Source organism: Harmonia axyridis, chromosome 7, assembly GCF_914767665.1.
Source record: "Harmonia axyridis chromosome 7, icHarAxyr1.1, whole genome shotgun sequence".
Lineage (NCBI taxonomy): Eukaryota > Metazoa > Arthropoda > Insecta > Coleoptera > Coccinellidae > Harmonia > Harmonia axyridis.
The window spans coordinates 16,552,786-16,841,143 of record NC_059507.1 but is presented as its reverse complement, the minus strand read 5'-3'; positions in this window follow the sequence as shown (position 1 = coordinate 16,841,143).

Genomic DNA, 288,358 nt, shown 5'->3' with positions numbered 1-288,358 from the left:
CTATTCATCAAGAGCCCTCTAATGGACACAGTAAAAATAATATAAAACCTAAATATTCTAGAAACGTCAATTGCCGCGGACGTTTCTAGGCTAGGGCTGCCATACGTCCCGGTACACCGGGACATGTCCCGGTTTGAAGCATTGTGTCCCGGTGTCCCGGTCAGTTACTCAATTGTCCCGGTCAATAATTTGGTCGTTATCGAGATTCATATTTCCTTACACATATTAGGTAAGAGGCCTTTGCCGACGCCTTCGCGGTAGTCCAATGGTCGTGGTCTACGCAGTTGTAGTCTGTAAGGAATGTCAACCAACCGCAGTCCGCCTGTAGTAGTGCCCCTATCTTCCCCACTCACCTCCCCTATGTATCCCAGCGCCCAGACTACACACCAAGCGCCGGCGTGGCGAACAGTCAGTATTCACTTCTCAGTCGTATTGCACATGCGCTGCATAGTTTTACGTATATATTATAATCAATCAGTGATAATCGAAATAGTTCATTCAAAAGACATTATGCCTAAAAGAAAGTGTAGTTTTTCCGATGAATACACTAAAGAGTGGTCATTCATTAAAAAAGGAAGAAACGATCATGAAGCTTTGTGTTCAATTTGCGGACTTTACATATCCGTCAGTCATGGGGGTAAGTCGAGTGTGAAAGATCATATTCAAAGCAAAAATCATAAGTCCAGGTTGTCAGTTGCATCAACGTCTAAAAATATATCGTCTTTTATGATCAAACAAAATTCGACCGAAGATACTCTGATATGCGCTGCCGAACTAACCACTGCTTATAAGGTTGTGAAGCACCACCAATCATTTAGTTCGTTGGATTGTACAACAAAACTGAATGCTGTCATGTATCCCGATTCGAATATTGCCGCAAAACAGTCAACTGCCAGAACCAAGGCTACAGCAATAATTAAAAATATTTTGGCTCCACACTCCATTGAGCAAATAAAGAAAGAAATTGTAAACATTCCTTTTTATGGAATCTCAACTGATTCCAGTAACCATAAAGCCGAAAAAATGTTCCCGTTGCTAATACATTATTTTTCAGCAACTGAAGGATTAAAAATTAAATTATTGAAATTAGACACATTGCCAAATGAATCATCTGATACAATAACTTCATTTTGTATTCAATCTTTAGAGAATCTTAATATTTCCTTGAAAAATATGGTCGCTTTTAGCGCAGATAACACGAATACTAACTTTGGAGGAAAAGAAAGGAGAGGAGTGAATAATGTTTTTTTTAAATTGAAAGAAATTTTGTCCAAAGATATCGAAGGTATTGGTTGTCCAGCACATATACTCCACAATACTGCTTCCACTGCAGCCGATATGATGTCCATTGATGTGGAGTCCATTGTTCTCAAAATTTACAAATATTTTTCGATCTTTACTGTGAGGGTTGAACGACTGAAGGGTTTTTGTGAATTTGCAGAAATAAGTTATAGCAATATACTCTCTCATTCTAGAAGTCGATGGCTTTCACTACTTCCAGATATCGAACGTTTGCTAAAGCTGTGGGTGCCATTGAAAGAATTTTTCGCAGCTGAAGAAAGGGCCCCAAAAGCTATAACTGACTTTTTTGATGATCCTTTTTCAGAACTTTTCACTCTATTTGTACATAGTCAAGCATTTCTGATAGAAAAACAAATCAAAAGGATTGAAAAATCATTGATTACTGTGATTGAAGTAAAAATTGTTTTAGAAGATACGAAAAAAGAATTAAATGAAAGATTATTGAATAAATTTTTGGGAAATCAAACTAGACAAGTATATAATAAACTTAAGAATGATGGTACGATTAATAAAACGCAATTACTCAAATTTGACAGTGAAGTTAGTGATTTTTTTACCACGGCTGCCCGATATCTTGAACAGTGGACTCAGCCCATGTCAAAATTTGATTCATTTGCATGGATGGTGTTGGATGATCTTCCTCAATGGAATCTAGTTGCAGAAACTGTTGAGTATTTGAATGAAAAGGGTATTATCCTTGAAGATTCCATTTATGAAGAATTTATGTATTTGAAATCTTTCATTGATGAAAAAATGTCCGATGAGTGGAAAGTGAAAAACATGCATGATAAATGGTTATCATTTTTCAATGAAACAGAAGAGCAGGAAAGAAAGGCAAATCTCATCAAAATGTGCCAGTATATTTTTGCAATTCCGGGACACAATGCTCATGTGGAACGGGTGTTTTCGATGATATCTGCACAGTGGACAAAAGAAAGAAATGCATTAAGTGTAAGCACAGTGGAAAGCATCATTCAATGTGTTTATAATTATGAAATGACATGCATAGAATTTTATAATTATGTAAGAAAAGAAAAAGAATTACTTGAGAAGGCCAAAACTTCTGAAAAATACGAATGGGCGAAGAAAAGTGGCACCGACGATTAAGTCTAATAAAAAGAGGGAAGTTGATTATTGTTGTGACTTAATGTTGTTTATTTTTGAGACTTAATGTTGTTTTTGTTGTGATTTAATGTTGTTTTTGTTTCGAGTTTATATTTTTTGTTTGTTTATAGATTCTTTTGATGAAAATGTCTGAATAAATGACTCTTTTATTTGATATAAAAAAGTGTTATAATTTAACTACCTTGAGGAACGAAATTAATAATCTTAGAGACCCCGTGTAATTATTAAATTCATTATGTTTCGAGTTTATATTGTTTTTTTTTTGTTTATAGATTTATTTAATGAATAAGTCTGAATAAATGAGTTTTATTTTTGATATAAAAATGTGTTATAATTCAACCACCTTGAGGAAAAAAGTAAATAATATTAGAGACCTCGTGTAATTATTAAATTCATACATATCAGATGAGTTTTGAATTTTTGTATGGTACTTCAACCCATTTTTGTGTCACTTGTCCCGGTCGACGATCCAACATTTATGGCAACCCTATTCTAGGCCCGTTGCTACCCAAGGACATCGTAGTATTTTCCTATTGGTCGTTCACGTCGACGTGAATCTGGAAATTCGTCGGGAAATTTCCCAAACTTTATCCGTTCATTCCCAGGTAATCCCGAAAAATCGGGAAACGGGAATATCCGCGGGAGTTAATTCGACATTTTCTCTTTCTTTCCGTACTTTTAGTTTTTCTCGCATCTCTCCCAGAGCCGAGAACACTCGACCTCAAAATCGGTCCAAAATCGTTCGATTTTCGGTGGGAGGAGCGCTTACGAGTTTAATATAGTATACTAGTACGCCCATAGATCTACCTTGTAGGTAGATCAATATATCCTGTAGATCTACCTAATAGGTAGATCAATGTTGTCCATAGATCTACCTTGTAGGTAGATCAATGTTGTCCATAGATCTGCCTTGTAGGCAGATCATCATAGCCCATAGATCTACCTTTCAGGTTGATCAATATAGCCCATAGATCCATATTTTAATTCATTCATAAATACTGCCATATCTCCTGTAAAATCGATATCGCACTGTATAAAAAATATTCATCGCACGTATATCTTCGCAAATTATGCAAGAGAAAACAAATCTAAAGCTCTTATTCCAATTTCCAGATTTCATAAGGTCTCGATTTTCCAGAAATGAATAATTGGCGCTTGAAAATTGTACACCCTGTATATAATCGTCAATCCCCACCTGTATACCTTCAAGAATTATGCAATTGAATGATAACCCATAGAGCTAACATGACAACTATAAGAAAAGTTTTCAGTTCTCCAGAGACATTTCGGAAATTGTACACTCTGTATAAACGTTATTCATCGCACGTATAACTTCGCAAATTATGTGAGAGAAATCTAACTTGAAATTTCAATTTTCAGATTTCATAAGTTTTCAATTTTACAGAAAAGCATAATTGGCGTTCGAAAATTGTACACCCTGTATAATATGGTCAATTTATCGAAAACCTCCAATAGGCAACTTGAAAAAAAACAATGTATAATCGTTATTCTTATATGTACTTTGAAAATCGGAAAAACATAATTATATGTGTATACTACGAAATCATTCACACAATAGACTAAACAAAAAATTGATCCATTTCAATAATCCGAAGCATTCACCGCCAAATAATATAAAAATTAATAACTGGCGAAAAATTAAGAAAAAAAAAATTATCACCTGCTGCAAGATTTGAACTCGCATCCCAAAAGAGACCTCAGATTGTACGACCGCATCCCTAACGACCCGGCCACAATGCTTTTGAATAATTATGTGCATTTGTGCTCCACATAGGAATAATGTCAAAATAACTGGTGACAGAGATTCTATAAATTGATGAATTTTCATGAATTTCGTTTAAAAAATCGTTAAATATAAAGGAAATCGAATTAAAATATCTCTACCTACCAGTTTTCTTCGCCTCAAATGCTGATATCTTTCCAAAATGATATATTTACCTTGACAATTCACATGAAACGGAATGCTTCAAGATTTGACCAATTTCCATGAAAATATCAACAAAACGCAAAAATACCATCATAAAAGGGCGGTACATACAGGTGTAGTCTATTATTTCCTCCAATTTCTCGTTAAAAACTTTTCAAATAACCGAATGACTCCTGTAGAGGCTTCTGGCAAACCAAGCTTTCCACTGACACAAAACGATTCCGCTTGAAAATATCATAAAATATACATGGAAAAAGGGATATAAATCGCATCTGATTCATCTTTACTTGCATATTTCCTCTCGATTCGTCCAAATTTCAACATTTCCATTAAAATATCATCTGACGTTTCCCATTTTCATTCTGTATTTCGACGATTTCATGAATGAGCACAGAATTGGTTAAAACGTCAGAATATTTCGAATAGATTATTAGATTGATCCTTGATTTTATTATACAGTTATTCATATTTCAAATAGTTCTATTCATCAAGAGCCCTCTAATGGACACAGTATAGTTATTTATAATACAAGTGCAGAAGGCATTGATATTCTTCCACGAGTTCAAAATTCAAAAACGAGCCACGAAGTGGCGAGTTTTGGAATGAACGAGTGGTAGAATGAGCCTTCTGTACGAGTATTATACATTATTTTCTCTAATTCATTGCATTTTCATTGAAATTAATGAAAAATTTCCATAAATATAATTTAGTGCTTTTTGCATTGAAAAATGTTGGTTGGCAGAACTGATTTCTTTAAGGCAAATTGATGAATTGACAGATAAAGCCGTGGCGGAAAGTTCGGAGTGCCAACATAGAATAATAAAATATAACCATGAAAACTGTGCGTTTCTGATATATTCTCGCACGATTTTGTTCTACAAGATGTGGAAGAATGAACGGAATAACCACAGAATTAGAGAAAAAATAATATAAAACCTAAATATTCTAGAAACGTCAATTGCCGCGGACGTTGCTAGGCCCGTTGCTACCCAAGGACATCGTAGTATTTTCCTATTGGTCGTTCACGTCGACGTGAATCTGGAAATTCGTCGGGAAATTTCCCAAACTTTATCCGTTCATTCCCAGGTAATCCCGAAAAATCGGGAAACGGGAATATCCGCGGGAGTTAATTCGACATTTTCTCTTTCTTCCCGTACTTTTAGTTTTTCTCGTATCTCTCCCAGAGCCGAGAACACTCGACCGCAAAATCGGTCCAAAATCGTTCGATTTTCGGTGGGAGGAGCGCTTACGAGTTTAATATAGTATAGACTAGTACGCCCATAGATCTACCTTGTAGGTAGATCAATATATCCTGTAGATCTACCTAATAGGTAGATCAATGTTGTCCATAGATCTACCTTGTAGGTAGATCATCATAGCCCATAGATCTACCTTTTAGGTTGATCAATATAGCCCATAGATCCATATTTTAATTCATTCATAAATACTTCCTTATCTTCTGTAAAATCGATATCGCACTGTATAAAAAATATTCATCGCAGGTATATCTTCGCAAATTATGCAAGAGAAAACAAATCTAAAGCTCTTATTCCAATTTCCAGATTTCATAAGGTCTCGATTTTCCAGAAATGTATAATTGGCGTTTGAAAATTGTACACCCTGTATATAATCGTCAATCCCCACCTGTATACCTTCAAGAATTATGCAATTGAGTGATAACCTATAGAGCTAACATGACAACTATAAGAAAAGTTTTCAGTTCTCCAGAGACATCTCGGAAATTGTACACTCTGTATAAACGTTATTCATCGCACGTATATCTTCGCAAATTATGTGAGAGAAATCTAACTTGAAATTTCAATTTTCAGATTTCATAAGTTTTCAATTTTACAGAAAAGCATAATTGGCGCTCGAAAATTGTACACCCTGTATAATATGGTCGATTTATCGAAAAACCTCCAATAGGCAACTTGAAAAAAAACAATGTTTAATCGTTATTCTTACATAATTATATGTGTATACTACGAAATCATTCACACAATAGACTAAACAAAAAATTGATCCATTTCAATAATCCGAAGCATTCACCGCCAAATAATATAAAAATTAATAACTGGCGAAAAATTAAGAAAAAAAAAATTATCACCTGCTGCAAGATTTGAACTCGCATCCCAAAAGAGACCTCAGATTGTACGACCGCATCCCTAACGACCCGGCCACAATGCTTTTGAATAATTATGTGCATTTGTGCTCCTTATAGGAATAATGTCAAAATAACTGGTGACAGAGATTCTATAAATTGATGAATTTTCATGAATTTCGTTTGAAAAATCGTTAAATATAAAGGAAATCGAATTAAAATATCTCTACCTACCAGTTTTCTTCGCCTCAAATGCTGATATCTTTCCAAAATGATATATTTACCTTGACAATTCACATGAAACGGAATGCTTCAAGATTTGACCAATTTCCATGAAAATATCAACAAAACGCAAAAATACCATCATAAAAGGGCGGTACATACAGGTGTAGTCTATTATTTCCTCAAATTTCTCGTTAAAAACTTTTCAAATAACCAAATGACTCCTGTAGAGGCTTCTGGCAAACCAAGCTTTACACTGACACAAAACGATTCCGCTTGAAAATATCATAAAATATACATGGAAAAAGGGATATAAATCACATCTGATTCATCTTTTCTTGCATATTTCCTCTCGATTCGTCCAAATTTCATCATTTCCATTAAAATATCATCTGACGTTTCCCATTTTCATTCTGTATTTCGACGATTTCATGAATGAGCACAGAATTGGTTAAAACGTCAGAATATTTTGAATAGATTATTAGATTGATCCTTGATTTTATTATACAGTTATTCATATTTCGAATAGTTCTATTCATCAAGAGGCCTCTAATGGACACAGTGAAAATAATATAAAACCTAAATATTCTAGAAACGTCAATTGCCGCGGACGTTGCTAGGCCCGTTGCTACCCAAGGACATCGTAGTATTTTCCTATTGGTCGTTCACGTCGACGTGAATCTGGAAATTCGTCGGGAAATTTCCCAAACTTTATCCGTTCATTCCCAGGTAATCCCGAAAAATCGGGAAACGGGAATATCCGCGGGAGTTAATTCGACATTTTCTCTTTCTTCCCGTACTTTTAGTTTTTCTCGTATCTCTCCCAGAGCCGAGAACACTCGACCGCAAAATCGGTCCAAAATCGTTCGATTTTCGGTGGGAGGAGCGCTTACGAGTTTAATATAGTATAGACGAGTTTAATATAGTATAGACTACATACATATATAGGGGGGTCTTTTATTGCTTCCCGACAGCAGCCTTCGATGCATTCAGAGGGTCTCATCTTATTCCTTTCGACGATCTTATTTTATTCCGTTTTTTTTAAGCATAAGGATCGATTCGATTAATCTGCGAGCAATACGAACCTATCTATTTTTCCTACGTACATGCAACCATATTTTCTATCGCTATTTTTCTATCAAGCAAAGTGCGTATTGAGGCGCAGCCATCGTTATTTATTAGTTTATTGCCCATTTCGGTCCTTTCTTTGCATCTGTATCTTTCTGCAACTCCGCCGCTGATATCCGGAGATCTTCGTATCCAATGGCGTGCGTAAAAATTAAGATGTGAAAGCGTTAATAAGGAATAAATTTTTTTCATAGTCACGTTACTGGTAAAACGGTATGTCGTTGATCTAAAAACGTAAAGTTCGCGCCGAGCTGAATTAAGGTAGATCGAGCTCAAAAAAGGTAGATAGGTAGAATAGTTCGAATTTAGGTAGATCTACCTAAATTTAGATAGGGTTCGCAGCACTGTACGTAACGTCTGTCAGATGCGAAATAATCTGCAACGTTGCCTGTATGCCAGATCTTCTTGATGGGATCGGTTTTTTACTTGGTGGAAATTCATATTAATAGATTGTTTGAGATTATGACGTATTATAAAACTGTATGGAAACTCATAATTTTCGCACATCTATTAGAGTAGAAAATTCGGCAAGATTATTATAATTTATATGATCATGTTGAGTGTTGTGGGGGTATATTTTTCGGAAATGTATTTGAAGAATTCATGAAACCTATCGGTGAATTCAGGAAATTTACGATGAAAATAATGCTCGGCCAAGTAAAGAACAAAATGTTGGAAACCTCCATTTTCCAAACAATCATAGGATCTCCAACAATCGGACATAACAGTGGTTACTGGAAGAATTCACTCCTTAATTAATTCCAACAAAGTATCCTGACTCCTATCAGTAACTGGAACCATGAATACTTTCTTGGATTCTCACTCGATTCCCCCAAACATCCACTGCCCCTCTATAATTCTATCTCGATTATATTTTCTCCAACCAAATTTCGTTTCATCTATTTCTACAATTTTGCCCGGTCCCCTCAAAGGTTCGGTATCAGTATCAGCTATAGACTGATCTGATTAAAAGAGCGGGATTACTTGTTCAATGAAAACCATAGATAGTTGGAATCAATTAACAAGATCTTCACATATAATACACTTGCCAATTTTTCGCGGCCCTTTTTTGAATGAGATTATGACATTTCATATTCTCATTCAATTTAACTACAAATGTGTCACACTGGCAACGTTGCTGATTATTTCGCCTCTGACAGATATTACGTAAGAAACATAATGGCCGTCACCGTACATAAACAATGAATAAAATAGTAGTTTTTGACGAAAAACAAGGGATTTTTATTTCAGGAAAAGCTTGAAATGTGATCAATTAATCATTTCTAACGGAAATCAGTTAATAAAATACAATAAAACTAGGTATTAATGTGGATAACCTCACCTTCATTAGGTCAACTTTACAATTGAAAAAAAAAAAAACTAGCAGGATTGAGGAATTTATGTCACCGGATTCGTGATCTAAGACCCAAAATAAGTAAGTCTGCAAAATTTCATAACTTTTGACCCATTATTGAAATTAATTCTATATAGTAAACATTAGGTGAGAAACCTAAAATTATCACATACAATCAAGTTTTAAGTGTTTCTGCATTCAGTTTTCCAATTACATATTGAAAATATTCTCTACTTACGTTGTATATTTTGAATGAGTGAATTAGAAGTCTGAAATTATCATCAAAGACGATTCATGAAATATTTCTGTTTTTGTTTAATTAGATTAAGATTAGATTATGTCAGTATTGAGTATCAAAGCAGATATATCAAAATGAAACTTAACTTACTGTTTATAATGGAAGAGGAAGATGAGATTGTGTTGATATAATAAAAGTGACTTTATGTAGTCCAAAAAAATAATTTTACGTGAAATCAGTGATATTAATTAAAATACAAGTAAAATGAATTGAATATCATCAAACTTGAAAATGATTTTCGAAATGAATAAATGGTAGTTCATATATGGTGTTATTCTGGTTTTTTCGATATTGGCATCGGATTCAGTTTAGTCCTCCTGAACATATACAGGGACATTGATATAGACGAGGACGCTGTGATTACAAGGTTTTCAAAGGGTTCAAAGACCAAATTAGATTTTGTGTTATAGTTGCCAATTGTCTTCTTTTTTTTTCATATTAAACAATAGATTTACTATTTATTTTTTTTAATGTCTACCTGAATGGCTGAAACTGTGATAAGTGAATAAATATATTATAATATAACAAATACATAAGCGTACAACTTCTTTTGCGAAATTTGAGGCTTTATTGTAAAACACTGGTTATAGTTACATTTATGATTCGAAATATTGCCCATCGCTGGTCACTATACTTTCTCCCATCTTTCGGGCAGCGTACGAATTGAAAAAACTGGTCATCTTTTTTTGAAGCGATCCACGAATCGATCCAAGTTCATAATTCTTCATAAGATAGGAAGTGCTGGTCAGCCAGGCCGTGTGCTATTGATCGAAACAAGTGATAGTCTGAGGGAGCAACGTCTGGAAAATACGTCGGGTGGGGTAGGAATTCCCATTTCAACTTTTTCAAGTACATCTTGACTTTCGCAACATGGAGTCAAGCATTGTCATGCAGTAAAATCAATTCATCTACTCTCTCGTCGTATTGCGGCAGTTTGTCTCTCAATGCTCGGCACAAACGCATTGATTGCGTTCGATAACGATCGCCTGTGATCGTTTCAGCCGGTTTTAACAACTCATAATACACTACGCCGAGCTGGTCCCACCAAATACTGAGCATGACCTTAGAACCGAGAATATTCGGTTTGGCCGTCGACGTGGAAGCATTGCCGGGATATCCACATGATTTTATGTGCTTGGGATTATCGTAATGAACCCGTTTTTCGTCTCCAGTCCCAATCCGATGCAGAAATTCCTTCCGTCTTTGTCTTGAAAGCAGCTGTTCACAAACAAAGAAATTCCGTTCAAACACCTACCGGCTTCAACTCATACGGCACCCACTTTTCTTGTTTCTGAATCATTCCCATGACTTTCAGGCTCTTTGAAATGGCTTGTAGTCCTAATTATCCTGCCAATTATTGTTGCGTTTGAAATGAGTCTTGATCAAGTATTAATATGCATCTTCAAAAACCTTCTCTCTTCCACCGCGATGCTGGTCTTCGACATCAAAATCACCATTCTTGAAGCGTTGAAACCACTCTCGGCACGTTCTTTCACTAATAGCGGCCTCACCATAGGTATTTGAGAGCATTCGATGAGCCTACGCCGCAGATTTATTCATATTTCAGTAGAAAATTAAAACATCCCGCAAATGACGAGAATTTGGCTCGTAAGCTGGCATGGTTATTCGTGAATAACTTTATGATGCAGACACAAATCAACTAACATGTCGATGACGTTATGTTCACAAATAACTAAACTTATTGTATGACATCTACGATATATTTATCTCGACTACCACTTACCGTTACAGCCATCTATTGCAAAACGGCAGAAGCAAAGTTGTACGCCTAAATCTAAAATTTCGGAATATGACATTGTTCATGATGTCCTATTCAGCTAAAGTTCCGGCGCTTCCGGTTATATAAGAATTAAAAAAAATGTTTTCAAAACAAACTTTTTTTTCATTTTATGTCTCAGATAAAATCTCGAATAACTCTTGAATTATTGTATTTGAGAGCATAATCATGTTTGAACACTACCCTTTTTTTTTATCGTAGAATTCAACGAAATCACAAAAAAATAGGGTTCTGATTTGAAAATCGAAAGTTATAATCAAATTTTGTTCACAATTTTTGGCACAATATTTGAAACACCCTGTGATATTTTCAAATTCAAGATATGCACGATATTCAAACATCATTCTAGTTTGTGAAAGTGAATTGAGTATACGCATACGGATATTCACAGTGAAAATAATTCACGTAATGGTGACTATGGAAATTCTCTCGTTTTTACGGTTTTTTCTTAATATTTTGAAAACTATGAGAAATAACGCAATAATTTTAGCAGAGAGTAATTGAAAATGGAAATCTTGATAATATCTGAGACATAAAATGAAAAAAAAAGTTTCTTTCGGAAAATTTTTCTTTAATTCTTGTATAACCGGAAGTGCCAGAAATTCTTAAATATTTTAGCTCAATAGGGCATCATGAACAATGTCATATTCTGAATTTTCAGATTTCAAATCGGCCCCGTTCTCCAGAAAGTCTAATAGGCCGTCGAACTTGAAACACCTTGTATAAATATTCATATGAATATCTAAATATTAATATTTTTGAGAGGTTAAGCTTGATATCGGTGGAATCTGGGATTTGGTCCCATAGAAAAACTCGAAACCTTAACGGCGAACCCCCTCAAAATGTAAGGCTAGGACCGCCCTTGATTTGTCGTCATGGAAAGTTATTTGCATCAAATATTTTCATGTGAGCAAGGGCGAAACGGTATGTTCTAGGAAAAAAGTCATATAGAATTCCACCCTAGAATCAGCTTAGTATACCGAGTGAATCGTCTAAAATCAGCTAACGATAAAACGAAATCTTTTATTTTCTAGAGGGATACACAGTGCAGGATCGACCGGCATAGTGACGGGTCCAAGAGGCGGAGCCCCTTCGGCGAGCAGAGCGAGTCTAAGTATATATAAAACCGCTTGCACATTTACGTCAAACTTTAAACGTAAAATCACAGCCCAAACGGGACCATCTAGAGCAAAAATGACAAGAATAAGACCCCCCTCAAAATCGTCTGGAGATCCCGGAAAAAATCCCAAACCTTCGATTCTCCTCGCGGTTTTCGAGTATACGGGGTGTTTCGGATCATTTTGACATTTCAAGTCCCATATTTCTGTGGTATCTGTGGACAATTTGACTGTCAGTGTCATGTTAATAATAAATATTCCATTTCGATATATGAAAGTTCTTGAAAAAGTTTGCAGTTTCCAAAATTGTTATTCAACATTTAAATAAATGCCGACAGATAAAATGCAAAGTTTTCGGCGAATCGAAAATTCGATAGATATTTGTCAAAATTTGGAACTGAACATTGATATCATCGAATGCATTTTCAGTTCAGGTTCGTTTGAAGGGTTTGTATAATTATTGATTCCATTGGATGAATGTTACTTCATTTCAGGAATTTTTCGTTTATTTTCCACAAACTATAAAACAACATTTTCTTTCGTGAGAATTTGAATCTATTGCGACAGAAGATGGAACTACAAAAGAGAACAGAAGCTTCATCTGATCATGTATTAAACAGATAGAAAAACTCCTTATAGATAATTCACAATTGGCTTTATTACAGGAAAAAGAGCCAAGTTAGTCAGATGACATTCAAAAATTTCCATGTGTTTTTGGAATATCTAAAATATACACTTTTACGACAGAAGAGTGCAAAAATATGAATGATCAATCCGTTTTTGAAAAATTTGAGTGCAGTGCTGTTGAATTTATAATGAATAAGTCAAATCGTTGTGAAATCTTCCATACGAATAATTACAACTATATATACTAGGATATACATATAAAAAATCAGTTGAAATACTAGTCAAAATGTTACGACAGAAATAAAATTTGAAGGATCATTCAGTATATGAAGAATTCCAACATGGCAGTTACTTTTGAAATTGGTATCAATTTTCCAGCCATTCAATGTAGGTATAAAATACTTTAAAAAGTAACTATTCTTTAAAACTTTCCATTTCATGAATGAATGATTAAACTCGTATAAACATGTAGATACCTATTTCACTATTAATTTCTTATATGGTTTATCATTACAACTCTCTTTTGTTGAATAAAATTTCAATTAAGTTTTCAAAAGAGTTTTCATATGTTTACAATTAGACATGTTGAATTATTGCAATACATATTTGAAGAATATAAACAATTACTATACTACCTTTTTCATAATTTCTAGTGATATTCATCCCTTAACATTTTTAGCTTTCCCTGAATTCTTTATGATAGAATTATCACTTAAATTTTCTATGAGATATATTCATTCAGAATTAACATTTGTCAAAATAAAAAAGTCATCCACGTACAATGCAACAACAGTTAGCAAGTTATTTTTTGATTTTATGTAAAAACAATGCTCAATTATTGATCTTTTTTAACTAATATCTGTCAAAATTTCATTTACTATATATATTGCCCTGTTCAATTTACTTCTGAGTAAAACCCAGAGAAACAAGCTTGCTCTATAACGTAACGAACCATCACGATTAAGCTTTAATTCAGCTGTCCTCTACTGAATCAGAATTATCTAGTGAAATTTCTATATCATCCCTTATCTATGATAACTACATCTCGACTGGTATTAATGAAATTGTTACCTGTATCCCTTTGATCATTCACCAGAACCCACAAAAATTATTTTTGTCCATACACCTTCAAGAAATATGCAACAGAAGAGCATGCAAAATTCATCGACACAATTTTCAGATTCTAAAAACGCCTTAGTTCTTCAGGAATATCCAATTGGTTTTTCAATATTATAAATTATGGAAAATAACCTACTATTAACCAAATTTTTAGATTTCAAAAGGTGTCCTTCCTTGTATTCTAAATATATACACCCTATGTAATTGTTGATCTAATATTGTATTTCTTAATAAATTATGAAATAGAAGAATAATTTGTTGCTCAACTGAAAAAAGTATTGATGAACCTCGGAAATGAGTGACTTCTTATAACCTGATTTCTCAAAGATGTTACTGATATTATTATGATTGCTTGTAAGGCAACATTAGCCATGGGTTTTTGAAAGGTAGATCTATTCATTCTGCCCCTTTTCAGTTTATTATAGCTATACTGAATATTCCTAAAAGAAAATTTCACTGAAGGTCTTTTCATAGATCTTATCAAATGATTATGTAAATTCAATATTTGTCAAAACTGAAAATGAACATTGAATGCAGTTTCTTTTTCAGGTAGTATTTCTATTGACTGATAATAACTCTCACATTTTGATTATGAATTTCTTCCAAATTTTTTAAAGAAGAAAGAAATTGCCATTTCTAGAGAAATGAGAATTTCAGATTTCAAAATGTCTAATTACTACTTCTAATATATATACACCCTATATAATTGTTGATCAAATATTGTGTATTTCTTTACAAATTAGTTAATAATTTGGAGCTTTAATCTCAATTTTCAGACTTGAATTGCTCCAACATCTCTAGATACTTCTAATTGATATTCGACAAATGAATATCCTGTATAATTATCCATCCAAACGAAAATAATCCATCTTCTGAAAAAAAAAACAATGTTTACTATATAGAATTAATTTTAATAATGATTCAAAAGTGATGAAATTTTGCAGACTTACTTAATTTGGGTCTTAGATCATAAATTCCTTAATCCAGCTAGTTTTTTTTTTTAATTGTGAAATTGGCCTAATGAAGGTGAGGTTACATCATTACATTAATAGCTAGTTTTCTTGTATTTCATTAACTGATTCTCGTTAGAAATGATTAACTAATCACATTTCAAGCTTTCCCTGAAATAAAAATGCCTTTTTTTCGTCAAAATCGATGGTTTTATCGATTGTTTATATATGGCGGCGGCCATCATGTTTAATACGTGAAGTCCGTCAGATGCGAAATAATCTGCAACGTTGCCTGTATGCCAGATCTTCTTGATGGGATCGGTTTTTTACTTGGTGGAAATTCATATTAATAGATTGTTTGAGATTATGACGTATTATAAAACTGTATGGAAACTCATAATTTTCGCACAGCTATTGGAGCAGAAAATTCGACAAGTTTATTTTCGAAATGAATAAATGGTAGTTCATATGGTGTTATTCTGGTTTTTTCGATATTGGCATCGGATTCAGTTTAGTCCTCCTGAACATATACAGGGTCATTGATGTTGACGAGGACGCTGTGATTACAAGGTTTGCAAATGGTTCACAGACCGAATTAGATTTTGTGTTATACTTGCCAATTGTCTTCTTTTTTTTTCATATGAAACAATAGAATTACTATTTTTTTTTTAATTTCTACCTGAAGGGCTAAAACCGTGATAAGTCAATAAATATATTATATTATGACAAATACATAAGCGTACAAATTTTTTTACCGAAATTTGAGGCTTTATTGTAAAACACTGGTTATACATTTATGATTCGAAATATTGCCCATCGCTGGTCACTATACTTTCTCACATCTTTCGGGCAGCGTACGAATTGAAAAAACTGGTCATCTTTTGAAGCGATCCACGAATCGATCCAAGTTTTTAATTCTTCATAAGATAGGAAGTGCTGGTCAGCCAGGCTGTGTGCTATTGATCGAAACAAGTGATAGTCCGAGGGAGCAACGTCTGGAGAATACGTCGGGTGGGGTAGGAATTCCCATTTCAACTTTTTCAAGTATATCTTGACTTTCGCTACATGGAGTCGAGCATTGTCATGCAGTAAAATCCATTCATCTACTCTCTCATCGTATTGCGGCGGTTTGTCTCTCAATGCTCGACACAAACGCATTGATTGCGTTCGATAACGATCGCCTGTGATCGTTTCAGTCGGTTTCAACAACTCATAATACACTACGCCGAGCTGGTCCCACCAAATACTGAGCATGACCTTAGAACCGAGAATATTCGGTTTAGCCGTCGACGTGGAAGAATGGCCGGGATATCCACATGATTTTATGTGCTCGGGATTATGAACCCGTTTTTCGTCTCCAGTCCCAATCCGATGCAGAAATTCCTGCCGTCTTTGCGTCGAAAGCAGCTGTTCACAAACAAACTCCGTTCAAACACCTCCCGGCTTCAACTCGTACGGCACCCACTTTTCTTGTTTCTGAATCATTCCTATGACTTTCAGGCGTTTTGAAATGGCTTGTAGTCCTAATGATCCTGTCAATTATTGTTGCGTTTGAAATGAGTCTTGATCATGTATTGCCTCCAATTCTGCATCTTCAAAAACCTTCTCTCTTCCACCGCGATGCTGGTCTTCCACATCAAAATCACCATTCTTGAAGCGTTGAAACCACTCTCGGCACGTTCTTTCACTAATAGCGGCCTCACCATAGGTATTTGAGAGCATTCGATGAGCCTCAGCCGCAGATTTATTCATATTTCAATAGAAAATTAAATCCTCCCTCAAATTACGAGAATTTGACTCATAAGCTGACATGGTTAATCGTGAATAACTTTATGATGCAGACACAAATCGACTAACATGTCGATGGCGTTATGTTCACAAATAACTAAACTTATTGTATGACATCTACGATATATTTATTTCGACTACCACTTACCGTTACAGCCAGCTATTGCAAAACGACAGGAGCAAAGTTGTACGCCTAAATCTAAAATTTCGGAATATGACATTGTTCAGCTAAAATATTTTCGAAGTTCAGGCGCTTCCGGTTATATAAGAATTAAAAATTTTTTTTTCATTTTATGTCTCAGATATTATCGAGATTTCCATTCTCAATTACTCTTTGCTAAAATTATTGTGTTAGTCCTCATAGTTTTCAAAATATCAAGGAAAAACCGTAAAAAAGAGAGAATTTCCTTAGTCACAATTACCTGAATTATTTTTACTATGAATATCTCATGCCTATTTCAATTCACTTTCTCAAACTAAAATGATGTTGGAACATCGTGCATATCTGGAATTCGAGAAATATCATCACAGGGTGCCAAAAATTGTGAAAAAAATTTGATCATAACTTTCGATTTTCAAATGAGAACCCTATTTTTTTGTGATTTCGCTGGATTCTACGGTAAAAAATAAGGGTAGTGTCCAAACGTGATTATGCTCTCAAATTCAATAATTCAAGAGTTATTTGAGATTTTATGAATTTATGTTATACGTAGGGTCAATTTTATTCGATCTGTTTCCATACAGACTAGCAATAATACTCTATGACCATAGAAATTTAAATATCTAATTACTTTACATGTGACAGGTATTTTCATTATCAAAGCTTCACTAATTTGATTTCACGAATTGAATTTCCGATATTCAAATGACAAAATTCTGGATATACTTTTCTCTAATTATGTGGCAAATCAGTTCTTTCCGGCACATTTTGTGGAACAAAATAGACTGGAACGGATTTATCTATTATTTGTCAAATTTGTGATACAGAAAACTGTTCTACCAATCAACATTTTTCAATGCAAAAATCACTAATAGACATTTATGGAAATTTCCGTCAATTTCAATACAAAGGCAGTGAATTCGGGAACATAATGTTTAAAACTCATACAGAAGGCTCATTCTACCACTCGGTCATTTTGAACTCTTGGAAGAATATCAATAAGTTCTGCACTTGTATTATAAATATCTAATTCCATATTCACGATGAATGCATTAGAATTATTGGTAGAACTCATCAAATTTTAAATCAGAAATTTCCTCATCTTCTTGAAAGGATGTTGCATACTTCATGAATATCCATTATACTGGATGGAGTACCTACCTAGAAGAAAAAAACCTCTACCTACCAAATGAAATAAAATCATGCAGGACTCCTGTGTGCCAATTCTATTCATATGGAAAAGCGGTAGAATACATTTTATGAATTCAGGAAAAAATCAGCGTGGTGATAAGAAGGGAGTAACAGAAAGTTTGAAACATCCTTCCGAATTATCTTCTCGTCAATTGGTGGTAAATGTGGATATTTCTGATTGAATGCTCGACAAGTTCTCGAAACAATTCTGTTGCATTCACCGTGGATATGGAATAGATCCAGAATTTCATTATTTGAATAACGGGGATTCATATCGTCAAATTATAATGTACTAGATTCAATAATGAGTACACCTGTCACTTTGAAATAATTGAATATTTGAAACGCACTCTAGAGACAGATTTAATGAAATTGACCCTACGTATAACATAAATTCATAAAATCTGGAATAACTCTTGAATTATTGAATTTGAGAGCATAATCATGTTTGAACACTACCCTTATTTTTACCGTAGAAATCAACGAAATCACAAAAAAATAGGATTCTGATTTGAAAATCGAAAGTTATGATCAAATTTTGTTCACAATTTTTGGCACAATATTTGAAACACCCTGTGATGATATTTTTCAAATTCAAGATATGCACGATATTCCAACATCATTCTTGTTTGTGAAAGTGAATTGAGTATACGCATAGGATACTCACAGTGAAAATAATTCACGTGATAGCGAGTATGGAAATTCTCTCTTTTTTACGGTTTTTTCTTGATATTTTGAAAACTATGAGAACTAACGCAATAATTTTAGCAGGGAGTAATTGAGAATGGAAATCTTGATAATATCTGAGACATAAAATGAAAACAAAAATTTTTTTCGAAAAATTTTTTTTTAATTCTTGTATAACCGGAAGTGCCAGAACTTCTAAAATATTTTAGCTGAATAGGGCATCATGAACAATGTCATATTCTGAATTTTCAGATTTCAAATCGGCCCCGTTCTCCAGAAACGTCTAATAGGGCTTCGAACTTGAAACACCCTGTATAAATCTTAATATATATATTTCTTGTGTGCGTGTGTATGTGACTGAACTCCTCCTAAACGACTGGACCAATTTTGATGAAATTTTTTGTGTGTGTTCGTGGAGATTCGAGAATGGTTTAGATTTACAGTTTGGTCTACTGGAAAATGTTTTTTCAATTAATTTCTTATTTATAAGCATTGTTTAAGGAGAAGAAACATTGCACATAGGCAACCCATCATGTTGGGCCTCTTCCGGAGTGGCGCCCTCTAACGATATTGCCCAATATCCTCCAATGATATTTGAACCGAAGTAACTAACTATCTTCTCCTTAAACAATGTTATAAGGAGTTGTTGATTTTGGAATGTTTTACATTAGATCCGGCGGACGGCGCTATCATCTCATTCAATATTATTCTATTTCAATTTTAGTTTGTCCCGACAGATGGTGCTACGATTAATTTGAAAAAAATTTTGTTATTCAATTCATGTGCTGATTAAAATATTAAATGTAATTATTTTTTAAAGAGTTTTGAAGTGTGTATAAATAATTTTGTGAATTCAGATGTTTTTTTAATTAATTTTTATTTGTAAGGAGTTTTTGATTTTGGAATGTTTTACATCAGATTCGACGGATGGCGCTATCATCGCATTCAATATTATTCTATTTTAATTTTAGTTTGTCCCGACAGATAGTGCTACGATCAATTTGAAAAAGTATTTCGTTATTTTGTGTTATAATTGTGTTATTCAAGTGAAGTTGCTAATTAAAATATTTAATGTCATTAGTTTTCGAAGAGTTCTGAAGTGTATATAAATAACTTATACATTTTGTAAATTTAGTGCGGAATCGAAGTGAGTATATTTTTAATTTACACGTGCGTTTATTAACAACCAACATAACCTCCAAGTTTATTTGTGTAGTTAGAGGATTGAATTTTTTTAATTATTTTTATTGACAATTAATTCATTTTTGGAGATATTAGATAAAAAAACTCACAAAATGCGATTACATGTTCTTTATCTAAAATTTGTCATAATAAATCTTTTGAGTTAATTAATTGAGTTAATAATGAGTTACTTATTGATAATGAATTTTTAATTAATTAACTCAAAAGATTTATTATGACAAATTTTAGATAAAGAACATGTAATCGCATTTTGTGAGTTTTTTTATTTAATATCTCCAAAAATGAATTAATTGTCAATAAAAATAATTAAAAAAATTCAATCCTCTAACTACACAAATATATATATTAAGATAAGTAACTCATATTCATTGTATATTATTTTGCAATATTTTATTTTTGTAGAAAAATGCCACGTCCTCGTGGAAGAGCAAGAAATATTGGTCGACGTACTCAGCACGCGCAATTAGTTCATGATCATCGATTGAATAGAACAGTAGAAGAACATTCTATGGATAATGTAAATTTAAGAGATCGAGCTGCATGTACACGTGCAAATGAAAATTTAGAGCAACGTGCTCAACGTCTTCGTGCTAATACATTAAGACAAGGAGAGGCACGTCAACGAGCGACCAACGCACATAGAGAACGTAACCAACAGCGAGTACAAGATAATCGAGCATTGGCACGAGCATCACTTAATCGTCTCGCGTTTGAATATGATCCTGAAATAGATTATTCATCACATGCATTGATCACGATTGGTAGTATGGACAAAGAGTGTCCACATTGTCATGCTTTCAAGTACAAAGGTGAATCAGCTGGTTTATGTTGCGCATCTGGAAAAATATCACTGCCACCGCTAAAACCACCACCAGAACCTTTAAAAACGCTTTTAGCTGGAATCACATCTCAATCGAAATTATTTTTACGGAAAATTCGTAAATTAAATTCATGCTTCCAAATGACATCATTTGCAGCAACAAAAATTATTCATAATGAAGATGGCCGTAATTTTGAATCCACATTCAAAATTCAAGGCCAAGTATATCACCAAATTGGTTCGTTACTTCCAATGCCTGATGCCGATCCAAAATTTTTACAAATTTATTTTATAAGGAATGAAGAGCAACAATCACATACACGCTGCGTTTACAACCATATAGAACAGATGGAGGAACGAGAAATTGTGGACATTTTGGAAAGGTTTTTGCAAAACCATAACCAATTAGTACAATTGTTCAAGACTCTTTCTAACAGACTGCAAAACGATAACTAAGTCATTGTTATTAAAGCAGACAAAGTACAGTTGTTATGGCTGGTGACCCATGTGAACGTAGAGACATTCGCATACAACGCAGAGATAATACGATGCAAATAATTCAAGACAATCATCGTTCTTACGATGCTTTGCAGTATCCGTTAATATTTTGGGAAGGAGAAGACGGATATCATTTAAATATTAAACAACGGAATCCAACTACAGGTACAACTTATAGATTATCTTACAATTTTTTTTTTGAATACATAATTTTTGTTTATCTCATAATTATATTTATTTACAGGTGAAGAACTGACCAAGAAAGTTAGTGCCATGAATTTCTACGCATATCGGTTAATGATTCGTGCTAATGAAGATAATAATATTCTCCGCTGTAGACAGCTATTTCATCAGTACATCGTCGATATGTATGTAAAAATTGAAAGTGAAAGATTAAGGTATATAAAATTCAATCAAGCAAAACTTCGAGCTGAAGAGTATATTCATTTGCGTGATGCAGTAATCGGTAATGTAGATGCAACAAACGTCATTAACAACAGTGTGTACAGGACAACGTCTGTCGGGTCCGCTAGTATTCATATAAATATCTAAATATAAATATTTTTGAGAGGTTGAGCTCGATATCGGTGTAATCTGGGATTTGGTACCATAGAAAAACTCGAAACCCTTAACCGCGAACCCCCTCAAACTTAAGGCTAGGACCGCCCTTGATTTGTCGTCATGGAAAGTTATTTGCATCAAATATTTTCATGTGAGCAAGGGCGAAAGGGTATGTTCTAGGAAAGAAGTCATATAGAATTCTACCCTAGAATCAGCATAGCATACCGAGTGAATCGTCTAAAATCAGCTAACGATACAAGGTTTCCGAAAAAATCTTTCATTTTCTAGAGGGATACCCAGTGAAGGATCTAATGGCATAGTGACGGGGTCCAAGGGGCGGAGCCCCTTCGGCGAGCAGAGCGAGTCTATAATTATATAAAACCGCTTGCACATTTACGTCAAACTTTAAACGTAAAATCACAGCCCAAACGGGACCATCTAGAGCAAAAATGACAAGAATAAGACCCCCCTCAAAATCGTCTGGAGATCCTGGGAAAAATCCCAAACCTTCGATTCTCCTCGCGGTTTTCGAGTATACGGGGTGTTTCGGATCATTATGACATTTCAAGTCCCATATTCCTGTGGTATCTGTGGACAATTTAACTGTCAGTGTCATGTTAATAATAAATATTCCATTTCTATATAATATGAAAGTTCTTGAAAAAGTTTGCAGTTTCCAAAATTGTTATTCAATATTTAAATAAATGCCGACAGAAAAAATGCAAAGTCTTCGGCGAATCAAAAATTCGATAGATATTTGTCAAAATTAGGAAATGGACATTTATTATCATCGAATGCATTTTCCTCAATTCAGGTTTGTTTTAAGTGTTTGTATCATTCAATTGGATATGAATGTTACTTTATTTCAGGAATTTTTCGTTTATCTTCCACAAACTATAAAACTACATTATCTTTCGTGAGAATTTGAATCTATTGCGACAGAAGATGGAACTACAAAAGAGAACAGAAGCTTCATCTGATCATGTATTAAACAGATAGAAAAACTCGTTAGATAATTCACAATTGGCTTTATTACTGGAAAAAGAGCCAAGTTAGTCAGATGACATTCGAAAATTTCCATGTGTTTTTGGAATATCTAAAATATACCCCTTTGCGACAGAAAAGTGCAAAAATATAAATGATCAATCCGTTTTTGAAGAATTTGAGTGCAGTGCTGTTGAATTTATAATGAATAAGTCAAATCGTTGTGAAATCTTCCATACGAATAATTTCAACTATATATTATTTATTATATTATTTGCCGCTCAACTGAAACATGTATTAATAAACCTTGAAAATTAGAGACTCAAACTTTATACCTGATTTCTCAAAAAGGTTACACCAAGATAAGACATTTAAATTTCTTATGAGGTAACATAAGCCATGGGTATTTGAAAGGCAAATCTATTCATTCTGTCTCTTTTTAGTTTGTTTATTAAAGCTATACTAGGATATACAAATAAAAAAATCAGTTGAAGTACTAGTCAAAAACAGAAATAAAATTTAAAGGATCATTCAGTATATGAAGAATTCCAACATGGCAGTTACTTTTGAAATTGGTATCAATTTTCCAGCAATTCAATGTATAGGTAGGTTTAAAATACTTTAAAAGTAACTATTCATTAAAACTTTCCATTTCATGAATGAATGATTGAACTCGTATAAACATGTAGATACCTATTTCACTAAAGTTTTCAATCGTTATAGGAATAATTGCTCTATGGCCAGTTCGAAAATGCTATCCTACTGATTTATTCGTTGCTTTTAATTTTGGTAAAAATTAAATTATTAATTGATTCAGATCCAAAGTTAACATTTGAAAAAAATCAAGTCAGTGTAGTATTGGCTGATACAATTTTAGTACCGGGGCAGTCATTTCAAATACTGAACACATCTTCTGACTGAAGTAAAAATTGAACAATGATCTTTTTTTACTTGCATCATGAAATGAATTTTGCACTTTTTCAGTGTTCAATAATGAGATAATTATTAAATTGACTCAAGAGATTAACAGAGTATGCTTTATCAGGATTAGTTAATACTGCTAAAGACGTTAATAAACCTATTAATTTCTTATATGGTTCATCATTACAACTGTCTTTTGTTGAATCAAATTTCAATTAAGTTTCCAAAGGAGTTTTCATATGTTTACAATTAGACATGTTGAATTATTGCAATACATATTCGAAGAATATAAACAATTACTACACTACCTTTTTCATAATTTCTAGTGATATTCATCCCTAAACATTTTTAGCTTTCCATAAATTCTTTATGATAAAATCATCACTTAAATTTTCTATCAGATATATTCATTCAGAATTAACATTTGTTACAACAAAAAAAGTCATCCACGTACAATGCAACAACAGTTAGCAAGTTATTTTTTGATTTTATGTAAATACAATGCTCAATTGTTGATCTTTTTTAAACTAATATCTGTCAAAATTTCATTTGCTATATATATTGCCCTGTTCAATTTACTTCTGAGTAAAACCCAGAGCTACAAGCTTGCTCTATAACGTAGCGAACCATTATTCAGCTGTCCGCCACTGAATCAGAATTATCTAGTGAAATTTCTATATCATCCCTTATCTATGATAACTACATCTCGACTGGTATTAATGAAATTGTTACCTGTATCCCTTTGATCATTCACCAGAACCCACAAAAATCATTTTTGTCCATATACCTTCAAGAAATATGCAACAGAAGAGTATGCAAAATTCATCGATACAATTTTCAGATTCTAAAAACGCCTTAGTTCTTCAGGAATGTCCAATTGGTCTTTCAATATTATAAATTATGGAAAATAACCTACTATTAACCAAATTTTTAGATTTCAAAAGGTGTCCTTCCTTGTATTCTAAATATATACACCCTATATAATTGTTGATCGAATATTGTATTTCTTAATAAATTATGAAATAGAAGAATAATGTGTTGCTCAACTGAAAAAAGTATTGATGAACCTCGGAAATGAGGGACTTCTTATAACCTGATTTCTCAAAGATGTTACACCTAAATATGATTGCTTGTAAGGCAACATAAGCCATGGGTTTTTGAAAGGTAGATCTATTCATTCTGCCTCTTTTCAGTTCATTATAGCTATACTGAATATTCCTAAAACAAAATTTCACTGTAGGTCTTTTCATAGATCTTATCGAATGATTATGTAAATTCCATATTTGTCAGAACTGAAAATAAACATTGAATGCAGTTTCTTTTTCAGGTAGTATTTCTATTGACTGATGATAACTCTCACATTTTGATTATTCATTTTTCCCAAATTTTTTAAAGAAGAAAGAAATTGCCATTTCTAGAGAAATGAGAATTTCAGATTTCAAAATTTCTAATTACTACTTCAAATATATATAATTACATAATACGACCCCATTCTGATCATACGACATATTTTCGAATCTTCATTTATTACTTTATATTTCATGACAGAATATTGTTAACTCATCAATCTCAAACACGGGATAATGTGGGTGGAATGAATGCCTATTGTAACTATAATACATCCTTTGTTCTTACAATGTAATTTTGCTATTTTAGCTATTCTTTGTGTGACGCTTAGGATCACGCCATATTTTGCATTAGAGATAAGTAATGTTATAAATTCTCAGATGCATTGTTTTTTAGTCAGTCAATAATAGATCAGTCAATAATAGATCAGTCAATAATAGATCAGTCAATAATAGATCAGTCAATAATAGATCAGTCAATAATAGATCAGTTCATGACAGATAGTTTTGATCGTACCTTTCGTCTTTTTCTTGTAAATAAAGTTTTTTTAAGACCAAGGTTTTCCATCTCAAAAACATAATTGGTGACGAGGATGAGATGTTAAAATTTTTTTTCGATATTGAAATATTTTGAATAATAAAATATTTTTAATACGGTTTTTTCGTTATCGAGTTCGATCGGAAAAGTGCGACGCAACTCATTGAAAACCGAAATTCGAAAAAAGTGCCGATCGTGAAAGTACGTAAAAACTTTCAAGACTTTCAGTTTCAACTGTTAAGGTGACAAGCAACCCTGAGAAGGAAACCACCCAGAAGCCCTGATCTTTGGAGTAGCGCCCAAGACGACTTCACTACAAGAAATACGAAACAAAAAAGGTTAGCAATCCTACCCGTTATTGACTCCCAGTTTACCCTATTCTGGACAAAAAATAGTCACCCTTTTTCCCAAAGTTTTGTGTGTAAAACTTGTAGAACAGTTTTTCCTAGGTTTCTTTAAAAAACCGACATAAGAGTTTTTTCTAGGTTACTCATTTAAAAAACCGATTACCAATTTTAATTCAAGATTACTTCAATAAAACATTTTAAAGGCCGTAAAGCGCTTTTGCCAAGATTTTCAGGAGTGGAGAATGAATTACATTCTTTTATAAAAAGTACAGAAGAATATTTAAGGATGTTCACAAATGAACAAAATATAGTAAAAAGTTATTGTTTATCAGTTGTTAAAAGTAAATTTGTAGGAAGAGCGTTAGCTGAGGTAGCAACTTCCGATATTCCTGATGATTGGAATTCTCTAAAGAGATTCTTACAGATTAAATTTGGCGATCAAATCAATTTAGATGTATTGATACACAAATTACAATTTTTGAATGAATCACATAATGAAGATATAATAGATTTTATTGATAAAATAATTTCCTTAAAGATGAGAATAAATTATAGAATTGACGCGGATCCCATGCCAGATCCAGAAAAACAATTATATAAAACTAATATTTTAAAGATTTGTAAAACAGTTCTTATATCAAATGCCCCAATAGAATTGAGGACTTATTTAATAACAAATAATGCTTTGAATTTTGACGGAACAGTAAATGCAGTTAAAGATTATATATCGAATTTAGCTCAATATGATTTACTCGATAAAAGCAGAAGACAAAAATTTCAAACACGCCCTGAAAAAAATAATTTCAGAAATAAACCCAATACGAGAACAATTAATTATAGATCAAATTATATTCCTCATAATTATCATTTTAGATCGAATAATAATTATAATTCGAATTCAAATTCAAATTTCCCCTCACAACCTATTCAGTTTAATCAAAGACCTGTGAATAGATACTATCCCTCAAACAAACAAGTTTTTGGACATACTAATACTAATACTAATGTTTTCAAACCAAATCCCAACCAAAGAATTAATAAACCACCAGAAAAAATGTCAGTACAAACAAGAGTTTACCCCCAAAAACTTCCAAATTATTCGACGCAATTCCCAACGAATCCCCAAAAGAAATTTTTTAATGAACGCGTTTCTAATGAACCACATTTTACTTTTGAAGAATTAACTCAAATAGGATCAAATCCTAATAATGAATCCTTTGATAGATTTAATTATAATAATCATGATAGAGATTCTCATTCGAAACCTTCGACTTCCAAACAAAATTTTCAAGACCCTACTTTAGAAAACGAATTGATATAAATCATACGCTAGATAATACTAATCAGCTACCATTTATTGAATTTAAAAACCCTAGATGTAAGTTATTAATTGATAGTGGTTGCTCAGTTTGTTTAATTGATCCTAAATTTGCATATAATTATTTCCCTGAGAATATTTTCAATGAATCGACTACATTAACTGCTTGTATGAGACAAGAAACGTCGAATGAAAAAGTATCGTTACCATTGTTTTCTGAATTTAGAATAAACGATTTTCATCCTTTCATTCTTTATAAATTTCATAAGAATTATGACGGACTTATAGGAGCAGATTTCTTAAATAAGTATGGATTAATATTAGATTTCAAAAATCAAATTTTAAAAAATGAATTTTGTCAAGTTCCTTTTGAATATCAACAAGTTTATCAAAATCCTATTAAATTACCAGTAGACCTTAATCATCTAGAAACTAAAAAGAAAGATTTATCACAAAAACAGAAACTGCGTATTGCAAGTGATTTTAGAAAATTAAATGAAAAAACTATTGACAGTAATAATCCAAATCCGGAAATAAATAGTCAATTGTCGAAAACTATAGAAATGAATAATATGGAAAACGTATTTTCCAAGAGCGATATAACTAATGATACGAATAATAGCGAAACCTTTGAAATTGAAAATAATAAAGTAACGGAGGAAATATTAGATAAACACTCTGAATTATTAAATACCATTGAACAAAAAGATAATGATTTTTTGATTCATAAATTGATGGAAGATGTAAATGATCATAATTATACGAATATTTCCAGTAATCCAAAACGAAAATACTTGAGAACGAAAATAAATAAAGAATTTTCGAATGATATGAATTCCCATAGGTTTCCCCATGATATTTCTCGAAAAAGCAAATTCAAACGTTCTCCTATACAATTTCAATCAAGCTACGTAGGTCACGAACCGTTCAATTACTCCTATTGTAATACAAACCCAACTGTTATCAAAGCACCGATTATTCGCAACCTTGATCCTATATTCAGAAGAAAGCAAGTATGCAATTCACGATTTTTCTCAACTAATAAAGAATGTGCTTACCCATTGAGTAGAATTATTTTAGAATCTGATAATGAAAAAAATCAAATTGAAACATTGAATTCCCAAATAGATGATTTGAATGAAATTGAAGATTTAAATTGTATTGAAGATTTAAATGGTATTGAAGATTTAAATGGTATTGAAGATGATTTAGTTTCAGTGATTAATCAAGTTACTGACGAAGAACTTGATGAATGCTTAGAATTATTAAATGCGAGTGAATACGAAAATAATGATAATGATGAATTTACTAATGAAATTGGAGATGATATAATTGACTTCGAAACTCAAAATGTTATTATTCACGAGAATATAACTATTCATAGCAATATTGAAAAACCAATTTTCGAAATACCTTATACAGAAAGAAGTATTAACTCATCTAATTTACAAATAATATTCAAAACTGCATCTAATTATAATGTTATAAAAATTAAACTATTCGGAGAAAAACTCAGATTTATTGTTTCCATAAATTCAATTGAAAGCGATTTATATAAATTTATTAAAGAATATATTAGACCAAAAAGTTCCTATACATTATTTTTTGAATCACCAGAATTAGAAAAACCGCTTATACGGATTTTGCAAGAGAAATTCGACTATAAGAGTTTTGATTTAAAAATTTCAAGAATCTTGTTAGAAGACGTTGAAGACATAGATGAAAGACAACTTAGAATCACTCAGTATCATGAAACCAAAACGATACATCGAGGATTAAGAGAAAATCTTATTAGTTTGAAACGGAAATTTTATTGGCCGAATATGAACAAAGATGTTCAAAATTATATAAATTCCTGTGAATATTGCCAGAAAAGCAAATATGAAAGAACTCCAATTCAATTACAATATAAACCTAATCCTGTTGGTTCTAAACCCTTTTCTCATCTTTATTGCGATACAATACGATTTGGTCAAAGATACTGTTTAAGTATAATAGATTCATTTTCTAGATTGGGACAATGTTATCCCTTATTTCAAAAGAACGGATTAGAAATTGTAGATAAATTAATAATTTATTTCAGCCATTATGGTATACCTAATAGAATAACATGCGACAACGGAATTGAATTTAAAAATAATGTTGTACAAGATCTATGTGAAGTGCATAAAATCGAAATTCATTACATTACAAATTACAACCCAAATTCGAATGCTTTAGTGGAACGATTTCATTCAACACTTATTGAACAATTGAGAACTATTGACGGTAAAAACAGTACTTTTCAAAATAAATTAGCTCAAGCGTTATTAAGTTATAATAATTCAAATCACTCAAGTTTAGAAATGACCCCCATGCAAATTATTAAGGCAGATTTAATTAATCATTACCTATTGAACGTACGCATAACGAACAAGTTCAAAATTATGTAGAAAATTATATTGAAAATTTGAATGACATCACGAAACAAATAGAAAAACAACGAGATAAACAATTAAATCGTTTAGAAAAAACGAATTATAAGAGACGTGCGAAAGAAGATCACCCTCTCAATAAAAACCCGACCTATATCAAAGCTCCAATTACAAGAAAACTTGATCCCGCATTCAAAAAGATAGATGCGAAAGAAATTGATTCACATCGTATACAAGATAATAAGAATAAACATATTTATCATAAAAAAATTCTGAAACAACGGAAAAAGTAAATTTTAATTTTTATTTCAGATTGAAAATGAATTATTTCATCGTGACACTCACACTACTTGAGATTATCATAGAATCATTTACCTTAGAAATTATTCCTATTGAAAACAATATTTTACCTATACAACTTGGAAGAGCATTTATTACAAATAGAAATTTGCAATTAATATATCATATTGATTTAAGTAAGATTGAAAAAGTAATAAGCGAATATCAGAAAGAAATTGAGAATATTAGAAAAGAACCACTAGGTTTTGCACAAACAGCGAATTTTAAATATTTACGACATTCCAATGAATTGAATATCAAGGCCCTTGAAGAATTATTAAATGAAAATATAAAAACAAAAAGAGGACTTATTAATCTCGGTGGAAAAATATCAAAGATTTTATTCGGAACTTTAGATTCAGATGATGAGGAATTATTTAAGAATTATTTTGATGGCATAAAGAAAAATGAGAAAATACTTATGAGGAATCAAAAGAATATTGCTACTGTAGTTAATGACTTAAAGAATAAATATTACGATAAATTTCAAAAAATAACTGAAAATTTGAAATTATTACAAATTGTACCTGCACTCCAAGAAGTCGAACAAATGCATCTTATGACATTTCAAATTAAAGATATTAAAAATACTATTGATGAAATTCAAACGGCAGTCAGTTTTGCTAGATTACATCTTTTACACGAATCTATTCTGCCTTACAATCAATTTTCTGAATTAATCAAAAATGTTACGATAATCCCTGTTCATCATTTGAAGGATTATTATCAACTTTGTTATACGAAAGTTATTTTCAAAAACAAGATGTTATTGTTCTTAATATCGATTCCAACTATTTATGAAAAGGAATACGAGTTGTATAAGTTTTACTTCCTATCACAAAATAATGAAACCCTTCCTTACACCGATTCCTATTTGCTATCTCAAGAAGAAATATTACAATGGTCGACAAGTGAATGTCATCCAGTTGAAAAGGACTTCCTATGTAATCAAGAATCCATGAAGAAACCTCCAAGATGCCTCATCAACGTTTTGAAAACCCATAAAGAAAATTGTACCAGAACAACATCAGTTCCCTATTCAGATTTGAAATTATTAGAAGATGGAAATATTTTATCTCTAGACAATAGAAAAGTCATAGAGAAATGCCCTCACCAAATTAAACATTATTTTATTCCGCCAATGGCCCTGTTGCATTCTAAATGTACTATAAGTAATTCACAAAAAGAAATTTTTCCTCTAACCATCATAAATGAAGAAAAATATATTATTCTACCCAAGCAGACCCATTTTATCAAGAATGATTCTCAAGAAGAACTTATCAAGAATGAAGATATTCCAGACATCGTTTTAGAAGAATTAGAGCAGTGGAATCTTCAACCTATTGGAATAACATTTGCATTTATTTTGACAATACTTATAATTATTATTGTTATTGCTTTTGCTTGTAGATATTTCAGAAAAAATGTATCTTTAAAAGCTACACCTCAGCAAGGTGATACCTTTTTCCAAGAAGGGGAGGTATTACATAATACGACCCCATTCTGATCATACGACATATTTTCGAATCTTCATTTATTACTTTATATTTCATGATAGAATATTGTTAACTCATCAATCTCAAACACGGGATAATGTGGGTGGAATGAATGCCTATTGTAACTATAATACATCCTTTGTTCTTACAATGTAATTTTGCTATTTTAGCTATTCTTTGTGTGACGCTTAGGATCACGCCACATTTTGCATTAGAGATAAGTAATGTTATAAATTCTCAGATGCATTGTTTTTTAGTCAGTCAATAATAGATCAGTCAATAATAGATCAGTCAATAATAGATCAGTTCATGACAGATAGTTTTGATCGTACCTTTCGTCTTTTTCTTGTAAATAAAGTTTTTTTAAAAACAAGGTTTTCCATCTCAAAAACATAATTATATACACCCTATATAATTGTTGATCAAATATTGTGTATTTCTTTACAAATTAGTTAATTGTAAGGGTGGATAAACAAATACAGGTATTTTGAACACTTTAATCGTTGATTTAACAAACTTGGAAACACAAATATAAAACAAAATGGAGGTTAGGTTTGCTGCTTAAGGTGTGACGCCGTTATCTATTCGTGTCTCGACAGAACTGGCATCTCCACCTTCAGCGGCCATATTATGATACTTTTCTAGCTGCGCATGCGCACTAGACTGATCATAATAGTTGTCAGCAGGTTGTTTTATAGAAGTGGACTGGCGCCAAATATATTTGGCCAGCAGTTCTTACTTCAACACCCCCTCCCAAACTGAGGAACTGACAACTAGTCAACAGATAAGACATATACAGATAAGTTCCAACCAACTGATTTCAATAGTTAAAATAGAATATATACAGTACAATAAATACAAATAATAGTTAATTTTTTTTTTGATTTTATATAAATCAAGCCTTAAAACTAAATCAACAGGATTGTCAGTGGAACTGTAGAGGCTGTTACAGTAAGGCAATCTAATAGGGTTCCTTTTAGCGAACCAACTTTCCTGAATATTTTGTATGGTATCAATACATTGTTTCCAGGGACCGGAGACCCTTCTACAAGTGATATTATACCATCAGATCAACATATACATATAACAGATACATATTAAGTTCCTTCATATAGAACTAACTTGATTAATTCATCACACACATTATACCTGTCCGAATTTTTTTGCTTTCACATCTATCATTACCAGGGACCGGAGACCCTTCAAATCAAGACACTAGTGTTTATGAAAGTATGTACCCAGGGACCGGAGACCCTTCTACATGACTTGAATAAACACTTAACATCCGACAAATACACAACAGATTTTTAGTATTGTCTGAGCATGTTTCCAGGAACCGAAGAACCTTTCCACACAGACAAATACTCAACAGATTTTTAGTATTATCTAAGCATGTTTCCAGGAACCGAAGAACCTTTCGACACAGACAAATACTCAACAGATTTTTAGTATTGTCAAAGCATGTTTCCAGGAACGAAGAACCCTTCCACACAGACAAATGCTCAACAGACATTATAGTATTATCCGAGTTTGTTAAACAATACATGGATAAACAACAGATAACTGAAAAAAAAAAGAACATATTGGGTTATTTGTATACAAAGGTGATTACGAAATTTACTTAGCTTTGCTGCACTTAAAGGTTTTGTAAGAATGTCAGCAATCTGATCATTGGTATTAATCTTCACAATATTAATTTTCTTGTCACTTACATGTTGACGAATTAATAAATATTTACGTGCAATATATTTCAAACGACTTTTACTTGTACCTGCAAGACAGTTTTGTCTTGCTGCTTCATTGTCTTCATATATATATCAACAGGAAATGAACTGATACCCATAGTTTCTGCCAATAACTCTGCTAGAAATAGAACTTCATTAGTAGCATGAGTAAGTGCAATAAATTCTGCTTCTGCTGAACTTTGTGCTAATGTTGATTGAAGTTTTGAGCACCATACAACCGGATTACCGAATGCAAAAATCACAAAGCCGGTTGTCGATTTTTGACTCTTCTTATCACCTGCAAAATCTGTATCACAATAGCATGACAACGTTGGGGAACCTGCTGTATATTTTAGACCCAACTGACTGGTACCTTTCAAATATCTGAAAACCCTTATTACTAATGTCCAATGATACTGTTGTGGATTGGCTTGGAATCGAGATAAATAACCTACAGTAAAAGATATATAGGGTCTTGTAAATAAACTGAAATACAACAGAGAGCCTATGGCTTTCTTGTACAGAAAATCTGCTTCATTAGTAACTTCGGGAACTTTATGATTTCCTTGAGGAACCAATGGAGTATCAACAGAATTTGAGTTTTCCATTCGAAATTCTTTGAGCATTTCCTTCACAAATTGAGTTTGATGAAGAAACAACTGATTTTCTGATCTACTGATTTCCAAACCAAGAAACTTAGTAGGATAGCCAAATTGTTTGATATTAAAACGTGATTTGAACATATTGACATTTTCTTGAATAAGCTTTTCACTGGTACCTGTAATTAATAGATCATCAACATATACTAGAATCCAAATAATCTCACTATCTTCCTCTTTCTTATACAAACACGGTTCACGTAAATTTGGTTCAAAACCTGAATTCTTTAGAAAATTATCGAGTGTCATAAACCAACATTTTGGTGCTATCGATATTCCATAGAGAGCTTTTCGTAACTTAAGAATTACCTTAGTTTTATCCAGATTGATTCCTTCTGGTACACTTACATATTTTGGTCTATCAATTTCACCATAAAGAAATGCTGTTTTGATGACCAACTGTTCAATATGCCATTTTCTAGAAACTGATAATGCAAATAATAATTTAACTACTGATAGAGTTGGTGTAGGAGATGCAGTTTCCTCAGAAGTATACTTTTCAGTATCTTTGCATCCTACAACAACTAAACGAGCCTTATATACACCATTGTCTTTAACTGTAAATACCCATTTTGAAGGAATACTTTTTTTTGGATATTTGGAGTTTTGAAATACAGAGTATTCACTAATACTCAGATGATGATTTTAGTCGTTTATTCTCAGAACACTCTCGTAAATCTCACTCTATCTCTAAGCAAGTTCTAGAAAGGCTGAACGGAAGGGAGCCCAACCCAGAAGGGAGCTCAACCCAGTTCAGCTGTCTGAACGGAAGGGAGTTCAACCCAGAAGGGGGCTCAACCAAGTTCAGCGGTCTGAACGGAAGGGAGCTCGACCCAGAAGGGGGCTCAACCCAGTTCAGATGTCAGAACAGAAGACTTGACAGAAGGACTTTTGAAAGAACTTTTTTTTCTTTCTTCGTATGGGGCTCCCTATATAACCTATCATGTCGACTCTCTAAACAGAAATCACATATATTATTATCACTCTTTCCACATTTAATGCAGAGAACTGAAACAGAATTAAGATTATTCGTGAACATATTAGATTCTCCAATGGGATAATCAAAACATAAGGAACATGCAGCATAAACTTCATTGATCTCGGTCTCGAGATTCCTATCTGTGTCATCAAAACATTCAGAACAAATATCATTCAAACTACTACTTGTATACATACTGTTGTCAACCTCTCTGAAGTACTGGCTGTTTGCTACCTCTAAAAATGCATTCTTCACAGAATCATAAGTTCTGGTTGCCTCGGGTAAAGTGGTCATCGTTGTAAAGAGTAAAACTCTGGTTGGTCAGCATCTCGAAAATGTTTTCTGGAACTTCCATTGTTGACACGTGGGATTGATCCATTTGATCCATTTCTTCTTGATAACTCATTTTAACACCAACTTCTTGTTGATTGTGGATTGCTTTTAACGTCACAAGCTCTGCTACCATGTAAGGGTGGATTAACAAATACACGTATTTTGAACACTTTAATCGTTGATTTAACAAACTTGGAAACACAAATATAAAACAAAATGGAGGTTAGGTTTGCTGCTTAAGGTGTGACGCCGTTATCTATTCGTGTCTCGACAGAACTGGCATCTCCACCTTTTCTAGCTGCGCATGCGCACTAGACTGATCATTATAGTTGTCAGCAGGTTTTTTTATAGAAGTGGACTGGCGCCAAATATATTTGGCCAGCAGTTCTTACTTCTACATTAATAATTTGAAGCTTTAATCTCAATTTTCAGACTTGAATTGGTCCAACATCTCTAGATACTTCTAATTGATATTCAACAAATAAATATCTTGTATAATTATCCATCCAAACGAAAATAATCCGTTTTCTGAAAGGAAAAACAATGTTTACTATATAGAATTAATTTCAATAATGATTCAAAAGTGATGAAATTTTGCAGACTTACTTATTTTGGGTCTTAGATCAGAAATCCGCTGTCATAAATTCCTTAATCCAGCTAGTTTTTTTTTTTTTTAATTGTGAAATTGGCCTAATGAAGGTGAGGTTATCCACATTAATAGCTAGTTTTCTTGTATTTTATTAACTGATTCTCGTTAGAAATGATTAATTAATCACATTTCAAGCTTTCCCTGAAATAAAAATGCCTTTTTTTCGTCAACATCGATGGTTTTATCGATTGTTTATATATGGCGGCCATCATGTTGAATACGTAACGTCTGTCAGATGCGAAATAATCTGCAACGTTGCCTGTATGCCAGATCTTCTTGATGGGATCGGTTTTTTACTTGGTGGAAATTCATATTAATAGATTGTTTGAGATTATGACGTATTATAAAACTGTATGGAAACTCATAATTTTCGCACAGCTATTCGAGCAGAAAATTCGGCAAGTTTATTTAAGAAATGAATAAATGGTAGTTCATATGGTGTTATTCTGGTTTTTTCGATATTGGCATCGGATTCAGTTTAGTCCTCCTGAACAATATACAGGGACATTGATGTTGACGAGGACGCTGTGATTACAAGGTTTTCAAAGGGTTCACAGACCAAATTAAATTTTGTGTTATACTTGCCAATTGTCTTCTCTTTTTTTCATATGAAACAATAGATTTACTATTTATTTTTTTTTTAATTTCTACCTTAATGGCTAAAACCGTGATAAGTAAATGAATATATTATAATATAACAAATACATAAGCGTACAAATTTTTCTACCGAAATTTGAGGCTTTATTGTAAAACACTGGTTATACATTTATGACTCGAAATATTGCCAATCGCTGGTCACTATACTTCCTCACATCTTTCGGGCAGCGTACGAATTGAAAAAACTGGTCATCTTTTGAAGCGATCCACGAATCGATCCAAGTTTTTAATTCTTTATAAGATAGGAAGTGCTGGTCAGCCAGGCTGTGTGCTATTGATCGAAACAAGTGATAGTCCGAGGGAGCAACGTCTGGAGAATACGTTGGGTGAGGTAGGAATTCCCATTTCAACTTTTTCAAGTATATCTTGACTTTCGCAACATGGAGTCGAGCATTGTCATGCAGTAAAATCCATTCATCTACTCTCTCGTCGTAATGCGGTGGTTTGTCTCTCAATGCTCGACACAAACGCATTGATTGCGTTCGATAACGATCGCCTGTGATCGTTTCAGTCGGTTTCAACAACTCATAATACACTACGCCGAGCTGGTCCCACCAAATACTGAGCATGACCTTAGAACCGAGAATATTCGGTTTAGCCGTCGACGTGGAAGCATGGCCGGGATATCCACATGCTTTTATGTGCTTGGGATTATCGTAATGACCCGTTTTTCGTCTCCAGTCCCAATCCGATGCAGAAATTCCTTCCGTCTTCGCCTCGAAAGCAGCTGTTCAGAAACAAACAAACTCCGTTAAAACACCTCCCGGCTTCAACTCGTACGGCACCCACTTTTCTTGTTTCTGAATCATTCCTATGACTTTCAGGCGTTTTGGAATGGCTTGTATTCCTAATGATCCTGTCAATTATTGTTGCGTTTGAAATGAGTCTTGATCAAGTATTGCTTCCAATTCTGCATCTTCAAAAACCTTCTCTCTTCCACCGCGATGCTGGTCTTCGACATCAAAATCACCATTCCTGAAGCGTTGAAACCACTCTCGGCTCGTTCTTTCACTAATAGCGGCCTCACCATAGGTATTTGAGATCATTCGATGAGCCTCAGCCGCAGATTTATTCATATTTCAGTAGAAAATTAAAATCTCCCTCAAATGACAGGAATTTGACTCGTAAGCTGACATGGTTAATCGTGAATAACTTTATGATGCAGACACAGATCGACTAACATGTCGATGGCGTTATATTCACAGATAACTAAACTTATTGTATGACATCTACGATATATTTATTTCGACTACCACTTACCGTTACAGCCAGCTATTGCAAAACGGCAGGAGCAAAGTTGTACGCCTAAATCTAAAATTTCGGAATATGACATTGTTCAGCTAAAATATTTTCGAAGTTCAGGCGCTTCCGGTTATATAAGAATAAAAAAAATTTTTTTCAAAACAAACTTTTTTTTCATTTTATGTCTCAGATATTATCGAGATTTCCATTCTCAATTACTCTTTGCTAAAATTATTGTGTTAGTCCTCATAGTTTTCGAAATATCCAGGAAAAACCGTAAAAAAGAGAGAATTTCCTTAGTCACAATTACCTGAATTATTTTTACTGTGAATATCCTATGCCTATTTCAATTCACTTTCTCAAACTAAAATGATGTTGGAACATAGTGCATATCTTGAATTTGAGAAATATCATCACAGGATGTTTCAAATATTGTGCCAAAAATTGTGAACAAAATTTGATCATAACTTTCGATTTTCAAATGAGAACCCTATTTTTTTTGTGATTTCGTTGGATTCTACGGTGAAAAATAAGGGTAGTGTCCAAACATGATTATGCTCTCAAATTCAATAATTCAAGAGTTATTTGAGATTTTATGAATTTATGTTATACGTAGGGTCAATTTTATTCGATCTGTTTCCAGACAGCATAGCAATAATACTCTATGACCATAGAAATTTAAATATCTAATAACTTTACATGTGACAGGTATTTTCATTATCAAAGCTTCACTAATTTGATTTCACGAATTGAATTTCCGATATTCAAATGACAGAATTCTGGATATATCTACTTTTCTCTAATTATGTGGCAAATCAGTTCTTTCCGGCACATCTTGTGGAACAAAATAGACTGAAACGGATTTATCTATTATTTGTCAAATTTGTGATACAGAAAACTGACAACCAACATTTTTCAATGCAAAAATCACTAATAGATATTTATGGAAATTTCTGTTAATTTCAATAAAAAGGCAGTGAATTCGGGAACATAATGTTTAAAACTCGTACAGAAGGCTCATTCTACCACTCGGTCATTTTGAACTCTTGGAAGAATATCAATAAGTTCTGCACTTGTATTATAAATATCTAATTCCATATTCACGATGAATGCAATAGAATTATTCGTAGAACTCATCAAATTTCAAATCAGAAATTTCCTCATCTTCTTGAAAGGATGTTGCATACTTCATGAATATCCATTACCTACCTACCTCTAGAAGAAAAAACCTCTACCTACCAAATGAAATAAAATCATGCAGGACTCCTGTGTGCCAATTCTATTCATATGAAAAAGCGGTAGAATACATTTTATGAATTCAGGAAAAAATCAGCGTGGTGATGAAAAGGGAGTAACAGAAAGTTTGTAACATCCTTCCGAATTATCTTCTCGTCAATTGCTGGTAAATGTAGATATTTCTGATTGAATGCTCGACAAGTTCTCGAAACAATTATGTTGCATTCACCGTGGATATGGAATAGATCCAGAATTTCATTATTTGAATAACGGAGATTCATATCGTGAAATTATAATCTACTAGATTCAATAATGAGTACACCTGTCACATTGAAATAATTGAATATTTGAAACGCACTCTAGAAACAGATTGAATGAAATTGTCCCTACGTATAACATTTTTTTGTTTTTCTTATTTTCTGAGTGCCACTCTCGAATTTTGGGTTAGGTGTAAGAACAGGTGGGGGTTGTACAGAATTGTGCAATTACCCACACTGAACCTCGCCCTATTTGTTTGTATGATATATTTTCTGTAAGTAATGTCTAAATAATAAAGACCTTTATTATTATTATTATTATAAATTCATAAAATTTCGAATAATTCTTGAATTATTGAATTTGAGAGCATAATCATGTTTGAACACTACCCTTATTGTTTACCGTAGAATTCAACGAAATCACAAAAAAATAGGGTTCTGATTTGAAAATCGAAAGTTATAATCAAATTTTGTTCACAATTTTTGGCACAATATTTGAAACACCCTGTGATGATATTTTCAAATTCAAGATATGCACGATATTCCAACATCATTCTGGTTTGTGAAAGTGAATTGAGTATACGCATACGGATATTCACAGTGAAAATAATTCACGTAATGGTGACTATGGAAATTCTCTCGTTATTACGGTTTTTTCTTAATATTTTGAAAACTATGAGAAATAACGCAATAATTTTAGCAGAGAGTAATTGAGAATGGAAATCTTGATAATATCTGAGACATAAAATGAAAAAAAAAGTTTTTTTCGGAAAATTTTTCTTTAATTCTTGTATAACCGGAAGTGCCAGAAATTCTGAAATATTTTAGCTGAATAGGGCATCATGAACAATGTCATATTCTGAAGTTTCAGATTTCAAATCGGCCCCGTTCTCCAGAAACGTCTAATAGGCCGTCGAACTTGAAACACCCTGTATAAATATTCATATATGTAAATATCTAAATATAAATATTTTTGAGAGGTTAAGCTTGATATCGGTGTAATCTGGGATTTGGTCCCATAGAAAAACTCGAAACCTTAACGGCGAACCCCCTCAAAATTTAAGGCTAGGACCGCCCTTGATTTGTCGTCATGGAAAGTTATTTGCATCAAATATTTTCATGTGAGCAAGGGCGAAACGGTATGTTCTAGGAAAAAAGTCATATAGAATTCCACCCTAGAATCAGCTTAGTATACCGAGTGAATCGTCTAAAATCAGCTAACGATACAAGGTTCCCGAAAAAAATCTTTTATTTTCTAGAGGGATACCCAGTATCCTTCACTGGGTATTGATGTGCTATTGATCGAAACAAGTGATAGTCCGTGGGAGCAACGTCTAGAGAATACGACGGGTGGGGTAGGAATTACCATTTCAACGTTTCCAAGTATATTTTAACTACTTTCGCAACATGTGGTCGAGCATTGTCATGCAGTAAAATCAATTCATCTTCTCTCTCGTCGTATTGCGGCGGTTTGTCTTTCAATGCTCGGTATAAACGCATTAATTGCGTTCGATAACGATCGCCTGTGATTATTTCAGTCATAATACAGTACGCCGAGCTGGTCCCACCAAATACTGAGCATGACCTTAGAACCGTGAATATTCGGTTTGGCCGTCGATTTGGAAGCATGGTCGGGATATCCTCATGATTTTATGCGCTTGGGATTATCGTAATGAACCCATTTTTCGTATCCAATCCCAATCCTATGCTGAAACCCTTCCGTCTTTGCCTTGCAAGCAGCTGTTCACAAGAAAATAAACGACGTTCAAACACCTCGCGGCTTCAACTCGTACCGCACCCAATTTCCTTGTTTCTGAATCATTCCTATGACTTTCAGGCGTTTTGAAATGGCTTTAAGTGTCACCCCTTTTGATCCTGCCAATTATGGTTGCGTTCGACATAAGTCTTGATCAATTATTGCCTCCAATTTTGCATTTTCAAAAACCTTCTCTCTTCCACCGCGATGCTGGTCTTCGACATCAAAATCGTCATTCTTGAAGCGTTGAAACCACTCTTGTTACGTTCTTCCACCAATATCGTTCTCACTATAGGTATTTGAAAGCATTCGATGAACCTCAGCCGCAGATTTCTTCATATTTTAGTAGAAAATTGAAACCTCCCGCAAATGACGAGTATTTGGCTCGTAAGCTACATGGTTAATCGTGAATAACTTTATGATGCAGAAACAAATCTACTAACATGTCGAAGGCGTTATGTTCACAAATACCTAAACTTATTGTATGACATCTAGTATCTACGATATATTTATTTCTACTACAACTTACCGTGACAGCCATCTATTGCAAAACGGCGGAACCAAAGTTGTACGCCTTATATAAATATTCATATGAATATCTAAATATAAATATTTTCGAGAGGTAAGGCTTGATATCGGTGTTATTTGGGATTTGGTCCCATAGAAAAACTCGAAGCCCATAATGGCGAACCCCCTCAAAATTTAAGGCTAGGACCGCCCTTGATTTGTCGTCATGGAAAGTTATTTGCATCAAATATTTTCATGTGAGCAAGGAAAAAAATCATATAGAATTCCACCCTAGAATCAGCATAGTATACCGAGTGAATCGTCTGAAATCAGCTAACGATACAAGGTTTCCGAAAAAAATCTTTTATTTTCTAGACGGATAACCAGTGAAGGATCTACCGGCATAGTGACGGGGTCTAAGGGGCGGAGCCCCTTCGGCGAGCAGAGCGAGTCTAAGTATATATAAAACCGCTTGCACATTTACGTCAAACTTTAAACGTAAAATCACAGCCCAAACGGGACCATCTAGAGCAAAAATGACAAGAATAAGACCCCCCTCAAAATCGTCTGGAGATCCCGGGAAAAATCCCAAACCTTCGATTCTCCTCGCGGTTTCCGAGTATACGGGGTGTTTCGGATCATTTTGACATTTCAAGTCCCATATTTCTGTGGTATCTGTGGACAATTTGACTGTCAGTGTCATGTTAATAATAAATATTCCATTTCCATATATGGAAGTTCTTGAAAAAGTTTGCAGTTTCCAAAATTGTTATTCTATATTTAAATGAATGCCGACAGATAAAATGCAAAGTCTTCGGCGAATCAAAAATTCGATAGATATTTGTCAAAATTTAGAAATGAACATTTATATCATCGAATGCATTTTCCTCAATTCAGGTTTGTTTTAAGTGTTTGTATCATTCAATTGGATATGCATGTTACTTCATTTCAGGAATTTTTCGTTTATTTTCCACAAAGTATAAAACTACATTCTCTTTCGTGAGAATTTGAATTTATTGCGACAGAAGATGGAACAATAAAAGAGAACAGAAGCTTCATCTGACCATGTATTAAACAGATAGAAAAACTCCTTATAGATAATTCACAATTGTCTTTATTACTGGAAAAAGAGCCAAGTTAGTCAGATGACATTCAAAAATTTCCATGTGTTTTTGGAATATCTAAAATATACACTTTGCAACGATTTTGCACGCTTCATTCCATGTTACGCTACTGGAATTTTTGAAGACGCGGTAATTTGTCAATTAATCGTTTCATATCGTGTACTTTCGGTCGGAATGCAGATGCGCGTTTCTGGAGAGAATTTTCTGAAAGATTTTCAATGATGATTGAGACTCCAGCAAGAATAAGTAGATTTAGTAGTAGATTTAGATTTCAGTCATTATTAATTTAATTTGAGACTCGGAATCTTATTTATCGGCGAGAATTGTGTCGGGATTCTCGGTAAGTGTTAACATGAATATTAGTATTCAACAAGTAATAATCTCACCAGAATGAATCAATTTAATTTGAAACAGTAGTTTTTTTTAGAGTCATCCATCTTGTCGAAACGTATTTCAGGTTTGGTAGAATTCTTTTTGTGTCACATAATGTCAGCAAAACTCCTTCTCAGGTTTATTTGATAATAAATGTAATGATTTCTTTGTAATTTCTTGGTTAGAAATCCGAGAAGGAGTTGTAAATTCAGTTAACATATTCTGATATCATTTTTGTTCATTTTCTCAAAGCACCTCCCGTGGGATTAGAACGAAGAAACCTCCCGTGGGATTAGAACGAAGAAAACCTCCCGTGGGATTAGAACGAAGAAACCTCCTGTGGGATTGAAACAAAGAAAACCTTTCTTGGGATTGATAGATATCAAGAACTACTTCCTTGAGATACAGAATTTAGGATAGTACGTATGTTAGACCACCTTGCTCTCTGAATCTGAAAGAATTCCTGCGAAATACCTGGCATTATCACACCAACTTCGTTGAATGAGGACTGGAGTACTATAGCTTCCTGATAAGAATTGGTGTTCAGAAGGCTGAAGATAATATACAGAAGAGGTTCCATCCTAGTGGCAGAGTGGCTCATTTAAAATCGTTTTAAGTTAAGTTTCTATTTTATTATTTGTTTGGAGTGAAAAGGATCGATCATTGTATATTTTGATTTTATTAAATTTGTAAAAACCTGGGTAGGAGTTTTGTTGCCAAATAAGCCAAACCACCCCTAGAAATTAGTCCTTAGAGTCTCATGGGCAATTGTAACGTTACACATTTTGGCGCAACAACGTGAGGCCCGAAAATTTTGGCAACTACTCCTATCATTTCGACCTTTTCAGTTCTAAAGTGAAAATTTATCTTTGTTTAACTTTTTCTCTTTCTTTTGTCTCGTCTTTGATATTTTTCGTTGGTATCAGGTTGACCACACGTGTCGTGATATATTTTTTCGTAGCTATATATTTACATATAATTGTTTTTCTTGTTTATTTTGTCTGATAAAATGAATAATCCAGATTTCTTGAACGGGACTGACCTTGGCAATTCCCATGTCAAATACATAAAACTAGATCTGACCCGTGGTTATGTTTCTACCGATTTTGACAAAACTGATGACGATGATGAATAATTCCTTTTTGCCTTTAACCTTTACTTCCTAAATTTGCTCCAGATGCACAGATTATATGTTTTTCTTTTTAGATTTATTATTTATTCATTTCATTCATTTTTTGACAATTATTATCGTTTATCGTTGTAGCATGGCTACTATTATCGTATCTTTGTAGCATGGCTACTATTATCGTATCTTTGTAGCATAGCTACTATTATCGTATCTTTGTAGCGTGGCTACTATTATCGTATCTTTGTAGCGTGGCTACTTTTATCGCTTATCGTTGTAGCACTACTATTAGTTAGTGGTGACTACTATTTATCTTATCGTTGTAGTATGGATACTACTTATATTTACCTTTGAAGTTGTTGTTAATCTGACTGAAGTGTCTTTTAGATATGCAGAGCAAATTGATTTTGGCCTAACTGAGAGTATACTTTGGAAAAATTTATTATTTTGGGTCTGAACAGATTCAGTTTTTTCTTATTTTCTGTGTACTGTTGCAATTTCCCGTTTCCCTATTTTTCCTTCAATTTTCATTTATCTTATCGTTATCGTTGCAAGTTATATACTTGCTGGCGCCCAACTTAACGTTGCTGTGAACTTTCAGTTATATCACTTCAATGGAGAGGGAGGTAGGGAAGTGAATCCTTGAGCTCAGTTGATTCATATACACGTCAGTTCAGAACATCTTTGTACACATTATTTGACTATTTTGAGCCATTTATGGCTGATTTTTCACAGACGGCGTTAATTATCTTTTACCTACTTTGTCGAATGGTATCGCATTTTTTCGTGGTCGATAAATATCGATTTTACCTTACCTTTTCATTATCGGATTTGACGTTATATTTGCTAATTTTGGATTTACCTCAATTTAGTTTCATTATCGGATTTGACATCGTTCTATGCAAGAAACATAGAATGATGGAGTCATTTTTGAAAATTTTGGACTCAAACTAAAAATCTTCCATGCCCCCCTTTCTGGTTCACCTTCGTCTCGGGTGCCAGGAAGATTTTTCTTGTTGTGCGACGGCACCTTTTAAATTCATTCACTTTTGTTTAGTTGAGACGGTTTTTTTAGTTTTCATTTTTATAACCGCAGCACTGTTTACTTTTTAGTAGCAGTGGCTGAAATTTATATTGAGATTTTTGACGATAGGTCGTTTGGGCATGACTTTCCAGAATCGGTAGGATGATGGTATTTCACATCAGTGTGAAGTATCCTCATCCCTCTTTCGTTTTTTAGAGAGAGGCCTTCAGCAACCGACTTCTGTTTCACCTTTTCACTCAACTCTGAGTAATTTAAATATTTAGGGTGTAAAGAAGTTCTCATTGAGCTCCTTTACACTCATCTCTCTTTCGTTTTTTAGAGAGAAGCCTTAGGCAACTGAAGTCTGTTTCACTTTTTCCCTCATTTCCTTTTTCCTTAGTGCTCAGGTCGTTTCTAAATTTGGTTGACTATTTGTTCGATATATTTTTTTTTTCTCAACTTGCCTTCAGCAATTGGTCATAATATTTGGCATTTCATATTTCAAATTAGTTACATTCGATAGGTTTTGGGTAAGACATGGTACGTTTGCGGAATTTTCCCTTGTAATATATCACACCAATTATAACTTTTATCATTTGCTCCAGTTGACAAGTCGGAGTATGTTTTCTTTTGACGTGCTGTGCTTGATCTGATGCCATCGAGTATTTTTGTTTTTGAGATATTCATACATAAAGAAAAAAAAATTTTTTTTTTCTTTTTCCTGGTGAGAGGTGTGTGCAACGATTTTGCACGCTTCATTCCATGTTACGCTACTGGAATTTTTGAAGACGCGGTAATTTGTCAATTAATCGTTTCATATCGTGTACTTTCGGTCGGAATGCAGATGCGCGTTTCTGGAGAGAATTTTCTGAAAGATTTTCAATGATGATTGAGACTCCAGCAAGAATAAGTAGATTTAGTAGTAGATTTAGATTTCAGTCATTATTAATTTAATTTGAGACTCGGAATCTTATTTATCGGCGAGAATTGTGTCGGGATTCTCGGTAAGTGTTAACATGAATAATAGTATTCAACAAGTAATAATCTCACCAGAATGAATCAATTTAATTTGAAACAGTAGTTTTTTTTAGAGTCATCCATCTTGTCGAAACGTATTTCAGGTTTGGTAGAATTCTTTTTGTGTCACATAATGTCAGCAAAACTCCTTCTCAGGTTTATTTGATAATAAATGTAATGATTTCTTTGTAATTTCTTGGTTAGAAATCCGAGAAGGAGTTGTAAATTCAGTTAACATATTCTGATATCATTTTTGTTCATTTTCTCAAAGCACCTCCCGTGGGATTAGAACGAAGAAACCTCCCGTGGGATTAGAACGAAGAAAACCTCCCGTGGGATTAGAACGAAGAAACCTCCTGTGGGATTGAAACAAAGAAAACCTTTCTTGGGATTGATAGATATCAAGAACTACTTCCTTGAGATACAGAATTTAGGATAGTACGTATGTTAGACCACCTTGCTCTCTGAATCTGAAAGAATTCCTGCGAAATACCTGGCATTATCACACCAACTTCGTTGAATGAGGACTGGAGTACTATAGCTTCCTGATAAGAATTGGTGTTCAGAAGGCTGAAGATAATATACAGAAGAGGTTCCATCCTAGTGGCAGAGTGGCTCATTTAAAATCGTTTTAAGTTAAGTTTCTATTTTATTATTTGTTTGGAGTGAAAAGGATCGATCATTGTATATTTTGATTTTATTAAATTTGTAAAAACCTGGGTAGGAGTTTTGTTGCCAAATAAGCCAAACCACCCCTAGAAATTAGTCCTTAGAGTCTCATGGGCAATTGTAACGTTACAACTTTTCGACAGAAGAGTGCAAAAATATAAATGATCAATCCGTTTTTGAAGAATTTGAGTGCAGTGCTGTTGAATTTATAATGAATAAGTCAAATCATTGTGAAATCTTCCATACGAATAATTTCAACTATATATTATCTATTATATTATTTGCCGCTCAACTGAAACATGTATTAATAAACCTTGGAAATTAGAGACTCAAACTTTTTACCTGATTTCTCAAAAAGGTTCCACCAAGATATTAAAATTTCTTATGAGGTAACATAAGCCATGGGTATTTGAAAGGCAAGTCTATTCATTGTGTCTCTTTTTAGTTTGTTTATTAAAGCTATACTAGGAGAGAGAGAAGAAAAACTTTATTGAAACAATGTTTCAAAGGGCTAACGACCTAGGTCTTCCTGCCCACTAACTAGGATATACATATAAAAATCAGTTGAAATACTGGTCAAAATGTTACGACAGAAATAAAATTTGAGGGATCATTCAGTATATGAAGAATTTCAACATGGCAGTTACTTTTGAAATTGGTATCAATTTTCCAGCAATTCAATGTAGGTATAAAATACTTTAAAAAGTAACTATTCATCAAAACTTTCCATTTCATGAATGAATGATTAAACTTGTATAAACATGTAGATACCTATTTCACTAAAGTTTTCAATCGTTATAGGAATAGTTGCTCTATGGCCAGTTTGAAAATGCTATCCTACTGATTTATCCATTGCTTTCGATTATGGTAAAAATTAAATTATTAATTGATTCAGATCCAAAGTTAACATTTGAAAAAATCAAGTCAGTGTAGTTATCGAACCCACTAATATGGATAATAGTAGATATTGGCCAATACAATTTGACTCAAGAAATTGACAGAGTATGCTATATCAGGATTAGTTAATACTCCTAAACCTATTAATTTCTTATATGGTTCATCATTACAACTCTCTTTTGTTGAATCAAATTTCAATTTAGTTTTCACAGGTTTACAATCAGACATGTTGAATTATTGCAATACAATGGCTATAATACCTTTTTCATAATTTCTAGTGATATTCATCACTAAACATTTTTTAGCTCCCCTAAATTCTTCATCATGAAATTATCACTTAAATTTCCTGTTTGATATATTCATTCAGAATTAACATAAGTTAAAACAAAAAAGTCATCTATGTACAATACAACAACAGTAAGCAAGTTATTTTTTGATTTTATGCAAATACAATGCTCAATTGTTGATCTTTTGTAACTAATATCTGTCAAAATTTTATTTATTATATAGGACATAAATTCACTTTACTTATATAATATACGATCTTCCCTAGTTGAATGTTTCTGATATATATAAATTATATTATAAGTAGCAAACTGCAATATTTTTTGAGCTCCATTCTACAGACCCTCTTCAAATTTGTTTTTCTAACTACAGCCTTCACTATCACTGAGTTATCCTCAATGCATTACTAAAAATGTTGATAAGCATATTTCATTTTCAGATGAGAAATACATATAATGCAAGAAGTCGGATAACCTTTTGACCCGATACTTATATATAAATACATATAATGGAAATGTAATGAAGTTTATATAAAATTCTTTGCAGTAAAGTGAATTCTAACTTCAATATAGTTCAGAGTACAATATTATTGAGTTGTTCTCAATCCATATAATGCAAACTTCGATATAACTATGGAAAATAAGATCATATATGTAATGTAAATATCAATTAAGGAAGCAGTTTATTGTGAGAAAGCTTACAGTTTAAAATTATATATAACTCATTCATTTTAATAATTTATTTCCCATAAAGCCCATGTTTAAAAAAGTTTTCACAAATAGTCCCATTATAATAACAACAGTCAATATCACACTGAAGACTGCTGCTATCGAACAATACTGTATTCTTCGAGGGTGATTCAAACTCACATCGAAACATACCACTAAGTACATACTGGACAAATTTTTATGTGATTGAGATTAAATACTTTTATTCTCTTGCTATTCAATAAATTCATCCTAGAGCATATGATTGACATACTTCCAAGAGTGCCATAATTGTTTTAATGTGAAAACAAATTAGGTGAGTTGAAAGAAACAGGATATTCAACTGTGGATATTATTGAATACTTCTCATTTATTTTCAATGGCAAAATCAAGAAGAATCAAGTAGTAGAGTTGGCTATAATGTAGGTACATATTATAGAACAAATTTGATTACAAGTGGAGTCTTACATTTTCCATTGATTACAGAGCCATAAATCTTCATTTCCATATTTTCACACTGATGACTCCAAAAATATTGAAACAGATCATTATTTTTATTTTTATGAGATAGTTGGAAATCAAATGCTTCATTTCATAAAGGAATTACTTTCTATCAGAATACACACTTATTTATTTTGTATCCACACAATTATTTTGGAAATTGTTTTTAAATTTCTCGAAAATATGTAAGGAATTTCAATATTCTGTTGGGATTCTTCAAATCTTCGATGATTTTCATTTCATGCTAAAATGATATCAAATATCATAATAACAACAGTGTAAATGAATATTTTAGGTTAGAACATAGATTATTCGAACTGCTGTGTTTAAATTTGCAACACTCGAAATTAGAGGTTCAAACTTAAAACCACAGACTACTTGTCTGTGTTAGAACTTTTACAGATTTATTTGTGAATGTGAGGTTAAATGACAATTCTTGTACGATATATTATAAATGCGATATAATAAATGAGTGGATATGAATTATGAGTATCAGAGCTAAGCTAATATGGGTGGTAGCGAGCTCAATTCGTTATGATTATCGAAAATGAAATAGAAAATCAAGAGAAAAATATTTAATCTTTATGGTCAATGAAATTTGGATAACTCATTTATTGTATTATAAATACTACTTTGTTCAACAAATGGAATGTTGAAAGTGAGTTTATGATGGTTTTTCCAATCTAGTAGCTTATTTCCAAGGTTCAAATTGTATATCTTATACTTGCGAAAACTTCAGTGTTCCGGTTACCAGGGGTGAATTAGCTCATTATGAAAATTCAAAATGGCTATATCTTTTTAACAGGGCCTAATCGGAAAAAATGGCAAATGAAAAAAGTGTTTCTTTTGACCTCAAGAATCTTCGGTTAAAATATATGTACAAGTCAAATTCACCCTGTATAGGACATAAATTGCCCTTTTCAATTCACTTCTGAGTAAAACCCAGAGCTACAAGCTTGCGCTATAACGTAGGGAACCATCACTATTAAGCTTTTTATTAAACACCAAGTTATAGTCCAATACACTTCGGGAAGTTCTGCAATTTCCCATGCATCTCTTGATTTTCTATTTCATTTTCGATAATAACGAATTGAGCTCGCTACCACCCAAATTAGCTTAGTTCTATTCATATTCATAATTCATATCCAATCATTTATTATATCGCATTTATAATATATCGTTGTTTATTTCATTTCCTACAAAATTGCCATTTAACTTTACATTCTCAAATAAATGATCACAGACTAACTAGCAGACTAACTAGTAATCTGTGAAATAATATTCATCTGTGAAAGTTCTAACACAGACTATTAATCTGTGGTTTTAAGTTTGAACTTCAAATTTCGAGTGTTGCAAATTTAAACACAGCTCTTCTAATAATCTATGTTCTAACCTAAAATATTCATTTACAGTTTACACTGTTGTTGTTATTATGATATTTGATAATATTATGTTAGCATGAAATGAAAATCATCGAAGATTTGAAGAATCCCAACAGAATATTGAAGTTCCATACATATTTTCGAGAAATTTAAAAACAATTTGCAAAATAATTGTGTAGATACTGAGTAAATCACTGCATTCTGATAGAAAGCAATTTCTTTATGCAATGAATCATTTGATTTGTTCCAACAATCTCATAAAAATATTGAACTGCATCAATATTTTTGAAGCCATCAGTATGAAAATATTGGAATGAAATGTTATGGATCTGTAATCAATGGAAAATGTAATCAAACTTGTTTATAATATGTACCTACATTATAGTCAACTCTACTACTTGATTCATCTTGATTTTGCCATTGACCATAAATGAGAAGTATTCAATATAAATACCCATAATTGAATATCCTGTTTCTTTCAACTCACCTAATTTGTTTTCACATTAAAACAATTATGGCACTCTTGGAAGTATGTCAATCATATGCTCTAGGATGAATTTATGGAATAGCAAAAGAATAAAAGTATTCAATCTCAATCACATGAATATTTGTCTAGTATGTACCTAGTGGTATGTTTCCATGTGAGTTTGAATGACCTGAAGAATACAGTAATGTTCGATAGCAGCTGTCTTTAGTGGGATATTGATTGTTGTCATTATAATGGGACTATTTTGTAAAAACTTTTTTAAACATGGGCTTTATGGGTGATCTGGACCTTTCAAAATAGAATGTTGATTTAAATGAAGTATCTTCTTATTATCAGAACTGTGTCAAAGCTCAGTAATTTGTTATCAAATAAAGGAATTGAGGTGAGCTTATTCAAATAACTTCATTTTCAAACTAAATTGGCTAGTACTTCAATTCTAAAATCTGAGACATGACATCATAGTAAATATTCATTTCTGTGGTTTTTTTCCACAACAGAACAGAGTTGCATTCAGCCAAAGTACCCAATTTTTTGAATTTCACAGATAATTTTTTTTTTTTTAAATCAAGTTACTCGAAAACGGCGCTTTGTATGAGAAAATATGAAGAATACTTTTATTTTTCAAATAAGCCAAATATTCTTGAATAAACGTTCAAATTAAGTACTTTTAAAAGTTGGGTTCTTCGAATTTCTGGTATTTTTATGGTATGTTATGTTCATAATGAAGAAACTGAAATATGTGTATGGAATCTCGTGTTTGGAAAAGATGTGTCATGTCAAGGAAGAGCTATATTCCAAAAATCATTTCCTTCATAAGAAACAATTACGAGATATAGCCGAAAATCACATTTTTTTATCGATTTCAACAGCCTGTATCTTTTTAACCGGGCCGAATAGGAAAAAACGGTAAGGGAAAAAAGTGTTTCTTTTGACCTCAGGAATCTTCGGTTAAAATATATGTACAAGTCAAAGACTCACCCTGTATATCGCTGAGATATTTTGGTGTGAGAAATAATAAGATTCAGATGAAAAGATTCAGTGGAAAACGACATATTTAGTAGTTTGCTTTCATTTTTATGGAGTATTTTGTCCTCCTGAACATTCATAGGGACATTGATGTTGACGAGGACACTATGGTTACAAGGTTTTCAAAGGGTTCAAAGTTTTAAAGACCAAATTAGATTTTGTATTGTAGTTGCCAATTGTCTTCTTTTTTTTTCATATTAAACAATCGATTTACTATTTAATTATTTTTTTAATTTCTACCTGAATAGTTGAAACCCTGATAAAAATAATGATATTACAATACAACAAATACATAAGGGTACAACTTTTTTTGCGAAATTCGAGGTTATATTGTAAAAAACTGGTTATACATTTATAATTCAAAGTATAGCCCATCGCTGGTCACTACTTTCTCCCATCTTTCGGACAGCGTATGAATTGAAAAAACTGGTCATCTTTTGAAGTGATCCACGAATCGATCCAAGTTTTTACTTCTTCATGAGATCGGAAGTGTTGGTGAGCCAAGCCGTGTGCTATTGATCGAAACAAGTGATAGTCCGTGGGAGCAACGTCTAGAGAATACGACGGGTGGGGTAGGAATTACCATTTCAACGTTTCCAAGTATATTTTAACTACTTTCGCAACATGTGGTCGAGCATTGTCATGCAGTAAAATCAATTCATCTTCTCTCTCGTCGTATTGCGGCGGTTTGTCTTTCAATGCTCGGTATAAACGCATTAATTGCGTTCGATAACGATCGCCTGTGATTATTTCAGTCATAATACAGTACGCCGAGCTGGTCCCACCAAATACAGAGCATGACCTTAGAACCGTGAATATTCGGTTTGGCCGTCGATTTGGAAGCATGGTCGGGATATCCTCCTGATTTTATGCGCTTGGGATTATCGTCATGAACCCATTTTTCGTATCCAATCCCAATCCTATGCTGAAACCCTTCCGTCTTTGCCTTGCAAGCAGCTGTTCACAAGAAAATAAACGACGTTCAAACACCTTGTTTCTGAATCATTCCTATGACTTTCAGGCATTTTGAAATGGCTTTTAGTGTCACCCCTATTGATCCTGTCAATTATGGTTGCGTTCGACATAAGTCTTGATCAATTATTGCCTCCAATTTTGCATCTTCAAAAACCTTCTCTCTTCCACCGCGATGCTGGTCTTCGACATCAAAATCGTCATTCTTGAAGCGTTGAAACCACTCTTGTTACGTTCTTCCACCAATATCGTTCTCACTATAGGTATTTGAAAGCATTCGATGAACCTCAGCCGCAGATTTCTTCATATTTTAGTAGAAAATTGAAACCTCCCGCAAATGACGAGTATTTGGCTCGTAAGCTACATGGTTAATCGTGAATAACTTTATGATGCAGACACAAATCGACTAACATGTCGAAGGCGTTATGTTCACAAATACCTAAACTTATTGTATGACATCTAGTATCTACGATATATTTATTTCTACTACAACTTACCGTGACAGCCATCTATTGCAAAACGGCGGAACCAAAGTTGTACGCCTTATATAAATATTCATATGAATATCTAAATATAAATATTTTCGAGAGGTAAGGCTTGATATCGGTGTTATCTGGGATTTGGTCCCATAGAAAAACTCGAAGCCCATAATGGCGAACCCCCTCAAAATTTAAGGCTAGGACCGCCCTTGATTTGTCGTCATGGAAAGTTATTTGCATCAAATATTTTCATGTGAGCAAGGAAAAAAATCATATAGAATTCCACCCTAGAATCAGCATAGTATACCGAGTGAATCGTCTGAAATCAGCTAACGATACAAGGTTTCCGAAAAAAATCTTTTATTTTCTAGACGGATAACCAGTGAAGGATCTACCGGCATAGTGACGGGGTCTAAGGGGCGGAGCCCCTTCGGCAAGCAGAGCGAGTCTATGTTATATAAAACCGCTTGCACATTTACGTCAAACTTTAAACGTAAAATCACAGCCCAAACGGGACCATCTACAGCAAAAATGACAAGAATAAGACCCCCCTCAAAATCGTCTGGAGATCCCGGGAAAAATCCCAAACCTTCGATTCTCCTCGCGGTTTTCGAGTATACGGGGTGTTTCTGATCATTTTGACATTTCAAGTCCCATATTTCTGTGGTATCTGTGGACAATTTGACTGTCAGTGTCATGTTAATAATAAATATTCCATTTCCATATATGAAAGTTCTTAAAAAAGTTTGCAGTTTCCAAAATTGTTATTCAATATTTAAATAAATGCCGACAGATAAAATGCAAAGTCTTCGGCGAATCAAAAATTCGATAGATATTTGTCAAAATTTAGAAATGAACATTTATATCATCGAATGCATTTTCCTCAATTCAGGTTTGTTTTAAGTGTTTGTATTATTCAATTGGATATGAATGTTACTTCATTTCAGGAATTTTTCGTTTATTTTCCACAAACTTTAAAACTACATTCTCTTTCGTGAGAATTTGAATCTATTGCGACAGAATATGGAACTACAAAAGAGAACAGAAGCTTCATCTGATCATGTATTAAACAGATAGAAAAACTCCTCATAGATAATTCACAATTGGCTTTATTACTGGAAAAAGAGCCAAGTTAGTCAGATGACATTCAAAAATTTACATGTGTTTTTTGAATATTTAAAATATGCACTTTTACGACAGAAGAGTGCAAAAATATAAATGACCAATCCGTTTTTGAAGAATTTAAGTGCAGTGCTGTTGAATTTATAATGAATAAGTCAAATCGTTGTGAAATCTTCCATACGAATAATTTCAACTATATATTATCTGTTATATTATTTGCCGCTCAAATGAAACATGTATTAATAAACCTTGGAAATTAGAGACTCTCAAACATATAACCTGAGCTATACTAGGATATACATATAAAAAATCAGTTGAAATACTAGTCAAAATGTTACGACAGAAATAAAATTTAAAGGATCATTCAGTGTATGAAGAATTTCAACATGGCAGTTACTTTTGAAATTGGTATCAATTTTCCAGCAATTCAATGTAGGTATAAAAAATACTTTGAAAAGTAACTATATCAAAACTTTCCATTTCATGAATGAATGATTAAACTCGTATAAACATGTAGATACCTATTTCACTAAAGTTTTCAATCGTTATAGGAATTGTTGCTCTATGGCCAGTTCGAAAATGCTATCCTACTGATTTATTCATTGCTTTTAATTTTGGTAAAAATTAAATTATTAATTGATTCAGATCCAAAGTTAACATTTGAAAAAAATCAAGTCAAATCGAACTCACTAAATGGGTCAATAGTATTGGCTGATACAATTTTAGTACCGAGGCAGTCATTTCGAATACTGAACACAGGTCCTGAAGTAAACATTGAACGATGATCTTTTTTTACTTGCATCTTGAAATGAGTTTTGCACTTTTCCTGTGTTCAATAATGAGATAATTATTAAATTGAATCAAGAGATTAACAAAGTGTGCTTTATCAGGATTAGTTAATACTGCTAAAGACGTTGATAAACCTATTAATTTTTTATATGGTTCATCATTACAACTCTCTTATGTTGAATCAATTTCAATTATTAATGTTGAATTATTGCAATACATATATAAGAATGTAATCAATTCTTATTTTTTTAATCAAAGAAATAGACGATTTGATGTCTTGAATCTGTGAGATTTATTTTGTTTAGTTTAAAATATAACATAATAACATTCAAATAAGAAATAATATTATACAAAGTAATACAGAGAAATGAAATAAAAATAAATAAAAACAAATAAAAAGAAATAGCTTACTGACCTGTAAGAAATCAAAAACAATGCCACTTCTTCGGGATTCTAAAATAACTCACAAATACCACATGAACTAGTCTTAGGTTAGAATCTCAGACATAGAACGTAGATCATAGAACATAGATCATAGAACATAGAAGTTATAAAGATGTTTTCCCTAAAAATAACAGTCTTATTTTTACATCCCCCCACACAAAGTATATTACATGTTACATTACATGTTTGCGTTGTCACATGGGAGCAACTTAGTTACATGAAAATAATTATTGTCCTTTCTTTTATTTTCAATATTTATCTCATATATAGTGTTAGAAATTTTTTTCACTATTGGAAAAGGTCCTATTCTTATTTCATCAATTTTTTTTCTATTTAATTTTGATTTATTTTCAACGTAAACATAGTCTCCAATTTTAAAATCATAATGTTTCCTATTCTTGTCGATCAGTTTTTTATTGTATTCATGATAGCGTAAATAATTTTTATATGCTATTTCCCTATCTTTTGGTAAATTTCTCTCTTCTATAAGTTCTTCTGGAGCAATGGGATCAGTTCTGCCACAAAGTAAATATTCTGGGCTATATCCCGTTGTAGAATGGTCTGTTCTATTGTATTCTTCAATACATTCATCGGCTATTTTCGTCCATGCCCTAGTTTTCGTTTCGTTTTGTTTGCACCTTATTCTGTTCACTAATGTCTGATTCAGTCGTTCATTCAGACCATTAGAAGGACAATCTACTGTTGTGAAAATCAATTGTATATTCAAACTTCTCATATGTTGTCTGAATTTTTCCGAATTTATTCCTGGGTATTGATCTGTTAATAGTGTTTTGATCGGTCGTTTATCTTGAATTTCATTAATCAATTTGATGAAATATTCGGTTGTTTGGTGTTTTGAAGTGCTCGCAAATGCATATCTAGTAAAATGATCGACTAGGAGATGAAGGTATCTTTTTGAAGAGCGGTTTCCAGCAAAACCTCCAATTGTGTCTAATGACATTATTTCAAATGGTTCCTTTGCTGGGCCCAGTTGAGAAAGGAGACCATACTTTTGACCTACTCTCGTTTTATTTTTACAACATATGTCACATGATCCACAAACCTCTTTTGTCAGTGAATCCATGTTCTGAATGTAATAAAACTTCCTGATTTTATCATTTATCTTACTAGCACAAATATGACCATAATGCTTGTGCACTTTTCTGATCAAATCTTTCCCAAAATCATTCGACAAAATTATTTTTTTGTTATTTTTGTACAATTTGTAATATACCTCATTCTCTACAACCGTTTTTCTCATACTATTTATAATTAAGAGATTATTCTGTTGATCGTTTTTTATTTCATTTAATTCCACCAAATCAACTGTTCTTATACATTCGTCCATATTCTCCGTTTCTTCCAGAACTGGGTTTCTAGAAAGGCAATCTGCTTCTACATTTCCTTTTCCTGGTTCATATCTAATCTCAAAATCGAATTGTGATAGAAAATTCATCATGTCACCCAGCTCTTCATCTGGTCTTGTACGAAATTCTTTCCCTTCTAATGGCTTATGGTCAGTAACAACAATAAATTTATGTCCCATTAGCCAATATTTCCAAAATTTAATTGCCTCTTTAATTGCCAGACATTCTAGGAATATTGCTTTCTTGTTCTTTTGATATTTATTCAGTTTTTTAGAAAAATACGCTACGGGTTTCATTTCACCATCAATCTGTTTTTGTTTAAGAAAGGCTCCTACTCCTTGAATACTGGCATCAGTATATATCGTAGTATAGGCACTTGGGTCGAAAATTGCAAGAATTGGCTCAGAACAAAGGATGTCCTTAACCTTATTGAAAGCTTCCTGACAAGCCAATGACCAATTGAATTTTACATCTTTTCTCAGTAAATTATGCAACGGTTCTAATAATCTAGATGAATCTTTTATATATTTGTGATAAAAATTAACTTTACCCAAAAATTGCCTTATCTTCTTCCGAGTATCTGGTGGAGAAAAATTCCTTATGGAAATTAAATTGTCATTTATAGGTCGTACTGTATTGTTTCCTACAATATGTCCTAAATATTTGACTTCTTCTTCTGCAAAATTACACTTGATAAATTTAAGTCTGAATCCTTCATTACATATTGCATTCAAGAGATTGTCCAAATGTTCTATATGCTCGTCAAATATTGAAGAAAATATTAGGATATCATCTATATAATTTAGGCAGAATAAATTGAGGTTATATTTTCTGATAATATTATTCAATATACGTTGAAATATGGCCGGGGATGTTTTAAGTCCGAAAGTTAAACATTTCCATTGCCAGTGACCATTCTGTGTAACAAAAGCAGTCTTATATCTATCTTTGATGCGAATAGGAATCGTCCAAAAGGCAGAATTTACATCTAATGTTGTGAAGAATTTTGCATTTCGGGTCTTGGCTAAGATTTCATCAATTAATGGGAAAGGTTGTGGTTCGGGAACAATTAATTTTTTGAGTTCACGAAAATCGACACACAATCTGGTTTTAGACCCTTCATCTCTCTTATATGCTAAAGTGACTGGTGATGCAAAAGGTGAGGAGGACTCCTCAATCAGATTCGCTTTCAACAATCTTCCTATTTGGAATTCTATCTCTTTTTGATCCTCCATTGAGCGGTGTTTTTGCTATAAATTTGTGTTCTAAAAGTTTTATATGTGCCTCATTATTTTGCACCTGACCAATATCAAACTTGTGTTTTGCAAAAATATGATATTTATTTATTAAAACTTCAATTTTACTTCTCTGATTTGTTTCCAAATGGTCTAATTTTGCTTCGAAAAGTTCTGTTGGTATCCCTTCATTGAAATTGATGGTGTAATCATTATTATTATTATTATTGAGATAATCGATCTTTCTCTCTTCATTCATATCTAATCTTTGATAAATATTCAAATCAAAATCTTGTTTTAATTGAAAATTGGAAATAGAATGTAGTCCGAGTAGAATATCATACTCAAAATTTTTCTCATTAACCACAAAAAGTACAACTTCTTTTTCGATATTATCGATTCTCATTTTTGTAATTATTTTTCCTGAAAAATTTGCCCTGCCACTGACTGTTTTGAATGTGTTTCTATTCTCTTGAATATGTAGACATAACTTTTCTGCTACTTTGGAATTCAGAAGACTAACATTTGAGCCCGAATCATAAATTCCACATAATTCATTATTATTTATAAACACCTTCAATTTTATCAATGGCAACAGTCTTAGTTTTTTTGGTTTGAAATGGCCTCATTTAATTCATCCTGTATCCCAACATTGTTTACCGTTCTTATGTTTCCAGGTATGTTCTTTTGTTCGACATTATTAGATTTATTCCTTAGCCGACAGACTGTTTCTAGGTGAAATCTACCTGAGAAGCCCTTCTTCTCACAAATTGAGCATGGTTCCTTCTTAATTGGTTTTCTATTTGTTTGTGAATAGGAAGGAATTTGTTCGGCAGATTTAGTCATTCTATGATTATCTTTATTTCGATCGTTATCATATTTTTTTGAACTTTCTAGCTTTCGCAATTCACCCAATAATTTCTCGAAAGTTGTTACTTTTGATCGATTAATTCTATCTTGTAAGATATCTGGCAAACTCGTGACAATTAAATCAATTAATAATAATAATAATAATAATAATGCCTTTATTGGAGAGAATAAAAAATATTACAATTCCAAAAAAAAAACATCAGAAAAAATCAATCACAGGGCGGAATTCAGATGGTGATGAAGCCATACACCCCTGCTCTTCCACTCAAACCCTGACAAAAAATATATGAAAAAAAGCTTTATACATCTCGAGACAATAATGATTGAAAAAGAAAAAAAAAAGTGACATAACACAAAGACAAAATTTCAATAACTTTCTGATTTCAAAATTTAATTATGAGTCATATGTGTCAAAAAAAAAAAGAGAGAATTACTGATTACTGAGCCCGCACTGATCCCTATAAACTACATCCCTGACTTTAGCTCTGAAAGATGACACAGACAAATCTACAAATGAATTACAAATATATCTGTTATAAAATTTATAAATGAAAAAACTAAAAGATCTTTCAAATAGTGACAGCCTATGAGGAGGAGGGGATATAAGTCCTCTACTACGTGTGTTAAGATTATGTACATCAGACCTGAATGTTATCTTTCGATACAGATACGATGGTTTTTTAGACAATAGAATACGGTGGTAACAGACTAAAGCTCCCACCAGAAATCTTTTACGCATGTTCAATCACCTGACATCCACCAATTTATGACTTATATAATCAAACTTTCGAATTCCATATATGAACCTCAAGCAAGAATTTTGAATTCTCTGGATAGAGTTCAAGGTCACTTGATCCAAACAGGAAAAAAAAACCTGTGAGCAATAATTGAAGTTGGACAATACCAAGGAATCACAAACTGTCCTCTTTACCTCAACAGGCAAAATAGAGCGGTGAGGATAGATGAGCCTCAAGGCATACAACGAGCGCCTAATACATCCTGCGATATGTAACCTGAAACGAAAAGAATTGTCCATTATCAAACCCAGGTTACGAACACTCTTTACAATAGGAATCTCATCACCACCAATGAAAAAATGGACATTCTGACTTAACCTATCACATACAGCCTCATTGCCGAAAAGTATTGCACAAGATTTACTGGGGTTAATCGAAAGGTTGTGTTGCTCAGATATCTCCTGGATGGTCGCAAGGTCATGATTCAACTTCCTGACCCCTTCGTCAACATCACCAGCATCAAAACTGAGATAGAACTGAGTGTCATCAGCATAAAAATGGGCATTACAGAATTGAAGGAACCTCCAAAACATGTGAGTATAGATGATGAAAAGCAGAGGACCCAGGAGGGACCCCTGTGGCACCCCTATGGATACAGGCAAAGGATCAGACAGAGAACCATTGATTTTGACACGCTGACTTCTGAAAGGAAGATAACTCCGAAACAATGCTACTGCATCATCAGAGAATCCTACGAAAGACAACACGGCAAGTAATAACTTATGAGAGATCGTATCAAATGCCTTAGAATAATCTAATAAGACTAACGCTGTTACAAGTCCATTATCAGAATTCTTTATAATATCATAACTTATTTTGAGGAGAGCAGTCATGCAACTGAATCCACTACGAAAACCTGACTGACATTCCGGAAGTACTTCAAACTCATTTAGATGTTCAATAATCTGGTAATACAAAACCTTCTCGAATATTTTAGAGGCAGCAGGCAAAATGCTAATTGGACGTAGATCACTAAAATGTTCAACATTCCGCCTCTTAGGTATTGGTAAAACTATAGAATTTTTCCAAGCCAAAGGATAATATCAACTTAAGATGCAGCTATTCATTATATTTACAAGATACTTCAGAATGAAAGGACAACACAACTTCAGCAATGAAATGCTCAAATTATCCGAACCCGAAGCATGCGACCTGATATCATGCAAATATTTATCAATTAATGCCTCGTCGACCAATGAAAAAGATGTTTTCTCCTCAAATTCGCAGAAAGTGTCAGAAGAGTAGTACCTGAAAAATCTATCCGATGAATTATTTAGATTATCTGGTATGGAATGAACAAAAAAGTTATTCAATTCATCAGGATCAGAGAGACTACACGGAATATCAGTACTAGGCTTTCTACCCACATTCATACATCTGAGTTGCTTCCATAAATCTCTTCCATTCTGAGTTCGAAAAATAGTAGAAAAATATTCACTTTTAGCTTTACGAATTTTTAGAGTAGTCACGTTGCGCAGTTCTTTATACCTTACCCAGTCTGATTCCCGTTTCGACTTTCTAAACTTTGCCTTAGCTCTGTCTCTAGACTTCATGTGTTCCTCGATCTCAGCAGATAGCCAAGGAGCCGGCGGTTTCGTTATGCGACGTGAAACTAGTGGGGCGTGTCTGTCAAATAAGTCAACCAGAACATCATTCAGGATTTTTACCTTCTCATCTATATCATTAGTTTTCAAAATATCACCTAAGGTAGACAGCTCCAAATCTCTCTGAAAAGAATTCAATGAAAATTTTCTGAAACTCCTATATGACACAAATTTGGGGCAGCTACTATGACCATCCATAGAAACAGAGAATCTAACCAAATCATGATCACTAAAATGATAATCAACAACATCAACCGTGTGCACAATATCCGGTACGTTGGTAACGACATGATCAAGAAGAGCATCCCTTCGAGTTGACTGACTCACCATCTGCGTTAAACCAAAGTTGTTTAATGTATTAATATAAGAAAGACAATCAGGACTATCACCCTTCAGATAATCAACATTCATATCACCTATTAAAATAACTTTATCAACGACTGCTACAGACTTAAGCATTACATCCTCAATGTCATCAAGCAGCAATTGTAAATTAATCTTATTATCAACTTTAGGAGGTTTATAAATAACACAATATAAAATTTTAACCTTATTAACTGTCACCATAATAGAAGTATTTTCTAGTTTAAGTTGGAAATTCAGAACCTCATAATTAATTCCATCCTTCACGTATATACCCGTACCTCCTCCCTGAGTAAGCCTATCATTTCTCACAAACCGATATCCATCAATAAAAATAGACTCATCTGGATCATTTCTCAACCAAGTCTCAGTAAGAGCCAATAAATCAAAACTATATAACTCAAGAGTATCACGTAATTCTACAAAATTTGATATCAATGATCTAACATTCAAAAGAGCACAGTTTAAATCAGACATCTAAATTTAATCAGAACAAATATAAAGAAAGAAAAAAAAAATTATATAACTATGACTATAAATTATTAGTTAATTAATTTAATACTTAAAAAAATGTATGTAAAAAAAAAAAAAGAAATTTATGTGAGAGTCAAGTCCTGCACTTATTTTTCCGAATGCACCTCCTCGCACCCCTGCAAATCATCCATATTCCGTATTCTGTGTATCTTATCATCAACCCGTGCAAAAATTCTTCCCTCCGACGTCCACACATTCTTGAACCCAAATTTCGTCTTAGAAATATTAAGCAAATTATAGTTTTCCTTTGTGAGATCTTCAGTTATAAAAATACCAGTCCCTTTGAGCTTAGATTTATTTTTATATACGACATCACGACCAGTAGAAGTAGTAAAAGTTACTAAAAGGGGTTTCATACCCGACTTACCCCCAACTGATCTTATTCTATAACATTGGTCAATTTCAAAAGCATTCTTTGTTAATTTCAACTTCCCACTCAACTTTCTCTGGACTAATATTTGAGCATTTTCATTATTCACAGGTGAAATTCCAGTGATCCTAAGCGTCTTAGATTTCTGCTTTTGTTCCAAATTATTCAAACGATTTTTGAGGTTGATGTTCTCGCTCCTGAGTTTAACGACCTCGGATTCAATTTCAGCTGATTTCGTATACAAACATTCAATCTCCTTGTTAAGTTTTTCAATCACCTTACTAGCAACACATTCAGCGAGTCTTGATAAGAAATTATCATCCATTAAAGATGCATTTATGATATCACGGACGTCAGATTGTTGTTGGGATGTTAAAACCATTTTGAATTTTCAGATTCGTAAGAGTCAACTTCAAAAACAAATTCCAACGGCTGTATACAATCAAAAAGCGATTATATTTCACTATCAAAAATTTTTGCGAAATATAGATACCCAGAATTATCAAAACAATGGAGAGCCGGAAAATATACAACTATCTCGAACTGTATTCCATATGCGAATGAATTAATAATAATTAATATGTCAGTTGGAAAATTATTTCGGAGATTTAACAACAAATTTTCTTTCCTAAAAGCATAGTCCACTAAACTTCCTCCTATATACCTAAATGAATACGCCTCTCTTTATTTATGCCAACTCGTTTCACAAAAACTCTCTAAGAAATTTTCTTTCCATATTTGAAAACTTTTGTCTAAACCTAATCTAATTAATTTAGAATCAAACCATTCTTTCGCTATTCCATCCATAAACAACCGTAAAATCAAAATTCTGTCTCTATCTTCTTCTACTTCACAACGCGTGTATTCCGTCTCGAATTTTGCTAACCATAAATTAACTGAAACACTCTTACCATCAAAATTATTGAGCACAAAATCCTCCTTTATCTTCTTGAAATCCTTTTTATTCTCCTTGCTTTTTCTTGGAAGTTAACAGGTAAATGTATATAGAATTAATTTTAATAATGATTCAAAAGTGATGAAATTTTGCAGACTTACTTATTGTGGGTCTTAGATCACGAATCCGCTGTCATAAATTCCTCTCCTCAATGAAGCTATTTTTTTTTTTATTAATTGTGAAGTTGAGTGAGAGGTTATCCACATTAATAGCTTGTTATCTTGTATTTTGTTAACTGATTCTCGTTAGAAATGATTAATTAATCACATTTCAAGCTTTCCCTGAAATAAAAATGCCTTTTTTTCGTCAAAATCGATGGTTTTATCCATATATGGCGGCGGCTATCATCTTTAATACGTTACGTAACGTCTGTCAGATGCGAAATAATCTGCAACGTTGCCTGTATGCCAGATCTTCTTGATGGGATCGGTTTTTTACTTGGTGGAAATTTATATCACTAGATTGTTTGAGTTTATGACGTATTATAAAACTGTATGTAAACTCATAACAAGACAAGTCTACAGGGTGGCCACTTTTTTAATGGGATTGTATTGGTAACTTTTAAACCATAAGAGTTAGAAAGTCGGTCAAATGAAGAAAAAGTTGCATGCATAGAAGCATTATCAAGCAGTTCAAACAAATCGAGATTATCAGGGCCGGTTATTGAGATATCATAAGAAAAGTAAATTATGTCATTTTGATTTTTCTTTTTTTCCCACTTTATCTCAAATATCACCAAAAAATGTTACAGAAATTTTTTATTCGACAGTAAATTATCCTCAATTTGACGTAATCAGATTTCGTTTTCAACGTTTCGTACTCTCTGAGACACCCTCAACCTCAATTTTTTCAATACGGACCTGCATATTTTATGACATTTTTCGAAATAACTTTTAACGCTGAATTCAACGATATATCATACAATATCATTCAAAGTAGATTTTCAGGTGATTTTGACCCTCATCCAAATTTAATGGTGTGTTTGTAAGAAAAAATAAGATTATTAACGATATCAATGTTCTGACCCAAATTCAATCGAACCCAGAAAAAAAATCGAGAACTGTGGCCAGTGAATGGAATTTTTCAAAAACTGCTGTTAATTAAATTGTCAACAGACGCGAATACAATGATTTTAAATTTGAATCCCTTTTTCTTATTTAATGAACAATTATCCAAGTAAGCCATTCCACATTGTTGTTTCGTTGGACTCGGATGCAGGTAGCTATAACTTCCCACATTGTGAGGTCAATTGCTGCCGTAACCACAAATGAACGACTGACTTCTGTCATTGATTTTGTTTGTTTCTTATTTCCTTCCATTGTTGCTCATTCTTACACTTTTCATCGTATTGCAGAGGGCCGAAAGTTTGACACACACACGTGTGTCACCTAGACACCCCTTTTTCTCTGTAGAATGAATTATTATTCAAGTAAGCCATTCCACATTGTTGTTTTTTTTGGACTCGGTTGTCACGCAGGTAGCTATAACTTCCCACGAGTTGAGGTCAATTGCTGCTGTAACAACAAATGGACGGCTGACTTCTCTTGTTGATTTCATTTGTTTGTTATTTCCTTGAATGTTGCTTGAATAAGCAACATTGAAGGAAATAACATTGAAGAAGATGAAAAGTGATAGAATTTTCACTTTGTATCTTATTGCAGAGGGGCGAAATCCCGACACACGTGTCTAAGGAAACCACTTTGCTTTGGGGGACTGTGCTCATTCCCTTTTGCTTTGTTCGATGATCAATTATAGAAGTGAGCTATTCCACATTGTTGTTTTCTTGGACTCGGATGTCACGCAGGTAGCTATAACCTCCCACGTTGTAAAGTCAATTGCTGCTGTAACCACAAATGGACAGCTGACTTCTGTTGTTGATTTCATTTGTTTGTTATTTCCTTCAATGTTTCTTATTCTAACACTTGCATTGCAGAGGGACGAAAGCTTTACACACGTGTCTAAGGAAACCACTTTGGTATAAGGAAATGTTCTTATTTCTTTTTTTTTTGTTAAATGTACAATAATCCAAGTAAGCCATTCCATATTGTTGATTTTCTTGGACTCGAATGTCACACCGGTAGCTATAACTTCCCGCGAGGTAAGGTCAATTGCTGCGTAACCACAAATATACGTCTGTCTTCTATTGTTGATTACATTTGTTTGTTATTTTCCTCAATGTTGCTTATTCTAACACTCTGTATCTTATTGCAGAGGGGCGAAATCTCGACACACGTGTCTAAGGATAGCACTTCCCTAGATGGCTGACTTCTGTTGTTGATTTCATTTGTTTGTTATTTCCTTCAACGTAGCTCATTCTTTCACTTTTCATCTTATTGCTGGGTGGCGAAATCCCGACAAACGTGTCTAAGGAAACCACTTTGCTTTGGGGGGCTGTCCTCATTCCCTTTTTCTTTGTTTGATGAACAATTATCCAAGTAAGCCATTCCACATTGTTGTTTTCTGGGATTTGGATGTCACGCAGGTAGCTATAACTTTCCACGTGTTAAGGTCAATTGCTGCTGTAACCACAAATGGACGGCTTACTTCTGTTGTTGATTTCATTTGTTTGTTATTTCCCTCAATGTTGCTTATTCTAAAACTTCTTATCGTATTGCAGAGATGACTGCCGTCCTTTTGTGGTTACAGCACCAACTAACATCACCACGTGAAAAGCTTTAGCTACTTGCGTGACATTTGACTCCAAGAAAAACTAGAATGTGGAATGGCTCACTTGGAAAACTGTTCATTAAACAAAGAGATGGGGATTAAGGGGAGCCCTTCACAGGGAAGTGCTATCTTTAATCACGTGTGTCGGTATTTCACCCTCTGCAATACTATAAAAAGTGTTAGAATAAGCAACATCAAAGGAAATAACAAACAAATGAAATCATCAACAGAAGACAGCCGTCCTTTTGTGGTTACAGCAGCAATCGACCTTACATTGTGTTGTGATGTACCTAGCTAGGGTAGGTTCGGTCAATCGTTTAACAGTTGAAGGAATGGTTGATTTATACTCTCCAGACTCCTCAGAGGGTATTCATTTCTTACTGCACACTGTACTGATCACAGATGAAAACTCACATGATGTAATTCAAGAATGTGAGCATCAAATGAATGAATTACAGACTACTATTGAATAAGATCATTCTTACTACTTTATGTATCCAGCGACATGATATATATTTACTATTTATATTGTATATTCACAACAACCTTGCGAGTTGATAAATACAACACGATCGACAAAGGTAAACATAGTAAATATATTTATATTTTAAGATAGTGTTTGGTTATACGGACCTTGTCGTCTCAAGTATGAAAATATACAGGTTTTTCATACTGATACATACTACACCTTCCCTCTTTGAGAGAAAAAAATTTTCTATACAAATATAATTTTTTTTTTTTTTTGACTTATCTATAGCTTAATATCCATATATACATAATACGTTGCATAATCTCAATGAATCTTACATCTAAAAGGTTTAGTACAATATTTTCCTAATTAAATATTCACATCAGTCTCTTAATTCTAATCACTGTTTAGTAATTATTACTTGCTATGAGAAATACGGTTTCACTCTGTTCTTGTGTTTTTCTTTGAGTTTGTTCTTGTCCGTTTTCTCAATAATGTTCGGGTTTCGCACTTCAACTATTTCGTAGGGACTGTTAAATAGGGGGTCAAGTTTATTGTCAATGTTCTTATTATTCAAGAGCACCTTATCTCCTACTTTATAGTTCATTTCATTACATTTTTTGTCGAAAATCTCTTTTCTCTTCAATTTTGCCTTCACCAAGTTTTCTCTAGCATCTTTCTATGCCGTTTGCAACCTATAGTTTAGTTCAAGAGGATAGTTATCGAAATTGTAGATTGGATCAACTTGGCTGTTAAAATTTTGTGGAAATCTACTAGGTTTTCCGAAAACTAATTCGTAAGGAGTATAGCGAGTTGAAGAGTTCACGGTATTGTTGTATGAAAAGCACCAATACGGAACCCAATTACTCCAGTTGGTACTTTCCTTAGCTGCGTGCATACGGAGAAAAGCTCCTAAGTGTTTATGCGAATTTTCAAGCGCACCTAGTGTTTCGTGGTGATAAGCTGTTGAATTGAAACGCTTAATTTTGAGTAAATCACACGATTCACTAAATATTATTGATAAGAAGTCAGTCGTGCATTTGTGGTTACAGCAGCAATTGACCTTACCACGTGGGAGATTATAGCTACCCGTGTGTCATCCGAGTCCAAGGAAATCAACAATGTGGAATGGCTTACTTCGATAATTGTTAATTAAACAAAAAGAAGGAAATAAGAACAGTCCTTTATACCAATGTGATTTCCTTAGACACGTGTGTCAAGCTTTCGTCCCTGTGCAATACGATGAGAAGTGTTAGAATGAGAAACATTGAAGGAAATAACAAACAAATGAAATCAACAACAGAAGTCAGCCGTTCAATTGTGGTAGCAGCAGCAATTGATTTTACCACGTGGGAGATTATAGCTACCTGCGTGACATCCGAGTCCAAGAAAATCAACAATGTGGAATGGCTTACTTGGATAATTGATCATTATACAGAAAGAAGGGAATAAGAACAGACTCTTATACCAATGTGGTTTCCATAGACACGTGTGTCAAGCTTTCGTCCCTGTGCAATACGATGAGAAGTGTTAGAATGAGAAACATTGAAGGAAATAACAAACAAATGAAATCAACAACAGAAGTCAGCTGTCCAATTGTGGTTACAGCAGCAATTGACCTTACCACGTGAGAGATTATAGCTACCTGCGTGACATCCGAGTCCAAGAAAATCAACAATGTGGAATGGCTTACTTGGATAATTGTTCATTAAACAAAAAGAAGGGAATAAGAACAGTCCCTTATACCAAAGTGGTTTCCTTAGACACGTGTGTCAAGTTTTCGTCCCTGTGCAATACGATGAAAAGTGTTAGAATGGAAAACATTGAAGAAAATAACAAACGAATGAAATCAACAACAGAATTCAGTCGTGCATTTGTGGTTACAGCAGCAATTGACCTTCCCACGTGGGAGATTATAGCTACCTGCGTGACATCCGAGTCCAAGAAAATCAACAATGTGGAATGGCTTACTTGGATAATTGTTCATCAAACAAAAAGAAGGGAATAAGAACAGTCCCTTATACCAAAGTGGTTTCCTTAGACACGTGTGTCAAGCTTTCGTCCCTGTGCAATACGATGAAAAGTGTTAGAATGAGAAACATTGAAGGAAATAACAAACGAATGAAATCAACTACAGAAGTCAGTCGTGCATTTGTGGTTACAGCAGCAATTGACCTTACCACGTGGGAGATTATAGCTACCCGTGTGTCATCCGAGTCCAAGGAAATCAACAATGTGGAATGGCTTACTTGGATAATTGTTAATTAAACAAAAAGAAGGGAATAAGAACAGTCGCTTATACCAATGTGATTTCCTTAGACACGTGTGTCAAGCTTTCGTCCCTGTGCAATACGATGAGAAGTGTTAGAATGAGAAACATTGAAGGAAATAACAAACAAATGAATTCAACAACAGAAGTCAGTCGTGCATTTGTGGTTACAGTAGCAATTGACCTTACCACGTGGGAGATTATAGCTACCTGCGTGACATCCGAGTCCAAGAAAATCAACAATGTGGAATGGCCTACTTGGATAATTGTTGATTAAACAAAAAAAAGAGAATAAGAACAGTCCCTTATACCAGAGTGGTTTCCTTAGACACGTGTGTCAAGCTTTCGTCCCTGTGCAATACGATGAAAAGTGGTAGAATGAGAAACATAGAAGGAAATAACAAACAAATGAAATCAACTACAGAAGTCAGTCGTGCATTTGTGGTTACAGCAGCAATTGTCCTTTCCACGTGGGAGATTATAGCTACCTGCGTGACATCCGAGTCCAAGAAAATCAACAATGTGGAATGGCTTACTTGGATAATTGATCATTATACAGAAAGAAGGGAATAAGAACAGACTCTTATACCAATGTGGTTTCCATAGACACGTGTGTCAAGCTTTCGTCCCTGTGCAATACGATGAAAAGTGGTAGAATGAGAAACATTGAAGGAAATAACAAACAAATGAAATCAACAACAGAAGTCAGCCGTCCAATTGTGGTTACAGCTGCAATTGACCTTACCACGTGGGAGATTATAGCTACCCGTGTGTCATCCGAGTCCAAGGAAATCAACAATGTGGAATGGCTTACTTGGATAATTGTTCATCAAACAAAAAGAAGGGAATAAGAACAGTCCCTTATACCAAAGTGGTTTCCTTAGACACGTGTGTCAAGCTTTCGTCCCTGTGCAATACGATGAAAAGTGTTAGAATGAGAAACATTGAAGGAAATAACAAACGAATGAAATCAACTACAGAAGTCAGTCGTGCATTTGTGGTTACAGCAGCAATTGACCTTTCCACGTGGGAGATTATAGCTACCCGTGTGTCATCCGAGTCCAAGGAAATCAATAATGTGGAATGGCTTACTTGGATAATTGTTAATTAAACAAAAAGAAGGGAATAAGAACAGTCCCTTATACCAATGTGATTTCCTTAGACACGTGTGTCAAGCTTTCGTCCCTGTGCAATACGATGAGAAGTGTTAGAATGAGAAACATTGAAGGAAATAACAAACAAATGAATTCAACAACAGAAGTCAGTCGTGCATTTGTGGTTACAGTAGCAATTGACCTTACCACGTGGGAGATTATAGCTACCTGCGTGACATCCGAGTCCAAGAAAATCAACAATGTGGAATGGCCTACTTGGATAATTGTTGATTAAACAAAAAGAAGGGAATAAGAACAGTCCCTTATACCAATGTGATTTCCTTAGACACGTGTGTCAAGCTTTCGTCCCTGTTCAATACGATGAGAAGTGTTAGAATGAGAAACATTGAAGGAAATAACAAACAAATGAATTCAACAACAGAAGTCAGTCGTGCATTTGTGGTTACAGTAGCAATTGACCTTACCACGTGGGAGATTATTGCTACCTGCGTGACATCCGAGTCCAAGAAAATCAACAATGTGGAATGGCCTACTTGGATAATTGTTGATTAAACAAAAAGAAGGGAATAAGAACAGTCCCTTATACCAGAGTGGTTTCCTTAGACACGTGTGTCAAGCTTTCGTCCCTGTGCAATACGATGAAAAGTGTTAGAATGAGAAATATAGAAGGAAATAACAAACAAATGAAATCAACAACAGAAGTCAGTCGTGCATTTGTGGTTACAGCAGCAATTGACCTCACCACGTGGGAGATTATAGCTACCTGCGTGTCATCCGAGTCCAAGAAAATCAACAATGTGGAATGGCTTACTTGGATAATTGATCATTATACAGAAAGAAGGGAATAAGAACAGACTCTTATACCAATGTGGTTTCCATAGACACGTGTGTCAAGCTTTCGTCCCTGTGCAATACGATGAGAAGTGTTAGAATGAGAAACATTGAAGGAAATAACAAACAAATGAAATCAACAACAGAAGTCAGCCGTCCAATTGTGGTTACAGCAGCAATTGACCTTACCACGTGGGAGATTATAGCTACCTGCGTGACATCCGAGTCCAAGAAAATCAACAATGTGGAATGGTTTAGTTGGATAATTGTTCATTAAACAAAAAGAAGGGAATAAGAACAGTCCCTTATACCAAAGTGGTTTCCATAGACACGTGTGTCAAACTTTCGTTCCTGTGCAATACGATGAAATGTGTTAGAATGGAAAACATTTAAGAAAATAACAAACGAATGAAATCAACTACAGCAGTCAGTCGTGCATTTGTGGTTACAGCAGCAATTGACCTTACCACGTGGGAGATTATAGCTACCCGTGTGACATCCGATTCCAAGATAATCAACAATGTGGAATGGCCTACTTGGATAATTGTTGATTAAACAAAAAAAAGAGAATAAGAGCAGTCCCTTATACCAAAGTGGTTTCCTTAGACACGTGTGTCAAGCTTTCGTCCCTGTGCAATACGATGAAAAGTGTTAGAATGAGAAATATAGAAGGAAATAACAAACAAATGAAATCAACAAAAGAAGTCAGTCGTGCATTTGTGGTTACAGCAGCAATTGACCTTACCACGTGGGAGATTATAGCTACCTGCGTGACATCCGAGTCCAAGAAAATCAATAATGTGGAATGGCCTACTTGGATAATTGTTCATCAAACAAAAAGAAGGGAATAAGAACAGTCCCTTATACCAAAGTGGTTTCCTTAGACACGTGTGTCAAGTTTTCGTCCCTGTGCAATACGATGAAAAGTGTTAGAATGGAAAACATTGAAGAAAATAACAAACGAATGAAATCAACAACAGAAGTCAGTCGTGCATTTGTGGTTACAGCAGCAATTGACCTTACCACGTGGGAGATTATAGCTACCTGCGTGACATCCGAGTCCAAGAAAATCAACAATGTGGAATGGCTTACTTGGATAATTGTTCATCAAACAAAAAGAAGGGAATAAGAACAGTCCCTTATACCAAAGTGGTTTCCTTAGACACGTGTGTCAAGCTTTCGTCCCTGTGCAATACGATGAAAAGTGTTAGAATGAGAAACATTGAAGGAAATAACAAACGAATGAAATCAACTACAGAAATCAGTCGTGCATTTGTGGTTACAGCAGCAATTGACCTTACCACGTGGGAGATTATAGCTACCCGTGTGTCATCCGAGTCCAAGGAAATCAACAATGTGGAATGGCTTACTTGGATAATTGATCATTATACAGAAAGAAGGGAATAAGAACAGACTCTTATACCAAAGTGGTTTCCTTAGACACGTGTGTCAAGCTTTCGTCCCTGTGCAATACGATGAAAAGTGTTAGAATGAGAAACATTGAAGGAAATAACAAACGAATGAAATCAACTACAGAAGTCAGTCGTGCATTTGTGGTTACAGCAGCAATTGACCTTACCACGTGGGAGATTATAGCTACCTGCGTGACATCCGAGTCCAAGAAAATCAACAATGTGGAATGGCTTACTTGGATAATTGATCATTATACAGAAAGAAGGGAATAAGAACAGACTCTTATACCAATGTGGTTTCCATAGACACGTGTGTCAAGCTTACGTCCCTGTGCAATACGATGAGAAGTGTTAGAATGAGAAACATTGAAGGAAATAACAAACAAATGAAATCAACAACAGAAGTCAGCCGTCCAATTGTGGTTACAGCAGCAATTGACCTTACCACGTGGGAGATTATAGCTACCTGCGTGACATCCGAGTCCAAGAAAATCAACAATGTGGAATGGCTTACTTGGATAATTGTTCATTAAACAAAAAGAAGGGAATAAGAACAGTCCCTTATACCAAAGTGGTTTCCTTAGACACGTGTGTCAAGCTTTCGTCCCTGTGCAATACGATGAAAAGTGTTAGAATGGAAAACATTGAAGAAAATAACAAACGAATGAAATCAACAACAGAAGTCAGTCGTGCATTTGTGGTTACAGCAGCAATTGCCTTACCACGTGGGAGATTATAGCTACCTGCGTGACATCCGAGTCCAAGAAAATCAACAATGTGGAATGGCTTACTTGGATAATTGTTCATCAAACAAAAAGAAGGGAATAAGAACAGTCCCTTATACCAAAGTGGTTTCCTTAGACACGTGTGTCAAGCTTTCGTCCCTGTGCAATACGATGAAAAGTGTTAGAATGAGAAACATAGAAGGAAATAACAAACAAATGAAATCAACAACAGAAGTCAGCCGTCCAATTGTGGTTACAGCAGCAATTGACCTTACCACGTGGGAGATTATAGCTACCTGCGTGACATCCGAGTCCAAGAAAATCAACAATGTGGAATGGCTTACTTGGATAATTGTTCATTAAACAAAAAGAAGGGAATAAGAACAGTCCCTTATACCAAAGTGGTTTCCTTAGACACGTGTGTCAAGCTTTCGTCCCTGTGCAATACGATGAAAAGTGTTAGAATGGAAAACATTGAAGAAAATAACAAACGAATGAAATCAACAACAGACGTCAGTCGTGCATTTGTGGTTACAGCAGCAATTGACCTTACCACGTGGGAGATTATAGCTACCTGCGTGACATCCGAGTCCAAGAAAATCAACAATGTGGAATGGCTTACTTGGATAATTGTTCATCAAACAAAAAGAAGGGAATAAGAACAGTCCCTTATACCAAAGTGGTTTCCTTAGACACGTGTGTCAAGCTTTCATCCCTGTGCAATACGATGAAAAGTGTTAGAATGAGAAACATAGAAGGAAATAACAAACAAATGAAATCAACAACAGAAGTCAGTCGTGCATTTGTGGTTACAGCAGCAATTGACCTTACCACGTGGGAGATTATAGCTACCTGCGTGACCTCCGAGTCCAAGAAAATCAACAATGTGGAATGGCTTACTTGGATAATTGTTAATTAAACAAAAAGAAGGGAATAACAACAATCCCTTTTACCAATGTGATTTCCTTAGACACGTGTGTCAAGCTTTCGTCCCTGTGCAATACGATGAGAAGTGTTAGAATGAGAAACATTGAAGGAAATAACAAACAAATGAAATCAACAACAGAAGTCAGCCGTCCAATTGTGGTTACAGCAGCAATTGACCTTACCACGTGGGAGATTATAGCTACCCGTGTGTCATCCGAGTCCAAGAAAATCAACAATGTGGAATGGCTTACTTGGATAATTGTTAATTAAACAAAAAGAAGGGAATAAGAACAGTCCCTTATACCAATGTGATTTCCTTAGACACGTGAGTCAAGCTTTCGTCCCTGTGCAATACGATGAGAAGTGTTAGAATGAGAAACATTGAAGGAAATAACAAACAAATGAAATCAACAACAGAAGTCAGCCGTCCAATTGTGGTTACAGCAGCAATTGACCTTACCACGTGGGAGATTATAGCTACCAGTGTGTCATCCGAGTCCAAGAAATCAACAATGTGGAATGGCTTACTTGGATAATTGTTAATTAAACAAAAAGAAGGGAATAAGAACAGTCCCTTATACCAATGTGATTTCCTTAGACACGTGTGTCAAGCTTTCGTCCCTGTGCAATACGATGAGAAGTGTTAGAATGAGGAACATTGAAGGAAATAACAAACAAATGAAATCAACAACAGAAGTCAGCCGTTCAATTGTGGTAGCAGCAGCAATTGATTTTACCACGTGGGAGATTATAGCCAGCTGCGTGACATCCGAGTCCAAGAAAATCAACAATGTGGAATGGCTTACTTGGATAATTGATCATTATACAGAAAGAAGGGAATAAGAACAGACTCTTATACCAATGTGGTTTCCATAGACACGTGTGTCAAGCTTTCGTCCCTGTGCAATACGATGAGAAGTGTTAGAATGAGAAACATTGAAGGAAATAACAAACAAATGAAATCAACAACAGAAGTCAGCCGTCCAATTGTGGTTACAGCAGCAATTGACCTTACCACGTGAGAGATTATAGCTACCTGCGTGACATCCGAGTCCAAGAAAATCAACAATGTGGAATGGCTTACTTGGATAATTGTTCATTAAACAAAAAGAAGGGAATGAGAACAGTCCCTTATACCAAAGTGGTTTCCTTAGACACGTGTGTCAAGCTTTCGTCCCTGTGCAATACGATGAAAAGTGTTAGAATGGAAAACATTGAAGAAAATAACAAACGAATGAAATCAACAACAGAAGTCAGTCGTGCATTTGTGGTTACAGCAGCAATTGACCTTCCCACGTGGGAGATTATAGCTACCTGCGTGACATCCGAGTCCAAGAAAATCAACAATGTGGAATGGCTTATTTGGATAATTGTTCATCAAACAAAAAGAAGGGAATAAGAACAGTCCCTTATACCAAAGTGGTTTCCTTAGACACGTGTGTCAAGCTTTCGTCCCTGTGCAATACGATGAAAAGTGTTAGAATGAGAAACATTGAAGGAAATAACAAACGAATGAAATCAACTACAGAAGTCAGTCGTGCATTTGTGGTTACAGCAGCAATTGACCTTACCACGTGGGAGATTATAGCTACCCGTGTGTCATCCGAGTCCAAGGAAATCAACAATGTGGAATGGCTTACTTGGATAATTGTTAATTAAACAAAAAGGAGGGAATAAGAACAGTCCCTTATACCAATGTGATTTCCTTAGACACGTGTGTCAAGCTTTCGTCCCTGTGCAATACGATGAGAAGTGTTAGAATGAGAAACATTGAAGGAAATAACAAACAAATGAAATCAACAACAGAAGTCAGTCGTGTATTTGTGGTTACAGCAGCAATTGACCTTACCACGTTGAAGATTATAGCTACCTGCGTTACATCCGAGTCTAAGAAAATCAACAATGTGGAATAGCTTACTTGGATAATTGTTCATTAAACAAAAAGAAGGGAATAAGAACAGTCCCTTATACCAAAGTGGTTTCCTTAGACACGTGTGTCAAGCTTTCGTCCCTGTGCAATACGATGAAAAGTGTGAATGGGAGAATGGGAAACATTGAAGAAAATAACAAACGAATGAAATCAACAACAGAAGTCAGTCGTGCATTTGTGGTTACAGCAGCAATTGACCTTACCACGTGGGAGATTATAGCTACCTGCGTGACATCCGAGTCCAAGAAAATCAACAATGTGGAATTGCTGCTGTAACCAAAAATGCACAACTGACTTCTGTTGTTGATTTCATTTGATTGTTCTTTCCTTCAATGTTTCTCTTTCTAACACTTCTCATCGTATTGCACAGGGACGAAAGCTTGACACACGTGTCTAAGGAAATCACATTGGTAAAAGGGACTGTTCTTATTCCCTTCTTTCTGTATAATGATCAATTATCCAAGTAAGCCATTCCACATTGTTAATTTTCTTGGACTCGGATGACACGCAGGTAGCTATTATCTCCCACGTGGTAAAATCAATTGCTGCTGTAACCACAAATGCACGACTGACTTCTGTTGTTGATTTCATTTGTTTGTTATTTCCTCCAATGTTTCTCATTCTAACACTTCTCATCGTATTGCACAGGGACGAAAGCTTGACACACGTGTCTAAGGAAATCACAGTGGTAAAAGGGACTGTTCTTATTCCCTTCTTTCTGTATAATGATCAATTATCCAAGTAAGCCATTCCACATTTTTGATTTTCTTGGACTCGGATGACAGGCAGGTAGCTATAATCTCCCACGTGGTGAGGTCAATTGCTGCTGTAACCACAAATGCACGACTGACTTCTGTTGTTGATTTCATTTGTTTGTTATTTCCTTCAATTTTTCTCATTCTTACACTTCTCATCGTATTGCTCAGGGACGAAAGCTTGACACACGTGTCTAAGGAAATCACAGTGGTAAAAGGGACTGTTCTTATTCCCTTCTTTCTGTATAATGATCAATTATCCTAGTAAGCCATTCCACATTGTTGATTTTCTTGGACTCGGATGACACGCAGGTAGCTATAATCTCCCACGTGGTAAAATCAATTGCTGCTGTAACCACAAATGCACGACTGACTTCTGTTGTTGATTTCATTTGTTTGTTATTTCCTTCAATGTTTCTCATTCTAACACTTCTCATCGTATTGCACAGGGACGAAAGCTTGACACACGTGTCTAAGGACATCACAGTGGTAAAAGGGACTGTTCTTATTCCCTTCTTTCTGTATAATGATCAATTATCCTAGTAAGCCATTCCACATTTTTGATTTTCTTAGACTCGGATGACACGCAGGTAGCTTTAATCTCCCACGTGGTGAGGTCAATTGCTGCTGTAACCACAAATGCACGACTGACTTCTGTTGTTGATTTCATTTGTTTGTTATTTCCTTCAATGTTTCTCATTCTAACACTTCTCATCGTATTGCACAGGGACGAAAGCTTGACACACGTGTCTAAGGAAATCACATTGGTAAAAGGGACTGTTTTTATTCCCTTCTTTCTGTATAATGATCAATTATCCAAGTAAGCCATTCCACATTGTTAATTTTCTTGGACTCGGATGACACGCAGGTAGCTATTATCTCCCACGTGGTAAAATCAATTGCTGCTGTAACCACAAATGCACGACTGACTTCTGTTGTTGATTTCATTTGTTTGTTATTTCCTTCAATGTTTCTCATTCTAACACTTCTCATCGTATTGCACAGGGACGAAAGCTTGACACACGTGTCTAAGGAAATCACAGTGGTAAAAGGGACTGTTCTTATTCCCTTCTTTCTGTATAATGATCAATTATCCTAGTAAGCCATTCCACATTTTTGATTTTCTTGGACTCGGATGACACGCAGGTAGCTTTAATCTCCCACGTGGTGAGGTCAATTGCTGCTGTAACCACAAATGCACGACTGACTTCTGTTGTTGATTTCATTTGTTTGTTATTTCCTTCAATGTTTCTCATTCTAACACTTCCTATTGCACAGGGACGAAAGCTTGACACACGTGTCTAAGGAAATCACATTGGTAAACAGGATTGTTGTTATTCCCTTCTTTTTGTTTAATTAACAATTATCCAAGTAAGCCATTCCACATTGTTGATTTTCTTGGACTCGGATGTCACGCAGGTAGCTATAATCTCTCACGTGGTAAGGTCAATTGCTGCTGTAACCACAAATGCACGACTGACTTCTGTAGTTGATTTCATTCGTTTGTTATTTCCTTCAATGTTTCTCATTCTAACACTTCTCATCGTATTGCACAGGGACGAAAGCTTGACACACGTGTCTAAGGAAACCACTTTGGTATAAGGGACTGTGTTTATTCCCTTCTTTTTGTTTAATGAACAATTATCCAAGTAAGCCATTCCACATTGTTGATTTTCTTGGACTCGGATGTCACGCAGGTAGCTATAATCTCCCACGTGGTAAGGTCAATTGCTGCTGAAACCACAAATGCACGACTGACTGTTGTTGATTTCATTTGTTTGTTATTTCCTTCTATGTTCCTCATTCTAACACTTTTCATCGTATTGCACAGGGACGAAAGCTTGACACACGTGTCTAAGAAAACCACTTTGGTATAAGGGACTGTTCTTATTCCCTTTTTTTTATTTAATCAACAATCATCCAAGTAGGCCATTCCACATTGTTGATTTTCTTGGACTCGGATGTCACGCAGGTAGCTATAATCTCCCACGTGGTAAGGTCAATTGCTGCTGTAACCGCAAATGCACGACTGATTTCTGTTGTTGATTTCATTTGTTTGTTATTTCCTTCAATGTTTCTCATTCTAACTCTTTTCATCGTATTACACAGGGACGAAAGCTTGACACACGTGTCTACGGAAACCACTTTGGTATAAGGGACTGTTCTTATTCCCTTCTTTTTGTTTAATGAACAATTATCCAAGTAAGCCATTCCACATTGTTGATTTTCTTAGACTCGGATGTCACGCAGGTAGCTATAATCTCCCACGTGGTAATGTTAATTGCTGCTGTAACCACAAATGCACGACTGACTCCTGTTGTTGATTTCATTTGTTTGTTATTTCCTTCTATGTTTCTCATGTTTCATCGTATTGCACAGGGACGAAAGCTTGACACACGTGTCTAAGGAAACCACTTTGGTATAAGGGACTGTTCTTATTCCCTTCTTTTTGTTTAATGAACAATTATCCAAGTAAGCCATTCCATATTGTTGATTTTCTTGGACTCGGATGTCACGCAGGTAGCTATAATCTCCCACGTGGTAAGGTCAATTGCAGCTGTAACCACAAATGCACGACTGACTTCTGTTGTTGATTTCATTCGTTTGTTATTTTCTTCAATGTTTCCCATTCTAACACTTTTCATCGAATACGATGAAAAGTGTTAGAATGGGAAACATTGAAGAAAATAACAAACGAATGAAATCAACAACAGAAATCAGTCGTGCATTTTCGTCCCTGTGCAATAACACAGGGACGAAAGCTTGACACACGTGTCTAAGGAAACCACTTTGGTATAAGGGACTGTTCTTATTCCCTTCTTTTTGTTTAATGAACAATTATCCAAGTAAGCCATTCCACATTGTTGATTTTCTTAGACTCGGATGTCACGCAGGTAGCTATAATCTCTCACGTGGTAAGGTCAATTGCTGCTGTAACCACAAATGCACGACTGACTTCTGTTGTTGATTTCATTTGTTTGTTATTTCCTTCTATGTTTCTCATTCTAATTCTTTTCATCGTATTGCACAGGGACGAAAGCTTGACACACGTGTCTAAGGAAACCACTTTGGTATAAGGGACTGTTCTCATTCCTTTTTTTTTTGTTTAATGAACAATTATCCAAGAAAGCCATTCCACATTATTGATTTTCTTGGACTCGGATGTCACGCAGGTAGCTATAATCTCTCACGTGGTAAGGTCAATTGCTGCTGTAAACACAAATGCACGACTGACTTCTGTTGTTGATTTCATTTGTTTGTTATTTCCTTCTATGTTTCTCATTCTAACACTTTTCATCGTGCTGCACTGGGACGAAAGCTAGACACACGTGTCTAAGGAAACCAATTTGGTATAAGAGACTGTTTTTATTCCCTTCTTTTTGTTTAATGAACAATTATCCAAGTAAGCCATTCCACATTGTTGATTTTATTAGATTCGGATGTCACGCAGGTAGCTATAATCTCCCACGTGGTAAGGTCAATTTGCTGCTGTAACCACAAATGCACGACTGAGTTCTGTTGTTGATTTCTTTTGTTTGTTATTTCCTTCAATGTTTCTCATTCTAACACTTCTCATCGTATTGCACAGGGACGAAAGCTTGACACACGTGTCTATGGAAACCACATTGGTATAAGGGACTGTTCTTATTCCCTTCTTTCTGTATAATGATCAATTATCCAAGTAAGCCATTCCACATTTTTGATTTTCTTGGACTCGGATGACACGCAGGTAGCTATAATCTCTCACGTGGTAAGGTCAATTGCTGCTGTAACCACAAATGCACGACTGACTTCTGTTGTTGATTTCATTTGTTTCTTATTTCCTTCAATGTTTCTCATTCTAACACTTCTCATCGTATTGCACAGGGACGAAAGCTTGACACACGTGTCTATGGAAATCACATTGGTATAAGGGACTGTTCTAATTCCCTTCTTTTTGTTCAATTAACAATTATCCAAGTAAGCCATTCCACATTGTTGATTTTCTTGGACTCGGATGACACACGGGTAGCTATAATCTCCCACCTGGTAGGGTCAATTGCTGCTGTAACCACAAATGCACGACTGACTTCTGTAGTTGATTTCATTCGTTTGTTATATCCTTCAATGTTTCTCATTCTAACACTTTTCATCGTATTGCACAGGGACGAAAGCTTGACACACGTGTCTAAGGAAACCACTTTGGTATAAGGGACTGTTCTTATTCCCTTCTTTTTGTTAGATGAACAATTATCCAAGTAAGCCATTCCACATTGTTGATTTTCTTGGACTCGCAGGTCACGCAGGTAGCTATAATCTCCTACGTGGTAAGGTTAATTGCTGCTGTAACCACAAATGCACGACTGACTTCTGTTGTTGATTTCATTTGTTTGTTATTTCCTTCTATATTTCTCATTCTAACACTTCTCATCGTATTGCACAGGGACGAAAGCTTGACACACGTGTCTATGGAAACCACATTGGTATAAGGGACTGTTCTTATTCCCTTCTTTCTGTATAATGATCAATTATCCAAGTAAGCCATTCCACATTGTTGATTTTCTTGGACTCGGATGACACGCAGGTAGCTATAATCTCCCACGTGGTAAAATCAATTGCTGCTGTAACCACAAATGCACGACTGACTTCTGTTGTTGATTTCATTTGTTTGTTATTTCCTTCAATGTTTCTCATTCTAACACTTCTCATCGTATTGCACAGGGACGAAAGCTTGACACACATGTCTAAGGAAATCACATTGGTAAAAGGGACTGTTCTTATTCCCTTCTTTCTGTATAATGATCAATTATCCAAGTAAGCCATTCCACATTGTTGATTTTCTTGGACTCGGATGACACGCAGGTAGCTATAATCTCCCAGGTGGTGAGGTCAATTGCTGCTGTAACCACAAATGCACGACTGACTTCTGTTGTTGATTTCATTTGTTTGTTATTTCCTTCAATGTTTCTCATTCTAACACTTCTCATCGTATTGCACAGGGACGAAAGCTTGACACACGTGTCGAAGGAAATCACATTGGTAAAAGGGACTGTTCTTATTCCCTTCTTTCTGTATAATGATCAATTATCCAAGTAAGCCATTCCACATTGTTGATTTTCTTGGACTCGGATGACACGCAGGTAGCTATAATCTCCCACGTGGTAAAATCAATTGCTGCTGTAACCACAAATGCACGACTGACTTCTGTTGTTGATTTCATTTGTTTGTTATTTCCTTCAATGTTTCTCATTCTAACACTTCCCATCGTATTGCACAGGGACGAAAGCTTGACACACGTGTCTAGGGAAATCACAGTGGTAAAAGGGACTGTTCTTATTCCCTTCTTTCTGTATAATGATCAATTATCCAAGTAAGCCATTCCACATTGTTGATTTTCTTGGACTCGGATGACACGCAGGTAGCTATAATCTCCCACGTGGTAAAATCAATTGCTGCTGTAACCACAAATGCACGACTGACTTCTGTTGTTGATTTCATTTGTTTGTTATTTCCTTCAATGTTTCTCTTTCTAACACTTCTCATCGTATTGCTCAGGGACGAAAGCTTGACACACGTGTCTAAGGAAATCACATTGGTAAAAGGGACTGTTTTTATTCCCTTCTTTCTGTATAATGATCAATTATCCAAGTAAGCCATTCCACATTGTTGATTTTCTTGGACTCGGATGACACGCAGGTAGCTATAATCTCCCACGTGGTAAAATCAATTGCTGCTGTAACCACAAATGCACGACTGACTTCTGTTGTTGATTTCATTTGTTTGTTATTTCCTTCAATGTTTCTCATTCTAACACTTCTCATCGTATTGCACAGGGACGAAAGCTTGACACACGTGTCTAAGGAAATCACAGTGGTAAAAGGGACTGTTCTTATTCCCTTCTTTCTGTATAATGCTAAATTATCCAAGTAAGCCATTCCACATTTTTGATTTTCTTGGACTCGGATGACACGCAGGTAGCTATAATCTCCCACGTGGTGAAGTCAATTGCTGCTGTAACCACAAATGCACGACTGACTTCTGTTGTTGATTTCATTTGTTTGTTATTTCCTTCAATGTTTTTCATTCTAACACTTCCCATCGTATTGCTCAGGGACGAAAGCTTGACACACGTGTCTAAGGAAATCACATTGGTAAAAGGGACTGTTCTTATTCCCTTCTTTCTGTATAATGATCAATTATCCAAGTAAGCCATTCCACATTGTTGATTTTCTTGGACTCGGATGACACGCAGGTAGCTATAATCTCCCACGTGGTGAGGTCAATTGCTGCTGTAACCACAAATGCACGACTGACTTCTGTTGTTGATTTCATTTGTTTGTTATTTCCTTCTATGTTTCTCATTCTAACACTTTTCATCGTATTGCACAGGGACGAAAGCTTGACAAACGTGTCTAAGGAAATCACATTGGTAAAAGGGACTGTTCTTATTCCCTTCTTTCTGTATAATGATCAATTATCCAAGTAAGCCATTCCACATTGTTGATTTTCTTGGACTCGGATGACACGCAAGTAGCTATAATCTCCCACGTGGTGAGGTCAATTGCTGCTGTAACCACAAATGCACGACTGACTTCTGTTGTTGATTTCATTTGTTTGTTATTTCCTTCAATGTTTCTCATTCTAACACTTCTCATCGTATTGCACAGGGACGAAAGCTTGACACACGTGTCTGAGGAAATCACATTGGTAAAAGGGATTGTTGTTATTCCCTTCTTTTTGTTTAATTAACAATTATCCAAGTAGGCCATTCCACATTGTTGATTTTCTTGGACTCGGATGTCACGCAGGTAGCTATAATCTCCCACGTGGTAAGGTCAATTGCTGCTGTAACCATAAATGCACGACTGACTTCTGTTGTTGATTTCATTTGTTTGTTATTTCCTTCTATATTTCTCATTCTAACACTTTTCATCGTATTGCACAGGGACGAAAGCTTGACACACGTGTCTAAGGAAACCACTTTGGTATAAGGGACTGTTCTTATTCCCTTCTTTTTGTTTAATGAACAATTATCCAAATAAGCCATTTCACATTGTTGATTTTCTTAGACTCGGATGTCACGCAGGTAGCTATAATCTCCAACGTGGTAAGGTCAATTGCTGCTGTAACCACAAATGCACGACTGACTTGTGTTGTTGATTTCATTTGTTTGTTATTTCCTTCAATGTTTCTCATTCTTACACTTCTCATCGTATTGCACAGGGACGAAAGCTTGACACACGTGTCTAAGGAAATCACAGTGGTAAAAGGGACTATTCTTATTCCCTTCCTTCTGTATAATGATCAATTATCCAAGTAAGCCATTCCACATTGTTGATTTTCTTGGACTCGTATGACACGCAGGTAGCTATAATCTCCCACGTGGTGAGGTCAATTGCTGCTGTAACCACGAATGCACGACTGACTTCTGTTGTTGATTTCATTTGTTTGTTATTTTCTTCAATGTTTCTCATTCTAACACTTCTCATCGTATTGCACAGGGACGAAAGCTTGACAAACGTGTCTAAGGAAATCACATTGGTAAAAGGGACTGTTCTTATTCCCTTCTTTCTGTATAATGATCAATTATCCAAGTAAGACATTCCACATTGTTGATCTTCTTGGACTCGGATGACACGCAAGTAGCTATAATCTCCCACGTGGTGAGGTCAATTGCTGCTGTAACCACAAATGCACGACTGACTTCTGTTGTTGATTTCATTTGTTTGTTATTTCCTTCAATGTTTCTCATTCTAACACTTCTCATCGTATTGCACAGGGACGAAAGCTTGACACACGTGTCTGAGGAAATCACATTGGTAAAAGGGATTGTTGTTATTCCCTTCTTTTTGTTTGATTAACAATTATCCAAGTAGGCCATTCCACATTGTTGATTTTCTTGGACTCGGATGTCACGCAGGTAGCTATAATCTCCCACGTGGTAAGGTCAATTGCTGCTGTAACCACAAATGCACGACTGACTTCTGTTGTTGATTTCATTTGTTTGTTATTTCCTTCTATATTTCTCATTCTAACACTTTTCATCGTATTGCACAGGGACGAAAGCTTGACACACGTGTCTAAGGAAACCACTTTGGTATAAGGGACTGTTCTTATTCCCTTCTTTTTGTTTAATGAACAATTATCCAAGTAAGCCATTTCACATTGTTGATTTTCTTGGACTCGGATGACACGCAGGTAGCTATAATCTCCCACGTGGTAAGGTCAATTGCTGCTGTAACCACAAATGCACGACTGACTTCTGTTGTTGATTTCATTTGTTTGTTATTTCCTTCTATATTTCTCATTCTAACACTTTTCATCGTATTGCACAGGGACGAAAGCTTGACACACGTGTCTAAGGAAACCACTTTGGTATAAGGGACTGTTCTTATTCCCTTCTTTTTGTTTAATGAACAATTATCCAAGTAAGCCATTTCACATTGTTGATTTTCTTGGACTCGGATGACACGCAGGTAGCTATAATCTCCCAGGTGGTGAGGTCAATTGCTGCTGTAACCACAAATGCACGACTGACTTCTGTTGTTGATTTCATTTGTTTGTTATTTCCTTCAATGTTTTTCATTCTAACACTTCCCATCGTATTGCTCAGGGACGAAAGCTTGACACACGTGTCTAAGGAAATCACATTGGTAAAAGGGACTGTTCTTATTCCCTTCTTTCTGTATAATGCTAAATTATCCAAGTAAGCCATTCCACATTTTTGATTTTCTTGGACTCGGATGACACGCAGGTAGCTATAATCTCCCACGTGGTGAAGTCAATTGCTGCTGTAACCACAAATGCACGACTGACTTCTGTTGTTGATTTCATTTGTTTGTTATTTCCTTCAATGTTTTTCATTCTAACACTTCCCATCGTATTGCTCAGGGACGAAAGCTTGACACACGTGTCTAAGGAAATCACATTGGTAAAAGGGACTGTTCTTATTCCCTTCTTTCTGTATAATGATCAATTATCCAAGTAAGCCATTCCACATTTTTGATTTTCTTGGACTCGGATGACACGCAGGTAGCTATAATCTCCCACGTGGTGAAGTCAATTGCTGCTGTAACCACAAATGCACGACTGACTTCTGTTGTTGATTTCATTTGTTTGTTATTTCCTTCAATGTTTTTCATTCTAACACTTCCCATCGTATTGCTCAGGGACGAAAGCTTGACACACGTGTCTAAGGAAATCACATTGGTAAAAGGGACTGTTCTTATTCCCTTCTTTCTGTATAATGATCAATTATCCAAGTAAGCCATTCCACATTGTTGATTTTCTTGGACTCGGATGACACGCAGGTAGCTATAATCTCCCACGTGGTGAGGTCAATTGCTGCTGTAACCACAAATGCACGACTGACTTCTGTTGTTGATTTCATTTGTTTGTTATTTCCTTCTATGTTTCTCATTCTAACACTTTTCATCGTATTGCACAGGGACGAAAGCTTGACACACGTGTCTAAGGAAATCACATTGGTAAAAGGGACTGTTCTTATTCCCTTCTTTCTGTATAATGATCAATTATCCAAGTAAGCCATTCCACATTGTTGATTTTCTTGGACTCGGATGACACGCAAGTAGCTATAATCTCCCACGTGGTGAGGTCAATTGCTGCTGTAACCACAAATGCACGACTGACTTCTGTTGTTGATTTCATTTGTTTGTTATTTCCTTCAATGTTTCTCATTCTAACACTTCTCATCGTATTGCACAGGGACGAAAGCTTGACACACGTGTCTAAGGAAATCACATTGGTAAAAGGGATTGTTGTTATTCCCTTCTTTTTGTTTAATTAACAATTATCCAAGTAGGCCATTCCACATTGTTGATTTTCTTGGACTCGGATGTCACGCAGGTAGCTATAATCTCCCACGTGGTAAGGTCAATTGCTGCTGTAACCACAAATGCACGACTGACTTCTGTTGTTGATTTCATTTGTTTGTTATTTCCTTCTATATTTCTCATTCTAACACTTTTCATCGTATTGCACAGGGACGAAAGCTTGACACACGTGTCTAAGGAAACCACTTTGGTATAAGGGACTGTTCTTATTCCCTTCTTTTTGTTTAATGAACAATTATCCAAGTAAGCCATTTCACATTGTTGATTTTCTTAGACTCGGATGTCACGCAGGTAGCTATAATCTCCAACGTGGTAAGGTCAATTGCTGCTGTAACCACAAATGCACGACTGACTTGTGTTGTTGATTTCATTTGTTTGTTATTTCCTTCAATGTTTCTCATTCTAACACTTCTCATCGTATTGCACAGGGACGAAAGCTTGACACACGTGTCTAAGGAAATCACAGTGGTAAAAGGGACTATTCTTATTCCCTTCCTTCTGTATAATGATCAATTATCCAAGTAAGCCATTCCACATTGTTGATTTTCTTGGACTCGTATGACACGCAGGTAGCTATAATCTCCCACGTGGTGAGGTCAATTGCTGCTGTAACCACGAATGCACGACTGACTTCTGTTGTTGATTTCATTTGTTTGTTATTTTCTTCAATGTTTCTCATTCTAACACTTCTCATCGTATTGCACAGGGACGAAAGCTTGACAAACGTGTCTAAGGAAATCACATTGGTAAAAGGGACTGTTCTTATTCCCTTCTTTCTGTATAATGATCAATTATCCAAGTAAGCCATTCCACATTGTTGATCTTCTTGGACTCGGATGACACGCAAGTAGCTATAATCTCCCACGTGGTGAGGTCAATTGCTGCTGTAACCACAAATGCACGACTGACTTCTGTTGTTGATTTCATTTGTTTGTTATTTCCTTCAATGTTTCTCATTCTAACACTTCTCATCGTATTGCACAGGGACGAAAGCTTGACACACGTGTCTGAGGAAATCACATTGGTAAAAGGGATTGTTGTTATTCCCTTCTTTTTGTTTAATTAACAATTATCCAAGTAGGCCATTCCACATTGTTGATTTTCTTGGACTCGGATGTCACGCAGGTAGCTATAATCTCCCACGTGGTAAGGTCAATTGCTGCTGTAACCACAAATGCACGACTGACTTCTGTTGTTGATTTCATTTGTTTGTTATTTCCTTCTATATTTCTCATTCTAACACTTTTCATCGTATTGCACAGGGACGAAAGCTTGACACACGTGTCTAAGGAAACCACTTTGGTATAAGGGACTGTTCTTATTCCCTTCTTTTTGTTTAATGAACAATTATCCAAGTAAGCCATTTCACATTGTTGATTTTCTTAGACTCGGATGTCACGCAGGTAGCTATAATCTCCAACGTGGTAAGGTCAATTGCTGCTGTAACCACGAATGCACGACTGACTTCTGTTGTTGATTTCATTTGTTTGTTATTTTCTTCAATGTTTCTCATTCTAACACTTCTCATCGTATTGCACAGGGACGAAAGCTTGACACACGTGTCTAAGGAAATCACAGTGGTAAAAGGGACTGTTCTTATTCCCTTCTTTCTGTATAATGATCAATCATCCAAGTGAGCCATTCCACATTGTTGATTTTCTTGGACTCGGATGACACGCAGGTAGCTATAATCTCCCACGTGGTGAGGTCAATTGCTGCTGTAACCACAAATGCACGACTGACTTCTGTTGTTGATTTCATTTGTTTGTTAGTTCCTTCTATGTTTCTCATTCTAACACTTTTCATCGTATTGCTCAGGGACGAAAGCTTGACACACGTGTCTAAGGAAATCACATTGGTAAAAGGGACTGTTCTTATTCCCTTCTTTCTGTATAATGATCAATTATCCAAGTAAGCCATTCCACATTGTTGATTTATTTTCTTGGACTCGGATGACACGCAGGTAGCTATAATCTCCCACGTGGTAAAATCAATTGCTGCTGTAACCACAAATGCACGACTGACTTCTGTTGTTGATTTCATTTGTTTGTTATTTCCTTCAATGTTTCTCATTCTAACACTTCTCATCGTATTGCACAGGGACGAAAGCTTGACACACGTGTCTAAGGAAATCACATTGGTAAAAGGGACTGTTCTTATTCCCTTTTTTCTGTATAATGATCAATTATCCAAGTAAGCCATTCCACATTGTTGATAATCTTGGACTCGGATGACACGCAGGTAGCTATAATCTCCCACGTGGTGAGGTCAATTGCTGCTGTAACCACAAATGCACGACTGACTTATGTTGTTGATTTCATTTGTTTGTTATTTCCTTCAATGTTTCTCATTCTAACACTTCTCATCGTATTACACAGGGACGAAAGCTTGACACACGTGTCTAAGGAAATCACATTGGTAAAAGGGATTGTTGTTATTCCCTTCTTTTTGTTTAATTAACAATTATCCAAGTAAGCCATTGCACATTGTTAATTTTCTTGGACTCGGAGGTCACGCAGGTAGCTATAATCTCCCACGTGGTAAGGTCAATTGCTGCTGTAACCACAAATGCACGACTGACTTCTGTTGTTGATTTCATTCGTTTGTTATTTCCTTCGATGTTTCTCATTCTAACACTTCTCATCGTATTGCACAGGACGAAAGCTTGACACACGTGTCTGAAGAAATCACATTGGTAAAAGGGACGGTTCTTATTCCCTTCTTTCTGTATAATGATCAATTATCCAAGTAAGCCATTCCACATTGTTGATTTTCTTGGACTCGGATTTCACGCAGGTAGCTATAATCTCCCACGTTGTGAGGTCAATTGCTGCTGTAACCACAAATGCACGACTGACTTCTGTTGTTGATTTCATTTGTATGTTATTTCCTTCTATATTTCTCATTCTAACACTTTTCATCGTATTGCACAGGGACGAAAGCTTGACACACGTGTCTAAGGAAACCACTTTGATATAAGGGACTGTTCTTATTCCCTTCTTTTTGTTTAATGAACAATTATCCAAGTAAGCTATTCCACATTGTTGATTTTCTTGGACTCGGATGACACGCAGGTAGCTATAATCTCCCACGTGGTAAAATCGATTGCTGCTGTAACCACAAATGCACGACTGACTTGTGTTGTTGATTTCATTTGTTTGTTATTTCCTTCAATGTTTCTCATTCTAACACTTCTCATCGTATTGCACAGGGACGAAAGCTTGACACACGTGTCTAAGGAAATCACAGTGGTAAAAGGGACTATTCTTATTCCCTTCCTTCTGTATAATGATCAATTATCCAAGTGAGCCATTCCACATTGTTGATTTTCTTGGACTCGTATGACACGCAGGTAGCTATAATCTCCCACGTGGTGAGGTCAATTGCTGCTGTAACCACAAATGCACGACTGACTTCTGTTGTTGATTTCATTCGTTTGTTATTTCCTTCGATGTTTCTCATTCTAACACTTCTCATCGTATTGCACAGGGACGAAAGCTTGACACACGTGTCTGAAGAAATCACATTGGTAAAAGGGACGGTTCTTATTCCCTTCTTTCTGTATAATGATCAATTATCCAAGTAAGCCATTCCACATTGTTGATTTTCTTGGACTCGGATGACACGCAGGTAGCTATAATCTCCCACGTGGTGAGGTCAATTGCTGCTGTAACCACAAATGCACGACTGACTTCTGTTGTTGATTTCATTTGTTTGTTATTTCCTTCTATGTTTCTCATTCTAACACTTTTCATCGTATTGCACAGGGACGAAAGCTTGACACACGTGTCTAAGGAAATCACATTGGTAAAAGGGACTGCTCATATTCCCTTCTTTTTGTTTAATGAACAATTATCCAAGTAAGCCATTCCACATTGTTGATTTTCTTGGACTCGGATGTCACGCAGGTAGCTATAATCTCTCACGTGGTAAGGTCAATTGCTGCTGTAACCACAAATGCACGACTGACTTCTGTTGTTGATTTCATTTGTTTGTTATTTCCTTCTATGTTTCTCATTCTAACACTTTTCATAGTATTGCACAGGGACGAAAGCTTCACACACGTGTCTAAGGAAACCACTTTGGTATAAGGGACTGTTCTTATTCCCTTCTTTTTGTTTAATGAACAATTATCCAAGTAAGCCATTCCACATTGTTGATTTCATTAGATTCGGATGTCACGCAGGTAGCTATAATCTCCCACGTGGCAAGGTCAATTTGCTGCTGTAACCACAAATGCACGACTGAGTTCTGTTGTTGATTTCTTTTGTTTGTTATTTCCTTCAATGTTTCTCTTTCTAACACTTCTCATCGTATTGCACAGGGACGAAAGCTTGACACACGTGTCTAAGGAAACCACTTTGGTATAAGGGACTGTTCTCATTCCTTTTTTTTTGTTTAATGAACAATTATCCAAGAAAGCCATTCCACATTATTGATTTTCTTGGACTCGGATGTCACGCAGGTAGCTATAATCTCTCACGTGGTAAGGTCAATTGCTGCTGTAACCACAAATGCACGACTGACTTCTGTTGTTGATTTCATTTGTTTGTTATTTCCTTCTATGTTTCTCATTCTAACACTTTTCATCGTGTTGCACAGGGACGAAAGCTTGACACACGTGTCTAAGGAAACCACTTTGGTATAAGAGACTGTTCTTATTCCCTTCTTTTTGTTTAATGAACAATTATCCAAGTAAGCCATTCCACATTGTTGATTTTATTAGATTCGGATGTCACGCAGGTAGCTATAATCTCCCACGTGGTAAGGTCAATTTGCTGCTGTAACCACAAATGCACGACTGAGTTCTGTTGTTGATTTCTTTTGTTTGTTATTTCCTTCAATGTTTCTCATTCTAACACTTCTCATCGTATTGCACAGGGACGAAAGCTTGACACACGTGTCTATGGAAACCACATTGGTATAAGGGACTGTTCTTATTCCCTTCTTTCTGTATAATGATCAATTATCCAAGTAAGCCATTCCACATTGTTGATTTTCTTGGACTCGGATGTCACGCAGGTAGCTATAATCTCTCACGTGGTAAGGTCAATTGCTGCTGTAACCACAAATGCACGACTGATTTCTGTTGTTGATTTCATTTGTTTGTTATTTCTTTCTATGTTTCTCATTCTAACACTTCTCATCGTATTGCACAGGGACGAAAGCTTGACACACGTGTCTAAGGAAATCACATTGGTAAAAGGGATTGTTGTTATTCCCTTCTTTTTGTTTAATTAACAATTATCCAAGTAAGCCATTCCACATTGTTGATTTTCTTGGACTCGGATGTCACGCAGGTAGCTATAATCTCTCACCTGGTAAGGTCAATTGCTGCTGTAACCACAAATGCACGACTGACTTCTGTTGTTGATTTCATTTGTTTGTTATTTCTTTCTATGTTTCTCATTCTAACACTTCTCATCGTATTGCACAGGGACGAAAGCTTGACACACGTGTCTAAGAAAACCACTTTGGTATAAGGGACTGTTCTTATTCCCTTCTTTCTGTATAATGAACAATTATCCAAGTAAGCCATTCCACATTGTTGATTTTCTTGGACTCGGATGACACGCAGGTAGCTATAATCTCCCACGTGGTAAAATCGATTGCTGCTGTAACCACAAATGCACGACTGACTTGTGTTGTTGATTTCATTTGTTTGTTATTTCCTTCAATGTTTCTCATTCTAACACTTCTCATCGTATTGCACAGGGACGAAAGCTTGACACACGTGTGTAAGGAAATCACATTGGTAAAAGGGAGTGTTCTTATTCCCTTCTTTCTGTATAATGATCAATTATCCAAGTAAGCCATTCCACATTGTTGATTTTCTTGGACTCGGATGACACGCAGGTAGCTATAATCTCCCAGGTGGTGAGGTCAATTGCTGCTGTAACCACAAATGCACGACTGACTTCTGTTGTTGATTTCATTTGTTTGTTATTTCCTTCAATGTTTCTCATTCTAACACTTCTCATCGTATTGCACAGGGACGAAAGCTTGACACACGTGTCTAAGGAAATCACATTGGTAAAAGGGACTGTTCTTATTCCCTTCTTTCTGTATAATGATCAATTATCCAAGTAAGCCATTCCACATTGTTGATTTTCTTGGACTCGGATGACACGCAGGTAGCTATAATCTCCCACGTGGTAAAATCAATTGCTGCTGTAACCACAAATGCACGACTGACTTCTGTTGTTGATTTCATTTGTTTGTTATTTCCTTCAATGTTTCTCATTCTAACACTTCTCATCGTAATGCATAGGGACGAAAGCTTGACACACGTGTCTAGGGAAAACACAGTGGTAAAAGGGACTGTTCTTATTCCCTTCTTTCTGTATAATGATCAATTATCCAAGTAAGCCATTCCACATTGTTGATTTTCTTGGACTCGGATGACACGCAGGTAGCTATAATCTCCCACGTGGTAAAATCAATTGCTGCTGTAACCACAAATGCACGACTGACTTCTGTTGTTGATTTCATTTGTTTGTTATTTCCTTCAATGTTTCTCATTCTAACACTTCTCATCGTATTGCACAGGGACGAAAGCTTGACACACGTGTCTAAGGAAATCACATTGGTAAAAGGGACTGTTCTTATTCCCTTTTTTCTGTATAATGATCAATTATCCAAGTAAGCCATTCCACATTGTTGATAATCTTGGACTCGGATGACACGCAGGTAGCTATACTCTCCCACGTGGTGAGGTCAATTGCTGCACGACTGACTTATGTTGTTGATTTCATTTGTTTGTTATTTCCTTCAATGTTTCTCATTCTAACACTTCTCATCGTATTGCACAGGGACGAAAGCTTGACACACGTGTCTAAGGAAATCACATTGGTAAAAGGGATTGTTGTTATTCCCTTCTTTTTGTTTAATTAACAATTATCCAAGTAGGCCATTCCACATTGTTGATTTTCTTGGACTCGGATGTCACGCAGGTAGCTATAATCTCCCACGTGGTAAGGTCAATTGCTGCTGTAACCACAAATGCACGACTGACTTCTGTTGTTGATTTCATTTGTTTGTTATTTCCTTCTATATTTCTCATTCTAACACTTTTCATCGTATTGCACAGGGACGAAAGCTTGACACACGTGTCTAAGGAAACCACTTTGGTATAAGGGACTGTTCTTATTCCCTTCTTTTTGTTTAATGAACAATTATCCAAGTAAGCCATTTCACATTGTTGATTTTCTTAGACTCGGATGTCACGCAGGTAGCTATTTCCTTCTATGTTTCTCATTCTAACACTTTTCATCGTATTGCACAGGGACGAAAGCTTGACACACGTGTCTAAGGAAACCACTCTGGTATAAGGGACTGTTCTTATTCTCTTTTTTTTTGTTTAATCAACAATTATCCAAGTAGGCCATTCCACATTGTTGATTTTCTTGGACTCGGATTTCACGCAGGTAGCTATAATCTCCCACGTTGTAAGGTCAATTGCTGCTGTAACCACAAATGCACGACTGACTTCTGTTGTTGATTTCATTTGTATGTTATTTCCTTGTATATTTCTCATTCTAACACTTTTCATCGTATTGCACAGGGACGAAAGCTTGACACACGTGTCTAAGGAAACCACTTTGATATAAGGGACTGTTCTTATTCCCTTCTTTTTGTTTAATGAACAATTATCCAAGTGAGCCATTCCACATTGTTGATTTTCTTGGACTCGGATGACACGCAGGTAGCTATAATCTCCCACGTGGTAAAATCGATTGCTGCTGTAACCACAAATGCACGACTGACTTGTGTTGTTGATTTCATTTGTTTGTTATTTCCTTCAATGTTTCTCATTCTAACACTTCTCATCGTATTGCACAGGGACGAAAGCTTGACACACGTGTCTAAGGAAATCACAGTGGTAAAAGGGACTATTCTTATTCCCTTCCTTCTGTATAATGATCAATTATCCAAGTAAGCCATTCCACATTGTTGATTTTCTTGGACTCGTATGACACGCAGGTAGCTATAATCTCCCACGTGGTGAGGTCAATTGCTGCTGTAACCACAAATGCACGACTGACTTCTGTTGTTGATTTCATTTGTTTGTTATTTCCTTCAATGTTTCTCATTCTTACACTTCTCATCGTATTGCACAGGGACGAAAGCTTGACACACGTGTCTAAGGAAATCACAGTGGTAAAAGGGACTGTTCTTATTCCCTTCTTTCTGTATAATGATCAATTATCCAAGTAAGCCATTCCACATTGTTGATTTTCTTGGACTCGGATGACACGCAGGTAGCTATAATCTCCCACGTGGTGAGGTCAATTGCTGCTGTAACCACAAATGCACGACTGACTTCTGTTGTTGATTTCATTTGTTTGTTATTTCCTTCTATGTTTCTCATTCTAACACATTTCATCGTATTGCACAGGGACGATAGCTTGACACACGTGTCTAAGGAAATCACATTGGTAAAAGGGACTGTTCTTATTTCCTTCTTTCTGTATAATGATCAATTATCCAAGTAAGCCATTCCACATTGTTGATTTATTTTCTTGGACTCGGATGACACGCAGGTAGCTATAATCTCCCACGTGGTAAAATCAATTGCTGCTGTAACCACAAATGCACGGCTGACTTCTGTTGTTGATTTCATTTGTTTGTTATTTCCTTCAATGTTTCTCATTCTAACACTTCTCATCGTATTGCACAGGGACGAAAGCTTGACACACGTGTCTAAGGAAATCACATTGGTAAAAGGGACTGTTCTTATTCCCTTTTTTCTGTATAATGATCAATTATCCAAGTAAGCCATTCCACATTGTTGATAATCTTGGACTCGGATGACACGCAGGTAGCTATACTCTCCCACGTGGTGAGGTCAATTGCTGCTGTAACCACAAATGCACGACTGACTTATGTTGTTGATTTCATTTGTTTGTTATTTTCTTCAATGTTTCTCATTCTAACACTTCTCATCGTATTGCACAGGGACGAAAGCTTGACACACGTGTCTGAAGAAATCACATTGGTAAAAGGGACGGTTCTTATTCCCTTCTTTCTGTATAATGATCAATTATCCAAGTAAGCCATTCCACATTGTTGATTTTCTTGGACTCGGATGACACGCAGGTAGCTATAATCTCCCACGTGGTGAGGTCAATTGCTGCTGTTACCACAAATGCACGACTGACTTCTGTTGTTGATTTCATTTGTTTGTTATTTCCTTCTATGTTTCTCATTCTAACACTTTTCATCGTATTGCACAGGGACGAAAGCTTGACACACGTGTCTAAGGAAATCACATTGGTAAAAGGGACTGTTCTTATTCCCTTCTTTCAGTATAATGATCAATTATCCAAGTAAGCCATTCCACATTGTTGATTTTCTTGGACTCGGATGACACGCAGGTAGCTATAATCTCCCACGTGGTAAGGTCAATTTGCTGCTGTAACCACAAATGCACTACTGAGTTCTGTTGTTGATTTCTTTTGTTTGTTATTTCCTTCAATGTTTCTCATTCTAACACTTCTCATCGTATTACAGGGACGAAAGCTTGACACACGTGTCTATGGAAACCACATTGGTGTAAGGGACTGTTCTTATTCCCTTCTTTCTGTATAATGATCAATTATCCAAGTAAGCCATTCCACATTGTTGATTTTCTTGGTCTCGGATGTCACGCAGGTAGCTATAATCTCTCACGTGGTAAGGTCAATTGCTGCTGTAACCACAAATGCACGACTGACTTGTGTTGTTGATTTCATTTGTTTGTTATTTCCTTCTATGTTTCTCATTCTAACACTTTTCATCGTATTGCACAGGGACGAAAGCTTGACACACGTGTCTATGGAAACCACATTGGTATAAGGGACTGTTCTTATTCCCTTCTTTCTGTATAATGATCAATTATCCAAGTAAGCCATTCCACATTGTTGATTTTCTTGGACTCGGATGTCACGCAGGTAGCTATAATCTCTCACGTGGTAAGGTCAATTGCTGCTGTAACCACAAATGCACGACTGACTTCTGTTGTTGATTTCATTTGTTTGTTATTTCCTTCTATGTTTCTCATTCTAACACTTTTCATCGTATTGCACAGGAACGAAAGCTTGACACACGTGTCTAAGGAAACCACTTTGGTATAAGGGACTGCTCATATTCCCTTCTTTTTGTTTAATGAACAATTATCCAAGTAAACCATTCCACATTGTTGATTTTCTTGGACTCGGATGTCACGCAGGTAGCTATTATCTCTCACGTGGTAAGGTCAATTGCTGCTGTAACCACAAATGCACGACTGACTTCTGTTGTTGATTTCATTTGTTTGTTATTTCCTTCTATGTTTCTCATTCTAACACTTTTCATAGTATTGCACAAGGAAAGCTTCACACACGTGTCTAAGGAAACCACTTTGGTATAAGGGACTGTTCTTATTCCCTTCTTTTTGTTTAATGAACAATTATCCAAGTAAGCCATTCCACATTGTTGATTTCATTAGATTCGGATGTCACGCAGGTAGCTATAATCTCCCACGTGGCAAGGTCAATTTGCTGCTGTAACCACAAATGCACGACTGAGTTCTGTTGTTGATTTCTTTTGTTTGTTATTTCCTTCAATGTTTCTCATTCTAACACTTCTCATCGTATTGCACAGGGACGAAAGCTTGACACTCGTGTCTATGGAAATCACAGTGGTAAAAGGGACTATTCTTATTCCCTTCTTTCTGTATAATGATCAATTATCCAAATAAGCCATTCCACATTGTTGATTTTCTTGGACTCGTATGACACGCAGGTAGCTATAATCTCCCACGTGGTGAGGTCAATTGCTGCTGTAACCACAAATGCACGACTGACTTCTGTTGTTGATTTCATTTGTTTGTTATTTCCTTCAATGTTTTTCATTCTAACACTTCTCATCGTATTGCACAGGGACGAAAGCTTGACACACGTGTCTAAGGAAATCACAGTGGTAAAAGGGACTGTTCTTATTCCCTTCTTTCTGTATAATGATCAATTATCCAAGTGAGCCATTCCACATTGTTGATTTTCTTGGACTCGGATGACACGCAGGTAGCTATAATCTCCCACGTGGTGAGGTCAATTGCTGCTGTAACCACAAATGCACGACTGACTTCTGTTGTTGATTTCTTTTGTTTGTTATTTCCTTCAATGTTTCTCATTCTAACACTTCTCATCGTATTACAGGGACGAAAGCTTGACACACGTGTCTATGGAAACCACATTGGTGTAAGGGACTGTTCTTATTCCCTTCTTTCTGTATAATGATCAATTATCCAAGTAAGCCATTCCACATTGTTGATTTTCTTGGACTAGGATGACACGCAGGTAGCTATAATCACCCACGTGGTGAGGTCAATTGCTGCTGTAACCACAAATGCACGACTGACTTCTGTTGTTGATTTCATTTGTTTGTTATTTCCTTCAATGTTTTTCATTCTAACACTTCTCATCGTATTGCACAGGGACGAAAGCTTGACACACGTGTCTAAGGAAATCTTATTGGTAAAAGGGACTGTTCTTATTCCCTTCTTTTCGTTTAATGAACAATTATCCAAGTAAGCCATTCCACATTGTTGATTTTATTAGATTCGGATGTCACGCAGGTAGCTATAATCTCCCACGTGGTAAGGTCAATTTGCTGCTGTAACCACAAATGCACTACTGAGTTCTGTTGTTGATTTCTTTTGTTTGTTATTTCCTTCAATGTTTCTCATTCTAACACTTCTCATCGTATTACAGGGACGAAAGCTTGACACACGTGTCTATGGAAACCACATTGGTGTAAGGGACTGTTCTTATTCCCTTCTTTCTGTATAATGATCAATTATCCAAGTAAGCCATTCCACATTGTTGATTTTCTTGGTCTCGGATGTCACGCAGGTAGCTATAATCTCTCACGTGGTAAGGTCAATTGCTGCTGTAACCACAAATGCACGACTGACTTGTGTTGTTGATTTCATTTGTTTGTTATTTCCTTCTATGTTTCTCATTCTAACACTTTTCATCGTATTGCACAGGGACGAAAGCTTGACACACGTGTCTATGGAAACCACATTGGTATAAGGGACTGTTCTTATTCCCTTCTTTCTGTATAATGATCAATTATCCAAGTAAGCCATTCCACATTGTTGATTTTCTTGGACTCGGATGTCACGCAGGTAGCTATAATCTCTCACGTGGTAAGGTCAATTGCTGCTGTAACCACAAATGCACGACTGACTTCTGTTGTTGATTTCATTTGTTTGTTATTTCCTTCTATGTTTCTCATTCTAACACTTTTCATCGTATTGCACAGGAACGAAAGCTTGACACACGTGTCTGAGGAAACCACTTTGGTATAAGGGACTGCTCATATTCCCTTCTTTTTGTTTAATGAACAATTATCCAAGTAAACCATTCCACATTGTTGATTTTCTTGGACTCGGATGTCACGCAGGTAGCTATAATCTCTCACGTGGTAAGGTCAATTGCTGCTGTAACCACAAATGCACGACTGACTTCTGTTGTTGATTTCATTTGTTTGTTATTTCCTTCTATGTTTCTCATTCTAACACTTTTCATAGTATTGCACAAGGACGAAAGCTTCACACACGTGTCTAAGGAAACCACTTTGGTATAAGGGACTGTTCTTATTCCCTTCTTTTTGTTTAATGAACAATTATCCAAGTAAGCCATTCCACATTGTTGATTTCATTAGATTCGGATGTCACGCAGGTAGCTATAATCTCCCACGTGGTAAGGTCAATTTGCTGCTGTAACCACAAATGCACGACTGAGTTCTGTTGTTGATTTCTTTTGTTTGTTATTTCCTTCAATGTTTCTCATTCTAACACTTCTCATCGTATTGCACAGGGACGAAAGCTTGACACTCGTGTCTATGGAAACCACATTGGTATAAGGGACTGTTCTTATTCCCTTCTTTCTGTATAATGATCAATTATCCAAGTAAGCCATTCCACATTGTTGATTTTTTTGGACTCGGATGACACGCAGGTAGCTATAATCTCCCACGTGGTAAAATCAATTGCTGCTGTAACCACAAATGCACGACTGACTTCTGTTGTTGATTTCATTCGTTTGTTATTTCCTTCAATGTTTCTCATTCTAACACTTCTCATCGTATTGCACAGGGACGAAAGATTGACACACGTGTCTAAGGAAATCACATTGGTAAAAGGGACTGTTATTATTCCCTTCTTTCTGTATAATGATCAATTATCCAAGTGAGCCATTCCACATTGTTGATTTTCTTGGACTCGGATGACACGCAGGTAGCTATAATCTCCCACGTGGTGAGGTCAATTGCTGCTGTAACCACAAATGCACGACTGACTTCTGTTGTTGATTTCATTTGTTTGTTATTTCCCTCAATGTTTCTCATTCTAACACTTCTCATCGTATTGCACAGGGACGAAAGCTTGACACACGTGTCTAAGGAAATCACAGTGGTAAAAGGGACTATTCTTATTCCCTTCTTTCTGTATAATGATCAATTATCCAAGTAAGCCATTCCACATTGTTGATTTTCTTGGACTCGTATGACACGCAGGTAGCTATAATCTCCCACGTGGTGAGGTCAATTGCTGCTGTAACCACAAATGCACGACTGACTTCTGTTGTTGATTTCATTTGTTTGTTATTTCCTTCAATGTTTCTCATTCTAACACTTCTCATCGTATTGCACAGGGACGAAAGCTTGACACACGTGTCTAAGGAAATCACAGTGGTAAAAGGGACTGTTCTTATTCCCTTCTTTCTGTATAATGATCAATTATCCAAGTAAGCCATTCCACATTGTTGATTTTCTTGGACTCGGATGACACGCAGGTAGCTATAATCTCCCACGTGGTGAGGTCAATTGCTGCTGTAACCACAAATGCACGACTGACTTCTGTTGTTGATTTCTTTTGTTTGTTATTTCCTTCAATGTTTCTCATTCTAACACTTCTCATCGTATTACAGGGACGAAAGCTTGACACACGTGTCTATGGAAACCACATTGGTGTAAGGGACTGTTCTTATTCCCTTCTTTCTGTATAATGATCAATTATCCAAGTAAGCCATTCCACATTGTTGATTTTCTTGGACTAGGATGACACGCAGGTAGCTATAATCTCCCACGTGGTGAGGTCAATTGCTGCTGTAACCACAAATGCACGACTGACTTCTGTTGTTGATTTCATTTGTTTGTTATTTCCTTCAATGTTTTTCATTCTAACACTTCTCATCGTATTGCACAGGGACGAAAGCTTGACACACGTGTCTAAGGAAATCTTATTGGCAAAAGGGACTGTTCTTATTCCCTTCTTTTCGTTTAATGAACAATTATCCAAGTAAGCCATTCCACATTGTTGATTTTCTTGGACTCGGATGACACGCAGGTAGCTATAATCTCCCACGTGGTGAGGTCAATTGCTGCTGTAACCACAAATGCACGACTGACTTCTGTTGTTGATTTCTTTTGTTTGTTATTTCCTTCAATGTTTCTCATTCTAACACTTCTCATCGTATTACAGGGACGAAAGCTTGACACACGTGTCTATGGAAACCACATTGGTGTAAGGGACTGTTCTTATTCCCTTCTTTCTGTATAATGATCAATTATCCAAGTAAGCCATTCCACATTGTTGATTTTCTTGGACTAGGATGACACGCAGGTTGCTATAATCTCCCACGTGGTGAGGTCAATTGCTGCTGTAACCACAAATCACGACTGACTTCTGTTGTTGATTTCATTTGTTTGTTATTTCCCTCAATGTTTCTCATTCTAACACTTCTCATCGTATTGCACAGGGACGAAAGCTTGACACACGTGTCTAAGGAAATCACAGTGGTAAAAGGGACTATTCTTATTCCCTTCTTTCTGTTTAATGAACAATTATCCAAGTAAGCCATTCCACATTGTTGATTTTCTTGGACTCGGATGACACGCAGGTAGCTATAATCTCCCACGTGGTAAAATCGATTGCTGCTGTAACCACAAATGCACGACTGACTTGTGTTGTTGATTTCATTTGTTTGTTATTTCCTTCAATGTTTCTCATTCTAACACTTCTCATCGTATTGCACAGGGACGAAAGCTTGACACACGTGTCTAAGGAAATCACAGTGGTAAAAGGGACTATTCTTATTCCCTTCCTTCTGTATAATGATCAATTATCCAAGTAAGCCATTCCACATTGTTGATTTTCTTGGACTCGTATGACACGCAGGTAGCTATAATCTCCCACGTGGTGAGGTCAATTGCTGCTGTAACCACAAATGCACGACTGACTTCTGTTGTTGATTTCATTTGTTTGTTATTTCCTTCAATGTTTCTCATTCTTACACTTCTCATCGTATTGCACAGGGACGAAAGCTTGACACACGTGTCTAAGGAAATCACAGTGGTAAAAGGGACTGTTCTTATTCCCTTCTTTCTGTATAATGATCAATTATCCAAGTAAGCCATTCCACATTGTTGATTTTCTTGGACTCGGATGACACGCAGGTAGCTATAATCTCCCACGTGGTGAGGTCAATTGCTGCTGTAACCACAAATGCACGACTGACTTCTGTTGTTGATTTCATTTGTTTGTTATTTCCTTCTATGTTTCTCATTCTAACACTTTTCATCGTATTGCACAGGGACGATAGCTTGACACACGTGTCTAAGGAAATCACATTGGTAAAAGGGACTGTTCTTATTTCCTTCTTTCTGTATAATGATCAATTATCCAAGTAAGCCATTCCACATTGTTGATTTATTTTCTTGGACTCGGATGACACGCAGGTAGCTATAATCTCCCACGTGGTAAAATCAATTGCTGCTGTAACCACAAATGCACGGCTGACTTCTGTTGTTGATTTCATTTGTTTGTTATTTCCTTCAATGTTTCTCATTCTAACACTTCTCATCGTATTGCACAGGGACGAAAGCTTGACACACGTGTCTAAGGAAATCACATTGGTAAAAGGGACTGTTCTTATTCCCTTTTTTCTGTATAATGATCAATTATCCAAGTAAGCCATTCCACATTGTTGATAATCTTGGACTCGGATGACACGCAGGTAGCTATACTCTCCCACGTGGTGAGGTCAATTGCTGCTGTAACCACAAATGCACGACTGACTTATGTTGTTGATTTCATTTGTTTGTTATTTTCTTCAATGTTTCTCATTCTAACACTTCTCATCGTATTGCACAGGGACGAAAGCTTGACACACGTGTCTGAAGAAATCACATTGGTAAAAGGGACGGTTCTTATTCCCTTCTTTCTGTATAATGATCAATTATCCAAGTAAGCCATTCCACATTGTTGATTTTCTTGGACTCGGATGACACGCAGGTAGCTATAATCTCCCACGTGGTGAGGTCAATTGCTGCTGTAACCACAAATGCACGACTGACTTCTGTTGTTGATTTCATTTGTTTGTTATTTCCTTCTATGTTTCTCATTCTAACACTTTTCATCGTATTGCACAGGGACGAAAGCTTGACACACGTGTCTAAGGAAATCACATTGGTAAAAGGGACTGTTCTTATTCCCTTCTTTCAGTATAATGATCAATTATCCAAGTAAGCCATTCCACATTGTTGATTTTCTTGGACTCGGATGACACGCAGGTAGCTATAATCTCCCACGTGGTAAGGTCAATTTGCTGCTGTAACCACAAATGCACTACTGAGTTCTGTTGTTGATTTCTTTTGTTTGTTATTTCCTTCAATGTTTCTCATTCTAACACTTCTCATCGTATTACAGGGACGAAAGCTTGACACACGTGTCTATGGAAACCACATTGGTGTAAGGGACTATTCTTATTCCCTTCTTTCTGTATAATGATCAATTATCCAAGTAAGCCATTCCACATTGTTGATTTTCTTGGTCTCGGATGTCACGCAGGTAGCTATAATCTCTCACGTGGTAAGGTCAATTGCTGCTGTAACCACAAATGCACGACTGACTTGTGTTGTTGATTTCATTTGTTTGTTATTTCCTTCTATGTTTCTCATTCTAACACTTTTCATCGTATTGCACAGGGACGAAAGCTTGACACACGTGTCTATGGAAACCACATTGGTATAAGGGACTGTTCTTATTCCCTTCTTTCTGTATAATGATCAATTATCCAAGTAAGCCATTCCACATTGTTGATTTTCTTGGACTCGGATGTCACGCAGGTAGCTATAATCTCTCACGTGGTAAGGTCAATTGCTGCTGTAACCACAAATGCACGACTGACTTCTGTTGTTGATTTCATTTGTTTGTTATTTTCTTCTATGTTTCTCATTCTAACACTTTTCATCGTATTGCACAGGAACGAAAGCTTGACACACGTGTCTGAGGAAACCACTTTGGTATAAGGGACTGCTCATATTCCCTTCTTTTTGTTTAATGAACAATTATCCAAGTAAACCATTCCACATTGTTGATTTTCTTGGACTCGGATGTCACGCAGGTAGCTATTATCTCTCACGTGGTAAGGTCAATTGCTGCTGTAACCACAAATGCACGACTGACTTCTGTTGTTGATTTCATTTGTTTGTTATTTCCTTCTATGTTTCTCATTCTAACACTTTTCATAGTATTGCACAAGGAAAGCTTCACACACGTGTCTAAGGAAACCACTTTGGTATAAGGGACTGTTCTTATTCCCTTCTTTTTGTTTAATGAACAATTATCCAAGTAAGCCATTCCACATTGTTGATTTCATTAGATTCGGATGTCACGCAGGTAGCTATAATCTCCCACGTGGCAAGGTCAATTTGCTGCTGTAACCACAAATGCACGACTGAGTTCTGTTGTTGATTTCTTTTGTTTGTTATTTCCTTCAATGTTTCTCATTCTAACACTTCTCATCGTATTGCACAGGGACGAAAGCTTGACACTCGTGTCTATGGAAATCACAGTGGTAAAAGGGACTATTCTTATTCCCTTCTTTCTGTATAATGATCAATTATCCAAGTAAGCCATTCCACATTGTTGATTTTCTTGGACTAGGATGACACGCAGGTAGCTATAATCTCCCACGTGGTGAGGTCAATTGCTGCTGTAACCACAAATGCACGACTGACTTCTGTTGTTGATTTCATTTGTTTGTTATTTCCTTCAATGTTTTTCATTCTAACACTTCTCATCGTATTGCACAGGGACGAAAGCTTGACACACGTGTCTAAGGAAATCTTATTGGTAAAAGGGACTGTTCTTATTCCCTTCTTTTCGTTTAATGAACAATTATCCAAGTAAGCCATTCCACATTGTTGATTTTATTAGATTCGGATGTCACGCAGGTAGCTATAATCTCCCACGTGGTAAGGTCAATTTGCTGCTGTAACCACAAATGCACTACTGAGTTCTGTTGTTGATTTCTTTTGTTTGTTATTTCCTTCAATGTTTCTCATTCTAACACTTCTCATCGTATTACAGGGACGAAAGCTTGACACACGTGTCTATGGAAACCACATTGGTGTAAGGGACTGTTCTTATTCCCTTCTTTCTGTATAATGATCAATTATCCAAGTAAGCCATTCCACATTGTTGATTTTCTTGGTCTCGGATGTCACGCAGGTAGCTATAATCTCTCACGTGGTAAGGTCAATTGCTGCTGTAACCACAAATGCACGACTGACTTGTGTTGTTGATTTCATTTGTTTGTTATTTCCTTCTATGTTTCTCATTCTAACACTTTTCATCGTATTGCACAGGGACGAAAGCTTGACACACGTGTCTATGGAAACCACATTGGTATAAGGGACTGTTCTTATTCCCTTCTTTCTGTATAATGATCAATTATCCAAGTAAGCCATTCCACATTGTTGATTTTCTTGGACTCGGATGTCACGCAGGTAGCTATAATCTCTCACGTGGTAAGGTCAATTGCTGCTGTAACCACAAATGCACGACTGACTTCTGTTGTTGATTTCATTTGTTTGTTATTTCCTTCTATATTTCTCATTCTAACACTTTTCATCGTATTGCACAGGAACGAAAGCTTGACACACGTGTCTAAGGAAACCACTTTGGTATAAGGGACTGCTCATATTCCCTTCTTTTTGTTTAATGAACAATTATCCAAGTAAACCATTCCACATTGTTGATTTTCTTGGACTCGGATGTCACGCAGGTAGCTATTATCTCTCACGTGGTAAGGTCAATTGCTGCTGTAACCACAAATGCACGACTGACTTCTGTTGTTGATTTCATTTGTTTGTTATTTCCTTCTATGTTTCTCATTCTAACACTTTTCATAGTATTGCACAAGGACGAAAGCTTCACACACGTGTCTAAGGAAACCACTTTGGTATAAGGGACTGTTCTTATTCCCTTCTTTTTGTTTAATGAACAATTATCCAAGTAAGCCATTCCACATTGTTGATTTCATTAGATTCGGATGTCACGCAGGTAGCTATAATCTCCCACGTGGCAAGGTCAATTTGCTGCTGTAACCACAAATGCACGACTGAGTTCTGTTGTTGATTTCATTTGTTTGTTATTTCCTTCAATGTTTCTCATTCTAACACTTCTCATCGTATTGCACAGGGACGAAAGCTTGACACTCGTGTCTATGGAAACCACATTGGTATAAGGGACTGTTCTTATTCCCTTCTTTCTGTATAATGATTAATTATCCAAGTAAGCCATTCCACATTGTTGATTTTTTTGGACTCGGATGACACGCAGGTAGCTATAATCTCCCACGTGGTAAAATCAATTGCTGCTGTAACCACAAATGCACGACTGACTTCTGTTGTTGATTTCATTCGTTTGTTATTTCCTTCAATGTTTCTCATTCTAACACTTCTCATCGTATTGCACAGGGACGAAAGATTGACACACGTGTCTAAGGAAATCACATTGGTAAAAGGGACTGTTATTATTCCCTTCTTTCTGTATAATGATCAATTATCCAAGTGAGCCATTCCACATTGTTGATTTTCTTGGACTCGGATGACACGCAGGTAGCTATAATCTCCCACGTGGTGAGGTCAATTGCTGCTGTAACCACAAATGCACGACTGACTTCTGTTGTTGATTTCATTTGTTTGTTATTTCCCTCAATGTTTCTCATTCTAACACTTCTCATCGTATTGCACAGGGACGAAAGCTTGACACACGTGTCTAAGGAAATCACAGTGGTAAAAGGGACTATTCTTATTCCCTTCTTTCTGTATAATGATCAATTATCCAAGTAAGCCATTCCGCATTGTTGATTTTCTTGGACTCGTATGACACGCAGGTAGCTATAATCTCCCACGTGGTGAGGTCAATTGCTGCTGTAACCACAAATGCACGACTGACTTCTGTTGTTGATTTCATTTGTTTGTTATTTCCTTCAATGTTTTTCATTCTAACACTTCTCATCGTATTGCACAGGGACGAAAGCTTGACACACGTGTCTAAGGAAATCACAGTGGTAAAAGGGACTGTTCTTATTCCCTTCTTTCTGTATAATGATCAATTATCCAAGTAAGCCATTCCACATTGTTGATTTTCTTGGACTCGGATGACACGCAGGTAGCTATAATCTCCCACGTGGTGAGGTCAATTGCTGCTGTAACCACAAATGCACGACTGACTTCTGTTGTTGATTTCTTTTGTTTGTTATTTCCTTCAATGTTTCTCATTCTAACACTTCTCATCGTATTACAGGGACGAAAGCTTGACACACGTGTCTATGGAAACCACATTGGTGTAAGGGACTGTTCTTATTCCCTTCTTTCTGTATAATGATCAATTATCCAAGTAAGCCATTCCACATTGTTGATTTTCTTGGACTAGGATGACACGCAGGTAGCTATAATCTCCCACGTGGTGAGGTCAATTGCTGCTGTAACCACAAATGCACGACTGACTTCTGTTGTTGATTTCATTTGTTTGTTATTTCCTTCAATGTTTTTCATTCTAACACTTCTCATCGTATTGCACAGGGACGAAAGCTTCACACGTGTCTAAGGAAATCTTATTGGCAAAAGGGACTGTTCTTATTCCCTTCTTTTCGTTTAATGAACAATTATCCAAGTAAGCCATTCCACATTGTTGATTTTATTAGATTCGGATGTCACGCAGGTAGCTATAATCTCCCACGTGGTAAGGTCAATTTGCTGCTGTAACCACAAATGCACTACTGAGTTCTGTTGTTGATTTCTTTTGTTTGTTATTTCCTTCAATGTTTCTCATTCTAACACTTCTCATCGTATTACAGGGACGAAAGCTTGACACACGTGTCTATGGAAACCACATTGGTGTAAGGGACTGTTCTTATTCCCTTCTTTCTGTATAATGATCAATTATCCAAGTAAGCCATTCCACATTGTTGATTTTCTTGGTCTCGGATGTCACGCAGGTAGTTATAATCTCTCACGTGGTAAGGTCAATTGCTGCTGTAACCACAAATGCACGACTGACTTGTGTTGTTGATTTCATTTGTTTGTTATTTCCTTCTATGTTTCTCATTCTAACACTTTTCATCGTATTGCACAGGGACGAAAGCTTGACACACGTGTCTATGGAAACCACATTGGTATAAGGGACTGTTCTTATTCCCTTCTTTCTGTATAATGATCAATTATCCAAGTAAGCCATTCCACATTGTTGATTTTCTTGGACTCGGATGTCACGCAGGTAGCTATAATCTCTCACGTGGTAAGGTCAATTGCTGCTGTAACCACAAATGCACGACTGACTTCTGTTGTTGATTTCATTTGTTTGTTATTTCCTTCTATATTTCTCATTCTAACACTTTTCATCGTATTGCACAGGAACGAAAGCTTGACACACGTGTCTAAGGAAACCACTTTGGTATAAGGGACTGCTCATATTCCCTTCTTTTTGTTTAATGAACAATTATCCAAGTAAACCATTCCACATTGTTGATTTTCTTGGACTCGGATGTCACGCAGGTAGCTATTATCTCTCACGTGGTAAGGTCAATTGCTGCTGTAACCACAAATGCACGACTGACTTCTGTTGTTGATTTCATTTGTTTGTTATTTCCTTCTATGTTTCTCATTCTAACACTTTTCATAGTATTGCACAAGGACGAAAGCTTCACACACGTGTCTAAGGAAACCACTTTGGTATAAGGGACTGTTCTTATTCCCTTCTTTTTGTTTAATGAACAATTATCCAAGTAAGCCATTCCACATTGTTGATTTCATTAGATTCGGATGTCACGCAGGTAGCTATAATCTCCCACGTGGCAAGGTCAATTTGCTGCTGTAACCACAAATGCACGACTGAGTTCTGTTGTTGATTTCTTTTGTTTGTTATTTCCTTCAATGTTTCTCATTCTAACACTTCTCATCGTATTGCACAGGGACGAAAGCTTGACACACGTGTCTATGGAAACCACATTGGTATAAGGGACTGTTCTTATTCCCTTCTTTCTGTATAATGATTAATTATCCAAGTAAGCCATTCCACATTGTTGATTTTTTTGGACTCGGATGACACGCAGGTAGCTATAATCTCCCACGTGGTAAAATCAATTGCTGCTGTAACCACAAATGCACGACTGACTTCTGTTGTTGATTTCATTCGTTTGTTATTTCCTTCAATGTTTCTCATTCTAACACTTCTCATCGTATTGCACAGGGACGAAAGCTTGACACACGTGTCTAAGGAAATCACATTGGTAAAAGGGACTGTTCTTATTCCCTTTTTTCTGTATAATGATCAATTATCCAAGTAAGCCATTCCACATTGTTGATAATCTTGGACTCGGATGACACGCAGGTAGCTATACTCTCCCACGTGGTGAGGTCAATTGCTGCACGACTGACTTATGTTGTTGATTTCATTTGTTTGTTATTTCCTTCAATTATTCTCATTCTAACACTTCTCATCGTATTACACAGGGACGAAAGCTTGACACACGTGTCTAAGGAAAACACAGTGGTAAAAGGGACTGTTCTTATTCCCTTCTTTCTGTATAATGATCAATTATCCAAGTAAGCCATTCCACATTGTTGATTTTCTTGGACTCGGATGTCACGCAGGTAGCTATAATCTCCCACGTGGTAAAATCAATTGCTGCTGTAACCACAAATGCACGACTGACTTCTGTTGTTGATTTCATTTGTTTGTTATTTCCTTCAATGTTTCTCATTCTAACACTTCTCATCGTATTGCACAGGGACGAAAGCTTGACACATGTGTCTAAGGAAATCACATTGGTAAAAGGGACTGTTCTTATTCCCTTTTTTCTGTATAATGATCAATTATCCAAAAAAGCCATTCCACATTGTTGATAATCTTGGACTCGGATGACACGCAGGTAGCTATACTCTCCTACGTGGTGAGGTCAATTGCTGCACGACTGACTTATGTTGTTGATTTCATTTGTTTGTTATTTCCTTCAATGTTTCTCATTCTAACACTTCTCATCGTATTGCACAGGGACGAAAGCTTGACACACGTGTCTAAGGAAATCACATTGGTAAAAGGGACTGTTCTTATTCCCTTCTTTCTGTATAATGATCAATTATCCAAGTAAGCCATTCCACATTGTTGATTTTCTTGGACTCGGATGACACGCAGGTAGCTATAATCTCCCACGTGGTAAAATCAATTGCTGCTGTAACCACAAATGCACGACTGACTTCTGTTGTTGATTTCATTTGTTTGTTATTTCCTTCAATGTTTCTCATTCTAACACTTCTCATCGTATTGCACAGGGACGAAAGCTTGACACACGTGTCTAAGGAAAACACAGTGGTAAAAGGGACTGTTCTTATTCCCTTCTTTCTGTATAATGATCAATTATCCAAGTAAGCCATTCCACATTGTTGATTTTCTTGGACTCGAATGACACGCAGGTAGCTATAATCTCCCACGTGGTAAAATCAATTGCTGCTGTAACCACAAATGCACGACTGACTTCTGTTGTTGATTTCATTTGTTTGTTATTTCCTTCAATGTTTCTCATTCTAACACTTCTCATCGTATTGCACAGGGACGAAAGCTTGACAAACGTGTCTAAGGAAAACACAGTGGTAAAAGGGACTGTTCTTATTCCCTTCTTTCTGTATAATGATCAATTATCCAAGTAAGCCATTCCACATTGTTGATTTTCTTGGACTCGGATGACACGCAGGTAGCTATAATCTCCCACGTGGTAAAATCAATTGCTGCTGTAACCACAAATGCACGACTGACTTCTGTTGTTGATTTCATTTGTTTGTTATTTCCTTCAATGTTTCTCATTCTAACACTTCTCATCGTATTGCACAGGGACGAAAGCTTGACACACGTGTCTAAGGAAATCACATTGGTAAAAGGGACTGTTCTTATTCCCTTTTTTCTGTATAATGATCAATTATCCAAGTAAGCCATTCCACATTGTTGATAATCTTGGACTCGGATGACACGCAGGTAGCTATACTCTCCCACGTGGTGAGGTCAATTGCTGCACGACTGACTTATGTTGTTGATTTCATTTGTTTGTTATTTCCTTCAATGTTTCTCATTCTAACACTTCTCATCGTATTACACAGGGACGAAAGCTTGACACACGTGTCTAAGGAAATCACATTGGTAAAAGGGATTGTTGTTATTCCCTTCTTTTTGTTTAATTAACAATTATCCAAGTAGGCCATTCCACATTGTTGATTTTCTTGGACTCGGATGGCAGGTAGCTATAATCTCCCACGTGGTAAGGTCAATTGCTGCTGTAACCACAAATGCACGACTGACTTCTGTTGTTGATTTCATTTGTTTGTTATTTCCTTCTATATTTCTCATTCTAACACTTTTCATCGTATTGCACAGGGACGAAAGCTTGACACACGTGTCTAAGGAAACCACTTTGGTATAAGGGACTGTTTTTATTCCCTTCTTTTTGTTTAATGAACAATTATCCAAGTAAGCCATTTCACATTGTTGATTTTCTTAGACTCGGATGTCACGCAGGTAGCTATTTCCTTCTATGTTTCTCATTCTAACACTTTTCATCGTATTGCACAGGGACGAAAGCTTGACACACGTGTCTAAGGAAACCACTCTGGTATAAGGGACTGTTCTTATTCTCTTTTTTTTTGTTTAATCAACAATTATCCAAGTAGGCCATTCCACATTGTTGATTTTCTTGGACTCGGATTTCACGCAGGTAGCTATAATCTCCCACGTTGTAAGGTCAATTGCTGCTGTAACCACAAATGCACGACTGACTTCTGTTGTTGATTTCATTTGTATGTTATTTCCTTCTATATTTCTCATTCTAACACTTTTCATCGTATTGCACAGGGACGAAAGCTTGACACACGTGTCTAAGGAAACCACTTTGATATAAGGGACTGTTCTTATTCCCTTCTTTTTGTTTAATGAACAATTATCCAAGTAAGCCATTCCACATTGTTGATTTTCTTGGACTCGGATGACACGCAGGTAGCTATAATCTCCCACGTGGTAAAATCGATTGCTGCTGTAACCACAAATGCACGACTGACTTGTGTTGTTGATTTCATTTGTTTGTTATTTCCTTCAATGTTTCTCATTCTAACACTTCTCATCGTATTGCACAGGGACGAAAGCTTGACACACGTGTCTAAGGAAATCACAGTGGTAAAAGGGACTATTCTTATTCCCTTCCTTCTGTATAATGATCAATTATCCAAGTAAGCCATTCCACATTGTTGATTTTCTTGGACTCGTATGACACGCAGGTAGCTATAATCTCCCACGTGGTGAGGTCAATTGCTGCTGTAACCACAAATGCACGACTGACTTCTGTTGTTGATTTCATTTGTTTGTTATTTCCTTCAATGTTTCTCATTCTTACACTTCTCATCGTATTGCACAGGGACGAAAGCTTGACACACGTGTCTAAGGAAATCACAGTGGTAAAAGGGACTGTTCTTATTCCCTTCTTTCTGTATAATGATCAATTATCCAAGTAAGCCATTCCACATTGTTGATTTTCTTGGACTCGGATGACACGCAGGTAGCTATAATCTCCCACGTGGTGAGGTCAATTGCTGCTGTAACCACAAATGCACGACTGACTTCTGTTGTTGATTTCATTTGTTTGTTATTTCCTTCTATGTTTCTCATTCTAACACTTTTCATAGTATTGCACAAGGACGAAAGCTTCACACACGTGTCTAAGGAAACCACTTTGGTATAAGGGACTGTTCTTATTCCCTTCTTTTTCTTTAATGAACAATTATCCAAGTAAGCCATTCCACATTGTTGATTTCATTAGATTCGGATGTCACGCAGGTAGCTATAATCTCCCACGTGGCAAGGTCAATTTGCTGCTGTAACCACAAATGCACGACTGAGTTCTGTTGTTGATTTCTTTTGTTTGTTATTTCCTTCAATGTTTCTCATTCTAACACTTCTCATCGTATTGCACAGGGACGAAAGCTTGACACTCGTGTCTATGGAAACCACATTGGTATAAGGGACTGTTCTTATTCCCTTCTTTCTGTATAATGATTAATTATCCAAGTAAGCCATTCCACATTGTTGATTTTTTTGGACTCGGATGACACGCAGGTAGCTATAATCTCCCACGTGGTAAAATCAATTGCTGCTGTAACCACAAATGCACGACTGACTTCTGTTGTTGATTTCATTCGTTTGTTATTTCCTTCAATGTTTCTCATTCTAACACTTCTCATCGTATTGCACAGGGACGAAAGCTTGACACACGTGTCTAAGGAAATCACATTGGTAAAAGGGACTGTTCTTATTCCCTTTTTTCTGTATAATGATCAATTATCCAAGTAAGCCATTCCACATTGTTGATAATCTTGGACTCGGATGACACGCAGGTAGCTATACTCTCCCACGTGGTGAGGTCAATTGCTGCACGACTGACTTATGTTGTTGATTTCATTTGTTTGTTATTTCCTTCAATGTTTCTCATTCTAACACTTCTCATCGTATTACACAGGGACGAAAGCTTGACACACGTGTCTAAGGAAAACACAGTGGTAAAAGGGACTGTTCTTATTCCCTTCTTTCTGTATAATGATCAATTATCCAAGTAAGCCATTCCACATTGTTGATTTTCTTGGACTCGGATGTCACGCAGGTAGCTATAATCTCCCACGTGGTAAAATCAATTGCTGCTGTAACCACAAATGCACGACTGACTTCTGTTGTTGATTTCATTTGTTTGTTATTTCCTTCAATGTTTCTCATTCTAACACTTCTCATCGTATTGCACAGGGACGAAAGCTTGACAAATGTGTCTAAGGAAATCTTATTGGTAAAAGGGACTGTTCTTATTCCCTTTTTTCTGTATAATGATCAATTATCCAAGTGAGCCATTCCACATTGTTGATAATCTTGGACTCGGATGACACGCAGGTAGCTATACTCTCCCACGTGGTGAGGTCAATTGCTGCACGACTGACTTATGTTGTTGATTTCATTTGTTTGTTATTTCCTTCAATGTTTCTCATTCTAACACTTCTCATCGTATTGCACAGGGACGAAAGCATGACACACGTGTCTAAGGAAATCACATTGGTAAAAGGGACTGTTCTTATTCCCTTCTTTCTGTATAATGATCAATTATCCAAGTAAGCCATTCCACATTGTTGATTTTCTTGGACTCGGATGACACGCAGGTAGCTATAATCTCCCACGTGGTGAGGTCAATTGCTGCACGACTGACTTATGTTGTTGATTTCATTTGTTTGTTATTTCCTTCAATGTTTCTCATTCTAACACTTCTCATCGTATTGCACAGGGACGAAAGCATGACACACGTGTCTAAGGAAATCACATTGGTAAAAGGGACTGTTCTTATTCCCTTCTTTCTGTATAATGATCAATTATCCAAGTAAGCCATTCCACATTGTTGATTTTCTTGGACTCGGATGACACGCAGGTAGCTATAATCTCCCACGTGGTAAAATCAATTGCTGCTGTAACCACAAATGCACGACTGACTTCTGTTGTTGATTTCATTTGTTTGTTATTTCCTTCAATGTTTCTCATTCTAACACTTCTCATCGTATTGCACAGGGACGAAAGCTTGACACACGTGTCTAAGGAAAACACAGTGGTAAAAGGGACTGTTCTTATTCCCTTCTTTCTGTATAATGATCAATTATCCAAGTAAGCCATTCCACATTGTTGATTTTCTTGGACTCGGATGACACGCAGGTAGCTATAATCTCCCACGTGGTAAAATCAATTGCTGCTGTAACCACAAATGCACGACTGACTTCTGTTGTTGATTTCATTTGTTTGTTATTTCCTTCAATGTTTCTCATTCTAACACTTCTCATCGTATTGCACAGGGACGAAAGCTTGACAAACGTGTCTAAGGAAAACACAGTGGTAAAAGGGACTGTTCTTATTCCCTTCTTTCTGTATAATGATCAATTATCCAAGTAAGCCATTCCACATTGTTGATTTTCTTGGACTCGGATGACACGCAGGTAGCTATAATCTCCCACGTGGTAAAATCAATTGCTGCTGTAACCACAAATGCACGACTGACTTCTGTTGTTGATTTCATTTGTTTGTTATTTCCTTCAATGTTTCTCATTCTAACACTTCTCATCGTATTGCACAGGGACGAATCTTGACACACGTGTCTAAGGAAATCACATTGGTAAAAGGGACTGTTCTTATTCCCTTTTTTCTGTATAATGATCAATTATCCAAGTAAGCCATTCCACATTGTTGATAATCTTGGACTCGGATGACACGCAGGTAGCTATACTCTCCCACGTGGTGAGGTCAATTGCTGCACGACTGACTTATGTTGTTGATTTCATTTGTTTGTTATTTCCTTCAATGTTTCTCATTCTAACACTTCTCATCGTATTACACAGGGACGAAAGCTTGACACACGTGTCTAAGGAAATCACATTGGTAAAAGGGATTGTTGTTATTCCCTTCTTTTTGTTTAATTAACAATTATCCAAGTAGGCCATTCCACATTGTTGATTTTCTTGGACTCGGATGTCACGCAGGTAGCTATAATCTCCCACGTGGTAAGGTCAATTGCTGCTGTAACCACAAATGCACGACTGACTTCTGTTGTTGATTTCATTTGTTTGTTATTTCCTTCTATATTTCTCATTCTAACACTTTTCATCGTATTGCACAGGGACGAAAGCTTGACACACGTGTCTAAGGAAACCACTTTGGTATAAGGGACTGTTCTTATTCCCTTCTTTTTGTTTAATGAACAATTATCCAAGTAAGCCATTCCACATTGTTGATTTTCTTAGACTCGGATGTCACGCAGGTAGCTATTTCCTTCTATGTTTCTCATTCTAACACTTTTCATCGTATTGCACAGGGACGAAAGCTTGACACACGTGTCTAAGGAAACCACTCTGGTATAAGGGACTGTTCTTATTCTCTTTTTTTTTGTTTAATCAACAATTATCCAAGTAGGCCATTCCACATTGTTGATTTTCTTGGACTCGGATTTCACGCAGGTAGCTATAATCTCCCACGTTGTAAGGTCAATTGCTGCTGTAACCACAAATGCACGACTGACTTCTGTTGTTGATTTCATTTGTATGTTATTTCCTTCTATATTTCTCATTCTAACACTTTTCATCGTATTGCACAGGGACGAAAGCTTGACACACGTGTCTAAGGAAACCACTTTGATATAAGGGACTGTTCTTATTCCCTTCTTTTTGTTTAATGAACAATTATCCAAGTAAGCCATTCCACATTGTTGATTTTCTTGGACTCGGAGGTCACGCAGGTAGCTATAATCTCCCACGTGGTAAGGTCAATTGCTGCTGTAACCACAAATGCACGACTGATTTCTGTTGTTGATTTCATTTGTTTGTTATTTCCTTCTTGATCTCATTCTAACACTTTTCATCGTATTGCACAGGAACGAAAGCTTGACACACGTGTCTAAGGAAACCACTTTGGTATAAGGGACTGCTCATATTCCCTTCTTTTTGTTTAATGAACAATTATCCAAGTAAGCCATTCCACATTGTTGATTTTCTTGGACTCGGATGTCACGCAGGTAGCTATAATCTCTCACGTGGTAAGGTCAATTGCTGCTGTAACCACAAATGCACGACTGACTTCAGTTGTTGATTTCATTTGTTTGTTATTTCCTTCTATGTTTCTCATTCTAACACTTTTCATCGTGTTGCACAGGGACGAAAGCTTGACACACATGTCTAAGGAAACCACTTTGGTATAAGGGACTGTTCCTATTCCCTTCTTTTTGTTTGATGCACAATTATCCAAGTAAGCCATTCCACATTGTTGATTTTATCAGATTCGGATGTCACGCAGGTAGCTATAATCTCCCACGTGGTAAGGTCAATTTGCTGCTGTAACCACAAATGCACGACTGAGTTCTGTTGTTGATTTCTTTTGTTTGTTATTTCCTTCAATGTTTCTCATTCTAACACTTCTCATCGTATTGCACAGGGACGAAAGCTTGACACACGTGTCTATGGAAACCACATTGGTATAAGGGACTGTTCTTATTCCCTTCTTTCTGTATAATGATCAATTATCCAAGTAAGCCATTCCACATTGTTGATTTTCTTGGACTCGGATGTCACGCAGGTAGCTATAATCTCTCACGTGGTAAGGTCAATTGCTGCTGTAACCACAAATGCACGACTGACTTCTGTTGTTGATTTCATTTGTTTGTTATTTCCTTCTATGTTTCTCATTCTAACACTTCTCATCGTATTGCACAGGGACGAAAGCTTGACACACGTGTCTAAGGAAATCACATTGGTAAAAGGGATTGTTGTTATTCCCTTCTTTTTGTTTAATTAACAATTATCCAAGTAAGCCATTCCACATTGTTGATTTTCTTGGACTCGGAGGTCACGCAGGTAGCTATAATCTCCCACGTGGTAAGGTCAATTGCTGCTGTAACCACAAATGCACGACTGACTTCTGTTGTTGATTTCATTTGTTTGTTATTTCCTTCTATATTTCTCATTCTAACACTTTTCATTGTATTGCACAGGAACGAAAGCTTGACACACGTGTCTAAGGAAACCACTTTGGTATAAGGGACTGCTCATATTCCCTTATTTTTGTTTAATGCACAATTATCCAAGTAAGCCATTTCACATTGTTGATTTCCTTGGACTCGGATGTCACGCAGGTAGCTATAATCTCTCACGTGGTAAGGTCAATTGCTGCTGTAACCACAAATGCACGACTGACTTCTGTTGTTGATTTCATTTGTTTGTTATTTCCTTCTATGTTTCTCATTCTAACACTTTTCATCGTTTTGCACAGGGACGAAAGCTTGACACACGTGTCTAAGGAAACCACTTTGGTATAAGGGACTGTTCTTATTCACTTCTTTTTGTTTAATGATCAATTATCCAAGTAAGCCATTCCACATTGTTGATTTTATTAGATTCGGATGTCACGCAGGTAGCTATAATCTCCCACGTGGTAAGGTCAATTTGCTGCTGTAACCACAAATGCACGACTGACTTCTGTTGTTGATTTCATTTGTTTGTTATTTCCTTCTATGTTTCTCATTCTAACACTTCTCATCGTATTGCACAGGGACGAAAGCTTGACACACGTGTCTAAGGAAATCTTATTGGTAAAAGGGACTGTTCTTATTCCCTTCTTTTCGTTTAATGAACAATTATCCAAGTAAGCCATTCCACATTGTTGATTTTATTAGATTCGGATGTCACGCAGGTAGCTATAATCTCCCACGTGGTAAGGTCAATTTGCTGCTGTAACCACAAATGCACTACTGAGTTCTGTTGTTGATTTCTTTTGTTTGTTATTTCCTTCAATGTTTCTCATTCTAACACTTCTCATCGTATTACAGGGACGAAAGCTTGACACACGTGTCTATGGAAACCACATTGGTGTAAGGGACTGTTCTTATTCCCTTCTTTCTGTATAATGATCAATTATCCAAGTAAGCCATTCCACATTGTTGATTTTCTTGGTCTCGGATGTCACGCAGGTAGCTATAATCTCTCACGTGGTAAGGTCAATTGCTGCTGTAACCACAAATGCACGACTGACTTGTGTTGTTGATTTCATTTGTTTGTTATTTCCTTCTATGTTTCTCATTCTAACACTTTTCATCGTATTGCACAGGGACGAAAGCTTGACACACGTGTCTATGGAAACCACATTGGTATAAGGGACTGTTCTTATTCCCTTCTTTCTGTATAATGATCAATTATCCAAGTAAGCCATTCCACATTGTTGATTTTCTTGGACTCGGATGTCACGCAGGTAGCTATAATCTCTCACGTGGTAAGGTCAATTGCTGCTGTAACCACAAATGCACGACTGACTTCTGTTGTTGATTTCATTTGTTTGTTATTTCCTTCTATATTTCTCATTCTAACACTTTTCATCGTATTGCACAGGAACGAAAGCTTGACACACGTGTCTAAGGAAACCACTTTGGTATAAGGGACTGCTCATATTCCCTTCTTTTTGTTTAATGAACAATTATCCAAGTAAACCATTCCACATTGTTGATTTTCTTGGACTCGGATGTCACGCAGGAGCTATAATCTCTCACGTGGTAAGGTCAATTGCTGCTGTAACCACAAATGCACGACTGACTTCTGTTGTTGATTTCATTTGTTTGTTATTACCTTCTATGTTTCTCATTCTAACACTTCTCATCGTATTGCGCAGGGACGAAAGCTTGACACACGTGTCTAAGGAAATCTTATTGGTAAAAGGGACTGTTCTTATTCCCTTCTTTTCGTTTAATGAACAATTATCCAAGTAAGCCATTCCACATTGTTGATTTTATTAGATTCGGATGTCACGCAGGTAGCTATAATCTCCCACGTGGTAAGGTCAATTTGCTGCTGTAACCACAAATGCACTACTGAGTTCTGTTGTTGATTTCTTTTGTTTGTTATTTCCTTCAATGTTTCTCATTCTAACACTTCTCATCGTATTACAGGGACGAAAGCTTGACACACGTGTCTATGGAAACCACATTGGTGTAAGGGACTGTTCTTATTCCCTTCTTTCTGTATAATGATCAATTATCCAAGTAAGCCATTCCACATTGTTGATTTTCTTGGACTAGGATGACACGCAGGTAGCTATAATCTCCCACGTGGTGAGGTCAATTGCTGCTGTAACCACAAATGCACGACTGACTTCTGTTGTTGATTTCATTTGTTTGTTATTTCCTTCAATGTTTTTCATTCTAACACTTCTCATCGTATTGCACAGGGACGAAAGCTTGACACACGTGTCTAAGGAAATCTTATTGGTAAAAGGGACTGTTCTTATTCCCTTCTTTTCGTTTAATGAACAATTATCCAAGTAAGCCATTCCCCATTGTTGATTTTATTAGATTCGGATGTCACGCAGGTAGCTATAATCTCCCACGTGGTAAGGTCAATTTGCTGCTGTAACCACAAATGCACTACTGAGTTCTGTTGTTGATTTCTTTTGTTTGTTATTTCCTTCAATGTTTCTCATTCTAACACTTCTCATCGTATTACAGGGACGAAAGCTTGACACACGTGTCTATGGAAACCACATTGGTGTAAGGGACTGTTCTTATTCCCTTCTTTCTGTATAATGATCAATTATCCAAGTAAGCCATTCCACATTGTTGATTTTCTTGGTCTCGGATGTCACGCAGGTAGCTATAATCTCTCACGTGGTAAGGTCAATTGCTGCTGTAACCACAAATGCACGACTGACTTGTGTTGTTGATTTCATTTGTTTGTTATTTCCTTCTATGTTTCTCATTCTAACACTTTTCATCGTATTGCACAGGGACGAAAGCTTGACACACGTGTCTATGGAAACCACATTGGTATAAGGGACTGTTCTTATTCCCTTCTTTCTGTATAATGATCAATTATCCAAGTAAGCCATTCCACATTGTTGATTTTCTTGGACTCGGATGTCACGCAGGTAGCTATAATCTCTCACGTGGTAAGGTCAATTGCTGCTGTAACCACAAATGCACGACTGACTTCTGTTGTTGATTTCATTTGTTTGTTATTTCCTTCTATATTTCTCATTCTAACACTTTTCATCGTATTGCACAGGAACGAAAGCTTGACACACGTGTCTAAGGAAACCACTTTGGTATAAGGGACTGCTCATATTCCCTTCTTTTTGTTTAATGAACAATTATCCAAGTAAGCCATTCCACATTGTTGATTTTCTTGGACTCGGATGTCACGCAGGTAGCTATTATCTCTCACGTGGTAAGGTCAATTGCTGCTGTAACCACAAATGCACGACTGACTTCTGTTGTTGATTTCATTTGTTTGTTATTTCCTTCTATGTTTCTCATTCTAACACTTTTCATAGTATTGCACAAGGACGAAAGCTTCACACACGTGTCTAAGGAAACCACTTTGGTATAAGGGACTGTTCTTATTCCCTTCTTTTTGTTTAATGAACAATTATCCAAGTAAGCCATTCCACATTGTTGATTTCATTAGATTCGGATGTCACGCAGGTAGCTATAATCTCCCACGTGGTAAGTTCAATTTGCTGCTGTAACCACAAATGCACGACTGAGTTCTGTTGTTGATTTCTTTTGTTTGTTATTTCCTTCAATGTTTCTCATTCTAACACTTCTCATCGTATTGCACAGGGACGAAAGCTTGACACTCGTGTCTATGGAAACCACATTGGTATAAGGGACTGTTCTTATTCCCTTCTTTCTGTATAATGATTAATTATCCAAGTAAGCCATTCCACATTGTTGATTTTTTTGGACTCGGATGACACGCAGGTAGCTATAATCTCCCACGTGGTAAAATCAATTGCTGCTGTAACCACAAATGCACGACTGACTTCTGTTGTTGATTTCATTCGTTTGTTATTTCCTTCAATGTTTCTCATTCTAACACTTCTCATCGTATTGCACAGGGACGAAAGATTGACACACGTGTCTAAGGAAATCACATTGGTAAAAGGGACTGTTCTTATTCCCTTCTTTCTGTATAATGATCAATTATCCAAGTGAGCCATTCCACATTGTTGATTTTCTTGGACTCGGATGACACGCAGGTAGCTATAATCTCCCACGTGGTGAGGTCAATTGCTGCTGTAACCACAAATGCACGACTGACTTCTGTTGTTGATTTCATTTGTTTGTTATTTCCCTCAATGTTTCTCATTCTAACACTTCTCATCGTATTGCACAGGGACGAAAGCTTGACACACGTGTCTAAGGAAATCACAGTGGTAAAAGGGACTATTCTTATTCCCTTCTTTCTGTATAATGATCAATTATCCAAGTAAGCCATTCCACATTGTTGATTTTCTTGGACTCGTATGACACGCAGGTAGCTATAATCTCCCACGTGGTGAGGTCAATTGCTGCTGTAACCACAAATGCACGACTGACTTCTGTTGTTGATTTCATTTGTTTGTTATTTCCTTCAATGTTTTTCATTCTAACACTTCTCATCGTATTGCACAGGGACGAAAGCTTGACACACGTGTCTAAGGAAATCACAGTGGTAAAAGGGACTGTTCTTATTCCCTTCTTTCTGTATAATGATCAATTATCCAAGTAAGCCATTCCACATTGTTGATTTTCTTGGACTCGGATGACACGCAGGTAGCTATAATCTCCCACGTGGTGAGGTCAATTGCTGCTGTAACCACAAATGCACGACTGACTTCTGTTGTTGATTTCTTTTGTTTGTTATTTCCTTCAATGTTTCTCATTCTAACACTTCTCATCGTATTACAGGGACGAAAGCTTGACACACGTGTCTATGGAAACCACATTGGTGTGAGGGACTGTTCTTATTCCCTTCTTTCTGTATAATGATCAATTATCCAAGTAAGCCATTCCACATTGTTGATTTTCTTGGACTAGGATGACACGCAGGTAGCTATAATCTCCCACGTGGTGAGGTCAATTGCTGCTGTAACCACAAATGCACGACTGACTTCTGTTGTTGATTTCATTTGTTTGTTATTTCCTTCAATGTTTTTCATTCTAACACTTCTCATCGTATTGCACAGGGACGAAAGCTTGACACACGTGTCTAAGGAAATCTTATTGGTAAAAGGGACTGTTCTTATTCCCTTCTTTTCGTTTAATGAACAATTATCCAAGTAAGCCATTCCACATTGTTGATTTTATTAGATTCGGATGTCACGCAGGTAGCTATAATCTCCCACGTGGTAAGGTCAATTTGCTGCTGTAACCACAAATGCACTACTGAGTTCTGTTGTTGATTTCTTTTGTTTGTTATTTCCTTCAATGTTTCTCATTCTAACACTTCTCATCGTATTACAGGGACGAAAGCTTGACACACGTGTCTATGGAAACCACATTGGTGTAAGGGACTGTTCTTATTCCCTTCTTTCTGTATAATGATCAATTATCCAAGTAAGCCATTCCACATTGTTGATTTTCTTGGTCTCGGATGTCACGCAGGTAGCTATAATCTCTCACGTGGTAAGGTCAATTGCTGCTGTAACCACAAATGCACGACTGACATGTGTTGTTGATTTCATTTGTTTGTTATTTCCTTCTATGTTTCTCATTCTAACACTTTTCATCGTATTGCACAGGGACGAAAGCTTGACACACGTGTCTATGGAAACCACATTGGTATAAGGGACTGTTCTTATTCCCTTCTTTCTGTATAATGATCAATTATCCAAGTAAGCCATTCCACATTGTTGATTTTCTTGGACTCGGATGTCACGCAGGTAGCTATAATCTCTCACGTGGTAAGGTCAATTGCTGCTGTAACCACAAATGCACGACTGACTTCTGTTGTTGATTTCATTTGTTTGTTATTTCCTTCTATATTTCTCATTCTAACACTTTTCATCGTATTGCACAGGAACGAAAGCTTGACACACGTGTCTAAGGAAACCACTTTGGTATAAGGGACTGCTCATATTCCCTTCTTTTTGTTTAATGAACAATTATCCAAGTAAACCATTCCACATTGTTGATTTTCTTGGACTCGGATGTCACGCAGGTAGCTATTATCTCTCACGTGGTAAGGTCAATTGCTGCTGTAACCACAAATGCACGACTGACTTCTGTTGTTGATTTCATTTGTTTGTTATTTCCTTCTATGTTTCTCATTCTAACACTTTTCATAGTATTGCACAAGGACGAAAGCTTCACACACGTGTCTAAGGAAACCACTTTGGTATAAGGGACTGTTCTTATTCCCTTCTTTTTGTTTAATGAACAATTATCCAAGTAAGCCATTCCACATTGTTGATTTCATTAGATTCGGATGTCACGCAGGTAGCTATAATCTCCCACGTGGTAAGGTCAATTTGCTGCTGTAACCACAAATGCACGAGTGAGTTCTGTTGTTGATTTCTTTTGTTTGTTATTTCCTTCAATGTTTCTCATTCTAACACTTCTCATCGTATTGCACAGGGACGAAAGCTTGACACTCGTGTCTATGGAAACCACATTGGTATAAGGGACTGTTCTTATTCCCTTCTTTCTGTATAATGATCAATTATCCAAGTAAGCCATTCCACATTGTTGATTTTTTTGGACTCGGATGACACGCAGGTAGCTATAATCTCCCACGTGGTAAAATCAATTGCTGCTGTAACCACAAATGCACGACTGACTTCTGTTGTTGATTTCATTCGTTTGTTATTTCCTTCAATGTTTCTCATTCTAACACTTCTCATCGTATTGCACAGGGACGAAAGATTGACACACGTGTCTAAGGAAATCACATTGGTAAAAGGGACTGTTATTATTCCCTTCTTTCTGTATAATGATCAATTATCCAAGTAAGCCATTCCACATTGTTGATTTTCTTGGACTCGGATGACACGCAGGTAGCTATAATCTCCCACGTGGTGAGGTCAATTGCTGCTGTAACCACAAATGCACGACTGACTTCTGTTGTTGATTTCATTTGTTTGTTATTTCCCTCAATGTTTCTCATTCTAACACTTCTCATCGTATTGCACAGGGACGAAAGCTTGACACACGTGTCTAAGGAAATCACAGTGGTAAAAGGGACTATTCTTATTCCCTTCTTTCTGTATAATGATCAATTATCCAAGTAAGCCATTCCACATTGTTGATTTTCTTGGACTCGTATGACACGCAGGTAGCTATAATCTCCCACGTGGTGAGGTCAATTGCTGCTGTAACCACAAATGCACGACTGACTTCTGTTGTTGATTTCATTTGTTTGTTATTTCCTTCAATGTTTCTCATTCTAACACTTCTCATCGTATTGCACAGGGACGAAAGCTTGACACACGTGTCTAAGGAAATCACAGTGGTAAAAGGGACTGTTCTTATTCCCTTCTTTCTGTATAATGATCAATTATCCAAGTAAGCCATTCCACATTGTTGATTTTCTTGGACTCGGATGACACGCAGGTAGCTATAATCTCCCACGTGGTGAGGTCAATTGCTGCTGTAACCACAAATGCACGACTGACTTCTGTTGTTGATTTCTTTTGTTTGTTATTTCCTTCAATGTTTCTCATTCTAACACTTCTCATCGTATTACAGGGACGAAAGCTTGACACACGTGTCTATGGAAACCACATTGGTGTAAGGGACTGTTCTTATTCCCTTCTTTCTGTATAATGATCAATTATCCAAGTAAGCCATTCCACATTGTTGATTTTCTTGGACTAGGATGACACGCAGGTAGCTATAATCTCCCACGTGGTGAGGTCAATTGCTGCTGTAACCACAAATGCACGACTGACTTCTGTTGTTGATTTCATTTGTTTGTTATTTCCTTCAATGTTTTTCATTCTAACACTTCTCATCGTATTGCACAGGGACGAAAGCTTGACACACGTGTCTAAGGAAATCTTATTGGTAAAAGGGACTGTTCTTATTCCCTTCTTTTCGTTTAATGAACAATTATCCAAGTAAGCCATTCCACATTGTTGATTTTATTAGATTCGGATGTCACGCAGGTAGCTATAATCTCCCACGTGGTAAGGTCAATTTGCTGCTGTAACCACAAATGCACTACTGAGTTCTGTTGTTGATTTCTTTTGTTTGTTATTTCCTTCAATGTTTCTCATTCTAACACTTCTCATCGTATTACAGGGACGAAAGCTTGAAACACGTGTCTATGGAAACCACATTGGTGTAAGGGACTGTTCTTATTCCCTTCTTTCTGTATAATGATCAATTATCCAAGTAAGCCATTCCACATTGTTGATTTTCTTGGACTCGGTGTCTAAGGAAACCACTTTGGTATAAGGGACTGTTCTTATTCCCTTCTTTTTGTTTAATGAACAATTATCCAAGTAAGCCATTCCACATTGTTGATTTTATAAGATTCGGATGTCACGCGGGTAGCTATAATCTCCCACGTGGTAAGGTCAATTTGCTGCTGTAACCACTGAGTTCTGTTGTTGATTTCTTTTGTTTGTTATTTCCTTCAATGTTTCTCATTCTAACACTTCTCATCGTATTGCACAGGGACGAAAGCTTGACACACGTGTCTATGGAAACCACATTGGTATAAGGGACTGTTCTTATTCCCTTCTCTCTGTATAATGATCAATTATCCAAGTAAGCCATTCCACATTGTTGATTTTCTTGGTCTCGGATGTCACGCAGGTAGCTATAATCTCTCACGTGGTAAGGTCAATTGCTGCTGTAACCACAAATGCACGACTGACTTCTGTTGTTGATTTCATTTGTTTGTTATTTCCTTCTATGTTTCTCATTCTAACAATTTTCATCGTATTGCACAGGGACGAAAGCTTGACACACGTGTCTATGGAAACCACATTGGTATAAGTGACTGTTCTTATTCCCGTCTTTCTGTATAATGATCAATTATCCAAGTAAGCCATTCCACATTGTTGATTTTCTTGGACTCGGATGTCACGCAGGTAGCTATAATCTCTCACGTGGTAAGGTCAATTGCTGCTGTAACCACAAATGCACGACTGACTTCTGTTGTTGATTTCATTTGTTTGTTATTTCCTTCTATGTTTCTCATTCTAACACTTTTCATAGTATTGCACAGGGACGAAAGCTTCACACACGTGTCTAAGGAAACCACTTTGGTATAAGGGACTGTTCTTATTCCCTTCTTTTTGTTTAATGAACAATTATCCAAGTAAGCCATTCCACATTGTTGATTTCATTAGATTCGGATGTCACGCAGGTAGCTATAATCTCCCACGTGGCAAGGTCAATTTGCTGCTGTAACCACAAATGCACGACTGAGTTCTGTTGTTGATTTCTTTTGTTTGTTATTTCCTTCAATGTTTCTCATTCTAACACTTCTCATCGTATTGCACAGGGACGAAAGCTTGACACTCGTGTCTATGGAAAAAACATTGGTATAAGGGACTGTTCTTATTCCCTTCTTTCTGTATAATGATTAATTATCCAAGTAAGCCATTCCACATTGTTGATTTTCTTGGACTCGGATGACACGCAGGTAGCTATAATCTCCCACGTGGTAAAATCAATTGCTGCTGTAACCACAAATGCACGACTAACTTCTGTTGTTGATTTCATTCGTTTGTTATTTCCTTCAATGTTTCTCATTCTAACACTTCTCATCGTATTGCACAGGGACGAAAGATTGACACACGTGTCTAAGGAAATCACATTGGTAAAAGGGACTGTTATTATTCCCTTCTTTCTGTATAATGATCAATTATCCAAGTGAGCCATTCCACATTGTTGATTTTCTTGGACTCGGATGACACGCAGGTAGCTATAATCTCCCACGTGGTGAGGTCAATTGCTGCTGTAACCACAAATGCACGACTGACTTCTGTTGTTGATTTCATTTGTTTGTTATTTCCTTCAATGTTTCTCATTCTAACACTTCTCATCGTATTGCACAGGGACGAAAGCTTGACACACGTGTCTAAGGAAATCACAGTGGTAAAAGGGACTATTCTTATTCCCTTCTTTCTGTATAATGATCAATTATCCAAGTAAGCCATTCCACATTGTTGATTTTCTTGGACTCGTATGAAACGCAGGTAGCTATAATCTCCCACGTGGTGAGGTCAATTGCTGCTGTAACCACAAATGCACGACTGACTTCTGTTGTTGATTTCATTTGTTTGTTATTTCCTTCAATGTTTTTCATTCTAACACTTCTCATCGGATTGCACAGGGACGAAAGCTTGACACACGTGTCTAAGGAAATCACAGTGGTAAAAGGGACTGTTCTTATTCCCTTCTTTCTGTATAATGATCAATTATCCAAGTAAGCCATTCCACATTGTTGATTTTCTTGGACTCGGATGACTCGCAGGTAGCTATAATCTCCCACGTGGTGAGGTCAATTGCTGCTGTAACCACAAATGCACGACTGACTTCTGTTGTTGATTTCATTTGTTTGTTATTTCCTTCTATGTTTCTCATTCTAACACTTTTCATCGTATTGCACAGGGACGAAAGCTTGACACACGTGTCTAAGGAAATCACATTGGTGAAAGGGACTGTTCTTATTCCCTTCTTTCAGTATAATGATCAATTATCCAAGTGAGCCATTCCACATTGTTGATTTTCTTGGACTCGGATTACACGCAGCTATAATCTCCCACGTGGTGAGGTCAATTGCTGCTGTAACCACAAATGCACGACTGACTTCTGTTGTTGATTTCATTTGTTTGTTATTTTCTTCAATGTTTCTCATTCTAACACTTCTCATCGTTTTGCACAGGGACGAAAGCTTGACACACGTGTCTAAGGAAATCACATTGGTAAAAGGGATTGTTGTTATTCCCTTCTTTTTGTTTAATTAACAATTATCCAAGTAAGCCATTCCACATTGTTGATTTTCTTGGACTCGGAGGTCACGCAGGTAGCTATAATCTCCCACGTGGTAAGGTCAATTGCTGCTGTAACCACAAATGCACGACTGACTTCTGTTGTTGATTTCATTTGTTTGTTATTTCCTTCTATATGTCTCATTCTAACACTTTTCATCGTATTGCACAGGAACGAAAGCTTGACACACGTGTCTAAGGAAACCACTTTGGTATAAGGGACTGCTCATATTCCCTTCTTTTTGTTTAATGAACAATTATCCAAGTAAGCCATTCCACATTGTTGATTTTCTTGGACTCGGATGTCACGCAGGTAGCTATAATCTCTCACGTGGTAAGGTCAATTGCTGCTGTAACCACAAATGCACGACTGACTTCTGTTGTTGATTTCATTTGTTTGTTATTTCCTTCTATGTTTCTCATTCTAACACTTTTCATCGTGTTGCACAGGGACGAAAGCTTGACACACGTGTCTAAGGAAACCACTTTGGTATAAGGGACTGTTCTTATTCCCTTCTTTTTGTTTAATGAACAATTATCCAAGTAAGCCATTCCACATTGTTGATTTTATTAGATTCGGATGTCACGCAGGTAGCTATAATCTCCCACGTGGTAAGGTCAATTTGCTGCTGTAACCACAAATGCACGACTGAGTTCTGTTGTTGATTTCTTTTGTTTGTTATTTCCTTCAATGTTTCTCATTCTAACACTTCTCATCGTATTGCACAGGGACGAAAGCTTGACACACGTGTCTATGGAAACCACATTGCTATAAGGGACTGTTCTTATTCCCTTCTTTCTGTATAATGATCAATTATCCAAGTAAGCCATTCCACATTGTTGATTTTCTTGGACTCGGATGTCACGCAGGTAGCTATAATCTCTCACGTGGTAAGGTCAATTGCTGCTGTAACCACAAATGCACGACTGACTTCTGTTGTTGATTTCATTTGTTTGTTATTTCCTTCTATGTACCTCATTCTAACACTTCTCATCGTATTGCACAGGGACGAAAGCTTGACACACGTGTCTAAGGAAATCACATTGGTAAAAGGGATTGTTGTTTTTCCCTTCTTTTTGTTTAATTAACAATTATCCAAGTAAGCCATTCCACATTGTTGATTTTCTTGGACTCGGATGTCACGCAGGTAGCTATAATCTCTCACGTGGTAAGGTCAATTGCTGCTGTAACCACAAATGCACGACTGACTTCTGTTGTTGATTTCATTTGTTTGTTATTTTCTTCTATGTTTCTCATTCTAACACTTTTCATCGTATTGCACAGGGACGAAAGCTTGACACACGTGTCTAAGGAAAGCACTCTGGTATAAGGGACTGTTCTTATTCTCTTTTTTTTGTTTAATCAACAATTATCCAAGTAGGCCATTCCACATTGTTGATTTTCTTGGACTCGGATGTCACGCTGGTAGCTATAATCTCCCACGTGGTACGGTCAATTGCTGCTGTAACCACAAATGCAAGACTGACTTCTGTTGTTGATTTCATTTGTTTGTTATTTCCTTCTATGTTTCTCATTCTAACAAATTTCATCGTGTTGCACAGGGACGAAAGCTTGACACACGTGTCTAAGGAAACCACTTTGGTATAAGGGACTGTTCTTATTCCCTTCTTTTTGTTTAATGAACAATTATCCAAGTAAGCCATTCCACATTGTTGAATTTCTTGGACTCGGAGGTCACGCAGGTAGCTATAATCTCATACGTGGTAAGGTCAATTGCTGCTGTAACCACAAATGCACGACTGACTTCTGTTGTTGATTTCATTTGTTTGTTATTTCCTTCTATATTTCTTATTCTAAAATTTTTCATCGTATTGCACAGGAACGAAAGCTTGACACACGTGTCTAAGGAAACCACTTTGGTATAAGGAACTGCTCATATTCCCTTCTTTTTGTTTGATGAACAATTATCCAAGTAAGCCATTCCACATTGTTGATCTTCTTGGACTCGGATGTCACGCAGGTAGCTTTAATCTCTCACGTGGTAAGGTCAATTGCTGCTGTAACCACAAATGCACGACTGACTTCTGTTGTTGATTTCATTTGTTTGTTATTTCCTTCTATATGTCTCATTCTAACACTTTTCATCGTATTGCACAGGAACGAAAGCTTGACACACGTGTGTAAGGAAACCACTTTGGTATAAGGGACTGCTCATATTCCCTTCTTTTTGTTTAATGAACAATTATCCAAGTAAGCCATTCCACATTGTTGATTTTCTTGGACTCGGATGTCACGCAGGTAGCTATAATCTCCCACGTGTAAGGTCAATTGCTGCTGTAACCACAAATGCACGACTGACTTCTGTTGTTGATTTCATTTGTTTGTTATTTCCTTCTATGTTTCTCATTCTAACGTGTCTAAGGAAAATCACATTGGTAAAAGGGATTGTTGTTATTCCCTTCTTTTTGTTTAATGATCAATTATCCAAGTGAGCCATTCCACATTGTTGATTTTCTTGGACTCGGATTACACGCAGCTATAATCTCCCACGTGGTGAGGTCAATTGCTGCTGTAACCACAAATGCACGACTGACTTCTGTTGTTGATTTCATTTGTTTGTTATTTTCTTCAATGTTTCTCATTCTAACACTTCTCATCGTTTTGCACAGGGACGAAAGCTTGACACACGTGTCTAAGGAAATCACATTGGTAAAAGGGATTGTTGTTATTCCCTTCTTTTTGTTTAATTAACAATTATCCAAGCCAATTCCACATTGTTGATTTTCTTGGACTCGGATGTCACGCAGGTAGCTATAATCTCTCACGTGGTAAGGTCAATTGCTGCTGTAACCACAAATGCACGACTGACTTCTGTTGTTGATTTCATTTGTTTGTTATTTCCTTCTATGTTTCTCATTCTAACACTTTTCATCGTGTTGCACAGGGACGAAAGCTTGACACACGTGTCTAAGGAAACCACTTTGGTATAAGGGACTGTTCTTATTCCCTTCTTTTTGTTTAATGAACAATTATCCAAGTAAGCCATTCCACATTGTTGATTTTATTAGATTCGGATGTCACGCAGGTAGCTATAATCTCCCACGTGGTAAGGTCAATTTGCTGCTGTAACCACAAATGCACGACTGAGTTCTGTTGTTGATTTCTATTGTTTGTTATTTCCTTCAATGTTTCTCATTCTAACACTTCTCATCGTATTGCACAGGGACGAAAGCTTGACACACGTGTCTATGGAAACCACATTGCTATAAGGGACTGTTCTTATTCCCTTCTTTCTGTATAATGATCAATTATCCAAGTAAGCCATTCCACATTGTTGATTTTCTTGGACTCGGATGTCACGCAGGTAGCTATAATCTCTCACGTGGTAAGGTCAATTGCTGCTGTAACCACAAATGCACGACTGACTTCTGTTGTTAATTTCATTTGTTTGTTATTTCCTTCTATGTACCTCATTCTAACACTTCTCATCGTATTGCACAGGGACGAAAGCTTGACACACGTGTCTAAGGAAATCACATTGGTAAAAGGGATTGTTGTTATTCCCTTCTTTTTGTTTAATTAACAATTATCCAAGTAAGCCATTCCACATTGTTGATTTTCTTGGACTCGGATGTCACGCAGGTAGCTATAATCTCTCACGTGGTAAGGTCAATTGCTGCTGTAACCACAAATGCACGACTGACTTCTGTTGTTGATTTCATTTGTTTGTTATTTCCTTCTATGTTTCTCATTCTAACACTTTTCATCGTATTGCACAGGGACGAAAGCTTGACACACGTGTCTAAGGAAAGCACTCTGGTATAAGGGACTGTTCTTATTCTCTTTTTTTTGTTTAATCAACAATTATCCAAGTAGGCCATTCCACATTGTTGATTTTCTTGGACTCGGATGTCACGCTGGTAGCTATAATCTCCCACGTGGTACGGTCAATTGCTGCTGTAACCACAAATGCAAGACTGACTTCTGTTGTTGATTTCATTTGTTTGTTATTTCCTTCTATGTTTCTCATTCTAACAAATTTCATCGTGTTGCACAGGGACGAAAGCTTGACACACGTGTCTAAGGAAACCACTTTGGTATAAGGGACTGTTCTTATTCCCTTCTTTTTGTTTAATGAACAATTATCCAAGTAAGCCATTCCACATTGTTGAATTTCTTGGACTCGGAGGTCACGCAGGTAGCTATAATCTCATACGTGGTGAGGTCAATTGCTGCTGTAACCACAAATGCACGACTGACTTCTGTTGTTGATTTCATTTGTTTGTTATTTCCTTCTATATTTCTCATTCTAAAATTTTTCATCGTATTGCACAGGAACGAAAGCTTGACACACGTGTCTAAGGAAACCACTTTGGTATAAGGAACTGCTCATATTCCCTTCTTTTTGTTTGATGAACAATTATCCAAGTAAGCCATTCCACATTGTTGATCTTCTTGGACTCGGATGTCACGCAGGTAGCTATAATCTCTCACGTGGTAAGGTCAATTGCTGCTGTAACCACAAATGCACGACTGACTTCTGTTGTTGATTTCATTTGTTTGTTATTTCCTTCTATATGTCTCATTCTAACACTTTTCATCGTATTGCACAGGAACGAAAGCTTGACACACGTGTGTAAGGAAACCACTTTGGTATAAGGGACTGCTCATATTCCCTTCTTTTTGTTTAATGAACAATTATCCAAGTAAGCCATTCCACATTGTTGATTTTCTTGGACTCGGATGTCACGCAGGTAGCTATAATCTCTCACGTGGTAAGGTCAATTGCTGCTGTAACCACAAATGCACGACTGACTTCTGTTGTTGATTTCATTTGTTTGTTATTTCCTTCTATGTTTCTCATTCTAACACTTTTCATCGTGTTGCACAGGGACGAAAGCTTGACACACGTGTCTAAGGAAACCACTTTGGTATAAGGGATTTTGGTATTATTCTCTTTTTTTTGTTTAATCAACAATTATCCAAGTAGGCCATTCCACATTGTTGATTTTCTTGGACTCGGATGTCACGCTGGTAGCTATAATCTCCCACGTGGTACGGTCAATTGCTGCTGTAACCACAAATGCAAGACTGACTTCTGTTGTTGATTTCATTTGTTTGTTATTTCCTTCTATGTTTCTCATTCTAACACTTTTCATCGTATTGCACAGGGACGAAAGCTTCACACACGTGTCTAAGGAAACCACTTTGGTATAAGGGACTGTTCTTATTCCCTTCTTTCTGTATAATGATCAATTATCCAAGTAAGCCATTCCACATTGTTGATTTTATTAGATTCGGATCTCATGCAGGTAGCTATAATCTCCCACGTGGTAAGGTCAATTTGCTGCTGTAACCACAAATGCACGACTGAGTTCTGTTGTTGATTTCTTTTGATTGTTATTTCCTTCAATGTTTCTCATTCTAACACTTCTCATCGTATTGCACAGGGACGAAAGCTTGACACACGTGTCTATGGAAACCACATTGGTATAAGGGACTGTTCTTATTCCCTTCTTTCTGTATAATGATCAATTATCCAAGTAAGCCATTCCACATTGTTGATTTTCTTGGACTCGGATGACACGCAGGTAGCTATAATCTCCCACGTGGTAAAATCAATTGCTGCTGTAACCACAAATGCACGACTGACTTCTGTTGTTGATTTCATTTGTTTGTTATTTCCCTCAATGTTTCTCATTCTAACACTTCTCATCGTATTGCACAGGGACGAAAGCTTGACACACGTGTCTAAGGAAATCACATTGGTAAAAGGGACTGTTCTTATTCCCTTCTTTCTGTATAATGATCAATTATCAAAGTAAGCCATTCCACATTGTTGATTTTCTTGGACTCGGATGACAAGCAGGTAGCTATAATCTCCCACGTGGTGAGGTCAATTGCTGCTGTAACCACAAATGCACGACTGACTTCTGTTGTTGATTTCATTTGTTTGTTATTTCCTTCTATGTACCTCATTCTAACACTTCTCATCGTATTGCACAGGGACGAAAGCTTGACACACGTGTCTAAGGAAATCACATTGGTAAAAGGGATTGTTGTTTTTCCCTTCTTTTTGTTTAATTAACAATTATCCAAGTAAGCCATTCCACATTGTTGATTTTCTTGGACTCGGATGTCACGCAGGTAGCTATAATCTCTCACGTGGTAAGGTCAATTGCTGCTGTAACCACAAATGCACGACTGACTTCTGTTGTTGATTTCATTTGTTTGTTATTTCCTTCTATGTTTATCATTCTAACACTTTTCATCGTATTGCACAGGGACGAAAGCTTGACACACGTGTCTAAGGAAAGCACTCTGGTATAAGGGACTGTTCTTATTCTCTTTTTTTTGTTTAATCAACAATTATCCAAGTAGGCCATTCCACATTGTTGATTTTCTTGGACTCGGATGTCACGCTGGTAGCTATAATCTCCCACGTGGTACGGTCAATTGCTGCTGTAACCACAAATGCAAGACTGACTTCTGTTGTTGATTTCATTTGTTTGTTATTTCCTTCTATGTTTCTCATTCTAACAAATTTCATCGTGTTGCACAGGGACGAAAGCTTGACACACGTGTCTAAGGAAACCACTTTGGTATAAGGGACTGTTCTTATTCCCTTCTTTTTGTTTAATGAACAATTATCCAAGTAAGCCATTCCACATTGTTGAATTTCTTGGACTCGGAGGTCACGCAGGTAGCTATAATCTCATACGTGGTAAGGTCAATTGCTGCTGTAACCACAAATGCACGACTGACTTCTGTTGTTGATTTCATTTGTTTGTTATTTCCTTCTATATTTCTTATTCTAAAATTTTTCATCGTATTGCACAGGAACGAAAGCTTGACACACGTGTCTAAGGAAACCACTTTGGTATAAGGAACTGCTCATATTCCCTTCTTTTTGTTTGATGAACAATTATCCAAGTAAGCCATTCCACATTGTTGATCTTCTTGGACTCGGATGTCACGCAGGTAGCTTTAATCTCTCACGTGGTAAGGTCAATTGCTGCTGTAACCACAAATGCACGACTGACTTCTGTTGTTGATTTCATTTGTTTGTTATTTCCTTCTATATGTCTCATTCTAACACTTTTCATCGTATTGCACAGGAACGAAAGCTTGACACACGTGTGTAAGGAAACCACTTTGGTATAAGGGACTGCTCATATTCCCTTCTTTTTGTTTAATGAACAATTATCCAAGTAAGCCATTCCACATTGTTGATTTTCTTGGACTCGGATGTCACGCAGGTAGCTATAATCTCCCACGTGTAAGGTCAATTGCTGCTGTAACCACAAATGCACGACTGACTTCTGTTGTTGATTTCATTTGTTTGTTATTTCCTTCTATGTTTCTCATTCTAACGTGTCTAAGGAAAATCACATTGGTAAAAGGGATTGTTGTTATTCCCTTCTTTTTGTTTAATGATCAATTATCCAAGTGAGCCATTCCACATTGTTGATTTTCTTGGACTCGGATTACACGCAGCTATAATCTCCCACGTGGTGAGGTCAATTGCTGCTGTAACCACAAATGCACGACTGACTTCTGTTGTTGATTTCATTTGTTTGTTATTTTCTTCAATGTTTCTCATTCTAACACTTCTCATCGTTTTGCACAGGGACGAAAGCTTGACACACGTGTCTAAGGAAATCACATTGGTAAAAGGGATTGTTGTTATTCCCTTCTTTTTGTTTAATTAACAATTATCCAAGCCAATTCCACATTGTTGATTTTCTTGGACTCGGATGTCACGCAGGTAGCTATAATCTCTCACGTGGTAAGGTCAATTGCTGCTGTAACCACAAATGCACGACTGACTTCTGTTGTTGATTTCATTTGTTTGTTATTTCCTTCTATGTTTCTCATTCTAACACTTTTCATCGTGTTGCACAGGGACGAAAGCTTGACACACGTGTCTAAGGAAACCACTTTGGTATAAGGGACTGTTCTTATTCCCTTCTTTTTGTTTAATGAACAATTATCCAAGTAAGCCATTCCACATTGTTGATTTTATTAGATTCGGATGTCACGCAGGTAGCTATAATCTCCCACGTGGTAAGGTCAATTTGCTGCTGTAACCACAAATGCACGACTGAGTTCTGTTGTTGATTTCTATTGTTTGTTATTTCCTTCAATGTTTCTCATTCTAACACTTCTCATCGTATTGCACAGGGACGAAAGCTTGACACACGTGTCTATGGAAACCACATTGCTATAAGGGACTGTTCTTATTCCCTTCTTTCTGTATAATGATCAATTATCCAAGTAAGCCATTCCACATTGTTGATTTTCTTGGACTCGGATGTCACGCAGGTAGCTATAATCTCTCACGTGGTAAGGTCAATTGCTGCTGTAACCACAAATGCACGACTGACTTCTGTTGTTAATTTCATTTGTTTGTTATTTCCTTCTATGTACCTCATTCTAACACTTCTCATCGTATTGCACAGGGACGAAAGCTTGACACACGTGTCTAAGGAAATCACATTGGTAAAAGGGATTGTTGTTATTCCCTTCTTTTTGTTTAATTAACAATTATCCAAGTAAGCCATTCCACATTGTTGATTTTCTTGGACTCGGATGTCACGCAGGTAGCTATAATCTCTCACGTGGTAAGGTCAATTGCTGCTGTAACCACAAATGCACGACTGACTTCTGTTGTTGATTTCATTTGTTTGTTATTTCCTTCTATGTTTCTCATTCTAACACTTTTCATCGTATTGCACAGGGACGAAAGCTTGACACACGTGTCTAAGGAAAGCACTCTGGTATAAGGGACTGTTCTTATTCTCTTTTTTTTGTTTAATCAACAATTATCCAAGTAGGCCATTCCACATTGTTGATTTTCTTGGACTCGGATGTCACGCTGGTAGCTATAATCTCCCACGTGGTACGGTCAATTGCTGCTGTAACCACAAATGCAAGACTGACTTCTGTTGTTGATTTCATTTGTTTGTTATTTCCTTCTATGTTTCTCATTCTAACAAATTTCATCGTGTTGCACAGGGACGAAAGCTTGACACACGTGTCTAAGGAAACCACTTTGGTATAAGGGACTGTTCTTATTCCCTTCTTTTTGTTTAATGAACAATTATCCAAGTAAGCCATTCCACATTGTTGAATTTCTTGGACTCGGAGGTCACGCAGGTAGCTATAATCTCATACGTGGTGAGGTCAATTGCTGCTGTAACCACAAATGCACGACTGACTTCTGTTGTTGATTTCATTTGTTTGTTATTTCCTTCTATATTTCTCATTCTAAAATTTTTCATCGTATTGCACAGGAACGAAAGCTTGACACACGTGTCTAAGGAAACCACTTTGGTATAAGGAACTGCTCATATTCCCTTCTTTTTGTTTGATGAACAATTATCCAAGTAAGCCATTCCACATTGTTGATCTTCTTGGACTCGGATGTCACGCAGGTAGCTATAATCTCTCACGTGGTAAGGTCAATTGCTGCTGTAACCACAAATGCACGACTGACTTCTGTTGTTGATTTCATTTGTTTGTTATTTCCTTCTATATGTCTCATTCTAACACTTTTCATCGTATTGCACAGGAACGAAAGCTTGACACACGTGTGTAAGGAAACCACTTTGGTATAAGGGACTGCTCATATTCCCTTCTTTTTGTTTAATGAACAATTATCCAAGTAAGCCATTCCACATTGTTGATTTTCTTGGACTCGGATGTCACGCAGGTAGCTATAATCTCTCACGTGGTAAGGTCAATTGCTGCTGTAACCACAAATGCACGACTGACTTCTGTTGTTGATTTCATTTGTTTGTTATTTCCTTCTATGTTTCTCATTCTAACACTTTTCATCGTGTTGCACAGGGACGAAAGCTTGACACACGTGTCTAAGGAAACCACTTTGGTATAAGGGATTTTGGTATTATTCTCTTTTTTTTGTTTAATCAACAATTATCCAAGTAGGCCATTCCACATTGTTGATTTTCTTGGACTCGGATGTCACGCTGGTAGCTATAATCTCCCACGTGGTACGGTCAATTGCTGCTGTAACCACAAATGCAAGACTGACTTCTGTTGTTGATTTCATTTGTTTGTTATTTCCTTCTATGTTTCTCATTATAACACTTTTCATCGTATTGCACAGGGACGAAAGCTTCACACACGTGTCTAAGGAAACCACTTTGGTATAAGGGACTGTTCTTATTCCCTTCTTTCTGTATAATGATCAATTATCCAAGTAAGCCATTCCACATTGTTGATTTTATTAGATTCGGATCTCATGCAGGTAGCTATAATCTCCCACGTGGTAAGGTCAATTTGCTGCTGTAACCACAAATGCACGACTGAGTTCTGTTGTTGATTTCTTTTGATTGTTATTTCCTTCAATGTTTCTCATTCTAACACTTCTCATCGTATTGCACAGGGACGAAAGCTTGACACACGTGTCTATGGAAACCACATTGGTATAAGGGACTGTTCTTATTCCCTTCTTTCTGTATAATGATCAATTATCCAAGTAAGCCATTCCACATTGTTGATTTTCTTGGACTCGGATGACACGCAGGTAGCTATAATCTCCCACGTGGTAAAATCAATTGCTGCTGTAACCACAAATGCACGACTGACTTCTGTTGTTGATTTCATTTGTTTGTTATTTCCCTCAATGTTTCTCATTCTAACACTTCTCATCGTATTGCACAGGGACGAAAGCTTGACACACGTGTCTAAGGAAATCACATTGGTAAAAGGGACTGTTCTTATTCCCTTCTTTCTGTATAATGATCAATTATCAAAGTAAGCCATTCCACATTGTTGATTTTCTTGGACTCGGATGACAAGCAGGTAGCTATAATCTCCCACGTGGTGAGGTCAATTGCTGCTGTAACCACAAATGCACGACTGACTTCTGTTGTTGATTTCATTTGTTTGTTATTTCCTTCAATGTTTCTCATTCTAACACTTCTCATCGTATTGCACAGGGACGAGAGCTTGACACACGTGTCTAAGGAAATCACAGTGGTAAAAGGGACTGTTCTTATTCCCTTCTTTCTGTATAATGATCAATTATCCAAGTAAGCCATTCCACATTGTTGATTTTCTTGGACTCGGATGACACGCAGGTAGCTATAATCTCCCACGTGGTGAGGTCAATTGCTGCTGTAACCACAAATGCACGACTGACTTCTGTTGTTGATTTCATTTGTTTGTTATTTCCTTCAATGTTTCTCATTCTAACACTTCTCATCGTATTGCTCAGGGACGAAAGCTTGACACACGTGTCTAAGGAAATCACATTGGTAAAAGGGACTGTTTTTATTCCCTCCTTTCTGTATAATGATCAATTATCCAAGTAAGCCATTCCACATTGTTGATTTTCTTGGACTCGGATGACACGCAGGTAGCTATAATCTCCCACGTGGTGAGGTCAATTGCTGCTGTAACCACAAATGCACGACTGACTTCTGTTGTTGACTTCATTTGTTTGTTATTTCTTTCTATGTTTCTCATTCTAACACTTTTCACCATATTGCACAGGGACGAAAGCTTGACACACGTGTCTAAGGAAATCACATTGGTAAAAGGGACTGTTCTTATTCCCTTCTTTCTGTATAATGATCAATTATCCAAGTAAGCCATTCCACATTGTTGATTTTCTTGGACTCGGATGACACGCAGGTAGCTATAATCTCCCACGTGGTAAAATCAATTGCTGCTGTAACCACGAATGCACGACTGACTTCTGTTGTTGATTTCATTTGTTTGTTATTTCCTTCAATGTTTCTCATTCTAACACTTTTCATCGTATTGCACAGGGACGAAAGCTTGACACACGTGTCTAAGGAAATCACATTGGTAAAAGGGACTGTTTTTATTCCCTTCTTTCTGTATAATGATCAATTATCCAAGTAAGCCATTCCACATTGTTGATTTTCTTGGACTCGGATGACACGCAGGTAGCTTTAATCTCCCACGTGGTGAGGTCAATTGCTGCTGTAACCACAAATGCACGACTGACTTCTGTTGTTGATTTCATTCGTTTGTTATTTTCTTCAATGTTTCTCATTCTAACACTTTTCATCGTATTGCACAGGGACGAAAGCTTGACACACGTGTCTAAGGAAATCACATTGGTATAAGGGACTGTTCTTATTCCCTTCTTTTTGTTCAATTAACAATTATCCATGTAAGCCATTCCACATTGTTGATTTTCTTGGACTCGGAAAACACACGGGTAGCTATAATCTCCCACGTGGTAAGGTCAATTGCTGCTGTAACCACAAATGCACGACTGACTTCTGTTGTTGATTTCATTTGTTTGTTATTTCCTCCAATGTTTTTCATTCTAACACTTCTCATCGTATTGCACAGAGACGAAAGCTTGACACACGTGTCTAAGGAAATCACATTGGTATAAAAGACTGTTCTTATTCCCTTCTTTTTGTTTAATTAACAATTATCCAAGTAAGCCATTCCACATTGTTGATTTTCTTGGACTCGGAAAACACACGGGTAGCTATAATCTCCCACGTGGTAAGGTCAATTGCTGCTGTAACCACGAATGCACGACTGACTTCTGTTGTTGATTTCATTTGTTTGTTATTTCCTTCAATGTTTCTCATTCTAACACCGTATTGCACAGGGACGAAAGCTTGACACACGTGTCTAAGGAAATCACATTGGTATAAGGGACTGTTCTTATTCCCTTCTTTTTGTTTAATTAACAATTATCCAAGTAAGCCATTCCACATTGTTGATTTTCTTGGACTCGGAAAACACACGGGTAGCTATAATCTCCCACGTGGTAAGGTCAATTGCTGCTGTAACCACAATTGGACGGCTGAATTCTGTTGTTGATTTCATTTGTTTGTTATTTCCTTCAATGTTTCTCATTCTAACACTTCTCATCGTATTGCACAGGGACGAAAGCTTGACAAACGTGTCTATGGAAACCACATTGGTATAAGGAACTGTTCTCATCCCCTTCTTTTTGTTTAATGAACAATTATCCAAGTAAGCCATTCCACATTGTTGATTTTCTTAGACTCGGATGTCACGCAGGTAGCTATAATCTCCGACGTGGTAAGGTCAATTGCTGCTGTAACCACAAATGCACGACTGACTTCTGTTATTGACTTCATTTGTTTGTTTTTTCCTTGTATGTTTCTCATTCTAACACTTTTCATCGTATTGCACAGGGACGAAAGCTTGACACACGTGTCTAAGGAAACCACTTTGGTATAAGGGACTGTTCTTATTCCTTTTTTTTTGTTTAATCAACAATTATCCAAGTAGGCCATTCCACATTGTTGATTTTCTTGGACTCGGATGTCACGCAGGTAGCTATAATCTCCCACGTGGAAAGGTCAATTGCTGCTGTAACCACAAATGCACGACTGACTTCTGTAGTTGATTTCATTCGTTTGTTATTTCCTTCAATGTTTCTCATTCTAACACTTTTCATCGTGTTGCACAGGGACGAAAGCTTGACACACGTGTCTAAGGAAACCACTTTGGTATAAGGGACTGTTCATATTCCCTTCTTTTTGTTTAATGAACAATTATCCAAGTAAGCCATTCCACATTGTTGATTTTCTTGGACTCGGAGGTCACGCAGGTAGCTATAATCTCCCACGTGGTAAGGTCAATTGCTGCTGTAACCACAAATGCACGACTGACTTCTGTAGTTGATTTCATTCGTTTGTTATTTCCTTCAATGTTTCTCATTCTAACACTTTTCATCGTGTTGCACAGGGACGAAAGCTTGACACACGTGTCTAAGGAAACCACTTTGGTATAAGGGATTGTTGTTATTCCCTTCTTTTTGTTTAATTAACAATTATCCAAGTAAGCCATTCCACATTGTTGATTTTCTTGGACTCGGAGGTCACGCAGGTAGCTATAATCTCCCACGTGGTAAGGTCAATTGCTGCTGTAACCACAAATGCACGACTGACTTCTGTTGTTGATTTCATTTGTTTGTTATTTCCTTGTATATTTCTCATTCTAACACTTTTCATTGTATTGCACAGGAACGAAAGCTTGACACACGTGTCTAAGGAAACCACTTTGGTATAAGGGACTGCTCATATTCCCTTATTTTTGTTTAATGCACAATTATCCAAGTAAGCCATTCCACATTGTTGATTTCCTTGGACTCGGATGTCACGCAGGTAGCTATAATCTCTCACGTGGTAAGGTCAATTGCTTCTGTAACCACGAATGCACGACTGACTTCTGTTGTTGATTTCATTTGTTTGTTATTTCCTTCTATGTTTCTCATTCTAACACTTTTCATCGTATTGCACAGGGACGAAAGCTTGACACACGTGTCTAAGGAAACCACTTTGGTATAAGGGACTGTTCTTATTCACTTCTTTTTGTTTAATGATCAATTATCCAAGTAAGCGATTCCACATTGTTGATTTTATTAGATTCGGATGTCACGCAGGTAGCTATAATCTCCCACGTGGTAAGGTCAATATGCTGCTGTAACCACAAATGCACGACTGACTTCTGTTGTTGATTTCATTTGTTTGTTATTTCCTTCTATGTTTCTCATTCTAACACTTCTCATCGTATTGCACAGGGACGAAAGCTTGACACACGTGTCTAAGGAAATCACATTGGTAAAAGGGATTGTTGTTATTCCCTTCTTTTTGTTTAATTAACAATTATCCAAGTAAGCCATTCCACATTGTTGATTTTCTTGGACTCGGAGGTCCCGCAGGTAGCTATAATCTCCCACGTGGTAAGGTCAATTGCTGCTGAAACCACAAATGCACGACTGACTTCTGTTGTTGATTTCATTTGTTTGTTATTTCCTTCTATATTTCTCATTCTAACACTTTTCATCGTATTGCACAGGAACGAAAGCTTGACACACGTGTCTAAGGAAACCACTTTGGTATAAGGGACTGCTCATATTCCCTTCTTTTTGTTTAATGAACAATTATCCAAGTAAGCCATTCCACATTGTTGATTTTCTTGGACTCGGATGTCACGCAGGTAGCTATAATCTCTCACGTGGTAAGGTCAATTGCTGCTGTAACCACAAATGCACGACTGACTTCTGTTGTTGATTTAATTTGTTTGTTATTTCCTTCTATGTTTCTCATTCTAACACTTCTCATCGTATTGCGCAGGGACGAAAGCTGACACACGTGTCTAAGGAAATCTTATTGGTAAAAGGGACTGTTCTTATTCCCTTCTTTTCGTTTAATGAACAATTATCCAAGTAAGCCATTCCACATTGTTGATTTTATTAGATTCAGATGTCACGCAGGTAGCTATAATCTCCCACGTGGTAAGGTCAATTTGCTGCTGTAACCACAAATGCACTACTGAGTTCTGTTGTTGATTTCTTTTGTTTGTTATTTCCTTCAATATTTCTCATTCTAACACTTCTCATCTTATTACAGGGACGAAAGCTTGACACACGTGTCTATGGAAACCACATTGGTGTAAGGGACTGTTCTTATTCCCTTCTTTCTGTATAATGATCAATTATCCAAGTAAGCCATTCCACATTGTTGATTTTCTTGGACTCGGTGTCTAAGGAAACCACTTTGGTATAAGGGACTGTTCTTATTCCCTTCTTTTTGTTTAATGAACAATTATCCAAGTAAGCCATTCCACATTGTTGATTTTATAAGATTCGGATGTCACGCAGGTAGCTATAATCTCCCACGTGGTAAGGTCAATTTGCTGCTGTAACCACTGAGTTCTGTTGTTGATTTCTTTTGTTTGTTATTTCCTTCAATGTTTCTCATTCTAACACTTCTCATCGTATTGCACAGGGACGAAAGCTTGACACACGTGTCTATGGAAACCACATTGGTATAAGGGACTGTTCTTATTCCCTTCTTTCTGTAAAATGATCAATTATCCAAGTAAGCCATTCCACATTGTTGATTTTCTTGGTCTCGGATGTCACGCAGGTAGCTATAATCTCTCACGTGGTAAGGTCAATTGCTGCTGTAACCACAAATGCACGACTGACTTCTGTTGTTGATTTCATTTGTTTGTTATTTCCTTCTATGTTTCTCATTCTAACACTTTTCATCGTATTGCACAGGGACGAAAGCTTGACACACGTGTCTATGGAAACCACATTGGTATAAGGGACTGTTCTTATTCCCTTCTTTCTGTATAATGATCAATTATCCAAGTAAGCCATTCCACATTGTTGATTTTCTTGGACTCGGATGTCACGCAGGTAGCTATAATCTCTCACGTAGTAAGGTCAATTGCTGCTGTAACCACAAATGCACGACTGACTTCTGTTGTTGATTTCATTTGTTTGTTATTTCCTTCTATATTTCTCATTCTAACACTTTTCATCGTATTGCACAGGAACGAAAGCTTGACACACGTGTCTAAGGAAACCACTTTGGTATAAGGGACTGCTCATATTCCCTTCTTTTTGTTTAATGAACAATTATCCAAGTAAGCCATTCCACATTGTTGATTTTCTTGGACTCGGATGTCACGCAGGTAGCTATAATCTCTCACGTGGTAAGGTCAATTGCTGCTGTAACCACAAATGCACGACTGACTTCTGTTGTTGATTTCATTTGTTTGTTATTTCCTTCTATGTTTCTCATTCTAACACTTTTCATAGTATCGCACAGGGACGAAAGCTTCACACACGTGTCTAAGGAAACCACTTTGGTATAAGGGACTGTTCTTATTCCCTTCTTTTTTTTTAATGAACAATTATCCAAGTAAGCCATTCCACATTGTTGATTTCATTAGATTCGGATGTCACCCAGGTAGCTATAATCTCCCACGTGGCAAGGTCAATTTGCTGCTGTAACCACAAATGCACGACTGAGTTCTGTTGTTGATTTCTTTTGTTTGTTATTTCCTTCAATGTTTCTCATTCTAACACTTCTCATCGTATTGCACAGGGACGAAAGCTTGACACTCGTGTCTATGGAAACCACATTGGTATAAGGGACTGTTCTTATTCCCTTCTTTCTGTATAATGATTAATTATCCAAGTAAGACATTCCACATTGTTGATTTTCTTGGACTCGGATGACACGCAGGTAGCTATAATCTCCCACGTGGTAAAATCAATTGCTGCTGTAACCACAAATGCACGACTGACTTCTGTTGTTGATTTCATTCGTTTGTTATTTCCTTCAATGTTTCTCATTCTAACACTTCTCATCGTATTGCACAGGGACGAAAGATTGACACACGTGTCTAAGGAAATCACATTGGTAAAAGGGACTGTTATTATTCCCTTCTTTCTGTATAATGATCAATTATCCAAGTGAGCCATTCCACATTGTTGATTTTCTTGGACTCGGATGACACGCAGGTAGCTATAATCTCCCACGTGGTGAGGTCAATTGCTGCTGGAATCACAAATGCACGAATGACTACTGTTGTTTATTTCATTTGTTTGTTATTTCCTTCAATGTTTCTCATTCTAACACTTCTCATCGTATTGCACAGGGACGAAAGCTTGACACACGTGTCTAAGGAAATCACAGTGGTAAAAGGGACTGTTCTTATTCCCTTCTTTCTGTATAAGGATCAATTATCCAAGTAAGCCATTCCACATTGTTGATTTTCTTGGACTCGGATGACACGCAGGTAGCTATAATCTCCCACGTGGTGAGGTCAATTGCTGCTGTAACCACAAATGCACGACTGACTTCTGTTGTTGATTTCATTTGTTTGTTATTTCCTTCTATGTTTCTCATTCTAACACTTTTCATCGTATTGCACAGGGACGAAAGCTTGACACACGTGTCTAAGGAAATCACATTGGTGAAAGGGACTGTTCTTATTCCCTTCTTTCAGTATAATGATCAATTATCCAAGTAAGCCATTCCACATTGTTGATTTTCTTGGACCCGGATTACACGCAGCTATAATCTCCCACGTGGTGAGGTCAATTGCTGCTGTAACCACAAATGCACGACTGACTTCTGTTGTTGATTTCATTTGTTTGTTATTTTCTTCAATGTTTCTCATTCTAACACTTCTCATCGTTTTGCACAGGGACGAAAGCTTGACACACGTGTCTAAGGAAATCACATTGGTAAAAGGGATTGTTGTTATTCCCTTCTTTTTGTTTAATTAACAATTATCCAAGTAAGCCATTCCTCATTGTTGATTTTCTTGGACTCGGAGGTCACGCAGGTAGCTATAATCTCCCACGTGGTAAGGTCAATTGCTGCTGTAACCACAAATGCACGACTGACTTCTGTTGTTGATTTCATTTGTTTGTTATTTCCTTCTATATGTCTCATTCTAACACTTTTCATCGTATTGCACAGGAACGAAAGCTTGACACACGTGTCTTAAGAAACCACTTTGGTATAAGGGACTGCTCATATTCCCTTCTTTTTGTTTAATGAACAATTATCCAAGTAAGCCATTCCACATTGTTGATTTCATTAGATTCGGATGTCACGCAGGTAGCTATAATCTCCCACGTGGCAAGGTCAATTTGCTGCTGTAACCACAAATGCACGAATGACTACTGTTGTTTATTTCATTTGTTTGTTATTCCCTTCAATGTTTCTAATTCTAACACTTCTCATCGTATTGCACAGGGACGAAAGCTTGACACACGTGTCTAAGGAAATCACAGTGGTAAAAGGGACTGTTCTTATTCCCTTCTTTCTGTATAAGGATCAATTATCCAAGTAAGCCATTCCACATTGTTGATTTTCTTGGACTCGGATGACACGCAGGTAGCTATAATCTCCCACGTGGTGAGGTCAATTGCTGCTGTAACCACAAATGCACGACTGACTTCTGTTGTTGATTTCATTTGTTTGTTATTTCCTTCTATGTTTCTCATTCTAACACTTTTCATCGTATTGCACAGGGACGAAAGCTTGACACACGTGTCTAAGGAAATCACAGTGGTAAAAGGGACTGTTCTTATTCCCTTCTTTCTGTATAAGGATCAATTATCCAAGTAAGCCATTTCACATTGTTGATTTTCTTGGACTCGGATGTCACGCAGGTAGCTATAATCTCTCACGTGGTAAGGTCAATTGCTGCTGTAACCACAAATGCACGACTGACTTCTGTTGTTGATTTCATTTGTTTGTTATTTCCTTCTATGTTTCTCATTCTAACACTTTTCATCGTGTTGCACAGGGACGAAAGCTTGACACACGTGTCTAAGGAAACCACTTTGGTATAAGGGACTGTTCTTATTCCCTTCTTTTTGTTTAATGAACAATTATCCAAGTAAGCCATTCCACATTGTTGATTTTATTAGATTCGGATGTCACGCAGGTAGCTATAATCTCCCACGTGGTAAGGTCAATTTGCTGCTGTAACCACAAATGCACGACTGAGTTCTGTTGTTGATTTCTTTTGTTTGTTATTTCCTTCAATGTTTCTCATTCTAACACTTCTCATCGTATTGCACAGGGACGAAAGCTTGACACACGTGTCTATGGAAACCACATTGCTATAAGGGACTGTTCTTATTCCCTTCTTTCTGTATAATGATAAATTATCCAAGTAAGCCATTCCACATTGTTGATTTTCTTGGACTCGGATGTCACGCAGGTAGCTATAATCTCTCACGTGGTAAGGTCAATTGCTGCTGTAACCACAAATGCACGACTGACTTCTGTTGTTGATTTCATTTGTTTGTTATTTCCTTCTATGTATCTCATTCTAACACTTCTCATCGTATTGCACAGGGACGAAAGCTTGACACACGTGTCTAAGGAAATCACATTGGTAAAAGGGATTGTTGTTATTCCCTTCTTTTTGTTTAATTAACAATTATCCAAGTAAGCCATTCCACATTGTTGATTTTCTTGGACTCGGATGTCACGCAGGTAGCTATAATCTCTCACGTGGTAAGGTCAATTGCTGCTGTAACCACAAATGCACGACTGACTTCTGTTGTTGATTTCATTTGTTTGTTATTTCCTTCTATGTTTCTCATTCTAACAAATTTCATCGTGTTGCACAGGGACGAAAGCTTGACACACGTGTCTAAGGAAACCACTTTGGTATAAGGGACTGCTCATATTCCCTTCTTTTTGTTTGATGAACAATTATCCAAGTAAGCCATTCCACATTGTTGATCTTCTTGGACTCGGATGTCACGCAGGTAGCTATAATCTCTCACGTGGTAAGGTCAATTGCTGCTGTAACCACAAATGCACGACTGACTTCTGTTGTTGATTTCATTTGTTTGTTATTTCCTTCTATATGTCTCATTCTAACACTTTTCATCGTATTGCACAGGAACGAAAGCTTGACACACGTGTCTAAGGAAACCACTTTGGTATAAGGGACTGCTCATATTCCCTTCTTTTTGTTTAATGAACAATTATCCAAGTAAGCCATTCCACATTGTTGATTTTCTTGGACTCGGATGTCACGCAGGTAGCTATAATCTCTCACGTGGTAAGGTCAATTGCTGCTGTAACCACAAATGCACGACTGACTTCTGTTGTTGATTTCATTTGTTTGTTATTTCCTTCTATATTTCTCATTCTAACACTTTTCATCGTATTGCACAGGAACGAAAGCTTGACACACGTGTCTAAGGAAACCACTTTGGTATAAGGGACTGCTCATATTCCCTTCTTTTTGTTTAATGAACAATTATCCAAGTAAGCCATTCCACATTGTTGATTTTCTTGGACTCGGATGTCACGCAGGTAGCTATAATCTCTCACGTGGTAAGGTCAATTGCTGCTGTAACCACAAATGCACGACTGACTTCTGTTGTTGATTTCATTTGTTTGTTATTTCCTTCTATGTTTCTCATTCTAACACTTTTCATAGTATCGCACAGGGACGAAAGCTTCACACACGTGTCTAAGGAAACCACTTTGGTATAAGGGACTGTTCTTATTCCCTTCTTTTTTTTTAATGAACAATTATCCAAGTAAGCCATTCCACATTGTTGATTTCATTAGATTCGGATGTCACCCAGGTAGCTATAATCTCCCACGTGGCAAGGTCAATTTGCTGCTGTAACCACAAATGCACGACTGAATTCTGTTGTTGATTTCTTTTGTTTGTTATTTCCTTCAATGTTTCTCATTCTAACACTTCTCATCGTATTGCACAGGGACGAAAGCTTGACACTCGTGTCTATGGAAACCACATTGGTATAAGGGACTGTTCTTATTCCCTTCTTTCTGTATAATGATTAATTATCCAAGTAAGACATTCCACATTGTTGATTTTCTTGGACTCGGATGACACGCAGGTAGCTATAATCTCCCACGTGGTAAAATCAATTGCTGCTGTAACCACAAATGCACGACTGACTTCTGTTGTTGATTTCATTCGTTTGTTATTTCCTTCAATGTTTCTCATTCTAACACTTCTCATCGTATTGCACAGGGACGAAAGATTGACACACGTGTCTAAGGAAATCACATTGGTAAAAGGGACTGTTATTATTCCCTTCTTTCTGTATAATGATCAATTATCCAAGTGAGCCATTCCACATTGTTGATTTTCTTGGACTCGGATGACACGCAGGTAGCTATAATCTCCCACGTGGTGAGGTCAATTGCTGCTGGAATCACAAATGCACGAATGACTACTGTTGTTTATTTCATTTGTTTGTTATTTCCTTCAATGTTTCTCATTCTAACACTTCTCATCGTATTGCACAGGGACGAAAGCTTGACACACGTGTCTAAGGAAATCACAGTGGTAAAAGGGACTGTTCTTATTCCCTTCTTTCTGTATAAGGATCAATTATCCAAGTAAGCCATTCCACATTGTTGATTTTCTTGGACTCGGATGACACGCAGGTAGCTATAATCTCCCACGTGGTGAGGTCAATTGCTGCTGTAACCACAAATGCACGACTGACTTCTGTTGTTGATTTCATTTGTTTGTTATTTCCTTCTATGTTTCTCATTCTAACACTTTTCATCGTATTGCACAGGGACGAAAGCTTGACACACGTGTCTAAGGAAATCACATTGGTGAAAGGGACTGTTCTTATTCCCTTCTTTCAGTATAATGATCAATTATCCAAGTAAGCCATTCCACATTGTTGATTTTCTTGGACCCGGATTACACGCAGCTATAATCTCCCACGTGGTGAGGTCAATTGCTGCTGTAACCACAAATGCACGACTGACTTCTGTTGTTGATTTCATTTGTTTGTTATTTTCTTCAATGTTTCTCATTCTAACACTTCTCATCGTATTGCACAGGGACGAAAGCTTGACACACGTGTCTAAGGAAATCACATTGGTAAAAGGGATTGTTGTTATTCCCTTCTTTTTGTTTAATTAACAATTATCCAAGTAAGCCATTCCTCATTGTTGATTTTCTTGGACTCGGAGGTCACGCAGGTAGCTATAATCTCCCACGTGGTAAGGTCAATTGCTGCTGTAACCACAAATGCACGACTGACTTCTGTTGTTGATTTCATTTGTTTGTTATTTCCTTCTATATGTCTCATTCTAACACTTTTCATCGTATTGCACAGGAACGAAAGCTTGACACACGTGTCTTAAGAAACCACTTTGGTATAAGGGACTGCTCATATTCCCTTCTTTTTGTTTAATGAACAATTATCCAAGTAAGCCATTCCACATTGTTGATTTCATTAGATTCGGATGTCACGCAGGTAGCTATAATCTCCCACGTGGCAAGGTCAATTTGCTGCTGTAACCACAAATGCACGAATGACTACTGTTGTTTATTTCATTTGTTTGTTATTCCCTTCAATGTTTCTCATTCTAACACTTCTCATCGTATTGCACAGGGACGAAAGCTTGACACACGTGTCTAAGGAAATCACAGTGGTAAAAGGGACTGTTCTTATTCCCTTCTTTCTGTATAAGGATCAATTATCCAAGTAAGCCATTCCACATTGTTGATTTTCTTGGACTCGGATGACACGCAGGTAGCTATAATCTCCCACGTGGTGAGGTCAATTGCTGCTGTAACCACAAATGCACGACTGACTTCTGTTGTTGATTTCATTTGTTTGTTATTTCCTTCTATGTTTCTCATTCTAACACTTTTCATCGTATTGCACAGGGACGAAAGCTTGACACACGTGTCTAAGGAAATCACAGTGGTAAAAGGGACTGTTCTTATTCCCTTCTTTCTGTATAAGGATCAATTATCCAAGTAAGCCATTTCACATTGTTGATTTTCTTGGACTCGGATGTCACGCAGGTAGCTATAATCTCTCACGTGGTAAGGTCAATTGCTGCTGTAACCACAAATGCACGACTGACTTCTGTTGTTGATTTCATTTGTTTGTTATTTCCTTCTATGTTTCTCATTCTAACACTTTTCATCGTATTGCACAGGGACGAAAGCTTGACACACGTGTCTAAGGAAACCACTTTGGTATAAGGGACTGTTCTTATTCCCTTCTTTTTGTTTAATGAACAATTATCCAAGTAAGCCATTCCACATTGTTGATTTTATTAGATTCGGATGTCACGCAGGTAGCTATAATCTCCCACGTGGTAAGGTCAATTTGCTGCTGTAACCACAAATGCACGACTGAGTTCTGTTGTTGATTTCTTTTGTTTGTTATTTCCTTCAATGTTTCTCATTCTAACACTTCTCATCGTATTGCACAGGGACGAAAGCTTGACACACGTGTCTATGGAAACCACATTGCTATAAGGGACTGTTCTTATTCCCTTCTTTCTGTATAATGATCAATTATCCAAGTAAGCCATTCCACATTGTTGATTTTCTTGGACTCGGATGTCACGCAGGTAGCTATAATCTCTCACGTGGTAAGGTCAATTGCTGCTGTAACCACAAATGCACGACTGACTTCTGTTGTTGATTTCATTTGTTTGTTATTTCCTTCTATGTATCTCATTCTAACACTTCTCATCGTATTGCACAGGGACGAAAGCTTGACACACGTGTCTAAGGAAATCACATTGGTAAAAGGGATTGTTGTTATTCCCTTCTTTTTGTTTAATTAACAATTATCCAAGTAAGCCATTCCACATTGTTGATTTTCTTGGACTCGGATGTCACGCAGGTAGCTATAATCTCTCACGTGGTAAGGTCAATTGCTGCTGTAACCACAAATGCACGACTGACTTCTGTTGTTGATTTCATTTGTTTGTTATTTCCTTCTATGTTTCTCATTCTAACAAATTTCATCGTGTTGCACAGGGACGAAAGCTTGACACACGTGTCTAAGGAAACCACTTTGGTATAAGGGACTGTTCTTATTCCCTTCTTTTTGTTTAATGAACAATTATCCAAGTAAGCCATTCCACATTGTTGAATTTCTTGGACTCGGAGGTCACGCAGGTAGCTATAATCTCCCACGTGGTAAGGTCAATTGCTGCTGTAACCACAAATGCACGACTGACTTCTGTTGTTGATTTCATTTGTTTGTTATTTCCTTCTATATTTCTCATTCTAAAATTTTTCATCGTATTGCACAGGAACGAAAGCTTGACACACGTGTCTAAGGAAACCACTTTGGTATAAGGGACTGCTCATATTCCCTTCTTTTTGTTTGATGAACAATTATCCAAGTAAGCCATTCCACATTGTTGATTTTCTTGGACTCGGATGTCACGCAGGTAGCTATAATCTCTCACGTGGTAAGGTCAATTGCTGCTGTAACCACAAATGCACGACTGACTTCTGTTGTTGATTTCATTTGTTTGTTATTTCCTTCTATATGTCTCATTCTAACACTTTTCATCGTATTGCACAGGAACGAAAGCTTGACACACGTGTCTAAGGAAACCACTTTGGTATAAGGGACTGCTCATATTCCCTTCTTTTTGTTTAATGAACAATTATCCAAGTAAGCCATTCCACATTGTTGATTTTCTTGGACTCGGATGTCACGCAGGTAGCTATAATCTCTCACGTGGTAAGGTCAATTGCTGCTGTAACCACAAATGCACGACTGACTTCTGTTGTTGATTTCATTTGTTTGTTATTTCCTTCTATGTTTCTCATTCTAACACTTTTCATCGTGTTGCACAGGGACGAAAGCTTGACACACGTGTCTAAGGAAACCACTTTGGTATAAGGGACTGTTCTTATTCCCTTCTTTCTGTATAATGATCAATTATCCAAGTAAGCCATTCCACATTGTTGATTTTCTTGGACTCGGATGTCACGCAGGTAGCTATAATCTCCCACGTGGTAAGGTCAATTTGCTGCTGTAACCACAAATGCACGACTGACTTCTGTTGTTGATTTCATTTGTTTGTTATTTCCTTCTATGTTTCTCATTCTAACACTTCTCATCGTATTGCAAAGGGACGAAAGCTTGACACACGTGTCTATGGAAACCACATTGGTATAAGGGACTGTTCTTATTCCCTTCTTTCTGTATAATGATCAATTATCCAAGTAAGCCATTCCACATTGTTGATTTTCTTGGACTCGGATGTCACGCAGGTAGCTATAATCTCTCACGTGGTAAGGTCAATTGCTGCTGTAACCACAAATGCACGACTGACTTCTGTTGTTGATTTCATTTGTTTGTTATTTCCTTTTATGTTTCTCATTCTAACACTTTTCATCGTATTGCACAGGGACGAAAGCTTGACACACGTGTCTAAGGAAAGCACTCTGGTATAAGGGCTGTTCTTATTCTCTTTTTTTTGTTTAATAAACAATTATCCAAGTAGGCCATTCCACATTGTTGATTTTCTTGGACTCGGATGTCACGCTGGTAGCTATAATCTCTCACGTGGTAAGGTCAATTGCTGCTGTAACCACAAATGCACGACTGACTTCTGTTGTTGATTTCATTTGTTTGTTATTTTCTTCTATGTTTCTCATTCTAACACTTTTCATCGTATTGCACAGGGACGAAAGCTTGACACACGTGTCTAAGGAAAGCACTCTGGTATAAGGGACTGTTCTTATTCTCTTTTTTTTTGTTTAATCAACAATTATCCAAGTAGGCCATTCCACATTGTTGATTTTCTTGGACTCGGATGTCACGCAGGTAGCTATAATCTCTCACGTGGTAAGGTCAATTGCTGCTGTAACCACAAATGCACGACTGACTTCTGTTGTTGATTTCATTTGTTTGTTATTTCCTTCTATGTATCTCATTCTAACACTTCTCATCGTATTGCACAGGGACGAAAGCTTGACACACGTGTCTAAGGAAATCACATTGGTAAAAGGGATTGTTTTTATTCCCTTCTTTTTGTTTAATTAACAATTATCCAAGTAAGCCATTCCACATTGTTGATTTTCTTGGACTCGGATGTCACGCAGGTAGCTATAATCTCTCACGTGGTAAGGTCAATTGCTGCTGTAACCACAAATGCACGACTGACTTCTGTTGTTGATTTCATTTGTTTGTTATTTCCTTCTATGTTTCTCATTCTAACAAATTTCATCGTGTTGCACAGGGACGAAAGCTTGACACACGTGTCTAAGGAAACCACTTTGGTATAAGGGACTGTTCTTATTCCCTTCTTTTTGTTTAATGAACAATTATCCAAGTAAGCCATTCCACATTGTTGAATTTCTTGGACTCGGAGGTCACGCAGGTAGCTATAATCTCCCACGTGGTAAGGTCAATTGCTGCTGTAACCACAAATGCACGACTGACTTCTGTTGTTGATTTCATTTGTTTGTTATTTCCTTCTATATTTCTCATTCTAAAATTTTTCATCGTATTGCACAGGAACGAAAGCTTGACACACGTGTCTAAGGAAACCACTTTGGTATAAGGGACTGCTCATATTCCCTTCTTTTTGTTTGATGAACAATTATCCAAGTAAGCCATTCCACATTGTTGATCTTCTTGGACTCGGATGTCACGCAGGTAGCTATAATCTCTCACGTGGTAAGGTCAATTGCTGCTGTAACCACAAATACACGACTGACTTCTGTTGTTGATTTCATTTGTTTGTTATTTCCTTCTATATGTCTCATTCTAACACTTTTCATCGAATTGCACAGGAACGAAAGCTTGACACACGTGTCTAAGGAAACCACTTTGGTATAAGGGACTGCTCATATTCCCTTCTTTTTGTTTAATGAACAATTATCCAAGTAAGCCATTCCACATTGTTGATTTTCTTGGACTCGGATGTCACGCAGGTAGCTATAATCTCTCACGTGGTAAGGTCAATTGCTGCTGTAACCACAAATGCACGACTGACTTCTGTTGTTGATTTCATTTGTTTGTTATTTCCTTCTATGTTTCTCATTCTAACACTTTTCATCGTGGTGCACAGGGACGAAAGCTTGACACACGTGTCTAAGGAAACCACTTTGGTATAAGGGACTGTTCTTATTCCCTTCTTTCTGTATAATGATCAATTATCCAAGTAAGCCATTCCACATTGTTGATTTTCTTGGACTCGGATGTCACGCAGGTAGCTATAATCTCCCACGTGGTAAGGTCAATTTGCTGCTGTAACCACAAATGCACGACTGACTTCTGTTGTTGATTTCATTTGTTTGTTATTTCCTTCTATGTTTCTCATTCTAACACTTCTCATCGTATTGCAAAGGGACGAAAGCTTGACACACGTGTCTATGGAAACCACATTGGTATAAGGGACTGTTCTTATTCCCTTCTTTCTGTATAATGATCAATTATCCAAGTAAGCCATTCCACATTGTTGATTTTCTTGGACTCGGATGTCACGCAGGTAGCTATAATCTCTCACGTGGTAAGGTCAATTGCTGCTGTAACCACAAATGCACGACTGACTTCTGTTGTTGATTTCATTTGTTTGTTATTTCCTTCTATGTTTCTCATTCTAACACTTTTCATCGTATTGCACAGGGACGAAAGCTTGACACACGTGTCTAAGGAAAGCACTCTGGTATAAGGGACTGTTCTTATTCTCTTTTTTTTGTTTAATCAACAATTATCCAAGTAGGCCATTCCACATTGTTGATTTTCTTGGACTCGGATGTCACGCTGGTAGCTATAATCTCCCACGTGGTACGGTAAATTGCTGCTGTAACCACAAATGCAAGACTGACTTCTGTTGTTGATTTCATTTGTTTGTTATTTCCTTCTATGTTTCTCATTCTAACACTTTTCATCGTATTGCACAGGGACGAAAGCTTCACACACGTGTCTAAGGAAACCACTTTGGTACAAGGGACTGCTCATATTCCCTTCTTTTTGTTTAATGAACAATTATCCAAGTAAGCCATTCCACATTGTTGATTTTATTAGATTCGGATCTCACGCAGGTAGCTATAATCTCCCACGTGGTAAGGTCAATTTGCTGCTGTAACCACAAATGCACGACTGAGTTCTGTTGTTGATTTCTTTTGTTTGTTATTTCCTTCAATGTTTCTCATTCTAACACTTCTCATCGTATTGCACAGGGACGAAAGCTTGACACACGTGTCTATGGAAACCACATTGGTATAAGGGACTGTTCTTATTCCCTTCTTTCTGTATAATGATCAATTATCCAAGTAAGCCATTCCACATTGTTGATTTTCTTGGACTCGGATGACACGCAGGTAGCTATAATCTCCCACGTGGTAAAATCAATTGCTGCTGTAACCACAAATGCACGACTGACTTCTGTTGTTGATTTCATTTGTTTGTTATTTCCTTCAATGTTTCTCATTCTAACACTTCTCATCGTATTGCACAGGGACGAAAGCTTGACACACGTGTCTAAGGAAATCACATTGGTAAAAGGGACTGTTCTTATTCCCTTCTTTCTGTATAATGATCAATTGTCAAAGTAAGCCATTCCACATTGTTGATTTTCTTGGACTCGGATGACACGCAGGTAGCTTTAATCTCCGACGTGGTAAGGTCAATTGCTGCTGTAACTACAAATGCACGACTGACTTCTGTTGTTGATTTCATTTGTTTGTTATTTCCTTCTATGTTTCTCATTCTAACACTTCTCATCGTATTGCACAGGGACGAAAGCTTGACACACTTGTCTAAAGAAATCAAATTGGTAAAAGGGACTGTTCTTATTCCCTTCTTTCTGAATAATGATCAATTATCCAAGTAAGCCATTCCACATTGTTAATTTTCTTGGACTCGGATGACACGCAGGTAGCTATTATCTCCCACGTGGTAAAATCAATTGCTGCTGTAACCACAAATGCACGACTGACTTCTGTTGTTGATTTCATTTGTTTGTTATTTCCTTCAATGTTTCTCATTCTAACACTTCTCATCGTATTGCACAGGGACGAGAGCTTGACACACGTGTCTAAGGAAATCACAGTGGTAAAAGGGACTGTTCTTATTCCCTTCTTTCTGTATAATGATCAATTATCCAAGTAAGCCATTCCACATTGTTGATTTTCTTGGACTCGGATGACACGCAGGTAGCTATAATCTCCCACGTGGTGAGGTCAATTGCTGCTGTAACCACAAATGCACGACTGACTTCTGTTGTTGATTTCATTTGTTTGTTATTTCCTTCAATGTTTCTCATTCTAACACTTCTCATCGTATTGCTCAGGGACGAAAGCTTGACACACGTGTCTAAGGAAATCACATTGGTAAAAGGGACTGTTCTTATTCCCTCCTTTCTGTATAATGATCAATTATCCAAGTAAGCCATTCCACATTGTTGATTTTCTTGGACTCGGATGACACGCAGGTAGCTATAATCTACCACGTGGTGAGGTCAATTGCTGCTGTAACCACAAATGCACGACTGACTTCTGTTGTTGACTTCATTTGTTTGTTATTTCTTTCTATGTTTCTCATTCTAACACTTTTCACCATATTGCACAGGGACGAAAGCTTGACACACGTGTCTAAGGAAATCACATTGGTAAAAGGGACTGTTCTTATTCCCTTCTTTCTGTATAATGATCAATTATCCAAGTAAGCCATTCCACATTGTTGATTTTCTTGGACTCGGATGACACGCAGGTAGCTATAATCTCCCACGTGGTAAAATCAATTGCTGCTGTAACCACGAATGCACGACTGACTTCTGTTGTTGATTTCATTTGTTTGTTATTTCCTTCAATGTTTCTCATTCTAACACTTTTCATCGTATTGCACAGGGACGAAAGCTTGACACACGTGTCTAAGGAAATCACATTGGTAAAAGGGACTGTTTTTATTCCCTTCTTTCTGTATAATGATCAATTATCCAAGTAAGCCATTCCACATTGTTGATTTTCTTGGACTCGGATGACACGCAGGTAGCTTTAATCTCCCACGTGGTGAGGTCAATTGCTGCTGTAACCACAAATGCACGACTGACTTCTGTTGTTGATTTCATTCGTTTGTTATTTTCTTCAATGTTTCTCATTCTAACACTTTTCATCGTATTGCACAGGGACGAAAGCTTGACACACGTGTCTAAGGAAATCACATTGGTATAAGGGACTGTTCTTATTCCCTTTTTTTTGTTCAATTAACAATTATCCATGTAAGCCATTCCACATTGTTGATTTTCTTGGACTCGGAAAACACACGGGTAGCTATAATCTCCCACGTGGTGAGGTCAATTGCTGCTGTAACCACAAATGCACGACTGACTTCTGTTGTTGATTTCATTTGTTTGTTATTTCCTCCAATGTTTTTCATTCTAACACTTCTCATCGTATTGCACAGGGACGAAAGCTTGACACACGTGTCTAGGGAAATCACATTGGTATAAGGGACTGTTCTTACTCCCTTCTTTTTGTTTAATTAACAATTATCCAAGTAAGCCATTCCACATTGTTGATTTTCTTGGACTCGGAAAACACACGGGTAGCTATAATCTCCCACGTGGTAAGGTCAATTGCTGCTGTAACCACAATTGGACGGCTGACTTCTGTTGTTGATTTCATTTGTTTGTTATTTCCTCCAATGTTTCTCATTCTAACACTTTTCATCGTATTGCACAGGGACGAAAGCTTGACACACGTGTCTAAGGAAATCACATAGGTATAAAAGACTGTTCTTATTCCCTTCTTTTTGTTTAATTAACAATTATCCAAGTAAGCCATTCCACATTGTTGATTTTCTTGGACTCGGAAAACACACGGGTAGCTATAATCTCCCACGTGGTAAGGTCAATTGCTGCTGTAACCACGAATGCACGACTGACTTCTGTTGTTGATTTCATTTGTTTGTTATTTCCTTCAATGTTTCTCATTCTAACACCGTATTGCACAGGGACGAAAGCTTGACACACGTGTCTAAGGAAATCACATTGGTATAAGGGACTGTTCTTATTCCCTTCTTTTTGTTTAATTAACAATTATCCAAGTAAGCCATTCCACATTGTTGATTTTCTTGGACTCGGAAAACACACGGGTAGCTATAATCTCCCACGTGGTAAGGTCAATTGCTGCTGTAACCACAATTGGACGGCTGAATTCTGTTGTTGATTTCATTTGTTTGTTATTTCCTTCAATGTTTCTCATTCTAACACTTCTCATCGTATTGCACAGGGACGAAAGCTTGACAAACGTGTCTATGGAAACCACATTGGTATAAGGAACTGTTCTCATTCCCTTCTTTTTGTTTAATGAACAATTATCCAAGTAAGCCATTCCACATTGTTGATTTTCTTAGACTCGGATGTCACGCAGGTAGCTATAATCTCCGACGTGGTAAGGTCAATTGCTGCTGTAACCACAAATGCACGACTGACTTCTGTTATTGATTTCATTTGTTTGTTATTTCCTTGTATGTTTCTCATTCTAACACTTTTCATCGTATTGCACAGGGACGAAAGCTTGACACACGTGTCTAAGGAAACCACTTTGGTATAAGGGACTGTTCTTATTCCTTTTTTTTTGTTTAATCAACAATTATCCAAGTAGGCCATTCCACATTGTTGATTTTCTTGGACTCGGATGTCACGCAGGTAGCTATAATCTCCCACGTGGAAAGGTCAATTGCTGCTGTAACCACAAATGCACGACTGACTTCTGTAGTTGATTTCATTCGTTTGTTATTTCCTTCAATGTTTCTCATTCTAACACTTTTCATCGTGTTGCACAGGGACGAAAGCTTGACACACGTGTCTAAGGAAACCACTTTGGTATAAGGGACTGTTCATATTCCCTTCTTTTTGTTTAATGAACAATTATCCAAGTAAGCCATTCCACATTATTGATTTTCTTAGACTCGGATGTCACGCAGGTAGCTATAATCTCTCACGTGGTAAGGTCAATTGCTGCTGTAACGACAAATGCACGACTGACTTCTGTTGTTGATTTCATTTGATTGTTATTTCCTTCTATGTTTCTCATTCTAACACGTTTCATTGTATTGCACAGGGACGAACGCTTGACACACGTGTCTAAGGAAACCACTTTGGTATAAGGGACTGTTCTTATTCCTTTTTTTTTGTTTAATCAACAATTATCCAAGTAGGCCATTCCACATTGTTGATTTTCTTGGACTCGGATGCCACGCAGGTAGCTATAATCTCCCACGTGGAAAGGTCAATTGCTGCTGTAACCACAAAAGCACGACTGACTTCTGTTGTTGATTTCATTTGTTTGTTATTTTCCTCAATGTTTCTCATTCTAACTCTTTCCATCGTATTGCACAGGGACGAAAGCTTGACACACGTGTCTATGGAAACCACATTGGTATAAGGGTCTGTTCTTATTCCCTTCTTTCTGTATAATGATCAATTATCCAAGTAAGCCATTCCACATTGTTGATTTTCTTGGACTCGGATGACACGCAGGTAGCTATAATCTCCCACGTGGTAAAATCAATTGCTGCTGTAACCACAAATGCACGACTGACTTCTGTTGTTGATTTCATTTGTTTGTTATTTCCTTCAATGTTTCTCATTCTAACACTTCTCATCGTATTGCACAGGGACGAAAGCTTGACACACGTGTCTAAGGAAATCACATTGGTAAAAGGGACTGTTCTCATTCCCTTCTTTCTGTATAATGATCAATTATCAAAGTAAGCCATTCCACATTGTTGATTTTCTTGGACTCGGATGACACGCAGGTAGCTATAATCTCCCACGTGGTGAGGTCAATTGCTGCTGTAACCACAAATGCACGACTGACTTCTGTTGTTGATTTCATTTGTTTGTTATTTCCTTCAATGTTTCTCATTCTAACACTCCTCATCGTATTGCACAGGGACGAAAGCTTGACACACTTGTCTAAAGAAATCAAATTGGTAAAAGGGACTGTTCTTATTCCCTTCTTTCTGAATAATGATCAATTATCCAAGTAAGCCATTCCACATTGTTGATTTTCTTGGACTCGGATTACACGCAGGTAGCTATAATCTCCCACGTGGTAAAATCAATTGCTGCTGTAACCACAAATGCACGACTGACTTCTGTTGTTGATTTCATTTGATTGTTATTTCCTTCAATGTTTCTCTTTCTAACACTTCTCATCGTATTGCACAGGGACGAAAGCTTGACACACGTGTCTATAGAAAATCACATTGGAAAAAGGGACTGTTCTTATTCCCTTCTTTCTGTATAATGATCAATTATCCAAGTAAGCCATTCCACATTGTTAATTTTCTTGGACTCGGATGACACGCAGGTAGCTATTATCTCCCACGTGGTAAAATCAATTGCTGCTGTAACCACAAATGCACGGCTGACTTCTGTTGTTGATTTCATTTGTTTGTTATTTCCTTTTATGTTTCTCATTCTAACACTTCTCATCGTATTGCACAGGGACGAGAGCTCGACACACGTGTCTAAGGAAATCACAGTGGTAAAAGGGACTGTTCTTATTCCCTTCTTTCTGTATAATGATCAATTATCCAAGTAAGCCATTCCACATTGTTGATTTTCTTGGACTCGGATGACACGCAGGTAGCTATAATCTTCCACGTGGTGAGGTCAATTGCTGCTGTAACCACAAATGCACGACTGACTTCTGTTGTTGATTTCATTTGTTTGTTATTTCCTTCAATGTTTCTCATTCTAACACTTCTCATCGTATTGCTCAGGGACGAAAGCTTGACACACGTGTCTAAGGAAATCACATTGGTAAAAGGGACTGTTCTTATTCCCTCCTTTCTGTATAATGATCAATTATCCAAGTAAGCCATTCCACATTGTTGATTTTCTTGGACTCGGATGACACGCAGGTAGCTATAATCTCCCACGTGGTGAGGTAAATTGCTGCTGGAACCACAAATGCACGACTGACTTCTGTTGTTGACTTCATTTGTTTGTTATTTCTTTCTATGTTTCTCATTCTAACACTTTTCACCATATTGCACAGGGACGAAAGCTTGACACACGTGTCTAAGGAAATCACATTGGTAAAAGGGACTGTTCTTATTCCCTTCTTTCTGTATAATGATCAATTATCCAAGTAAGCCATTCCACATTTTTGATTTTCTTGGACTCGGATGACACGCAGGTAGCTTTAATCTCCCACGTGGTGAGGTCAATTGCTGCTGTAACCACAAATGCACGACTGACTTCTGTTGTTGATTTCATTTGTTTGTTATTTCCTTCAATGTTTCTCATTCTAACACTTCTCATCGTATTGCTCAGGGACGAAAGCTTGACACACGTGTCTGAGGAAATCACATTGGTAAAAGGGACTGTTCTTATTCCCTCCTTTCTGCATAATGATCAATTATCCATGTAAGCCATTCCACATTGTTGATTTTCTTGGACTCGGAAAACACACGGGTAGCTATAATCTCCCACGTGGTAAGGTCAATTGCTGCTGTAACCACAAATGCACGACTGACTTCTGTTGTTGATTTCATTTGTTTGTTATTTCCTCCAATGTTTTTCATTCTAACACTTCTCATCGTATTGCACAGGGACGAAAGCTTGACACACGTGTCTAAGGAAATCACATTGGTATAAGGGACTGTTCTTACTCCCTTCTTTTTGTTTAATCAACAATTATCCAAGTAAGCCATTCCACATTGTTGATTTTCTTGGACTCGGAAAACACACGGGTAGCTATAATCTCCCACGTGGTAAGGTCAATTGCTGCTGTAACCACGAATGCACGACTGACTTCTGTTGTTGATTTCATTTGTTTGTTATTTCCTTCAATGTTTCTCATTCTAACACTTCTCATCGTATTGCACAGGAACGAAAGCTTGACACACGTGTCTAAGGAAATCACATTGGTATAAGGGACTGTTCTCATTCCCTTCTTTTTGTTTAATTAACAATCATCCAAGTAAGCCATTCCACATTGTTGATTTTCTTGGACTCGGAAAACACACGGGTAGCTATAATCTCCCACGTGGTAAGGTCAATTGCTGCTGTAACCACAATTGGACGGCTGAATTCTGTTGTTGATTTCATTTGTTTGTTATTTCCTTCAATGTTTCTCATTCTAACACTTCTCATCGTATTGCACAGGGACGAAAGCTTGACAAACGTGTCTATGGAAACCACATTGGTATAAGGAACTGTTCTCATTCCTTTCTTTTTGTTTAATGAACAATTATCCAAGTAAGCCATTCCACATTGTTGATTTTCTTAGACTCGGATGTCACGCAGGTAGCTATAATCTCCGACGTGGTAAGGTCAATTGCTGCTGTAACCACAAATGCACGACTGACTTCTGTTGTTGATTTCATTTGTTTGTTATTTCCTTGTATGTTTCTCATTCTAACACTTTTCATCGTATTGCACAGGGACGAAAGCTTGACACACGTGTCTAAGGAAACCACTTTGGTATAAGGGACTGTTCTTATTCCTTTTTTTTTGTTTAATCAACAATTATTCAAGTAGGCCATTCCACATTGTTGATTTTCTCGGACTCGGATGTCACGCAGGTAGCTATAATCTCCCACGTGGAAAGGTCAATTGCTGCTGTAACCACAAATGCACGACTGACTTCTGTAGTTGATTTCATTCGTTTGTTATTTCCTTCAATGTTTCTCATTCTAACACTTTTCATCGTATTGCACAGGGACGAAAGCTTGACACACGTGTCTAAGGAAACCACTTTGGTATAAGGGACTGTTCATATTCCCTTCTTTTTGTTTAATGAACAATTATCCAAGTTAGCCATTCCACATTATTGATTTTCTTAGACTCGGATGTCACGCAGGTAGCTATAATCTCTCACGTGGTAAGGTCAATTGCTGCTGTAACGACAAATGCACGACTGACTTCTGTTGTTGATTTCATTTGTTTGTTATTTCCTTCTATGTTTCTCATTCTAACAAATTTCATCGTGTTGCACAGGGACGAAAGCTTGACACACGTGTCTAAGGAAACCACTTTGGTATAAGGGACTGTTCTTATTCCCTTCTTTTTGTTTAATGAACAATTATCCAAGTAAGCCATTCCACATTGTTGAATTTCTTGGACTCGGAGGTCACGCAGGTAGCTATAATCTCCCACGTGGTAAGGTCAATTGCTGCTGTAACCACAAATGCACGACTGACTTCTGTTGTTGATTTCATTTGTTTGTTATTTCCTTCTATATTTCTCATTCTAAAATTTTTCATCGTATTGCACAGGAACGAAAGCTTGACACACGTGTCTAAGGAAACCACTTTGGTATAAGGGACTGCTCATATTCCCTTCTTTTTGTTTGATGAACAATTATCCAAGTAAGCCATTCCACATTGTTGATTTTCTTGGACTCGGATGTCACGCAGGTAGCTATAATCTCTCACGTGGTAAGGTCAATTGCTGCTGTAACCACAAATGCACGACTGACTTCTGTTGTTGATTTCATTTGTTTGTTATTTCCTTCTATATGTCTCATTCTAACACTTTTCATCGTATTGCACAGGAACGAAAGCTTGACACACGTGTCTAAGGAAACCACTTTGGTATAAGGGACTGCTCATATTCCCTTCTTTTTGTTTAATGAACAATTATCCAAGTAAGCCATTCCACATTGTTGATTTTCTTGGACTCGGATGTCACGCAGGTAGCTATAATCTCTCACGTGGTAAGGTCAATTGCTGCTGTAACCACAAATGCACGACTGACTTCTGTTGTTGATTTCATTTGTTTGTTATTTCCTTCTATGTTTCTCATTCTAACACTTTTCATCGTGTTGCACAGGGACGAAAGCTTGACACACGTGTCTAAGGAAACCACTTTGGTATAAGGGACTGTTCTTATTCCCTTCTTTCTGTATAATGATCAATTATCCAAGTAAGCCATTCCACATTGTTGATTTTCTTGGACTCGGATGTCACGCAGGTAGCTATAATCTCCCACGTGGTAAGGTCAATTTGCTGCTGTAACCACAAATGCACGACTGACTTCTGTTGTTGATTTCATTTGTTTGTTATTTCCTTCTATGTTTCTCATTCTAACACTTCTCATCGTATTGCAAAGGGACGAAAGCTTGACACACGTGTCTATGGAAACCACATTGGTATAAGGGACTGTTCTTATTCCCTTCTTTCTGTATAATGATCAATTATCCAAGTAAGCCATTCCACATTGTTGATTTTCTTGGACTCGGATGTCACGCAGGTAGCTATAATCTCTCACGTGGTAAGGTCAATTGCTGCTGTAACCACAAATGCACGACTGACTTCTGTTGTTGATTTCATTTGTTTGTTATTTCCTTTTATGTTTCTCATTCTAACACTTTTCACCATATTGCACAGGGACGAAAGCTTGACACACGTGTCTAAGGAAATCACATTGGTAAAAGGGACTGTTCTTATTCCCTTCTTTCTGTATAATGATCAATTATCCAAGTAAGCCATTCCACATTGTTGATTTTCTTGGACTCGGATGACACGCAGGTAGCTATAATCTCCCACGTGGTGAGGTCAATTGCTGCTGTAACCACAAATGCACGACTGACTTCTGTTGTTGACTTCATTTGTTTGTTATTTCTTTCTATGTTTCTCATTCTAACACTTTTCACCATATTGCACAGGGACGAAAGCTTGACACACGTGTCTAAGGAAATCACATTGGTAAAAGGGACTGTTCTTATTCCCTTCTTTCTGTATAATGATCAATTATCCAAGTAAGCCATTCCACATTTTTGATTTTCTTGGACTCGGATGACACGCAGGTAGCTTTAATCTCCCACGTGGTGAGGTCAATTGCTGCTGTAACCACAAATGCACGACTGACTTCTGTTGTTGATTTCATTCGTTTGTTATTTTCTTCAATGTTTCTCATTCTAACACTTTTCATGGTATTGCACAGGGACGAAAGCTTGACACACGTGTCTAAGGAAATCACATTGGTATAAGGGACTGTTCTTATTCCCTTCTTTTTGTTCAATTAACAATTATCCATGTAAGCCATTCCACTTTGTTGATTTTCTTGGACTCGGAAAACACACGGGTAGCTATAATCTCCCACGTGGTAAGGTCAATTGCTGCTGTAACCACAAATGCACGACTGACTTCTGTTGTTGATTTCATTTGTTTGTTATTTCCTCCAATGTTTTTCATTCTAACACTTCTCATCGTATTGCACAGGGACGAAAGCTTGACACACGTGTCTAAGGAAATCACATTGGTATAAGGGACTGTTCTTACTCCCTTCTTTTTGTTTAATCAACAATTATCCAAGTAAGCCATTCCACATTGTTGATTTTCTTGGACTCGGAAAACACACGGGTAGCTATAATCTCCCACGTGGTAAGGTCAATTGCTGCTGTAACCACGAATGCACGACTGACTTCTGTTGTTGATTTCATTTGTTTGTTATTTCCTTCAATGTTTCTCATTCTAACACTTCTCATCGTATTGCACAGGAACGAAAGCTTGACACACGTGTCTAAGGAAATCACATTGGTATAAGGGACTGTTCTTATTCCCTTCTTTTTGTTTAATTAACAATTATCCAAGTAAGCCATTCCACATTGTTGATTTTCTTGGACTCGGAAAACACACGGGTAGCTATAATCTCCCACGTGGTAAGGTCAATTGCTGCTGTAACCACAATTGGACGGCTGAATTCTGTTGTTGATTTCATTTGTTTGTTATTTCCTTCAATGTTTCTCATTCTAACACTTCTCATCGTATTGCACAGGGACGAAAGCTTGACAAACGTGTCTATGGAAACCACATTGGTATAAGGAACTGTTCTCATTCCTTTCTTTTTGTTTAATGAACAATTATCCAAGTAAGCCATTCCACATTGTTGATTTTCTTAGACTCGGATGTCACGCAGGTAGCTATAATCTCCGACGTGGTAAAATCAATTGCTGCTGTAACCTGAAATGCACGACTGACTTCTGTTGTTGATTTCATTTGTTTGTTATTTCCTTCAATGTTTCTCTTTCTAACACTTCTCATCGTATTGCACAGGGACGAAAGCTTGACACACGTGTCTAAGGAAATCACATTGGTAAAAGGGACTGTTCTTATTCCCTTCTTTCTGTATAATGATCAATTATCCAAGTAAGCCATTCCACATTGTTGATTTTCTTGGACTCGGATGTCACGCAGGTAGCTATAATCTCTCACGTGGTAAGGTCAATTGCTGCTGTAACCACAAATGCACGACTGACTTCTGTTGTTGATTTCATTTGTTTGTTATTTCCTTTTATGTTTCTCATTCTAACACTTTTCACCATATTGCACAGGGACGAAAGCTTGACACACGTGTCTAAGGAAATCACATTGGTAAAAGGGACTGTTCTTATTCCCTTCTTTCTGTATAATGATCAATTATCCAAGTAAGCCATTCCACATTGTTGATTTTCTTGGACTCGGATGACACGCAGGTAGCTATAATCTCCCACGTGGTGAGGTCAATTGCTGCTGTAACCACAAATGCACGACTGACTTCTGTTGTTGACTTCATTTGTTTGTTATTTCTTTCTATGTTTCTCATTCTAACACTTTTCACCATATTGCATAGGGACGAAAGCTTGACACACGTGTCTAAGGAAATCACATTGGTAAAAGGGACTGTTCTTATTCCCTTCTTTCTGTATAATGATCAATTATCCAAGTAAGCCATTCCACATTTTTGATTTTCTTGGACTCGGATGACACGCAGGTAGCTTTAATCTCCCACGTGGTGAGGTCAATTGCTGCTGTAACCACAAATGCACGACTGACTTCTGTTGTTGATTTCATTCGTTTGTTATTTTCTTCAATGTTTCTCATTCTAACACTTTTCATGGTATTGCACAGGGACGAAAGCTTGACACACGTGTCTAAGGAAATCACATTGGTATAAGGGACTGTTCTTATTCCCTTCTTCTTGTTCAATTAACAATTATCCATGTAAGCCATTCCACTTTGTTGATTTTCTTGGACTCGGAAAACACACGGGTAGCTATAATCTCCCACGTGGTAAGGTCAATTGCTGCTGTAACCACAAATGCACGACTGACTTCTGTTGTTGATTTCATTTGTTTGTTATTTCCTCCAATGTTTTTCATTCTAACACTTCTCATCGTATTGCACAGGGACGAAAGCTTGACACACGTGTCTAAGGAAATCACATTGGTATAAGGGACTGTTCTTACTCCCTTCTTTTTGTTTAATCAACAATTATCCAAGTAAGCCATTCCACATTGTTGATTTTCTTGAACTCGGAAAACACACGGGTAGCTATAATCTCCCACGTGGTAAGGTCAATTGCTGCTGTAACCACGAATGCACGACTGACTTCTGTTGTTGATTTCATTTGTTTGTTATTTCCTTCAATGTTTCTCATTCTAACACTTCTCATCGTATTTCACAGGAACGAAAGCTTGACACACGTGTCTAAGGAAATCACATTGGTATAAGGGACTGTTCTTATTCCCTTCTTTTTGTTTAATTAACAATTATCCAAGTAAGCCATTCCACATTGTTGATTTTCTTGGACTCGGAAAACACACGGGTAGCTATAATCTCCCACGTGGTAAGGTCAATTGCTGCTGTAACCACAATTGGACGGCTGAATTCTGTTGTTGATTTCATTTGTTTGTTATTTCCTTCAATGTTTCTCATTCTAACACTTCTCATCGTATTGCACAGGGACGAAAGCTTGACAAACGTGTCTATGGAAACCACATTGGTATAAGGAACTGTTCTCATTCCTTTCTTTTTGTTTAATGAACAATTATCCAAGTAAGCCATTCCACATTGTTGATTTTCTTAGACTCGGATGTCACGCAGGTAGCTATAATCTCCGACGTGGTAAAATCAATTGCTGCTGTAACCTGAAATGCACGACTGACTTCTGTTGTTGATTTCATTTGTTTGTTATTTCCTTCAATGTTTCTCTTTCTAACACTTCTCATCGTATTGCACAGGGACGAAAGCTTGACACACGTGTCTAAGGAAATCACATTGGTAAAAGGGACTGTTCTTATTCCCTTCTTTCTGTATAATGATCAATTATCCAAGTAAGCCATTCCACATTGTTGATTTTCTTGGACTCAGATGACACGCAGGTAGCTATAATCTCCCACGTGGTAAAATCAATTGCTGCTGTAACCACAAATGCACGACTGACTTCTGTTGTTGATTTCATTTGTTTGTTATTTCCCTCAATGTTTCTCATTCTAACACTTCTCATCGTATTGCACAGGGACGAAAGCTTGACACACGTGTCTAAGGAAATCACATTGGTAAAGGGGACTGTTCTTTTTCCCTTCTTTCTGTATAATGATCAATTATCCAAGTAAGCCATTCCACATTGTTGATTTTCTTGGACTCGGATGACACGCAGGTAGCTATAATCTCCCACGTGGTAAAATCAATTGCTGCTGTAACCACAAATGCAAGACTGACTTCTGTTGTTGATTTCATTTGTTTGTTATTTCCTTCAATGTTTCTCTTTCTAACACTTCTCATCGTATTGCACAGGGACGAAAGCTTGACACACGTGTCTAAGGAAATCACATTGGTAAAAGGGACTGTTTTAATTCCCTTTTTTCTGTATAATGATCAATTATCCAAGTACGATATTCCACATTGTTGATTTTCTTGGACTCGGATGACACGCAGGTAGCTATAATCTCCCACGTGGTGAAATCAATTGCGGCTGTAACCACAAATGCACGACTGACTACTGTTGTTGATTTCATTTGTTTGTTATTTCCTTCAATGTTTCACATTCTAACACTTTTCATCGTATTGCACAGGGACGAAAGCTTGACACACGTGTCTAAGGAAATCACATTGGTAAAAGGGACTGTTCTTATTCCCTTCTTTCTGTATAATGATCAATTATCCAAGTGAGCCATTCCACATTGTAGATTTTCTTGGACTCGGATGACACGCAGGTAGCTATAATCTCCCACGTGGTGAGGTCAATTGGTGCTGTAACCACAAATGCACGACTGACTTCTGTTGTTGATTTCATTTGTTTGTTATTTCCTTCAATGTTTCACATTCTAACACTTCTCATCGTATTGCACAGGGACGAAAGCTTGACACACGTGTCTGAGGAAATCACATTGGTAAAAGGGATTGTTGTTATTCCCTTCTTTTTGTTTAATTAACAATTATCCAAGTAAGCCATTCCACATTGTTGATTTCCTTGGACTCGGATGTCACGCAGGTAGCTATAATCTCCCACGTGGAAAGGTCAATTGCTGCTGTAACCACAAATGCACGACTGACTTCTGTAGTTAATTTCATTCGTTTGTTATTTCCTTCAATGTTTCTCATTCATTAACTCGCCCAAGACCATCGAATTAGCTAGATCTCTATCCCGATTGCGATCGTTAATGAACTTCCAGAAATATTTGGGATCACCACGATTAGACTGTTCTACTTTAGCCACGTACTCACTAAAACAAATTCTGTTTTCAGCTTTACATATTTCTCTTTTTACAACGAAACCGTCATAATCCTCACTGTTATGAGTTTGCTTATATTTTTTATGGGCTGCTTTTTTACTTGAAATCGGCTTTTTTAAGTCAGCGGAGAACCAATGAGGAAAATTGCCTCTTGAATTTAATCTTTTGGGAACGTAATCGTCAACGATACAACAAATCACTTCGTAAAATGCGGTGATGCTAGAGCCAAATCAATCAAATCATTATTAATTAAAAGATTCCAATCCGCTTGAGACAAACACGATATGATTCCTTCAAAATCCGCTGCCTTGAAATCCCTAAAATATTCTCGATTTCGTTCACTACTAAAATTCTCAAATGGAATATCGAAGCACAGTATTGCACAGGGACGAAAGCTTGACACACGTGTCTAAGGAAACCACTTTGGTATAAGGGACTGTTCTTATTCCCTTCTTTTTGTTTGATGAACAATTATCCAAGTAAGCCATTCCACATTGTTGATTTTCTTGGACTCGGATGTCACGCAGGTAGCTATAATCTCCCACGTGGTAAGGTCAATTGCTGCTGTAACCACAAATGCACGACTGACTTCTGTTGTTGATTTCATTCGTTTGTTATTTTCTTCAATGTATCCCATTCTAACACTTTTCATCGTATTGCACAGGGACGAAAGCTTGACACACGTGTCTAAGGAAATCACATTGGTAAAAGGGACTGTTCTTATTCCCTTCTTTCTGTATAATGATCAATTATCCAAGTAAGCCATTCCACATTGTTGATTTTCTTGGACTCGGATGACACGCAGGTAGCTATAATCTCCCACGTGGTAAAATCAATTGCTGCTGTAACCACAAATGCACGACTGACTTCTGTTGTTGATTTCATTTGTTTGTTATTTCCTTCAATGTTTCTCATTCTAACACTTCTCATCGTTTTGCTCAGGGACGAAAGCTTGACACACGTGTCTAAGGAAATCACATTGGTAAAAGGGACTGTTCTTATTCCCTTCTTTCTGTATAATGATCAATTATCCAAGTAAGCCATTCCACATTGTTGATTTTCTTGGACTCGGATGACACGCAGGTAGCTATAATCTCCCACGTGGTGAGGTCAATTGCTGCTGTAACCACAAATGCAAGACTGACTTCTGTTGTTGATTTCATTTGTTTGTTATTTCCTTCTATGTTTCTCATTCTAACATTTTTCATCGTATTGCACAGGGACGAAAGCTTGACACACGTGTCTAAGGAAATCACATTGGTAAAAGGGACTGTTCTTATTCCCTTCTTTCTGTATAATGATCAATTATCCAAGTAAGCCATTCCACATTGTTGATTTTCTTGGACTCGGATGACACGCAGGTAGCTATAATCTCCCACGTGGTAAAATCAATTGCTGCTGTAACCACAAATGCACGACTGACTTCTGTTGTTGATTTCATTTGTTTGTTATTTCCTTCTATGTTTCTCATTCTAACACTTCTCATCGTATTGCACAGGGACGAAAGCTTGACACACGTGTCTAAGGAAATCACATTGGTAAAATGGACTGTTCTTATTCCCTTCTTTCTGTATAATGATCAATTATCCAAGTGAGCCATTCCACATTGTAGATTTTCTTGGACTCGGATGACACGCAGGTAGCTATAATCTCCCACGTGGTGAGGTCAATTGCTGCTGTAACAACAAATGCACGACTGACTTCTGTTGTTGATTTCATTTGTTTGTTATTTCCTTCAATGTTTCTCATTCTAACACTTCTCATCGTATTGCACAGGGACGAAAGCTTGACACACGTGTCTATGGAAATCACATTGGTAAAAGGGATTGTTGTTATTCCCTTCTTTTTGTTTAATTAACAATTATCCAAGTAAGCCATTCCACATTGTTGATTTCCTTGGACTCGGAGGTCACGCAGGTAGCTATAATCTCCCACGTGGAAAGGTCAATTGCTGCTGTAACCACAAATGCACGACTGACTTCTGTAGTTGATTTCATTCGTTTGTTATTTCCTTCAATGTTTCTCATTCTTACACTTTTCATCGTATTGCACAGGGACGAAAGCTTGACACACGTGTCTAAGGAAACCACTTTGGTATAAGGGACTGTTCTTATTCCCTTCTTTTTGTTTGATGAACAATTATCCAAGTAAGCCAATCCACATTGTTGATTTTCTTGGACTCGGATGTCACGCAGGTAGCTATAATCTCCCACGTGGTAAGGTCAATTGCTGCTGTAACCACAAATGCACGACTGACTTCTGTTGTTTATTTCATTCGTTTGTTATTTTCTTCAATGTTTCCCATTCTAACACTTTTCATCGTATTGCACAGGGACGAAAGCTTGACACACGTGTCTAAGGAAATCACATTGGTAAAAGGGACTGTTCTTATTCCCTTCTTCCTGTATAATGATCAATTATCCAAGTGAGCCATTCCACATTGTTGATTTTCTTGGACTCGGATGTCACGCAGGTAGCTATAATCTCCCACGTGGTAGAATCAATTGCTGCTGTAACCTCAAATGCACGACTGACTTCTGTTGTTGATTTCATTTGTTCATTATTTCCTTCAATGTTTCTCATTCTAACACTTCTCATCGTATTGCACAGGGACGAAAGCTTGACACACGTGTCTAAGGAAATCACATTGGTAAAAGGGACTGTTCTTATTCCCTTCTTTCTGTATAATGATCAATTATCCAAGTAAGCCATTCCACATTGTTGATTTTCTTGGACTCGGATGACACGCAGGTAGCTATAATCTCCCACGTGGTAAAATCAATTGCTGCTGTAACCACAAATGCACGACTGACTTCTGTTGTTGATTTCATTTGTTTGTTATTTCCTTCAATGTTTCTCATTCTATTACTTCTCATCGTATTGCACAAGGACGAAAGCTTGACACACATGTCTAAGGAAATCACAGTGGTAAAAGGGACTGTTCTTATTCCCTTCTTTCTGTATAATGATCAATTATCCAAGTAAGCCAATCCACATTGTTGATTTTCTTGGACTCGGATGTCACGCAGGTAGCTATAATCTCCCACGTGGTGAGGTCAATTGCTGCTGTAACTACAAATGCACGACTGACTTCTTTTGTTGATTTCATTTGTTTGTTATTTCCTTCAATGTTTCTCATTCTAACACTTCTCATCGTATTGCACAGGGACGAAAGCTTGACACACGTGTCTAAGGAAATCACATTGGTAAAAGGGACTGTTCTTATTCCCTTCTTTCTGTATAATGATCAATTATCCAAGTAAGCCATTCCACATTGTTGATTTTTTTGGACTCAGATGACACGCAGGTAGCTATAATCTCCCACGTGGTAAAATCAATTGCTGCTGTAACCACAAATGCAAGACTGACTTCTGTTGTTGATTTCATTTGTTTGTTATTTCCTTCAATGTTTCTCTTTCTAACACTTCTCATCGTATTGCACAGGGACGAAAGCTTGACACACGTGTCTAAGGAAATCACATTGGTATAAGGGACTGTTCTTATTCCCTTCTTTCTGTTTGATGAACAATTATCCAAGTAAGCCAATCCACATTGTTGATTTTCTTGGACTCGGATGTCACGCAGGTAGCTATAATCTCCCACGTGGTGAGGTCAATTGCTGCTGTAACCACAAATGCAAGACTGACTTCTGTTGTTGATTTCATTTGTTTGTTATTTCCTTCTATGTTTCTCATTCTAACACTTCTCATCGTATTGCACAGGGACGAAAGCTTGACACACGTGTCTATGGAAATCACATTGGTAAAAGGGATTGTTGTTATTCCCTTCTTTTTGTTTAATTAACAATTATCCAAGTAAGCCATTCCACATTGTTGATTTCCTTGGACTCGGAGGTCACGCAGGTAGCTATAATCTCCCACGTGGAAAGGTCAATTGCTGCTGTAACCACAAATGCACGACTGACTTCTGTAGTTGATTTCATTCGTTTGTTATTTCCTTCAATGTTTCTCATTCTTACACTTTTCATCGTATTGCACAGGGACGAAAGCTTGACACACGTGTCTAAGGAAACCACTTTGGTATAAGGGACTGTTCTTATTCCCTTCTTTTTGTTTGATGAACAATTATCCAAGTAAGCCAATCCACATTGTTGATTTTCTTGGACTCGGATGTCACGCAGGTAGCTATAATCTCCCACGTGGTAAGGTCAATTGCTGCTGTAACCACAAATGCACGACTGACTTCTGTTGTTTATTTCATTCGTTTGTTATTTTCTTCAATGTTTCCCATTCTAACACTTTTCATCGTATTGCACAGGGACGAAAGCTTGACACACGTGTCTAAGGAAATCACATTGGTAAAAGGGACTGTTCTTATTCCCTTCTTCCTGTATAATGATCAATTATCCAAGTGAGCCATTCCACATTGTTGATTTTCTTGGACTCGGATGTCACGCAGGTAGCTATAATCTCCCACGTGGTAGAATCAATTGCTGCTGTAACCTCAAATGCACGACTGACTTCTGTTGTTGATTTCATTTGTTTGTTATTTCCTTCAATGTTTCTCTTTCTAACACTTCTCATCGTATTGCACAGGGACGAAAGCTTGACACACGTGTCTAAGGAAATCACATTGGTAAAAGGGACTGTTCTTATTCCCTTCTTTCTGTATAATGATCAATTATCCAAGTAAGCCATTCCACATTGTTGATTTTCTTGGACTCGGATGACACGCAGGTAGCTATAATCTCCCACGTGGTAAAATCAATTGCTGCTGTAACCACAAATGCACGACTGACTTCTGTTGTTGATTTCATTTGTTTGTTATTTCCTTCAATGTTTCTCATTCTATTACTTCTCATCGTATTGCACAAGGACGAAAGCTTGACACACATGTCTAAGGAAATCACAGTGGTAAAAGGGACTGTTCTTATTCCCTTCTTTCTGTATAATGATCAATTATCCAAGTAAGCCAATCCACATTGTTGATTTTCTTGGACTCGGATGTCACGCAGGTAGCTATAATCTCCCACGTGGTGAGGTCAATTGCTGCTGTAACAACAAATGCACGACTGACTTCTGTTGTTGATTTCATTTGTTTGTTATTTCCTTCAATGTTTCTCATTCTAACACTTCTCATCGTATTGCACAGGGACGAAAGCTTGACACACGTGTCTAAGGAAATCACATTGGTAAAAGGGACTGTTCTTATTCCCTTCTTTCTGTATAATGATCAATTATCCAAGTAAGCCATTCCACATTGTTGATTTTTTTGGACTCAGATGACACGCAGGTAGCTATAATCTCCCACGTGGTAAAATCAATTGCTGCTGTAACCACAAATGCAAGACTGACTTCTGTTGTTGATTTCATTTGTTTGTTATTTCCTTCAATGTTTCTCTTTCTAACACTTCTCATCGTATTGCACAGGGACGAAAGCTTGACACACGTGTCTAAGGAAATCACATTGGTATAAGGGACTGTTCTTATTCCCTTCTTTCTGTTTGATGAACAATTATCCAAGTAAGCCAATCCACATTGTTGATTTTCTTGGACTCGGATGTCACGCAGGTAGCTATAATCTCCCACGTGGTGAGGTCAATTGCTGCTGTAACCACAAATGCAAGACTGACTTCTGTTGTTGATTTCATTTGTTTGTTATTTCCTTCTATGTTTCTCATTCTAACATTTTTCATCGTATTGCACAGGGACGAAAGCTTGACACACGTGTCTAAGGAAATCACATTGGTAAAAGGGACTGTTCTTATTCCCTTCTTTCTGTATAATGATCAATTATCCAAGTAAGCCATTTCACATTGTTGATTTTCTTGGACTCGGATGACACGCAGGTAGCTATAATCTCCCACGTGGTAAAATCAATTGCTGCTGTAACCACAAATGCACGACTGACTTCTGTTGTTGATTTCATTTGTTTGTTATTTCCTTCAATGTTTCTCATTCTAACACTTCTCATCGTATTGCACAGGGACGAAAGCTTGACACACGTGTCTAAGGAAATCACATTGGTAAAATGGACTGTTCTTATTCCCTTCTTTCTGTATAATGATCAATTATCCAAGTGAGCCATTCCACATTGTAGATTTTCTTGGACTCGGATGACACGCAGGTAGCTATAATCTCCCACGTGGTGAGGTCAATTGCTGCTGTAACAACAAATGCACGACTGACTTCTGTTGTTGATTTCATTTGTTTGTTATTTCCTTCAATGTTTCTCATTCTAACACTTCTCATCGTATTGCACAGGGACGAAAGCTTGACACACGTGTCTAAGGAAACCACTTTGGTATAAGGGACTGTTCTTATTCCCTTCTTTCTGTATAATGATCAATTATCCAAGAAAGCCATTCCACATTGTTGATTTTCTTGGACTCGGATGACACGCAGGTAGCTATAATCTCCCACGTGGTAAAATCAATTGCTGCTGTAACCACAAATGCAAGACTGACTTCTGTTGTTGATTTCATTTGTTTGTTATTTCCTTCAATGTTTCTCATTCTAACATTTTTCATCGTATTGCACAGGGACGAAAGCTTGACACACGTGTCTAAGGAAATCACATTGGTAAAAGGGACTGTTCTTATTCCCTTCTTTCTGTATAATGATCAATTATCCAAGTAAGCCATTCCACATTGTTGATTTTCTTGGACTCGGATGACACGCAGGTAGCTATAATCTCCCACGTGGTAAAATCAATTGCTGCTGTAACCACAAATGCACGACTGACTTCTGTTGTTGATTTCATTTGTTTGTTATTTCCTTCAATGTTTCTCATTCTAACACTTCTCATCGTATTGCACAGGGACGAAAGCTTGACACACGTGTCTAAGGAAATCACATTGGTAAAAGGGACTGTTCTTATTCCCTTCTTTCTGTATAATGATCAATTATCCAAGTAAGCCATTCCACATTGTTGATTTTCTTGGACTCGGATGACACGCAGGTAGCTATAATCTCCCACGTGGTGAGGTCAATTGCTGCTGTAACCACAAATGCACGACTGACTTCTGTTGTTGATTTCATTTGTTTGTTATTTCCTTCAATGTTTCTCATTCTAACACTTCTCATCGTATTGCACAGGGACGAAGGCTTGACACACGTGTCTAAGGAAATCACATTGGTAAAAGGGATTGTTGTTATTCCCTTCTTTTTGTTTGATTAACAATTATCCAAGTAAGCCATTCCACATTGTTGATTTCCTTGGACTCGGATGTCACGCAGGTAGCTATAATCTCCCACGTGGAAAGGTCAATTGCTGCTGTAACCACAAATGCACGACTGACTTCTGTAGTTGATTTCATTCGTTTGTTATTTCCTTCAATGTTTCTCATTCTTACACTTTTCATCGTATTGCACAGGGACGAAAGCTTGACACACGTGTCTAAGGAAATCACATTGGTAAAAGAGACTGTTCTTATTCCCTTCTTTCTGTATAATGATCAATTATCCAAGTAAGCCATTCCACATTGTTGATTTTCTTGGACTCGGATGACACGCAGGTAGCTATAATCTCCCACGTGGTGAGGTCAATTGCTGCTGTAACCACAAATGCACGACTGACTTCTGTTGTTGATTTCATTTGTTTGTTATTTCCTTCAATGTTTCTCATTCTAACACTTCTCATCGTTTTGCTCAGGGACGAAAGCTTGACACACGTGTCTGAGGAAATCACATTGGTAAAAGAGACTGTTCTTATTCCCTTCTTTCTGTATAATGATCAATTATTCAAGTAAGCCATTCCACATTGTTGATTTTCTTGGACTCGGATGACACGCAGGTAGCTATAATCTCCCACGTGGTAAAATCAATTGCTGCTGTAACCACAAATGCACGACTGACTTCTGTTGTTGATTTCATTTGTTTGTTATTTCCTTCAATGTTTCTCATTCTAACACTTCTCATCGTTTTGCTCAGGGACGAAAGCTTGACACACGTGTCTAAGGAAATCACATTGGTAAAATGGACTGTTCTTATTCCCTTCTTTCTGTATAATGATCAATTATCCAAGTAAGCCAATCCACATTGTTGATTTTCTTGGACTCGGATGACACGCAGGTAGCTATAATCTCCCACGTGGTGAGGTCAATTGCTGCTGTAACAACAAATGCACGACTGACTTCTGTTGTTGATTTCATTTGTTTGTTATTTCCTTCAATGTTTCTCATTCTAACACTTCTCATCGTATTGCACAGGGACGAAAGCTTGACACACGTGTCTAAGGAAATCACATTGGTAAAAGGGACTGTTCTTATTCCCTTCTTTCTGTATAATGATCAATTATCCAAGTAAGCCATTCCACATTGTTGATTTTCTTGGACTCAGATGACATGCAGGTAGCTATAATCTCCCACGTGGTAAAATCAATTGCTGCTGTAACCACAAATGCAAGACTGACTTCTGTTGTTGATTTCATTTGTTTGTTATTTCCTTCAATGTTTCTCTTTCTAACACTTCTCATCGTATTGCACAGGGACGAAAGCTTGACACACGTGTCTAAGGAAATCACATTGGTATAAGGGACTGTTCTTATTCCCTTCTTTCTGTTTGATGAACAATTATCCAAGTAAGCCAATCCACATTGTTGATTTTCTTGGACTCGGATGTCACGCAGGTAGCTATAATCTCCCACGTGGTGAGGTCAATTGCTGCTGTAACCACAAATGCAAGACTGACTTCTGTTGTTGATTTCATTTGTTTGTTATTTCCTTCTATGTTTCTCATTCTAACATTTTTCATCGTTTTGCACAGGGACGAAAGCTTGACACGCGTGTCTAAGGAAATCACATTGGTAAAAGGGACTGTTCTTATTCCCTTCTTTCTGTATAATGATCAATTATCCAAGTAAGCCATTCCACATTGTTGATTTTCTTGGACTCGGATGACACGCAGGTAGCTATAATCTCCCACGTGGTAAAATCAATTGCTGCTGTAACCACAAATGCACGACTGACTTCTGTTGTTGATTTCATTTGTTTGTTATTTCCTTCAATGTTTCTCATTCTAACACTTCTCATCGTTTTGCACAGGGACGAAAGCTTGACACACGTGTCTAAGGAAATCACATTGGTAAAAGGGACTGTTCTTATTCCCTTCTTTCTGTATAATGATCAATTATCCAAGTAAGCCATTCCACATTGTTGATTTTCTTGGACTCGGATGACACGCAGGTAGCTATAATCTCCCACGTGGTGAGGTCAATTGCTGCTGTAACCACAAATGCACGACTGACTTCTGTTGTTGATTTCATTTGTTTGTTATTTCCTTCAATGTTTCTCATTCTAACACTTCTCATCGTATTGCACAGGGACGAAGGCTTGACACACGTGTCTAAGGAAATCACATTGGTAAAAGGGATTGTTGTTATTCCCTTCTTTTTGTTTGATTAACAATTATACAAGTAAGCCATTCCACATTGTTGATTTCCTTGGACTCGGATGTCACGCAGGTAGCTATAATCTCCCACGTGGTGAGGTCAATTGCTGCTGTAACCACAAATGCACGACTGACTTCTGTTGTTGATTTCATTTGTTTGTTATTTCCTTCAATGTTTCTCATTCTAACACTTCTCATCGTTTTGCTCAGGGACGAAAGCTTGACACACGTGTCTGAGGAAATCACATTGGTAAAAGAGACTGTTCTTATTCCCTTCTTTCTGTATAATGATCAATTATTCAAGTAAGCCATTCCACATTGTTGATTTTCTTGGACTCGGATGACACGCAGGTAGCTATAATCTCCCACGTGGTGAGGTCAATTGCTGCTGTAACCACAAATGCACGACTGACTTCTGTTGTTGATTTCATTTGTTTGTTATTTCCTTCTATGTTTCTCATTCTAACACTTTTCATCGTATTGCACAGGGACGAAAGCTTGACACACGTGTCTAAGGAAATCACATTGGTAAAAGGGACTGTTCTTATTCCCTTCTTTCTGTATAATGATCAATTATCCAAGTAAGCCATTCCACATTGTTGATTTTTTTGGACTCGGATGACACGCAGGTAGCTATAATCTCCCACGTGGTAAAATCAATTGCTGCTGTAACCACAAATGCACGACTGACTTCTGTTGTTGATTTCATTTGTTTGTTATTTCCTTCAATGTTTCTCATTCTAACACTTCTCATCGTATTGCACAGGGACGCAAGCTTGACACACGTGTCTAAGGAAATCACATTGGTAAAAGGGACTGTTCTTATTCCCTTTTTTCTGTATAATGATCAATTATCCATGTAAGCCATTCCACATTGTTGATAATCTTGGACTCGGATGACACGCAGGTAGCTATAATCTCCTAAGTGGTGAGGTCAATTGCTGCTGTAACCACAAATGCACGACTGACTTCTGTTGTTGATTTCATTTGTTTGTTATTTCCTTCAATGTTTCTCATTCTAACACTTCTCATCGTATTGCACAGGGACGAAAGCTTGACACACGTGTCTAAGGAAATCACATTGGTAAAAGGGATTGTTGTTATTCCCTTCTTTTTGTTTAATTAACAATTATCCAAGTAAGCCATTCCACATTGTTGATTTTCTTGGACTCGGAGGTCACGCAGGTAGCTATAATCTCCCACGTGGTGAGGTCAATTGCTGCTGTAACCACAAATGCACGACTGACTTCTGTTGTTGATTTCATTTGTTTGTTATTTCCTTCTATGTTTCTCATTCTAACACTTTTCATCGTATTGCACAGGGACGAAAGCTTGACACACGTGTCTTAGGAAATCACATTGGTAAAAGGGACTGTTCTTATTCCCTTCTTTCTGTATAATGATCAATTATCCAAGTAAGCCATTCCACATTGTTGATTTTCTTGGACTCGGATGACACGTAGGTAGCTATAATCTCCCACGTGGTAAAATCAATTGCTGCTGTAACCACAAATGCACGACTGACTTCTGTTGTTGATTTCATTTGTTTGTTATTTCCTTCAATGTTTCTCATTCTAACACTTCTCATCGTATTGCACAGGGACGAAAGCTTGACACACGTGTCTAAGGAAATCACATTGGTAAAAGGGACTGTTCTTATTCCCTTTTTTCTGTATAATGATCAATTATCCATGTAAGCCATTCCACATTGTTGATAATCTTGGACTCGGATGACACGCAGGTAGCTATAATCTCCTAAGTGGTGAGGTCAATTGCTGCTGTAACCACAAATGCACGACTGACTTCTGTTGTTGATTTCATTTGTTTGTTATTTCCTTCAATGTTTCTCATTCTAACACTTCTCATCGTATTGCACAGGGACGAAAGCTTGACACCCGTGTCTAAGGAAATCACATTGGTAAAAGGGATTGTTGTTATTCCCTTCTTTTTGTTTAATTAACAATTATCCAAGTAAGCCATTCCACATTGTTGATTTTCTTGGACTCGGATGACACGCAGGTAGCTATAATCTCCCACGTGGTAAAATCAATTGCTGCTGTAACCACAAATGCACGACTGACTTCTGTTGTTGATTTCATTTGTTTGTTATTTCCTTCAATGTTTCTCATTCTATTACTTCTCATCGTATTGCACAGGGACGAAAGCTTGACACACATGTCTAAGGAAATCACAGTGGTAAAAGGGACTGTTCTTATTTCCTTCTTTCTGTATAATGATCAATTATCCAAGTAAGCCAATCCACATTGTTGATTTTCTTGGACTCGGATGTCACGCAGGTAGCTATAATCTCCCACGTGGTGAGGTCAATTGCTGCTGTAACAACAAATGCACGACTGACTTCTGTTGTTGATTTCATTTGTTTGTTATTTCCTTCAATGTTTCTCATTCCAACACTTCTCATCGTATTGCACAGGGACGAAAGCTTGACACACGTGTCTAAGGAAATCACATTGGTAAAAGGGACTGTTCTTATTCCCTTCTTTCTGTATAATGATCAATTATCCAAGTAAGCCATTCCACATTGTTGATTTTCTTGGACTCAGATGACACGCAGGTAGCTATAATCTCCCACGTGGTAAAATCAATTGCTGCTGTAACCACAAATGCAAGACTGACTTCTGTTGTTGATTTCATTTGTTTGTTATTTCCTTCAATGTTTCTCTTTCTAACACTTCTCATCGTATTGCACAGGGACGAAAGCTTGACACACGTGTCTAAGGAAATCACATTGGTATAAGGGACTGTTCTTATTCCCTTCTTTCTGTTTGATGAACAATTATCCAAGTAAGCCATTCCACATTGTTGATTTTCTTGGACTCGGATGACACGCAGGTAGCTATAATCTCCCACGTGGTGAGGTCAATTGCTGCTGTAACCACAAATGCACGACTGACTTCTGTTGTTGATTTCATTTGTTTGTTATTTCCTTCAATGTTTCTCATTCTAACACTTCTCATCGTATTGCACAGGGACGAAGGCTTGACACACGTGTCTAAGGAAATCACATTGGTAAAAGGGATTGTTGTTATTCCCTTCTTTTTGTTTAATTAACAATTATCCAAGTAAGCCATTCCTCATTGTTGATTTTCTTGGACTCGGATGACACGCAGGTAGCTATAATCTCCCACGTGGTAAAATCAATTGCTGCTGTAACCACAAATGCACGACTGACTTCTGTTGTTGATTTCATTTGTTTGTTATTTCCTTCAATGTTTCTCATTCTATTACTTCTCATCGTATTGCACAGGGACGAAAGCTTGACACACATGTCTAAGGAAATCACAGTGGTAAAAGGGACTGTTCTTATTCCCTTCTTTCTGTATAATGATCAATTATCCAAGTAAGCCAATCCACATTGTTGATTTTCTTGGACTCGGATGTCACGCAGGTAGCTATAATCTCCCACGTGGTGAGGTCAATTGCTGCTGTAACAACAAATGCACGACTGACTTCTGTTGTTGATTTCATTTGTTTGTTATTTCCTTCAATGTTTCTCATTCTAACACTTCTCATCGTATTGCACAGGGACGAAAGCTTGACACACGTGTCTAAGGAAATCACATTGGTAAAAGGGACTGTTCTTATTCCCTTCTTTCTGTATAATGATCAATTATCCAAGTAAGCCAATCCACATTGTTGATTTTCTTGGACTCGGATGTCACGCAGGTAGCTATAATCTCCCACGTGGTGAGGTCAATTGCTGCTGTAACCACAAATGCAAGACTGACTTCTGTTGTTGATTTCATTTGTTTGTTATTTCCTTCTATGTTTCTCATTCTAACATTTTTCATCGTTTTGCACAGGGACGAAAGCTTGACACGCGTGTCTAAGGAAATCACATTGGTAAAAGGGACTGTTCTTATTCCCTTCTTTCTGTATAATGATCAATTATCCAAGTAAGCCATTCCACATTGTTGATTTTCTTGGACTCGGATGACACGCAGGTAGCTATAATCTCCCACGTGGTAAAATCAATTGCTGCTGTAACCACAAATGCACGACTGACTTCTGTTGTTGATTTCATTTGTTTGTTATTTCCTTCAATGTTTCTCATTCTAACACTTCTCATCGTATTGCACAGGGACGAAAGCTTGACACACGTGTCTAAGGAAATCACATTGGTAAAAGGGACTGTTCTTATTCCCTTCTTTCTGTATAATGATCAATTATCCAAGTAAGCCATTCCACATTGTTGATTTTCTTGGACTCGGATGACACGCAGGTAGCTATAATCTCCCACGTGGTGAGGTCAATTGCTGCTGTAACCACAAATGCACGACTGACTTCTGTTGTTGATTTCATTTGTTTGTTATTTCCTTCAATGTTTCTCATTCTAACACTTCTCATCGTATTGCACAGGGACGAAGGCTTGACACACGTGTCTTAGGAAATCACATTGGTAAAAGGGACTGTTCTTATTCCCTTCTTTCTGTATAATGATCAATTATCCAAGTAAGCCATTCCACATTGTTGATTTTCTTGGACTCGGATGACACGTAGGTAGCTATAATCTCTCACGTGGTAAAATCAATTGCTGCTGTAACCACAAATGCACGACTGACTTCTGTTGTTGATTTCATTTGTTTGTTATTTCCTTCAATGTTTCTCATTCTAACACTTCTCATCGTATTGCACAGGGACGAAAGCTTGACACACGTGTCTAAGGAAATCACATTGGTAAAAGGGACTGTTCTTATTCCCTTTTTTCTGTATAATGATCAATTATCCATGTAAGCCATTCCACATTGTTGATAATCTTGGACTCGGATGACACGCAGGTAGCTATAATCTCCTAAGTGGTGAGGTCAATTGCTGCTGTAACCACAAATGCACGACTGACTTCTGTTGTTGATTTCATTTGTTTGTTATTTCCTTCAATGTTTCTCATTCTAACACTTCTCATCGTATTGCACAGGGACGAAAGCTTGACACACGTGTCTAAGGAAATCACATTGGTAAAAGGGATTGTTGTTATTCCCTTCTTTTTGTTTAATTAACAATTATCCAAGTAAGCCATTCCACATTGTTGATTTTCTTGGACTCGGATGACACGCAGGTAGCTATAATCTCCCACGTGGTAAAATCAATTGCTGCTGTAACCACAAATGCACGACTGACTTCTGTTGTTGATTTCATTTGTTTGTTATTTCCTTCAATGTTTCTCATTCTATTACTTCTCATCGTATTGCACAGGGACGAAAGCTTGACACACATGTCTAAGGAAATCACAGTGGTAAAAGGGACTGTTCTTATTCCCTTCTTTCTGTATAATGATCAATTATCCAAGTAAGCCAATCCACATTGTTGATTTTCTTGGACTCGGATGTCACGCAGGTAGCTATAATCTCCCACGTGGTGAGGTCAATTGCTGCTGTAACCACAAATGCAAGACTGACTTCTGTTGTTGATTTCATTTGTTTGTTATTTCCTTCTATGTTTCTCATTCTAACATTTTTCATCGTTTTGCACAGGGACGAAAGCTTGACACGCGTGTCTAAGGAAATCACATTGGTAAAAGGGACTGTTCTTATTCCCTTCTTTCTGTATAATGATCAATTATCCAAGTAAGCCATTCCACATTGTTGATTTTCTTGGACTCGGATGTCACGCAGGTAGCTATAATCTCCCACGTGGTGAGGTCAATTGCTGCTGTAACAACAAATGCACGACTGACTTCTGTTGTTGATTTCATTTGTTTGTTATTTCCTTCAATGTTTCTCATTCTAACACTTCTCATCGTATTGCACAGGGACGAAAGCTTGACACACGTGTCTAAGGAAATCACATTGGTAAAAGGGACTGTTCTTATTCCCTTCTTTCTGTATAATGATCAATTATCCAAGTAAGCCAATCCACATTGTTGATTTTCTTGGACTCGGATGTCACGCAGGTAGCTATAATCTCCCACGTGGTGAGGTCAATTGCTGCTGTAACCACAAATGCAAGACTGACTTCTGTTGTTGATTTCATTTGTTTGTTATTTCCTTCTATGTTTCTCATTCTAACATTTTTCATCGTTTTGCACAGGGACGAAAGCTTGACACGCGTGTCTAAGGAAATCACATTGGTAAAAGGGACTGTTCTTATTCCCTTCTTTCTGTATAATGATCAATTATCCAAGTAAGCCATTCCACATTGTTGATTTTCTTGGACTCGGATGACACGCAGGTAGCTATAATCTCCCACGTGGTAAAATCAATTGCTGCTGTAACCACAAATGCACGACTGACTTCTGTTGTTGATTTCATTTGTTTGTTATTTCCTTCAATGTTTCTCATTCTAACACTTCTCATCGTATTGCACAGGGACGAAAGCTTGACACACGTGTCTAAGGAAATCACATTGGTAAAAGGGACTGTTCTTATTCCCTTCTTTCTGTATAATGATCAATTATCCAAGTAAGCCATTCCACATTGTTGATTTTCTTGGACTCGGATGACACGCAGGTAGCTATAATCTCCCACGTGGTGAGGTCAATTGCTGCTGTAACCACAAATGCACGACTGACTTCTGTTGTTGATTTCATTTGTTTGTTATTTCCTTCAATGTTTCTCATTCTAACACTTCTCATCGTATTGCACAGGGACGAAAGCTTGACACACGTGTCTAAGGAAATCACATTGGTAAAAGGGATTGTTGTTATTCCCTTCTTTTTGTTTGATTAACAATTATACAAGTAAGCCATTCCACATTGTTGATTTCCTTGGACTCGGATGTCACGCAGGTAGCTATAATCTCCCACGTGGTGAGGTCAATTGCTGCTGTAACCACAAATGCACGACTGACTTCTGTTGTTGATTTCATTTGTTTGTTATTTCCTTCAATGTTTCTCATTCTAACACTTCTCATCGTTTTGCTCAGGGACGAAAGCTTGACACACGTGTCTGAGGAAATCACATTGGTAAAAGAGACTGTTCTTATTCCCTTCTTTCTGTATAATGATCAATTATTCAAGTAAGCCATTCCACATTGTTGATTTTCTTGGACTCGGATGACACGCAGGTAGCTATAATCTCCCACGTGGTGAGGTCAATTGCTGCTGTAACCACAAATGCACGACTGACTTCTGTTGTTGATTTCATTTGTTTGTTATTTCCTTCTATGTTTCTCATTCTAACACTTTTCATCGTATTGCACAGGGACGAAAGCTTGACACACGTGTCTAAGGAAATCACATTGGTAAAAGGGACTGTTCTTATTCCCTTCTTTCTGTATAATGATCAATTATCCAAGTAAGCCATTCCACATTGTTGATTTTTTTGGACTCGGATGACACGCAGGTAGCTATAATCTCCCACGTGGTAAAATCAATTGCTGCTGTAACCACAAATGCACGACTGACTTCTGTTGTTGATTTCATTTGTTTGTTATTTCCTTCAATGTTTCTCATTCTAACACTTCTCATCGTATTGCACAGGGACGCAAGCTTGACACACGTGTCTAAGGAAATCACATTGGTAAAAGGGACTGTTCTTATTCCCTTTTTTCTGTATAATGATCAATTATCCATGTAAGCCATTCCACATTGTTGATAATCTTGGACTCGGATGACACGCAGGTAGCTATAATCTCCTACGTGGTGAGGTCAATTGCTGCTGTAACTACAAATGCACGACTGACTTCTTTTGTTGATTTCATTTGTTTGTTATTTCCTTCAATGTTTCTCATTCTAACACTTCTCATCGTATTGCACAGGGACGAAAGCTTGACACACGTGTCTAAGGAAATCACATTGGTAAAAGGGATTGTTGTTATTCCCTTCTTTTTGTTTAATTAACAATTATCCAAGTAAGCCATTCCACATTGTTGATTTTCTTGGACTCGGAGGTCACGCAGGTAGCTATAATCTCCCACGTGGTAAGGTCAATTGCTGCTGTAACCACAAATGCACGACTGACTTCTGTTGTTGATTTCATTTGTTTGTTATTTCCTTCTATGTTTCTCATTCTAACACTTTTCATCGTATTGCACAGGGACGAAAGCTTGACACACGTGTCTTAGGAAATCACATTGGTAAAAGGGACTGTTCTTATTCCCTTCTTTCTGTATAATGATCAATTATCCAAGTAAGCCATTCCACATTGTTGATTTTCTTGGACTCGGATGACACGTAGGTAGCTATAATCTCTCACGTGGTAGAATCAATTGCTGCTGTAACCACAAATGCACGACTGACTTCTGTTGTTGATTTCATTTGTTTGTTATTTCCTTCAATGTTTCTCATTCTAACACTTCTCATCGTATTGCACAGGGACGAAAGCTTGACACACGTGTCTAAGGAAATCACATTGGTAAAAGGGACTGTTCTTATTCCCTTTTTTCTGTATAATGATCAATTATCCATGTAAGCCATTCCACATTGTTGATAATCTTGGACTCGGATGACACGCAGGTAGCTATAATCTCCTAAGTGGTGAGGTCAATTGCTGCTGTAACCACAAATGCACGACTGACTTCTGTTGTTGATTTCATTTGTTTGTTATTTCCTTCAATGTTTCTCATTCTAACACTTCTCATCGTATTGCACAGGGACGAAAGCTTGACACACGTGTCTAAGGAAATCACATTGGTAAAAGGGATTGTTGTTATTCCCTTCTTTTTGTTTAATTAACAATTATCCAAGTAAGCCATTCCACATTGTTGATTTTCTTGGACTCGGAGGTCACGCAGGTAGCTATAATCTCCGACGTGGTAAGGTCAATTGCTGCTGTAACCACAAATGCACGACTGACTTCTGTTGTTGATATCATTTGTTTGTTATTTCCTTCTATGTTTCTCATTCTAACACTTTTCATCGTATTGCACAGGAACGAAAGCTTGACACACGTGTCTAAGGAAACCACTTTGGTATAAGGGATTGCTCATATTCCCTTCTTTTTGTTTAATGAACAATTATCCTAGTAAGCCATTCCACATTGTTGATTTTCTTGGACTCGGATGTCACGCAGGCAGCTATAATCTCTCACGTGGTAAGGTCAATTGCTGCTGTAACCACAAATGCACGACTGACTTCTGTTGTTGATTTCATTTGTTTGTTATTTCCTTCAATGTTTCTCATTCTAACACTTCTCATCGATTTGCTCAGGGACGAAAGCTTGACACACGTGTCTGAGGAAATCACATTGGTAAAAGAGACTGTTCTTATTCCCTTCTTTCTGTATAATGATCAATTATTCAAGTAAGCCATTCCACATTGTTGATTTTCTTGGACTCGGATGACACGCAGGTAGCTATAATCTCCCACGTGGTGAGGTCAATTGCTGCTGTAACCACAAATGCACGACTGACTTCTGTTGTTGATTTCATTTGTTTGTTATTTCCTTCTATGTTTCTCATTCTAACACTTTTCATCGTATTGCACAGGGACGAAAGCTTGACACACGTGTCTAAGGAAATCACATTGGTAATCGGGACTGTTCTTATTCCCTTCTTCCTGTATAATGATCAATTATCCAAGTGAGCCATTCCACATTGTTGATTTTCTTGGACTCGGATGACACGCAGGTAGCTATAATCTCCCACGTGGTAAAATCAATTGCTGCTGTAACCTGAAATGCACGACTGACTTCTGTTGTTGATTTCATTTGTTTGTTATTTCCTTCGATGTTTCTCATTCTAACACTTTTCATCGTATTGCACAGGGACGAAAGCTTGACAAACGTGTCTAAGGAAACCACTTTGGTATAAGGGACTGTTCTTATTCCTTTTTTTTTGTTTAATTGACAATTATCCAAGTAAGCCATTCCTCATTGTTGATTTTCTTAGATTCGGATGTCACGCAGGTAGCTATAATCTCCCACGTGGTAAGGTCAATTTGCTGCTGTAACCACAAATGCACGACTGAGTTCTGTTGTTGATTTCATTTGTTTGTTATTTCCTTCGATGTTTCTCATTCTAACACTTCTCATCGTATTGCACAGGGACGAAAGCTTGACACACGTGTCTATGGAAACCACATTGGTATAAGGGACTGTTCTTATTTCCTTCTTTCTGTATAATGATCAATTATCCAAGTAAGCCATTCCACATTGTTGATTTTCTTGGACTCGGATGACACGCAGGTAGCTATAATCTCCCACGTGGTAAAATCAATTGCTGCTGTAACCACAAATGCACGACTGACTTCTGTTGTTGATTTCATTTGTTTGTTATTTCCTTCAATGTTTCACATTCTAACACTTTTCATCGTATTGCACAGGGACGAAAGCTTGACACACATGTCTAAGGAAATCACAGTGGTAAAAGGGACTGTTCTTATTCCCTTCTTTCTGTATAATGATCAATTATCCAAGTAAGCCATTCCACATTGTTGATTTTCTTGGACTCGGATGACACGCAGGTAGCTATAATCTCCCACGTGGTGAGGTCAATTGCGGCTGTAATACAAATGCACGACTGACTTCTGTTGTTGATTTCATTTGTTCGTTATTTCCTTCGATGTTTCTCATTCTAACACTTTTCATCGTATTGCACAGGGACGAAAGCTTGACAAACGTGTCTAAGGAAACCACTTTGGTATAAGGGACTGTTCTTATTCCTTTTTTTTTGTTTAATTGACAATTATCCAAGTAAGCCATTCCTCATTGTTGATTTTCTTAGATTCGGATGTCACGCAGGTAGCTATAATCTCCCACGTGGTAAGGTCAATTTGCTGCTGTAACCACAAATGCACGACTGAGTTCTGTTGTTGATTTCATTTGTTTGTTATTTCCTTCGATGTTTCTCATTCTAACACTTCTCATCGTATTGCACAGGGACGAAAGCTTGACACACGTGTCTATGGAAACCACATTGGTATAAGGGACTGTTCTTATTTCCTTCTTTCTGTATAATGATCAATTATCCAAATAAGCCATTCCACATTGTTGATTTTCTTGGACTCGGATGACACGCAGGTAGCTATAATCTCCCACGTGGTAAAATCAATTGCTGCTGTAACCACAAATGCACGACTGACTTCTGTTGTTGATTTCATTTGTTTGTTATTTCCTTCAATGTTTCACATTCTAACACTTTTCATCGTATTGCACAGGGACGAAAGCTTGACACACGTGTCTAAGGAAATCACAGTGGTAAAAGGGACTGTTCTTATTCCCTTCTTTCTGTATAATGATCAATTATCCAAGTAAGCCATTCCACATTGTTGATTTTCTTGGACTCGGATGACACGCAGGTAGCTATAATCTCCCACGTGGTGAGGTCAATTGCTGCTGTAACCACAAATGCACGACTGACTTCTGTTGTTGATTTCATTTGTTTGTTATTTCCTTCAATGTTTCTCATTCTAACACTTCTCATCGTTTTGCTCAGGGACAAAAGCTTGACACACGTGTCTAAGGAAATCACATTGGTAAAGGGGACTGTTCTTATTCCCTTCTTTCTGTATAATGATCAATTATCCAAGTAAGCCATTCCACATTGTTGATTTTCTTGGACTCGGATGACACGCAGGTAGCTATAATCTCCCACGTGGAAAGGTCAATTGCTGCTGTAACCACAAATGCAAGACTGACTTCTGTTGTTGATTTCATTTGTTTGTTATTTCCTTCTATGTTTCTCATTCTAACACTTTTCATCGTATTGCACAGGGACGAAAGCTTGACACACGTGTCTAAGGAAATCACATTGGTAAAAGGGACTGTTCTTATTCCCTTCTTTCTGTATAATGATCAATTATCCAAGTAAGCCATTCCACATTGTTGATTTTCTTGGACTCGGATGACACGCAGGTAGCTATAATCTCCCACGTGGTAAAATCAATTGCTGCTGTAACCACAAATGCACGGCTGACTTCTGTTGTTGATTTCATTTGTTTGTTATTTCCTTCAATGTTTCTCATTCTAACACTTTTCATTGTATTGCACAGGAACGAAAGCTTGACACACGTGTCTAAGGAAACCACTTTGGTATAAGGGACTGCTCATATTCCCTTATTTTTGTTTAATTAACAATTATCCAAGTAAGCCATTCCACATTGTTGATTTCCTTGGACTCGGATGTCACGCAGGTAGCTATAATCTCTCACGTGGTAAGGTCAATTGCTGCTGTAACCACAAATGCACGACTGACTTCTGTTGTTGATTTCATTTGTTTGTTATTTCCTTCTATGTTTCTCATTCTAACACTTTTCATCGTTTTGCACAGGGACGAAAGCTTGACACACGTGTCTAAGGAAACCACTTTGGTATAAGGGACTGTTCTTATTCACTTCTTTTTGTTTAATGATCAATTATCCAAGTAAGCCATTCCACATTGTTGATTTTATTAGATTCGGATGTCACGCAGGTAGCTATAATCTCCCACGTGGTAAGGTCAATTTGCTGCTGTAACCACAAATGCACGACTGACTTCTGTTGTTGATTTCATTTGTTTGTTATTTCCTTCTATGTTTCTCATTCTAACACTTCTCATCGTATTGCACAGGGACGAAAGCTTGACACACGTGTCTAAGGAAATCACTTTGGTATAAGGGACTGTTCTTATTCCCTTCTTTTTGTTTAATTAACAATTATCCAAGTAAGCCATTCCACATTGTTGATTTTCTTGGACTCGGAGGTCCCGCAGGTAGCTATAATCTCCCACGTGGTAAGGTCAATTGCTGCTGAAACCACAAATGCACGACTGACTTCTGTTGTTGATTTCATTTGTTTGTTATTTCCTTCTATATTTCTCATTCTAACACTTTTCATCGTATTGCACAGGAACGAAAGCTTGACACACGTGTCTAAGGAAACCACAAACGCAGGTATAGCTACCTGCGTGACATCCGAATCTTATAAAATCAACAATGTGGAATGGCTTACTTGGATAATTGTTCATTAAACAAAAAGAAGGGAATAAGAACAGTCCCTTATACCAAAGTGGTTTCCTTAGACACCGAGTCCAAGAAAATGTGGAATGGCTTACTTGGATAATTGGATCTTCCTTCTATATTTCTCATTCTAACACTTTTCATCGTATTGCACAGGAACGAAAGCTTGACACACGTGTCTAAGGAAACCACTTTGGTATAAGGGACTGCTCATATTCCCTTCTTTTTGTTTAATGAACAATTATCCAAGTAAGCCATTCCACATTGTTGATTTTCTTGGACTCGGATGTCACGCAGGTAGCTATAATCTCTCACGTGGTAAGGTCAATTGCTGCTGTAACCACAAATGCACGACTGACTTCTGTTGTTGATTTCATTTGTTTGTTATTACCTTCTATGTTTCTCATTCTAACACTTTTCATCGTATTGCACAGGGACGAAAGCTTGACACACGTGTCTAAGGAAACCACTTTGGTATAAGGGACTGTTCTTATTCCCTTCTTTTTGTTTAATGAACAATTATCCAAGTAAGCCATTCCACATTGTTGATTTTATTAGATTCGGATGTCACGCAGGTAGCTATAATCTCCCACGTGGTAAGGTCAATTTGCTGCTGTAACCACAAATGCACGACTGACTTCTGTTGTTGATTTCATTTGTTTGTTATTTCCTTCTATGTTTCTCATTCTAACACTTTTCATCGTATTGCACAGGGACGAAAGCTTGACAAACGTGTCTAAGGAAATCACATTGGTAAAAGGGACTGTTCTTATTCCCTTCTTTCTGTATAATGATCAATTATCCAAGTAAGCCATTCCACATTGTTGATTTTCTTGGACTCAGATGACACGCAGGTAGCTATAATCTCCCACGTGGTAAAATCAATTGCTGCTGTAACCACAAATGCACGACTGACTTCTGTTGTTGATTTCATTTGTTTGTTATTTCCTTCAATGTTTCTCTTTCTAACACTTCTCATCGTATTGCACAGGGACGAAAGCTTGACACACGTGTCTAAGGAAACCACTTTGGTATAAGGGACTGTTCTTATTCCCTTCTTTTTGTTTAATGAACAATTATCCAAGTAAGCCATTCCACATTGTTGATTTTATTAGATTCGGATGTCACGCAGGTAGCTATAATCTCCCACGTGGTAAGGTCAATTTGCTGCTGTAACCACAAATGCACGACTGACTTCTGTTGTTGATTTCATTTGTTTGTTATTTCCTTCTATGTTTCTCATTCTAACACTTTTCATCGTATTGCACAGGGACGAAAGCTTGACAAACGTGTCTAAGGAAATCACATTGGTAAAAGGGACTGTTCTTATTCCCTTCTTTCTGTATAATGATCAATTATCCAAATAAGCCATTCCACATTGTTGATTTTCTTGGACTCGGATGACACGCAGGTAGCTATAATCTCCCACGTGGTAAAATCAATTGCTGCTGTAACCACAAATGCACGACTGACTTCTGTTGTTGATTTCATTTGTTTGTTATTTCCTTCAATGTTTCTCATTCTATTACTTCTCATCGTATTGCACAGGGACGAAAGCTTGACACACATGTCTAAGGAAATCACAGTGGTAAAAGGGACTGTTCTTATTCCCTTCTTTCTGTATAATGATCAATTATCCAAGTAAGCCATTCCACATTGTTGATTTTCTTGGACTCGGATGACACGCAGGTAGCTATAATCTCCCACGTGGTGAGGTCAATTGCTGCTGTAACCACAAATGCACGACTGACTTCTGTTGTTGATTTCATTTGTTTGTTATTTCCCTCTATGTTTCTCATTCTAACACTTTTCATCGTATTGCACAGGGACGAAAGCTTGACAAACGTGTCTAAGGAAATCACATTGGTAAAAGGGACTGTTCTTATTTCCTTCTTTCTGTATAATGATCAATTATCCAAGTAAGCCATTCCACATTGTTGATTTTCTTGGACTCAGAGGACACGCAGGTAGCTATAATCTCCCACGTGGCAAAATCAATTGCTGCTGTAACCACAAATGCACGACTGACTTCTGTTGTTGATTTCATTTGTTTGTTATTTCCCTCAATGTTTCTCATTCTAACACTTCTCATCGTATTGCACAGGGACGAAAGCTTGACACACGTGTCTAAGGAAATCACATTGGTAAAAGGGACTGTTCTTATTCCCTTCTTTCTGTATAATGATCAATTATCCAAGTAAGCCATTCCACATTGTTGATTTTCTTGGACTCGGATGTCACGCAGGTAGCTATAATCTCTCACGTGGTAAGGTCAATTGCTGCTGTAACCACAAATGCACGACTGACTTCTGTTGTTGATTTCATTTGTTTGTTATTTCCTTCTATGTTTCTCATTCTAACACTTTTCATCGTATTGCACAGGGACGAAAGCTTGACACACGTGCCTATGGAAACCACTTTGGTATAAGGGACTGTTCTTATTCCCTTCTTTTTGTTTAATTAACAATTATCCAAGTAAGCCATTCCACATTGTTGATTTTCTTGGACTCGGAGGTCACGCAGGTAGCTATAATCTCCCACGTGGTAAGGTCAATTGCTGCTGTAACCACAAATGCACGACTGACTTCTGTTGTTGATTTCATTTGTTTGTTATTTCCTTCTATGTTTCTCATTCCAACACTTTTCATCGTATTGCACAGGGACGAAAGCTTGACACACGTGTCTATGGAAACCACTTTGTTATAAGGGACTGTTCTTATTCCCTTCTTTTTGTTTAATGAACAATTATCCAAGTAAGCCATTCCACATTGTTGATTTTATTAGATTCGGATGTCACGCAGGTAGCTATAATCTCCCACGTGGTAAGGTCAATTGCTGCTGTAACCACAAATGCATGACTGACTTCTGTTGTTGATTTCATTTGTTTGTTATTTCCTTCTATGTTTCTCATTCTAACACTTTTCATCGTATTGCACAGGGACGAAAGCTTGACACACGTGTCTAAGGAAATCACATTGGTAATCGGGACTGTTCTTATTCCCTTCTTCCTGTATAATCATCAATTATCCAAGTGAGCCATTCCACATTGTTGATTTTCTTGGACTCGGATGACACGCAGGTAGCTATAATCTCCCACGTGGTAAAATCAATTGCTGCTGTAACCTGAAATGCACGACTGACTTCTGTTGTTGATTTCATTTGTTTGTTATTTCCTTCAATGTTTCTCTTTCTAACACTTCTCATCGTATTGCACAGGGACGAAAGCTTGACACACGTGTCTAAGGAAATCACATTGGTAAAAGGGACTGTTCTTATTCCCTTCTTTCTGTATAATGATCAATTATCCAAGTAAGCCATTCCACATTGTTGATTTTCTTGGACTCGGATGACACGCAGGTAGCTATAATCTCCCACGTGGTAAAATCAATTGCTGCTGTAACCACAAATGCACGACTGACTTCTGTTGTTGATTTCATTTGTTTGTTATTTCCTTCAATGTTTCTCATTCTATTACTTCTCATCGTATTGCACAGGGACGAAAGCTTGACACACATGTCTAAGGAAATCACAGTGGTAAAAGGGACTGTTCTTATTCCCTTCTTTCTGTATAATGATCAATTATCCAAGTAAGCCATTCCACATTGTTGATTTTCTTGGACTCGGATGACACGCAGGTAGCTATAATCACCCACGTGGTGAGGTCAATTGCTGCTGTAACCACAAATGCACGACTGACTTCTGTTGTTGATTTCATTTGTTTGTTATTTCCTTCAATGTTTCTCTTTCTAACACTTCTCATCGTATTGCACAGGGACGAAAGCTTGACAAACGTGTCTAAGGAAATCACATTGGTAAAAGGGACTTTTCTAATTCCCTTTTTTCTGTTTAATGATCAATTATCCAAGTACGATATTCCACATTGTTGATTTTCTTGGACTCGGATGACACGCAGGTAGCTATAATCTCCCACGTGGTGAAATCAATTGCTGCTGTAACCACAAATGCACGACTGACTACTGTTGTTGATTTCATTTGTTTGTTATTAACTTCAATGTTTCACATTCTAACACTTTTCATCGTATTGCACAGGGACGAAAGCTTGACACACGTGTCTAAGGAAATCACAGTGGTAAAAGGGACTGTTCTTATTCCCTTCTTTCTGTATAATGATCAATTATCCAAGTAAGCCATTCCACATTGTTGATTTTCTTGGACTCGGATGACACGCAGGTAGCTCTAATCTCCCACGTGGTGAGGTCAATTGCTGCTGTAACCACAAATGCACGACTGACTTCTGTTGTTGATTTCATTTGTTTGTTATTTCCTTCAATGTTTCTCATTCTAACACTTCTCATCGTTTTCCTCAGGGACGAAAGCTTGACACACGTGTCTAAGGAAATCACAGTGGTAAAAGGGACTGTTATTCCCTTCTTTCTGTATAATGATCAATTATCCAAGTAAGCCATTCCACATTGTTGATTTTCTTGGACTCGGATGACACGCAGGTAGCTATAATCTCCCACGTGGTGAGGTCAATTGCTGCTGTAACCACAAATGCAAGACTGACTTCTGTTGTTGATTTCATTTGTTTGTTATTTCCTTCTATGTTTCTCATTCTAACACTTTTCATCGTATTGCACAGGGACGAAAGCTTGACACACGTGTCTAAGGAAATCACATTGGTAAAAGGGACTGTTCTTATTCCCTTCTTTCTGTATAATGATCAATTATCCAAGTAAGCCATTCCACATTGTTGATTTTCTTGGACTCGGATGACACGCAGGTAGCTATAATCTCCCACGTGGTAAAATCAATTGCTGCTGTAACCACAAATGCACGACTGACTTCTGTTGTTGATTTCATTTGTTTGTTATTTCCTTCAATGTTTCTCATTCTAACACTTCTCATCGTTTTGCTCAGGGACGAAAGCTTGACACACGTGTCTAAGGAAATCACATTGGTAAAAGGGACTGTTCTTATTCCCTTCTTTCTGTATAATGATCAATTATCCAAGTAAGCCATTTCACATTGTTGATTTTCTTGGACTCGGATGACACGCAGGTAGCTATAATCTCCCACGTGGTGAGGTCAATTGCTGCTGTAACCACAAATGTAAGACTGACTTCTGTTGTTGATTTCATTTGTTTGTTATTTCCTTCTATGTTTCTCATTCTAACACTTTTCATCGTATTGCACTGGGACGAAAGCTTGACACACGTGTCTAAGGAAATCACATTGGTAAAAGGGACTGTTCTTATTCCCTTCTTTCTGTATAATGATCAATTATCCAAGTAAGCCATTCCACATTGTTGATTTTTTTGGACTCGGATGACACGCAGGTAGCTATAATCTCCCACGTGGTAAAATCAATTGCTGCTGTAACCACAAATGCACGACTGACTTCTGTTGTTGATTTCATTTGTTTGTTATTTCCTTCAATGTTTCTCATTCTAACACTTCCCATCGTATTGCACAGGGACGCAAGCTTGACACACGTGTCTAAGGAAATCACATTGGTAAAAGGGACTGTTCTTATTCCCTTTTTTCTGTATAATGATCAATTATCCATGTAAGCCATTCCACATTGTTGATAATCTTGGACTCGGATGACACGCAGGTAGCTATAATCTCCTAAGTGGTGAGGTCAATTGCTGCTGTAACCACAAATGCACGACTGACTTCTGTTGTTGATTTCATTTGTTTGTTATTTCCTTCAATGTTTCTCATTCTAACACTTCTCATCGTATTGCACAGGGACGAAAGCTTGACACACGTGTCTAAGGAAATCACATTGGTAAAAGGGATTGTTGTTATTCCCTTCTTTTTGTTTAATTAACAATTATCCAAGTAAGCCATTCCACATTGTTGATTTTCTTGGACTCGGAGGTCACGCAGGTAGCTATAATCTCCCACGTGGTGAGGTCAATTGCTGCTGTAACCACAAATGCACGACTGACTTCTGTTGTTGATTTCATTTGTTTGTTATTTCCTTCTATGTTTCTCATTCTAACACTTTTCATCGTATTGCACAGGGACGAAAGCTTGACACACGTGTCTTAGGAAATCACATTGGTAAAAGGGACTGTTCTTATTCCCTTCTTTCTGTATAATGATCAATTATCCAAGTAAGCCATTCCACATTGTTGATTTTCTTGGACTCGGATGACACGTAGGTAGCTATAATCTCTCACGTGGTAAAATCAATTGCTGCTGTAACCACAAATGCACGACTGACTTCTGTTGTTGATTTCATTTGTTTGTTATTTCCTTCAATGTTTCTCATTCTAACACTTCTCATCGTATTGCACAGGGACGAAAGCTTGACACACGTGTCTAAGGAAATCACATTGGTAAAAGGGACTGTTCTTATTCCCTTTTTTCTGTATAATGATCAATTATCCATGTAAGCCATTCCACATTGTTGATAATCTTGGACTCGGATGACACGCAGGTAGCTATAATCTCCTAAGTGGTGAGGTCAATTGCTGCTGTAACCACAAATGCACGACTGACTTCTGTTGTTGATTTCATTTGTTTGTTATTTCCTTCAATGTTTCTCATTCTAACACTTCTCATCGTATTGCACAGGGACGAAAGCTTGACACACGTGTCTAAGGAAATCACATTGGTAAAAGGGATTGTTGTTATTCCCTTCTTTTTGTTTAATTAACAATTATCCAAGTAAGCCATTCCACATTGTTGATTTTCTTGGACTCGGAGGTCACGCAGGTAGCTATAATCTCCGACGTGGTAAGGTCAATTGCTGCTGTAACCACAAATGCACGACTGACTTCTGTTGTTGATATCATTTGTTTGTTATTTCCTTCTATGTTTCTCATTCTAACACTTTTCATCGTATTGCACAGGAACGAAAGCTTGACACACGTGTCTAAGGAAACCACTTTGGTATAAGGGATTGCTCATATTCCCTTCTTTTTGTTTAATGAACAATTATCCTAGTAAGCCATTCCACATTGTTGATTTTCTTGGACTCGGATGTCACGCAGGCAGCTATAATCTCTCACGTGGTAAGGTCAATTGCTGCTGTAACCACAAATGCACGACTGACTTCTGTTGTTGATTTCATTTGTTTGTTATTTCCTTCTATGTTTCTCATTCTAACACTTTTCATCGTATTGCACAGGGACGAAAGCTTGACACACGTGTCTAAGGAAACCACTTTGGTATAAGGGACTGTTCTTATTCCCTTCTTTTTGTTTAATGAACAATTATTCAAGTAAGCCATTCCACATTGTTGATTTTATTAGATTCGGATTTCACGCAGGTAGCTATAATCTCCCACGTGGTAAGGTCAATTTGCTGCTGTAACCACAAATGCACGACTGGGTTCTGTTGTTGATTTCTTTTGTTTGTTATTTCCTTCAATGTTTCTCATTCTAACACTTCTCATCGTATTGCACAGGGACGAAAGCTTGACACACGTGTCTATGGAAACCACATTGGTATAAGGAACTGTTCTTATTCCCTTCTTTCTGTATAATGATCAATTATCCAAGTAAGCCATTCCACATTGTTGATTTTCTTGGACTCGGATGTCACGCAGGTAGCTATAATCTCTCACGTGGTAAGGTCAATTGCTGCTGTAACCACAAATGCACGACTGACTTCTGTTGTTGATTTCATTTGTTTGTTATTTCCTTCTATGTTTCTCATTCTAACACTTCTCATCGTATTGCACAGGGACGAAAGCTTGACACACGTGTCTAAGGAAATCACATTGGTAAAAGGGACTGTTCTTATTCCCTTCTTTTTGTTTAATTAACAATTATCCAAGTAAGCCATTCCACATTGTTGATTTTCTTGGACTCGGAGGTCACGCAGGTAGCTATAATCTCCCACGTGGTAAGGTCAATTGCTGCTGTAACCACAAATGCACGACTGACTTCTGTTGTTGATTTTATTTGTTTGTTATTTCCTTCTATATTTCTCAGTCTAACACTTTTCATCGTATTGCACAGGAACGAAAGCTTGACACACGTGTCTAAGGAAACCACTTTGGTATAAGGGACTGCTCATATTCCCTTCTTTTTGTTAAATGAACAATTATCCAAGTAAGCCATTCCACATTGTTGATTTTCTTGGACTCGGATGTCACGCAGGTAGCTATAATCTCTCACGTGGTAAGGTCAATTGCTGCTGTAACCACAAATGCACGACTGACTTCTGTTGTTGATTTCATTTGTTTGTTATTTTCTTCTATGTTTCTCATTCTAACACTTTTCATCGTATTGCACAGGGACGAAAGCTTGACACACGTGTCTAAGGAAACCACTTTGGTATAAGGGACTGTTCTTATTCCCTTCTTTTTGTTTAATGAACAATTATCCAAGTAAGCCATTCCACATTGTTGATTTTATTAGATTCGGATGTCACGCAGGTAGCTATAATCTCCCACGTGGTAAGGTCAATTGCTGCTGTAACCACAAATGCACGACTGACTTCTGTTGTTGATTTCATTTGTTTGTTATTTCCTTCTATGTTTCTCATTCTAACACTTTTCATCGTATTGCACAGGGACGAAAGCTTGACACACGTGTCTAAGGAAATCACATTGGTAAAAGGGATTGTTGTTATTCCCTTCTTTTTGTTTAATTAACAATTATCCAAGTAAGCCATTCCACATTGTTGATTTTCTTGGACTCGGAGGTCACGCAGGTAGCTATAATCTCCCACGTGGTGAGGTCAATTGCTGCTGTAACCACAAATGCACGACTGACTTCTGTTGTTGATTTCATTTGTTTGTTATTTCCTTCAATGTTTCTCATTCTAACACTTCTCATCGTATTGCACAGGGACGAAAGCTTGACACCCGTGTCTAAGGAAATCACATTGGTAAAAGGGATTGTTGTTATTCCCTTCTTTTTGTTTAATTAACAATTATCCAAGTAAGCCATTCCACATTGTTGATTTTCTTGGACTCGGAGGTCACGCAGGTAGCTATAATCTCCCACGTGGTGAGGTCAATTGCTGCTGTAACCACAAATGCACGACTGACTTCTGTTGTTGATTTCATTTGTTTGTTATTTCCTTCTATGTTTCTCATTCTAACACTTTTCATCGTATTGCACAGGGACGAAAGCTTGACACACGTGTCTTAGGAAATCACATTGGTAAAAGGGACTGTTCTTATTCCCTTCTTTCTGTATAATGATCAATTATCCAAGTAAGCCATTCCACATTGTTGATTTTCTTGGACTCGGATGACACGTAGGTAGCTATAATCTCTCACGTGGTAAAATCAATTGCTGCTGTAACCACAAATGCACGACTGACTTCTGTTGTTGATTTCATTTGTTTGTTATTTCCTTCAATGTTTCTCATTCTAACACTTCTCATCGTATTGCACAGGGACGAAAGCTTGACACACGTGTCTAAGGAAATCACATTGGTAAAAGGGACTGTTCTTATTCCCTTTTTTCTGTATAATGATCAATTATCCATGTAAGCCATTCCACATTGTTGATAATCTTGGACTCGGATGACACGCAGGTAGCTATAATCTCCTAAGTGGTGAGGTCAATTGCTGCTGTAACCACAAATGCACGACTGACTTCTGTTGTTGATTTCATTTGTTTGTTATTTCCTTCAATGTTTCTCATTCTAACACTTCTCATCGTATTGCACAGGGACGAAAGCTTGACACACGTGTCTAAGGAAATCACATTGGTAAAAGGGATTGTTGTTATTCCCTTCTTTTTGTTTAATTAACAATTATCCAAGTAAGCCATTCCACATTGTTGATTTTCTTGGACTCGGAGGTCACGCAGGTAGCTATAATCTCCGACGTGGTAAGGTCAATTGCTGCTGTAACCACAAATGCACGACTGACTTCTGTTGTTGATATCATTTGTTTGTTATTTCCTTCTATGTTTCTCATTCTAACACTTTTCATCGTATTGCACAGGAACGAAAGCTTGACACACGTGTCTAAGGAAACCACTTTGGTATAAGGGATTGCTCATATTCCCTTCTTTTTGTTTAATGAACAATTATCCTAGTAAGCCATTCCACATTGTTGATTTTCTTGGACTCGGATGTCACGCAGGCAGCTATAATCTCTCACGTGGTAAGGTCAATTGCTGCTGTAACCACAAATGCACGACTGACTTCTGTTGTTGATTTCATTTGTTTGTTATTTCCTTCTATGTTTCTCATTCTAACACTTTTCATCGTATTGCACAGGGACGAAAGCTTGACACACGTGTCTAAGGAAACCACTTTGGTATAAGGGACTGTTCTTATTCCCTTCTTTTTGTTTAATGAACAATTATCCAAGTAAGCCATTCCACATTGTTGATTTTATTAGATTCGGATTTCACGCAGGTAGCTATAATCTCCCACGTGGTAAGGTCAATTTGCTGCTGTAACCACAAATGCACGACTGGGTTCTGTTGTTGATTTCTTTTGTTTGTTATTTCCTTCAATGTTTCTCATTCTAACACTTCTCATCGTATTGCACAGGGACGAAAGCTTGACACACGTGTCTATGGAAACCACATTGGTATAAGGAACTGTTCTTATTCCCTTCTTTCTGTATAATGATCAATTATCCAAGTAAGCCATTCCACATTGTTGATTTTCTTGGACTCGGATGTCACGCAGGTAGCTATAATCTCTCACGTGGTAAGGTCAATTGCTGCTGTAACCACAAATGCACGACTGACTTCTGTTGTTGATTTCATTTGTTTGTTATTTCCTTCTATGTTTCTCATTCTAACACTTCTCATCGTATTGCACAGGGACGAAAGCTTGACACACGTGTCTAAGGAAATCACATTGGTAAAAGGGACTGTTCTTATTCCCTTCTTTTTGTTTAATTAACAATTATCCAAGTAAGCCATTCCACATTGTTGATTTTCTTGGACTCGGAGGTCACGCAGGTAGCTATAATCTCCCACGTGGTAAGGTCAATTGCTGCTGTAACCACAAATGCACGACTGACTTCTGTTGTTGATTTTATTTGTTTGTTATTTCCTTCTATATTTCTCAGTCTAACACTTTTCATCGTATTGCACAGGAACGAAAGCTTGACACACGTGTCTAAGGAAACCACTTTGGTATAAGGGACTGCTCATATTCCCTTCTTTTTGTTAAATGAACAATTATCCAAGTAAGCCATTCCACATTGTTGATTTTCTTGGACTCGGATGTCACGCAGGTAGCTATAATCTCTCACGTGGTAAGGTCAATTGCTGCTGTAACCACAAATGCACGACTGACTTCTGTTGTTGATTTCATTTGTTTGTTATTTTCTTCTATGTTTCTCATTCTAACACTTTTCATCGTATTGCACAGGGACGAAAGCTTGACACACGTGTCTAAGGAAACCACTTTGGTATAAGGGACTGTTCTTATTCCCTTCTTTTTGTTTAATGAACAATTATCCAAGTAAGCCATTCCACATTGTTGATTTTATTAGATTCGGATGTCACGCAGGTAGCTATAATCTCCCACGTGGTAAGGTCAATTGCTGCTGTAACCACAAATGCACGACTGACTTCTGTTGTTGATTTCATTTGTTTGTTATTTCCTTCTATGTTTCTCATTCTAACACTTTTCATCGTATTGCACAGGGACGAAAGCTTGACACACGTGTCTAAGGAAATCACATTGGTAATCGGGACTGTTCTTATTCCCTTCTTCCTGTATAATGATCAATTATCCAAGTGAGCCATTCCACATTGTTGATTTTCTTGGACTCGGATGACACGCAGGTAGCTATAATCTCCCACGTGGTAAAATCAATTGCTGCTGTAACCTGAAATGCACGACTGACTTCTGTTGTTGATTTCATTCGTTTGTTATTTCCTTCAATGTTTCTCTTTCTAACACTTCTCATCGTATTGCACAGGGACGAAAGCTTGACACACGTGTCTAAGGAAATCACATTGGTAAAAGGGACTGTTCTTATTCCCTTTTTTCTCTATAATGATCAATTATCCAAGTAAGCCATTCCACATTGTTGATTTTCTTGGATTCGGATGACACGCAGGTAGCTATAATCTCCCACGTGGTAAAATCAATTGCTGCTGTAACCACAAATGCACGACTGACTTCTGTTGTTGATTTCATTTGTTTGTTATTTCTTTCAATGTTTCTCATTCTATTACTTCTCATCGTATTGCACAGGGACGAAAGCTTGACACACATGTCTAAGGAAATCACAGTGGTAAAAGGGACTGTTCTTATTCCCTTCTTTCTGTATAATGATCAATTATCCAAGTAAGCCATTCCACATTGTTGATTTTCTTGGACTCGGATGACACGCAGGTAGCTATAATCTCCCACGTGGTGAGGTCAATTGCTGCTGTAACCACAAATGCAAGACTGACTTCTGTTGTTGATTTCATTTGTTTGTTATTTCCTTCTATGTTTCTCATTCTAACACTTTTCATCGTATTGCACAGGGACGAAAGCTTGACACACGTGTCTAAGGAAATCACATTGGTAAAAGGGACTGTTCTTATTCCCTTCTTTCTGTATAATGATCAATTATCCAAGTAAGCCATTCCACATTGTTGATTTTCTTAGACTCGGATGACACGCAGGTAGCTACTATAATCTTCCACGTGGTAAAATCAATTGCTGCTGTAACCACAAATGCACGACTGACTTCTGTTGTTGATTTCATTTGTTTGTTATTTCCTTCAATGTTTCTCATTCTAACACTTCTCATCGTTTTGCTCAGGGACGAAAGCTTGACACACGTGTCTAAGGAAATCACATTGGTAAAAGGGACTGTTCTTATTCCCTTCTTTCTGTATAATGATCAATTATCCAAGTAAGCCATTCCACATTGTTGATTTTCTTGGACTCGGATGACACGCAGGTAGCTATAATCTCCCACGTGGTGAGGTCAATTGCTGCTGTAACCACAAATGTAAGACTGACTTCTGTTGTTGATTTCATTTGTTTGTTATTTCCTTCTATGTTTCTCATTCTAACACTTTTCATCGTATTGCACAGGGACGAAAGCTTGACACACGTGTCTAAGGAAATCACATTGGTAAAAGGGACTGTTCTTATTCCCTTCTTTCTGTATAATGATCAATTATCCAAGTTAGCCATTCCACATTGTTGATTTTCTTGGACTCGGATGACACGCAGGTAGCTATAATCTCCCACGTGGTAAAATCAATTGCTGCTGTAACCACAAATGCACGACTGACTTCTGTTGTTGATTTCATTTGTTTGTTATTTCCTTCTATGTTTCTCATTCTAAAACTTTTCATCGTATTGCACAGGGACGAAAGCTTGACACACGTGTCTAAGGAAACCACTTTGGTATAAGGGACTGTTCTTATTCCCTTCTTTTTGTTTAATGAACAATTATCCAAGTAAGCCATTCCACATTTTTGATATTCTTAGATTCGGATGTCACGCAGGTAGCTATAATCTCCCACGTGGTAAGGTCAATTTGCTGCTGTAACCACAAATGCACGACTGAGTTCTGTTGTTGATTTCATTTGTTTGTTATTTCCTTCAATGTTTCTCATTCTAACACTTCTCATCGTATTGCACAGGGACGAAAGCTTGACACACGTGTCTAAGGAAATCACATTGGTAAAAGGGACTGTTCTTATTCCCTTCTTTCTGTATAATGATCAATTATCCAAGTAAGCCATTCCACATTGTTGATTTTCTTGGACTCGGATGACACGCAGGTAGCTATAATCTCTCACGTGGTGAGGTCAATTGCTGCTGTAACCACAAATGCACGACTGACTTCTGTTGTTGATTTCATTTGTTTGTTATTTCCTTCAATGTTTCTCATTCTAACACTTCTCATCGTATTGCACAGGGACGAAAGCTTGACACACGTGTCTAAGGAAATCACATTGGTAAAAGGGATTGTTGTTATTCCCTTCTTTTTGTTTAATTAACAATTATCCAAGTAAGCCATTCCACATTGTTGATTTCCTTGGACTCGGAGGTCACGCAGGTAGCTATAATCTCCCACGTGGAAAGGTCAATTGCTGCTGTAACCACAAATGCACGACTGACTTCTGTGGTTGATCATTCGTTTGTTATTTCCTTCAATGTTTCTCATTCTTACACTTTTCATCGTATTGCACAGGGACGAAAGCTTGACACACGTGTCTAAGGAAACCACTTTGGTATAAGGGACTGTTCTTATTCCCTTCTTTTTGTTTGATGAACAATTATCCAAGTAAGCCATTCCACATTGTTGATTTTCTTGGACTCGGATGTCACGCAGGTAGCTATAATCACCCACGTGGTAAGGTCAATTGCTGCTGTAACCACAAATGCACGACCGACTCCTGTTGCTGATTTCATTTGTTTGTTATTTCCTTCGATGTTTCTCATTCTAACACTTTTCATCGTATTGCACAGAGACGAAAGCTTGACACACGTGTCTAAGGAAACCACTTTGGTATAAGGGACTGTTCTTATTCCCTTCTTTTTGTTTGATGAACAATTATCCAAGTAAGCCATTCCACATTGTTGATTTTCTTGGACTCGGATGTCACGCAGGTAGCTATAATCTCTCACGTGGTAAGGTCAATTGCTGCTGTAACCACAAATGCACGACTGACTTCTGTTGTTGATTTCATTTGTTTGTTATTTCCTTCAATGTTTCTCATTCTAACACTTCTCATCGTTTTGCTCAGGGACGAAAGCTTGACACACGTGTCTAAGGAAACCACTTTGGTATAAGGGACTGCTCATATTCGCTTCTTTTTGTTTAATGAACAATTATCCAAGTAAGCCATTCCACATTGTTGATTTTCTTGGACTCGGATGTCACGCAGGTAGCTATAATCTCTCACGTGGTAAGGTCAATTGCTGCTGTAACCACAAATGCACGACTGACTTCTGTTGTTGATTTCATTTGTTTGTTATTTCCTTCTATGTTTCTCATTCTAACACTTTTCATCGTATTGCACAGGGACGAAAGCTTGACACACGTGTCTAAGGAAACCACTTTGGTATAAGGGACTGTTCTTATTCCCTTCTTTTTGTTCAATGAACAATTATCCAAGTAAGCCATTCCACATTGTTGATTTTCTTAGATTCGGATGTCACGCAGGTAGCTATAATCTCCCACGTGGTAAGGTCAATTTGCTGCTGTAACCACAAATGCACGACTGAGTTCTGTTGTTGATTTCATTTGTTTGTTATTTCTTTGAATGTTTCTCATTCTAACACTTCTCATCGTATTGCACAGGGACGAAAGCTTGACACACGTGTCTATGGAAACCACATTGGTATAAGGGACTGTTCTTATTCCCTTCTTTCTGTATAATGATCAATTATCCAAGTGAGCCATTCCACATTGTTGATTTTCTTGGACTCGGATGTCACGCAGGTAGCTATAATCTCCCACGTGGTAAAATCAATTGCTGCTGTAACCACAAATGCACGACTGACTTCTGTTGTTGATTTCATTTGTTTGTTATTTCCTTCAATGTTTCTCATTCTAACACTTCTCATCGTATTGCACAGGGACGAAAGCTTGACACACGTGTCTAAGGAAATCACATTGGTATAAGGGACTGTTCTTATTCCCTTCTTTCTGTATAATGATCAATTATCCAAGTAAGCCATTCCACATTGTTGATTTTCTTGGACTCGGATGACACGCAGGTAGCTATAATCTCCCACGTGGTGAGGTCAATTGCTGCTGTAACCACAAATGCACGACTGACTTCTGTTGTTGATTTCATTTGTTTGTTATTTCCTTCAATGTTTCTCATTCTAACACTTCTCATCGTATTGCACAGGGACGAAAGCTTGACACACGTGTCTAAGGAAATCACATTGGTAAAAGGGACTGTTCATATTCCCTTCTTTCTGTATAATGATCAATTATCCAAGTAAGCCATTCCACATTGTTGATTTTCTTGGACTCGGATGACACGCAGGTAGCTATAATCTCCCACGTGGTAAAATCAATTGCTGCTGTAACCACAAATGCACGACTGACTTCTGTTGTTGATTTCATTTGTTTGTTATTTCCTTCAATGTTTCTCATTCTAACACTTCTCATCGTATTGCACAGGGACGAAAGCTTGACACACGTGTCTAAGGAAATCACATTGGTAAAGGGGACTGTTCTTATTTCCTTCTTTCTGTATAATGATCAATTATCCAAGTAAGCCATTCCACATTGTTGATTTTCTTGGACTCGGATGACACGCAGGTAGCTATAATCTCCCACGTGGTAAGGTCAATTGCTGCTGTAACCACAAATGCACGACTGACTTCTGTTGTTGATTTCATTTGTTTGTTATTTCCTTCAAAGTTTCTCATTCTAACACTTCTCATCGTTTTGCTCAGGGACGAAAGCTTGACACACGTGTCTAAGGAAACCACTTTGGTATAAGGGACTGCTCATATTCCCTTCTTTTTGTTTAATGAACAATTATCCAAGTAAGCCATTCCACATTGTTGATTTTCTTGGACTCGGATGTCACGCAGGTAGCTATAATCTCTCACGTGGTAAGGTCAATTGCTGCTGTAACCACAAATGCACGACTGACTTCTGTTGTTGATTTCATTTGTTTGTTATTTCCTTCTATGTTTCTCATTCTAACACTTTTCATCGTATTGCACAGGGACGAAAGCTTGACACACGTGTCTAAGGAAACCACTTTGGTATAAGGGACTGTTCTTATTCCCTTCTTTTTGTTCAATGAACAATTATCCAAGTAAGCCATTCCACATTGTTGATTTTCTTAGATTCGGATGTCACGCAGGTAGCTATAATCTACCACGTGGTAAGGTCAATTTGCTGCTGTAACCACAAATGCACGACTGAGTTCTGTTGTTGATTTCATTTGTTTGTTATTTCTTTGAATGTTTCTCATTCTAACACTTCTCATCGTATTGCACAGGGACGAAAGCTTGACACACGTGTCTATGGAAACCACATTGGTATAAGGGACTGTTCTTATTCCCTTCTTTCTGTATAATGATCAATTATCCAAGTAAGCCATTCCACATTGTTGATTTTCTTGGACTCAGATGACACGCAGGTAGCTATAATCTCCCACGTGGTAAAATCAATTGCTGCTGTTACCACAAATGCACGACAGACTTCTGTTGTTGATTTCATTTGTTTGTTATTTCCTTCAATGTTTCTCATTCTAACACTTCTCATCGTATTGCACAGGGACGAAAGCTTGACACACGTGTCTAAGGAAATCACATTGGTAAAGGGGAATGTTCTTATTCCTTTCTTTCTGTATAATCATCAATTATCCAAGTAAGCCATTCCACATTGTTGATTTTCTTGGACTCGGATGACACGCAGGTAGCTATAATCTCCCACGTGGTGAGGTCAATTGCTGCTGTAACCACAAATGCACGACTGACTTCTGTTGTTGATTTCATTTGTTTGTTATTTCCTTCAATGTTTCTCATTCTAACACTTCTCATCGTATTGCACAGGGACGAAAGCTTGACACACGTGTCTAAGGAAATCACATTGGTAAAAGGGACTGTTCTTATTCCCTTCTTTCTGTATAATGATCAATTATCCAAGTAAGCCATTCCACATTGTTGATTTTCTTGGACTCGGATGACACGCAGGTAGCTATAATCTCCCACGTGGTGAGGTCAATTGCTGCTGTAACCACAAATGCAAGACTGACTTCTGTTGTTGATTTCATTTGTTTGTTATTTCCTTCAATGTTTCTCATTCTAACACTTCTCATCGTATTGCACAGGGACGAAAGCTTGACACACGTGTCTAAGGAAATCACATTGGTAAAAGGGACTGTTCTTATTCCCTTCTTTCTGTATAATGATCAATTATCCAAGTAAGCCATTCCACATTGTTGATTTTCTTGGACTCGGATGACACGCAGGTAGCTATAATCTCCTAAGTGGTGAGGTCAATTGCTGCTGTAACCACAAATGCACGACTGACTTCTGTTGTTGATTTCATTTGTTTGTTATTTCCTTCAATGTTTCTCATTCTAACACTTCTCATCGTATTGCACAGGGACGAAAGCTTGACACACGTGTCTAAGGAAATCACATTGGTAAAAGGGATTGTTGTTATTCCCTTCTTTTTGTTTAATTAACAATTATCCAAGTAAGCCATTCCACATTGTTGATTTTCTTGGACTCGGAGGTCACGCAGGTAGCTATAATCTCCCACGTGGTGAGGTCAATTGCTGCTGTAACCACAAATGCACGACTGACTTCTGTTGTTGATTTCATTTGTTTGTTATTTCCTTCTATGTTTCTCATTCTAACACTTTTCATCGTATTGCACAGGGACGAAAGCTTGACACACGTGTCTTAGGAAATCACATTGGTAAAAGGGACTGTTCTTATTCCCTTCTTTCTGTATAATGATCAATTATCCAAGTAAGCCATTCCACATTGTTGATTTTCTTGGACTCGGATGACACGTAGGTAGCTATAATCTCTCACGTGGTAAAATCAATTGCTGCTGTAACCACAAATGCACGACTGACTTCTGTTGTTGATTTCATTTGTTTGTTATTTCCTTCAATGTTTCTCATTCTAACACTTCTCATCGTATTGCACAGGGACGAAAGCTTGACACACGTGTCTAAGGAAATCACATTGGTAAAAGGGACTGTTCTTATTCCCTTTTTTCTGTATAATGATCAATTATCCATGTAAGCCATTCCACATTGTTGATTTTCTTGGACTCGGATGACACGCAGGTAGCTATAATCTCCTACGTGGTGAGGTCAATTGCTGCTGTAACCACAAATGCACGACTGACTTCTGTTGTTGATTTCATTTGTTTGTTATTTCCTTCAATGTTTCTCATTCTAACACTTCTCATCGTATTGCACAGGGACGAAAGCTTGACACACGTGTCTAAGGAAATCACATTGGTAAAAGGGATTGTTGTTATTCCCTTCTTTTTGTTTAATTAACAATTATCCAAGTAAGCCATTCCACATTGTTGATTTTCTTGGACTCGGAGGTCACGCAGGTAGCTATAATCTCCCACGTGGTAAGGTCAATTGCTGCTGTAACCACAAATGCACGACTGACTTCTGTTGTTGATTTCATTTGTTTGTTATTTCCTTCTATGTTTCTCATTCTAACACTTTTCATCGTATTGCACAGGAACGAAAGCTTGACACACGTGTCTAAGGAAACCACTTTGGTATAAGGGATTGCTCATATTCCCTTCTTTTTGTTTAATGAACAATTATCCTAGTAAGCCATTCCACATTGTTGATTTTCTTGGACTCGGATGTCACGCAGGCAGCTATAATCTCTCACGTGGTAAGGTCAATTGCTGCTGTAACCACAAATGCACGACTGACTTCTGTTGTTGATTTCATTTGTTTGTTATTTCCTTCTATGTTTCTCATTCTAACACTTTTCATCGTATTGCACAGGGACGAAAGCTTGACACACGTGTCTAAGGAAACCACTTTGGTATAAGGGACTGTTCTTATTCCCTTCTTTTTGTTTAATGAACAATTATCCAAGTAAGCCATTCCACATTGTTGATTTTATTAGATTCGGATTTCACGCAGGTAGCTATAATCTCCCACGTGGTAAGGTCAATTTGCTGCTGTAACCACAAATGCACGACTGGGTTCTGTTGTTGATTTCTTTTGTTTGTTATTTCCTTCAATGTTTCTCATTCTAACACTTCTCATCGTATTGCACAGGGACGAAAGCTTGACACACGTGTCTATGGAAACCACATTGGTATAAGGAACTGTTCTTATTCCCTTCTTTCTGTATAATGATCAATTATCCAAGTAAGCCATTCCACATTGTTGATTTTCTTGGACTCGGATGTCACGCAGGTAGCTATAATCTCTCACGTGGTAAGGTCAATTGCTGCTGTAACCACAAATGCACGACTGACTTCTGTTGTTGATTTCATTTGTTTGTTATTTCCTTCAATGTTTCTCATTCTAACACTTCTCATCGTATTGCACAGGGACGAAAGCTTGACACACGTGTCTAAGGAAATCACATTGGTAAAAGGGATTGTTGTTATTCCCTTCTTTTTGTTTAATTAACAATTATCCAAGTAAGCCATTCCACATTGTTGATTTTCTTGGACTCGGAGGTCACGCAGGTAGCTATAATCTCCCACGTGGTAAGGTCAATTGCTGCTGTAACCACAAATGCACGACTGACTTCTGTTGTTGATTTTATTTGTTTGTTATTTCCTTCTATATTTCTCAGTCTAACACTTTTCATCGTATTGCACAGGAACGAAAGCTTGACACACGTGTCTAAGGAAACCACTTTGGTATAAGGGACTACTCATATTCCCTTCTTTTTGTTAAATGAACAATTATCCAAGTAAGCCATTCCACATTGTTGATTTTCTTGGACTCGGATGTCACGCAGGTAGCTATAATCTCTCACGTGGTAAGGTCAATTGCTGCTGTAAACACAAATGCATGACTGACTTCTGTTGTTGATTTCATTTGTTTGTTATTTTCTTCTATGTTTCTCATTCTAACACTTTTCATCGTATTGCACAGGGACGAAAGCTTGACACACGTGTCTATGGAAACCACTTTGGTATAAGGGACTGTTCTTATTCCCTTCTTTTTGTTTAATGAACAATTATCCAAGTAAGCCATTCCACATTGTTGATTTTATTAGATTCGGATGTCACGCAGGTAGCTATAATCTCCCACGTGGTAAGGTCAATTGCTGCTGTAACCACAAATGCACGACTGACTTCTGTTGTTGATTTCATTTGTTTGTTATTTCCTTCTATGTTTCTCATTCTAACACTTTTCATCGTATTGCACAGGGACGAAAGCTTGACACACGTGTCTAAGGAAATCACATTGGTAATCGGGACTGTTCTTATTCCCTTCTTCCTGTATAATGATCAATTATCCAAGTGAGCCATTCCACATTGTTGATTTTCTTGGACTCGGATGACACGCAGGTAGCTATAATCTCCCACGTGGTAAAATCAATTGCTGCTGTAACCTGAAATGCACGACTGACTTCTGTTGTTGATTTCATTCGTTTGTTATTTCCTTCAATGTTTCTCTTTCTAACACTTCTCATCGTATTGCACAGGGACGAAAGCTTGACACACGTGTCTAAGGAAATCACATTGGTAAAAGGGACTGTTCTTATTCCCTTTTTTCTCTATAATGATCAATTATCCAAGTAAGCCATTCCACATTGTTGATTTTCTTGGATTCGGATGACACGCAGGTAGCTATAATCTCCCACGTGGTAAAATCAATTGCTGCTGTAACCACAAATGCACGACTGACTTCTGTTGTTGATTTCATTTGTTTGTTATTTCCTTCAATGTTTCTCATTCTATTACTTCTCATCGTATTGCACAGGGACGAAAGCTTGACACACATGTCTAAGGAAATCACAGTGGTAAAAGGGACTGTTCTTATTCCCTTCTTTCTGTATAATGATCAATTATCCAAGTAAGCCATTCCACATTGTTGATTTTCTTGGACTCGGATGACACGCAGGTAGCTATAATCTCCCACGTGGTGAGGTCAATTGCTGCTGTAACCACAAATGCACGACTGACTTCTGTTGTTGATTTCATTTGTTTGTTATTTCCTTCTATGTTTCTCATTCTAACACTTTTCATCGTATTGCACAGGGACGAAAGCTTGACACACGTGTCTAAGGAAATCACATTGGTAAAAGGGACTGTTCTTATTCCCTTCTTTCTGTATAATGATCAATTATCCAAGTAAGCCATTCCACATTGTTGATTTTCTTGGACTCGGATGACACGCAGGTAGCTATAATCTTCCACGTGGTAAAATCAATTGCTGCTGTAACCACAAATGCACGACTGACTTCTGTTGTTGATTTCATTTGTTTGTTATTTCCTTCAATGTTTCTCATTCTAACACTTCTCATCGTTTTGCTCAGGGACGAAAGCTTGACACACGTGTCTAAGGAAATCACATTGGTAAAAGGGACTGTTCTTATTCCCTTCTTTCTGTATAATGATCAATTATCCAAGTAAGCCATTCCACATTGTTGATTTTCTTGGACTCGGATGACACGCAGGTAGCTATAATCTCCCACGTGGTGAGGTCAATTGCTGCTGTAACCACAAATGTAAGACTGACTTCTGTTGTTGATTTCATTTGTTTGTTATTTCCTTCTATGTTTCTCATTCTAACACTTTTCATCGTATTGCACAGGGACGAAAGCTTGACACACGTGTCTAAGGAAACCACTTTGGTATAAGGGACTACTCATATTCCCTTCTTTTTGTTAAATGAACAATTATCCAAGTAAGCCATTCCACATTGTTGATTTTCTTGGACTCGGATGTCACGCAGGTAGCTATAATCTCTCACGTGGTAAGGTCAATTGCTGCTGTAACCACAAATGCATGACTGACTTCTGTTGTTGATTTCATTTGTTTGTTATTTTCTTCTATGTTTCTCATTCTAACACTTTTCATCGTATTGCACAGGGACGAAAGCTTGACACACGTGTCTATGGAAACCACTTTGGTATAAGGGACTGTTCTTATTCCCTTCTTTTTGTTTAATGAACAATTATCCAAGTAAGCCATTCCACATTGTTGATTTTATTAGATTCGGATGTCACGCAGGTAGCTATAATCTCCCACGTGGTGAGGTCAATTGCTGCTGTAACCACAAATGCACGACTGACTTCTGTTGTTGATTTCATTTGTTTGTTATTTCCTTCTATGTTTCTCATTCTAACACTTTTCATCGTATTGCACAGGGACGAAAGCTTGACACACGTGTCTAAGGAAATCACATTGGTAATCGGGACTGTTCTTATTCCCTTCTTCCTGTATAATGATCAATTATCCAAGTGAGCCATTCCACATTGTTGATTTTCTTGGACTCGGATGACACGCAGGTAGCTATAATCTCCCACGTGGTAAAATCAATTGCTGCTGTAACCTGAAATGCACGACTGACTTCTGTTGTTGATTTCATTCGTTTGTTATTTCCTTCAATGTTTCTCTTTCTAACACTTCTCATCGTATTGCACAGGGACGAAAGCTTGACACACGTGTCTAAGGAAATCACATTGGTAAAAGGGACTGTTCTTATTCCCTTTTTTCTGTATAATGATCAATTATCCAAGTAAGCCATTCCACATTGTTGATTTTCTTGGATTCGGATGACACGCAGGTAGCTATAATCTCCCACGTGGTAAAATCAATTGCTGCTGTAACCACAAATGCACGACTGACTTCTGTTGTTGATTTCATTTGTTTGTTATTTCCTTCAATGTTTCTCATTCTATTACTTCTCATCGTATTGCACAGGGACGAAAGCTTGACACACATGTCTAAGGAAATCACAGTGGTAAAAGGGACTGTTCTTATTCCCTTCTTTCTGTATAATGATCAATTATCCAAGTAAGCCATTCCACATTGTTGATTTTCTTGGACTCGGATGACACGCAGGTAGCTATAATCTCCCACGTGGTGAGGTCAATTGCTGCTGTAACCACAAATGCACGACTGACTTCTGTTGTTGATTTCATTTGTTTGTTATTTCCTTCTATGTTTCTCATTCTAACACTTTTCATCGTATTGCACAGGGACGAAAGCTTGACACACGTGTCTAAGGAAATCACATTGGTAAAAGGGACTGTTCTTATTCCCTTCTTTCTGTATAATGATCAATTATCCAAGTAAGCCATTCCACATTGTTGATTTTCTTGGACTCGGATGACACGCAGGTAGCTATAATCTTCCACGTGGTAAAATCAATTGCTGCTGTAACCACAAATGCACGACTGACTTCTGTTGTTGATTTCATTTGTTTGTTATTTCCTTCAATGTTTCTCATTCTAACACTTCTCATCGTATTGCTCAGGGACGAAAGCTTGACACACGTGTCTAAGGAAATCACATTGGTAAAAGGGACTGTTCTTATTCCCTTCTTTCTGTATAATGATCAATTATCCAAGTAAGCCATTCCACATTGTTGATTTTCTTGGACTCGGATGACACGCAGGTAGCTATAATCTCCCACGTGGTGAGGTCAATTGCTGCTGTAACCACAAATGTAAGACTGACTTCTGTTGTTGATTTCATTTGTTTGTTATTTCCTTCTATGTTTCTCATTCTAACACTTTTCATCGTATTGCACAGGGACGAAAGCTTGACACACGTGTCTAAGGAAATCACATTGGTAAAAGGGACTGTTCTTATTCCCTTCTTTCTGTATAATGATCAATTATCCAAGTTAGCCATTCCACATTGTTGATTTTCTTGGACTCGGATGACACGCAGGTAGCTATAATCTCCCACGTGGTAAAATCAATTGCTGCTGTAACCACAAATGCACGACTGACTTCTGTTGTTGATTTCATTTGTTTGTTATTTCCTTCTATGTTTCTCATTCTAACACTTTTCATCGTATTGCACAGGGACGAAAGCTTGACACACGTGTCTAAGGAAACCACTTTGGTATAAGGGACTGTTCTTATTCCCTTCTTTTTGTTTAATGAACAATTATCCAAGTAAGCCATTCCACATTTTTGATATTCTTAGATTCGGATGTCACGCAGGTAGCTATAATCTCCCACGTGGTAAGGTCAATTTGCTGCTGTAACCACAAATGCACGACTGAGTTCTGTTGTTGATTTCATTTGTTTGTTATTTCCTTCAATGTTTCTCATTCTAACACTTCTCATCGTATTGCACAGGGACGAAAGCTTGACACACGTGTCTAAGGAAATCACATTGGTAAAAGGGACTGTTCTTATTCCCTTCTTTCTGTATAATGATCAATTATCCAAGTAAGCCATTCCACATTGTTGATTTTCTTGGACTCGGATGACACGCAGGTAGCTATAATCTCTCACGTGGTGAGGTCAATTGCTGCTGTAACCACAAATGCACGACTGACTTCTGTTGTTGATTTCATTTGTTTGTTATTTCCTTCAATGTTTCTCATTCTAACACTTCTCATCGTATTGCACAGGGACGAAAGCTTGACACACGTGTCTAAGGAAATCACATTGGTAAAAGGGATTGTTGTTATTCCCTTCTTTTTGTTTAATTAACAATTATCCAAGTAAGCCATTCCACATTGTTGATTTCCTTGGACTCGGAGGTCACGCAGGTAGCTATAATCTCCCACGTGGAAAGGTCAATTGCTGCTGTAACCACAAATGCACGACTGACTTCTGTGGTTGATCATTCGTTTGTTATTTCCTTCAATGTTTCTCATTCTTACACTTTTCATCGTATTGCACAGGGACGAAAGCTTGACACACGTGTCTAAGGAAACCACTTTGGTATAAGGGACTGTTCTTATTCCCTTCTTTTTGTTTGATGAACAATTATCCAAGTAAGCCATTCCACATTGTTGATTTTCTTGGACTCGGATGTCACGCAGGTAGCTATAATCACCCACGTGGTAAGGTCAATTGCTGCTGTAACCACAAATGCACGACCGACTCCTGTTGCTGATTTCATTTGTTTGTTATTTCCTTCGATGTTTCTCATTCTAACACTTTTCATCGTATTGCACAGAGACGAAAGCTTGACACACGTGTCTAAGGAAACCACTTTGGTATAAGGGACTGTTCTTATTCCCTTCTTTTTGTTTGATGAACAATTATCCAAGTAAGCCATTCCACATTGTTGATTTTCTTGGACTCGGATGTCACGCAGGTAGCTATAATCTCTCACGTGGTAAGGTCAATTGCTGCTGTAACCACAAATGCACGACTGACTTCTGTTGTTGATTTCATTTGTTTGTTATTTCCTTCAATGTTTCTCATTCTAACACTTCTCATCCTATTGCACAGGGACGAAAGCTTGACACACGTGTCTAAGGAAACCACTTTGGTATAAGGGACTGCTCATATTCCCTTCTTTTTGTTTAATGAACAATTATCCAAGTAAGCCATTCCACATTGTTGATTTTCTTGGACTCGGATGTCACGCAGGTAGCTATAATCTCTCACGTGGTAAGGTCAATTGCTGCTGTAACCACAAATGCACGACTGACTTCTGTTGTTGATTTCATTTGTTTGTTATTTCCTTCTATGTTTCTCATTCTAACACTTTTCATCGTATTGCACAGGGACGAAAGCTTGACACACGTGTCTAAGGAAACCACTTTGGTATAAGGGACTGTTCTTATTCCCTTCTTTTTGTTCAATGAACAATTATCCAAGTAAGCCATTCCACATTGTTGATTTTCTTAGATTCGGATGTCACGCAGGTAGCTATAATCTCCCACGTGGTAAGGTCAATTTGCTGCTGTAACCACAAATGCACGACTGAGTTCTGTTGTTGATTTCATTTGTTTGTTATTTCTTTGAATGTTTCTCATTCTAACACTTCTCATCGTATTGCACAGGGACGAAAGCTTGACACACGTGTCTATGGAAACCACATTGGTATAAGGGACTGTTCTTATTCCCTTCTTTCTGTATAATGATCAATTATCCAAGTGAGCCATTCCACATTGTTGATTTTCTTGGACTCGGATGACACGCAGGTAGCTATAATCTCCCACGTGGTAAAATCAATTGCTGCTGTAACCACAAATGCACGACTGACTTCTGTTGTTGATTTCATTTGTTTGTTATTTCCTTCAATGTTTCTCATTCTAACACTTCTCATCGTATTGCACAGGGACGAAAGCTTGACACACGTGTCTAAGGAAATCACATTGGTATAAGGGACTGTTCTTATTCCCTTCTTTCTGTATAATGATCAATTATCCAAGTAAGCCATTCCACATTGTTGATTTTCTTGGACTCGGATGACACGCAGGTAGCTATAATCTCCCACGTGGTGAGGTCAATTGCTGCTGTAACCACAAATGCACGACTGACTTCTGTTGTTGATTTCATTTGTTTGTTATTTCCTTCAATGTTTCTCATTCTAACACTTCTCATCGTATTGCACAGGGACGAAAGCTTGACACACGTGTCTAAGGAAATCACATTGGTAAAAGGGACTGTTCTTATTCCCTTCTTTCTGTATAATGATCAATTATCCAAGTAAGCCATTCCACATTGTTGATTTTCTTGGACTCGGATGACACGCAGGTAGCTATAATCTCCCACGTGGTAAAATCAATTGCTGCTGTAACCACAAATGCACGACTGACTTCTGTTGTTGATTTCATTTGTTTGTTATTTCCTTCAATGTTTCTCATTCTAACACTTCTCATCGTATTGCACAGGGACGAAAGCTTGACACACGTGTCTAAGGAAATCACATTGGTAAAGGGGACTGTTCTTATTCCCTTCTTTCTGTATAATGATCAATTATCCAAGTAAGCCATTCCACATTGTTGATTTTCTTGGACTCGGATGACACGCAGGTAGCTATAATCTCCCACGTGGTAAGGTCAATTGCTGCTGTAACCACAAATGCACGACTGACTTCTGTTGTTGATTTCATTTGTTATTTCCTTCAATGTTTCTCATTCTAACACTTCTCATCGTATTGCACAGGGACGAAAGCTTGACACACGTGTCTAAGGAAATCACATTGGTAAAAGGGACTGTTCCTATTCCCTTCTTTCTGTATAATGATCAATTATCCAAGTAAGCCATTCCACATTGTTGATTTTCTTGGACTCGGATGACACGCAGGTAGCTATAATTTCTCACGTGGTAAGGTCAATTGCTGCTGTAACCACAAATGCACGACTGACTTCTGTTGTTGATTTCATTTGTTTGTTATTTCCTTCAAAGTTTCTCATTCTAACACTTCTCATCGTTTTGCTCAGGGACGAAAGCTTGACACACGTGTCTAAGGAAACCACTTTGGTATAAGGGACAGCTCATATTCCCTTCTTTTTGTTTAATGAACAATTATCCAAGTAAGCCATTCCACATTGTTGATTTTCTTGGACTCGGATGTCACGCAGGTAGCTATAATCTCTCACGTGGTAAGGTCAATTGCTGCTGTAACCACAAATGCACGACTGACTTCTGTTGTTGATTTCATTTGTTTGTTATTTCCTTCTATGTTTCTCATTCTAACACTTTTCATCGTATTGCACAGGGACGAAAGCTTGACACACGTGTCTAAGGAAACCACTTTGGTATAAGGGACTGTTCTTATTCCCTTCTTTTTGTTCAATGAACAATTATCCAAGTAAGCCATTCCACATTGTTGATTTTCTTAGATTCGGATGTCACGCAGGTAGCTATAATCTACCACGTGGTAAGGTCAATTTGCTGCTGTAACCACAAATGCACGACTGAGTTCTGTTGTTGATTTCATTTGTTTGTTATTTCTTTGAATGTTTCTCATTCTAACACTTCTCATCGTATTGCACAGGGACGAAAGCTTGACACACGTGTCTATGGAAACCACATTGGTATAAGGGACTGTTCTTATTCCCTTCTTTCTGTATAATGATCAATTATCCAAGTAAGCCATTCCACATTGTTGATTTTCTTGGACTCGGATGACACGCAGGTAGCTATAATCTCCCACGTGGTAAAATCAATTGCTGCTGTTACCACAAATGCACGACTGACTTCTGTTGTTGATTTCATTTGTTTGTTATTTCCTTCAATGTTTCTCATTCTAACACTTCTCATCGTATTGCACAGGGACGAAAGCTTGACACACGTGTCTAAGGAAATCACATTGGTAAAGGGGAATGTTCTTATTCCTTTCTTTCTGTATAATCATCAATTATCCAAGTAAGCCATTCCACATTGTTGATTTTCTTGGACTCGGATGACACGCAGGTAGCTATAATCTCCCACGTGGTGAGGTCAATTGCTGCTGTAACCACAAATGCACGACTGACTTCTGTTGTTGATTTCATTTGTTTGTTATTTCCTTCAATGTTTCTCATTCTAACACTTCTCATCGTATTGCACAGGGACGAAAGCTTGACACACGTGTCTAAGGAAATCACATTGGTAAAAGGGACTGTTCTTATTCCCTTCTTTCTGTATAATGATCAATTATCCAAGTAAGCCATTCCACATTGTTGATTTTCTTGGACTCGGATGACACGCAGGTAGCTATAATCTCCCACGTGGTAAAATCAATTGCTGCTGTAACCACAAATGCACGACTGACTTCTGTTGTTGATTTCATTTGTTTGTTTTTTCCTTCAATGTTTCTCATTCTAACACTTCTCATCGTATTGCACAGGGACGAAAGCTTGACACACGTGTCTAAGGAAATCACAGTGGTAAAAGGGACTGTTCTTATTCCCTTCTTTCTGTATAATGATCAATTATCCAAGTAAGCCATTCCACATTGTTGATTTTCTTGGACTCGGATGACACGCAGGTAGCTATAATCTCCCACGTGGTGAGGTCAATTGCTGCTGTAACCACAAATGCACGACTGACTTCTGTTGTTGATTTCATTTGTTTGTTATTTCCTTCAATGTTTCTCATTCTAACACTTCTCATCGTATTGCACAGGGACGAAAGCTTGACACACGTGTCTAAGGAAATCACATTGGTAAAAGGGACTGTTCTTATTCCCTTCTTTCTGTATAATGATCAATTATCCAAGTAAGCCATTCCACATTGTTGATTTTCTTGGACTCGGATGACACGCAGGTAGCTATAATCTCCCACGTGGTAAAATCAATTGCTGCTGTAACCACAAATGCACGACTGACTTCTGTTGTTGATTTCATTTGTTTGTTATTTCCTTCAATGTTTCTCATTCTAACACTTCTCATCGTATTGCACAGGGACGAAAGCTTGACACACGTGTCTAAGGAAATCACATTGGTAAAGGGGACTGTTCTTATTCCCTTCTTTCTGTATAATGATCAATTATCCAAGTAAGCCATTCCACATTGTTGATTTTCTTGGACTCGGATGACACGCAGGTAGCTATAATCTCCCACGTGGTAAGGTCAATTGCTGCTGTAACCACAAATGCACGACTGACTTCTGTTGTTGATTTCATTTGTTTGTTATTTCCTTCAATGTTTCTCATTCTAACACTTCTCATCGTATTGCACAGGGACGAAAGCTTGACACACGTGTCTAAGGAAATCACATTGGTAAAAGGGACTGTTCTTATTCCCTTCTTTCTGTATAATGATCAATTATCCAAGTAAGCCATTCCACATTGTTGATTTTCTTGGACTCGGATGACACGCAGGTAGCTATAATCTCCCACGTGGTAAGGTCAATTGCTGCTGTAACCACAAATGCACGACTGACTTCTGTTGTTGATTTCATTTGTTTGTTATTTCCTTCAAAGTTTCTCATTCTAACACTTCTCATCCTATTGCACAGGGACGAAAGCTTGACACACGTGTCTAAGGAAACCACTTTGGTATAAGGGACTGCTCATATTCCCTTCTTTTTGTTTAATGAACAATTATCCAAGTAAGCCATTCCACATTGTTGATTTTCTTGGACTCGGATGTCACGCAGGTAGCTATAATCTCTCACGTGGTAAGGTCAATTGCTGCTGTAACCACAAATGCACGACTGACTTCTGTTGTTGATTTCATTTGTTTGTTATTTCCTTCTATGTTTCTCATTCTAACACTTTTCATCGTATTGCACAGGGACGAAAGCTTGACACACGTGTCTAAGGAAACCACTTTGGTATAAGGGACTGTTCTTATTCCCTTCTTTTTGTTCAATGAACAATTATCCAAGTAAGCCATTCCACATTGTTGATTTTCTTAGATTCGGATGACACGCAGGTAGCTATAATCTACCACGTGGTAAGGTCAATTTGCTGCTGTAACCACAAATGCACGACTGAGTTCTGTTGTTGATTTCATTTGTTTGTTATTTCTTTCAATGTTTCTCATTCTAACACTTCTCATCGTATTGCACAGGGACGAAAGCTTGACACACGTGTCTATGGAAACCACATTGGTATAAGGGACTGTTCTTATTCCCTTCTTTCTGTATAATGATCAATTATCCAAGTAAGCCATTCCACATTGTTGATTTTCTTGGACTCGGATGACACGCAGGTAGCTATAATCTCCCACGTGGTAAAATCAATTGCTGCTGTTACCACAAATGCACGACTGACTTCTGTTGTTGATTTCATTTGTTTGTTATTTCCTTCAATGTTTCTCATTCTAACACTTCTCATCGTATTGCACAGGGACGAAAGCTTGACACACGTGTCTAAGGAAATCACATTGGTAAAGGGGAATGTTCTTATTCCTTTCTTTCTGTATAATGATCAATTATCCAAGTAAGCCATTCCACATTGTTGATTTTCTTGGACTCGGATGACACGCAGGTAGCTATAATCTCCCACGTGGTGAGGTCAATTGCTGCTGTAACCACAAATGCACGACTGACTTCTGTTGTTGATTTCATTTGTTTGTTATTTCCTTCAATGTTTCTCATTCTAACACTTCTCATCGTATTGCACAGGGACGAAAGCTTGACACACGTGTCTAAGGAAATCACATTGGTAAAAGGGACTGTTCTTATTCCCTTCTTTCTGTATAATGATCAATTATCCAAGTAAGCCATTCCACATTGTTGATTTTCTTGGACTCGGATGACACGCAGGTAGCTATAATCTCCCACGTGGTAAAATCAATTGCTGCTGTAACCACAAATGCACGACTGAATTCTGTTGTTGATTTCATTTGTTTGTTTTTTCCTTCAATGTTTCTCATTCTAACACTTCTCATCGTATTGCACAGGGACGAAAGCTTGACACACGTGTCTAAGGAAATCACAGTGGTAAAAGGGACTGTTCTTATTCCCTTCTTTCTGTATAATGATCAATTATCCAAGTAAGCCATTCCACATTGTTGATTTTCTTGGACTCGGATGACACGCAGGTAGCTATAATCTCCCACGTGGTGAGGTCAATTGCTGCTGTAACCACAAATGCACGACTGACTTCTGTTGTTGATTTCATTTGTTTGTTATTTCCTTCAATGTTTCTCATTCTAACACTTCTCATCGTATTGCTCAGGGACGAAAGCTTGACACACGTGTCTAAGGAAATCACATTGGTAAAAGGGACTGTTCTTATTCCCTTCTTTCTGTATAATGATCAATTATCCAAGTAAGCCATTCCACATTGTTGATTTTCTTGGACTCGGATGACACGCAGGTAGCTATAATCTCCCACGTGGTGAGGTCAATTGCTGCTGTAACCACAAATACAAGACTGACTTCTGTTGTTGATTTCATTTGTTTGTTATTTCCTTCTATGTTTCTCATTCCAACACTTTTCATCGTATTGCACAGGGACGAAAGCTTGACACACGTGTCTAAGGAAATCACATTGGTAAAAGGGACTGTTCTTATTCCCTTCTTTCTGTATAATGATCAATTATCCAAGTGAGCCATTCCACATTATTGATTTTCTTGGACTCGGATGACACGCAGGTAGCTATAATCTCCCACGTGGTGAGGTCAATTGCTGCTGTAACCACAAATGCACGACTGACTTCTGTTGTTGATTTCATTTGTTTGTTATTTCCTTCAATGTTTCTCATTCTAACACTTCTCATCGTATTGCACAGGGACGAAAGCTTGACACTCGTGTCTAAGGAAATCTCATTGGTAAAAGCGATTGTTGTTATTCCCTTCTTTTTGTTTAATTAACAATTATCCAAGTAAGCCATTCCACATTGTTGATTTCCTTGGACTCGGAGGTCACGCAGGTAGCTATAATCTCCCACGTGGAAAGGTCAATTGCTGCTGTAACCACAAATGCACGACTGACTTCTGTGGTTGATTTCATTCGTTTGTTATTTCCTTCAATGTTTCTCATTCTAACACTTTTCATCGTATTGCACAGGGACGAAAGCTTGACACACGTGTCTAAGGAAACCACTTTGGTATAAGGGACTGTTCTTATTCCCTTTTTTTTTGTTTAATCAACAATTATATAAGTAGGCCATTCCACATTGTTGATTTTCTTGGACTCGGATGTCACGCAGGTAGCTATAATCTCCCACGTGGAAAGGTCAATTGCTGCTGTAACCACAAATGCACGACTGACTTCTGTAGTTGATTTCATTCGTTTGTTATTTCCTTCAATGTTTCTCATTCTAACACTTTTCATCGTGTTGCACAGGGACGAAAGCTTGACACACGTGTCTAAGGAAACCACTTTGGTATAAGGGACTGTTCTTATTCCCTCCTTTTTGTTTGATGAACAATTATCCAAGTAAGCCATTCCACATTGTTGATTTTCTTGGACTCGGATGTCACGCAGGTAGCTTTAATCTCCCACGTGGTAAGGTCAATTGCTGCTGTAACCACAAATGCACGACTGACTTCTGTTGTTGATTTCATTCGTTTGTTATTTTCTTCAATGTTTCCCATTCTAACACTTTTCATCGTATTGCACAGGGACGAAAGCTTGACACACGTGTCTAAGGAAACCACTTTGGTATAAGGGACTGTTCTTTCTCCCTTCTTTTTGTTTAATGAACAATTATCCAAGTAAGCCATTCCACATTGTTGATTTTCTTAGACTCGGATGTCACGCAGGTAGCTATAATCTCCCACGTGGTAATGTCAATTGCTGCTGTAACCACAAATGCACGACCGACTCCTGTTGTTGATTTCATTTGTTTGTTATTTCCTTCGATGTTTCTCATTCTAACACTTTTCATCGTATCGCACAGGGACGAAAGCTTGACACACGTGTCTAAGGAAACCACTTTGGTATAAGGGACTGTTCTTATTCCCTTCTTTTTGTTTAATGAACAATTATCCAAGTAAGCCATTCCACATTGTTGATTTTCTTAGATTCGGATGTCACGCAGGTAGCTATAATCTCCCACGTGGTAAGGTCAATTTGCTGCTGTAACCACAAATGCACGACTGAGTTCTGTTGTTGATTTCATTTGTTTGTTATTTTCTTCAATGTTTCTCATTCTAACACTTCTCATCGTATTGCACAGGGACGAAAGCTTGACACACGTGTCTATGGAAACCACATTGGTATAAGGGACTGTTCTTATTCCCTTCTTTCTGTATAATGATCAATTATCCAAGTAAGCCATTCCACATTGTTGATTTTCTTGGACTCGGATGACACGCAGGTAGCTATAATCTCCCACGTGGTAAAATCAATTGCTGCTGTAACCACAAATGCACGACTGACTTCTGTTGTTGATTTCATTTGTTTGTTATTTCCTTCAATGTTTCTCATTCTAACACTTCTCATCGTATTGCACAGGGACGAAAGCTTGACACACGTGTCTAAGGAAATCACATTGGTAAAAGGGACTGTTCTTATTCCCTTCTTTCTGTATAATGTTCAATTATCCAAGTGAGCCATTCCACATTGTTGATTTTCTTGGACTCGGATGACAAGCAGGTAGCTATAATCTCCCACGTGGTGAGGTCAATTGCTGCTGTAACCACAAATGCACGACTGACTTCTGTTGATGATTTCATTTGTTTGTTATTTCCTTCAATGTTTCTCATTCTAACACTTCTCATCGTATTGCACAGGGACGAAAGCTTGACACACGTGTCTAAGGAAATCACATTGGTAAAAGGGACTGTTCTTATTCGCTTCTTTCTGTATAATGATCAATTATCCAAGTAAGCCATTCCACATTGTTGATTTTCTTGGACTCGGATGACACGCACGTAGCTATAATCTCCCACGTGGTAAAATCAATTGCTGCTGTAACCACAAATGCACGACTGACTTCTGTTGATGATTTCATTTGTTTGTTATTTCCTTCAATGTTTCTCTTTCTAACACTTCTCATCGTATTGCACAGGGACGAAAGCTTGACACACGTGTCTAAGGAAATCACATTGGTAAAAGGGACTGTTCTTATTCCCTTCTTTCTGTATAATGATCAATTATCCAAGTAAGCCATTGCACATTGTTGATTTTCTTGGACTCGGATGACACGCAGGTAGCTATAATCTCCCACGTGGTAAAATCAATTGCTGCTGTAACCACAAATGCACGACTGACTTCTGTTGTTGATTTCATTTGTTTGTTATTTCCCTCAATGTTTCTCATTCTAACACTTCTCATCGTATTGCACAGGGACGAAAGCTTGACACACGTGTCTAAGGAAATCACATTGGTAAAAGGGACTGTTCTTATTCCCTTCTTTCTGTATAATGTTCAATTATCCAAGTGAGCCATTCCACATTGTTGATTTTCTTGGACTCGGATGACAAGCAGGTAGCTATAATCTCCCACGTGGTGAGGTCAATTGCTGCTGTAACCACAAATGCACGACTGACTTCTGTTGATGATTTCATTTGTTTGTTATTTCCTTCAATGTTTCTCATTCTAACACTTCTCATCGTATTGCACAGGGACGAAAGCTTGACACACGTGTCTATGGAAACCACATTGGTATAAGGGACTGTTCTTATTCCCTTCTTTCTTCATAATGATCAATTATCCAAGTAAGCCATTCCACATTGTTGATTTTCTTGGACTCGGATGACACGCAGGTAGCTATAATCTCCCACGTGGTAAAATCAATTGCTGCTGTAACCACAAATGCACGACTGACTTCTGTTGTTGATTTCATTTGTTTGTTATTTCCTTCAATGTTTCTCATTCTATTACTTCTCATCGTATTGCACAGTGACGAAAGCTTGACACACGTGTCTAAGGAAATCACAGTGGTGAAAGGGACTGTTCTTATTCCCTTCTTTCTGTATAATGTTCAATTATCCAAGTGAGCCATTCCACATTGTTGATTTTCTTGGACTCGGATGACAAGCAGGTAGCTATAATCTCCCACGTGGTGAGGTCAATTGCTGCTGTAACCACAAATGCACGACTGACTTCTGTTGTTGATTTCATTTGTTTGTTATTTCCTTCAATGTTTCTCATTCTAACACTTCTCATCGTATTGCACAGGGACGAAAGCTTGACACACGTGTCTAAGGAAATCACATTGGTAAAAGGGACTGTTCTTATTCCCTTCTTTCTGTATAATGATCAATTATCCAAGTAAGCCATTCCACATTGTTGATTTTCTTGGACTCGGATGACACGCAGGTAGCTATAATCTCCCACGTGGTAAGGTCAATTGCTGCTGTAACCACAAATGCACGACTGACTTCTGTTGTTGATTTCATTTGTTTGTTATTTCCTTCAAAGTTTCTCATTCTAACACTTCTCATCCTATTGCACAGGGACGAAAGCTTGACACACGTGTCTAAGGAAACCACTTTGGTATAAGGGACTGCTCATATTCCCTTCTTTTTGTTTAATGAACAATTATCCAAGTAAGCCATTCCACATTGTTGATTTTCTTGGACTCGGATGTCACGCAGGTAGCTATAATCTCTCACGTGGTAAGGTCAATTGCTGCTGTAACCACAAATGCACGACTGACTTCTGTTGTTGATTTCATTTGTTTGTTATTTCCTTCTATGTTTCTCATTCTAACACTTTTCATCGTATTGCACAGGGACGAAAGCTTGACACACGTGTCTAAGGAAACCACTTTGGTATAAGGGACTGTTCTTATTCCCTTCTTTTTGTTCAATGAACAATTATCCAAGTAAGCCATTCCACATTGTTGATTTTCTTAGATTCGGATGTCACGCAGGTAGCTATAATCTACCACGTGGTAAGGTCAATTTGCTGCTGTAACCACAAATGCACGACTGAGTTCTGTTGTTGATTTCATTTGTTTGTTATTTCTTTGAATGTTTCTCATTCTAACACTTCTCATCGTATTGCACAGGGACGAAAGCTTGACACACGTGTCTATGGAAACCACATTGGTATAAGGGACTGTTCTTATTCCCTTCTTTCTGTATAATGATCAATTATCCAAGTAAGCCATTCCACATTGTTGATTTTCTTGGACTCGGATGACACGCAGGTAGCTATAATCTCCCACGTGGTAAAATCAATTGCTGCTGTTACCACAAATGCACGACAGACTTCTGTTGTTGATTTCATTTGTTCGTTATTTCCTTCAATGTTTCTCATTCTAACACTTCTCATCGTATTGCACAGGGACGAAAGCTTGACACACGTGTCTAAGGAAATCACATTGGTAAAGGGGAATGTTCTTATTCCTTTCTTTCTGTATAATCATCAATTATCCAAGTAAGCCATTCCACATTGTTGATTTTCTTGGACTCGGATGACACGCAGGTAGCTATAATCTCCCACGTGGTGAGGTCAATTGCTGCTGTAACCACAAATGCACGACTGACTTCTGTTGTTGATTTCATTTGTTTGTTATTTCCTTCAATGTTTCTCATTCTAACACTTCTCATCGTATTGCACAGGGACGAAAGCTTGACACACGTGTCTAAGGAAATCACATTGGTAAAAGGGACTGTTCTTATTCCCTTCTTTCTGTATAATGATCAATTATCCAAGTAAGCCATTCCACATTGTTGATTTTCTTGGACTCGGATGACACGCAGGTAGCTATAATCTCCCACGTGGTAAAATCAATTGCTGCTGTAACCACAAATGCACGACTGACTTCTGTTGTTGATTTCATTTGTTTGTTATTTCCTTCAATGTTTCTCATTCTAACACTTCTCATCGTATTGCACAGGGACGAAAGCTTGACACACGTGTCTAAGGAAATCACATTGGTAAAAGGGACTGTTCTTATTCCCTTCTTTCTGTATAATGATCAATTATCCAAGTAAGCCATTCCACATTGTTGATTTTCTTGGACTCGGATGACACGCAGGTAGCTATAATCTCCCACGTGGTAAGGTCAATTGCTGCTGTAACCACAAATGCACGACTGACTTCTGTTGTTGATTTCATTTGTTTGTTATTTCCTTCAAAGTTTCTCATTCTAACACTTCTCATCGTTTTGCTCAGGGACGAAAGCTTGACACACGTGTCTAAGGAAACCACTTTGGTATAAGGGACTGCTCATATTCCCTTCTTTTTGTTTAATGAACAATTATCCAAGTAAGACATTCCACATTGTTGATTTTCTTGGACTCGGATGTCACGCAGGTAGCTATAATCTCTCACGTGGTAAGGTCAATTGCTGCTGTAACCACAAATGCACGACTGACTTCTGTTGTTGATTTCATTTGTTTGTTATTTCCTTCTATGTTTCTCATTCTAACACTTTTCATCGTATTGCACAGGGACGAAAGCTTGACACACGTGTCTAAGGAAACCACTTTGGTATAAGGGACTGTTCTTATTCCCTTCTTTTTGTTCAATGAACAATTATCCAAGTAAGCCATTCCACATTGTTGATTTTCTTAGATTCGGATGTCACGCAGGTAGCTATAATCTACCACGTGGTAAGGTCAATTTGCTGCTGTAACCACAAATGCACGACTGAGTTCTGTTGTTGATTTCATTTGTTTGTTATTTCTTTGAATGTTTCTCATTCTAACACTTCTCATCGTATTGCACAGGGACGAAAGCTTGACACACGTGTCTATGGAAACCACATTGGTATAAGGGACTGTTCTTATTCCCTTCTTTCTGTATAATGATCAATTATCCAAGTAAGCCATTCCACATTGTTGATTTTCTTGGACTCGGATGACACGCAGGTAGCTATAATCTCCCACGTGGTAAAATCAATTGCTGCTGTTACCACAAATGCACGACAGACTTCTGTTGTTGATTTCATTTGTTTGTTATTTCCTTCAATGTTTCTCATTCTAACACTTCTCATCGTATTGCACAGGGACGAAAGCTTGACACACGTGTCTAAGGAAATCACATTGGTAAAGGGGAATGTTCTTATTCCTTTCTTTCTGTATAATCATCAATTATCCAAGTAAGCCATTCCACATTGTTGATTTTCTTGGACTCGGATGACACGCAGGTAGCTATAATCTCCCACGTGGTGAGGTCAATTGCTGCTGTAACCACAAATGCACGACTGACTTCTGTTGTTGATTTCATTTGTTTGTTATTTCCTTCAATGTTTCTCATTCTAACACTTCTCATCGTATTGCACAGGGACGAAAGCTTGACACACGTGTCTAAGGAAATCACATTGGTAAAAGGGACTGTTCTTATTCCCTTCTTTCTGTATAATGATCAATTATCCAAGTAAGCCATTCCACATTGTTGATTTTCTTGGACTCGGATGACACGCAGGTAGCTATAATCTCCCACGTGGTAAAATCAATTGCTGCTGTAACCACAAATGCACGACTGACTTCTGTTGTTGATTTCATTTGTTTGTTATTTCCTTCAATGTTTCTCATTCTAACACTTCTCATCGTATTGCACAGGGACGAAAGCTTGACACACGTGTCTAAGGAAATCACAGTGGTAAAAGGGACTGTTCTTATTCCCTTCTTTCTGTATAATGATCAATTATCCAAGTAAGCCATTCCACATTGTTGATTTTCTTGGACTCGGATGACACGCAGGTAGCTATAATCTCCCACGTGGTGAGGTCAATTGCTGCTGTAACCACAAATGCACGACTGACTTCTGTTGTTGATTTCATTTGTTTGTTATTTCCTTCAATGTTTCTCATTCTAACACTTCTCATCGTATTGCTCAGGGACGAAAGCTTGACACACGTGTCTAAGGAAATCACATTGGTAAAAGGGACTGTTCTTATTCCCTTCTTTCTGTATAATGATCAATTATCCAAGTAAGCCATTCCACATTGTTGATTTTCTTGGACTCGGATGACACGCAGGTAGCTATAATCTCCCACGTGGTGAGGTCAATTGCTGCTGTAACCACAAATACAAGACTGACTTCTGTTGTTGATTTCATTTGTTTGTTATTTCCTTCTATGTTTCTCATTCCAACACTTTTCATCGTATTGCACAGGGACGAAAGCTTGACACACGTGTCTAAGGAAATCACATTGGTAAAAGGGACTGTTCTTATTCCCTTCTTTCTGTATAATGATCAATTATCCAAGTGAGCCATTCCACATTATTGATTTTCTTGGACTCGGATGACACGCAGGTAGCTATAATCTCCCACGTGGTGAGGTCAATTGCTGCTGTAACCACAAATGCACGACTGACTTCTGTTGTTGATTTCATTTGTTTGTTATTTCCTTCAATGTTTCTCATTCTAACACTTCTCATCGTATTGCACAGGGACGAAAGCTTGACACTCGTGTCTAAGGAAATCTCATTGGTAAAAGCGATTGTTGTTATTCCCTTCTTTTGTTTAATTAACAATTATCCAAGTAAGCCATTCCACATTGTTGATTTCCTTGGACTCGGAGGTCACGCAGGTAGCTATAATCTCCCACGTGGAAAGGTCAATTGCTGCTGTAACCACAAATGCACGACTGACTTCTGTGGTTGATTTCATTCGTTTGTTATTTCCTTCAATGTTTCTCATTCTAACACTTTTCATCGTATTGCACAGGGACGAAAGCTTGACACACGTGTCTAAGTAAACCACTTTGGTATAAGGGACTGTTCTTATTCCCTTTTTTTTGTTTAATCAACAATTATATAAGTAGGCCATTCCACATTGTTGATTTTCTTGGACTCGGATGTCACGCAGGTAGCTATAATCTCCCACGTGGAAAGGTCAATTGCTGCTGTAACCACAAATGCACGACTGACTTCTGTAGTTGATTTCATTCGTTTGTTATTTCCTTCAATGTTTCTCATTCTAACACTTTTCATCGTGTTGCACAGGGACGAAAGCTTGACACACGTGTCTAAGGAAACCACTTTGGTATAAGGGACTGTTCTTATTCCCTCCTTTTTGTTTGATGAACAATTATCCAAGTAAGCCATTCCACATTGTTGATTTTCTTGGACTCGGATGTCACGCAGGTAGCTATAATCTCCCACGTGGTAAGGTCAATTGCTGCTGTAACCACAAATGCACGACTGACTTCTGTTGTTGATTTCATTCGTTTGTTATTTTCTTCAATGTTTCCCATTCTAACACTTTTCATCGTATTGCACAGGGACGAAAGCTTGACACACGTGTCTAAGGAAACCACTTTGGTATAAGGGACTGTTCTTTCTCCCTTCTTTTTGTTTAATGAACAATTATCCAAGTAAGCCATTCCACATTGTTGATTTTCTTAGACTCGGATGTCACGCAGGTAGCTATAATCTCCCACGTGGTAATGTTAATTGCTGCTGTAACCACAAATGCACGACCGACTCCTGTTGTTGATTTCATTTGTTTGTTATTTCCTTCGATGTTTCTCATTCTAACACTTTTCATCGTATCGCACAGGGACGAAAGCTTGACACACGTGTCTAAGGAAACCACTTTGGTATAAGGGACTGTTCTTATTCCCTTCTTTTTGTTTAATGAACAATTATCCAAGTAAGCCATTCCACATTGTTGATTTTCTTAGATTCGGATGTCACGCAGGTAGCTATAATCTCCCACGTGGTAAGGTCAATTTGCTGCTGTAACCACAAATGCACGACTGAGTTCTGTTGTTGAGTTCATTTGTTTGTTATTTTCTTCAATGTTTCTCATTCTAACACTTCTCATCGTATTGCACAGGGACGAAAGCTTGACACACGTGTCTATGGAAACCACATTGGTATAAGGGACTGTTCTTATTCCCTTCTTTCTGTATAATGATCAATTATCCAAGTAAGCCATTCCACATTGTTGATTTTCTTGGACTCGGATGTCACGCAGGTAGCTATAATCTCCCACGTGGTAAGGTCAATTGCTGCTGTAACCACAAATGCACGACTGACTTCTGTTGTTGATTTCATTTGTTTGTTATTTCCTTCTATATTTCTCATTCTAACACTTTTCATCGTATTGCACAGGGACGAAAGCTTGACACACGTGTCTAAGGAAACCACTTTGGTATAGGGGACTGTTCTTATTCCTTTTTTTTTGTTTAATCAACAATTATCCAAGTAGGCCATTCCACATTGTTGATTTTCTTGGACTCGGATGTCACACAGGTAGCTATAATCTCCCACGTGGAAAGGTCAATTGCTGCTGTAACCACAAATACACGACTGACTTCTGTAGTTGATTTCATTCGTTTCTTATTTCCTTCAATGTTTCTCATTCTAACACTTTTCATCGTATTGCACAGGGACGAAAGCTTGACACACGTGTCTAAGGAAACCACTTTGGTATAAGGGACTGCTCATATTCCCTTCTTTTTGTTTAATGAACAATTATCCAAGTAAGCCATTCCACATTGTTGATTTTCTTGGACTCGGATGTCACGCAGGTAGCTATAATCTCTCACGTGGTAAGGTCAATTGCTGCTGTAACCACAAATGCACGACTGACTTCTGTTGTTGATTTCATTTGTTTGTTATTTCCTTCTATGTTTCTCATTCTAACACTCTTCATCGTATTGCACAGGGACGAAAGCTTGACACACGTGTCTAAGGAAACCACTTTGGTATGAGGGACTGTTCTTATTCCCTTCTTTTTGTTTAATGAACAATTATCCAAGTAAGCCATTCCACATTGTTGATTTTCTTAGATTCGGATGTCACGCAGGTAGCTATAATCTCCCACGTGGTAAGGTCAATTTGCTGCTGTAACCACAAATGCACGAATGAGTTCTGTTGTTGATTTCATTTGTTTGTTATTTCCTTCAATGTTTCTCATTCTAACACTTCTCATCGTATTGCACAGGGACGAAAGCTTGACACACGTGTCTATGGAAACCACATTGGTAGAAGGGACTGTTCTTATTCCCTTCTTTCTGTATAATGATCAATTATCCAAGTTAGCCATTCCACATTGTTGATCTTCTTTGACTCGGATGACACGCAGGTAGCTATAATCTCCGAAGTGGTGAGGTCAATTGCTGCTGTAACCACAAATGCACGACTGACTTCTGTTGTTGATTTCATTTGTTTGTTATTTCCCTCAATGTTTCTCATTCTAACACTTCTCATCGTATTGCACAGGGACGAAAGCTTGACACACGTGTCTAAGGAAATCACATTGGTAAAAGGGACTGTTCTTATTCCCTTCCTTCTGTATAATGATCAATTATCCAAGTAAGCCATTCTACATTGTTGATCTTCTTGGACTCGGAGGTCACGCAGGTAGCTATAATCTCCCACGTGGTAAGGTCAATTGCTGCTGTAACCACAAATGCACGACTGACTTCTGTTGTTGATTTCATTTGTTTGTTATTTCCTTCTTGTTTATCATTCTAACACTTTTCATCGTATTGCACAGGGATGAAAGCTTGACACACGTGTCTAAGGAAACCACTCTGGTATAAGGGACTGTTCTTATTCTCTTTTTTTTTTGTTTAATTAACAATTATCCAAGTAGCCATTCCACATTGTTGATTTTCTTGGACTCGGATGTCACGCAGGTAGCTATAATCTCCCACGTGGTAAGGTCAATTGCTGCTGTAACCACAAATGCACGACTGACTTCTGTTGTTGATTTCATTTGTTTGTTATTTCCTTCTATATTTCTCATTCTAACACTTTTCATCGTATTGCACAGGGACGAAAGCTTGACACACGTGTCTAAGGAAACCACTTTGGTATAAGGGACTGTTCTTATTCCTTTTTTTTTGTTTAATCAACAATTATCCAAGTAGGCCATTCCACATTGTTGATTTTCTTGGACTCGGATGTCACACAGGTAGCTATAATCTCCCACGTGGAAAGGTCAATTGCTGCTGTAACCACAAATGCACGACTGACTTCTGTAGTTGATTTCATTCGTTTCTTATTTCCTTCAATGTTTCTCATTCTAACACTTTTCATCGTATTGCACAGGGACGAAAGCTTGACACACGTGTCTAAGGAAACCACTTTGGTATAAGGGACTGCTCATATTCCCTTCTTTTTGTTTAATGAACAATTATCCAAGTAAGCCATTCCACATTGTTGATTTTCTTGGACTCGGATGTCACGCAGGTAGCTATAATCTCTCACGTGGTAAGGTCAATTGCTGCTGTAACCACAAATGCACGACTGACTTCTGTTGTTGATTTCATTTGTTTGTTATTTCCTTCTATGTTTCTCATTCTAACACTCTTCATCGTATTGCACAGGGACGAAAGCTTGACACACGTGTCTAAGGAAACCACTTTGGTATAAGGGACTGTTCTTATTCCCTTCTTTTTGTTTAATGAACAATTATCCAAGTAAGCCATTCCACATTGTTGATTTTCTTAGATTCGGATGTCACGCAGGTAGCTATAATCTCTCACGTGGTAAGGTCAATTGCTGCTGTAACCACAAATGCACGACTGACTTCTGTTGTTGATTTCATTTGTTTGTTATTTCCTTCTATGTTTCTCATTCTAACACTCTTCATCGTATTGCACAGGGACGAAAGCTTGACACACGTGTCTAAGGAAACCACTTTGGTATGAGGGACTGTTCTTATTCCCTTCTTTTTGTTTAATGAACAATTATCCAAGTAAGCCATTCCACATTGTTGATTTTCTTAGATTCGGATGTCACGCAGGTAGCTATAATCTCCCACGTGGTAAGGTCAATTTGCTGCTGTAACCACAAATGCACGACTGACTTCTGTTGTTGATTTCATTTGTTTGTTATTTCCTTCAATGTTTCTCATTCTAACACTTCTCATCGTATTGCACAGGGACGAAAGCTTGACACACGTGTCTAAGGAAATCACATTGGTAAAAGGGACTGTTCTTATTCCCTTCTTTCTGTATAATGATCAATTATCCAAGTAAGCCATTCCACATTGTTGATTTTCTTGGACTCGGAGGTCACGCAGGTAGCTATAATCTCCCACGTGGTAAGGTCAATTGCTGCTGTAACCACAAATGCACGACTGACTTATGTTGTTGATATCATTTGTTTGTTATTTCCTTCTATGTTTCTCATTCTAACACTTTTCATCGTATTGCACAGGAACGAAAGCTTGACACACGTGTCTAAGGAAACCACTTTGGTATAAGGGACTGCTCATATTCCCTTCTTTTTGTTTAATGAACAATTATCCAAGTAAGCCATTCCACATTGTTGATTTTCTTGGACTCGGATGTCACGCAGGCAGCTATAATCTCTCACGTGGTAAGGTCAATTGCTGCTGTAACCACAAATGCACGACTGACTTCTGTTGTTGATTTCATTTGTTTGTTATTTCCTTCTATGTTTCTCATTCTAACACTTTTCATCGTATTGCACAGGGACGAAAGCTTGACACACGTGTCTAAGGAAACCACTTTGGTATGAGGGACTGTTCTTATTCCCTTCTTTTTGTTTAATGAACAATTATCCAAGTAAGCCATTCCACATTGTTGATTTTCTTAGATTCGGATGTCACGCAGGTAGCTATAATCTCCCACGTGGTAAGGTCAATTTGCTGCTGTAACCACAAATGCACGACTGAGTTCTGTTGTTGATTTCATTTGTTTGTTATTTCCTTCAATGTTTCTCATTCTAACACTTCTCATCGTATTGCACAGGGACGAAAGCTTGACACACGTTTCTAAGGAAATCACATTGGTAAAAGGGACTGTTCTTATTCCCTTCTTTCTGTATAATGATCAAATATCCAAGTAAGCCATTCCACATTGTTGATTTTCTTGGACTCGGATGACACGCAGGTAGCTATAATCTCCCACGTGGTAAAATCAATTGCTGCTGTAACCACAAATGCACGACTGACTTCTGTTGTTGATTTCATTTGTTTGTTATTTCCTTCAATGTTTCTCATTCTAACACTTCTCATCGTATTGCACAGGGACGAAAGCTTGACACACGTGTCTAAGGAAATCACAGTGGTAAAAGGGACTGTTCTTATTCCCTTCTTTCTGTATAATGATCAATTATCCAAGTAAGCCATTCCACATTGTTGATTTTCTTGGACTCGGATGACACGCAGGTAGCTATAATCTCCCACGTGGTGAGGTCAATTGCTGCTGTAACCACAAATGCACGACTGACTTCTGTTGTTGATTTCATTTGTTTGTTATTTCCTTCTATGTTTCTCATTCTAACACTTTTCATCGTATTGCACAGGGACGAAAGCTTGACAAACGTGTCTAAGGAAATCACATTGGTAAAAGGAAATGTTCTTATTCCCTTCTTTCTGTATAATGATCAATTATCCAAGTAAGCCATTCCACATTGTTGATTTTCTTGGACTCAGATGACACGCAGGTAGCTATAATCTCCCACGTGGTAAAATCAATTGCTGCTGTAACCACAAATGCACGACTGACTTCTGTTGTTGATTTCATTTGTTTGTTATTTCCCTCAATGTTTCTCATTCTAACACGTCTCATCGTATTGCACAGGTACGAAAGCTTGACACACGTGTCTAAGGAAATCACATTGGTAAAAGGGACTGTTCTTATTCCCTTCTTTCTGTATAATGATCAATTATCCAAGTAAGCCATTCCACATTGTTGATCTTCTTGGACTCGGATGACACGCAGGTAGCTATAATCTCCGAAGTGGTGAGGTCAATTGCTGCTGTAACCACAAATGCACGACTGACTTCTGTTGTTGATTTCATTTGTTTGTTATTTCCCTCAATGTTTCTCATTCTAACACGTCTCATCGTATTGCACAGGGACGAAAGCTTGACACACGTGTCTAAGGAAATCACATTGGTAAAAGGGACTGTTCTTATTCCCTTCTTTCTGTATAATGATCAATTATCCAAGTAAGCCATTCCACATTGTTGATCTTCTTGGACTCGGAGGTCACGCAGGTAGCTATAATCTCCCACGTGGTAAGGTCAATTGCTGCTGTAACCACAAATGCACGACTGACTTCTGTTGTTGATTTCATTTGTTTGTTATTTCCTTCTATGTTTATCATTCTAACACTTTTCATCGTATTGCACAGGGACGAAAGCTTGACACACGTGTCTAAGGAAACCACTCTGGTATAAGGGACTGTTCTTATTCTCTTTTTTTTGTTTAATTAACAATTATCCAAGTAGCCATTCCACATTGTTGATTTTCTTGGACTCGGATGTCACGCAGGTAGCTATAATCTCCCACGTGGTAAGGTCAATTGCTGCTGTAACCACAAATGCACGACTGACTTCTGTTGTTGATTTCATTTGTTTGTTATTTCCTTCTATATTTCTCATTCTAACACTTTTCATCGTATTGCAAAGGGACGAAAGCTTGACACACGTGTCTAAGGAAACCACTTTGGTATAAGGGACTGTTCTTATTCCTTTTTTTTTGTTTAATCAACAATTATCCAAGTAGGCCATTCCACATTGTTGATTTTCTTGGACTCGGATGTCACACAGGTAGCTATAATCTCCCACGTGGAAAGGTCAATTGCTGCTGTAACCACAAATGCACGACTGACTTCTGTAGTTGATTTCATTCGTTTCTTATTTCCTTCAATGTTTCTCATTCTAACACTTCTCATCGTATTGCACAGGGACGAAAGCTTGACACACGTGTCTATGGAAACCACATTGGTATAAGGGACTGTTCTTATTCCCTTCTTTCTGTATAATGATCAATTATCCAAGTAAGCCATTCCACATTGTTGATTTTCTTGGACTCGGATGACACGCAGGTAGCTATAATCTCCCACGTGGTAAAATCAATTGCTGCTGTAACCACAAATGCACGACTGACTTCTGTGGTTGATTTCATTTGTTTGTTATTTCCTTCAATGTTTCTCATTCTAACACTTCTCATCGTATTGCACAGGGACGAAAGCTTGACACACGTGTCTAAGGAAATCACATTGGTAAAAGGGACTGTTCTTATTCCCTTCTTTCTGTATAATGTTCAATTATCCAAGTGAGCCATTTCACATTGTTGATTTACTTGGACTCGGATGACAAGCAGGTAGCTATAATCTCCCACGTGGTGAGGTCAATTGCTGCTGTAACCACAAATGCACGACTGACTTCTGTTGATGATTTCATTTGTTTGTTATTTCCTTCAATGTTTCTCATTCTAACACTTCTCATCGTATTGCACAGGGACGAAAGCTTGACACACGTGTCTAAGGAAATCACATTGGTAAAAGGGACTGTTCTTATTCCCTTCTTTCTGTATAATGATCAATTATCCAAGTAAGCCATTCCACATTGTTGATTTTCTTGGACTCGGATGACACGCACGTAGCTATAATCTCCCACGTGGTAAAATCAATTGCTGCTGTAACCACAAATGCACGACTGACTTCTGTTGATGATTTCATTTGTTTGTTATTTCCTTCAATGTTTCTCTTTCTAACACTTCTCATCGTATTGCACAGGGACGAAAGCTTGACACACGTGTCTAAGGAAATCACATTGGTAAAAGGGACTGTTCTTATTCCCTTCTTTCTGTATAATGATCAATTATCCAAGTAAGCCATTCCACATTGTTGATTTTCTTGGACTCGGATGACACGCAGGTAGCTATAATCTCCCACGTGGTAAAATCAATTGCTGCTGTAACCACAAATGCACGACTGACTTCTGTTGTAGATTTCATTTGTTTGTTATTTCCTTCAATGTTTCTCATTCTATTACTTCTCATCGTATTGCACAGTGACGAAAGCTTGACACACGTGTCTAAGGAAATAAATCACAGTGGTGAAAGGGACTGTTCTTATTCCCTTCTTTCTGTATAATGATCAATTATCCAAGTAAGCCATTCCACATTGTTGATTTTCTTGGACTCGGATGACACGCAGGTAGCTATAATCTCCCACGTGGTGAGGTCAATTGCTGCTGTAACCACAAATGCACGACTGACTTCTGTTGTTGATTTCATTTGTTTGTTATTTCCTTCAATGTTTCTCATTCTAACATTTCTCATCGTATTGCTCAGGGACGAAAGCTTGACACACGTGTCTAAGGAAATCACATTGGTAAAAGGGACTGTTCTTATTCCCTCCTTTCTGTATAATGATCAATTATCCAAGTAAGCCATTCCACATTGTTGATTTTCTTGGACTCGGATGACACGCAGGTAGCTATAATCTCCCACGTGGTGAGGTCAATTGCTGCTGTAACCACAAATGCACGACTGACTTCTGTTGTTGATTTCATTTGTTTGTTATTTCCTTCTATGTTTCTCATTCTAACACTTTTCATCGTATTGCACAGGGACGAAAGCTTGACAAACGTGTCTAAGGAAATCACATTGGTAAAAGGAAATGTTCTTATTCCCTTCTTTCTGTATAATGATCAATTATCCAAGTAAGCCATTCCACATTGTTGATTTTCTTGGACTCAGATGACACGCAGGTAGCTATAATCTCCCACGTGGTAAAATCAATTGCTGCTGTAACCACAAATGCACGACTGACTTCTGTTGTTGATTTCATTTGTTTGTTATTTCCCTCAATGTTTCTCATTCTAACACTTCTCATCGTATTGCACAGGGACGAAAGCTTGACACACGTGTCTAAGGAAATCACATTGGTAAAAGGGACTGTTCTTATTCCCTTCTTTCTGTATAATGATCAATTATCCAAGTAAGCCATTCCACATTGTTGATCTTCTTTGACTCGGATGACACGCAGGTAGCTATAATCTCCGAAGTGGTGAGGTCAATTGCTGCTGTAACCACAAATGCACGACTGACTTCTGTTGTTGATTTCATTTGTTTGTTATTTCCCTCAATGTTTCTCATTCTAACACTTCTCATCGTATTGCACAGGGACGAAAGCTTGACACACGTGTCTAAGGAAATCACATTGGTAAAAGGGACTGTTCTTATTCCCTTCTTTCTGTATAATGATCAATTATCCAAGTAAGCCATTCCACATTGTTGATCTTCTTGGACTCGGAGGTCACGCAGGTAGCTATAATCTCCCACGTGGTAAGGTCAATTGCTGCTGTAACCACAAATGCACGACTGACTTCTGTTGTTGATTTCATTTGTTTGTTATTTCCTTCTTGTTTATCATTCTAACACTTTTCATCGTATTGCACAGGGACGAAAGCTTGACACACGTGTCTAAGGAAACCACTCTGGTATAAGGGACTGTTCTTATTTTCTTTTTTTTGTTTAATTAACAATTATCCAAGTAGCCATTCCACATTGTTGATTTTCTTGGACTCGGATGTCACGCAGGTAGCTATAATCTCCCACGTGGTAAGGTCAATTGCTGCTGTAACCACAAATGCACGACTGACTTCTGTTGTTGATTTCATTTGTTTGTTATTTCCTTCTATATTTCTCATTCTAACACTTTTCATCGTATTGCACAGGGACGAAAGCTTGACACACGTGTCTAAGGAAACCACTTTGGTATAGGGGACTGTTCTTATTCCTTTTTTTTTGTTTAATCAACAATTATCCAAGTAGGCCATTCCACATTGTTGATTTTCTTGGACTCGGATGTCACACAGGTAGCTATAATCTCCCACGTGGAAAGGTCAATTGCTGCTGTAACCACAAATACACGACTGACTTCTGTAGTTGATTTCATTCGTTTCTTATTTCCTTCAATGTTTCTCATTCTAACACTTTTCATCGTATTGCACAGGGACGAAAGCTTGACACACGTGTCGAAGGAAACCACTTTGGTATAAGGGACTGCTCATATTCCCTTCTTTTTGTTTAATGAACAATTATCCAAGTTAGCCATTCCACATTGTTGATTTTCTTGGACTCGGATGTCACGCAGGTAGCTATAATCTCTCACGTGGTAAGGTCAATTGCTGCTGTAACCACAAATGCACGACTGACTTCTGTTGTTGATTTCATTTGTTTGTTATTTCCTTCTATGTTTCTCATTCTAACACTCTTCATCGTATTGCACAGGGACGAAAGCTTGACACACGTGTCTAAGGAAACCACTTTGGTATAAGGGACTGTTCTTATTCCCTTCTTTTTGTTTAATGAACAATTATCCAAGTAAGCCATTCCACATTGTTGATTTTCTTAGATTCGGATGTCACGCAGGTAGCTATAATCTCCCACGTGGTAAGGTCAATTTGCTGCTGTAACCACAAATGCACGAATGAGTTCTGTTGTTGATTTCATTTGTTTGTTATTTCCTTCAATGTTTCTCATTCTAACACTTCTCATCGTATTGCACAGGGACGAAAGCTTGACACACGTGTCTATGGAAACCACATTGGTAGAAGGGACTGTTCTTATTCCCTTCTTTCTGTATAATGATCAATTATCCAAGTAAGCCATTCCACATTGTTGATCTTCTTTGACTCGGATGACACGCAGGTAGCTATAATCTCCGAAGTGGTGAGGTCAATTGCTGCTGTAACCACAAATGCACGACTGACTTCTGTTGTTGATTTCATTTGTTTGTTATTTTCCTCAATGTTTCTCATTCTAACACTTCTCATCGTATTGCACAGGGACGAAAGCTTGACACACGTGTCTAAGGAAATCACATTGGTAAAAGGGACTGTTCTTATTCCCTTCCTTCTGTATAATGATCAATTATCCAAGTAAGCCATTCCACATTGTTGATCTTCTTGGACTCGGAGGTCACGCAGGTAGCTATAATCTCCCACGTGGTAAGGTCAATTGCTGCTGTAACCACAAATGCACGACTGACTTCTGTTGTTGATTTCATTTGTTTGTTATTTCCTTCTTGTTTATCATTCTAACACTTTTCATCGTATTGCACAGGGATGAAAGCTTGACACACGTGTCTAAGGAAACCACTCTGGTATAAGGGACTGTTCTTATTCTCTTTTTTTTTGTTTAATTAACAATTATCCAAGTAGCCATTCCACATTGTTGATTTTCTTGGACTCGGATGTCACGCAGGTAGCTATAATCTCCCACGTGGTAAGGTCAATTGCTGCTGTAACCACAAATGCACGACTGACTTCTGTTGTTGATTTCATTTGTTTGTTATTTCCTTCTATATTTCTCATTCTAACACTTTTCATCGTATTGCACAGGGACGAAAGCTTGACACACGTGTCTAAGGAAACCACTTTGGTATAAGGGACTGTTCTTATTCCTTTTTTTTTGTTTAATCAACAATTATCCAAGTAGGCCATTCCACATTGTTGATTTTCTTGGACTCGGATGTCACACAGGTAGCTATAATCTCATACGTGGAAAGGTCAATTGCTGCTGTAACCACAAATGCACGACTGACTTCTGTAGTTGATTTCATTCGTTTCTTATTTCCTTCAATGTTTCTCATTCTAACACTTTTCATCGTATTGCACAGGGACGAAAGCTTGACACACGTGTCTAAGGAAACCACTTTGGTATAAGGGACTGCTCATATTCCCTTCTTTTTGTTTAATGAACAATTATCCAAGTAAGCCATTCCACATTGTTGATTTTCTTGGACTCGGATGTCACGCAGGTAGCTATAATCTCTCACGTGGTAAGGTCAATTGCTGCTGTAACCACAAATGCACGACTGACTTCTGTTGTTGATTTCATTTGTTTGTTATTTCCTTCTATGTTTCTCATTCTAACACTCTTCATCGTATTGCACAGGGACGAAAGCTTGACACACGTGTCTAAGGAAACCACTTTGGTATAAGGGACTGTTCTTGTTCCCTTCTTTTTGTTTAATGAACAATTATCCAAGTAAGCCATTCCACATTGTTGATTTTCTTAGATTCGGATGTCACGCAGGTAGCTATAATCTCCCACGTGGTAAGGTCAATTTGCTGCTGTAACCACAAATGCACGAATGAGTTCTGTTGTTGATTTCATTTGTTTGTTATTTCCTTCAATGTTTCTCATTCTTACACTTCTCATCGTATTGCACAGGGACGAAAGCTTGACACACGTGTCTATGGAAACCACATTGGTATAAGGGACTGTTCTTATTCCCTTCTTTCTGTATAATGATCAATTATCCAAATAAGCCATTCCACATTGTTGATTTTCTTGGACTCGGATGACACGCAGGTAGCTATAATCTCCCACGTGGTAAAATCAATTGCTGCTGTAACCACAAATGCACGACTGACTTCTGTTGTTGATTTCATTTGTTTGTTATTTCCTTCAATGTTTCTCATTCTAACACTTCTCATCGTATTGCACAGGGACGAAAGCTTGACACACGTGTCTAAGGAAATCACATTGGTAAAAGGGACTGTTCTTATTCCCTTCTTTCTGTATAATGATCAATTATCCAAGTAAACCATTCCACATTGTTGATTTTCTTGGACTCGGATGACACGCAGGTAGCTATAATCTCCGAAGTGGTGAGGTCAATTGCTGCTGTAACCACAAATGCACGACTGACTTCTGTTGTTGATTTCATTTGTTTGTTATTTTCCTCAATGTTTCTCATTCTAACACTTCTCATCGTATTGCACAGGGACGAAAGCTTGACACACGTGTCTAAGGAAATCACATTGGTAAAAGGGACTGTTCTTATTCCCTTCCTTCTGTATAATGATCAATTATCCAAGTAAGCCATTCCACATTGTTGATCTTCTTGGACTCGGAGGTCACGCAGGTAGCTATAATCTCCCACGTGGTAAGGTCAATTGCTGCTGTAACCACAAATGCACGACTGACTTCTGTTGTTGATATCATTTGTTTGTTATTTCCTTCTATGTTTCTCATTCTAACACTTTTCATCGTATTGCACAGGAACGAAAGCTTGACACACGTGTCTAAGGAAACCACTTTGGTATAAGGGACTGCTCATATTCCCTTCTTTTTGTTTAATGAACAATTATCCAAGTAAGCCATTCCACATTGTTGATTTTCTTGGACTCGGATGTCACGCAGGCAGCTATAATCTCTCACGTGGTAAGGTCAATTGCTGCTGTAACCACAAATGCACGACTGACTTCTGTTGTTGATTTCATTTGTTTGTTATTTCCTTCTATGTTTCTCATTCTAACACTTTTCATCGTATTGCACAGGGACGAAAGCTTGACACACGTGTCTAAGGAAACCACTTTGGTATGAGGGACTGTTCTTATTCCCTTCTTTTTGTTTAATGAACAATTATCCAAGTAAGCCATTCCACATTGTTGATTTTCTTAGATTCGGATGTCACGCAGGTAGCTATAATTTCCCACGTGGTAAGGTCAATTTGCTGCTGTAACCACAAATGCACGACTGAGTTGTGTTGTTGATTTCATTTGTTTGTTATTTCCTTCAATGTTTCTCATTCTAACACTTCTCATCGTATTGCACAGGGACGAAAGCTTGACACACGTGTCTAAGGAAATCACATTGGTAAAAGGGACTGTTCTTATTCCCTTCTTTCTGTATAATGATCAATTATCCAAGTAAGCCATTCCACATTGTTGATTTTCTTGGACTCGGATGACACGCAGGTAGCTATAATCTCCCACGTGGTAAAATCAATTGCTGCTGTAACCACAAATGCACGACTGACTTCTGTTGTTGATTTCATTTGTTTGTTATTTCCTTCAATGTTTCTCATTCTAACACTTCTCATCGTATTGCACAGGGACGAAAGCTTGACACACGTGTCTAAGGAAATCACATTGGTAAAAGGGACTGTTCTTATTCCCTTCTTTCTGTATAATGATCAATTATCCAAGTAAGCCATTCCACATTGTTGATCTTCTTGGACTCGGAGGTCACGCAGGTAGCTATAATCTCCCACGTGGTAAGGTCAATTGCTGCTGTAACCACAAATGCACGACTGACTTCTGTTGTTGATTTAATTTGTTTGTTATTTCCTTCTTGTTTATCATTCTAACACTTTTCATCGTATTGCACAGGGACGAAAGCTTGACACACGTGTCTAAGGAAACCACTCTGGTATAAGGGACTGTTCTTATTCTCTTTTTTTTGTTTAATCAACAATTATCCAAGTAGCCATTCCACATTGTTGATTTTCTTGGACTCGGATGTCACGCAGGTAGCTATAATCTCCCACGTGGTAAGGTCAATTGCTGCTGTAACCACAAATGCACGACTGACTTCTGTTGTTGATTTCATTTGTTTGTTATTTCCTTCTATATTTCTCATTCTAACACTTTTCATCGTATTGCACAGGGACGAAAGCTTGACACACGTGTCTAAGGAAACCACTTTGGTATAAGGGACTGTTCTTATTCCTTTTTTTTTGTTTAATCAACAATTATCCAAGTAAGCCATTCCACATTGTTGATTTTCTTGGACTCGGATGTCACACAGGTAGCTATAATCTCCCACGTGGAAAGGTCAATTGCTGCTGTAACCACAAATGCACGACTGACTTCTGTAGTTGATTTCATTCGTTTCTTATTTCCTTCAATGTTTCTCATTCTAACAATTTTCATCGTATTGCACAGGGACGAAAGCTTGACACACGTGTCGAAGGAAACCACTTTGGTATAAGGGACTGCTCATATTCCCTTCTTTTTGTTTAATGAACAATTATCCAAGTAAGCCATTCCACATTGTTGATTTTCTTGGACTCGGATGTCACGCAGGTAGCTATAATCTCTCACGTGGTAAGGTCAATTGCTGCTGTAACCACAAATGCACGACTGACTTCTGTTGTTGATTTCATTTGTTTGTTATTTCCTTCTATGTTTCTCATTCTAACACTCTTCATCGTATTGCACAGGGACGAAAGCTTGACACACGTGTCTAAGGAAACCACTTTGGTATAAGGGACTGTTCTTATTCCCTTCTTTTTGTTTAATGAACAATTATCCAAGTAAGCCATTCCACATTGTTGATTTTCTTAGATTCGGATGTCACGCAGGTAGCTATAATCTCCCACGTGGTAAGGTCAATTTGCTGCTGTAACCACAAATGCACGAATGAGTTCTGTTGTTGATTTCATTTGTTTGTTATTTCCTTCAATGTTTTTCATTCTAACACTTCTCATCGTATTGCACAGGGACGAAAGCTTGACACACGTGTCTATGGAAACCACATTGGTATAAGGGACTGTTCTTATTCCCTTCTTTCTGTATAATGATCAATTATGCAAGTAAGCCATTCCACATTGTTGATTTTCTTGGACTCGGATGACACGCAGGTAGCTATAATCTCCCACGTGGTAAAATCAATTGCTGCTGTAACCACAAATGCACGACTGACTTCTGTTGTTGATTTCATTTGTTTGTTATTTCCTTCAATGTTTCTCATTCTAACACTTCTCATCGTATTGCACAGGGACGAAAGTTTGACACACGTGTCTAAGTAAATCACATTGGTAAAAGGGACTGTTCTTATTCCCTTCTTTCTGTATAATGATCAATTATCCAAGTAAGCCATTCCACATTGTTGATTTTCTTGGACTCGGAGGTCACGCAGGTAGCTATAATCTCCCACGTGGTAAGGTCAATTGCTGCTGTAACCACAAATGCACGACTGACTTCTGTTGTTGATTTCATTTGTTTGTTATTTCCTTCTATGTTTCTCATTCTAACACTCTTCATCGTATTGCACAGGGACGAAAGCTTGACACACGTGTCTAAGGAAACCACTTTGGTATAAGGGACTGTTCTTATTCCCTTCTTTTTGTTTAATGAACAATTATCCAAGTAAGCCATTCCACATTGTTGATTTTCTTAGATTCGGATGTCACGCAGGTAGCTATAATCTCCCACGTGGTAAGGTCAATTTGCTGCTGTAACCACAAATGCACGAATGAGTTCTGTTGTTGATTTCATTTGTTTGTTATTTCCTTCAATGTTTCTCATTCTAACACTTCTCATCGTATTGCACAGGGACGAAAGCTTGACACACGTGTCTATGGAAACCACATTGGTATAAGGGACTGTTCTTATTCCCTTCTTTCTGTATAATGATCAATTATGCAAGTAAGCCATTCCACATTGTTGATTTTCTTGGACTCGGATGACACGCAGGTAGCTATAATCTCCCACGTGGTAAAATCAATTGCTGCTGTAACCACAAATGCACGACTGACTTCTGTTGTTGATTTCATTTGTTTGTTATTTCCTTCAATGTTTCTCATTCTAACACTTCTCATCGTATTGCACAGGGACGAAAGTTTGACACACGTGTCTAAGGAAATCACATTGGTAAAAGGGACTGTTCTTATTCCCTTCTTTCTGTATAATGATCAATTATCCAAGTAAGCCATTCCACATTGTTGATTTTCTTGGACTCGGAGGTCACGCAGGTAGCTATAATCTCCCACGTGGTAAGGTCAATTGCTGCTGTAACCACAAATGCACGACTGACTTCTGTTGTTGATATCATTTGTTTGTTATTTCCTTCTATGTTTCTCATTCTAACACTTTTCATCGTATTGCACAGGAACGAAAGCTTGACACACGTGTCTAAGGAAACCACTTTGGTATAAGGGACTGCTCATATTCCCTTCTTTTTGTTTAATGAACAATTGTCCAAGTAAGCCATTCCACATTGTTGATTTTCTTGGACTCGGATGTCACACAGGTAGCTATAATCTCCCACGTGGAAAGGTCAATTGCTGCTGTAACCACAAATGCACGACTGACTTCTGTTGTTGATTTCATTTGTTTGTTATTTCCTTCAATGTTTCTCATTCTAACACTTCTCATCGTTTTGCTCAGGGACGAAAGCTTGACACACGTGTCTGAGGAAATCACATTGGTAAAAGGGACTGTTCTTATTCCCTTCTTTCTGTATAATGATCAATTATCCAAGTAAGCCATTCCACATTGTTGATTTTCCTGGACTCGGATGACACGCAGTTAGCTATAATCTCCCACGTGGTGAGGTCAATTGCTGCTGTAACCACAAATGCACGACTGACTTCTGTTGTTGATTTCATTTGTTTGTTATTTCCTTCTATGTTTCTCATTCTAACACTTTTCATCGTATTGCACAGGGACGAAAGCTTGACACACGTGTCTAAGGAAATCACATTGGTAATCGGGACTGTTCTTATTCCCTTCTTCCTGTATAATGATCAATTATCCAAGTGAGCCATTCCACATTGTTGATTTTCTTGGACTCGGATGACACGCAGGTAGCTATAATCTCCCACGTGGTGAGGTCAATTGCTGCTGTAACCACAAATGCACGACTGACTTCTGTTGTTGATTTCATTTGTTTGTTATTTCCTTCTATATTTCTCATTCTAACACTTTTCATCGTATTGCACAGGGACGAAAGCTTGACACACGTGTCTAAGGAAACCACTCTGGTATAAGGGACTGTTCTTATTCTCTTTTTTTTGTTTAATTAACAATTATCCAAGTAGCCATTCCACATTGTTGATTTTCTTGGACTCGGATGTCACGCAGGTAGCTATAATCTCCCACGTGGTAAGGTCAATTGCTGCTGTAACCACAAATGCACGACTGACTTCTGTAGTTGATTTCATTCGTTTCTTATTTCCTTCAATGTTTCTCATTCTAACACTTTTCATCGTATTGCACAGGGACGAAAGCTTGACACACGTGTCGAAAGAAACCACTTTGGTATAAGGGACTGCTCATATTCCCTTCTTTTTGTTTAATGAACAATTATCCAAGTAAGCCATTCCACATTGTTGATTTTCTTGGACTCGGATGTCACGCAGGTAGCTATAATCTCTCACGTGGTAAGGTCAATTGCTGCTGTAACCACAAATGCACGACTGACTTCTGTTGTTGATTTCATTTGTTTGTTATTTCCTTCTATGTTTCTCATTCTAACACTCTTCATCGTATTGCACAGGGACGAAAGCTTGACACACGTGTCTAAGGAAACCACTTTGGTATAAGGGACTGTTCTTATTCCCTTCTTTTTGTTTAATGAACAATTATCCAAGTAAGCCATTCCACATTGTTGATTTTCTTAGATTCGGATGTCACGCAAGTAGCTATAATCTCCCACGTGGTAAGGTCAATTTGCTGCTGTAACCACAAATGCACGAATGAGTTCTGTTGTTGATTTCATTTGTTTGTTATTTCCTTCAATGTTTCTCATTCTAACACTTCTCATCGTATTGCACAGGGACGAAAGCTTGACACACGTGTCTATGGAAACCACATTGGTATAAGGGACTGTTCTTATTCCCTTCTTTCTGTATAATGATCAATTATGCAAGTAAGCCATTCCACATTGTTGATTTTCTTGGACTCGGATGTCACACAGGTAGCTATAATCTCCCACGTGGAAAGGTCAATTGCTGCTGTAACCACAACTGCACGACTGACTTCTGTTGTTGATTTCATTTGTTTGTTATTTCCTTCAATGTTTCTCATTCTAACACTTCTCATCGTTTTGCTCAGGGACGAAAGCTTGACACACGTGTCTGAGGAAATCACATTGGTAAAAGGGACTGTTCTTATTCCCTTCTTTCTGTATAATGATCAATTATCCAAGTAAGCCATTCCACATTGTTGATTTTCCTGGACTCGGATGACACGCAGTTAGCTATAATCTCCCACGTGGTGAGGTCAATTGCTGCTGTAACCACAAATGCACGACTGACTTCTGTTGTTGATTTCATTTGTTTGTTATTTCCTTCTATGTTTCTCATTCTAACACTTTTCATCGTATTGCACAGGGACGAAAGCTTGACACACGTGTCTAAGGAAATCACATTGGTAATCGGGACTGTTCTTATTCCCTTCTTCCTGTATAATGATCAATTATCCAAGTGAGCCATTCCACATTGTTGATTTTCTTGGACTCGGATGACACGCAGGTAGCTATAATCTCCCACGTGGTAAAATCAATTGCTGCTGTAACCACAAATGCACGACTGACTTCTGTTGTTGATTTCATTTGTTTGTTATTTCCTTCAATGTTTCTCTTTCTAACACTTCTCATCGTATTGCACAGGGACGAAAGCTTGACACACGTGTCTAAGGAAATCACATTGGTAAAAGGGACTGTTCTTATTCCCTTCTTTTTGTTTAATGAACAATTATCCAAGTAAGCCATTCCACATTGTTGATTTTCTTAGATTCGGATGTCACGCAGGTAGCTATAATCTCCCACGTGGTGAGGTCAATTTGCTGCTGTAACCACAAATGCACGACTGAGTTCTGTTGTTGATTTCATTTGTTTGTTATTTCCTTCTATGTTGTTCATTCTAACACTTTTCATCGTATTGCACAGGGACGAAAGCTTGACACACGTGTCTAAGGAAACCACTTTGGTATAAGGGACTGTTCTTATTCCCTTCTTTTTGTTTAATGAACAATTATCCAAGTAAGCCATTCCACATTGTTGATTTTCTTAGATTCGGATGTCACGCAGGTAGCTATAATCTCCCACGTGGTAAAGTCAATTTGCTGCTGTAACCACAAATGCACGACTGAGTTCTGTTGTTGATTTCATTTGTTTGTTATTTCCTTCAATGTTTCTCATTCTAACACTTCTCATCGTATTGCACAGGGACGAAAGCTTGACACACGTGTCTATGGAAACCACATTGGTATAAGGGACTGTTCTCATTCCCTTCTTTCTGTATAATGATCAATTATCCAAGTAAGCCATTCCACATTGTTGATTTTCTTGGACTCGGATGACACGCAGGTAGCTATAATCTCCCACGTGGTAAAATCAATTGCTGCTGTAACCACAAATGCACGACTGACTTCTGTTGTTGATTTCATTTGTTTGTTATTTCCTTCAATGTTTCTCATTCTAACACTTCTCATCGTATTGCACAGGGACGAAAGCTTGACACACGTGTCTAAGGAAATCACATTGGTAAAAGGGACTGTTCTTATTCCCTTCTTTCTGTATAATGATCAATTATCCAAGTAAGCCATTCCACATTGTTGATTTTCTTGGACTAGGATGACACGCAGGTAGCTATAATCTCCCACGTGGTAAAATCAATTGCTGCTGTAACCACAAATGCACTACTGACTTCTGTTGTTGATTTCATTTGTTTGTTATTTCCTTCAATGTTTCTCATTCTAACACTTCTCATCGTATTGCACAGGGACGAAAGCTTGACACACGTGTCTAAGGAAATCACAGTGGTAAAAGGGACTGTTCTTATTCCCTTCTTTCTGTATAATGATCAATTATCCAAGTAAGCCATTCCACATTGTTGATTTTCTTGGACTCGGATGACACGCAGGTAGCTATAATCTCCCACGTGGTGAGGTCAATTGCTGCTGTAATCACAAATGCACGACTGACTTCTGTTGTTGATATCATTTGTTTGTTATTTCCTTCTATGTTTCTCATTCTAACACTTTTCATCGTATTGCACAGGAACGAAAGCTTGACACACGTGTCTAAGGAAACCACTTTGGTATAAGGGACTGCTCATATTCCCTTCTTTTTGTTTAATGAACAATTATCCAAGTAAGCCATTCCACATTGTTGATTTTCTTGGACTCGGATGTCACACAGGTAGCTATAATCTCCCACGTGGAAAGGTCAATTGCTGCTGTAACCACAAATGCACGACTGACTTCTGTTGTTGATTTCATTTGTTTGTTATTTCCTTCAATGTTTCTCATTCTAACACTTCTCATCGTTTTGCTCAGGGACGAAAGCTTGACACACGTGTCTGAGGAAATCACATTGGTAAAAGGGACTGTTCTTATTCCCTTCTTTCTGTATAATGATCAATTATCCAAGTAAGCCATTCCACATTGTTGATTTTCCTGGACTCGGATGACACGCAGTTAGCTATAATCTCCCACGTGGTGAGGTCAATTGCTGCTGTAACCACAAATGCACGACTGACTTCTGTTGTTGATTTCATTTGTTTGTTATTTCCTTCTATGTTTCTCATTCTAACACTTTTCATCGTATTGCACAGGGACGAAAGCTTGACACACGTGTCTAAGGAAATCACATTGGTAATCGGGACTGTTCTTATTCCCTTCTTCCTGTATAATGATCAATTATCCAAGTGAGCCATTCCACATTGTTGATTTTCTTGGACTCGGATGACACGCAGGTAGCTATAATCTCCCACGTGGTAAAATCAATTGCTGCTGTAACCACAAATGCACGACTGACTTCTGTTGTTGATTTCATTTGTTTGTTATTTCCTTCTATATTTCTCATTCTAACACTTTTCATCGTATTGCACAGGGACGAAAGCTTGACACACGTGTCTAAGGAAACCACTCTGGTATAAGGGACTGTTCTTATTCTCTTTTTTTTGTTTAATTAACAATTATCCAAGTAGCCATTCCACATTGTTGATTTTCTTGGACTCGGATGTCACGCAGGTAGCTATAATCTCCCACGTGGTAAGGTCAATTGCTGCTGTAACCACAAATGCACGACTGACTTCTGTTGTTGATTTCATTTGTTTGTTATTTTCTTCTATATTTCTCATTCTAACACTTTTCATCGTATTGCACAGGGACGAAAGCTTGACACACGTGTCTAAGGAAACCACTTTGGTATAAGGGACTGTTCTTATTCCTTTTTTTTTGTTTAATCAACAATTATCCAAGTAGGCCATTCCACATTGTTGATTTTCTTGGACTCGGATGTCACACAGGTAGCTATAATCTCCCACGTGGAAAGGTCAATTGCTGCTGTAACCACAAATACACGACTGACTTCTGTAGTTGATTTCATTCGTTTCTTATTTCCTTCAATGTTTCTCATTCTAACACTTTTCATCGTATTGCACAGGGACGAAAGCTTGACACACGTGTCGAAGGAAACCACTTTGGTATAAGGGACTGCTCATATTCCCTTCTTTTTGTTTGATGAACAATTATCCAAGTAAGCCATTCCACATTGTTGATTTTCTTGGACTCGGATGTCACGCAGGTAGCTATAATCTCTCACGTGGTAAGGTCAATTGCTGCTGTAACCACAAATGCACGACTGACTTCTGTTGTTGATTTCATTTGTTTGTTATTTCCTTCTATGTTTCTCATTCTAACACTCTTCATCGTATTGCACAGGGACGAAAGCTTGACACACGTGTCTAAGGAAACCACTTTGGTATAAGGGACTGTTCTTATTCCCTTCTTTTTGTTTAATGAACAATTATCCAAGTAAGCCATTCCACATTGTTGATTTTCTTAGATTCGGATGTCACGCAGGTAGCTATAATCTCCCACGTGGTAAGGTCAATTTGCTGCTGTAACCACAAATGCACGAATGAGTTCTGTTGTTGATTTCATTTGTTTGTTATTTCCTTCAATGTTTCTCATTCTAACACTTCTCATCGTATTGCACAGGGACGAAAGCTTGACACACGTGTCTATGGAAACCACATTGGTAGAAGGGACTGTTCTTATTCCCTTCTTTCTGTATAATGATCAATTATCCAAGTAAGCCATTCCACATTCCACAATCCACATTCCACAAGGGACTGTTCTTATTCCCTTTTTTCTTTTTGATGAACAATTATCCAAGTATGCCATTCCACATTGTTGATTTTCTTGGACTCGGATGTCACGCAGGTAGCTATAATCTCTCACGTGGTAAGGTCAATTGCTGCTGTAACCACAAATGCACGACTGACTTCTGTTGTTGATTTCATTCTTTTGTTATTTTCTTCAATGTTTCTCATTCTAACACTCTTCATCGTATTGCACAGGAACGAAAGCTTGACACACTTGTCGAAGGAAACCACTTTGGTATAAGGGACTGTTCTTATTCCCTTCTTTTTGTTTAATGAACAATTATCCAAGTAAGCCATTCCACATTGTTGATTTTCTTAGATTCGGATGTCACGCAGGTAGCTATAATCTCCCACGTGGTAAAATCAATTGCTGCTGTAACCACAAATGCACGACTGACTTCTGATGTTGATTTCATTTGTTTGTTATTTCCTTCAATGTTTCTCATTCTAACACTTCTCATCGTATCGCACAGGGACGAAAGCTTGACACACGTGTCTATGGAAACCACATTGGTATAAGGGACTGTTCTTATTCCCTACTTTCTGTATAATGATCAATTATCCAAGTAAGCCATTTCACATTGTTGATTTTCTTGGACTCGGATGACAATCGGGTAGCTATAATCTCCCACGTGGTAAGGTCAATTGCTGCTGTAACCACAATTGGACGGCTGACTTCTGTTGTTGATTTCATTTGTTTGTTATTTCCTTCTATGTTTCTCATTCTATCACTTCTCATCGTATTGCACAGGGACGAGAGCTTGACACACGTGTCTAAGGAAATCACATTGGTAAAAGGGACTGTTCTTATTCCCTTCTTTTTGTTCAATTAACGATTATCCAAGTAAGCCATTCCACATTGTTGATTTTCTTTGACTCGGATGACACGCGGGTACCTATAATCTCCCACGTGGTAAGGTCAATTGCTGCTGTAACCACAAATGCACGACTGACTTCTGTTGTTGATTTCATTTGTTTGTTATTTCCTTCTATGTTTCTCATTCTAACACTTCTCATCGTATTGCACAGGGACGAAAGCTTGACACACGTGTCTAAGGAAACCACTTTGGTATAAGGGACTGTTTTTATTCCCTTCTTTTTGTTTAATGAACAATTATCCAAGTAAGCCATTCCACATTGTTGATTTTCTTGGACTCGGATGACACGCAGGTAGCTATAATCTCCCACGTGGTAAGGTCAAATGCTGCTGTAAACACAAATGCACGACTGACTTCTGTAGTTGATTTCATTCTCTGTAGCATCGAGAGAACAAGTTGCTTAATATTTGAGTTGGTGATTTCTTAGTGTTTTCTCGATCGTTATATCTACGTGAGTACCTAAACGAATAGGAGTTTTTTGATCGGGGTGAGATTTCAGTTGGCAACACAACAGTATTGCGTGTAAGATTTTTTACGTAGAAATAATATTGTTTATATCTTGAGATTGTTATAAGGTTGGGATTTGCTTGCCGCATTTCGTGTATCCATCGGCGTGACATCTGTTCTACACATAGATCGGATCATCCTTGGGGAGTATAGTTTTCCATACACTGCACGATTTGTAGATTATTGGTCGTTTTCCTCTGCATGTTACCTTTGTAATTTATAACCTTATTGAACCTAGACCTTCCTGTATGTGTTATAAAGTAAAGTCTCCCTGGTCGGTCTCAGTGGAGTGAAGCTTGTGTCCTTTGTAAATTATCCATAAAATAAGACCAAAAATCTCAAATTGGGAAACTAATAAACGTTAATAAGTTGATAATGCCAAACGAGGAACAGGTATCACTGAAACAACTTCTGGAGGAAATACGAGATACGAGAAAGGAGGTCAAGAACTGCATTTCAGCAACGGAAACTAGGTTATTGTTAGAAATACAACATCTAAAAAAAAAAAATGTGGCATTAGAGGAAGAAAACAATTGTTTGAAGGAAAAGCTAGAAAGAACGGAACGTTGGTGTAGAAAAAATAACATAGTAATCTTTGGATTAAGGAGGGAGTCTGACTTAACGGCAGACTTTCTTTGCCGAGAGTTGAATCGCTTATTGAATGTGTGTATTGACGCGTCACAAATTAGTGATTTTTATACTTTGGGCAAAGGTGAAAACAGTCCAGTGAAGGTAGAATTCTGCTCATATCAAAATAAAAAGCTCATCTTCGAACACGTCAAAAGTCTGAAGGGCACAGATGTATCAGTTTCGAACGATTTGACGGTACAACAACGCCAGGAGATAAATAAATTGAAAGCATATTTAGTGAAGGCCAGAGCAAATTCAACGGAAAAATCATTCATAAGAGGAAACCGACTGTTTGTTGGTCAAAGAACGTACACTCTGGAGGAATTGGAGGGTCCAGAGGAGGAAACCAAATCGAACAGTGCTCCAAATACACCTACAATAACTAGCAATATTATCTTTGAGAAAGATGAATCGAACACTAACGAACTGAAATCAGAGTCGGGACTATCGAACAAATTGAAAAACGGCGGGGATAAAAAATTTTCTACGCCACATTTATCTACACACAGAAAAATATTTACTAATAGGAAGAAATCCCCAACAAAGGATAATTTGATTGGTATGAAACTGCGACACAAGTCTACAACAGACAAGAACAATTAAATATCCGGAAGCTATTCTTTTTTGTTTGTTTTTCCATAGATAAATTCCGTTAATATTAAAAAAGAAGGGAAAAAAATGATGCAGGGAAGGGGGTAGGGGTTTTTTTTTTTTTTTTGGAGAACAATGGATCCCTATATAAGGGACTATGAGATAAATACCCATGAAACTTCATATTTAAGTAAATTCATCGACCTAAAAAGTTATAATTTGTCGCATCATCTCAAATTTTTACAAATCAACATAAGAAGTATAGAAAAGAATATAGACGAACTAAAAATTCATTTGAAGAATATGGAAGAAGAATTTCATGTCATAGTTCTCACTGAAACATTTAAGGTGAGCGATCCGCAGATATTTGGCATGGTCGGTTATTCAACAATCTACAACGAAGGGGTATACAATAGAAACGACGGAGTCATTGTATTTGTACGAGAGGATTTGCAGTTTGACTACTCAATTATAGCATTTGGCGACATCAAGGCAGTTGAAGTAAACATGAAGACAGAAGAAAATTCCATAAAGTTAACATGTATATACCGTTCTCCGCATTCCTGTCCTAGTGTTTTCAACATAAACCTTTATAAATACTTAGAAAGAACTGAAAGAGCCGATTATCATATCCTAACAGGCGATTTAAATATTAATATTTTGGCAAATAATGATTTCATAGCTGAATATTTAAACATAGTGGACTCTTTTGGGTTTGTCTCGTACATTAATAAATCCACTAGACCATCAAGTGGAACATGCTTAGACCACTTCTTTGTGAAGTCAAAGAACCCTCTTCAGGCTGATGAAGTCAAGTCATTCATTGTAAACACTAACATCACTGATCATTGCCCAATTATATTGTGTCTTAAAGGTTCAGAACTACGAAATCAACAACAAAATGTGAAAACTAGAAAATATATAGATTATGATGCATTAAAAACGGACTTGGAGAAAATTGACTGGTACAGTTCAGAGAACACTCTAGATGTTGATAAGTTTGCGACGGAACTGTTCACAAAAATTTATAAATATATTAACAAAAACACTGTAACAGTAAGAATAAATACTAAGAAAACTGGTAAGAAGGGGTGGATTACGACCGGACTTCTCAAATCTATAAACCGAAAGAATGAATTATATCTAAGGACCACAAAATACCCAAATAATCAAGAACTCAAACTGGAGTATATCGCTTATAGAAACCAGTTACACAGACTTATAAGAACAGCGAAAAAGAGACATTTACAAGATTACATGCACAAAACTAAATCATCTACGAAAGCACTGTGGAACTTTGTGAGTGATATATGCAACCAGTCAAAGTCTGAAACGGATATATCGCACATAGAAGTGGGAGGTCGTCAAGTAACAGAAAGGGAGGACGTTGCTGAGGCATTCAATGAGTATTTTAGTGGAATTGGAAAAGAATATGCAGATAAAATAAGGGAACCTAAGGAATTTGAGGAGCATGAGAATTTTCTGGAGGAAACCATTTTTCTTTATCCCACAGACTCAACCGAAGTGAAAAAAGTGATAAGCGACCTTAAAGAGGGAAAAGCTCCGGGTATTGATGGGATAAGATCTACTACTCTTAAACAAATTAAGGACCAAGTATCAGAACCCATCGCATATTTGATCAATCTCTGCTTCGAACAAGGGTCATTTCCAAAAATATTCAAAACAGCTATAATAAAACCCCTTCATAAAGCTGGAAGTCGAACCAATATTCAAAACTATAGACCCATCTCTCTCATTTCAAACTTTGGTAAAATTATTGAAAAAATCATTAAAACACGGATGACGCAGTTTCTAGAAAAACATGAAATTATCGCAGAAAGTCAACATGGGTTCAGAAAAGGCAAATCAACAAGGGATGCCATATTCGAGTTGACAGATGGGATCTATAAGTTGTTGGATCAAAAGAGGGCCGCATTATGCATATTTATTGACCTGGCAAAGGCATTTGATACTGTCTCTCATGAAAAGCTGCTCAGAAAATTGTACGTGTGTGGGTTTCGAGGTAAATCATACGACCTGTTTGAGAGTTATTTAAAAAACAGGAAGCAAATAGTAGAAATAGAAGGGTATCAAAGCAAATCTAGGTCTGTGACATTTGGAGTACCCCAGGGCACCGTTCTCGGACCTGTCCTCTTCTTGGTGTACATGAACAGCCTTTTGTTGATGCGACAGAATGGAAAAATCATCAGTTTTGCGGATGATACTGCGGTCCTCTACACGAACGGCACTTGGAAGGGGCTAAAGCGGATGGTAGAGGTGGAGTTTAAAAAAATTAAAAACTGGTTCAAATACAATAAACTGACACTTAACATAGAGAAAACAAAGTACATCACGTTCGTGTCTTACAGATCTGGCGCTCCCAATTTTGGATGTCTGCGAGTTGATGAGGAAACTTGTATACCGGAAGCAACGGAGATCAAATACTTGGGTATTACCATTGATCAAAATCTGAGATGGGATAAACATATCAACAACGTTGTTAAGAAACTAAGAGGCCTATTGTATAAATTCAGATATCTAAAAAAATATCTAGACATTCCCCACTTACGACAACTATACTTTTCGCTGGTGCAGTCTCAGTTAACATATGGTATAATAGGATGGGGAGGCGCGTATGACACCCACATGAATAAAGTCGAAACTCTGCAGAAGTGGATTTTGAAAATTATGTATGGTAAACCACTGATCTTCCCAAGCAATGAGATCTATCAATTATCAGGAATGCTGGAACCTTATCAATTATTCACAATGGAAATTCTTACAAACATTTTCAGCGGAAAGCTTCCTGTTAATTTGAGGAACCATCCCTATTCAACAAGAGAAAAGACGTCACAGTTTGAGAGTTCCATAGCCTCTAAAAGAGTTGGCCAGCGAAGTGGTGCATACTTGGCTCCACGGGTATATGCAACATTACCAGAGAACATCAGAAAAATAAAGAATTTTAGTACTTTCAAGAAGCAGACAAAGCAGTGGATATTCGAGACAGGCAGAGAAGTCAATTTCAGAATAATAAATAGCTCATAGACGAGATAGTGAAAAATGATGGAAATGGAAGAGACATAACACCGGATGTGACAGACATTACTCCCGACAGTGACACTTTACTCCCGATCAAGACGTTTAACCTGGCAATGAAGATTATTTAGGAAATTTAGAATGATTTTTGTTTTAGGTTGTAGGATTAGTACTAAGTTGAATCATCACGAACAGACATAATATGTCTCTGTGATTATTGTTTATTCAAAACCTAAGGTCGAATAAATTATTTTATTTATTTTTTTTATTTATTCGTTTGTTATTTCCTTCAATGTTTCTCATTCTATCACTTTTCATCGTATTGCACAGGGACGAAAGCTTGACACACGTGTCTAAGGAAACCACTTTGGTATAAGGGACTGTTCATATTCCCTTCTTTTTGTTTAATGAACAATTATCCAAGAAAGCCATTCCACATTGTTGATTTTCTTGGACTCGGATGACACGCAGGTAGCTATAATCTCCCACGTGGTAAGGTCAATTGCTGCTGTAACCACAAATGCACGACTGACTTCTGTTGTTGATTTCATTTGTTTGTTATTTCCTTCTATGTTTCTCATTCTAACACTTCTCATCGTATTGCACAGGGACGAAAGCTTGACACACGTGTCTAAGGAAACCACTTTGGTATAAGGGACTGTTTTTATTCCCTTCTTTTTGTTTAATGAACAATTATCCAAGTAAGCCATTCCACATTGTTGATTTTCTTGGACTCGGATGACACGCAGGTAGCTATAATCTCCCACGTGGTAAGGTCAAATGCTGCTGTAAACACAAATGCACGACTGACTTCTGTAGTTGATTTCATTCGTTTGTTATTTCCTTCAATGTTTCTCATTCTATCACTTTTCATCGTATTGCACAGGGACGAAAGCTTGACAAACGTGTCTAAGGAAACCACTTTGGTATAAGGGACTGTTCATATTCCCTTCTTTTTGTTTAATGAACAATTATCCAAGAAAGCCATTCCACATTGTTGATTTTCTTGGACTCGGATGACACGCAGGTAGCTATAATCTCCCACGTGGTAAGGTCAATTGCTGCTGTAACCACAAATGCACGACTGACTTCTGTTGTTGATTTCATTTGTTTGTTATTTCCTTCTATGTTTCTCATTCTAACACTTCTCATCGTATTGCACAGGGACGAAAGCTTGACACACGTGTCTAAGGAAACCACTTTGGTATAAGGGACTGTTTTTATTCCCTTCTTTTTGTTTAATGAACAATTATCCAAGTAAGCCATTCCACATTGTTGATTTTCTTGGACTCGGATGACACGCAGGTAGCTATAATCTCCCACGTGGTAAGGTCAAATGCTGCTGTAAACACAAATGCACGACTGACTTCTGTAGTTGATTTCATTCGTTTGTTATTTCCTTCAATGTTTCTCATTCTATCACTTTTCATCGTATTGCACAGGGACGAAAGCTTGACACACGTGTCTAAGGAAACCACTTTGGTATAAGGAACTGTTCATATTCCCTTCTTTTTGTTTAATGAACAATTATCCAAGAAAGCCATTCCACATTGTTGATTTTCGTGGACTCGGATGACACGCAGGTAGCTATAATCTCCCACGTGGTAAGGTCAATTGCTGCTGTAACCACAAATGCACGACTGACTTCTGTTGTTGATTTCATTCTTTTGTTATTTTCTTCAATGTTTCTCATTCTAACACTCTTCATCGTATTGCACAGGAACGAAAGCTTGACACACTTGTCGAAGGAAACCACTTTGGTATGAGGGACTGTTCTCATTTCCTTCTTTTTGTTTAATGAACAATTATCCAAGTAAGCCATTCCACATTGTTGATTTTCTTGGACTCGGATGTCACGCAGGTAGCTTCAATCTCCCACGTGGTAAGGTCAATTGCTGCTGTAACCACAAATGCACGACTGACTTCTGTTGTTGATTTCATTTGTTATTTATTTCCTTCTATGTTTCTCATTCTAACACTTTTCATCGTATTGCACAGGGACGAAAGCTTGACACACGTGTCTAAGGAAACCACAAGGGACTGTTCTTATTCCCTTTTTTCTTTTTGATGAACAATTATCCAAGTAAGCCATTCCACATTGTTGATTTTCTTGGACTCGGATGTCACGCAGGTAGCTATAATCTCTCACGTGGTAAGGTCAATTGCTGCTGTAACCACAAATGCACGACTGACTTCTGTTGTTGATTTCATTCTTTTGTTATTTTCTTCAATGTTTCTCATTCTAACACTCTTCATCGTATTGCACAGGAACGAAAGCTTGACACACTTGTCGAAGGAAACCACTTTGGTATAAGGGACTGTTCTTATTCCCTTCTTTTTGTTTAATGAACAATTATCCAAGTAAGCCATTCCACATTGTTGATTTTCTTAGATTCGGATGTCACGCAGGTAGCTATAATCTCCCACGTGGTAAAATCAATTGCTGCTGTAACCACAAATGCACGACTGACTTCTGATGTTGATTTCATTTGTTTGTTATTTCCTTCAATGTTTCTCATTCTAACACTTCTCATCGTATCGCACAGGGACGAAAGCTTGACACACGTGTCTATGGAAACCACATTGGTATAAGGGACTGTTCTTATTCCCTACTTTCTGTATAATGATCAATTATCCAAGTAAGCCATTTCACATTGTTGATTTTCTTGGACTCGGATGACAATCGGGTAGCTATAATCTCCCACGTGGTAAGGTCAATTGCTGCTGTAACCACAATTGGACGGCTGACTTCTGTTGTTGATTTCATTTGTTTGTTATTTCCTTCTATGTTTCTTATTCTATCACTTCTCATCGTATTGCACAGGGACGAGAGCTTGACACACGTGTCTAAGGAAATCACATTGGTAAAAGGGACTGTTCTTATTCCCTTCTTTTTGTTCAATTAACGATTATCCAAGTAAGCCATTCCACATTGTTGATTTTCTTTGACTCGGATGACACGCGGGTACCTATAATCTCCCACGTGGTAAGGTCAATTGCTGCTGTAACCACAAATGCACGACTGACTTCTGTTGTTGATTTCATTTGTTTGTTATTTCCTTCCATGTTTCTCATTCTAACACTTCTCATCGTATTGCACAGGGACGAAAGCTTGACACACGTGTCTAAGGAAACCACTTTGGTATAAGGGACTGTTTTTATTCCCTTCTTTTTGTTTAATGAACAATTATCCAAGTAAGCCATTCCACATTGTTGATTTTCTTGGACTCGGATGACACGCAGGTAGCTATAATCTCCCACGTGGTAAGGTCAAATGCTGCTGTAAACACAAATGCACGACTGACTTCTGTAGTTGATTTCATTCGTTTGTTATTTCCTTCAATGTTTATCATTCTATCACTTTTCATCGTATTGCACAGGGACGAAAGCTTGACACACGTGTCTAAGGAAACCACTTTGGTATAAGGGACTGTTTATATTCCCTTCTTTTTGTTTAATGAACAATTATCCAAGAAAGCCATTCCACATTGTTGATTTTCTTGGACTCGGATGACACGCAGGTAGCTATAATCTCCCACGTGGTAAGGTCAATTGCTGCTGTAACCACAAATGCACGACTGACTTCTGTAGTTGATTTCATTCGTTTGTTATTTCCTTCAATGTTTCTCATTCTAACACTTTTCATCGTATTGCACAGGGACGAAAGCTTGACACACGTGTCTGAGGAAATCACATTGGTAAAAGGGACTGTTCTTATTCCCTTCTTTTTGTTTAATTAACAATTATCCAAGTAAGCCATTCCACATTGTTGATTTTCTTGGACTCGGATCACACGCGGGTACCTATAATCTCCCACGTGGTAAGGTCAATTGCTGCTGTAACCTAAATGCACGACTGACTTCTGTTGTTGATTTCATTTGTTTGTTATTTCCTTCATGTTTCTCATTCTAACACTTCTCATCGTATTGCTCCCACGTGGTAAGGTCAAATGCTGCTGTAAACACAAATGCACGACTGACTTCTGTAGTTGATTTCATTCGTTTGTTATTTCCTTCAATGTTTCTCATTCTATCACTTTTCATCGTATTGCACAGGGACGAAAGCTTGACACACGTGTCTAAGGAAACCACTTTGGTATGAGGGACTGTTCTTATTCCCTTCTTATTGTTTAATGAACAATTATCCAAGTAAGCCATTCCACATTGTTGATCTTATTGGACTCAGAGGTCACGCAGGTAGCTATAATCTTCCACGTGGTAAGGTCAATTGCTGCTGTAACCACAAATGCACAACTGACTTCTGTTGTTGATTTCATTTGTTTGTTTTTTCCTTCTATGTTTCTCATTCTAACACTTTTCATCGGGACGAAAGCTTGACTCAAGTGTCTATGGAAATTACATTGGTGTAAGGAACAGTTTTCTGTATAATTCTTTCTGTATAATGATCAATTATCCAAGTAAGCCATTCCACATCGTTGATTTTCTTGGACTCGGATGTCACGCAGGTAGCTTCAATCTCCCACGTGGTAAGGTCAATTGCTGCTGTAACCACAAATGCACGACTGACTTCTGTTGTTGATTTCATTTGTTATTTATTTCCTTCTATGTTTCTCATTCTAACACTTTTCATCGTATTGCACAGGGACGAAAGCTTGACACACGTGTCTAAGGAAACCACAAGGGACTGTTCTTATTCCCTTTTTTCTTTTTGATGAACAATTATCCAAGTATGCCATTCCACATTGTTGATTTTCTTGGACTCGGATGTCACGCAGGTAGCTATAATCTCCCACGTGGTAAGGTCAATTGCTGCTGTAACCACAAATGCACGACTGACTTCTGTTGTTGATTTCATTCTTTTGTTATTTTCTTCAATGTTTCTCATTCTAACACTCTTCATCGTATTGCACAGGAACGAAAGCTTGACACACTTGTCGAAGGAAACCACTTTGGTATGAGGGACTGTTCTCATTTCCTTCTTTTTGTTTAATGAACAATTATCCAAGTAAGCCATTCCACATTGTTGATTTTCTTGGACTCGGATGTCACGCAGGTAGCTTCAATCTCCCACGTGGTAAGGTCAATTGCTGCTGTAACCACAAATGCACGACTGACTTCTGTTGTTGATTTCATTTGTTATTTATTTCCTTCTATGTTTCTCATTCTAACATTTTTCATCGTATTGCACAGGGACGAAAGCTTGACACACGTGTCTAAGGAAACCACAAGGGACTGTTCTTATTCCCTTTTTTCTTTTTGATGAACAATTATCCAAGTATGCCATTCCACATTGTTGATTTTCTTGGACTCGGATGTCACGCAGGTAGCTATAATCTCTCACGTGGTAAGGTCAATTGCTGCTGTAACCACAAATGCACGACTGACTTCTGTTGTTGATTTCATTCTTTTGTTATTTTCTTCAATGTTTCTCATTCTAACACTCTTCATCGTATTGCACAGGAACGAAAGCTTGACACACTGGTCGAAGGAAACCACTTTGGTATGAGGGACTGTTCCTATTCCCTTCTTTTTGTTTGATGAACAATTATCCAAGTAAGCCATTCCACATTGTTGATTTTCTTGGACTCGGATGTCACGCAGGTAGCTATAATCTCTCACGTGGTAAGGTCAATTGCTGCTGTAACCACAAATGCACGACTGACTTCTGTTGTTGATTTCATTTGTTTGTTATTTCCTTCTATGTTTCTCATTCTAACACTTCTCATCGTATTGCACAGGGACGAAAGCTTGACACACGTGTCTAAGGAAACCACTTTGGTATGAGGGACTGTTTTTATTCCCTTCTTTTTGTTTAATGAACAATTATCCAAGTAAGCCATTCCACATTGTTGATTTTCTTGGACTCGGATGACACGCAGGTAGCAATAATCTCTCAGGTGGTAAGGTCAATTGCTGCTGTAACCACAAATGCACGACTTCTGTAGTTGATTTCATTCGTTTGTTATTTCCTTCAATGTTTCTCATTCTAACACTTTTCATCGTATTGCACAGGGACGAAAGCTTGACACACGTGTCTAAGGAAACCACAAGGGACTGTTCTTATTCCCTTTTTTCTTTTTGATGAACAATTATCCAAGTATGCCATTCCACATTGTCGATTTTCTTGGACTCGGATGTCACGCAGGTAGCTATAATCTCCCACGTGGTAAGGTCAATTGCTGCTGTAACCACAAATGCACGACTGACTTCTGTTGTTGATTTCATTCTTTTGATATTTTCTTCAATGTTTCTCATTCTAACACTCTTCATCGTATTGCACAGGAACGAAAGCTTGACACACTTGTCGAAGGAAACCACTTTGGTATGAGGGACTGTTCTTATTTCCTTCTTTTTGTTTAATGAACAATTATCCAAGTAAGCCATTCCACATTGTTGATTTTCTTGGACTCGGATGTCACGCAGGTAGCTATAATCTCCCACATGGTAAGGTCCATTGCTGCTGTGACCACGAATGCACGACTGACTTCTGTTGTTGATTTCATTTGTTTGTTATTTCCTTCTATGTTTCTCATTCTAACACTTTTCATCGTATTGCACAGGGACGAAAGCTTGACTTACGTGTCTAAGAAAGCCACATTGGTATGAGGGACTGTTCTTATTCCCATTTTTCTTTTTGATGAACAATTATCCAAGTAAGCCATTCCACATTGTTGATTTTCTTGGACACGGATGACACGCGGGTACCTATAATCCCCCACGTGGTAAGGCCAATTGCTGCTGTAACCACAATTGGACGGCTGACTTCTGTTGTTGATTTCATTTGTTTGTTATTTCCTTTAATGCTTCTCATTCTAACACTTCTCATCGTATTGCACAGGGACGAAAGCTTGACACACGTGTCTATGGAAACCACATTGGTATGAGGGTCTGTTCTTATTCCCTTCTTTCTGTATAATGATCAATTATCCAAGTAAGCCATTCCACATTGTTGATTTTCTTGGACTCGGATGTCACGCAGGTAGCTATAATCTCCCACGTCGTAAGGTCAATTGCTGCTGTAACCACAATTGGACGGCTGACTTCTGTTGTTGATTTCATTTGTTTGTTATTTCCTTCTATGTTTCTCATTCTATCACTTGTCATCGTATTGCACAGGGACGAAAGCTTGACACACGTGTCTAAGGAAACCACTTTGGTATAAGGGACTGTTCTTATTCCCTTCTTTTTGTTTAATGAACAATTATCCAAGTAAGCCATTCCACATTGTGATTTTCTTAGATTCGGATGTCACGCAGGTAGCTATAATCTCCCACGTGGTAAAATCAATTGCTGCTGTAACCACAAATGCACGACTGACTTCTGATGTTGATTTCATTTGTTTGTTATTTCCTTCAATGTTTCTCATTCTAACACTTCTCATCGTATCGCACAGGGACGAAAGCTTGACACACGTATCTATGGAAACCACATTGGTATAAGGGACTGTTCTTATTCCCTACTTTCTGTATAATGATCAATTATCCAAGTAAGCCATTTCACATTGTTGATTTTCTTGGACTCGGATGACAATCGGGTAGCTATAATCTCCCACGTGGTAAGGTCAATTGCTGCTGTAACCACAATTGGACGGCTGACTTCTGTTGTTGATTTCATTTGTTTGTTATTTCCTTCTATGTTTCTCATTCTATCACTTCTCATCGTATTGCACAGGGACGAGAGCTTGACACACGTGTCTAAGGAAATCACATTGGTAAAAGGGACTGTTCTTATTCCCTTCTTTTTGTTCAATTAACGATTATCCAAGTAAGCCATTCCACATTGTTGATTTTCTTTGACTCGGATGTCACGCAGGTAGCTTCAATCTCCCACGTGGTAAGGTCAATTGCTGCTGTAACCACAAATGCACGACTGACTTCTGTTGTTGATTTCATTTGTTATTTATTTCCTTCTATGTTTCTCATTCTAACACTTTTCATCGTATTGCACAGGGACGAAAGCTTGACACACGTGTCTAAGGAAACCACAAGGGACTGTTCTTATTCCCTTTTTTCTTTTTGATGAACAATTATCCAAGTATGCCATTCCACATTGTTGATTTTCTTGGACTCGGATGTCACGCAGGTAGCTATAATCTCTCACGTGGTAAGGTCAATTGCTGCTGTAACCACAAATGCACGACTGACTTCTGTTGTTGATTTCATTCTTTTGTTATTTTCTTCAATGTTTCTCATTCTAACACTCTTCATCGTATTGCACAGGAACGAAAGCTTGACACACTTGTCGAAGGAAACCACTTTGGTATAAGGGACTGTTCTTATTCCCTTCTTTTTGTTTAATGAACAATTATCCAAGTAAGCCATTCCACATTGTTGATTTTCTTAGATTCGGATGACACGCAGGTAGCTATAATCTCCCACGTGGTAAAATCAATTGCTGCTGTAACCACAAATGCACGACTGACTTCTGTTGTTGATTTCATTTGTTTGTTATTTCCTTCAATGTTTCTCATTCTAACACTTCTCATCGTATCGCACAGGGACGAAAGCTTGACACACGTGTCTATGGAAACCACATTGGTATAAGGGACTGTTCTTATTCCCTACTTTCTGTATAATGATCAATTATCCAAGTAAGCCATTTCACATTGTTGATTTTCTTGGACTCGGATGACAATCGGGTAGCTATAATCTCCCACGTGGTAAGGTCAATTGCTGCTGTAACCACAATTGGACGGCTGACTTCTGTTGTTGATTTCATTTGTTTGTTATTTCCTTCTATGTTTCTCATTCTATCACTTCTCATCGTATTGCACAGGGACGAGAGCTTGACACACGTGTCTAAGGAAATCACATTGGTAAAAGGGACTGTTCTTATTCCCTTCTTTTTGTTCAATTAACGATTATCCAAGTAAGCCATTCCACATTGTTGATTTTCTTTGACTCGGATGACACGCGGGTACCTATAATCTCCCACGTGGTAAGGTCAATTGCTGCTGTAACCACAAATGCACGACTGACTTCTGTTGTTGATTTCATTTGTTTGTTATTTCCTTCTATGTTTCTCATTCTAACACTTCTCATCGTATTGCACAGGGACGAAAGCTTGACACACGTGTCTAAGGAAACCACTTTGGTATAAGGGACTGTTTTTATTCCCTTCTTTTTGTTTAATGAACAATTATCCAAGTAAGCCATTCCACATTGTTGATTTTCTTGGACTCGGATGACACGCAGGTAGCTATGATCTCCCACGTGGTAAGGTCAAATGCTGCTGTAAACACAAATGCACGACTGACTTCTGTAGTTGATTTCATTCGTTTGTTATTTCCTTCAATGTTTCTCATTCTATCACTTTTCATCGTATTGCACAGGGACGAAAGCTTGACACACGTGTCTAAGGAAACCACTTTGGTATAAGGGACTGTTCATATTCCCTTCTTTTTGTTTAATGAACAATTATCCAAGAAAGCCATTCCACATTGTTGATTTTCTTGGACTCGGATGACACGCAGGTAGCTATAATCTCCCACGTGGTAAGGTCAAATGCTGCTGTAACCACAAATGCACGAAAGACTTCTGTTGTTGATTTCATTTGTTTGTTATTTCCTTCTATGTTTCTCATTCTAACACTTCTCATCGTATTGCACAGGGACGAAAGCTTGACACACGTGTCTAAGGAAACCACTTTGGTATAAGGGACTGTTTTTATTCCCTTCTTTTTGTTTAATGAACAATTATCCAAGTAAGCCATTCCACATTGTTGATTTTCTTGGACTCGGATGACACGCAGGTAGCTATAATCTCCCACGTGGTAAGGTCAAATGCTGCTGTAAACACAAATGCACGACTGACTTCTGTAGTTGATTTCATTCGTTTGTTATTTCCTTCAATGTTTCTCATTCTATCACTTTTCATCGTATTGCACAGGGACGAAAGCTTGACACACGTGTCTAAGGAAACCACTTTGGTATAAGGAACTGTTCATATTCCCTTCTTTTTGTTTAATGAACAATTATCCAAGAAAGCCATTCCACATTGTTGATTTTCGTGGACTCGGATGACACGCAGGTAGCTATAATCTCCCACGTGGTAAGGTCAATTGCTGCTGTAACCACAAATGCACGACTGACTTCTGTTGTTGATTTCATTCTTTTGTTATTTTCTTCAATGTTTCTCATTCTAACACTCTTCATCGTATTGCACAGGAACGAAAGCTTGACACACTTGTCGAAGGAAACCACTTTGGTATGAGGGACTGTTCTCATTTCCTTCTTTTTGTTTAATGAACAATTATCCAAGTAAGCCATTCCACATTGTTGATTTTCTTGGACTCGGATGTCACGCAGGTAGCTTCAATCTCCCACGTGGTAAGGTCAATTGCTGCTGTAACCACAAATGCACGACTGACTTCTGTTGTTGATTTCATTTGTTATTTATTTCCTTCTATGTTTCTCATTCTAACACTTTTCATCGTATTGCACAGGGACGAAAGCTTGACACACGTGTCTAAGGAAACCACAAGGGACTGTTCTTATTCCCTTTTTTCTTTTTGATGAACAATTATCCAAGTATGCCATTCCACATTGTTGATTTTCTTGGACTCGGATGTCACGCAGGTAGCTATAATCTCTCACGTGGTAAGGTCAATTGCTGCTGTAACCACAAATGCACGACTGACTTCTGTTGTTGATTTCATTCTTTTGTTATTTTCTTCAATGTTTCTCATTCTAACACTCTTCATCGTATTGCACAGGAACGAAAGCTTGACACACTTGTCGAAGGAAACCACTTTGGTATAAGGGACTGTTCTTATTCCCTTCTTTTTGTTTAATGAACAATTATCCAAGTAAGCCATTCCACATTGTTGATTTTCTTAGATTCGGATGTCACGCAGGTAGCTATAATCTCCCACGTGGTAAAATCAATTGCTGCTGTAACCACAAATGCACGACTGACTTCTGTTGTTGATTTCATTTGTTTGTTATTTCCTTCAATGTTTCTCATTCTAACACTTCTCATCGTATCGCACAGGGACGAAAGCTTGACACACGTGTCTATGGAAACCACATTGGTATAAGGGACTGTTCTTATTCCCTACTTTCTGTATAATGATCAATTATCCAAGTAAGCCATTTCACATTGTTGATTTTCTTGGACTCGGATGACAATCGGGTAGCTATAATCTCCCACGTGGTAAGGTCAATTGCTGCTGTAACCACAATTGGACGGCTGACTTCTGTTGTTGATTTCATTTGTTTGTTATTTCCTTCTATGTTTCTCATTCTATCACTTCTCATCGTATTGCACAGGGACGAGAGCTTGACACACGTGTCTAAGGAAATCACATTGGTAAAAGGGACTGTTCTTATTCCCTTCTTTTTGTTCAATTAACGATTATCCAAGTAAGCCATTCCACATTGTTGATTTTCTTTGACTCGGATGACACGCGGGTACCTATAATCTCCCACGTGGTAAGGTCAATTGCTGCTGTAACCACAAATGCACGACTGACTTCTGTTGTTGATTTCATTTGTTTGTAATTTCCTTCTATGTTTCTCATTCTAACACTTCTCATCGTATTGCACAGGGACGAAAGCTTGACACACGTGTCTAAGGAAACCACTTTGGTATAAGGGACTGTTTTTATTCCCTTCTTTTTGTTTAATGAACAATTATCCAAGTAAGCCATTCCACATTGTTGATTTTCTTGGACTCGGATGACACGCAGGTAGCTATAATCTCCCACGTGGTAAGGTCAAATGCTGCTGTAAACACAAATGCACGACTGACTTCTGTAGTTGATTTCATTCGTTTGTTATTTCCTTCAATGTTTCTCATTCTATCACTTTTCATCGTATTGCACAGGGACGAAAGCTTGACACACGTGTCTAAGGAAACCACTTTGGTATAAGGGACTGTTCATATTCCCTTCTTTTTGTTTAATGAACAATTATCCAAGAAAGCCATTCCACATTGTTGATTTTCTTGGACTCGGATGACACGCAGGTAGCTATAATCTCCCACGTGGTAAGGTCAATTGCTGCTGTAACCACAAATGCACGACTGACTTCTGTAGTTGATTTCATTCGTTTGTTATTTCCTTCAATGTTTCTCATTCTAACACTTTTCATCGTATTGCACAGGGACGAAAGCTTGACACACGTGTCTGAGGAAACCACTTTGGTATAAGGGACTGTTCATATTTCCTTCTTTTTGTTTAATGAACAATTATCCAAGTAAGCCATTCCACATTGTTGATTTTCTTGGACTCGGATGACACGCAGGTAGCTATAATCTCCCACGTGGTAAGGTCAATTGCTGCTGTAACCACAAATGCACGACTGACTTCTGTAGTTGATTTCATTCGTTTGTTATTTCCTTCAATGTTTCTCATTCTAACACTTTTCATCGTATTGCACAGGGACGAAAGCTTGACACACGTGTCTGAGGAAATCACATTGGTAAAAGGGACTGTTCTTATTCCCTTCTTTTTGTTTAATTAACAATTATCCAAGTAAGCCATTCCACATTGTTGATTTTCTTGGACTCGGATCACACGCGGGTACCTATAATCTCCCACGTGGTAAGGTCAATTGCTGCTGTAACCTAAATGCACGACTGACTTCTGTTGTTGATTTCATTTGTTTGTTATTTCCTTCATGTTTCTCATTCTAACACTTCTCATCGTATTGCTCCCACGTGGTAAGGTCAAATGCTGCTGTAAACACAAATGCACGACTGACTTCTGTAGTTGATTTCATTCGTTTGTTATTTCCTTCAATGTTTCTCATTCTATCACTTTTCATCGTATTGCACAGGGACGAAAGCTTGTCACACGTGTCTAAGGAAACCACTTTGGTATGAGGGACTGTTCTTATTCCCTTCTTATTGTTTAATGAACAATTATCCAAGTAAGCCATTCCACATTGTTGATTTTATTGGACTCAGAGGTCACGCAGGTAGCTATAATCTTCCACGTGGTAAGGTCAATTGCTGCTGTAACCACAAATGCACAACTGACTTCTGTTGTTGATTTCATTTGTTAGTTTTTTCCTTCTATGTTTCTCATTCTAACACTTTTCATCGGGACGAAAGCTTGACTCAAGTGTCTATGGAAATTACATTGGTGTAAGGAACAGTTTTCTGTATAATTCTTTCTGTATAATGATCAATTATCCAAGTAAGCCATTCCACATCGTTGATTTTCTTGGACTCGGATGTCACGCAGGTAGCTTCAATCTCCCACGTGGTAAGGTCAATTGCTGCTGTAACCACAAATGCACGACTGACTTCTGTTGTTGATTTCATTTGTTATTTATTTCCTTCTATGTTTCTCATTCTAACACTTTTCATCGTATTGCACAGGGACGAAAGCTTGACACACGTGTCTAAGGAAACCACAAGGGACTGTTCTTATTCCCTTTTTTCTTTTTGATGAACAATTATCCAAGTATGCCATTCCACATTGTTGATTTTCTTGGACTCGGATGTCACGCAGGTAGCTATAATCTCCCACGTGGTAAGGTCAATTGCTGCTGTAACCACAAATGCACGACTGACTTCTGTTGTTGATTTCATTCTTTTGTTATTTTCTTCAATGTTTCTCATTCTAACACTCTTCATCGTATTGCACAGGAACGAAAGCTTGACACACTTGTCGAAGGAAACCACTTTGGTATGAGGGATTGTTCTCATTTCCTTCTTTTTGTTTAATGAACAATTATCCAAGTAAGCCATTCCACATTGTTGATTTTCTTGGACTCGGATGTCACGCAGGTAGCTTCAATCTCCCACGTGGTAAGGTCAATTGCTGCTGTAACCACAAATGCACGACTGACTTCTGTTGTTGATTTCATTTGTTATTTATTTCCTTCTATGTTTCTCATTCTAACATTTTTCATCGTATTGCACAGGGACGAAAGCTTGACACACGTGTCTAAGGAAACCACAAGGGACTGTTCTTATTCCCTTTTTTCTTTTTGATGAACAATTATCCAAGTATGCCATTCCACATTGTTGATTTTCTTGGACTCGGATGTCACGCAGGTAGCTATAATCTCTCACGTGGTAAGGTCAATTGCTGCTGTAACCACAAATGCACGACTGACTTCTGTTGTTGATTTCATTCTTTTGTTATTTTCTTCAATGTTTCTCATTCTAACACTCTTCATCGTATTGCACAGGAACGAAAGCTTGACACACTGGTCGAAGGAAACCACTTTGGTATGAGGGACTGTTCCTATTCCCTTCTTTTTGTTTGATGAACAATTATCCAAGTAAGCCATTCCACATTGTTGATTTTCTTGGACTCGGATGTCACGCAGGTAGCTATAATCTCTCACGTGGTAAGGTCAATTGCTGCTGTAACCACAAATGCACGACTGACTTCTGTTGTTGATTTCATTTGTTTGTTATTTCCTTCTATGTTTCTCATTCTAACACTTCTCATTGTATTGCACAGGGACGAAAGCTTGACACACGTGTCTAAGGAAACCACTTTGGTATGAGGGACTGTTTTTATTCCCTTCTTTTTGTTTAATGAACAATTATCCAAGTAAGCCATTCCACATTGTTGATTTTCTTGGACTCGGATGACACGCAGGTAGCAATAATCTCTCAGGTGGTAAGGTCAATTGCTGCTGTAACCACAAATGCACGACTTCTGTAGTTGATTTCATTCGTTTGTTATTTCCTTCAATGTTTCTCATTCTAACACTTTTCATCGTATTGCACAGGGACGAAAGCTTGACACACGTGTCTAAGGAAACCACAAGGGACTGTTCTTATTCCCTTTTTTCTTTTTGATGAACAATTATCCAAGTATGCCATTCCACATTGTCGATTTTCTTGGACTCGGATGTCACGCAGGTAGCTATAATCTCCCACGTGGTAAGGTCAATTGCTGCTGTAACCACAAATGCACGACTGACTTCTGTTGTTGATTTCATTCTTTTGATATTTTCTTCAATGTTTCTCATTCTAACACTCTTCATCGTATTGCACAGGAACGAAAGCTTGACACACTTGTCGAAGGAAACCACTTTGGTATGAGGGACTGTTCTTATTTCCTTCTTTTTGTTTAATGAACAATTATCCAAGTAAGCCATTCCACATTGTTGATTTTCTTGGACTCGGATGTCACGCAGGTAGCTATAATCTCCCACATGGTAAGGTCCATTGCTGCTGTGACCACGAATGCACGACTGACTTCTGTTGTTGATTTCATTTGTTTGTTATTTCCTTCTATGTTTCTCATTCTAACACTTTTCATCGTATTGCACAGGGACGAAAGCTTGACTTACGTGTCTAAGAAAGCCACATTGGTATGAGGGACTGTTCTTATTCCCATTTTTCTTTTTGATGAACAATTATCCAAGTAAGCCATTCCACATTGTTGATTTTCTTGGACACGGATGACACGCGGGTACCTATAATCCCCCACGTGGTAAGGCCAATTGCTGCTGTAACCACAATTGGACGGCTGACTTCTGTTGTTGATTTCATTTGTTTGTTATTTCCTTCAATGTTTCTCATTCTAACACTTCTCATCGTATTGCACAGGGACGAAAGCTTGACACACGTGTCTATGGAAACCACATTGGTATGAGGGTCTGTTCTTATTCCCTTCTTTCTGTATAATGATCAATTATCCAAGTAAGCCATTCCACATTGTTGATTTTCTTGGACTCGGATGTCACGCAGGTAGCTATAATCTCCCACGTCGTAAGGTCAATTGCTGATGTAACCACAAATGCACGACTGACTGTTGTTGATTTCATTTGTTTGTTATTTCCTTCAATGTTTCTCATTCTAACACTTCTCATCGTATTGCTCTTACGTGGTAAGGTCAATTGCTGCTGTAACCACAATTGGACGGCTGACTTCTGTTGTTAATTTCATTTGTTTGTTATTTCCTCCAATGTTTCTCATTCTTACACTTTTCATCGTATTGCACAGGGACGAAAGCTTGACACACGTGTCTATGGAAACCACATTGGTATGAGGGACTGTTCTTATTCGCTTCTTTCTGTGAAATGATCAATTATCCAAGTAAGCCATTTCACATTGTTGATTTTCTTAGACTCGGATGTCACGCAGGTAGCTATAATCTCACACGTGGTAAGGTCAATTGCTGCTGTAACCACAAATGCACGACTGACTGTTGTTGATTTCATTTGTTTGTTATTTCCTTCTATGTTTCTCATTCTAACACTTTTCATCGTATTGCACAGGGACGAAAGCTTGACACACGTGTCTAAGGAAACTACTTTGGTATAAGGGACTGTTCTTATTCCCTTCTTTTTGTTTAATGAACAATTATCCAAGTAAGCCATTCCACATTGTTGATTTTCTTGGACTCGGATGTCACGCAGGTAGCTATAATCTCCCACGTGGTAAGGTCAATTGCTGCTGTAACCACAAATGCACGACTGACTGTTGTTGATTTCATTTGTTTGTTATTTCCTTCTATGTTTCTCATTCTAACACTTTTCATCGTATTGCACAGGGACGAAAGCTTGACACACGTGTCTAAGGAAACCACTTTGGTATAAGGGACTGTTCTTATACCCTTCTTTTTGTTTAATGAACAATCATCCAAGTATGCCATTCCACATTGTTGATTTTCTTGGACTCGGATGTCACGCAGGTAGCTATAATCTCCCACGTGGAAAGGTCAATTGCTGCTGTAACCACAAATGCACGACTGACTTCTGTTGTAGATTTCATTCGTTTGCTATTTTCTTCAATGTTTCCCATTCTAACACTTCTCATCGTATTGCACAGGGACGAAAGCTTGACACACGTGTCTAAGAAAACCACTTTGGTATAAGGGACTGTTCTTATACCCTTCTTTTTGTTTAATGAACAATCATCCAAGTAAGCAATTTCACATTGTTGATTTTCTTAGACTCGGATGTCACGCAGGTAGCTATAATCTCCCACGTGGTAAGGTCAATTGCTGCTGTAACCACAAATGCACGACTGACTTCTGTTGTTGATTTCATTTGTTTGTTATTTCCTTCTATGTTTCTCATTCTAACACTTTTCATCGTATTGCACAGGGACGAAAGCTTGACACACGTGTCTAAGGAAACCACTTTGGTATAAGGGACTGTTCTTATTCCTTTTTTTTTGTTTAATCAACAATTATCCGAGAAGGCCATTCCACATTGTTGATTTTCTTGGACTCGGATGTCACGCAGGTAGCTATAATCTCCCACGTGGAAAGGTCAAAAGCTGCTGTAACCACAAATGCACGACTTCTGTAGTTGATTTCATTCGTTTGTTATTTCCTTCAATGTTTCTCATTCTAACACTTTTCATCGTATTGCACAGGGACGAAAGCTTGACACACGTGTCTAAGGAAACCACTTTGGTATAAGGGACTGTTTTTATTCCCTTCTTTTTGTTCAATGAACAATTATCCAAGTAAGCCATTCCACATTGTTGATTTTCTTGGACTCGGATGACACGCAGGTAGCTATAATCTCTCACGTGGTAAGGTCAATTGCTGCTGTAACCACAAATGCACGACTGACTTCTGTTGTTGATTTCATTTGTTTGTTATTTCCTTCTATGTTTCTCATTCTAACACTTCTCATCGTATTGCACAGGGACGAAAGCTTGACACACGTGTCTAAGGAAACCACTTTGGTATAAGGGACTGTTTTTATTCCCTTCTTTTTGTTTAATGAACAATTATCCAAGTAAGCCATTCCACATTGTTGATTTTCTTGGACTCGGATGACACGCAGGTAGCTATAATCTCCCACGTGGTAAGGTCAAATGCTGCTGTAAACACAAATGCACGACTGACTTCTGTAGTTGATTTCATTCGTTTGTTATTTCCTTCAATGTTTCTCATTCTATCACTTTTCATCGTATTGCACAGGGACGAAAGCTTGACACACGTGTCTAAGGAAACCACTTTGGTATAAGGAACTGTTCATATTCCCTTCTTTTTGTTTAATGAACAATTATCCAAGAAAGCCATTCCACATTGTTGATTTTCGTGGACTCGGATGACACGCAGGTAGCTATAATCTCCCACGTGGTAAGGTCAATTGCTGCTGTAACCACAAATGCACGACTGACTTCTGTTGTTGATTTCATTCTTTTGTTATTTTCTTCAATGTTTCTCATTCTAACACTCTTCATCGTATTGCACAGGAACGAAAGCTTGACACACTTGTCGAAGGAAACCACTTTGGTATGAGGGACTGTTCTCATTTCCTTCTTTTTGTTTAATGAACAATTATCCAAGTAAGCCATTCCACATTGTTGATTTTCTTGGACTCGGATGTCACGCAGGTAGCTTCAATCTCCCACGTGGTAAGGTCAATTGCTGCTGTAACCACAAATGCACGACTGACTTCTGTTGTTGATTTCATTTGTTATTTATTTCCTTCTATGTTTCGCATTCTAACACTTTTCATCGTATTGCACAGGGACGAAAGCTTGACACACGTGTCTAAGGAAACCACAAGGGACTGTTCTTATTCCCTTTTTTCTTTTTGATGAACAATTATTCAAGTATGCCATTCCACATTGTTGATTTTCTTGGACTCGGATGTCACGCAGGTAGCTATAATCTCTCACGTGGTAAGGTCAATTGCTGCTGTAACCACAAATGCACGACTGACTTCTGTTGTTGATTTCATTCTTTTGTTATTTTCTTCAATGTTTCTCATTCTAACACTCTTCATCGTATTGCACAGGAACGAAAGCTTGACACACTTGTCGAAGGAAACCACTTTGGTATAAGGGACTGTTCTTATTCCCTTCTTTTTGTTTAATGAACAATTATCCAAGTAAGCCATTCCACATTGTTGATTTTCTTAGATTCGGATGTCACGCAGGTAGCTATAATCTCCCACGTGGTAAAATCAATTGCTGCTGTAACCACAAATGCACGACTGACTTCTGATGTTGATTTCATTTGTTTGTTATTTCCTTCAATGTTTCTCATTCTAACACTTCTCATCGTATCGCACAGGGACGAAAGCTTGACACACGTGTCTATGGAAACCACATTGGTATAAGGGACTGTTCTTATTCCCTACTTTCTGTATAATGATCAATTATCCAAGTAAGCCATTTCACATTGTTGATTTTCTTGGACTCGGATGACAATCGGGTAGCTATAATCTCCCACGTGGTAAGGTCAATTGCTGCTGTAACCACAATTGGACGGCTGACTTCTGTTGTTGATTTCATTTGTTTGTTATTTCCTTCTATGTTTCTCATTCTATCACTTCTCATCGTATTGCACAGGGACGAGAGCTTGACACACGTGTCTAAGGAAATCACATTGGTAAAAGGGACTGTTCTTATTCCCTTCTTTTTGTTCAATTAACGATTATCCAAGTAAGCCATTCCACATTGTTGATTTTCTTCGACTCGGATGACACGCGGGTACCTATAATCTCCCACGTGGTAAGGTCAATTGCTGCTGTAACCACAAATGCACGACTGACTTCTGTTGTTGATTTCATTTGTTTGTTATTTCCTTCTATGTTTCTCATTCTAACACTTCTCATCGTATTGCACAGGGACGAAAGCTTGACACACGTGTCTAAGGAAACCACTTTGGTATAAGGGACTGTTTTTATTCCCTTCTTTTTGTTTAATGAACAATTATCCAAGTAAGCCATTCCACATTGTTGATTTTCTTGGACTCGGATGACACGCAGGTAGCTATAATCTCCCACGTGGTAAGGTCAAATGCTGCTGTAAACACAAATGCACGACTGACTTCTGTAGTTGATTTCATTCGTTTGTTATTTCCTTCAATGTTTCTCATTCTATCACTTTTCATCGTATTGCACAGGGACGAAAGCTTGACGCACGTGTCTAAGGAAACCACTTTGGTATAAGGGACTGTTCATATTCCCTTCTTTTTGTTTAATGAACAATTATCCAAGAAAGCCATTCCACATTGTTGATTTTCTTGGACTCGGATGACACGCAGGTAGCTATAATCTCCCACGTGGTAAGGTCAATTGCTGCTGTAACCACAAATGCACGACTGACTTCTGTAGTTGATTTCATTCGTTTGTTATTTCCTTCAATGTTTCTCATTCTAACACTTTTCATCGTATTGCACAGGGACGAAAGCTTGACACACGTGTCTGAGGAAACCACTTTGGTATAAGGGACTGTTCATATTTCCTTCTTTTTGTTTAATGAACAATTATCCAAGAAAGCCATTCCACATTGTTGATTTTCTTGGACTCGGATGACACGCAGGTAGCTATAATCTCCCACGTGGTAAGGTCAATTGCTGCTGTAACCACAAATGCACGACTGACTTCTGTAGTTGATTTCATTCGTTTGTTATTTCCTTCAATGTTTCTCATTCTAACACTTTTCATCGTATTGCACAGGGACGAAAGATTGACACACGTGTCTGAGGAAATCACATTGGTAAAAGGGACTGTTCTTATTCCCTTCTTTTTGTTTAATTAACAATTATCCAAGTAAGCCATTCCACATTGTTGATTTTCTTGGACTCGGATCACACGCGGGTACCTATAATCTCCCACGTGGTAAGGTCAATTGCTGCTGTAACCTAAATGCACGACTGACTTCTGTTGTTGATTTCATTTGTTTGTTATTTCCTTCATGTTTCTCATTCTAACACTTCTCATCGTATTGCTCCCACGTGGTAAGGTCAAATGCTGCTGTAAACACAAATGCACGACTGACTTCTGTAGTTGATTTCATTCGTTTGTTATTTCCTTCAATGTTTCTCATTCTATCACTTTTCATCGTATTGCACAGGGACGAAAGCTTGACACACGTGTCTAAGGAAACCACTTTGGTATGAGGGACTGTTCTTATTCCCTTCTTATTGTTTAATGAACAATTATCCAAGTAAGCCATTCCACATTGTTGATTTTATTGGACTCAGAGGTCACGCAGGTAGCTATAATCTTCCACGTGGTAAGGTCAATTGCTGCTGTAACCACAAATGCACAACTGACTTCTGTTGTTGATTTCATTTGTTTGTTTTTTCCTTCTATGTTTCTCATTCTAACACTTTTCATCGGGACGAAAGCTTGACTCAAGTGTCTATGGAAATTACATTGGTGTAAGGAACAGTTTTCTGTATAATTCTTTCTGTATAATGATCAATTATCCAAGTAAGCCATTCCACATCGTTGATTTTCTTGGACTCGGATGTCACGCAGGTAGCTTCAATCTCCCACGTGGTAAGGTCAATTGCTGCTGTAACCACAAATGCACGACTGACTTCTGTTGTTGATTTCATTTGTTATTTATTTCCTTCTATGTTTCTCATTCTAACACTTTTCATCGTATTGCACAGGGACGAAAGCTTGACACACGTGTCTAAGGAAACCACAAGGGACTGTTCTTATTCCCTTTTTTCTTTTTGATGAACAATTATCCAAGTATGCCATTCCACATTGTTGATTTTCTTGGACTCGGATGTCACGCAGGTAGCTATAATCTCCCACGTGGTAAGGTCAATTGCTGCTGTAACCACAAATGCACGACTGACTTCTGTTGTTGATTTCATTCTTTTGTTATTTTTTCAATGTTTCTCATTCTAACACTCTTCATCGTATTGCACAGGAACGAAAGCTTGACACACTTGTCGAAGGAAACCACTTTGGTATGAGGGACTGTTCTCATTTCCTTCTTTTTGTTTAATGAACAATTATCCAAGTAAGCCATTCCACATTGTTGATTTTCTTGGACTCGGATGTCACGCAGGTAGCTTCAATCTCCCACGTGGTAAGGTCAATTGCTGCTGTAACCACAAATGCACGACTGACTTCTGTTGTTGATTTCATTTGTTATTTATTTCCTTCTATGTTTCTCATTCTAACATTTTTCATCGTATTGCACAGGGACGAAAGCTTGACACACGTGTCTAAGGAAACCACAAGGGACTGTTCTTATTCCCTTTTTTCTTTTTGATGAACAATTATCCAAGTATGCCATTCCACATTGTTGATTTTCTTGGACTCGGATGTCACGCAGGTAGCTATAATCTCTCACGTGGTAAGGTCAATTGCTGCTGTAACCACAAATGCACGACTGACTTCTGTTGTTGATTTCATTCTTTTGTTATTTTCTTCAATGTTTCTCATTCTAACACTCTTCATCGTATTGCACAGGAACGAAAGCTTGACACACTGGTCGAAGGAAACCACTTTGGTATGAGGGACTGTTCCTATTCCCTTCTTTTTGTTTGATGAACAATTATCCAAGTAAGCCATTCCACATTGTTGATTTTCTTGGACTCGGATGTCACGCAGGTAGCTATAATCTCTCACGTGGTAAGGTCAATTGCTGCTGTAACCACAAATGCACGACTGACTTCTGTTGTTGATTTCATTTGTTTGTTATTTCCTTCTATGTTTCTCATTCTAACACTTCTCATCGTATTGCACAGGGACGAAAGCTTGACACACGTGTCTAAGGAAACCACTTTGGTATGAGGAACTGTTTTTATTCCCTTCTTTTTGTTTAATGAACAATTATCCAAGTAAGCCATTCCACATTGTTGATTTTCTTGGACTCGGATGACACGCAGGTAGCAATAATCTCTCACGTGGTAAGGTCAATTGCTGCTGTAACCACAAATGCACGACTTCTGTAGTTGATTTCATTCGTTTGTTATTTCCTTCAATGTTTCTCATTCTAACACTTTTCATCGTATTGCACAGGGACGAAAGCTTGACACACGTGTCTAAGGAAACCACTTTGGTATAAGGGACTGTTCATATTCCCTTCTTTTTGTTTGATGAACAATTATCCAAGTGAGCCATTCCACATTGTTGATTTTCTTGGACTCGGATGTCACGCAGGTAGCTATAATCTCTCACGTGGTAAGGTCAATTGCTGCTGTAACCACAAATGCACGACTGACTTCTGTAGTTGATTTCATTCGTTTGTTATTTCCTTCAATGTTTCTCATTCTAACACTTTTCATCGTATTGCACAGGGACGAAAGCTTGACACACGTGTCTAAGGAAACCACTTTGGTATAAGGGACTGTTTTTATTCCCTTCTTTTTGTTTAATGAACAATTATCCAAGTAAGCCATTCCACATTGTTGATTTTCTTGGACTCGGATGACACGCAGGTAGCTATAATCTCCCACGTGGTAAGGTCAAATGCTGCTGTAAACACAAATGCACGACTGACTTCTGTAGTTGATTTCATTCGTTTGTTATTTCCTTCAATGTTTCTCATTCTAACACTTTTCATCGTATTGCACAGGGACGAAAGCTTGACACACGTGTCTAAGGAAATCACATTGGTAAAAGGGACTGTTTTTATTCCCTTCTTTTTGTTTAATGAACAATTATCCAAGTAAGCCATTCCACATTGTTGATTTTCTTGGACTCGGATGACACGCGGGTACCTATAATCTCCCACGTGGTAAGGTTAAATGCTGCTGTAAACACAAATGCACGACTGACTTCTGTAGTTGATTTTATTCGTTTGTTATTTCCTTCTATGTTTCTCATTCTAACACTTCTCATCGTATTGCACAGGGACGAAAGCTTGACACACGTGTCTAAGGAAACCACTTTGGTATAAGGGACTGTTTTTATTCCCTTCTTTTTGTTTAATGAACAATTATCCAAGTAAGCCATTCCACATTGTTGATTTTCTTGGACTCGGATGACACGCAGGTAGCTATAATCTCCCACGTGGTAAGGTCAAATGCTGCTGTAACCACAAATGCACGACTTCTGTAGTTGATTTCATTCGTTTGTTATTTCCTTCAATGTTTCTCATTCTAACACTTTTCATCGTATTGCACAGGGACGAAAGCTTGACACACGTGTCTAAGGAAACCACTTTGGTATAAGGGACTGTTCATATTCCCTTCTTTTTGTTTGATGAACAATTATCCAAGTGAGCCATTCCACATTGTTGATTTTCTTGGACTCGGATGTCACGCAGGTAGCTATAATCTCTCACGTGGTAAGGTCAATTGCTGCTGTAACCACAAATGCACGACTGACTTCTGTAGTTGATTTCATTCGTTTGTTATTTCCTTCAATGTTTCTCATTCTAACACTTTTCATCGTATTGCACAGGGACGAAAGCTTGACACACGTGTCTAAGGAAACCACTTTGGTATAAGGGACTGTTTTTATTCCCTTCTTTTTGTTTAATGAACAATTATCCAAGTAAGCCATTCCACATTGTTGATTTTCTTGGACTCGGATGACACGCAGGTAGCTATAATCTCCCACGTGGTAAGGTCAAATGCTGCTGTAAACACAAATGCACGACTGACTTCTGTAGTTGATTTCATTCGTTTGTTATTTCCTTCAATGTTTCTCATTCTAACACTTTTCATCGTATTGCACAGGGACGAAAGCTTGACACACGTGTCTGAGGAAATCACATTGGTAAAAGGGACTGTTTTTATTCCCTTCTTTTTGTTTAATGAACAATTATCCAAGTAAGCCATTCCACATTGTTGATTTTCTTGGACTCGGATGACACGCGGGTACCTATAATCTCCCACGTGGTAAGGTTAAATGCTGCTGTAAACACAAATGCACGACTGACTTCTGTAGTTGATTTTATTCGTTTGTTATTTCCTTCTATGTTTCTCATTCTAACACTTCTCATCGTATTGCACAGGGACGAAAGCTTGACACACGTGTCTAAGGAAACCACTTTGGTATAAGGGACTGTTTTTATTCCCTTCTTTTTGTTTAATGAACAATTATCCAAGTAAGCCATTCCACATTGTTGATTTTCTTGGACTCGGATGACACGCAGGTAGCTATAATCTCCCACGTGGTAAGGTCAAATGCTGCTGTAAACACAAATGCACGACTGACTTCTGTAGTTGATTTCATTCGTTTGTTATTTCCTTCAATGTTTCTCATTCTATCACTTTTCATCGTATTGCACAGGGACGAAAGCTTGACACACGTGTCTAAGGAAACCACTTTGGTATAAGGGACTGTTCATATTCCCTTCTTTTTGTTTAATGAACAATTATCCAAGAAAGCCATTCCACATTGTTGATTTTCTTGGACTCGGATGACACGCAGGTAGCTATAATCTCCCACGTGGTAAGGTCAATTGCTGCTGTAACCACAAATGCACGACTGACTTCTGTAGTTGATTTCATTCGTTTGTTATTTCCTTCAATGTTTCTCATTCTAACACTTTTCATCGTATTGCACAGGGACGAAAGCTTGACACACGTGTCTGAGGAAATCACATTGGTAAAAGGGACTGTTCTTATTCCCTTCTTTTTGTTTAATTAACAATTATCCAAGTAAGCCTTTCCACATTGTTGATTTTCTTGGACTCGGATGACACGCGGGTACCTATAATCTCCCACGTGGTAAGGTCAATTGCTGCTGTAACCTAAATGCACGACTGACTTCTGTTGTTGATTTCATTTGTTTGTTATTTCCTTCATGTTTCTCATTCTAACACTTCTCATCGTATTGCTCCCACGTGGTAAGGTCAAATGCTGCTGTAAACACAAATGCACGACTGACTTCTGTAGTTGATTTCATTCGTTTGTTATTTCCTTCAATGTTTCTCATTCTAACACTTTTCATCGTATTGCACAGGGACGAAAGCTTGACACACGTGTCTGAGGAAATCACATTGGTAAAAGGGACTGTTCTTATTCCCTTCTTTTTGTTTAATTAACAATTATCCAAGTAAGCCTTTCCACATTGTTGATTTTCTTGGACTCGGATGACACGCGGGTACCTATAATCTCCCACGTGGTAAGGTCAATTGCTGCTGTAACCTAAATGCACGACTGACTTCTGTTGTTGATTTCATTTGTTTGTTATTTCCTTCAATGTTTCTCATTCTATCACTTTTCATCGTATTGCACAGGGACGAAAGCTTGACACACGTGTCTAAGGAAACCACTTTGGTATGAGGGACTGTTCTTATTCCCTTCTTATTGTTTAATGAACAATTATCCAAGTAGGCCATTCCACATTGTTGATTTCATTGGACTCAGAGGTCACGCAGGTAGCTATAATCTTCCACGTGGTAAGGTCAATTGCTGCTGTAACCACAAATGCACAACTGACTTCTGTTGTTGATTTCATTTGTTTGTTTTTTCCTTCTATGTTTCTCATTCTAACACTTTTCATCGGGACGAATGCTTGACTCAAGTGTCTATGGAAATTACATTGGTGTAAGGAACAGTTTTTATTCCATTCTTTCGGTATAATGATCAATTATCCAAGTAAGCCATTCCACATCGTTGATTTTCTTGGACTCGGATTTCACGCAGGTAGCTATAATCTCCCACGTGGTAAGGTCAATTGCTGCTGTAACCTAAATGCACGACTGACTTCTGTTGTTGATTTCATTTGTTTGT